The 288,358-nt window shown below is 40.3% G+C and overlaps 8 protein-coding genes across 13 annotated transcripts; 4 read left to right on the forward strand and 4 right to left on the reverse strand.

Annotated features, from left to right (window-relative positions):
* Window positions 1-10,476: 10,476 nt before the first annotated feature.
* Window positions 10,477-30,394, reverse strand: LOC124286263 (succinate dehydrogenase [ubiquinone] flavoprotein subunit, mitochondrial-like). Its single transcript, XM_046722609.1, is given in 18 exon segments — window positions 10,477-10,878; window positions 11,974-12,089; window positions 12,330-12,428; window positions 12,430-12,444; window positions 12,863-13,006; window positions 19,849-19,947; window positions 20,257-20,376; window positions 20,378-20,551; window positions 20,969-21,164; window positions 22,290-22,458; window positions 23,372-23,496; window positions 24,438-24,543; window positions 24,546-24,585; window positions 25,018-25,182; window positions 26,244-26,387; window positions 26,792-26,953; window positions 27,537-27,635; window positions 30,258-30,394. Coding segments are annotated over 17 exon segments (2,004 nt in total). The 5' UTR covers window positions 30,318-30,394; the 3' UTR covers window positions 10,477-10,878; window positions 11,974-12,002.
* Window positions 30,395-30,609: 215 nt separating this feature from the next.
* LOC124286264 (serine/threonine-protein phosphatase 6 regulatory ankyrin repeat subunit C-like) lies at window positions 30,610-37,230 on the forward strand. Of its 2 annotated transcripts, none has more exons than XM_046722610.1 (6): window positions 30,610-30,731; window positions 30,858-31,024; window positions 31,710-31,892; window positions 33,831-33,982; window positions 35,175-35,369; window positions 36,178-37,230. In XM_046722610.1, exons 2-6 carry the CDS (start codon window positions 30,865-30,867, stop codon window positions 36,778-36,780), a joined length of 1,293 nt encoding a protein of 430 aa, XP_046578566.1. In that variant the 5' UTR covers window positions 30,610-30,731; window positions 30,858-30,864; the 3' UTR covers window positions 36,781-37,230. The 2 variants fall into 2 exon arrangements, with proteins under 2 accessions (XP_046578566.1, XP_046578567.1); XM_046722611.1 differs by having other exon boundaries at window positions 30,858-30,946.
* Window positions 37,231-43,345: 6,115 nt separating this feature from the next.
* Window positions 43,346-63,825, reverse strand: LOC124286285 (methylcrotonoyl-CoA carboxylase beta chain, mitochondrial-like). Of its 2 annotated transcripts, XM_046722639.1 has the most exons (18): window positions 63,656-63,825; window positions 62,377-62,443; window positions 61,691-61,775; window positions 61,300-61,401; window positions 60,754-60,881; window positions 60,407-60,519; window positions 59,325-59,438; window positions 57,581-57,645; window positions 56,181-56,280; window positions 55,800-55,895; window positions 55,266-55,338; window positions 54,841-54,917; window positions 54,495-54,561; window positions 46,802-46,952; window positions 46,082-46,202; window positions 45,674-45,759; window positions 44,656-44,780; window positions 43,346-44,625 (listed from the first exon to the last, which is right to left on the reverse strand). In XM_046722639.1, the coding sequence occupies exons 1-17, from the start codon at window positions 63,788-63,790 to the stop codon at window positions 44,663-44,665; spliced, it is 1,698 nt and encodes a 565-aa protein (XP_046578595.1). In that variant the 5' UTR covers window positions 63,791-63,825; the 3' UTR covers window positions 43,346-44,625; window positions 44,656-44,662. The 2 variants fall into 2 exon arrangements, 1 of the variants encoding a protein (XP_046578595.1); XR_006901000.1 differs by lacking the exon at window positions 43,346-44,625 and having other exon boundaries at window positions 44,645-44,780; window positions 46,082-46,196; window positions 46,795-46,952.
* Window positions 63,826-64,039: 214 nt separating this feature from the next.
* Window positions 64,040-97,980, forward strand: LOC124286275 (fumarylacetoacetase-like). The gene is given in 14 exon segments (XM_046722633.1): window positions 64,040-64,196; window positions 73,548-73,658; window positions 74,127-74,248; window positions 79,377-79,426; window positions 80,629-80,687; window positions 80,689-80,720; window positions 80,864-80,961; window positions 81,682-81,837; window positions 82,216-82,346; window positions 83,878-83,953; window positions 84,359-84,405; window positions 93,281-93,382; window positions 93,767-93,884; window positions 95,158-97,980. Coding segments are annotated over 14 exon segments (1,260 nt in total). The 5' UTR covers window positions 64,040-64,115; the 3' UTR covers window positions 95,235-97,980.
* A 4,358-nt stretch (window positions 97,981-102,338) lies between these two features.
* On the forward strand, window positions 102,339-174,181 carry LOC124286327 (leucine-rich repeat protein soc-2-like). Of its 2 annotated transcripts, none has more exons than XM_046722691.1 (2): window positions 102,339-102,538; window positions 170,772-174,181. In XM_046722691.1, the coding sequence occupies exon 2, from the start codon at window positions 170,785-170,787 to the stop codon at window positions 173,152-173,154; it is 2,370 nt and encodes a 789-aa protein (XP_046578647.1). In that variant the 5' UTR covers window positions 102,339-102,538; window positions 170,772-170,784; the 3' UTR covers window positions 173,155-174,181. The 2 variants fall into 2 exon arrangements, with proteins under 2 accessions (XP_046578647.1, XP_046578648.1); XM_046722692.1 differs by lacking the exon at window positions 102,339-102,538 and adding an exon at window positions 161,890-162,054.
* A 1,415-nt stretch (window positions 174,182-175,596) lies between these two features.
* On the forward strand, window positions 175,597-181,295 carry LOC124286251 (extensin-like). Its single transcript, XM_046722596.1, has 3 exons — window positions 175,597-175,667; window positions 177,510-177,662; window positions 178,901-181,295. The coding sequence occupies exons 1-3, from the start codon at window positions 175,597-175,599 to the stop codon at window positions 181,293-181,295; spliced, it is 2,619 nt and encodes an 872-aa protein (XP_046578552.1).
* A 23,314-nt stretch (window positions 181,296-204,609) lies between these two features.
* Window positions 204,610-268,663, reverse strand: LOC124286274 (zinc finger protein 227-like). 3 transcript variants are annotated; one of them, XM_046722631.1, is made up of 3 exons: window positions 268,550-268,663; window positions 219,131-220,580; window positions 204,610-216,357 (listed from the first exon to the last, which is right to left on the reverse strand). In XM_046722631.1, exon 2 carries the CDS (start codon window positions 220,576-220,578, stop codon window positions 219,151-219,153), a length of 1,428 nt encoding a protein of 475 aa, XP_046578587.1. In that variant the 5' UTR covers window positions 220,579-220,580; window positions 268,550-268,663; the 3' UTR covers window positions 204,610-216,357; window positions 219,131-219,150. The 3 variants fall into 3 exon arrangements, with proteins under 3 accessions (XP_046578587.1, XP_046578586.1, XP_046578588.1); XM_046722630.1 differs by lacking the exon at window positions 268,550-268,663 and adding an exon at window positions 230,939-231,225; XM_046722632.1 differs by lacking the exon at window positions 268,550-268,663 and adding an exon at window positions 227,084-227,163.
* On the reverse strand, window positions 236,619-238,658 carry LOC124286252 (coiled-coil domain-containing protein 1-like). The gene is made up of 4 exons (XM_046722597.1): window positions 238,647-238,658; window positions 237,821-238,024; window positions 237,538-237,780; window positions 236,619-237,500 (listed from the first exon to the last, which is right to left on the reverse strand). Exons 1-4 carry the CDS (start codon window positions 238,656-238,658, stop codon window positions 236,619-236,621), a joined length of 1,341 nt encoding a protein of 446 aa, XP_046578553.1.
* Window positions 268,664-288,358: the final 19,695 nt, after the last annotated feature.

Below are 288,358 nucleotides of genomic sequence, written 5' to 3' on the forward strand. Positions count from 1 at the left end.
GTCTGAGTCTAGAAAACTTTCTTTCAGGCTAGTGAGCTATGCAAATAATAGTCCATACATTATCACTGAGCATGTTGAGAGCTGCTATAAAAACATGTCAATGGATGAGTATATTCTGGTAGACTCCAATGCTTTGGCACAGACAGTATTACATATTTTGCAGGTCAACAGAAACAGCTAGGGATCCACATGAATTCTCTTACTTGTTATAAATATGTGTATGGAAAATAATGGAAAAGTAAACTTGATTATTCCCTAAAGTATTTAAGTAGAGCAGCCACAGACCATTTTGTGAAGTCAACATGGTTACATTGACCATAGCTAATTGTTTTTGCCAAGGTGACATATGCATAATCTGTTGATCTCTGTATAGTGTTACTGGAGAGTTGCAATAAGTGTAAGGAATGACACTTTCAAAATATCCTTGGTGTGTTCTATATGCTACAGGCAATATTAAATGATGAAAGTTGAAGTTTTGTTGCATGTTAACCAGAACTTGTGAAAACATATTTACAAGTTACAATTAGGGCTGGGACGATACACTATGTCACGATACGATACATATCGTGATATTTTACCTGCGATACGATATGTATCACAATACATACACCTTGAAAGAATGACACAGTATTAAGATCTAAAATGATTTATTTCAAGGTATTTGTGTATAACAATAACACTATTGTAATAAACATACAAGTAACTCTATCATACTTGCGTATTTTTTATGCCCCTGCCATATATGGCTGGGGGCATATAGGGTTACCCTCCGTGTCCGTCCATCCATACGAAACAGGGAATGTACTCTATCCACTTCTCCACAAAAAACTCTCTGTGGAATTCAATGAACTTATACATGGGCTTTCTTGGGACTCAAATGGTGTGCATCTCATATTTTGTTTTTGTATTTTATTGGTTTTTTTTTGTAAGTTTAGAGACAATTGAACTTAGGTACATTTTGCTGAATTTCTCTATGATGATAGTGTAATAGGGGATGAAGTCTATCCACTTCTCCACAAAAACTGCTCAACAGAATTGAATGTACTTCTACATGTCTTTCGTAGGGACTCTAAAGGTGTGCATTTCATAATTGTTTATGCAATTTCTTAATTTTACAGATGTTTGAACTTATTTGAATTTGGTTCTATTCATCCTGTTAGTCCCATACAACAGGGGGTGTACTTTATCCACTTCTCCTCAAAAACCACTGCACAAAACACATTTAGCTTACATATGTCTTTTATAGAGACTCTAAAGGTGTGCATCTCATATTTCTTTCTTTTTTTTAATAGTTTTTTGTATGTTTAGAGAGATTTGAACTTAGATAAATTTTGTTGAATTTCTCTCTGATGATAGTGAAATAGGGGATTAAGTCTATCCACTTCTCCACAAAAACTGCTCAACAGAATTGATTAAGCTTATACATGTGTTTCATTGGGACTCGAAAGGTGTGCATCTCATAGTTGCATACATGTAGATGTTTATTGAACTTGTTCGTGAATTTTGTTCAATTATTGATCTTTATATGTCTTATGAATGTCAGCGGGGGCATCCATGTCCCTGGACACAATTATTTCTTGTCTAAATATGTACTTTATCATGTTTAAGATAATACTGTTTTTAAACAAAGTTGTGTATCATTTTGTATCGATACACCAGTCGACAATACGGTAGCTGTAGCAAACTTTAATGTGTCGTGATGTATCAGTGAATCGTCCCAGCCCTAGTTACAATGTTATTACGTTAAGGATTGAAGGTCACTGTTAGTGGAGAAATCGCCAGCACATGATAGCAGGATATATTTGAGATTTCCTTGCCAAATACTTAAGAAACTTGACATACATCATAATGTGATATAAATGTACAGCTTTTATGGCAATGTCTTTTGAAGGTTAAGATGAACATTGGTTAAACATCTTGTGAATCTTGAGTTGTTCATGAATGTTATTCAGACCCTGATAAGACATTGATTAATTCTTGACACTTTCATCATCATCGTGTTCATTCACATTAATGGTCATGTATTGTTTTATGATGGGTTTTTCCAAATTAAAGTTTTTAAACAAGAATACTGACAATATGGCTTCCAGTGGCAGGGGAAAATGTACATTTTTGTGAGGCATTATTGAGGATAACTGACTCTAGGATACAGCAGGTCAGTTGATCTCTTCCATCAGAGAGATAACATGGAGTTTATTGAATCAATTCACTGTGCAGTGGCCAAATCAGATCACATTATACATCAGATTAAACTGATTTTCTTTACCTGTGATAATCTGGTTTACGTTTTGAATAAGTATTTGAATAATGAGATCCAGTCAACATTAATTTGATGTGTTGGAAGTTGTTGGAACTCTTACAGTACGTTCAGTTAAAACTCGTCCAGACTTGTCTGTGTCAGTTTTGCTCGAACTCACTTGGGAGTCCCAAGTGTGCTAATTAAGCGTAAAATTCCTTTGATGCCATGAACCCTCAAACCTTTTTTGAGGTCCACACAAGTTTGCCATGAGCTTTAACTGTAACTGATTGTGATTATATAGACAATGAGTGTAATCTTTGCATGAAACGATATCAAGTATAGCTGTAGGAAACTTGGTGTCCGTCAGTGAGTGGAATCAACACAGAAACAGTTTATGCATCTGAACGTAATTTAACGTATGTCAGTACTATGTGTCTGTAACAGAAGTATCATGTTCCATATGTTATTTCATGTTATTTGAAATCCTGCTGTGCTGGATATCTAGAAAGCAACTGTTTTGTGTTACATGTGTCTTCCTGTGTTGCATGTGTTTTAATGTTGCAGTGACTTGTCCTTTATTGCATGTCTTGAAGTCGATATGTGGAATATTTTTTAAAACATGCTGCTTTTGCTTATGTTATACCCTGTTTTAATCACAACGGTTGAGCTTCGTACATAATATGGTATTTTGTTAGAACTGAATTGTCCCATCGAAAATGAGAATTAATGGAATTTGAAAGATTCCACTTTTGCTCATTGAATATGTGAAAGACTGCCATTCTTAACTTGCACAGTTCAGATACGTTCCTTGTGAATGCTGCAATAGATAATTTGGTCTTGTCTTTCTTCGTAATATCAGCTTGGTGGTTGCTTATTTGAGGCGGTTAGGTAGCCCAGTGGGTAAGTTGTTGGCTCTGCCTACTGGTTCGATTCCCCACATGGGTACAATGTGTGAAGCCCCATTTCCGGTGTCCCCCACCATGATATTGCTGCAATATTGCGAAAAGCAGCGTAAAACCATACTCACTCACTATTTAGAGAACCTGCAATGTGACAGGTTTGCTGAGGGATGGTGCTTTAGTCCAGTAGGACAAGTTTAAACTTCCCACAATGGTTGGTGAAGTCCCTTCTTGGGCTCCCCAGTGTTGACATATTGTGTATGTCTAACTGTAAAAATGCTGGGGTTTGGAACTTCATAGTGAATGTGCCAGTTATGCTGGTTCAGGGACAAACAGACAGTGATTTGAAAAGACCAGTAACATCTCTGCTAGAGTATCTCTGTTGCAGCTAGAAATTTCCATTTCACTAGTCGATGAAACATGTTTCAGTTGACACCTCATGGTAACATCAGGAGAACGTAAGAGATTGGTTGTCCATACTGAAGTCTACCTGTCTCAAACATAGGTCTATTTTGAAGCCTGTCTATGTAGATATTGTATAGCTATTCAGGGCAACAGATGTTTCTTTATTAGTGTAGTGAATCTAATATTACCAATAAGTGGTATTTTACAGCCAACCGTGATGGACAGATTTGTTTGGAAGTAATCCCATTGCCCTGTATCACAAGACGATAATGAGGCTGATCCTTGTTAGGTTTAGATGTAACAACTTGTCTGTGGAACAAGGTGGTGTAAATCATCCTGTATGTTCCAGGGAACCGTGCTAAAAGTGGTAAAACCAGGGTAGCCTAGTGGATAAAGCTGTGGAACAAGGTCGTAAATCATGCCAAGACCTGGGTTGGGATAGCCCCCATATGGGTACAGTGTGTGAAGACCGTTGATTCTGGTGTGTGTGAATCCGTTTCGTCCCCGTCGTGATATTGCTGGAATATTGCTAAAAGTGGCGTAAAACCACACTCGCTCACTCCAGGGTAACGTCTCTGTTTTAGTGTGATAGATACCCAGACCCTTTTGGTTACCACAGCCTCACACAGTCGGTGACATCTGTCTCTCTCATTGCTATGCAGGGGTGGTGGGGTTGCCCAGTAGTTAACACGTTCTCTCATAACACCATGGGTACAGTGTGTGAAGCCCATTTCTGGTGTCCCCTGCCATGATATTGCTGGAAGATTGCAACAAGTGACGTAAAACCCAATTCGCTCACTCATTTCTAAGCTAGTCTAGATTTTTCACTAGTTTAATTAATACCTGATTGAGTCTCCTTTTTAACTTAAATAGGAGTTGCTCGTTTAAAAAGGTCTTGGGTATTTAGCATAAATAACCAGAGGTATAATACATAAGATACTCATCGAAGTGCTGTCATCCAGTTACGGAATATCTTTAGAAGATTCTGAAACATGTCTTAAAATGTAAGCCTTATTTACTAAAAAGTAACGCCTTCGTGTCCCGTCTTCCTCAATGTGTTGTACAGTTTGGTGCTGTGTTTGCCTCAATGATGCAAAATTAGCATTGCCTGCCGATATCTGATATCTAACGTTAGTATGTGCAATATCATTGTTATAAGTGATGCTCCTTTACTGTTGACTAAGGGGCGGTGGGGTAGCCTAGTGGTTAAAGCGTTGGCTCGTCACGCCGAAGACCCGGGTTCGAATCCCCACATGGGTACAATGTGTGAAGCCCATTTCTGGTGTCCCCCCACCGTGATATTGCTGGAATATTGCTAAAAGCAGCGTAATACCAAACTCAGTCAGTCAGTTACTGTTGACTGATCTCAACTTTTACACATGGTAAAACAACCCTGTTAACGTATCCGTCTTGCCATTTGTCCGAGATTGTATTTTATCGAAAAATGGTGTGCATTTTAATGTGACAAAAGTAAGAGTGATGTTGGGAAAATATTTGGTAGGCAACTTTGTCTACACCCAGTGTATTTTTTTTATATATCTTTTCTTTGTTTTGATCAATAATTGGCAGGCAAATTAATTAGATATAATCAATATAATATTTATCATATCTGATGTGAATGAGTGAATATTGATTAATGCATTGCAGCTGGTTTATATGAATTTTTCTCCCCAACGTAACTTTTGAAATGAATGTTTCATAACTTTGTGAAAAAGCCAATACACGAATGCTATAATTTTGTTCACTTTTCAAGACTTGTGCTTGAAACAAAAGGTACATTAGTGGATATGTGTTCTGAAATTAGTCCTACCCATGTGTCCAAGCTTCTGTGAGATTTCCTGCTGTTCAGGATCGGGGCTTCGGAGAAATGCCGTGTGATGATTGCCCAGGTGCTTTTGTGATGTATGTTGTGTGTGTGAAACCGCTATCTCAGTTAACAGTCACTGTTTTGGATGTGGATGTTGCTTTTTGCCTTACTAAATATTGTCATGAGTTTATAAGTGTCTTCAAGTCTGTTTGTGTGTTGTATAGGAAACATCCAATGGGTCAATGAGATATTTCATTCCACTATGAAACAAGACGACTTGGAGTAACTCGAAAGAAAACTGAATCACTTTAATAGCAATACTGAATATGACAACATCTTGACATCGCTAACATTGTCACTTACTCTCACGGGATATTCTGATTAATTCTATCTAAAGTTGAGTAATATGTCACACTTGGAAGAAACCTAATTGACCATAATGAATGATCATTTCATACTGTACCATCCATTTTCAAATCATGTAGCACTTTTCGCTATGTTGCCAAATTTTCTATTTATTTCACACTATTACGATTTAAGTTAGATTTATGGTGTGTGGAAATTGTTTTAGATGATTTTATGCAATATTTTACCTTAGTAATTCCTTCACAGGGTAATAATTTAGTGCTTTTATATCTTTGTATCTATTGCACATGTAACAGCTGTTCAGCATGAAGCAAGACATGATGTAGTGAACAATATTTAACTATAATCAGAGTGTAACATTGTCTCAGTGCATGGCTAGTTATTGCAATATTTAGACATCTTTGACACAATAGAATAAAGGGCATTGTTACAAGAACAGAAGCGCTCAATTATGATTGTTTTATTACATTGTTGGCTTGGCAGTGGTAACCATGGTTAGATGTTGATGTTATTTTCACGCTTAACATAATTAATATTTCAGTACCTGTTTTCAGAACATTAAGTACAAATATTTCTAAAGACTGATTTGTATGTTAAATGATTGCCATTGCGCGTGGCGTAATTCTGATTGTCAGTTACCAAATTTTGAAACAAAGAAAAGATTTAGTTAAGATCTCAAGTACTTGTTTATGTCTTTGATTATATAATAAACAGAACATTGTTTGTTGACTTGTTTTAGTATTGCCAAGGCAACTGTTGCTCGTGTAGTCTTTGAGTTAATAATTGTTTTTCATTATTAGTACCTGAATATTTTGTTATTTCTTCCTGCTCTAGGTTAAAACTGAAAGTGTGTCTTTCATTTTTTGTTGACAACAATTCCACCTCTTGTGAGTGCATAATTTTGTATGGTAGTTCTTTCAGATGTTATTGTCTCAGATTGTATGTACTATGTGACATGAATCTAGTCAATAAATAATTACAAAGCCAGCTGTTTCTCCAGTGTTCAGCATTGTTCCTCGGACTTAGTGTTGACTGTTTCATGCCTACAGTGGTTAGGCCACACGTTTCTTGAGGGTTCACAGATTTGATTCTCCGAAACCCAAAGTTGCATTGGGAAAAAGATAATTATTACCATTTATTATTTTACTCAGTCCATTCTGTGTATGTTCCATATTTGATCAGAAATACATAAGACAACTTCAAAGGTGAGATGAAATTGGTTTTACGCAACACAGGTGTCCATCAATCCATTGTAGAGCATGGATGCAGAAAACCCAAAATATTGCATCCGGAGAGATGAACAAAAATACCAGGAGCGTAACGACAGCACATTAAGAGTAGTTATCTGTGTGTTATTTCACCAATCAGTCATGACCATTGTCGACTAGACTAACTAGTCTCTGAAATGAACATATTTTACAGAAAAAAAGTTCATAGTAAAAAAAAAAAAATATAATGAAAAGGAGCCCAGAGACTTTAAACTGTGGAAATCTAGACTTGCCACATTTTAATAGACTTGTGCTTTATTGGATATACATGTACATGTATTTGCTTCAGGGTCTGTATGACAGACAAATTGTCAACATGATCACTGATTCATTCCAGGGTCTGAAGTGTTTATCTCAACTTACAGTACACTACACCATGTCAATACTTCACAGGACTCTCATGTTACCAGCAAGCACCTGTAAAATGTATTGATTGGGGTCCCCTACTTTTGTAAGTTGAGGTAAAACCCTGGGATATACTTTCAAGAAGACTGTTTTACGTCTTTTCCTATGACTGAGCAGGACCTGTTTACAGGCAGATGTTTTTTCAACTACAATATTTTGAAAATCTAGCTGTCAACAGTTAGATGATAATGAGTCAGCTATACTGTATTTTATTAGCTACACTGCAGTATCTTAACATCTAAATTATTATTATATATTCTTCACATTACAAAACCCAACAGACCAAAACAAACTTATGATAATGTTAAATACAGTACTGTACTAAACTACTACAAAGAAATTATTCAGCTACTCAAATATATCTTTTTTACCTACTCAAACTACTTGATAAGCACAACACCTGTAGCCATGGTAGGCAGCAGATGTGAACATGACTCATCATGTTGGTGTAATGGCTTCCACAGCAAGAGCACTGATGATCTCATCTCATGGATTGTTGTCAATGATTTCACTAAATCAGATTCCAAGAGGCAGGAGGGATCTTTCTCAAGCTGATACTGAAAGAATATATATTTTTTTTAACAATATTATATTTTCTTGGCTCTAAGAAAAAGGGGGGCTGCGAGGTAGCCCATTGGTTAAAGTGTTCGTTCATCATGCCAAAGGCCCTGGTTCGATTCTCCACATGAGTACAATCTGTGAAGCCCCTTTCTGGTGACCTCCAGTGTGATATTGCTGGGATATTGTTAAACGCAGCGTAAAACTAAACCCACTCCCACTAACTCACTTAGAAACATGAGTGAGTTTTATTTTACGCCATACTCAGCAATATTCCAGCTATATGGCAGTGGTCTGTAAATAATCGAGTCTGGACCAAACAATCCAGTGATCAACATCATGAGCATCAACTAAGCAATTGGGATACCATGACGTGTTAACCAAGTCGGCAAGCCTGACCTCCTGATCCCGTTAGTCATCTCCTACGATAATCATGGGTTACTGAAGATCAAATTCTAACCTGGATCTTCACGGGTCACTTAGAAAAAAAGTACAAAGAGGACGTTTATTGGAGATGATAGAGAACTTAGCTCACTGACAAATGATAAAACAAAACCCTCTTTGACAATGGTTATCAGGCATTTATATACCCCTTCTATGCTGCTGTAATCTGGGATATACAAAAGAAATTATTGACTGTCATGAAAATTCCTGTTGTATTTTTTTTCTTGCATGGCAGCATCATAAAGATTATGTACACATTTGCCTACAGATAGTTCTTGGGGCGCGATTTCAGCAGGGAATACCCAAATATGGTAATAGCTGAGATGTGAGTTTTGAGACTACTCAGTGTTATTGACTCATTATTTCCTGCTGGGAAATGACAGAATCAATCCCATGTTTTGAATGTTACATTTTCTGTGTGTCCAATGTAATTTTATAACATCCACAAGTCTGATCTGTTTTCAACGTTGTGAAGTACAAATGTTTTTATTAAGTTTGTGTAGCACCTCCACAGCATCACTGGAATGTAGTAAGTTGTGATACAAGCCAAGCATCAATGCCTTACTGGCAGAGTGCCAAAGATAAGAAAATGATATCAAAGTTTTTACGATAAATGTTTATCAAACTTAATATATAACTGAAAAGGTGTTCACATAACCTGAAAAAAACCAAAACAGCCTCACCTCAAAAACTGAAGTTACATCTGGCTACCTCAGCTGGAATAGACTTAAAGATCTGAGTAAAGTTTTTCCATGATACTACAGAACAATGCCTTCACATTTGATGGACAAAGTAATGTACTGGCAAACAAGGATTGCAAACTTGGACCGGCACAGACACCAACACTGTCATTTGTTTTCTGCCTTAGATTAATCTTAATTATCCTTAGAAAGTATTTAATTTGGCATCTTACTGGCAAACAAGGATAAGTTGGACCAGTGCAGACAGCACGTTTACGAGAAGTAGGTGGTGCATGGCAATGAGCAAACCCATTTGGTTTGTGAAAGGTAGAGCAGATGTAGGCTAGTGCATGTGCAGTGCATGATGATGAAATTGATTCCGCGTGTAGCTGCACATGCTTTGCTCATAAGACCATTCACATGGTCAGTGTAGCACTACACTTGATCGCAGACAACCTGAGGCCCCTTCGCTCACAAAGGCAGGCGACCAATTGTCAAGTCATTGCTAAACTTGTCCTTGTTTGTCAGTAGCACACTTACCCGATTGAAACTACAAGAAAACTAATCTCGTCAGCATGTTCAGTAAATAAAACTGTATGGCATAATAAGTTCAGGTTTATTGCATTAACGTTTGGAGTAGATTCTTACGCCATTGTGAAGCTGGAAGAATGTATATCAAGCCAAACACAACAGGTTCTTACCCACAAATGACCCACCCTTGACTTTCAATTATCTTTTATTGACATCAAATACTGACATGAGAGATCATTAATGGAGGTTTCTTGTATTACCTAGAAACAAAATTAGCATGAAAACATCCTCTCAATCAAAACGATTCTTGAGGGCTTTCTTTTCAGTGTCAGTCAGTTTTCCAATACTGACTTTTTCCTGAACTTCGATCATAATCAGTGGAACTAGCTGCCATGCTGATGATACTGCCAACACTGAGGCTGGTTTACAATTCACATTCTAATTGGAACTGTGTATGAAACCAAGACTGACTGACTGACTGAGTTTAGTTTTACGCCGCTTTTAGCAATATTCCAGCAACATCACGGCGGGGAACACCAGAAATGGGCTTCACACATTGTACCCATGTGGGGATTCGAACCCGGGTCTTCGGCGTGACTAGCCAACGCTTTAACCACTAGGCTACCCACCGCCCCTATGAAACCAAGAAGCATAGCCAATCAAACTGGCAAATGGAAATCAAGGGCAGGTAATTCGAGATTGTGCGAAAAACCACTTAGTGTAGGTTTACTGAAATGCCAGCCCTGGAGATATAGAGGATGGATTCCTATGTTAAGCTATGAGCAACTACCAAGTAGATGGATGTCACGTGTGACAAATGGACTAGGTACCCCTGACTGAGATACCCATACATGAACAAATGACAAGTCTGTGATGATGTGGGAAAATCTACAGCAAAGCTGCTGTCTTTCACTGCAGATGAAAGTCCAGAACAATTTATTTACATTAGAAGGAATCTATTCCACAATAAATATGTACAAACAACTTTCACTCGTCACATGATCAACCCTGTAACTTCTTCACGTCTTCAGAGATTGACCAACTCTCATTACCAACAGTAATTTTAACCATTATTCTCAAGCACTGGTTGACAAAAACGCGTCAGCAAGCATGACAGCAACATTAGATACACAAGAGCTAAACACGCAGGAGTGTCCATATCCCAGTCAGTCCCATCTGTATAAAGTCAGCTGTGTCAAATCCAGTCAGCTGTTTTGCCTTTAATGAATGCACTCCATGCCACTGGGATGTGTCAACACTTGTCGAGCAACCTGACCTTAAATAAGAAACAATTCTTCATACAGTATACAGTCCACTTACAACATTCACAACAATCCAACAATGACCCTATCCTGTAATGATGATAACCTCAATTATTCACCATCATAGGTTTTTCTGCATGTGACGTCACCATCTCTATCTCACCTACCACAGAGGTCATTTTGGGCAGAGTTTTTCTCTTTTTAAATGTTAACAACCAATGAAAATGATGTCTGAAGAGGTGTCTGCCTTTTGTGAGCGAGGACGGATGTCCTAAAGCTAAGGAGTTACCAGTTTTTAAGATCTTGCATTTGAGTTGGTACACGAGCTGAGTACTGCAAGTGTCATTAAATCATCCAGTTTGTGTGGCTATTCTTCACAAGTCATTAGCAACAGAGTAATAATAAGCTATGATGGCTGATAGGTCCAGGTTTTTTTTCATAATAGTGAGTGAGTTTAGTTTTACTCCGCTTTAGCAGTATTCCAGCAATATCACGGCCGGGGACACCAGAAATGGGCTTCACACATTGTACCCATGTGGGGAATCGAACCCGGGTCTTCAGCGTGACGAGCTTAACGCTTTAACCACTAGGCTACCCCACCCCCCCCCCACCTTTTCATAATAGAACTGAGACAAGAGCAGGGGACACCAGAAATGGGCTCCACACATTATACCCTGGGTCTTCGGGGTGACAAGCGAACGCTCTAACCACTAGGCTACCCTGCCGCCCCGTGTTAATCAAGTATGTTTATGGGATAAGACAACTGTTTACAATAATGACAATTGTATTTTGATGACACATCATTATACTGATGAAATACTCCCAGACTTGGAGACATCCAAAAAGAGTTTCCAAATACTAGCCAAGCAACAACTTTACTTAATCTGCAATGATCTACTGGTAGGCATGCCGAATGTTCAATTGCTTGATCAGTAATGATCACCAGTGTTACTTTGCTTTTTCAGAACAAAAGAAATGTAATTTGATTTCTGTTCCATCAGTATGTTTGAATTCCAACCATACAGTTTATACTAGGGTTATTAAACACTAAGTTTCATTACCCCCACAAATTTTAAAATACATCAAAATGGGTAGACTGATTTCCTCACCATCACTGTAAACATCACTGAGTTTGTTCCTAGTAGGACCTGACTGCTGGCGCTACCATGGGACAATCCTGAGCGTTGAGGGTTTCATCTTTCACAGGCCTGTAGTCTATTTTCACCTGCAAAATACAAACACATCAGAGTGAACCTGCTGACCCAATGTAATGTGGCGCTCTTTACAACACATTCTCACCCAGGTCAAACAGGGAGAAAAGATTAGAGTGCTGAGACAAAGGTCCTGACACAGGACCTTATAGAGACAATTAGTAGAGGGCTGGGGATACACAGGACCCACGTAGAGACAAGTAATAGGAGTGTGGGGGACCTATTTTAACCCAGGTCACCATGGGACAACCTACTTTCCCAGTATCAGCATCAACATATGAGAGTGTGTGTTTCCTCCAGTGGTCATCAAAGGCTTTCATCTTCTGTCCTTCGATGGGCTTACTGTAGTCGTTATTCATCAAGTCGAACCTGAAGTGGAAAAACAGGTGTTCAACAGTTTAGCTCATCCGGATGCAATAGGTGTTCAACAGTTTAGCTCACCAGGATGCAAGACATTACAGACAGTTAAGCTCACCTACATGCAACAGGTGTTCAACAGCTTAGAACACCAGGGGTGAGTGATTGAGTTTAGTTTTATGCCACTTTTAGCAATATTCCAGCAATATCATGGCAGGGAACACCAGGAATGGGCTTCACACATTGTACCCATGTGGGGAATCGAACCCAGGTCTTCCGTGTGACGAGCGAAAGCTTTAACCACTAGGGTACCCACCGCCCAGCTAACCAAGATGCAACAGGTGTTCAACAGTTTAGCTCACCTGAATGCAACAGGTTTTCAACAGTTTAGCTCACCTGGATGCAACAGGAGTCCAACAGTTTAGCTCACCTGGAAGTCTTCCCTAGCATGTGCTCCCCGACTCTCTTTCCTCTTCTCTGCAGACTCGATTGTCTGGACAGCATTCAGCATCAAGTTCTGGAGTTCCAGTGTCTCTACCAAGTCTGTGTTCCAGATCAGACCTCGATCCGAAACCTGGAAGCAAGCAAATGTAAAGACTAAAATGTGTTCCCACAAAGCCAGCATCCACCTCCAACTTGGCCTCTTATTTAAACCCAAAATGAATGGTATTTGACTTATCTGAACGGATCAATGAATGTGATGTAACACTAATTCTGCATTGTCAATGAATATGGTCATATTGTCACACAACAAAACTATCTCCTATGATTTTTTTAACATACTTTACCAGGACATATATTCCACTGTTTTTTGCGAATGATAGTGGAACACTTGAAATCCCTTGAAGTTCCCTTCTAAAAAGGCGGACGTAAAATCACTCACCCACAAGTAGCTTCCCTTACCTCCCTTTTGGCGCCCAAATGGTCACATGATCAGCCATATTTGTCACTCTCTCCGTATGTAAGCCCGACACCCGGATTTACAGGGAAATCCAGAGCGCCATAAGAGGGGAGGTTGGGAGGGCTAACCTCATGAGACAGGATAAGTATAAAATATCAACTTTAGTAAGAAAATTACATATTTTTCCTTATCCTCACTCATGCTAATTATGCTTGCAGAATCCGTCGGAAACGGTGGTGGGTCAGGCCACGTTCTGGATTCACTGGTTGTAGATTTACGTCCTGTATTACCCCCCTTGGGAACTTATGACGGCACTGTTGAAGATTCTGTTCTTTCAACTTCTCTCTGATGAGTCTGGGGGGACTTCTCCTGACATTATCGTGTGGATTTTAAATATACTAATATTCCATTAGTTATCCATTGCAACTCCATCTCTTGATTCGCGCATCAAGTGGAGATGCGACCCTTCTTCATGTACAAGTATGTCCTATACAAGTACAGGGTCTATCACTCATGCTAGTCTGTCCTAGACGTGCATGGACTTATAGCCATTGTTCTCCAGAGCGTTGGTTTTCACAAGTCACGTGATAAAAGGGGTGAGACTTACTCAGCGCCTTTGTGGAACCGTTAGTTGTTGTGCTACAACAAGTGGCCCAAACTGGTGAATGCCTGAGACGTTTTCGAAGGCAATGTCTCTGAGGTAGTGGTTGGCAAACACCGTGTTCGATCTCCAAAAGCAGCCCTCCATTATAGTTGTAATCGAGCAGTTTCCATGCAGAGCAAGTGTTGACGCCAGGGCTCTGACTTCATGTGGATTGGAGGCTCGTGGAGGCTCAAGTCCTGCTGCTTTATAGGCCCTTAGTATAACAGCTCTCATCCAGATCGATATCATTGTCCGAGAGACTTCTGTGGGCATCTCAGTGGATAAGGGGATGAATAGGCGCTTGAATTTTCGTCTCCTTGTTTTAATTCTCTGTAGGTAGACTTTAAGTGCTCTGACTGGGCATAAGGATAGATCCTGCGTATCCTGTGGCCCAAGGACTGTAGATAGTGCTGGGATGTGGAACTGTCTGTCAGGCTGACCAGGCAGTTGGTTCTTGGCGATAAAATCCCATCTCAGTCCAAGATGTATGATGTCATGATGTCTTGATTCAAATCGTGTTCGTTCAAAGTCCAGAGCATGTATTTCTGACATCCTTGCAGCTGTTGCTAGGGCGATCAGGATCAGTGTTTTCTGAGTTAATAATTCAAAGGATGTCCGTTCTAGAGGCTCATAGGCATCACCGGTTAGATGTTGTAGAACTATGTTGAGATCCCAGGCAGGAGTCTTAAATTTCTTTTGTTGGTCTTCCAACTTGAACGAGCTTTGTAGTGCCAGAAGCTCTGGTACTTTGGTCAGCTTGATACCCGTTTTCATGGTTATAACTGTACTGAGGGCATCTAAGTAAGTTGAGAGTGTTGAACCTTTTAAGTGTCTCGTCTGTTGTAGATGACATAAGTATTCCGCCACTTGAGGATGTGTTGCTTTCACCGCTGTAAAGCCTTTCCTCTTTGCATATTGTTCAAATCTCTGCTACTTGTCGTCGTACAAGTTGCGAGTTGATCTGCGTACAGCTAGTGTAACTGCTTTCGCTGCTCTGGCGGAGTACCCTCTAGTCTTCAGGCAAGGTTTAATACGCTCCACGCGTGTAGCTGGAACAGTGTCGGGTTCCCGTGAGCTTGCTTGGTGTGTGGATGGACGAGTAGGTTCGACCACTCTGGTAGTTTCAGGGTTGGACTTCCGAGTTCTTGTATGAGGACGGGAAACCATACCCTCGCTGGCCAATAGGGCGTGGCCAAAATCAGTTGCAATGTAGACGTCTGCTCGATTTTCTGTAGTACTTGTGGTAGCAGTGCAGGAGGCGGAAACGCGTAAGCGTTTAGTCTTTCCCATGAGATGCTTAGAGCGTCTGTTGCCCATGCCTGAGGATCTGGAATCGGTAAGACGAACGTTGGTAGCTGTTTGTTGAACTTTGTTGCAAACAGGTCTATTAGTGGGGATCCTATAGTCTGTATGATGAACTGGAATGGTTCTGGATGCAACATCCATTCCGTCGGAGATGGTTGTAGTGGACGAGATAGGGCGTCTGCTATGACATTCTTTGCTCCCGAATGTGGCATGCCTTCATGTAGATGTTCAGGTTGTCGACGATGCTGAACAGGAGAAAGCTGAGTTGTAGCAGACTTGTTGATCTTGTTGACCCTTGTTTGTTGATGTAAAACGCCACTGTGGAGTTGTCCGTGTGTACCATGAGTCGTGTGTTCTTTAGTACGCTGGACCAATGTTGTAAAGCTTTCATCTCCAACAAATTGATGTGTGACTTCTGATCCTGATTCGACCACTTTTCTGCTGCCACTTCGTTGTTGAAGTGCGCACCCCATCCTTGTAGGGAGGCATCCACGTAGAGATGAGTGTTGCAAACTGTCTCTGACAAAAAGGTTCCTCCGCAAACGTTCGACTTCCGAGTCCACCATAGGAGATATGGTTTCAGGTTGTCCGGTAGTATTAACGGATCTAGACTGTCTAGGTGGGTGTTCGCAAATGTAATCTCCCTCTGCGAGTCATGTCTTGAGCTGAGGTGAGTAGACCGAGCATGCGTTGCCAAGCACGTAGTGTCAGCGGAGAGAGCAATGCTTGAGATATCATCTGTTGTATCTTGACCCAACGATCCTCTGGAACGACTTTGCGATTCACTGGTGTGATGAGTCAAATTCCTAGGAATTGCAGATCTTGTTTTGGCTCCAGTTCCGACTTAAGGAGATTCACTAGCCATCCTAGTTGAGTTAGCAGCCTGATGGTGAAGTCTAGTTGCAGTCTGAGTTGACTGGGATCGTGATGAGTTTGAATCCCATCGTCCAGGTAGAAAGCACTGAGTAAACAACCAGGGGGCCGACGATATTCCAAACGGTAGAACCTTCCACTGGAAGTGATGTCCGTTGAAAAGGAATCTTAGGTATTTCCTTGAGTCTGGATGTATTGGAGGTACGTTTCCTGCAGATCTATGCTGGTGAGGTAGTCTGCTGGACGAACGAGATGTCGGAGCTGAGGAAGATGTATCATCTTGAATTTTGCTGGTCTGCGTGAGATACTCCCGGTTGAACTTCCTCATATTGTAGATGAGCCAAATTTTCTCCTTGGAATTCTTCTTCAGTACCAGGAAAATTGGGGAGTAAAACCCGGGCATGATGAGATCTTGATCTATCTCTTCTACTGCCTCTTTATCAAGTAGGATCTTGATAGCATCGTCCAGTTTCTCTATCTGGTCGGCTGCATAGTTGAAGGCCATCGGGTTGCTTGTGAGCGGCGGAGTGGCTTTCAACTGTATCTTGTACCCTCTGCGCAGTATCTGGGATACGTAGTCGTCCTGTAGTATTCCCCAATTCTCCCAGTACTGTTGAAGACGTCCACCCACTGTCGAAGGTTGTACAGGAACGGCTGGGGGTGGAAGACTCCAGTCGTTCCGAACCTGGCCTTCATCGCTGATTCCTCTTGCACTCCTAGGTGCTCGGCCTCTTCCGGGGTTACCTCTAGGAGATCCGGTTTGGCGACGAAAGGAGCCTCTTCCTCTTTTCATGCTGGAATACTTCTTTTCTCTGGCTTTCTGGACTCCTGCAAACTTAGATTTATTGGAGTAGCGTTGGGACGTCTGACGAATCACGTTAGCCAAGGTGTCGATGGATTTAACCTTCACAACCTCCCTTGAGTCGTGAGAGGCTTCTCTGGCGACTTCTTCAATTCATCCTCCGAAGATGTAACATGCTGACCATGGAGCTCTGGATAAGGACTTGGTGAAGCGTTCACTCCAAGTGCATGCTGACAATAACCCTAGTCTTCTCAGGAGAATCAGGCCCGCTGATGTGGATGCTAGGTGCTCCGACATAAACTGATGGTCCCTCTTCTGCATTAGTAGAGCGGAGTATATCATCCGGTCTTCTTCGGCGGAGGAGTTCTTGAACTTCGAGATGAGTGTTTCGTTGATAGCCCTCGATCTGGCTAATCCGAAGAGAGTACGTCTGGTGGTTGTATCCAGCTGCGCTAACTTCTTATCCTCAATCTTGTAAGTTCCCTGACGGGAGTCAGTGATAATCTTGTAGTCATCATCAAACCTCTGGAGCCTTCAGGAAGGGTTCCATCCTATGTAAAGGGAATTTCCTGGCATTGAACGTCGGGATGACTTGGTGGCTTTATCAAAAGCTGCGCTGAGGTTGTCTGGTACTTGAGAGATCGGGTCAATCGGTGGAAAGGTGAGCGTGTCGAAATCATCGTTGGACATCTTGTAGGTCAACGCCTCATCTGTGTCCCTAGAAAGTGATGATAAGTCCAAGCCATTGGCGATCCAGGAGTTAACTTCCGTATCGGAGAATATGCCTTCACCTTCATCCTCTGATTTAGACATCTCTCGCTCTATGGATGCACGACGACTTGAGTCTCTATAGGATGATCTGTAAGATGAGCTTCGTACAGGCGATCAATCCCGATGCAATCTTGAATCCTTCCTGAAATTTTGAGATAATTGTCTAGGCCTTCGCGAAGGTGGGTTCCTGGACGTAGCTTCTCCTCTGTAGGAGTGCCTTCACGCAGGCTCTCGATGGGCATCAGAGTCCGATGGAGATGAAGGCTCATATCTGCGATGTCTGTAGGGTTCGGGTGAACGCCTTGATTCCTTCTGCGTGGAGACTTCTTAGCAGCAATCTCTGGAGCGTCTACGTTGGTAGCAGAGTCCAGACTCCTCACTTCAGATGGGGAAGATCGTCGTGTCAGTGAGCCTTCACACAGGCTTCCCTCTTCATCCGGATGTGATAGAGCCTTCACGCAGGCTAGTAGTCGTTGTAGAGGTCTTCATTGCAGCCTTCTCCTGAGCGAAGTGACATTCCATCATCGACATCATCTGGTCTGTAAACTGTTGCATGAACAGTCCCGGGTTGGAGTTCTGCGTTGTCTGAAGAGACTGCTGCTGGGATGATGCATCTGATACTGAAGAGATGTCATCTAAGGCTCGCTGCACTTGCGAAGAGTTGATGCTGCTGCTATCTCTGGTACCCGATGTCTGCGTTGATAGAAGGTCTTCTGTCAATGTCTGCGCTGATAACAATGCCGATGTAGCTGTAGAAGCAGACTTCGTCTTCTTACTGATAATGGTTACTTCAGGTATGAGGATGGGTGGATCATCATAAACATCTGCTTCTTCCGGAGGAACAATCTCAGCTGAGAAAGACCTCGTCTTCTGTGTAGAGCTGACCTTAGACTTCGCTGAAGTCTTCATGGTAGTAGCCTTCTTCTTCTGCGAAGATGATGATTTAGCCTTCTTCATCTGCGATGGGGTCAGCTCAGTAGATGATGATCTCTTATGGCCTCCGGCGTTCACCACTGGTACATCGACCTACTCCTGAGAAACGTTCAGCAATTCACTAGAATTATGAATGTCTGCAGCAGTGGTTAACACACGGTTATCAGCGCAATCACTCAATTTAGACATGACTTGTGAATACCTTCGTACCCAGTCCTTAGCATGTCTATGGATGGAAAAAAGGTAATTATTGAATTCAACCGAAGTAAAATTTACACAAAACTTACAGCGAGAGCTGAAAGAACATGAAACAGTGCAATTAGGACATAATAAATGAGGGTCAGCTGCAGACACTCAGTACCTACATAATACAAGTTTTCATCAAATGTAAACATGAAGAAAGCACATGTCAAACAACAGAAAATTTAGATCAAATTTCAAACCGTAATGTAGAATATAATACTAAAAAACGTATACAGCAATAATTTGATGTAAGGTCGAAAATATAAAAGGATATGTGACGTATAGGGACCCAGGTGCTCTCACAACCGTCCTCAAGGGCGAAGAAGGAGAGGGTGACAAATGTGGCGGATCATGTGACCATTTGGGCACTAAAAGGGAGGAAAGGGACGCTACTCGTGAGTGAGTGATTTTACGTCCGCTTTTTTAGAAGGGATTTCAAGTGTTCCACTATCATTCGCAAGAGGAAGGAGGCAAGCATAATTAGCATGAGTCAGGATAAGGAAAAATTATGAATTTCCAGTATTTTTTGTAGTTCACATTCCTAACAAGTACAGTGATACAGCACTACACAGCTGCTTGCCTTCCTAGCCCTGTCCTTGCTCTCCGTACTGAAAGCACAGCAAAGGTGTCCCAAACATATTGGACAGAGCCTTGCATTTGATTTCTCAGCTACGTCATGTGTCGTCATTTTGAGTTTTTATATCAACATGCACTGGTGCAAATTTAATCAAGCTCCCTATATTGAGGCCTGTCTGGAGTGAATGCTACAAAGTGTGAGCATGGTTTTACTCTGCAAAATTACTCTGCATAATTCCTGCAATATCACAGGGGGGGGACACCAGAAATCTGCTTCACACATCGTACCCATGCTAAGAATCAAACTCGGGTTTTCAGCATGACGAGCAAATGCTTTAACCACTAGACTACCCCACCGCCCATACTGACCTTTAAGTCTTCCATCTCTTTGTACACCTCCGCCATCTTCCCACAGCCTTCCTGTAGACTGTTGCCATCACGGAACACACTGGCATAGGTCTGCATATTCTGTGGAAGAATACAATATACTACATATGCATCATTATCCACTGGTCTCAAGGACAATTATACATCAAAACTTCTCTTTTCCAAAGTTTGAATGTGTCTAAATTTTCCCTTTTATGATGTTTCATTTTCATGCAAATTATATTAAGGGATGAAATAAATGTAAAAGAATCAATTTTTTTGTTGTCACCATCTGTTATCACAATATTCTATAAACAAGAAATTTAACATTGGATCGTAAAGAAACGCATCGTTTGTTTCCATCAGTATGTACGGATAAGTTCCTGTGAAATAGTTGTCTAAAACACAAACCTTCTGCATCTTGAGTCGAAGTTCAGCTGTGGGGACGCTTCCATTAGAATATCGAACTTTGTCAACATTTGCAACTGAGGCTTCGCCTGCATTCTGACTTATTGGCCCAATAGGCTCCCCCTGGCCTGTTCTCTTCAATGATGGTGTTGGCACAGGCTCTGCCAAACACAACAAGATCAAGCAGGGAGTTGGCACCAAGACGGTTAGCTCCATGCACTGATGCACAAGCTGCTTCCCCACAGGCATACAGACCCGGAACCACCTGATCACCAGCCTCCCTCGTGTACTGCACCACCTGTGTTACGGAGGCCAGAGACAACTGTTACAGCGTAGTCATTTCAAAATATTCGCAATTTATGTAGATTGGAAGATAGGGCATATCATTTGGGCATTTTGAAACAAAGTATAACATTTTTAGCAATTTCTGAAAGCATAAAAATACCCCTTCCATTCTTGTGGAAGCTGTGGTCGCTGAAAGGGTTAGATCACTTACTTTGTGGGATGCCGATTAGAAACCTGATTCTAAGAGTGTGGGTTCGAATTCTGGATGGGGCTAAACCCACACAAACTACTGGAATCTGTACTAATTGAGTAAGTGTACTCCTGAATATAACAGTTTTCATTTAAATAATCATATTGCAATTGTACATATTTTTATCATAAGCTGTATTACATAGCAAGTTAAGTTGAGACTTGGCAATAAATCACCCACCTGTCCCTTGTAGTTGGTGGGTACTCCTCCCATGTTGTAGTGAACAGTTGGTAGCACTGGGATAGGTTCACGTGTCACATCTACCCCAGCAAAGATCATGGCAGTCTCGGAGATGCCAGGGAGACGAGCCTTGAGGACATCTGGTGGCAGATGGTGGAGCTGCAGGAAAACATGGTCCTTATCTGGACCTACACCCCTGTAACCAACACAACATCCATCAGTGACACGTCCTTCTCTGGGCCTACACCCCTGTAACCAACACAACATCCATCAATGACACCTCCTTCTCTGGGCCTACACCCCTGTAACCAACACAACATTCATCAGTGACACGTCCTTCTCTGGGGCTACACCCCTGTAACCAATACAACATCCATCAACGACACCTCCTTCTCTGGGCCTACACCCCTGTAACCAACACAACATCCATCAATGACACCTCCTTCTCTGGGCCTACACCCCTGTAACCAACACAACATCCATCAGTGACACCTCCTTCTCTGGGCCTACACCCCTGTAACCAATACAACATCCATCAATGACACATCCTTCTCTGGGTCTACACCCCTGTAACCAACACAACATCCATCAATGACACCACCTTCTCTGGGTCTACACCCCTGTAACCAACACAACATCCATCAATGACACCTCCTTCTCTGGGCCTACACCCCTGTAACCAACACAACATCCATCAATGACACATCCTTCTCTGGGCCTACACCCCTGTAACCAATACAACATCCATCAATGACACGTCCTTCTCTGGGCCTACACCCCTGTAACCAATACAACTTCCATCAATGACACCTCCTTCTCTGGGCCTACACCCCTGTAACCAATACAAGTTCCATCAATGACACCTCCTTCTCTAGGCCTACACCCCTGTAACCAATACAACATCCATCAATGACACCATCCTTCTCTGGCCCTACACCCCTGTAACCAACACAACTTCCATCAGTGACACATCCTTCTCTGGGGCTACACCCCTGTAACCAACACAACATCCATCAATGACACCACCTTCTCTGGGCCTACACCCCTGTAACCAACACAACATCCATCAATGACACCACCTTCTCTGGGCCTACACCCCTGTAACCAATACAACATGCATCAGTGACACCTCCTTCTCTGGGGCTACACCCCTGTAACCAACACAACTTCCATCAGTGACACATCCTTCTCTGGGGCTATACCCCTGTAACCAACACAACATCCATCAATGACACGTCCTTGTCTGGGCCTACACCCCTGTAACCAAAAAAGTACAGTGCAGTAAAGCAGTGAAGTGAAATAACAACAGTTCTTATCTTACCGCCCTTCTCGGACTTCAAGAGTAATGGACCTGGACACAACGTCGCGAGAGGCCAGGTCTTTGGCTGTGGGAGCATATCTCTCCATAAACCTCTCTCCCTCTGAGTTGACAAGGTATCCTCCCTCACCCCGAGATCCTTCCGTGATCAGACACCCAGCACCATAGATACCTGCAACCAATATCTCTGTGCTGTAGGTGGACATAGGAAGGGAAGTAACGCTTTGATACATGGTTCACCCCAAATGAAAATACTATTACATTCTTTTCTATTTTATCCAACTAGCAATTTTTCACATTTCATCCTGGCCTCCATAGCTGCAACCAACATCTACATGCTGTTGGTGGACATAGGAAGGGAAGTAACTCTGGGATTACATACGATACATTACATAACTCACCCTAACAAGCAATTTTTTAAATATTTTATTATGCCAATCATAGCTTCATGCATCCTCGATAATCTACAGGGTATACGTTACGATCACTCTCCACTATACCCTGGATGCATCCACGGCTTGGCCCGATAATGATATTATCTACCTTTGCTGGCTCCACATTCTCACAGTAGCCAATCAGTTAAGCCGCCCTTACATCCGAGCTTGCCAGTGTCAACAAAGATAGCGGTCGCAGTCGCGAAGGTTTGTTCGCAGTGCCACTCATATTTTGGGGGAAATCATACAGACAAATTGACAAATCTGAAACTTATATGAAAAAATATATGAAAGAACTCCTTCTACCTCTTTCAGAGTACCTCTGCATCAATTGTGTTGCAAAGTTTAAACGGTTAGATAATTCAAGAAGCGAAAGTGAGTTGTGATTGGTTCGCTCTACTTCCCAGCGTAGACACCTGATTGGATAAAAAGCCAGCCAAGGGAGGTAATAAAATCATCGGGCCAACCGTGGATGCATCCAGGGTATAGTGGAGAGTGATCGTAACGTATACCCTGGAGATTAGCAGGGCTGAGCTTCATGACACTGACCACTTCAGAGCAATGAAAGTCAGTCCCCCAAAAATCGGATGATAATATTTTAAGTGTCAGTGATGTCTATTGTTGAAGTGAGGTCTACAAAGACAGACATACCTGTGGGGTGGAACTGAACAAACTCCATGTCCTCATTAGCCAGTCCTGCCCGATTGACCATAGCTGTGCCGTCCCCTGTACAAGTGTGAGCAGATGTGCACGAGAAGTAGGCACGCCCATATCCTCTGAAACATATCAAGTAATAACACATGTAACTGATGGTTCAACTTACCACTGTCCCGTAACTTTATAGTGAGTGGGAATATCTCATTCTGGTTTAATGCCACTTTCAACAGTGCTTACAACTGGTTCGGTTGGTTCCGTCATATAATTGTTTTTATTGGTTGGCTGATTTGTTGTTTGACGCCGCACTCAGCAATATTCCAGCTACATGGTGGCGGTCTGTAAATAAAGTCTGGACCAGACAATCCAGTGATCAACAGCATGAGCATCGATCTACACAATATTGGGATATGTGTCAACCAAGTCAGCGAGCCTGACCACCTGATCCTGTTAGTCGCCTCTTATGACAATCATGGGTCACTGAAGGTCAATTCTAACTCGGATCTTCATGAGTTCAGTTATACAGAGGATGCTTGGCTTGATATGGGAGGAAAGCCCAAACTAACCCAGGCTCATCGTTTTGGTGAAACTGACAAGCAGGTATGGTGCTGACAAACCTAAAATCCTAATCAAGATGACCCTAGAAGTTCTTGCACACATACCTGCGCTGTGAAGACAGGGGCACCGGTGCCCTACATTGTTCGAAGGGGCAGCATGTTTCACATTTCAACACTTAGTTATAGGGGCGGTGGCGTAGACTAGTGGTTAAAGCGTTGGCTCGTCACGCCGAAGACCCGGGTTTGAATCCCCACATGGGTACAATGAGTGAAGCCCATTTCTGGTGTCCCCTGCCGTGATATTGCTGGAATATTGCTAAAAGCGGCGTAAAACCAAACTCAGTCAGTCAGACTTAGTTATAAGATATATTATGACTTCTTGTATTTCTTGCATATCATACATGACACATGTAAACAAAATGTCTGATCCTCTGCACTTTTGATGTACAAACAGCTTCTTAGTTATGGTAAAATGTATACTTATTTTGGGATGCTAATCAACTCACCCAGTAGCAATGATAGTGTTCTTTGAATGGAATCTATGGATTGTACCATCTTCCAAACAAAGGGCAGTAACTCCACGACACTCTCCTCCCTCCATGATAAGATCGAGGCGAAATACTCGATGAAGTAGTTAGTATCATACTTCAAAGACTGAAACACATACAAAATATTCGGGATCTAAAAAGATATCAATGAGGAATTTCCACAAAAGTACCACCAGAGTATTTAATGGACATAATGTTCTGACTCAATAATTCAAAAGGCGATAAGACTTTATGGATTCAAGTGGAATTTGTATTTCCAGTTGTTTCCATTCTGTTTTGTCATCATAGTGAATGTTAAATCGTCTTCATACTTAACAGAAGAGAATCTATTTCAAAAAACTCTTGTGCAGCTTTTGTCCAGTCCGGATACAGAGTAATGTATTATGTATGTCAGGTGTAAAACTGAGACAGTCTGATTAATGAGGTAACCATTAGGCAATACACATCAACACACGAAGAATACACATGATAGACTTGGGAGTCAGTACGCAAAGTACACTAACTTCATAGTTCAGGTATGATCTCACAAGACACTCACCCGGCCGTAAAGTGTATGGAGTAGGGAGTGGCCGGTACGATCAGCCACACAGCAGCAGCGGTGAGCCTGACCACCCTTGCCAAACTTAAGACTCTGACCTCCAAATGCTCGCTGGTAGATCTTGCCATTCTCTAATCTGCTGAAGGGCATGCCATAGTTCTCCAACTAGGGAATAATACAGAAAACTTCAATCAATGAAATATTTCAACATTAGGAAATGGCTGTAAGTACCAAGTGGGGACAACTCCTGACACTATGTGCCTCTACCTTGTTACAGCATAGCAACTCAAATAAACACACGAGTTAAACAAGTGTTGCCACTAATATGGCAATGTCCCCCGCCACTAAAGAATGGAATATTCATAACATATTTACTACTTTTTAATTTTTGCTCACATACAAGATGCCTGAAATCACAGGTGTCTGCATAATCACCAACAATATGAGCGTTAACAAGAGTTTGAGCCTGTCGTGGTAACCTTGAAAATAAGGTCAAGGTCACCCAAGTCCACTTGTGTCTCATAATCCCCTATGTAGGCTGTCACCAAATTTAAAGACATTGGGTACAACAGTTCATGAGATATCGCGTTAACAAGAGAATGTGGTCAAAGTGTCGTGATGACCTTGAAGATAAGGTCAAGGTCACCCAACTCGACTGGTGTCTGCGTAATCCCCCAATGTAGGCTGTCACCAAATTTGAAGACATTGGGTACAACAGTTCATGAGATATCGCGTTAACAAGAGAATGTGGTCAAAGTGTCGTGATGACCTTGAAGATAAGGTCATGGTCACCCAAATCACTTGGTGTCTGTGTAATCCCCCAATGTAGGCTGTCACCCAATTTGAAGATATTGGGTACAACAGTTCATGAGATATCGTGTTAACAAGAAATGGGACGGACAGAAGTACGGACGCCGCTGAATACACAGTCCAGCAGACAGAGTTTACACTAATGTCAAATTTTAAGCCTGAAAGTAAGGGGATCATTGTCGTTCCTCATAAGTTAGAAGCTTATAATTTCAGTGCATATATTTTTAAGACCCAGAGATAACTCATAATACTGAACACATCACTGAACATGAAATCCCTTATCTGGTAGTTACTATTGATGTAACAAAATTACAAGACTGAAACACATGGTTGCACATTTTGATTTCATCTAACATCATCCCAACAATAACCATTAGCATATTCTCACCAACCATGCTGGGCAACAGCAGAGTTACCTCAATGACAGCTTTTGGTGCCTCCTCACACATGTAGTGTATGGCATCCTGGTCTCCCAGCCAATCAGAACCCTTCACTGTGTCGTAGAAGTGCCAGCGCCAATTGTCCTCTTCCATATGTCCAAGAGCAGCATTGATACCACCCTACAATAATACACATACAAAATCAGATATGTCCAGGATCAGGATCAAAATAAATCAATGAATTTAATGAATCCTTAATTATGGACATGCCATACCAGCCTAATTTATTAAATTCTTTCATGGATATATTTAGGTTTTTGTTCACTGAACTCATATACATAGCTGATAGGTCATACAAGTGTACAAAAAACCAACTCAAATGCAATTTGTAAACAGCTTTGATTTTGTAATGTAGACAGTTATAATTTCCACATCAACATGTTCTTGGGACGCCAATTATGAAAATGATCCTGTCTATTCATATTTGTCAAATGTCTTGTATTTTTCTCACTTTAATATATCTTCATACAAATTGATTCTTCAAGAACCAGTGAGAACTAAAATGCCTAAGTAGTGACACTCACCTGGGCTGCAACTGTGTGTGATCTGGTTGGGAACAACTTTGTGATGCAGGCTGTCTTGAACCCTTCGTTGGCCAGGCCGAAGGCAGCCCGCAATCCAGCCCCACCAGCTCCTACCACCACAGCATCGTACTGGTGGTCAATCACAGGGTAGTCCCGGGATATCTGGACAAACCAGCAAACATACCAGCTGTATGACACAGTGGGAAAGTTTTTCCATGATAATTCAGGGTTTGACAAACTTGAAAAGAGAATGACTTGTCTTAATATTGATGTCATCATATCCCATCCACAACAAGCGACCTAGTTTGAGATGCACACATTTCTAAATATAACAAGCTCACAATGATTGTAACATAATAAAAACAATGATAAAGCTTACTGCGAGCAAACTAAGTAATTTTAAAGATATTTTTGTCATTATTTTCTGTCATATTTATATAGCTGGAATGGAGTGTTTTTGTAAGTATCAGTACACATTGGTCTAATGCCACTTGGACAGTATTTTGTTTACATCATATCATGTCAGCTTGTTATAACTAATCTGATGTTTACACATAGGTGTAGCCCCCAAACAAGGCTATGGTGCTGACCTAGATAGAAATAGATCAAGGAAATGGTCCCACAATCATAGCTTAATGGTGTACATAAGGGATACGAAATTCTGTACAGCAAATTTCAATGCCTTACATGACTAGACTAACCTTCACCCCTTGACAATTTGAATACAAGGAATATTCCACCATACCTGTGCAGAGTTGGAGACTTTGGAATCTGTGTTCCGGCCATGAATCTTGAAGTGGAAGTCCCTGGAGGAGGCAGCAACAGGTTTGGACAGTTGGCTTAACTGAAAATACCCCAGAACACAACATATCAGCTGCCTCAATCAGACATGTCTACCAAAACTTTAATTCACAAAATAATACATGAGTGTGGGAGTAAATACAATGTTATGCCACTTTAAGCAATATTCTGCTAATATTAACATGATTAAGGTGGGGGATACCAGAAATGGACTTCACACATTATACCCATGCAGGGAATTGAACCGTGCTCGATCAGACCCTGGTCTCACATTCTTAAATAAAGTATTCACATTCTTCATCAACCAATTATCACTATACTATAACATCACATTTAAGCTAATACCCCCCAGCAACAGTGACCTAAAATCAAGGCAGAGAAAAGTGAATAAATTTTATTATATTTTATCATGAAATAGATCAAGCATTTTCTGTAATCTAAAAATCATCTATACTATATGAACCAACCTTATGCTACTTTAAACTGACTGCATCCAAATAAAAACTGATGTTAATCACTGTAAATATTATATTTCTATTATTGAGCAATGATTTACAGGTCTATTCCTATCCCAACCGCATCAATGGTGTCATCTTATCATGTCCATAGCACCTTTAGAATTCATCACAACATCTTCTCATGAGGACGTTCTCTGCCGTAGGTTACATGTCACTGTGGGACAGGTAACCAGTTTGTGAGAATCTGTCGGACGCGAACTTGTGACCATCAGAATTTTGGCCCGCCAGCTAACTGACTGAGCTACGCCCACACTGTTACTCAATGTGCAAATTTATATAGTCCTTCCTGAGGCGTTACGGAAATGAACGGAAATAGTCGAATAGGTCACAGACAATTATGAAGGTTACGAGTAACCTTGGTGTCTCGTGATTTGAATCTGCAGACAATTGACAAATGGTGCCGATGCCATTTGGCACACTCATCCCATTCCATAATCTACAAGATACAAGATACCGTGGTGTGGAATGAGCCAATATGGTGCGAACTGAAAAGGGCTGTTGACGTCAGGCGTCAGATGTCCAATTTGAAAAAATCATCGGGTGATTTTGTGACAGAAAAGTGTTGTAGGGAACACTGTAAGGATAATGTGGATCGCACTAAGGAATGAGGGAGGCATGAGCATGCCTGCTGACACGAGGGTGAGTTAGCCTTCGAATCATTGCTGAAGAAATGTAGACTCCCCAATGTTGTGTGTGAAAATGGCTTTATAAGTGCAAGTCCCAGAATAATTTCCATTAGCCCAAATTTTCTACATTAAACCACTGCTTCGTGTACTTTCGACCTTATCTGGGTAAGAATTAGAAATGTGGAAACGAAAAACAACAACAACAAATGGTACATATGCATTACACCGGACATCTATACCTAACATATTGGATTCACACCCTAACCATGCTTACCCCAAACCCTAAACCCCTCAAAATAATTCTAATAAATAAAACACATTGACTGAAGCGGCATGAAAGTGGCTGACGAGTAATCCATTCTTACCGCTTCAAATTATATAATGTAAATAAATAAACTCCATTCTTGTGTAATAATGCTAATTACTGAATGCAAAAAATCTATATGTATATTAGTTCCCATTAATAATTCATTTATTCCTGAAAACTATGTTGAAAGAGAAATATAAAATATATTTAAAACAAAAGTGCTTTCATAAACTGGCTAAAAATTGCGCACCCGCTGGTAAACAGGTACTGTAAACTCTCAACATCGTTGGACTTATTCAATGCCATAGCTGTTATAGAGATGAAACATCAGTGAGCAGAGCTTATACGCACTCGCTGAGCTAGACAACCTTGTTGCTATGCCGATGTGATAGGGTATTGTTTCGAGAGTGTGGTTTAGAACAAAGTCACACCAAATTACGTAAAAGGGTATTATGACGTATAAGTTTGTGGTACTGAATTCTAAAGGAAGGCCACCAAAATGTTAGTCACGCGAATAGTGTCAACACACGTGATCTTTATTTCAATGTGCAGGATTTGACTGTTGGATTTATGTTTATATTGAAAAAGATTACAGGGATCTTGTGACATCCCCATCTGTAGAAATGTTACAAGCTGTTATTGCAATTTTTTAAATCCCCAGCAATCTTAGCAATAAACCATGTATCAAGAGTCATGACAAACTCAAAACACCAACTGATCAGTCTACAGTGTAGAACATTCTGAGAGTTTGCCACTGGCAAATTGAACATGAAAATAAATACACCTTAAAGAAGTTGTTCATGAAGCGGATACATTATTATTGATAACTGAAACGTCTATGTGGGCATGGACGATTGTTCGCAAAATCTTAAGAATGACCTTTTTTCATTATCAAGGTCAGGTCAGTGTAAACATGTTAAATTTTGACATGAATTTCAAGGACAATTCTATATACAATAGTGCAAAATGTTCATTAATTAAGTGTATGGAAACACATCGACATTGGAAGCTGGAACACATGATGGCAAGTTATAAACTACATTTATTCTTACACAGTTTCACTCTCGGAAGTTGTGTAAGCACCCAAAAAAGTTCTTATGCAATGTGTTTATTTGGCTTGCTCGACTTTGCAACAGACAATATACAATTGACAGTATAATTTTCATAACATGCTATTAATTATCACCAACGAAATGATGGTTTAGGTAACATACCAGAGACTTTGAGCCCAGTGTTTGGGCCAACTTCGCAGACACGTTCAGCAGAGAGGCCATTTTGCAAATACAATGTGAAGGGGAAGGTCACAGATTCGCACATGCGTACTAGTGGTGCGAAAGGAGATTATGAAATGGGCTACAGTAATCATATTGCATTAAGTTTACACGAAGTGGGTAATGCCGTCATATTAACCTGCTTAGATTTAATAAAATATGTCATTCGTATAAAATGTAAGGACGATCATATTTGTTAAGGAAGTTGTTACTTAGGCGAAGGCGCACTTCAACAAGAACACTGATTGAAAGAATTATGCGCAATTTCTTTATAGACAGGAGCCCAGTGCACTCGAGAAGGAAATGACCTTGACCTCGAATGACAACATTCACATGTGCTTGTGCTTCCTCCTATTGCGTAGAAATGGTCGCTCCAGTATGACTATATTATCAAAATAGAACAAACGCAAATGTTAGGTAAGGCATACATATATCATCTGTACGAAATTGTAAATAAATGTGCATTTTTACTGATCCATTTCTACTCTACATACATAAAATTATAGCACAAAATAATGTTTATGTTACTGTTTTGTCCCAAAGGTACAACATGTTTAGGAAAACCAGTTTAAGTGAAGGATCCATTCAGGAATCGCACCGTGTGATCAAGTTTCATGAGGCAATTCGTCAAGGTGAAGAAGAATTGGTTTTAACATTTCTTCAGAGTGGTATAAACGTGGATGCAGATATCAACTTTGAGTCTCCATTGGGTAATTCTTTAATAGATTCTTCAACTTACAAGGGTCATCCTGCCTCAAGGCTCCACTGTCTCGCGCCCATTTCCCGATTATGTCGGAACATTTTTATTGGCATGAATGATATCCTTTGTTAAGTGATATAGGAATTCATTAACTTCCTGATTTATTTTAACCTCGAAATTTCGGTCCAAAATAATATATATTGTCAGAGACCATATAATAGATAATCTATTATATGGTCTCTGATATTGTATGGGAAATGCCAAAAGAAGTGCTCCTATAACTGTGTTCTTGTAGTAGTTACAATGAAGAGCCATTAGTGTGCATGACATGATCATGTCTGAAATGCTAAAATTTTAATACCTACTGTTGTCTTTATATGTTTATAAACTCCATTCTGACATACACTGCTTAATGTGATATGCTGACTCATATTGTATTCTTATGCATGTTACTGATTCTTTTGTTACAAAATGATGAATTTCATGTAGGTTTTTCATGTTAACGTCCAACTACAAGGCATTGTCATCAAGTGATCAGTTAATTATTGGAAATTTCATGAGCACATAGTCGGCCAATATCACATCTACTATGTTTATGATCCGTAATTTCCGTCAATAATGTAAGGTCTTACCCTTTCTAGCCATTTGACTGGGTTTAGGGGTGTGTTATCTGAGACAATATGCATGTGTTTCAGCCACTGCAGCCCAGTATGGCAGAACCAGAATAGCTGAGATGTTAGTGGAACATGGATGTAGTGTCAACTCACTTGATCGCTATCTCAAGTCTCCCTTGTTTGTTGCTGTGCAGTCCAATGACAGGGAACTCGTAAAAGTTCTCGTCCAAGCTGGTGCTAACCTCAAACATAAACGCTTTAATGGTAGGTCCTGACTCAGATTCTGAAAATCAGTGCTTTACCTCTTTTGTTGTTTACCAGTATATGTGTGTGTGTGTGCGTGCATGTGTGCTGACTAGAGGAGTCAGCAATTTTGTACATAAAAATATGTTTAAAATTATGCTTAGAAATTATGGGAAGGGAAGGTGTGTGTGTGGGGGGGGTCATTGATTTTGTACATGGCATGCAAGTGGGTCACTTATTTTGTACATGCTTCTCCATAAAACTCATCACCACCACATCCAGCCATAAATTATGCACGGTCCCTTAATTACAGGGTATCTCAGCGGGCTAGCACTATAAAACCAGCTTAAGTCTGGGCTAGTACAAGCAGCCGTACATACACATACACACGCATGCACGTCGTCATATGAGCGAAATATTCTCAAGCACAACGTTAAACCCAATTCCACCACCACCTTAATTACAGGGTTAATTTGTAATCAGTTTCAAAGTGCAGGAAGCTGACTAGTTTACCCTAACATTAGTAACAAGTACATGTCTATGAAAAGGTTAGGTACTCTTCATTAGATATTTGGAGTGGCAAGAGGATGTACTAGATGCATTTGGTCAGGATTTTTTGTAACAAGTTGAGGAGTTAGTACTTCGATTTTGTTTCAGATTTAAATCTTTATTGTCATATTATATGTGGTGTCTTTGTGTGAGTGTGTACCTTACTGAAAATGAACTAACAGGTTAAATGAAAATATGTTTAGAGTACTTTTTTTTGTAGATTTTAGTCATACATAAAGCAAAAACTAGGCATCAGACAAATTTAAGCTCAAACTTGAAGGAGAATATGGTTCACAGACACATTCTTGTATATCATGGGGATTGCCTGGTCACAATGGCTGCTGATTATCTGATGGTTCCTTGTTCAATTGCATCTAATTGTACCTGTTCAATTGTTACTCTACTGATACTAAATACTTTAGGCTTACTCTTAATTATTGTAATCCAAGATCTTGGATACATCACTAGATTCTGAACCTTGCCCACCCACAAACTAACAGGAAAACAAAGGAAACTGCTATGCTTGGTCCCCCCTCTAAATATTATCATGTTTTTCGGCCAAAGATTGATTCCTTATCACCCTTCATCTTGACTCTAACCATTTATGTAAGAAAGTGAAAGATTTATTATCCCCCCCGGCATGTAATGCGGGGGGATATAGTCGACGCCTCGTCTAAGTCCGTCTGTCCATCCGTCCGTCCGTAATCATTTTGTTTCCGGAGCATAACTCAATAACCGTTCAATATTTTTCAACAAAACTTGGTACATATATCAAACAGAACCTAAAGTGGTGCCTTTTTGCTATTTACAGGTTTTGTTATTTGTATTTTTCTTGGTTTCCATGGAAACGATTTGGACTTAATCTCAAAAGGGAGGGGTGGGTTTCCTTCCAGATCACAACTCGAAAACCGTTCAATATCTTTCTACAAGACTTGACAGATATATCAAACAGATCTTAAAGTATTGCCTTTTGCTATTTGCAGATTTTTGGCATTTTTATTTTTCATGATTTCCATGGAAACAATTTGGACCTAGTCCCAAAAAATCAAGTTGGACTTTAAGTAATTGTCAGTTGATTTGTTCTTTCAAATTTATGGGGGCCGGGGGGATTTGTCATCTTCTGATGACTCTTGTTATATAATGCCTTTGACCCAATAGTTACAAAACAGTGCAAATGCATTCATCCAACTAATTTACTTTGTCCTTATTATGCTTATGTGGGAATTTGTTTTGAAAAATATGCCCTTGACCTTTCATTGTGAGTTATGTCTATTGTTGGAGGAGCGTCAACACTGGTGGCTACACCAATGCTAGCTAGACTTGTACTGCTGTACATACATCTAAATCTGAATACATCTAAATCTGAATACATCTAAATCTGAATACATCTAAATCTGAATACACCAACAGGATACACCCCACTACACGAGGCTGTAAGTAAAGGTCATGATGGGATCGTGATGGAGCTCCTGTCTGCAGGCGCTGATGTTCACGCAGTCAACAATGGCAAGGAAACACCGCTTCATGTTGCCTGTCTCTGTGGACACACTGCCATCGTTCAGGTATTTCAACCTTCATAATGGGTGAAGCAGTGTAGTGTCTTAACAGACATTCCGTGTAAGTTCATTATCTGAATCATAGTGTCTTGTCAACATACTGTTTATTGAATGTATTGGAAACAAGAAGCTTGACCAGTAGTGTTTGGAATTGGTTAAAATCTCATAATTGATGACTGGTCCGTTACTACCGATCAATCATCGAAAATAATTGGTTAGCATCATTTATCAAAATTTTCTGTTATGCTTGTTAATGCACACAAAAATAAAGAAAAAACATGTAGTTCTTTGGGTTTTTGCAAATTGCACAAAATGCATTTGCAAATTTCACATTTATAGGAGGACTAGTATGTTAGGAACATAGATTTCCTGAAGTCTTTAAGATAAATTCAATCATGACTTGGAACGAGCTCGTAGTGCTTATGAAATGTAAATGTAATGACTAGGGCTGTGCAATATATACCGGTAAACTGGTATATACCGGTACAGTATCTCCGCGATACGATTATCACGATATGGTTCAGATTCTGCAATATATTGGGTCATCCAGAATTAGCTCCCTTTGAATTATCTGCCTTTGATTGCCATAGCAACAAAGTGTGCCAAATATACATTTATTTCTGTTGTTTTCATGTAACATTTTACAAGTGGAAGTATCTTTATAAGTGGCTCCAAAAGAGCCAAATATTCTACCAAATGATTTAAGTTTTGTGGGTTTGAATGGTTTCATATGTGACGTTTTGGAGGAATTAAGTGGCCTCAAATGGACCAATCTTTTCAGAAAAGCAAGATTTATGGATGTCAACTTCTTGCTGTGAATAACACGACGTTCTCTGGCTCTTAGTCACTTCGACCAATCTTCGATTATTTCAATTAAATCGGACCACCACTATTGACCAGTAGAAGCATCACACGTCACAGATGTAATGTGCACACAAGATGGACCTATCATCTGTACATACGAGAGGTGCATTCCACTGAACACAAAAAGTGTTTGACACTAATCAGGAAAGGGGACTACTTCTATGTTGTTGCATGCTATTTACATGATTTATATTTTCGTTCATTCTTTTGTATTTTGTTGTTTTCCACATTTATTTACTTATTGTAAGTTATTTTGTTTTTTTCTTTGTAGCTAAGGGTAAAACAAACCATTTTAGCTCACCTTATCATTTGTATTTGACTGCACTGTTTCCAGATGCTGTTGGATGCAGGGGCCAGTGTGAATGTAACCAAAGGTCCCAGGGGAGTGTCTCCAATACATCTAGCTGCATTTCAAGGGTCACCCGAGACGATTCATATGCTGGTGAATGCTGGAGCCGATGTGGATTGCATCAATAAAGACAACAAGCGAGCACCAATACACTTTGCCTGCATCAAGAACAACTATGAGGTCTGCCTATGTAACAATAACTCAGTGCAAGCATACTAATTCCTGTTGTGGGGATTATTCGTTTCTGGTAGTGAATTGGGTTCAGATCTGTTTTGATATCATGGTGTGTCAGTGTGTTTTGGAAGAAACTGAAAATGATGCAGGTGAAACCGTTAAACACAGGATGGCGCTGACAGAGGTAGTGTGTGTTTCATCGTTGGCCAACAAATAATATTAATAATATTAATAATAATAATGCTAATTTTGCCCTAGAATCCAACACGATGCTGTTCTCTGGCATTACATTATTGTACTTTCAAAGCAGCTACTAACCGCTTCGTGCGACCGTATAGGTCCGTACATCCGCTTCTCAGATACCCATTTTGAACAGCTGGGTGGACTGAGTGCAATGTGGACAAAGTGCCTTGCCCAAGGACACAATACAGTATGAGACCCAGGTCACAAATTTTCGTGTCTCCACCGGGATTCGAACCCAGGCCTTTGACATGAGAGGCCAGCATGCCAACCACTACACCACTGTGCTCCACAAACAAATATTTCTAAAACTACATACACACTGGTGGATGATGGTGTTGTCTGAACTCCTAGTTCCAATACCCACTGACAGCCTGGTGGACAAAGAAGAGTGTGTAATGTGAAGTAATTAAAGTGAGTTTTGTGTTTGCGGCTGCACAGGGAATCTCAACCACTCGTCTCTGTCACTGGTTGATTCTGGGTTTTGATATATTTTGACATATCACAGGAAAGATTGTTATATTTTCATAGCATTGGAGGTTACTGGATGACAAATTACTTTATTGTTTTTCAGGGATTGGAAGCTCTACTGTCACATGGTTGTAACGTGAATATTTTGAGTATGGAGAATGATGAAGCGAAAACACCCCTACTGAAAGCTATTGAATGTGGAAACTTAGCAATCATCCACAGACTGATTGATTCTGGAGCAGACATAAATCGAGGTGATCACTATGGAGTCACTCCCCTAATCACTTCCATATTCAAGTTCAATCCCCAGATAGTAGCTATATTATTGAGAGCTGGTTGTGACGTCAACAAACCATGTCGCAACAAGCTTACAGCCTTCACAGCAGCAGTTGACCACTGTGCCCAGTACAACATCGCCAAGATGGTGCTCCTTGCTGGGTACCGCATCACCCCTGGGGACGTCAAGCAGCTGCAGAAACTCCCCATCACAGAAACAATGTCCGCAGAAGATCTGAGTCACCTGCAGTTTCTCATCAGTGGAGTTGCCAGTCTGAAAAGGCAGTGTCGACAGGCGGTGAGGTGTTACCTTGGTGACAGGCCAGCAAGGAAGTTTTCCAAACTTCCTCTACCACAATCCGTCCGTGACTACCTGGACTTTCCTGAGTTGGATGACTTCGTGACTTCTAGGGCTTCAAACGTTGTGTAGGAAGCTCAAGGTTCAATGTTGTTACATAAATACTCTCCAATGTAATTAGATATTACCAAAAAGGTGGTATGCATAATGGTAAGTGTTAAATTGTTAAAGCAAACATAAGAATTTTAAATGAGGGAATAAGAGTTGTCCCCTTTTTGCCTTGAGCTTTTATTTACTATAAGAGTTGTCACCTTTGATCATTAGGTGACTCTTTCTTTCCATGTTTTACAAGGAATATGACTTCAGGCAGTTCCACAAGCAACTTTGATTTGTCTTGAAGGTTTTTTAGTTCGCTGTCCTGTTTCAACATTCAGCCTTCCCTTACCCATTGATTCCTCACTTTCAATACTCAGACCATCCTCGATAATCTCCAGGGTATACGTTACAATCACTCTCCACTATACCCTGGATGCATCCATGGCTTGGCCCGATAATTATATTATCTCTCTTTGCTGGCTCCGCATTCTCGCAGTAGCCAATCAGCTAAGCCGCCCTTACATCCGAGCTTGCCAGTGTCAACAAAGATAGCGGTCGCAGTCGCGAAGGTTTGTTCGCAGTACCACTCAGAATTTTTGGGGAAATAATACAGACAAATTGACAGATCTGAAACTTTAAAAAAATATATAAAAGAACTCCTTCTACATCTTTCAGAGTACCTCTGCATCAATTCTGTTGCCAAGTTTAAACGGTTAGATAATTTAAGAAGCGAAAGTAAGTTGTGATTGGTTCGCTCAACTTCCCAGCGTAGACACTTGATTGGATATAAAGCCAGCCAAGGGAGGTAATAAAATCATCGGGCCAAGCCGTGGATGCATCCAGGTTATAGTGGAGAGTGATCGTAACATATACCCTGGAGATTATCGAGGATGTACTCAGACAAGATCATACCGTTCAAAGTTGTCATATGTGATGGGAGTGTGACACAATTCCACTGTGTAGAAAACATTATCTACTCACAGTCTGCCTTCTTTTTTTCATGTTATGCAGTCTAAGTAAACTTAGGCTCTGTATTATTTGTTACACTGCTATACTGAGTCTATCAAACCCTAGAAGAAGGTCGCATCAGCTAACCCTTTGGACTGACCAATCAGAACACAGCTTACCAAATCGCGAAAGTTAACATTCGCACAATATACCGTTGAACCTTTACCTCAAAAACTCGAATGATTCTGAATGCTATTTTCCACACGATCACTTCAGAGTGATGCACATGGGGGACACAATGACTAAACAGTCGCTGAAAATATCATTTTGTCAATATTCAAGGATGTCATCTTGTGGAAATATAAGCTAACAGTAACCATGTCATTAGAAACCCCTAAGCATATATACTGCTGGTCAAATATCTGTGTTTTATGCAGATTTTCGTTTGTTGATAGATTAGTGTCTGGGACCAGGTAAGAGAAAATCCCCAAACCGTTTTGTAAGTCCCACAAAGCCCTAACAAGTAGTTGTTAATTGGTTAAATTTGTTCGGCCGTCTCGCATTTGGATGGTCACAGGTCGCTCAAAGATTAGCTGATGCGACCTTCTACTCAGTATAGCAGTGTACCGAATAATACTGAGCCTAAGTTTACTTAGACTGTAATGTTTATGAGACTTATTGCAGATTGAAACATAAGTTTTGAAAGGCTGGTTGAATTATAATTATGAGCTTACTATTGCAAGCAATTATTTGCTTAAGGCAAGTGTAAGTGTTTATGTATGTTGATGACTTATATTTTCAAATCCTGTTGAATGTGATAACTGTTATTTATTAGCCAAACTGTGATATTTCTTGTAGTGAAGTTGTTGATGTCGAGTTTGAGCAGTGTGTTGGTGCAGAGACCCTTCATAGGGGGTCCTGATAGGGTATACTATTTGGTTGAAAACACCTAAAAACAGTAACATAAACTTAACCCATACTTTTACAAATTTGTGTTAATGTTCATTAAAAAAAGAGACTTTTTGGCCGAAACTAGAACATTACTGTTTTTGGTTATCAAGCTAAAATCTTATTTAAGTTGTACATAACTAAAACGTATCAACACAGCGAAACCTGTCAGTGTTTGGTATTTGCAAACCACGACCTCCAGAAGTGAAACAGTCACCTGCCCCACGTTACCCAACAGAATGATGAACCACATTTGTACAGAGATGATTTCATATTTTAGATTCCAGGTGGTGATGTTTATACTGACTACATTTGATGTGAAAAACTTGATGTATGATATTTTATTGACGAATCAAAAACTATACAGACATGTCCCCATCAGAAACTTCCCTGAGTGAGCGAGTGAGTTTAGTTTTACGCCGGACTCAGCAATATTCCAGCTATGTGGCGGCGGTCTGTAAATAATCGAGTCTGGACCATACTATCCAGTGATCAACAGCATGAGCATTGATCTGCGTAATTGGAAACCGATGACATGTGTCAACCAAGTCAGCGAGCCTGACCACCCAATCCCGTTAGTCGCCTAATACAAGCATGGGTTACTGAAGGCCAATATTCTAACCAGGACCTTCACGGGTCCTTCCCTCATGAGGCTGGAACAACTTGCTGCTTGCATTAATTGACTTCTTGTTGATATTTTGAAGATATGTGTGTGTTCAGATAGTTTATACAAGAAAGTAAAAGTTTTTTTCTGAGAATGTGGTTTCAACGAGAAATCTGGTCCTCAAAAAGAAAACAAACTTAAAATGTCACTAATGCTGATAATTGTTGCTATGTGTATGGGCTTTGCAAGAGTGAAAACAAATATTCACAGTATAATAAGATATTAATTGTGTGTAAACATAAAACTGAATTTCTGTTGAATTGTTGATATTTTGAATCATTTAAGATAAAGAGTGTTGGTTATTATCTATTTCTGACTAAAGAAATTATGTATAAATGGACTCTAGGCTTATCTCTTCATTGACAGTGTAACATGGATGTCATCTTTCATGCGTTGAGTACGGTTGCCATATTCAAGATCGGGCGTGTTTCTTCAGGTGCCATATAGAAGGCCAGGTGTGTTTCTTCAGGCGCCATATAGAAGGCCATGTATAATTCACTTGTTGCCATGTTCAAGGCCAGGTGTAATTCACTTGTTGCCATGTTCAAGACAAGGTGTAATTCATTTGTTGCCATGTTCAAGACAAGGTGTAATTCATTTGTTGCCATGTTCAGGACAAGGTGTGATTCATTTGTTGCCATGTTCAGGACAAGGTGTAATTCATTTGTTGCCATGTTCAAGACAAGGTGTAATTCATTTGTTGCCATGTTCAAGACAAGGTGTAATTCACTTGTTGCCATGTTCAAGACAAGGTGTAATTCATTTGTTGCCATGTTCAAGACAAGGTGTAATTCACTTGTTGCCATGTTCAAGACAAGGTGTGATTCATTTGTTGCCATGTTCAAGACAAGGTGTAATTCATTTGTTGCCATGTTCAAGACAAGGTGTAATTCATTTGTTGCCATGTTCAAGACAAGGTGTGATTCATTTGGTGTAATTCACTTGTTGCCATGTTCAGGACAAGGTGTAATTCATTTGTTGCCATGTTCAAGACAAGGTGTAATTCATTTGTTGCCATGTTCAAGACAAGGTGTAATTCACTTGTTGCCATGTTCAAGACAAGGTGTAATTCTTTTGTTGCCATGTTCAAGACAAGGTGTAATTCATTTGTTGCCATGTTCAAGACAAGGTGTAATTCACTTGTTGCCATGTTCAAGACAAGGTGTAATTCACTTGTTTGTTGCCATGTTCAAGACAAGGTGTAATTCATTTGTTGCCATGTTCAAGACAAGGTGTAATTCATTTGTTGCCATGTTCAAGACAAGGTGTAATTCACTTGTTGCCATGTTCAAGACAAGGTGTAATTCATTTGTTGCCATGTTCAAGACAAGGTGTAATTCATTTGTTGCCATGTTCAAGGACAAGGTGTAATTCACTTGTTGCCATGTTCAAGACAGGTGTAATTCACTTGTTGCCATGTTCAGAGACAAGACAAGGTGTGATTCATTTGTTGCCATGTTCAAGACAAGGTGTGATTCATTTGTTGCCATGTTCAAGACAAGGTGTAATTCATTTGTTGCCATGTTCAAGACAAGGTGTAATTCACTTGTTGCCATGTTCAAGACAAGGTGTCATTCATTTGTTGCCATGTTCAAGACAAGGTGTCATTCATTTGTTGCCATGTTCAAGACAAGGTGTAATTCATTTGTTGCCATGTTCAAGACAAGGTGTAATTCACTTGTTGCCATGTTCAAGACAAGGTGTGATTCACTTGTTGCCATGTTCAAGACAAGGTGTCATTCATTTGTTGCCATGTTCAAGACAAGGTGTAATTCAATTGCCATGTTGTTAATTCACTTGTTGCCATGTTCAAGACAAGGTGTAATTCATTTGTTGCCATGTTCAAGACAAGGTGTGATTCATTTGTTGCCATGTTCAAGACAAGGTGTGATTCATTTGTTGCCATGTTCAAGACAAGGTGTGATTCATTTGTTGCCATGTTCAAGACAAGGTGTAATTCACTTGTTGCCATGTTCAAGACAAGGTGTAATTCACTTGTTGCCATGTTCAAGACAAGGTGTGATTCACTTGTTGCCATGTTCAAGACAAGGTGTGATTCACTTGTTGCCATGTTCAAGACAAGGTGTGATTCACTTGTTGCCATGTTCAAGACAAGGTGTGATTCATTTGGCCATGTTCAATCAAGGTGTGATAAGGATTCACTTGTTGCCATGTTCAAGACAAGGTGGTGATTCATTTGTTGCCATGTTCAAGGACCAGGTGTAATTCACTTGTTGCCATGTTCAAGGCCAGGTGTAATTCACTTGTTGCCATGTTCAAGACAAGGTGTAATTCACTTGTTGCCATGTTCAAGACAAGGTGTAATTCATTTGTTGCCATGTTCAAGACAAGGTGTAATTCACTTGTTGCCATGTTCAAGACAAGGTGTGATTCACTTGTTGCCATGTTCAAGACAAGGTGTAATTCACTTGTTGCCATGTTCAAGACAAGGTGTAATTTACTTGTTGCTATGTTCAAGACAAGGTGTAATTCATTTGTTGCCATGTTCAAGACAAGGTAAATTCATTTGTTGCCATGTTCAAGGCCAGGTGTAATTCACTTGTTGCCATGTACATGTTTCATTACTGGCCATGTTCAAGCTCAAGTTACATTCATCTGTTGTAGTGTTCAGGGCACAGGTTTCTGATCACAAACACCTGCATCATCCGAGATGCAGATTGACTTTATCACCCAGACATGACATACCTGCTCATAATGAGACACAGACTTCTCATCATCACTACATGAGAGGCATGCAAGGTCAAATAGTTTTGTTAGGATGGTAGTTATTCTTATATTTTAGCATACAGTTAAACAAAATCATTTGAAAAATCCTACTCCTCAAAAGCTGTACAAAAGCCAAATAGTTGAAAAGACAACAACCATGTAAGAGAGATCTATTTGTTTACTTCTCGGCTTTGATCTGTTACATACATACTGACATACCCCTACACACAATATATCCAACAGCACACTGTTATACATGTTATACACCAGCTGACACACTCCGCACTGTTATACATGTTATACACCAGCTGGCACACTTCATACAGTCTACATGGCACTCTCACACACAGTACATACATATGGAAACCTCAAACCAAACAATTGTAATAATAGCATACAGGCCATGCAGTCTGTTGTCAAACAAAGCTCTCTGAAATATTACAGCTATAAAAATAATGAAGTCTGGACCAGATTAACCAGTGATTGGTGATTGATATTATCCCCAGCTTCACATTTATCAGCTTACAATGACCAAAACACTAAGTCTGACCATCTGATGAAGTTGTTGGTCATGACAAGCATAGTGAACCAATTTCAAATCTACTTTTACAAATTCTCCGCCTTACAGTGAGATTAACTATTAGTTAGTGAGTGAAAGAGAAAAGTTAATGCCACATTGGTCATTTTGGCAGTGAGACGAGAAGCGAACACAATCAAGAGATCAAGTGATGCGACACAACTTGCAGCATACATACAAGTGGTTGTTATCTTGCAATATTCCAGCAATATCACAGCAGATCACCAGAAATGGGCCTGATACACTGTACCCATGAGGGGTGTCCACCAGGTCTTCAGTGTGTGCACTGTACCATTAGGCCTGATGCAGATAAGTCAATGAAATAGATGTAAAAATTTCATAAGGTCTTGGAAAAAAACTATCATGAGAAATATTGTCACAGATCACACAATTAGATCATTTAATACTAAACACTCAATTTAAACATATTATACATACCATATTGCCCTCTTAATCTTTTTTAAATGAATTGCACTCGGTCACATTGTTGATTATCATTTGGTCCACTACATTTCTGTTGCTCCCATGATCACCCTGCTATTCATGTGTCTCACTTGCACGTCATGTGATCAGCTCAATGTTAAGGAACCACAGTAGGCGTTAGTGCTGGATACCACATCAAACATTCACATCGTCACTTCATTAACAATAAGAATTGATTACAACCTCAGTGATCAGCAAATAGTTACTTTCATAGAATCACATTAGAAAATACATTTCCTTTATTCATTGTTATATTTCTTAGAAATGGTAGATCTGTAATCAGAGACAATCACTTGTCCAACTTTTACATTTTTAAGAGAGGTATGTAATTAAATTGCACTATTCGAATGAATAAGATAAACTATTTGTTGTGTCATGTTGCTCTAAATGCACTAGTTATTCCCTGAGTCAACACACTATACTGTAGAGCTGTACATGCCAGTAGGTAATTCACTTGCTAAAATCAATCGTGAAAATTTGATGGTTAAACATACTTAAAATACAGTTTTACATCTTTAAGAAAAGTTTCCAGTTTCCATACAATAGCTTTTTATTTATGTGTAAAAAAATCAAATGTGTACATTAACAAAATGTGCCATCATAGTGACATTCATGTGACACAATAACACTGTTATAACCACACGTCGGTTACGCATATGTAACATGGTATTATGTTCCACAATTATGATACAATAAACGAATAAAATCTTTAACTAAACACACACTCTCTAAACATCAGCTATCACAAATCTCAAACAAATGGTTTGATATGTTCCAGATTGTCCTGTATATAACATTTTACAGCTTATGCCCAATTTTGAACAATAATAAGTCAATGGCTACCTCATATCAGAAAACAAACAACTTCTACATGGAAACAATCTCAAGTTGCATGATTACTATCTAACAGGTACCTACTATATTATTAAACCTGATGCATGATCATTCTATGATCATGAATCATACATGTTTGACACGACCTGCATTTCATTAAGGTGAATACAATAGAAATTGTGTCTCTTAATACAGTTAGAATCCACACAACTGAGCTGAGACAAGATATAGAAAAACAGGACCCCAGGTAAGCTGCCAATTTGAGTAAACTACATCAGTTCTCCATTACCACATTTATATTTAGTGCATGTGTACAGAGACACCTGAAACAGCATTTGCTTTACAATTATCCAATATGAACCCAAGGGGGCAAAGATATATTAAAAATCATAATTACTCAGTGTCAATGTCAGGAAATACTGAATAGCTCCGAAAACTATATAGAGCCCTGGGGCAGTATGTTGTACGTGTGAAGAACCAATGTGATCAGAAGAGTAATGAATTATCTATCGCACATTAAGAATTGTGTCAGCCGAAACCTGTGGAGAGGAGTTAACGAGTCATTCATTCACCAAGGGACACAACTCTGCAAAACGAGCTGCAGCAACTGAGACCAATGGGCTAAATGGAGCATTCACACAGAACTGCTCTCTGTTCATTATAAGCATTGCTCATATTGTGGTAGTTCAGTTCATCAGTAACACTGTACACATACACACACAACTATGATACACTGATTACATTCGGAACACTCCAAAAGATGTCTCTTGTCGAGGAGCATTGAGAGCAGCGCTCAGACTCAATCCAAGCACCGTCCGAGTATCTGCAGGATCAATCACACCATCATCCCATAACCTGAACAAAACACAGAATACAGTCAGGGGCATTGATACACAAACATCTGCTATATTTCACGGTAATTATCAACTTCAATTAATTTATGCATTATTACTATAACGTTACTTACAAAGTGTACCCATGACAGAAAACTTTGCAGTAGTCATAGTGTGTGTTTGCCTTGGACTGTCAGCTACACGTGGGTTGGAGGAAGCAGATATCCACTAGTGTGGGAATGACAAACCAAGGATCTAAATCACTGCCCATCCTGGATTCAAACCAAGGATTAGCAGATCCTTGCACACATAGGTAACACACAACTGTAAAGCCAATTGCAGCATCTTACACCACTGTGCCACTCACGACACCAACATAACAACAAACTGTATTAACTCTGCACATATCATCTACAGCAAGAACATATATTATTGTGAGATGATTATCAATACGAGGTGTTTCATAAAGACAATATCTGGTGACATGCCTTGTGGATCACGTCCTTCCAATAAAGTGTGTGTCCTTACACTTGACCTGGTTTAATCTTTCATGGCCCATTATGAACTAGCAGTAGCGTAGTAAGAACTACCCTCGTCTCTCTACTCACCTGATTGCCTTCCTTCTCTCTACTCACCTAGCACTAGCGTAGTAAGAACTACCTTCGTCTCTCTACACACCTGACTGCCTTCCTTCTCTCTACTCACCTAGCACTAGTGTGGTATGGACTACCTTCGTCTCTCTACACACCTGACTGCCTTCCTTCTCTCTACTCACCTAGCAGTAGCGTAGTAAGAACTACCTTCGTCTCTCTACACACCTGAATGCCTTCCTTCTCTATACTCACCTAGCACTAGCGTAGTAAGAACTACCTTCGTCTCTCTACACACCTGAATGCCTTCCTTCTCTATACTCACCTAGCACTGGCGTAGTAAGGACTACCTTCCTTCTCATACTTCTTTATTACAGGGTCCTTCAAAGCCTTCTCCTCCTCTTCTGTCCACTAGAAGTATTCAACAAACATGCTAAGTGATAGTCTTTTTTCATGCCCTTCCAAATCATAGATATCCTGAACTTGATAAAAAAAAATCACTGTTAAACATGAATATGTAGACCCAAACATTGTCAAGTAAGTCAAATATAACATTTTTCCTACCATAAAACAACCCTACAAAATTGGCTCTAAGCATCCCAAGGTTTTGTTCTACTATTGAATAATGACATTCATATTTAAGGAAAAACAAGTGCCATGATCACAATAACTCATACCAAAACTACATGATAATTCACATAAATGAAAAGCAAAATTATCTCCCTGATCTCACCGGCTTTCCTTCACGAGCTCGTTGTTCCCGTGTAATCTGTGCAAGTACATTGGCAGCCTGCTCACCCCCCATCACTGATATACGGGAGTTGGGCCACATGTACAGAAAACGTGGGCTGTAATATTAAATATAACCAGTATGTTAAAAAAACCCAAATGTTCCCTATCAGAAGTGAATGGCTATGGGACCGTTCATAGTTTATGGCTAGGGGGGTGATGATGATTTTTATTGAGAAGCATGTACAATGTGAATGAAACCCCCTAAGATTTACAAAGTAAGTGACCACCCCCACCACCACCCCCTGCATTTCATGTACAAAATCAATGCCCCCATGATTTTAAAGCATAATTTAAAAGTATTTTCAAGTACAAAATAGCTGCCCCCCTAGAACATGTGTACAAAATTGATGCCCCCTACCTTCCAAGAACAAAATGGGTGACCCTTCTTAAAATCATCACCACCACCCCTAGCCATACATTATGAACGGTCCCTGTGTATATATATAGAAAAAATAATAATTCATGCAAAAACACTAAAGGTGTCAAAGTCATCTGGTGTATACAATGTCTGATATATATGTTCATAGCATGCCAAGGCAAGATTTGTAACTCTTTTTAATATTCAGTTAGATATGTCCAAATATGGTCATTGACATCATTAGAAAATGTATAGTATTTACTTCACTAGTGTTTAATTAAGAAGGCATTACTTACCTGTACGGCTCGACCACACATACCATAGTTGCCGGCACCATAGGACCCGCCAATGATGACGGTCAACTTGGGCACTTTAGCACATGCCACAGCAGTCACCATCTTAGCGCCATTCTTCGCTATTCCACCTGCCTCCGCCTCACTCCCCACCATGAAACCTGGCAGCAGAATGTAATGGTAAGACTAACCTCACACAGTTGGGCCATGAACAGTCGGACCATAAACATAAAGATAACAGGCAACTAGCAATATTCACGATAAATCAAATCTTAAATGAGTAAATCTTATACACAAATAGTAATCTTTACTGCCATACTCCTATGATTTTGAAAAGGTCACATGCATTGAACGTCATCACCCAGTTTGCTACTAACCGGTTGTAGATGTTGCAATAATTGTATATAGGTTGATAAATGAATAAAGTTCATTGAGTATTGCACATAAACCCACTTAGTAGAATCAGTTCATAAAATATATTTAAAAATATTCTGCCAAATTGTTGTGATCGTCATCTCTGCATAATTCTTCAGGTTTCAATGTACAACTATTCCTATGGAGCCATCTGACTCCTGGTGTTGTTTCTTTGGGAGCCGAACTAATATTGTAGAATTCAAAACAATTCTAAAAGGAACTAAATGAGTGAGTGAGTGAGTTTAGTTTTACGCCGCACTCAGCAATATCCCAGCTATATGGCGGCGTTGTGTAAATAATCGAGTCTGGACCAGACAATCCAGTGATCAACAGCATGAGCATCGATCTGCGCAATTGGGAACCGATGACATGTGTCAATCAAGTCAGCGAAACTGACCACCCGATCCCGTTAGTCGCCTCTTACGACAAGCATAGTCGCCTTTTATGGCAAGCACATGGGTTGTTGAAGACCTCTTCTACCCCGTATCTTCACGGGTCGGAACTAAATGAAACAGAACATGTGTAAACCTGGCACCTGTATCATGTTTCACTTGTGATGTGTCATTATCTCATAAGACACCTAGTGGGTTATTTATGAAGAATACGCGCTGAGTTCTGCTGTCAATATTTCTAATACCTACATTCTAATGACATGGAGCGATACAATAAGTTGTGCCAGCTCTTGTTCACAATGATTACTGAGATGTAAAACAAGAAATGTAATTTTTGAGTAAAATTGATATTTTTTATACTTATCCTGACTCATGCTCTTTTGCTTGTCTCCTTCCTCTCTTGCAGAACATAGTGGAACACTTGTATCTCCCTAATTGAAGTTCCCTTCAATGTAAAATCACTAATTAGTACACCACGAGTTACCTCCCTTCCACAAGGCCGGGAGCGAGGGGCCACCTCTACCCATGTGCCTCCTCCTCTCCTCATATACTGGGCCCAACATTTGAATTTACAGGAAATCCAAAGTGTTATTTGGGGAGGATGGGAGGGTTGACCTCATGAGTCAGGATAAGTATAAAATATCAATTTTACTCAAAAAAATTACATATTTTTCCTTATCCTGACTCATGCTCTTTGCTTGTAGAATCCAACAGAGCCGGAGGTGGGAATATATAATACTTTGGATTTTAATAATTAGTGATTTGAACTGTGATGATTGTGTAATAACCCTATGAGAACTTCCATAAAGGCATTGAACTGATGAATTCCTGCTGCCAGCTTATCAGCTGCCATATAGAGGTTATTACAATGTACTCTATTATGATAAGTATATATAATATTAATACAATGCTTAAGACTAATAGACTTAAGCTTGTTAATATGCTAGTATAAACTCCTTAGAGTTTGTTAGCTAAAATACTTTAAGATATAAACATAGCACTAAGCTTAAAATATGATTAATTTTAAGCTAATTATATAATAACAAACCTCTTTAGGGTTTGTTAGTTAAAATATTTATATGATATAGACAGTGCTGAGCTTAAGATATGAATAAGCTTAGCTATATATATAACAGCAAACAAGAGCTTTGTAGAGTTTGTTAGCTAATACATTTTACAATATGAGTATAGTATTGTGCTTAAGATATAATTATCTTAAGCTACATATATAATAGCCAAACTTAGTAGAGTTTGTTAGCTAATATATTTTTACAATATGAGTATAATACTGTGCTTAAGATATAATTAACTTAAGCTACATATATAATAAAGCCAAACTTAGTATAGTTTGTTAGCTAATATATTTTTACAATATGAGTATAGTACTGTGCTTAAGATATAAATTAACTTAAGCTACATATATAATAGCCAAACTTAGTAAAGTTTGTTAGCCAATATATTTTTACAATATGAGTATAGTACTGTGCTTAAGATATAATTAACTTAAGCTACATATATAATAGCCAAACTTAGTAAAGTTTGTTAGCTAATATATTTTACAATATGAGTATAGTACTGTGCTTAAGATATAATTAACTTAAGCTACATATACAATAGCCAAAAAAACTCTGTAGAGCTTATTAGCTAATAGATTTATAATGTAACCATAGTACTAAGCTTAAGATATGATTAGACTTAAGCTAAATGTATATAGCAAAAACTCCTTTAGAGTTTATTAACTAATATACTTTTTATGTTATAAACATAGTGCACTGAGCTTAAGATATGATTAAACTTAAGCTATATATATATAATAGTAAAAACTCAAGTGAGAGTTTGATAGCTAATACATTTTATTATGTTGATTTAGACCTAGTATTGAGCTTAAGATATGAAGTAAACCTTAGAAGCTAAATATATAATAGCAAAAAACCTTTTAGAGTTTTAATAGCTAATATACTTATATGGTATCAACATAGTATTGAGCTTAAGATATGAAGAGAACCTTAAGCTACATATGTATAGCAAAAACTCCGTGAGTTTGTTAGCTAATACATGACATAATGTAACCATAAAGCTTAAAAATATGATGAAAACTTAAGCCCAATATATAATAGCAAAAACTCTTTTAGAGTTTTGATAGCTAATATACCTATATGCTATAAACATAGTACTGCTTTAAGATATGAATAAGCTTAAGTTACATATATAATAGCAAAAACTCCATAGAGTTTGTTAGCTAATACATGTTATAATGTAACCATATTGCTTAAGATATGATGAAACTTAAGCCAAATAGCAAAAAGCTCTTTAGAGTTTGTTAGCTAATATAGTTATATGATATAAACATAGTACTGAGCTTAAGATATGAATGAGCTTAAGCTACCTATATAATAGCAAAACCTCGTGAGAGTTTGTTAGCTAATGTATTTTTACAATATGAGTATAGTATTACTATGCTTAAAATATGCTTGACTTAAGCTACGATATAATAGCCAAAAAAACTCTGTAGGAGTTTGTTAGCTAATGCATTTATCATGTAACCACTGTGATGATAAAAAAGCGAGGCTTAAACAAATTATATATAGCATGAAGCTATTTAGTACTGTTATAAGATAAGTAAAAATCTGTAAGATTGACTTATCTTCTCCGAGGAACTAATCAACTGTTGTGCAAGGACCATGGGATCGAATTGGTGGATACCTGAGATGTCCTCGGTGGTGATATCTCTCTCAGATAATGGTTGGCAACCACCATATCGGATCTACAGTAATAAACCCTCCATTATTTCAAATAACATTTGTGTAGATGAAATTGTAGGAAGTTAGGGGCTCTAATATCAAGAGTATTAAAGCTCATGGAGGGTCGGATTAGGTCCATCTGTCTTGTATGCACGTAGTATGACAGTTCTGATCCAAAGCCGGAGATATAGTAGTACGTGAGACTACACTCTGGCGAAGTTGATGATAGAGGAAAAAAATCTGTTGTATTTTTCTTCCTGTTTGGTTTGTGGAGATAAATTTACAGTGCTCTTGCTGGCCAGTATTGATAGCATCATCGTATCATGGAGTCCAAGTATGTCATCCAGGCATGTTCATAAACCTCACTTGTGAGGTGTTGTAGCACTATATTCATATCCCCAAGTTGGTAATGCAGTGAAACTTCCGCTTATTCTCCAAACAGAAACTTAGTAGGTTTACTAACCATCTAGTTGTGTTAGTAGCTTGATGATGAAATTCAGGTGTAGTCTGAAACGCTGTGGATTTCGGGATCCACTTGTATCACGCCGTCTAGGTAAATCGCTGCGATGTCCTTTGACGCATGTATGTGCACAACCGGAGTTTGTGTCCCTCGATGAACTTTATGTAAAATCGCCTGACTGCTGTGCCCTTTGTCTAAACTTGTACAGGGGAGGTCTCTAACCTGAAGAAAGCAGCCTAATCATGAAGGTTCAGGTTAACTGGGCTGTAAGGAGGCTTGCTCGTTCTCATTGATATAAAGTTGTCACTTGCAACCTATGTCTTGAACTGTGAACTATGCCTCGACCTCTGTGTAGGGCGTTGTTCATCGGGTCCAATCAGAATAAGGCATTTTGATTCTGTGTAGAGTACCCGCTGTGATGTCACCCGGTGTAGCAGGAAAAGGAACCTTGTATAATATAGTGCCGCTGTTGATATTAGAACAATCATCGGTCTTCATCGTGAACTTCCCGAAGTTACCCGAGTGACCACGTGTTTCGAGGATTAATGGTAAACGCCAGCTGTAAAGCTTCAAGCTAAAATACCTTGCTCTGTAATATTAATGCTGGGTAGGTTATTTTCCTGGCTGTCGTGAAAGTACTTCTAGTTTTGAATATAATTCCGACTTCTTTATATATAAAGGTACAATAACTTGTAAGTTGTCAGCTTGTAGACTGTATACATGAATGTATCATCATAATTGTAGAATTAAAGCTGAATTTTGTTGTACATATTTCTTCTCAGAAATGTTGACGATTATGAGTTATACTCGCTGTAACAAGGCTGCTGTTCAATTTCGATATTGAATTGTCTGCAGATATGCGTAATGGTCACGCATGTAGATAATCGTGATCGCCGTCCGGGATTGCATATACTAGCAATTTATAATGAATAGTTGATTTCTGTGAAGATCTATGAAGCGTCGTTGACAAATTAATACTAGACGTTCTGTGTTGTAAATAGCCTGTGCAATTGTCTTAGCAAGAGGCTTATAGGATCGCATCTGGCATACAGTTGATAGATAACTTATGCGATGTCTTGAACGGACTGAGGAGTAGCTATATATGACGAAAGTGGCTAGTATATGGAGACCTTGGAGGAGACTTCCTCCTCGGTGAGCGCCGGAGACTTCCGCGTAAGCCTCGAAGTATCCCTTCTAGATCTACTGGTGAAGTAGACTTGGAGCCACTTAGCCTTAGCGACCTTCGCGAAGGTATCGAGTCAAAAGTCCGATTAGAATATATATATATATATATATATATATATATATATAAGAGCTGCTTGCCGCGAATGGCCTCTGTGTTTAACAGGATGTGGGGTCGCTGAGCGCTTCTCCTCAGCGGCGTCCCTTGTAGCTGGTGAGGCTCTAGTTCAGCTCGCTGAGGCTGCCTGGGACTTGCTGGTTCTGCATAAGTAGGGCCGAAAGTGGATCATCTTATCATTTTCAGAAATTAAATTATGTTACTTAAATCTGGTGATAAGTGTCTCAATGATCGTTCTAGATCTATTTAGGCCAAGCGAACATACGTCCTGGTCATGGATTCAACTGAACCAATTTCACGATTGTAGTTCTTATTGTTGATATCGATGATCAACTTATGTGGGATTTTCATCGATGTCTTAAGCCTTGAAGAAGGGGGTCCATGTTGTGCGTGGAAAACTTCTGAAGTGAAAGTTCGGCAATTATGGTGTCTGAACTTTTTGTGGCTTTATGGGATGCTATGTCTAGATTCTGTGCTACCGCAGCAATCGGGTCGATCGGAGGTAGGGTGATAGCATCTGGCGTCGTCTTCCTTCATCAGGTATGTCTGCGTCGTACTGCCACTCTAGGAAGGTGATGTAGACTTGTGTGCAGACTTGTGTGGTAACCTGTGAGGCGATCGATGTGGTGATATACGAGGAGATCGGAGACTATTGACAGCTTCGCGAAGCTCTTGAGTAGTCCCTTGACTCTGTTAAATGACGATCTATATTCGGGTGTCCTTCGGAGGTGCCTTCGCGAATGCCTTGACGCGGCCTTCCGCCGAACGCCATGAACGCCTTGAGCGAAGCTTCCTCGTTGATCGTGCTGGGAACTGGCGATTTGAGCTTCGCGAAGGCTTCCGTGGAGGTCTGGTGGCTGAGTCTGCATCTAAGGATGAAGCCGAGGAATGTGATGATTCTATCCCGCCTTCGCGAAGGGGCTTCGCGAAGGCTGTACATCTGGGTCCTTCGTCAAGGTGGTCTCGCATAATTTCCTTCGCGAAGGCTGCATCGTCTTGGCTGCTACGTTGACTGGAGGTGCCTCCTAGAGTGTTGTCTAAGTTGGAGCCAGCGAAGGCTCGTACTCTGGGCTGGCTGCTTCTCCAGTCTGTAGTGACCCTCCATCACGACCATGATTTGCCGTAGTAGCTTCGTCTGGGATGGTCTGCGGCCGAAGCAGTGGGGTGCCATCTCTGGCGCTTCTGTTAGTGGTGGGGCCCTCAGGTAGAAGTCGATCTGACATCAGTGTAGAGACATCAGGCTGCATGGCGATCTCTGCTGATGTCATTGTAGCTGTCACCGGGTCGCTACTTGTCTCATCACGTCGAGGATGATGATCGGCTGATCATCGTAGAGGCCAAGTTCAGCGGCTGGAACAATCTCGGAGAAAGTCCTAGTAGACCCGTTGAATTCCCTCAGAGGTCGACGCTGCTGCCCTGGGGTCGCGAAGTCCTGGTTGAGTGAAATAGCGGACGGGACCCTCAGGAAGATCATCGAATGTTGATCTGCGCTGACATCACTGTTGCCGACATCAGTCATTCTTTGATGTACATCAGGAATGATGATCGGCTGATCATCATACAGGCCCAAATCTGCGATGAGAACAATCTGGCTGAGAAAGTTCTAGTAGACTTCGTTGAATACCCCTCAGTCACGGCGAAGGGATGTCTGGGGAAGCAGGGCGGCTTCTTGAAGGCGGCCGGACTCACGTCCCCACTCTCCACCATTCTAGCGGAAACCCAGGCGGGGAGGGTCGACCAACAGCAGTAGACTGGCATGAGGGGTTCAGGTGTATCAGTCATGCTAGACTCTGCATCACGTGACCTATCTGCTCGCAGCGTCTCAAGCGCAAAGTAATTATTTATTAAAGGTAGAATTGGATAAATTAGTATCATAGCTGCAGCGTGAATCACATGAAAACATGGCAGTACAGCTAGGGGCATATTAAATCTTGGATCAGCAGCAGAATAAAAGCGTAATGTGCAACAGTACAGAATTTTTATCAACGTAATCCACTGCAACAGCAACGGCGTCCGTGCATAAACGAGTAGAAACACGACTAAATATCAATATATAATTGTTGAAGATACTAGCTAAACCTCTATAGATCTCTATCACGAGGTAACTAACTAAATATAATCAAAGGATATAGTGTGTGGCCGAGACACAGGGCTCTCGCGATCCAGCTCACTGGAAGAAGGAGAGAGTGGGGCACATGGGTAGAGGTGAAGCCCTGGTTCAGCTTGTGGAAGGGAGGTAACTTCGTGGTGTACTAATTAGTGATTTTACATTGAAGGGAACTTCAATTAGGGAGATACAAGTGTTCCACTATGTTCGCAAGAGGAAGGAGACAAGCAAAGAGCATGAGTCAGGATAAGGAAAAATTAAGCTGATGTGTTTCTCTACAAGTATGTACCTGTGATATTTTGCAGGAATATCAAAGGGATTCCTCTTTTGCTGCACAATTCAATAAAATGTGTTCCCTGAAATGAAACCAATCAGCATTAAATACACTGCCTTGGTTGTCAATAATCAATGGTGATGATCAACTGAGCATATATTGATGATCAGCTGTTAATAAATTCCATCAATATTACACCACAGAACACCAATAACAGACTCCACACATTTGGTCCAGTGTGATTAATAAATGCTTTATCCACTAGGCCAATAGTTTTTGAAAATGATACAGTTTATGTAAACATGGCTTAAGGAAGCTTAAACAAGGAGACAGTTTTGAGTTGTTTAGTTGTAAAAGCTACCTTAAGTGCGGAATCGGAGAATAAGACACCATTGTTTCCTATGATACCGACTGGATAGCCCCAGAGTCTGGCAAATCCTGGAAACAGAGCATGTCATCGATCAGAGTCATCAAGGAATCAGAAAACAAATATATCAAAATAAAGAAGAGTATGCAGGAGATTTTATATCCCCCGAGCTGGTGAAATTAAGAAATGGAGTTTGACTACTTACACCCTACTTTTAATTCATTGCCATTGGATAACTTCAGTTCAATGGAAAGAAAAACTTCAGTTCAGTGAAAATAAAAACAAGCTGTTCAGTGTATTTTGATATCCCAAATCTCCAAAAAGCACTAGTTCACCAAACAGTTCAGAAGTGTCAGTGTAACAATTGTGTCAATCTTACAGGACTGGGAACAATGACTCAAAGTATTTGTCCAGCTTACCAGTTACCAATGTGTCACCATACATTGCCTTAAACTCATCAAAGCGGCTACCATCCGCCAGCCTGGCTATAACCTGCAAGAAACGAACACACAGCACCGACAATAATGACATATGAAACACTGCTACAATCCTACACCATTTACAGTAAGTGAGGCAATTGTGTTTGGAACTAAATCTCAGTTATATCATGGCTTGTCAGCTGGATGGGGGAAGAACACCGAGTGAGTGAGTGAGTGAGTGAGTGAGTGAGTGAGTGAGAGAGAGAGAGAGAGAGTGTGTGAGAGAGTGTGAGTGAGTGAGTGAGTGAATGAGTGAGTTTTTACGCCACACTCAGCAATATTCCAGCTATATGGCAGTCTGTTAATAATCTAATCTGGACCAGACAATCCAGTGATCGAGAGGAACATTGAAGTGATGCAAGTCCAAGATAGGTTGATGAAGAGACATTGTAACCCTGAAACCCCAAAAGGTTCTGATATAGTTAACCCTTCAATCCAAGGGTTTACACAGCTATGAAGTGCAGTGCTACCCACCTGCCTGATGTCGAAGGTTTTCTTCAGGTTGTCTCCTACAATCCCATACAGCTCATCACTTGGGTACAGAGGGTCTTCAGGGGTCTCAATAGTTACCTTGTGTTACAAAAACATCACAATTACAACAACATTACCACTATTCAGCACCATGCTAAGTCGTAGGATAGTATTGCCATTTATCATTTTTAAGGTAATTTGTAAAATCCATATTCCTACTGAAAATGTGTTGGGGAAAGTAATCATTCTACACTATAATGGCTTAGAAAGCTATAGCATATGTAGATATTATGCAGCCATCCAATCAGGTGTTTTAATCAGAGGCAAGCTAATGGAATATAAAATCTCTGATTGGGTCATCAAAAAAGGGTAGTATTTTCCTACCCCAGGAGATTTTTCGTAGTTAAGGTTTCTAATGACCCTCCTAGCCAGGTGCAGTGCATGCTGGTCGTCCTGGGCATAGTAGTCCGTCACACCTGACTTCCTGTCGAATAAAGTTTTTGAAAGGCATTTAGAAGTTGGACGAACATGAATACACCATTCCCCTGATGAAGAAGCAAGAATTAGCGCTTTGAGCATTGCCTTTGTGTGGTGGAAGTCAGCTATATAACTACACTTATTATTATTATTATTATTATTATTGATGTGTGTCTGAAACGTTAGACAGAAGTCTAAAAAAGAATCTGTTATCCAAACAAAGAGTGTCATGTATTCACCTGACTTCCTGTAATACAGCACTAAATGTAAGCATGGGAATACATGGATTAGATTACTAGACGGTATTTTGATAATTTTATGAAAAGAAACAACACTTTCGGAAATGTTGGAGATGTAAAGACATCCATTTTAACAAAATTATTAAGATTTGTTATTTTAACAGATTCCATGAGTTTGTAATGCTTTATCTGACAGTGATTTTTGTTGTGTTTTTGCTCTATAAACAATAGTTCGATTATAAATAGTTTTTTGTTTAAAAATACTTGAGAAATATATTGCATCACATGTTGCAATACATGCTTTAGCATCACAATATATCGCCAATATGAAAACTCTCTGCAATACCCACCCTACTAAACAATGCCTAGTCAAGATACTGATGAAAATGTCATTCTTTTTGTAACTATACTTGTATAAAAACACAATGTAACTGATAATGAGATGAAAACATTGACAATCTGATGACAGTTCTGGGCTTATTAACAACAACAATTTCTCAAAATCCATTCTATTTCAATAGAATCCCAAAATTCTGATCAGGGTTCAAAGCTTCTTGAAATTCTAATGGCATCGTGAAATTCAGAATAGTCAGAAAATTTTCTGGAAGCCTTGAAAGCACACCAATAAATCACAAAACAATTTAGCACAGTACCATGTGACAAATCATATTTTGTGAAACCAGAGATGAATGTACATTTGCACATTTAAAATCTACCAACTCATGTTGTTCACACAAGTCACTAACAGGCTGGAAAAATATATCAACACTTTTGCCTTGTAACTCACTATTGGACCTGCCATTTGTCTTAATTTCCTCACGTTTGTTGAGCTGTAGGAGCATTTGTTAGATGATCCCGTCAGTGCCATTTTTAACATGAAAAGAAGAGTGAGTGAGTGAGTTTAGTTTTACGCCGCACTCAGCAATATTCCAGCTATATGGCGGCGGTCTGTAAATAATAGAGTCTGGACCAGACAATCCAGTGATCGATAAGGAGAAGCATAATGAGGTAGGGCTGTGACTTCATGCGACTTGCTATGATAATCAAGCAGGGAGAGTGATTTCTTACCCACAATGCAAGTCCGCTCCGCCAAGGTCTTCTGCTGACACTTCCTCCCCTGTGGCAGCCTTCACCTGTTAGGACAAACAGTTCCGGAACATGTCACTCAACAGTGCATTAGGACATTGTGTCGGCAGGTATCAGAATCGACATATGACATCTCAATACGATCTCCCTTACCAACACCACCACAGCTCATAACAGTAGGGAGTAGGCAGCCATATCTGGTTTAACAGTGGGAAGACACCCAACCACACTGGAGTTACCTCCCTTGGTAACACCACCACACCTCGTACAATCAGGGAGTAGGCCGCCATATCAGGTTTAACAGCAGGAAGACACCCCACCACACTGGAGTTACCTCCCTTGGTAACACCACCACACCTCGTACAATCAGGGAGTAGGCCGCCATATCAGGTTTAACAGCAGGAAGACACCCCATCACACTGGAGTTACCTCCCTTGGTAACACCACCACAGCTCCTAACAGTAGGGAGTAGGCAGCCATATCAGGTTTAACAGCAGGAAGACACCCCACCACACTGGAGTTACCTCCCTTGGTAACACCACCACACCTCGTACAATCAGGGAGTAGGCCGCCATATCAGGTTTAACAGCAGGAAGACACCCCACCACACTGGAGTTACCTCCCTTGGTAACACCACCACACCTCGTACAATCAGGGGGCAGGCAGCCATATCTGGTTAAACGGTGGGAACACCCCTCCACACTGGAGTTACCTCCCTTGGTAACACCACCACACCTCGTACAATCAGGGGCAGGCAGCCATATCAGGTTTAACAGCAGGAAGACACCCCACCACACTGGAGTTACCTCCCTTGGTAACACCACCACACCTCGTACAATCAGGAGGCAGGCAGCCATATCAGGTTTAACAGCAGGAAGACACCCCACCACACTGGAGTTACCTCCCTTGGTAACACCACCACACCTCGTACAATCAGGGGGCAGTTAGCCATATCAGGTTTAACAGCAGGAAGACACCCCACCACACTGGAGTTACCTCCCTTGCCAATGCCACCTCAGTTCATTAGATCATGGTGTTATCGCCATGTGGGCAGCCTTATCAAATTGAACAGTAGGAAGGCACTCTAACACTGAAGTTATCTCCCTTGGCAATAATACAACAGCCTATTTCATCAGGTTGAATCAGTTTGGCCACAAACTTGAAACATATTCTTCAAAGGAACCTAGATGAAATGTCATCAAAACAAACAAATTTGTTAATTTTATGGTTCATGAATATTAGCATTGAATTTTGTGTTGACCTCCAATAAACTGATGAAATATAACTGTATACAGGTGAGTTTAGGTTTATGCCGTACTCAGCAATATTCCAGATATATGGAGGCGGTCAATCAAGTCTGGATCAGACAATCCAGTGATCAACAGCATGAGCATCGATCAACACAACTCGGATACAATGACATGTGTCAACCAAGTCAGCAAGCCTGACCAACCGATCACGTTAGTTGCCTCTTACGACAAGCATGGGTTATTGAAGAACAATTCTAACCCGGATCTTCACTGGTCGACTGTATACAGGAGATAACATAACACAAAAATATCAGTAAAAACATACAGCTCTTTCTCATTACAAATTGACTAAAATATAAAAGAATTACTGTCACATAATATCTTCCAAGATTATTATAATAGTGTTTACATATGGCATCTCATATTTAATATCAGTATCTACTGACTGTTTTATTTTCTGTTAAAAGATTTCTTACTAGAGGTGGACCAGCCAAAAATATTGTTCCCTGTTTCCGGACAATGATACTCTCATCTGACATGGCTGGGACATAGGCCCCGACCGCAGTACAGCTGCCAAGTACTACTGCTACCTGCAACACAAGCACATCTGTTTCTGTTTGAAGTGCTGTACATTTGTTTTAACACCACTGTTTCAGCCACACATACAACACACAAACACAACACAACACAACACGTAAGCAGAAATGATGATTAACTCAGGTTTTGATCAGCAAAACACTGGCCACGATAATGCCAATTGTAATCTTTCACAGGTTAAATCCAAAAGTACTAAATTTCACTTTTCACACAGATAGGGAAAATATTTCATAACGAGATAATTAATAATTCCATGAGGGTTTTCATAATAATGGGCCACCAGGCTGAAGTCAAGCTAGTATGAATGATAATACCAGTGATGATGACATGCTTCTTGTGTGTCCTAAAAGTGCAAGTTCAGAAATTCATTCAAGGAGATGTATGAAAATGCTTAGCATTTATAGAATGATATGGATTATACGAGGATACGAAGATAGATTTACACTTGAATTGTAACTTGTAACCTTAACCTTTTTGAAGTCATAGCTTGTGCAGTCTAAACATGCAGTGTATGACAAAATCATCTCATTACTAAATATCAAGGACTGTCTACATTCAGATAGTAGTGAATGGTGAGTTGAAATTGGGTTTAACGCTCATATGACGACGTGCATGCGTGTGTATGTGTATGTGCGGCTGCTTGTACTAGGCCAAACTTAAGCTGGTTTTATAGTGCTAGCCCACTGAGATACCATGCCGCAGTGAAGCATGAATACCGCACTCAGACACATTATACTGACTCCGAGCCGACCAGTCCTTGTTGTACCCATTAATGCCGACCGCCAGGCAGGGACCAACAAGTACCATATTTTAACGTCTTTTGGTATAACGAGTTCGGGGATCGAACCCGCAACCTTCCGCTCTCCGGGCGGACGCTCTAACCACTACACCACGGAGGCGGTCTTGTAGTGAATGACCTCCAGTTGGTAGAATAACATTCCAATAAGCCAATACATTTTACCTGCGGAATTCCTTGAGCGGACATATTGGCTTGATTGAAAAATATGCGACCAAAGTGGTCCCTGTCTGGGAAGACTTCATCTTGTCGAGGTAGATTAGCCCCGCCGGAATCCACTAGAAGAAAACATGGTACATGGCATATAATCATACTTCACATTCTTACTTGCACATGCACAGCGAGAGAGATTATCCAAACACTGGATGAACAGTATTTCTGTTACTGTATCATGTGGGAAAGTCCAGGGTTAGGAGATACACGAACAGCTAAGGGGCATAACTCTGCACTGTGAAATTTAACATTCACTTCATTATCACAATAATATTCATATGTAGAATTAATCACCTCACCTAGATAAATACATGGCAGGTTGTTTTGCTGAGCTATCTCTTGGGCTCTCAGATGTTTTTTCACTGTGATGGGGTAGTAAGATCCTCCCTTTACTGTGGGGTCATTGGTGACGATCATACACTCCACACTGCAACACAATGAACACATGACTCGCAACCATCACAGTTTTATCAATACATGACATTTCCCCATTAAAACATCATTTATCTGTTCAAATTTCCTTTCTGACCAGTAAAATCAACAACAACAAAAAAATGTTACAGCCTGGAGGATGTGATGTCAGTGCTTACATTGAAACAAACCTGAGTGCTCTGATTATCTCCCTTGCAAGGATGTGTTCTCTTACCTGATATAAGCCCATGAAACGATGTATTACCCAATACTCTTACCCAATTGCTGCAATTATCTCCCTTGAAAGGATGTCTTCCATAACCCTGACACTTGAGTTATTCCTGAAATTATTCCCCTTGAAAGGATATCTTCTCTCACCCTGACAATCACCAGATTCCAATAATTATCTCCCTTGAAAGGACGTCTTCTCTTACTTTGATACTCGCCCGATTCCAGTGATTATCCCCCCTGCAGGGACATCTTCTCCCTTGTACAAATTGTAACCCGCCAACTGACTCAACTCAAGGAAAGGCGACCTGCAACAAATCCAACATATTTAAATTCTAATTCACCATCAACAGGATTTTCTAAGAAAATTACAGGCTCCTGTCTCAAGCAATTTTATCCATCTTAAAAGCAACAACTTTCGTGCTTTCATATTTCATTATTTGCAGAAACTAAGTCATTTTGTTACAGACAATGTTCAGTGTGAAATGATCCCATGAAATAATGCAATGCTGCAACAAAGCATGGAGTGAAGATATTTTCTTTTCTTGTATTGTACAGTTGTCAATTAAGATGACAAATGAGAAAGAGTCAACTTACTCTGGGTCCAACAGGTTGTTGATTCTGTCTCTTGGCAGCATCTTACCCCGGGAGGTCTGTCGGTCCCTGGCCTTTTGCCCGCCACCTGCAGATGTAAGACATCACAACTAGTACTTAAGAAAAATCAAAGAATACCCTTTCACCTGTACTCCTCTAGTACTTTATACGATCACATAACTCACCAGTAAGCTGTATTTTACCAGAACATATATAGACTTTACACTAGCTAGGATCAACTGTATTCCATCAGTACTACACAATCTTCACACAAGCCTGAGTGAGCTGTATTCACCTAATACCACATGAAATTCACACAAGTAGCTTCAGTTCCTATTTGTCACAAATGCCTTTGTTATTTGCCTTTGCAGGATCCTTGTGTAAAGAGCATAGTGATATAGTATTAGTAAATAATGAAACAAATATAACTCTGTTATACAAGAGGTTTGCCACTGTGGCCAAAGGCACAGAACATAGACATGTGCAGATAATGATACTTATCATGAAGCTTTGTGAACAAGTTGTTTTTTCCATGTTAAAACTAACAGTCACTATCAAAGCCCAGCATTAATCAATTCTTTGAAAGTTGAAAGACATTTCAGAGCTACTCTTGCTCATTTCACCTGGTCAAGCTATGAAATGACACATCAGTTTAATCATGTAACTGAATTGTGATAAATTGAACATACCTTCACAAATCCTTCCAACATTCTGTTTTAATTCCTCCACAAGTGCTTTCATGCGAACATAATTATCCTGAAGGAAAATTCATAATTCAATATTAATGACACAAAAAATTTATGCATTTGCAAATGGAATTAAAGACCAAATGCTCTATTTTCCTTGATACAAACACTTATAGTTTTCATGCCAAGCATGTGATTGGTCAGTATGGCAGACATGATTACACTTTTTTGTTATGTACACGTATACGTGCGTCTCCTGTTCTCCCGGGTTTCCTATTCTTCCGGTAAACACGTTTTCTGCTGAAATCGCTGACACTTAGCGGTTGTTTACATCACCGACTGGTAACAAGGAAGTGGCCCAAGTCTGTGACTGATCAAAATCTTGCACTGTCACGATTATTGGAGAGTTTATACCAACTTGGACATATAACTTTTTCCCGCCCTTTCCGGCAGGATTGCTCTTCCATACACTCCATAACGTTAATTCCTCGTTATACCGCGAGAATGGGAGAAGCCTCATTTCGTCAGTGACGGATGGCATTGCTTATCATTGGTAATTCACCTGATGGATCTAGCAGCTGATAGATGCAGATGTTAGAGGAGAAGGCCCTTCATTTAAAAACAACAAGCATTCAAACGATGAATTGCTTGTGTTATTTTTTCAGCTGATATCCATAAGTACCGCGAGAATAGGAAACTCCTTCATAGCTCTGGTGTCATCACTGATATTCAGCGATTCATTCTAGCATTTGTGCTGCTAGTTTGCCTTTCATGCTCACTGGAATCTCTTTTACAAAATATTAGTTAGTATCTGGTGTTATTCATATCATAATTTAGTGTTTGCTAAAAAGAACCTATGCTAAACTTTCTTCTTGCTTCTGACAGATACAATTTATCAGTGGCCATATGTACAAAAGAGATGCCTTCTGGTGTTATTTTCCCCTTTTTATGCCCAATGTAATCTCTTTGGATGCAAAATAAAACCTGGATATTGTCAGCTTTTGAAGTTTTATATCATATTTAGAGTATCCTAAGAATCAACTTATGCTAAGCTTTACTCTTGCTTCTGTATGAGTATATTTGTATGCAGCCAAAAACAAAAGTACAACACATACACAATAGTGAAGCTGGTTGCAGCATCAATGGAATGTTTCTGCGTGATACTGGTAATGGTCTAACGATCTGACAATAGTTAATCTATAGCCTTTACTGCCAGTGAGGACTGTCATGAACATGGTGAATATTAGAATGAGTATCAACAATAATGTCTCTAAAATAACACCTGATATTCTGGTGAACTTATGTCCGGCTGAGAGCCTATCGGTGCAACTTCATCCAAATGGTATTTTCGTCGAATGACATGCCAACAGCGGGTGCGAAAAAGAGGTGCTAAAGTGTTTACGGATTTTCTGAACATCCTTGCGGATTCAATCCAGCCTTTGCTCTTTTGGGGGAAATTATCTAGAGTTACTCCCCTTTCATGCTAACCTTGTCTACGAAAGTAACATTACTTGGTTTATTGAAGATAATGAATAATTTTGCATCATATTCATTTGTATAAATATGTTTTATAGCGAATATTATTAGTGTGTGTGTCTGTTCCTGTATTGTTTATCCAAATGTGAATATTTTGTATATCTATCGAAACTAATACAATCAGCTTCACTTGGTCAAAATCCCGAACAGACTCCGAGTGTGTAGAGAGCGTGCTTAACTTTTCACTGAAAAATCAACCTTTCACAATGTCATTCGTCTCCGTTAGTCCGGACAGCCACTTCCCAATTCAAAATCTACCTTATGGTGTATTTTCTACTGCTGATAACGTAAGTATCGAATTTAAAACAGAAAAGAGATCGGCTAGCATATGACCTTGAACTCGCTGAGGCGATGGTATTTATAGCCAATCAAAATTCGCTATTGTACACGCCTTCAATCATAGTAAAACACCGGCAGCATGTGTTGTTAAATATGTTTTATGTCACGTGGCCATTCCAAACATCTGTGCCTGAATTCATTTTAAACTAAAATAGCAAATGAATCAAGACTTCAAAGTCCTGCTTATTAAATTATAGATTTGAACAGACATTCCAGGGTACTGTATGGGGCAGAGATGCCAACTCATACGATTTTATCGTAATCGTTACGAAAAAACAACACAAAATACGCGACTACGATAGTAGAAAAAATATACGATTTTTAAAAAAATACATTAAATTATCAATAGCATATGTACCATACACAATAATTTGCAACCACATTTTCTTCAGCATTAATTAATATGTGAATACTTACTACTGATTTAGGTGAGTACAATGTTAATAACAAGTTCTTAGAATATCTATATATTCTGTATTAAATATGTAGCAGGGTAAGGGGTGGTTTTGTTCAATGAAGACCAACGCCTGCTGGGGTGTGAGTTGTGACTTGTGCCACTACTTTATTTTTCAAACATATAGTTTGTTTTGTTTTCACCCTGTAACATAATAACAATAATCAATAAAACAGTCATATCACATCTGTACTAATATAGCAGATTACACATAAAAGTTACAATTACTGATAATAATCATATATACTACTCAAAACAAGTTAAGGTTCAAAACTTTTAATGGCCATAACTACAAATATAAATAACAGTAAAATGTAGCGATCATATAACAACTCGAGCCAACATTTCATGATAACCATAGCGGGAGACAAAAACAGCAGGAATGTCAGTTATGGCTGATCAATAAGGTCAAAGTGACCTACTGTCAGAAGTGAAAATTCAAACGCCAACACTGGACTAATAACGGATGTAACCACCTCAAGCAGTAAGACAAGCAGTACACCTCTGTCTCATACTGTTCACCAGACGTTGGAAGAAGACTTGAGGTATTGCCTGCCATTCTGCAATGCGATACTGGGCCAGTTCTACACGGTTGTTGGGAGGGCGTGGTTGTTACCACGAAGCCGACGCCCCAACTCGCCCCAAGCACGCTCCATAGGGGCTAAATCTGCTGAATATGCCGGGCATTCCATGTGCTGAACATTGTTCTGTCTACGGAAGTCCGTCACAACAAGGGCACGGTGTGGTCGGGCATTGCCACCTTCGAATATGGATCCGACGCCGATAACGTTGTAAACATTGCAAAACAAGGGGTCTGATAATCTCCTGTAGATAGCGCATTTCTTTCAGGGTACCATTAATGACAGAGAGGTGACCTTTGATGAAAGGAAAACGCACCCAAACCATGACACTTCGCCTCCAAATGGCAACGTTGGTTGACGTTAACGCCAGCAAACCTCCCTCCTGGACGCCGATACACACGAAGTTCTACCATCATTGAAATGTAGAGTAAACCTAGACTCGCCGGAGAAAAGAACTGATGCCCACTGAGCACGCGTAAGCCAACGAACATGGCGTTTACACCAGTCATGTCTTGCCATCATGTGTCGCTGAAGGAGCGGGTGGTCGTATTGCTGGTCACCGTGTCCGAAGATTGTTCCTCGTCAGTCGGTTCCTGACAGTCTGATCAGATACCAGGGTACTTGTGGCAGTTCTCAGCTGGTCACGGAATTGTCTGGCAGCTACTCTGCATTGTGGGAGAGCCATATTTGTCGGGTGTCGGTCTTCTCTAGGAGTTGTTGATGGAGGCCTGCCAGAATGTGGTCGATTAGTCAGCATTCCAGTGAAACGAAACCGGTGCCATAACCTTCCAATGACACTCTGACTCACATTTAGCCTCTGAGCCACACTGCGTTGAGGTTCGCCATCTTGAAGCCACGCAAGAGCTCTTCCTCTGTCTGTCATGCTCAGTTGACCTTGCTATTGTTGAATTTCAAGTGACAATAACAAAGTTTAAAATTACAAGTTTTATAGGGAAAATAAGCATGCACAGCACTAATCCCACGAAGAACATGTGCACATGTTGTTCATGATGAAACATCATCTTTCACACACACAGTGGTGGCGCTTCTATGAAGCACTCGATGTTTCAATTTGTTCATTTTTAAACGCCCTACCACATGATGACTATTGGCACCTGGTTATCTGCAGCCTTTATCCAGGTTCTGCAATGGTTTTGAATAAACTACCATATACGGAATGTAAAATTGTATTTATACATAATGCAACCAGCCTCATCAATAACATTACATGATGACATCGCATGACCCTTAACTTGTTTTGAGTAGTATATACCTATCACAATATATTCATTGTAATACAAATTACTTGAACTGCATCAATTCCAAGAAAGTAATCAACATAAGTAATAAACACATGCAGTTCACAAAAAGGTATTATATGGATTAATTGCAGCAGCAAAATATTACAATATCAAGGGAACACATAGGGAACACATATCTGTGGCAATGATATATACATGAAATATAAACACATTAAAAGGATAAAATACCTACCAAATATATGGTACTCAGGTGCTATTACATTGTCCACCTTAGTGAAACAGCATGTCCATCTATAAGTGATATAACACACAATTAAGTATATTATGCTAACCTATTAATATATCATAATGAAACATATATCACTCTTTAAAACAAACCTACTTAATAAACATATACATATACCTTACAGCAGAACATTATGTGTACTGTGATATTCTTATAAATATATACAATGAACAATTGTTAAATAATACGATATCTCAAGTGGCACAGACATTACATGTACCATCAAGTAGACAACATGGCCGACAAAGATGGCCGCTAAGCAGGTACACATGCTTGTGTGTCACCTGACTTCATAAAAGATTACAATTATTACTAATAAACTTATAATGAAAATGCTGATGCAGTAAACATGAAAATCAAGCCTATCAACACACAATATTTGACTTACAATATATTCATACCTTCACATCACACATTTAATATTGTAACCTAAGCAAGAATAATGTTTGTGATATAACTATAGTTAACAAATATTACATCCTACATAATATGTTTATAATTAAGTTAACTAACCTTAGACAGAGTGAAGTTGTAGACCAAAGAGAAGAAATCCGACGTCTGTCAAAAATATCACGTACGTCATATGTAAGATGCTTCTCGTGCGGCTGTATGTGGTAGACTGACTAAAATGTGCTGATGTTTGTAAAGAAGAAATCATACAACATAAAACTGACCAATCAGAGATCAAGGAATAGCTTGCCCTCTGAGTTAAGAACAAAAGAACACCCTGCTCTCCCACAATAATACAATAGGAGCCCAGGTCCAGCTTGGGGTAATCAAGCTGGAGACAAATACCAAACATACTCTAAGAAAAACCTAATCCAATAAAACTACCACAACCAAACTGTTTAAAAATGTATTTACACAAATAAATAAATAAAATGTAAAATATGACACTGCCACAAATATGCAATGCCGTCCGGTAATTCCGTGCACCTATTAAGCACATCGATTGCAACACGGCAACTAACGTCTCTTATTTTTTGTGGTTTACGTGACTAAACATGCTGTTATGCATCATATTTACCTAGAAATATACCCTTGTGTCATGTAAGTTCGATCACTTAAGAACTGTCGCTGAATTTTCAAAGTTATATTCATATGATCTTATTTTCAAATCTTTTACCTCTAAATTTGTTTATTTATGTCAAACATTTCCAAAATGCAGGTATTTTTACTGCTTTTCACAATCGCGGCATGGCCGCCCTCTCACTGTCAACACAAGTGACCCAGAAAGCTATGTCACACAAGTTCGATCATATGATTGCCTGGCTTGTCGCGTAAACAGGATGACTTGTGTGGACGATCTCTTGTGTCAAATTCAGAGTTAGAGCAGTCCCAAGTAATTTTATGGTATTAATGTCCATGAAACGTTCATTTTATGTTTCAATACTTCTAAAAACGATGAAAAGTAAAAAATATTCAGCTTATATAGAAGTATTATGCAGGGAATTATTCTTCAGGCTCATCATGACAGGCATCAAACCTCAGAATGTTGACAAACACCACAAACTGGTTTGCAGAATCATAAATGTGTTCTGTGCTGACATGTAGGGTGGGTACATTGTGCCCAGGTTGTATTTATCAATGCGGCAATAGCTCGAACATCATCAGGTACAAATTGACGGAAATTCTCAAAAAGCATTAAGTTTTCTATAAGAAATGGCCCTTACTTGTTTCCAAAGTTTTAAATTTTGACAAGGATATCACGTGTCTGGTTATGTCACAATTAGACCAGCAACGTAAACAAACAGAAGACAGGTGTGCTGTCAATTTACAACGTGTGAAATAAATACTGTTTACATTTTATTTGATAAAGTTACATTATTGATCTAGGGTTAAAAAGTAGTTGTTTGCTGAATATGAGCTATAACTTACGTTTGGTAACTTGACACGAAACATTTTCCGGTCCAAACAAATGCATATGGACCCGTTTTTTTGTAAATATCTCTTCATCCAATGACCCAATCGATCTCAAACTGTGCAAGTGGATGTTTTGTCAGACAACCTAATCACATTGTAAATCACCGATTTTATGCATTTGTATGAAAGAATCTGTCTATGTAACTGCCAACAAAATAAACAGCAGAACGCAGATGGCTTGCAGAGGGAGGGAGCTAATGACCTGTAACAGCGGCAGTGTTGGGTCATAAAGGTAAATGCACGTGCAGTTCATGATAGTTACCTGTGCACTGCACAGTGATAGACTGTTTGGATCATTCACATTGACTACTTCTAGCTGTCATCATGAAAGCTTATTCAGATGATGCTAAACGTTTAATTAGAAATGTGTTGAATTTTTTTTGGAAAAGAGAGCAAACGTAGCAAACCAATTTATAAGGTGTCGGATTACATGAAACGTACAACTTTTGCTCTTGGCATGAAAAAGAACATCGTGCTAAAAATTGTGAAAAATAAACCAACAACCAATAAACAAAACCTTGTACAAAAAGGTAGGCATCCAAAGTTAGATTCTTTTGACATCAGGGTCATCAGCATAGCTGACCTACATTGACGAACGTTGACCTTTATGACCCAACACTGCCGCTGTTACAGGTCATTGGCTCCCTCCCTCTGCAAGCCGTCTGCATTCTGCTGTTTATTTTGTTGACAGTTACATAGACAGATTCTTTCATACAAATGCATAAAATCGGTGATTTACAATGTGATTAGGTTGTCTGACATCCACTTGCACAGTTTGAGATCGATTGGGTCATTGGATGAAGAGATATTTACAAAAATGCATTTGATGCCAAACTATACCATTCAACATGGGCGATCGAAGTTACATGTCGATCGAACTTGTATGACTTGACGATAAGTTTTATTGACGACTATAAGATTCTAACGTTGCATTATGTCATACAGCTGACCTTACCGGCATTCTGAAGACATCGCTTGCTGTCCGGTAATTCTGCGCAGCAACTGATGCGCATAACATCCAGCTGGAGATCCGAAGTATGGAAGCATATTAGGGCCAGATTATTTTCAAAAATCATTTCATAAATGTAAGGAAGAGTGTTTCATATTAAATCCAATTATGAATTATGTAGAAAATGGTTTAAAAATCTGAAGAAAACAAATTTTCATAAAACTGTCAATTTATCTGTCAATTACTATTATTTACTTACCTTTAGTGATTAAAAGCCAGTCCCTTGTAGAAATGTCCCGATTTCAAGCGTAAATGTGGTAGCAGACGATGTTTACCTTCGATACGGAAGTACGCTATTGCAGCTGCGCAGAATTACCGGACACACAGAATTACCGGACTCGCTTGACAATTCTTTGGAAAGGTGAATACTAATTTTTTCCCCAAAATACTAGTTTTTTGCATCAGTTTTTGGCCATAATACGAATTGGGCTGAATTAGGGTTGGCATCTCTGTAATGGGATCCCATTTATTCAGTTTAGGGTGAGATATCAGGTTGACATGTTAACAATTGAGGTAGATGTTGCCTGTAATATATGCTGACAGACTTAAAGACCTGTATAATCCTCAGATGTTTGTACAATATGGCAGTGTGTCCTCATTAAACAAATTTGTTCAGTATAGTTCGGTTTCTAATCTTAGCTGATGTGTTTCAAGTCAAGTTGGATTGAGCACAGAAAAAGCTTCGTACCAGCTTGAAAACAAGTTTGCACCCATCACTATCAGGACACTTGCACCCACAAGAGCACGTACAGAGGTTGCATAGGTCTTTTTTCCAGGAATCTGTGTGGAAACTTAAGAACAGGTTGTGCAACAAATGAAACAAAATGTTTTCAATACTTTAACAATTTTATTCAAAAATACTTGAACAACTTTTTTTGTTTCTAATATGTGGATATACTTATGTTAGTAACATAGTTTACACCACCTAAGCCATTTTTATCCAATTAAGTGAAATTGAAAAGCCATTTCCATCACCATGGCATATTACTAACTGACTTGCCTGTGAGGTGACTGTCAACCCCAGAAGTCTAGATAAGCTGCATATCTGCGTAAATACTCATTGACATTTCCAAAATACGCGCTGAAATATATCTGTAGTGTCCCAAATACGCAAAGGAAATTACAGAAACGTTTTGGTTATGATGACTTGCGTACCCTGATTTACCGGTAAGAAACAGATGCGTAACAGAAAGTAGCTAACTGTCAAATGTTACGAGACCGGGTAGATTATCACGCCAACATGTTTGCATTTCAATGTGGTCACTGCACAAGTCAAATAATAAAGTAACTTAAAACGTCACTTTTTTTAAATTTCTCTTTAAACAATGACCAGGTTAATGTCTGAAGTACAAACAATTAGCTATGGTTATCTTTTTTAACATGTTAAAATTACTGACATAGAAAATACCCAACTTTTTAAAAAAAAGGTGGGTGTCGGAAAATTTAAGTACCCACTGAAGATCAGTAGTACCCATTTGTAAAAGACACCATGGGTACAATACCCAGATTGGAAAATGCTTATCTAGAGCTCTGTAACCCACTTCCTTGAACTTGCTAACTCTACTCTTTGATGAAATTATTCATCACCACACTGCTATTTAAGAAATACAGTACGCTCTACCACCATGTATAGTGTAATAAAGCACACGTTCGCCCTGAACTATTATAACGTTAAAGCCCTCAGACGCAAGCGTCCTCGTGCTTAACTATAATAGTTCAGGGTGAAAGTGTGCTTTATTACACTATACATGGTGGTAGGGCAAACTGTATTTCTTTTTATACTGGCAAACAAGGATAAGTTGAGCACCATATTAGCATGTATGAGTGCCACCCACTAGCGCTTGCCATTGCTAGCAAAGGGGCCCCAGGTTGTCCATGATCAAGTGTAGTGTGACTTGCTACACCGACGTGAGAGTCTTATGAGCATGGCGTGTACAGCTACGCACGGAATCAATTTCATCGGTATGCAATGCACCTGCACTAGCCTACATCTGCTCTACCTTTCACAAACCAAATGGGTTTGCTCATTGCCGTGCACCGCCTACTTCTCGTAAACGTGCTGTCTGCGCTGGTCCAACTTATCTTTGTTTGCCAGTGAGATGCCAAATTTAATACTTTCTAAGGATAATTAAGATTAATCTAAGGCAAAAAACAAACAACGGTGTCATTGTCCTAAATTAAGAATCCTCGCTCTGGGCTAACTGACGCGTTGTTCTATTAGGGCTGGGACGATTCACCGATTCACCGATACATCACGATACATTCTAGTTTGATACAGATATCGTATCGTCCACTGGTGTATCGATACAAAACGATGCACAACTGTTTTTTTTCAAAACAGTATTATATCAAACATGTTAAAATACTTATGTAGAGAAAAATACGCAACTATGATAGAGTTACTTGTTTATTACAATAGTGTTATCGTATACACAAATACCTTGAAATAAATCTTTTTAAATCTTAATACCGTGGCATTCTTTCAAGGTGTATGTATCGTGATACGTATTGTATCGCAGGTAAAATATCGCGATACTTATCGTATCGTCACATAGTGTATCGTCCCAGCCCTATGTTCTATTGACGTGTCTGCCCCCTAACGTTAAGACTAACGTCCTTAGAAAAACAAATGATAAACAGTTTGATGACAGCTTACGTTCGGGTTAAATATCTTCTCTAAATTATTTTAATTGCATCTGTGATTAACGTAAGTCATATGGGGCAATATGAACGTCGCATTTCTACTACCAACGTAAATTTAGATCAGTACATCCAGAGGAAGCTGACTAGTGACGCAACATTCCACGGATGTATTGTGGGAATGTAAACATTATAAATGTTGCCGTATCGCTGTCAAATTGTCGAACTGAGATATTTTATCCATCGGAAAACATAAACGTAATGTTTCCACCAGTGATGTTAGCTGTATGAAGCAACTGCAAACCCAAAAAACATAATGCAACGGAGTAGTTTACTGTAGGAGGCTGTACGAGGCGATGACAACCGACATGCATCGTGACGTCGGTTACATCGTGACATAATGCTTGTCATAAGAGGGATCGGATTGTCAGGCTCGCTGACTTGGTTGACACGTCATTGTATCCCAAATGCATAGATGGATGCTCATGCTACTGATCACTGGATTGTCTGGTCTAGACTCAATTATTTACAGACCGCCTCCATATAGCTGGAATATTGCTGAGTGCGGCATAAAACTAAACTCACTCACTCATTATTTCCAATTTAGAATGGACCAGACATGCCAGTTTAGATCAAATTGGTCTCCAAACACCTTGTGAGGCTACCAAGATGAAAATCACAGATATCCTATTCTGACATGTTTGTATATGTCTGTGTACAAACAGTAGGGTCAGCGAGTTCTAGGTTAGACTGGTTTGCATACACTGGAGCAGTCACGCGCATTTTGTGGAGGAGGCGAAGTGGAGTGTACCAGTCTAGTGTTATTTGGCAATACGTGGTCAGTTATCAGCTAATCAGAATCAAGTATCATGTACACAGCCATGCTAGAATGGCATTTTAGAAACTGGTGAGGAACAGTAAAGGCAAGATACTTTATGGATGACGACATCTTTATTCTATTAGGAGACAATGTTTCTGTAGATCTAGATCCTCATACCATTGTTAAGCAAGAATGAAGTATTCTTCATAAATTATCATCCTTAAATTATCTTGCGTGTTTTGTTTTTCTTCATTGTTGCGTCATAGCTGTGACCGTGTATGGTGGACACAGACCTTTACTTTTTGTATTTTGGATGTGTTCCAGCCACGCAACAGAATTGGAGTTGCCATTGGTGACCAGATATTAGACCTGAGTCAAGTGAAACATTTCTTTGATGGAGCAGAACTGAAGTCTCATCAGGCTGTCTTTGATGAGGTAAGATTAATACTGATGACTTGCTAAGTGTGAAACTTTAAAAAAAGTGTTAAGCTGACCCTGATCATTTCCCCAGATCTGTATCATGGCTAGACACAGCCTCATTAGTCCAAGTCCACTGAAAAGTTAGCTCTAGTCGCCCCCAAATTTGGTTGTTTTAGTTTTACAGTGATGTGAACAGTTAGCTCTAGTCACCCCCAAATTTGATTTTAGTTCAACAGTGATGTGAAAAGTTAGCTCTAGTCTCCCCCAAATTTGGTTGTTTTAGTTTAACAGTGATGTGAAAAGTTAGCTCTAGTCACCCCCAAATTTGGTTGTTTTAGTTTAACAGTGATGTGACAATTGGTGTCTATATTTCTGTAATTTCTAGGTTTATGCTAATTGGTTGTAGTACATTAAGTGAAATGTGTCATGGGTTTTTCCAGGGTTAACCATAACCTTTGATTTAATTTTTTAATTTTTTTACAGCCTACTCTGAACAGTTTTATGGCCTTGGGTCGACCAGCATGGCAGGAAGCAAGAGGGGTCCTACAGAAGATTCTGTCCGTGTCTGAAGGCATGTTGCGTGACGATGCTGAACTCAGGGCAAAGTAAGGGTTTGTCCATGATTTTCAGTTTTAAAGTCATTACAGAAATCAACCTGGTGGAAATCTCTGTAGTATTGTAAGAGTTTGACATTATAAGTCGCTACAGATTTAGGGGAGATTCTTGATGCAGCAGTTTTGTAGCTCAACATAATATATCTAAAATAACCTAATTACCTAAATACAAAACCAACTGGCTAAGTTTTGATTCAGTTTGCAAGAATAACGATTTGATTGAAACTTTGGACAGGTTATGATGACTATTGAACAAATTGATGAGATCCCTTTAAAATTCTGTACAGACCTTAGTCAAGATTGGCAATTTTTTAACTAGACTGGCATTGATTCTAACAATGATTCTTTTTCATAAGAGATCCTCCTTGGGGTACTTATAGGCATTTAAATGTCCATTATAAATTCCTACGACAGTTGTAACTTGAATGAAATATTTACAAAACAAAAAACTACATTTTTGTCTTATTGGACCACCCCCACCGAGCCCAGAATGGATGTGTCTGCCAAGAACAGGTAACTCTAGGCGCTCTCCTCGTACCTCACTTTCCATGCTGTCGTTCTTCTGCGAAGACATGCGCGTGTTCCATTAGCTTGCTACAAGTTGAATTCCTAAGATGAGTGGTTCCGTCTCCAATACTGCATGGGTGGTTACTTACTGTTTTATAGTATGGGCGGTAAATTTAGTCAGTTCTCGTGAATTTTCATTCATCTTTGTTGTAACTTTCCTTGCCAGTCCCGTCTTCTGGCCATGTGGCTAGCAAGATAACAACCGCTATTACTCTCATTTGTGCATAGGTTTTTAGCTGTGGCTTTTTCTATCTATGTGTTTGTGGGTTACCGTTTATTTTGTGAAGGTTGCTTCCCAATTTTTGTATAATTGTCATATGCGTGTCATACGTTGCTCTCATGCAAATATTTTACGTATGCTTCCAAGTTTTATATAACTTTTATTGGAATTATGGGCATTGCATACTACGTTCTTTAGCTACTTGAATGCCATATAGTTTTTACTTTATCGCCCATGCGTATTGCTGCTTCATGTTTTTAGTGTTAACACTTAAACATTTTAGTATCTGTGATCTCTTCACCTTTTGCAGTTTAAAAACTGCAGTTCTGTGCTCCCACCTTAGGATCCCCACCAGGCTTGCCTGAGATGTTTGGTAGAAGAGGGGCATGACGATCAGCAATGCTCCATATGTCTGGGATTCACTCCCAAGGCACGCCGACTATATGTTCAACTCAAAGCTACACAGGGCTGAGGGCGACATTTGGGCACAAGATCCCCATCAAAAAAGCATTCTAAGAAGAAGGCGGGAAGAAGGCTAAATTTTCTAATGAATCTGTCCCCTTTAGTCTTGCTTTACCTCCCCCCACACCTTCTGCTTCTGCTGTTGTTCCGCCTACATTAACATTTGATGAAATATCTTCCTTTTCCCAGCAGCAGATGTGTCGGTCAAGTCGTTGATCCATGGTGTGGTGTTCGAACTCTGATAGGAGCTCGGTACCAAGTCTGGAGCACATGACAGATCCGGTGCATCTGTGGGGGGTGGTCCCGGCCCGAGCTTCAGCTCTGGGATCGGCCATACCTCCGGGGATAGATCGGACCCAAGCCTTAGCTCTGGTACAGGTCGTCCCTTGGGCCCTGTCCCCAACCCGAGCCTCGGCTCCGATGCGGTGCAGGCTCCCGGTTCCGGTGACTCAGCCGAGAGGCTACCATGAGCACCGGGGCTTGCCCTCCTCGCGTCTCGCTGTATGCCAGCCTTGGGTACTTCCATTTCAGTGGATGCTTCCCTGTCGTCTTGGCGCTACGGCTCAATCTCGAACCGGGGATTTGATGATCCGGACCATATGTCTCTGTCAGATCCTCTGAGTCCTCTGTATTCAACCTCGGGTATTCGCTCTTAGTCAGCTCTCAATCACGAGAGTTTGGCTCATGAGCCTCGGGATGAGGAAGATATGGAAGAGGATGGAGTGACGCCGGGGATGAGGTTAAGACCTCTTTCGTTCAGCCCTGAGGGAAGTGAGTGAAAGGATCGCAGCGTTTCTCCCTCTCCCTGAGCCGGGGCCTGACCCTGCGAAATTTCGTCTGCCTGGAGAGGCTTTTGCTCCCACAAAGGTCGCTGAAGTTGTTGTTAAATGAAGTGAAAGAGTGTCGAACCTCTCTTGACCGGTAACGATCACACTTCAATCTCCCAGATCTAAGCCGCCATTACCTTTTGGGGGAGGGGTCTCTCTTAGTGCCTCCAGTTGTCGATGAGTGCGTTTACACCTCTGTCACACTGGATGGTTCGTCTGGCTCATCTGTTCCTTTGGCACGGCAAGGCCGCTCCAGGCGAACGCTCAGGCGTTGAGATCCACGTATCGCTCCTTCGAGGAGCAGTACCGGAATGCAGCTCAAAAGTTCAGAGTGGTGATCCATTCTGCCTATCTCTCAGCCTTACAGGGAGAGTTGGCAGATCAAAGCCGGAACGTTCACAATTCGTCGTCCTTTGGCTAGGGATAGCTTATGAAGCTGCACTGGTCAGATGATGGCCTTGGTCATGGGCCTGCGCGCGTGTGTGGTTGGCGGTAGTGTGTGCCAAGGTCTTAGCGTTGCTAGACAAGGCAGCCATCGAGGTGGTTCCAGACGGTCAAGAAAACAAGGGATTTTACTCCACGTATTTCATAGTGACCAAGACGGACGGAGGGTTCAGACCCATTCTCTACCTAAGGGGTCTAAACAAACTCATTCAGGTGCTGTCTTTCCGGATGGAGACACTGCGCTCAGTGATCTCATCCGTCGAGGCAGGGGATTGGCTCACGTCAATAGACCTCAAAGAAGCATACCCGCATGTTCCGATGCACCCTGAGTTCAAGAAGTACCTCCGGTTCTCCTTTGACGGGCAGTGCTGCCAGTTTCGTGTGCTCCCCTTCGGCATCTCCACGGCGCCATGAGTGTTCACCAAACTTATGTTGATTCCAGCTCAGCTAGCCAGGTTGCAGGGTCGGGTTTGTCATCCATACCTCAACGACTGGCTTCTCAGGGCATTAGGCCAGCACTTAAGCCCAGATACCACTCACTCAGTGATGGATATCCTTGTCAGGCTGGGCTGGATCATCAATCTTGTTCAGAAATCAGAACTTGTTCCAGCGCAGGATCAGGTTTTCTTGGGGGCGAGGTTCAATACCGACAGAGGTATTGTTTCACTGTCGCAAGACTGTATCACCAAGTCCAGAGGACTGTGTCACAGTTTCTCGAGTCCCCCAGGGCCTCTGATCGAACATAGCTCCAGTTTCTAGGCAACATGGCAGCGATGGTGGACGTGGTTTGGCATGCGCGGTTGAGGATGAGACCCATACAGCAAGTTCTGGCTCAGCTGTGGTCCCATTCAGAAAGCTCAGAAAGCTCAGATGGTCAGGAACTTTTCGATGCCCACGATTTCTAGAGTTGGTTAATTCCTCATCTACGGTGGTGGACAGACGTCATGAACTTATACCCCTGGAGTCCCCCATGCCAACGCTGTCGATTCCTCATCTACGGTGGTGGACAGACGTCAAGAACTTATACCCCTGGAGTCCCCGATGCCAACGCTCTCGATTCAGATAGACGCATCCCTCACAGGACGCAACCAGAACGGGTGTTCTGGGAGACCAGTCAGTCTCAGACCTATAGTCGGAGACCGAGTCCAGTCTGCTCATCAATTTGCTAGAATTTAGAGCAGTCCGATTGGTGTTCGAGAGCTTTGTGGAGCATGTTTGAGGACAGGTGGTTTGTCTAGAGATGGACAACCAGATGGCCATGACCTATATCCTAAAGCAAGGTGGCACGGTGTCTCTGTCCCTCCTGCGGGAGGTGTGGCCACATCAGGGTGATGCCCGTTTATCTCCCAGGGACAGACAACGTTCGAGTAGATGCTCTCTCGATGTATTCTAGCCCCTCACAAATGGATGTTAGATCAGGGGATATTCGAGGTTATCTCCCAGTTGTACAGGTTGTTCCAAGTAGATCTGTTTGCCTCTGGGGCAGATAAGTGTATTGAACCAGATAACAGTGTTTTGCTCTCGAGGTTCTGGATCTGAGGGCGATAGCCAACGATGCCTTCCATCTCGATTGGACGGTAAAGGTTCTGTGGGTGCTCCCATCAACACAGTTAATTCCCAAAGTCCTGTAGCAGCTATCCACCCAGCCAGCTCAACTACTTTTTGCACCTCTTTGGTCGGCTCAAAGCTGGTTCTAACGATTTGAGTGGTAATCATCAGGTTTCTGGTTCAGCCTCCTGTACTACTTTATACCCTTCGACCCGGAAAAACCACTATGTTCAGAATGGCGCTTCGGGTAGTTTACCCACCTGAATTCCAGGATTCAGTGGGTGGCTTGGCCACTGTCCGAATCGCCTAGAGGCATGTAAGGCGTCGGAATTCCTGCACCAGTTGCAGACACAATTCTGGCTTCGCGGAGGGATTTGACAAATTTCAGTATAAGGATAGATGGACCTGCTATGTTTATGGCTGAATTAGTTACATGTAACTAATTTTGTCCGACCCCTGTGCCCTGGCCCATCCTGCGTACTGAGGACATGTGATTGGGTAATTGTGATTTTCATCTATTTTTAGATTAGGGAATTCCACTTGTTTCACAGGGTTATGGTCACTAGACAGAATGCCACTCCCGGATTCTTGTCTGTAGGAGTCTGATTTATAAGTACCCCAAGGAGGATCTCTTATGAAAAAGAATCGAACAAACCTGTAGAGGTTGATGATTCATTGAAGAGAGTCCTCCTTGGGGTGGGGCCACCTGCCTCCCCACATTCTGTCTGATCACGTTCAGCATGGAAAGTGAGGTACGAGGAGAGCGCCTAAAATTACCTGTTTTTGGCGGACATGTCCATTCTGGGCCTGTCGGGCGTGGTCCAATAAGACAAAAACGTAGCTTTTTGTTTTGTAAATATTTTATTCAAACTATAGTTACAACTGTCGTAGGAATTTAAAATGGACATTTAAATGCTTATAAGTACCCCAAGGAGGAGTCTCTTCAAAGAATCATCAACCTCTACAGGTTTGTTCGAATTTATTGTTGCATTAGTTACTTAGTCTGGTAGTTCTAAATAAAACTGTTGACATGATGACATTGGTTTTTCAGAGCATTTGTACCCCAAAGTCAAGCTACAATGCATCTACCAGCCAAGATCGGTAACTAATTCAAAGTTTCATGACTTTTGTGTGTTTGTAGACAGATATATGCCCCAATACAACCACAAACAGTGTTTACAGATTAAAGGCCACATGCATCCAAAAAATCAAACATAATTAAAACAGAATTATCACTTATTCACGACATATAATATACATTGCTGATTATGAAAAAACATATAAACAAAATTATAAGCGTACAGTCGCAAATCAAAAGTGCAATATTTTGTACTTGGGTTTACTTCCCCTGAAAGAAAACACCTGGGATACCGAACCCAGTCAGAGCATATAAAAAGCTCGCGCCTGTGGAATATCAACAAAACATTAGAAAAATAGCTGACATCAAAGCCTTCAACGAGTATTCACCGTCAGCGAAGGTTTTCTGTCTTGAAATGTTGAACGCCTCACTGGTTGACACATAGCTGAGTAGATCTAGATCCTATCAAGGTTCTTTTATGTAATGAGTAGATTATTTACTATTTGTTTTGATTAGACTACTCCTGCTCATGACCTTATAATAGGGACATCCCGCTTCCAAGCTGCGCGAACCTATTTCACTGCACATTTGCTATCAGCGCAGCTGTTGAAACCAACAGTGAATCGATTGAACTCAGATTTTGGGGTTGGGTGGGGGGGTGTCATCGCGTTATTTTTCAACTTTATAAGTTGAATTTGCATTTTTGATGATTTGTATCTGTAAGTCCATACCGAAAGGTATCAGAATCTGCAAAGTTGTGTTTTACGTTGCATGTGACCTTTAAGTATGAATGCACTTGAATACCAACATCAACTCACACACTCATTTGTACAAGTATACTTAAGTACTCTTTATTCCATTTAGTAGTCAGTTGTGTCAGTGGATGACAACGGGCACACTGGACATGGGCTATATTCACAATCTTGGTGGAAGTACAGACAACTCTGAAATCTGATTTTTATGAGACTGTGCTGATAAACATTATAAATGAAGTTATGACATACAGCTGCACAGCCTACATGGGAACACTGGGTTAAAATTGTTTCCCAGTGGTCTGTTGTATACGACAACTTACTGGATCGAGTAGTCATATTCAGTGACTTCTTTGATAGCCTGTTAAAATAGCCTGAAGGCATGGGTGGTTGTTCTTGTCAGTCACCAGATTGTCTAGTCCAGGCTCAACTAAGTACAGATGATGTCATTTCTTTGCGTTTCCATTCATCAGGGGATTACACCGACTTCTACTCTTCAAGGTACCATGCATACAATGTCGGTGTAATGTTCCCGAGGACCAGAAAATGCGCTCATGCCTAACTGGTGAGTGTTTGTAAATGCTTACATGTTTGTTAATTCTATGATTAGTTGTAAAGATATAAGCCTTGTCTTATACACTTCATGTTACGTGATGTTGATCTTTGATACACGCATATTCAGGCTCATCATGTTGCCATTGGTTACAGGACACACCTTCCTGTTGGTTATCATGGCCGAGCCTCTTCCGTGGTTGTGTCAGGGACTCCCATCAGACGACCCAATGGTCAAACCAGGCCTGATGATTGTGAGTAGGCAAATAGTATATCTACCATTTACTCACCATTGCTCAGTATTTCACTGTTCTTAGAATGTTTTGATAACCAGGATCACCAGAAGATCACTTAAATTACATTTACAGTATGATGTTTGCCTATGACTTTTGAATATGAGAAACTTCTTACTGGTAAAGAATAATTCATTCACTATTCTGTTGGGGTAGTTGGAAATAACGATTTAACACCATGCAGGTATTATAGGGAGTGTGTCCAGCTTCGTAACTACACCCATACTTGCCACAAAAGGCGACTATGCTTGTCGTAAGAGGCGACTAACGGGATCGGGTGGTCAGGCTCGCTGACTTGGTTGACACATGTCATCGGTTCCCAATTGAGCAGATTGATGCTCATGCTGTTGAATATGAGAAACTTCTTACTGGTAAAGAATAATTCATTCACTATTCTGTTGGGGTAGTTGGATGTCCTGGCGGTTGAAGTGTTAGCCAATCACAACTAAAACCGGGGTTTGATTCCACAACATATGTCACGGGTCTGAACATAGGAGCCCACTCTTTGTCACCTGCTTTAGGATTGCTGAAAATTCTAAAAATTCAGAAAAGCCTTACTCACGTAATAACATTGTCTGTTACAATAATTATAAATATTTACAAATATTTCCGTGTAGAGAAGAATCCAAAGAAACAATTCAGCCCAGCTGATTTTTAACAAGTTACTGTTTCTGTGCACAGCTAAGCCGCCGGTGTTTGGACCATGTAAGCTGATGGACATCGAGCTGGAGATGGCCTTCTTTGTGGGTGGTCCATCCAACAAGCTAGGAGAACCAATCCCCATCAGCAGGACGGAGGATCACATCTTTGGGATGGTGGTCATGAATGACTGGAGTGGTGAGATAACATGTGGACACTCTAGCATGATACTTTTTAGTGCTAGTGTGAAAAACAAGGCATTCTGCATTCATAATGTATGATGGTTTCATAAGATTTTATCTATGAATACACAATGCCATTTAGAAAGTGGTCAAATGTAACCTATGGGACTCAACCCAACAAAAGTACTAGAATCTGTTCTTTACTAAGAAACTGTAATCCCAAATATGACGTATGTTATATAAGATTGTATCTGAACAACTTTGATTTATATCTTTGTATTTGCTCAGTATATTCCCATTCCAGAGTGAAGTCATGTCAATCTCATGGAGGAAGGCATGTAAGGAAACTTTTTGTTTAGATCTAAAATATTTAATGATATTCTCCTGTCTTCAGCTCGAGATATACAGAAGTGGGAGTATGTCCCCCTTGGGCCATTCCTTGGGAAGAACCATGGCACCAGCATCTCCCCATGGGTTGTCACCATGGATGCACTGGCGCCATTCCAGGTGCCCAATCAGACACAGGTACACAAACATTCAACATCATTTTCATGCATCATACATACACTGTTTTCGATATTTGAGCAATTCATCAATACTTAATCAATTTAGATTATTTTACATGAAGAAACAATCTGCATAGATTAGACTCTGAGGCGATGGGGTAGCCTAGTGGATAAAATGTTCACTTGTCACGCCGAAGACCCCGAGTTCGGTTCCAAACATGGGTACAATGTGTGAACAGTATGCGAAACAGCCACAGGCCCGCTAGCGGGTGGCTAGTAAAAATCCAGTCAGGCCAGTAAATCTCCACAGTCACTGGTCCAACTGGCTAGTGAGTGTTCATTGAGTCATTATATAATTATATCACTCTCTCCAACTTGTTATGTTATAACACACTTTTATATCATGCAAGATTATGGCCTGGTAAAAATGTTCATCGTATCAGCTGTATCGTATCAACCCGTGTCTACACTCAAATTTCGGACTAGTGAATTATTTTGTGGGCTAGTAACTTTCAGGCATAGCTATCCCATTTCTGATGTCCCCTGCTGTGATATTGCTGGAATATTGCTAAAAGCAGAGTAAACCCATACTCACTCACTTAGACTCTGCTTACTTTGTTTCTGGATTGGAGCTTTAGCACCATCTCTATGTCAAATCCAACTGTTGGTGCCTTTTATTACTTTTTGTCCCCCGCCGCAACGCAGATATATATGTAACTAACGCGAGAACACGGACTATATATTAAGCGGCGTCCGTACGTACGTACATACATATGTACCTCCAGATTCTTGTTAATGCGATATCTCATGAACTGTTGTACCCAATGTCTTCAAATTTGGTGACAGCATACATTGGGGGATTACCCAGACACCAGTTGATTTGGGTGACCTTGACCTTATCTTCAAGATCACCACGACACTTTGACCACTTTTCAAACTCTTGTTAACGCGATAACTCATAAAACATTGCACCGAACGTCTTCAGTTATGTTGACAGCCTACATTGGGTGATCATGCAGACACCAGTCATTTCAGGCATCATTTATGTGGACATAAAAAGAAGTAGTAAATGCGTTATAAATATTCCATTCTTCAGCGGCGGGGGACATTGCCATATCAGTGGCAAAGACTTGTATTCTGTCTTTTATCTTTTTCGTGTCAATGGAAGATGTAGGATATCAGAATATTAAAGTGAATGTGAAATTTGCTTCTGGATCAGAAAATCCCACAACAAATTCTTCATACAACTTAACACATATCTATCAGGTAGCAAAATGGTGCCTGTTGTATATTTTGTAATGCAGATATACATTCTGGGGCTTTTAATACAAACAAAGTGGACAAAGACCCAGTTGTTTCAGTTTGTGTCTGGAACATGGTGTTATATACAGAAAGCATGTCCTATGTTGCATCTGATTAGATAAACTTGCCAGAAGTGTCTTTCCAAAGTTGTAGGAAATATGGAATACTGGTTTTTGAACTAGCATGCTATGCTGTCAGACTGTGAAAGTAGCCTATGAGTCTATGGTGCATACATAATGATGTTTCAGGACCCGACTCCCCTGCCGTACCTTCAACACGAGGATCCCTTCTCCTTCAACATCAACCTGGAAGTCATGCTGAATTGTGAGATGATTGATTCCACTGCTAGGTTGACAGGATAGATACTACTGACGTTAAAGAATGCTTGCTTCCTTCATACCGTCTTGATAGATTGACTACAGTAATCTGAATGAAATGGGTGTTTTTATGGTTTTAGGCAGTTAGTAACTGTCTTTCTGTGAAATGCATTCATTATTCGTCATGCACATAAAGAACTATTTAAGATTACACAAAAATGTTGGTTTTATGTTTCTTTATTCCATACCATCGAGAAAATTGTGCATATGTGTGTTATATGTGCCTAAGCCTTGAACCATTCTAGGTATCACTTGGCTTCAAAGCTACCAGACAAACTTCTGCTTTATACGCTTGTCAAAATGTATGTGCTGTAAATGAAATGATAGATTATAAAATCTTCTTGTTTTCCAGGTGAAGGTTTACCCAAGCCTGCAACTGTGGCCCGCAGTAACTTCAAGGTACAATGGTTCATAATATACATTAGATAATGTTATTGGAGTCAGTAATGTGCAAAATAGGAGTATGCTTTTTCTTTGATTGGACACCACATCAAAGACAGATAGTAGTGATAAGAATTGGCACTTTCCAAATGTGCACATTGCCAAAAAAGCAATGGTTAGGTCCCCCTCTCCCCATGCTAGTCTCTTTATCGGGATTTAATGTCAGGATGGGTCCCCAGTTCCCCGTGCTAGTCTCCTTGTACCTATTCTAGGTCAGGTTAGGTTCCCAGCTCCCCATGCTAGTCTCCTAGTACCTATTCTAGGTCAGGTTAGGTTCCCAGCTCCCCGTGCTAGTCTCCTAGTACCTATTCTAGGTCAGGTTAGGTTCCCAGCAGTTCCCTAGTACCCATGCTAGGTCTCTCTAGTGCTAGACTCCTTGTACCTATTCTAGGTCAGGTTAGGTTCCCAGTTCCCCGTGCTAGTCTCCTAGTACCTATTCTAGGTCAGGTTAGGTTCCCAGCTCCCCATGCTAGACTCCTTGTACCTATTCTAGGTCAGGTTAGGTTCCCAGCTCCCCATGCTAGTCTCCTAGTACCTATTCTAGGTCAGGTTAGGTTCCCAGCTCCCCATGCTAGACTCCTTGTACCTATTCTAGGTCAGGTTAGGTTCCCAGCTCCCGTGCTAGTCTCCTTGTACCTATTCTAGGTCAGGTTAGGTTCCCAGCTCCCCATGCTAGTCTCCTAGTACCTATTCTAGGTCAGGTTAGGTTCCCAGCTCCCCATGCTAGACTCCTTGTACCTATTCTAGGTCAGGTTAGGTTCCCAGCTCCCCATGCTAGTCTCCTAGTACCTATTCTAGGTCAGGTTAGGTTCTCCCAGCTCCCCATGCTAGACTCCTTGTACCTATTCTAGGTCAGGTTAGGTTCCCAGCTCCCCATGCTAGTCTCCTTGTACCTATTCTAGGTCAGGTTAGGTTCCCAGCTCCCCATGCTAGTCTCCTAGTACCTATTCTAGGTCAGGTTAGGTTCCCAGCTCCCCATGCTAGACTCCTTGTACCTATTCTAGGTCAGGTTAGGTTCCCAGTTCCCATGCTAGTCTCCTTGTACCTATTCTAGGTCAGGTTAGGTTCCCAGCTCCCCATGCTAGTCTCCTTGTACCTATTCTAGGTCAGGTTAGGTTCCCAGCTCCCCATGCTAGTCTCTCCTTGTACCTATTCTAGGTCAGGTTAGGTTCCCAGCTCCCCTGCTAGTCTCCCTTGTACCTATTCTAGGTCAGGTTAGGTTCCCAGCTCCCCATGCTAGACTCCTTGTACCTATTCTAGGTCAGGTTAGGGTTCCCAGCTCCCATGCTAGTCTCCTAGTACCTATTCTAGGTCAGGTTAGGTTCCCAGTTCCCATGCTAGTCTCTCCTTGTACCTATTCTAGGTCAGGTTAGGTTCCCAGTTCCCCTGCTAGACTCCTAGTACCTATTCTAGGTCAGGTTAGGTTCCCAGCTCCCATGCTAGTCTCCTTGTACCTATTCTAGGTCAGGTTAGGTTCCCAGCTCCCCATGCTAGACTCCTAGTACCTATTCTAGGTCAGGTTAGGTTCCCAGCTCCCCATGCTAGACTCCTTGTACCTATTCTAGGTCAGGTTAGGTTCCCAGCTCCCCATGCTAGACTCCTTGTACCTATTCTAGGTCAGGTTAGGTTCCCAGCTCCCCATGCTAGACTCCTTGTAGTACCTATTCTAGGTCAGGTTAGGTTCCCAGCTCCCCATGCTAGTCTCCTTGTACCTATTCTAGGTCAGGTTAGGTTCCCAGCTCCCCATGCTAGACTCCTTGTACCTATTCTAGGTCAGGTTAGGTTCCCAGCTCCCCATGCTAGTCTCCTTGTACCTATTCTAGGTCAGGTTAGGTTCCCAGCTCCCCATGCTAGTCTCCTAGTACCTATTCTAGGTCAGGTTAGGTTCCCAGCTCCCCATGCTAGACTCCTTGTACCTATTCTAGGTCAGGTTAGGTTCCCAGCATAGTCTCCCTTGTATAGGTCTCCCAGAGTCTCCCTAGTACCTATTCTAGGTCAGGTTAGGTTCCCAGCTCCCCATGCTAGACTCCTTTGTACCTATTCTAGGTCAGGTTAGGTTCCCAGCTCCCCATGCTAGTCTCTTGTACCTATTCTAGGTCAGGTTAGGTTCCCAGCTCCCCATGCTAGACTCCTTGTACCTATTCTAGGTCAGGTTAGGTTCCCAGCTCCCCATGCTAGTCTCCTTGTACCTATTCTAGGTCAGGTTAGGTTCCCAGTTCCCCATAGGTACCTATTCTAGGTCAGGTTAGGTTCCCAGCTCCCCATGCTAGTCTCCTAGTACCTATTCTAGGTCAGGTTAGGTTCCCAGTTCCCCATGCTAGTCTCCTTGTACCTATTCTAGGTCAGGTTAGGTTCCCAGCTCCCCATGCTAGACTCCTAGTACCTATTCTAGGTCAGGTTAGGTTCCCAGCTCCCCCATGCTAGTCTCCTTGTACCTATTCTAGGTCAGGTTAGGTTCCCAGCTCCCCATGCTAGACTCCTTGTACCTATTCTAGGTCAGGTTAGGTTCCCAGCTCCCCATGCTAGACTCCTTGTACCTATTCTAGGTCAGGTTAGGTTCCCAGCTCCCATGCTAGTCAGGTTACTCCTAGTACCTATTCTAGGTCAGGTTAGGTTCCCAGCTCCCGTGCTAGTCTCCTTGTACCTATTCTAGGTCAGGTTAGGTTCCCAGCTCCCCAGTGCTAGACTCCTTGTACCTATTCTAGGTCAGGTTAGGTTCCCAGCTCCCCATGCTAGACTCCTTGTACCTATTCTAGGTCAGGTTAGGTTCCCAGCTCCCCATGCTAGACTCCTTGTACCTATTCTAGGTCAGGTTAGGTTCCCAGCTCGTGCATGCTAGACTCCTAGTACCTATTCTAGGTCAGGTTAGGTTCCCAGCTCCCCATGCTAGACTCCTTGTACCTATTCTAGGTCAGGTTAGGTTCCCAGCTCCCCATGCTAGACTCCTAGTACCTATTCTAGGTCAGGTTAGGTTCCCAGCTCCCATGCTAGTCTCCTTGTACCTATTCTAGGTCAGGTTAGGTTCCCAGCTCCCCTGCTAGACTCCTAGTACCTATTCTAGGTCAGGTTAGGTTCCCAGCTCCCTATTCTAGGTCTGCTAGACTCCTTGTACCTATTCTAGGTCAGGTTAGGTTCCCAGCTCCCATGCTAGTCTCCTAGTACCTACCTCCTAGTCTCCCTATTCTAGGTCAGGTTAGGTTCCCAGCTCCCCACGTGCTAGACTCCTTGTACCTATTCTAGGTCAGGTTAGGTTAGCTCCCCAGCTGTACCCCTAGGCTCCCAGCTCCCTGCTAGTCTCCTTTTGTACCTATTCTAGGTCAGGTTGGGTTCCCAGCTCCCCATGCTAGACTCCTTGTACCTATTCTAGGTCAGGTTAGGGTTCCCAGCTCCCATGCAGCAGACTCCTTGTACCTATTCAAGGTCAGGTTAGGTTCCCAGCTCCCCATGCTAGTCTCCTTGTACCTATTCTAGGTCAGGTTAGGTTCCCAGCTCCCCATGCTAGACTCCTTGTACCTATTCTAGGTCAGGTTAGGTTCCCAGCTCCCTAGACTCCTTGTACCTATTCTAGGTCAGGTTGCTAGTCTCCTTGTACCTATTCTAGGTCAGGTTAGGTTCCCAGCTCCCATGCTAGTCTCCTAGTACCTATTCTAGGTCAGGTTAGGTTCCCAGCTCCCATGCTAGACTCCTTGTGCTAGTTAGGTTCCAGTTCCCCTGCTTTTGTCTCCTTGTACCTATTCTAGGTCAGGTTAGGTTCCCAGTTCCCCATGCTAGTCTCCCTTGTACCTATCTCTAGTCAGTCAGGTTAGGTTACCCTAGGTCTCCCCATGCTAGTCTCCTTGTACCTATTCTAGGTCAGGTTAGGTTCCCAGCTCCCCATGCTAGTCTCCTAGTACCTATTCTAGGTCAGGTTAGGTTCCCAGTTCCCCATGCTAGTCTCCTTGTACCTATTCTAGGTCAGGTTAGGTTCCCAGCTCCCATGCTAAGAGACTCCTAGTACCTATTCTAGGTCAGGTTAGGTTCCAGCCCAGCTCCCTATTCTAGGTCAGGTTAGGTTCCCAGCTCCCCATGCTAGACTCCTTGTACCTATTCTAGGTCAGGTTAGGTTCCCAGCTCCCATGCTAGACTCCTTGTACCTATTCTAGGTCAGGTTAGGTTCCCAGCTCCCATGCTAGTCTCCTTGTACCTATTCTAGGTCAGGTTAGGTTCCCAGCTCCCCATGCTAGACTCCTTGTACCTATTCTAGGTCAGGTTAGGTTCCCAGCTCCCCGTGCTAGAGTCTCCTTGTACCTATTCTAGGTCAGGTTAGGTTCCCAGTTCCCTGCTAGTCTCCTACCTATTCTAGGTCAGGTTAGGTTGCTATGACTCCTAGTACCTATTCTAGGTCAGGTTAGGTTCCCAGCTCCCCATGCTAGACTCCTAGTACCTATTCTAGGTCAGGTTAGGTTCCCAGCTCCCCATGCTAGACTCCCTTGTACCTATTCTAGGTCAGGTTAGGTTCCCAGCTCCCCATGCTAGACTCCTTGTACCTATTCTAGGTCAGGTTAGGTTCCCAGCTCCCCCGTGCTAGTCTCCTTGTACCTATTCTAGGTCAGGTTAGGTTCCCAGCTCCCCCCATGCTAGACTCCTTGTACCTATTCTAGGTCAGGTTAGGTTCCCAGCTCCCATGCTAGACTCCTTGTACCTATTCTAGGTCAGGTTAGGTTCCCAGCTCCCCCATGCTAGTCTCCTAGTACCTATTCTAGGTCAGGTTAGGTTCCCAGCTCCCCATGCTAGACTCCTTGTACCTATTCTAGGTCAGGTTAGGTTCCCAGCTCCCCATGCTAGACTCCTTGTACCTATTCTAGGTCAGGTTAGGTTCCCAGCTCCCCATGCTAGACTCCCTTGTACCTATTCTAGGTCAGGTTAGGTTCCCAGCTCCCATGCTAGACTCCTTGTACCTATTCTAGGTCAGGTTAGGTTCCCAGCTCCCCCATGCTAGTCTCCTAGTACCTATTCTAGGTCAGGTTAGGTTCCCAGCTCCCCATGCTAGACTCCTTGTACCTATTCTAGGTCAGGTTAGGTTCCCAGTTCCCGTGCTAGACTCCTAGTACCTATTCTAGGTCAGGTTAGGTTCCCAGCTCCCATGCTAGTCTCCTTGTACCTATTCTAGGTCAGGTTAGGTTCCCAGCTCCCCATGCTAGACTCCTTGTACCTATTCTAGGTCAGGTTAGGTTCCCAGTTCCCCATGCTAGACTCCTTGTACCTATTCTAGGTCAGGTTAGGTTCCCAGCTCCCCGTGCTAGTCTCCTTGTACCTATTCTAGGTCAGGTTAGGGTCCCCAGCTCCCCATGCTAGTCTCCTAGTACCTATTCTAGGTCAGGTTAGGTTCCCAGCTTCCTGTGCTAGTCTCCTTGTACCTATTCTAGGTCAGGTTAGGTTCCCAGCTCCCCGTGCTAGTCTCCTTGTACCTATTCTAGGTCAGGTTAGGTTCCCAGCTCCCCATGCTAGTCTCCTAGTACCTATTCTAGGTCAGGTTAGGTTCCCAGCTCCCATGCTAGTCTCCTTGTACCTATTCTAGGTCAGGTTAGGTTTCAGTTCCCAGCTAGTCTCCCTAGTACCTATTCTAGGTCTAGGTTCCCAGCTCCCCATGCTAGACTCCTTGTACCTATTCTAGGTCAGGTTAGGTTCCCAGCTCCCCATGCTAGACTCCTAGTACCTATTCTAGGTCAGGTTAGGTTCCCAGCTCCCCATGCTAGTCTCCTTGTACCTATTCTAGGTCAGGTTAGGTTCCCAGCTCCCCGTGCTAGTCTCCTTGTACCTATTCTAGGTCAGGTTAGGTTCCCAGCTCCCCGTGCTAGACTCCTTAGTACCTATTCTAGGTCAGGTTAGGTTCCCAGCTCCCCATGCTAGACTCCTTGTACCTATTCTAGGTCAGGTTAGGTTCCCAGCTCCCCATGCTAGTCTCCTAGTACCTATTCTAGGTCAGGTTAGGTTCCCAGCTCCCCAGGTACCTATTCTAGGTCAGGGTTAGGTTCCCAGCTCCCGTGCTAGACTCCTTGTACCTATTCTAGGTCAGGTTAGGTTCCCAGCTCCCCGTGCTAGTCTCCTTGTACCTATTCTAGGTCAGGTTAGGTTCCCAGCTCCCCATGCTAGTCTCCTAGTACCTATTCTAGGTCAGGTTAGGTTCCCAGCTCCCCATGCTAGACTCCTTGTACCTATTCTAGGTCAGGTTAGGTTCCCAGCTCCCCGTGCTAGACTCCTTGTACCTATTCTAGGTCAGGTTAGGTTCCCAGCTCCCCGTGCTAGTCTCCTTGTACCTATTCTAGGTCAGGTTAGGTTCCCAGCTCCCCATGCTAGACTCCTTGTACCTATTCTAGGTCAGGTTAGGTTCCCAGCTCCCCATGCTAGACTCCTTGTACCTATTCTAGGTCAGGTTAGGTTCCCAGCTCCCCATGCTAGTCTCCTTGTACCTATTCTAGGTCAGGTTAGGTTCCCAGTTCCCCGTGCTAGTCTCCTAGTACCTATTCTAGGTCAGGTTAGGTTCCCAGCTCCCCATGCTAGACTCCTTGTACCTATTCTAGGTCAGGTTAGGTTCCCAGTTCCCCGTGCTAGTCTCCTTGTACCTATTCTAGGTCAGGTTAGGTTCCCAGCTCCCCGTGCTAGTCTCCTTGTACCTATTCTAGGTCAGGTTAGGTTCCCAGCTCCCCATGCTAGTCTCCTTGTACCTATTCTAGGTCAGTTTAGGTTCCCAGTTCCCCCATGCTAGTCTCCTTGTACCTATTCTAGGTCAGGTTAGGTTCCCAGCTCCCCGTGCTAGTCTCCTAGTACCTATTCTAGGTCAGGTTAGGTTCCCAGTTCCCCGTGCTAGTCTCCTTGTACCTATTCTAGGTCAGGTTAGGTTCCCAGTTCCCCGTGCTAGACTCCTAGTACCTATTCTAGGTCAGGTTAGGTTCCCAGCTCCCCGTGCTAGTCTCCTTGTACCTATTCTAGGTCAGGTTAGGTTCCCAGCTCCCCATGCTAGACTCCTTGTACCTATTCTAGGTCAGGTTAGGTTCCCAGTTCCCCGTGCTAGACTCCTTGTACCTATTCTAGGTCAGGTTAGGTTCCCAGCTCCCCGTGCTAGTCTCCTTGTACCTATTCTAGGTCAGGTTAGGTCCCCAGCTCCCCATGCTAGTCTCCTAGTACCTATTCTAGGTCAGGTTAGGTTCCCAGCTCCCCGTGCTAGTCTCCTTGTACCTATTCTAGGTCAGGTTAGGTTCCCAGTTCCCCGTGCTAGTCTCCTAGTACCTATTCTAGGTCAGGTTAGGTTCCCAGCTCCCCATGCTAGACTCCTTGTACCTATTCTAGGTCAGGTTAGGTTCCCAGCTCCCCATGCTAGACTCCTAGTACCTATTCTAGGTCAGGTTAGGTTCCCAGCTCCCCATGCTAGTCTCCTGTACCTATTCTAGGTCAGGTTAGGTTCCCAGCTCCCCTGCTAGACTCCTTGTACCTATTCTAGGTCAGGTTAGGTTCCCAGCTCCCTGCTAGTCTCCCTTGTACCTATTCTAGGTCAGGTTAGGTTCCCAGCTCCCCATGCTAGACTCCTAGTACCTATTCTAGGTCAGGTTAGGTTCCCAGCTCCCCATGCTAGACTCCTAGTACCTATTCTAGGTCAGGTTAGGTTCCCAGCTCCCCATGCTAGTCTCCTAGTACCTATTCTAGGTCAGGTTAGGTTCCCAGCTCCCCATGCTAGTCTCCTTGTACCTATTCTAGGTCAGGTTAGGTTCCCAGCTCCCCATGCTAGACTCCTTGTACCTATTCTAGGTCAGGTTAGGTTCCCAGCTCCCCGTGCTAGTCTCCTTGTACCTATTCTAGGTCAGGTTAGGTTCCCAGCTCCCCATGCTAGACTCCTTGTACCTATTCTAGGTCAGGTTAGGTTCCCAGCTCCCCATGCTAGTCTCCTTGTACCTATTCTAGGTCAGGTTAGGTTCCCAGCTCCCCCATGCTAGTCTCCTTGTACCTATTCTAGGTCAGGTTAGGTTCCCAGCTCCCCATGCTAGACTCCTTGTACCTATTCTAGGTCAGGTTAGGTTCCCAGCTCCCCATGCTAGACTCCTTGTACCTATTCTAGGTCAGGTTAGGTTCCCAGCTCCCCATGCTAGACTCCTTGTACCTATTCTAGGTCAGGTTAGGTTCCCAGTTCCCCATGCTAGTCTCCTTGTACCTATTCTAGGTCAGGTTAGGTTCCCAGTTCCCTGCTAGTCTCCCTAGTACCTATTCTAGGTCAGGTTAGGTTCCCAGTTCCCTGTGCTAGTCTCCTTGTACCTATTCTAGGTCAGGTTAGGGTTCCCAGTTCCCTCCGATGCTAGTCTCTAGTACCTATTCTAGGTCAGGTTAGGTTCCCAGCTCCCCATGCTAGACTCCTTGTACCTATTCTAGGTCAGGTTAGGTTCCCAGTTCCCCGTGCTAGACTCCTAGTACCTATTCTAGGTCAGGTTAGGTTCCCAGCTCCCCATGCTAGACTCCTTGTACCTATTCTAGGTCAGGTTAGGTTCCCAGTTCCCCATGCTAGACTCCTAGTACCTATTCTAGGTCAGGTTAGGTTCCCAGCTCCCCATGCTAGACTCCTTGTACCTATTCTAGGTCAGGTTAGGTTCCCAGCTCCCCATGCTAGTTTCCCTATAGGAATTCCAGGTCAGGTTAGGTACCCAACTCATGGACTGTTATGTCCTCCTATCATTGCATGGATTGCACTTTCTTTCAAGGAATATGTGCTTGCCTCAGATTTTATTATCAAAACAGATTACACGGATATAGCTAGAACTGGCAACATTGACTCGCTCCTGTTCATACGCTCTTGAATGGTGTGTTTCAGTATGTGTACTGGTCAATGAAGCAGCAGCTTGCTCACCACACCGTCACTGGCTGCAACGTTAACGCAGGCGACCTCATGGCCTCTGGGACCATCAGTGGCGAGGTCAGTTTACTGATTCATCTCCTTTCTACCCATGGGAAGATACCAGGGCAAATTATGCAGTAATGCTCCAAAGCTGTGTATCTAATGTGTCATTGGCATCTTAACGTTTCTAAAAGTGTTCGCCAGAAAGGTTTGAACTGTGAGGTTTCTTGATGACTTAAACAAAATGACCAGAAGCAAGAATTTGATGGTTATTGTTAATGTTTAGCTGCAGTGATGTAGTTTAGTAGAACAGAAAACAGGATATTTTGACATCAGTTGGGTGTTCTTGATAACAGAATCATTTTTAAAATCAATTGATTATTTCAAAAGTATCATCCTTCCTTTTTGATAGTGAAGTAGGTTTTTGTCATGATTATATATGTCCCATTTGTTTGCCTCTAGACTCCAGACACATATGGAAGTTTCCTAGAGTTATGCTGGAAGGGGACAAAGCCTGTGGATTTGGGCAACGGAATAACACGCAAGTTCTTGCAGGATGGAGATGAAGCTATTCTCACAGGTACATACTACCACTGCCTGGCTCAAATCACAAACCTGGTCTTTCAAAGCCAGGGTGCTAGTGGTTGGTCCCTGGCTGAAAGAATCCCCACATGGGTACAATTGTGAAGCCCATTTCTGGTCCACTGCCTGTTGCTAGCAAAGCGGCATAAAACCAAACACAAACCTGGTCTTTCAACCAGGGTGCATTGGTCCAAGTTTTGTCAGTTCTCCACTGCCTGGCTCAAATCACAAACCTGGTCTTTCAACCAGGGTGCATTGGTCCAAGTTTTGTCAGTTCTCCAGTGTCAAAAGGGACCGTTCATAATTTATGGCTAGGGGGATGATGATTTTATTCATTTGTTTGTTTTGTGTGTGTGCTCTTGTGTGTATGCGTGCGCGCGTAGAAATGTGCGTGAGATAGAGCACCATTTTGTCCTGGGGGGTCAGCAATCTTGTACACATGCACTAGTGGGGTTAGCAATTTTGTACATACAAAGATTTAAAAAAAATGGGGGGGGTGTCATTGATTTTGTACATGACATGCAGTCCCTAATATATATTTTAATATTGGCTTTTGATAGTTGGAGTGCTATTTGGTGTTATCCCTGAATTGACTAGGTACCTAACTACGAACTTTAAGTTGTAACTAATGTGATAGAGGTCAGACTCAGATCTGGCTGGTGGAGTCAGTTTCAAAATGTTGGGATATCTGGTTAGAATTGGTCCTCGGCTATATTGCTGGTCATAAGAAAAGGTATTGGATGTTCATCAGACTCCATGTCCATCGGACACAGATGATGTGGGTCATTGCTCACAATGTCACTGGACTGTCTGGTTGTTTACCAGATACCTTCAACTGTCTAACATGATGCATACAACAGAATGTCCACAACGTAGTTGTTAGCACTACACCAATACTTGTAATGTCCCCTCTGTCATTACCACTATACCTGTGCTTGTGATTGTCCTTAAGTGGTAAACATCTATGACAAGCAACAGTTCAGGCATCACTGATATATTAGCAGTGTTAAGAACCCCTCTACATTAATCGGGGCGGTCGGGTAGCCTAGTGGTTAAAGCGTTGGCTCGTCACGCCAAAGACCCGGGTTCAAATCCACACATGGGTACAATGTGTGAAGCCCATTTCTGGTGTCCCCCGCCGTGATGTTGCTGGAATATTGCTAAGAGCGGCGTAAAACCAAACTCAGTCTGTCAGTCTACATTTATCACCTTTTTTTACGGCAGCTTGAATAAAGATACCTAATCATGACAATTCTTTTCACTGTTTCCAGGTTACTGTGAAGGTGAAGGTTATCGTGTCGGGTTTGGAACCTGCACTGGAAAGGTTTTACCAGCTCTGCCGCTGTAGATCATGTCATTAAGCAGATGTCAACATCTCCTGGACCGACTCGCACAAAGAGGTCAAAGCGCTGAGACTAATGTCCAGGTTTTACTATAGATTGGCAATAGACTTGGTGCTAATACCACTTTGTGCAGGTGGGCTCTGGTTGTGTGTGCCGTTGTTATATGTGCCTTATTTCAATGATCTGACTACTGAATGAAGCTTCCCTCAGGATTATTAGTACATGTACTAACACTGTATATGTATATACCTGTCTGTATAAGTTAATCATGTAGTAACACTAATAGACTGACAGAACATTCCAGGGTAGAAGAATATGGAGAGAATTTAGTTAATCTATCAAAAAAACATGTTTATGTTATTGAGTGACCTGCTTATTGTCCCCCACCGCAACGCGGAACGGAGGACTATGTATTCAGCGGCGTACGTACATCACGATTCTTGTTAACCCAATATCTCATGAACTGTTGTACCCAATGTCTTCAAATTTGGTGACGGCCCACATTGGGGATTACCCGGTACCCAGACACCAGTCGATTTGGGTGACTTATCTCAAAAACAAGTATTTACAATGCCTGTGATGCAACAAACCTTGTTATAATGTAGCGTTGGGAAACACTGCTGTTTGAAAATATATGATGTCCGAAAACATATAATCCAACAATAGGGCCTCCGTGACTGCTATTTCAATCCAATTTGATGTTTTCAGCAAGGAAAAAGCTTATATCATGCATAAAGATATGTGTCTACCAATGTCATGTCTTCCCAGACAAATTCGCAGTTACATTATTCCTTAGTAACAGATATTTTATTCTGTAAGTATTATTGAGGTGTTATGTTACTGTTTATGTTGCAGTAACCAGTAGATATAAGCCATACTCAATTTAGTACTTGCTACAAACAGAAAAACAATAACACTTTTGTAGAATTGTTGTGTTTTAGTCCAAACTACAGTATTAAGTTACAGATGTATGGAAGGTGAAGGTGAAGCACATCATCCATCAAGTATAAGGGTATATGCTAACTTGAATGCACTTTCAGACTGCTTGAGCTGTGGAAGAGCTCTGAAGAATTGTGGCATTTTACATATCTTGCATTGTGATAGATCTGGAGGATCTGAAAAAAATTGTCTGTTTTATGCAAATCCCATACGAAATAAATACAGGCATATTTATATGGATATTCCATAGGACTTTATATTTGAGATGACAAATATTTTTTAGTACAACCTGTTTCTGTCAGTTTATGATGATGGTATTTGGTGTATACTTTTTATTGGTGATTTGAAAAACATGTTAACAGAAGTAAACAAAGAGCCTTTCTACTCATACATACAGTGCCACGGTTTCGATGCATGAAAGTGAGAATGTCTATATGTGTGATTAGTAATAGGGAGGGCAGGCTAATTTTGTAACAGTTGTGACAAATGTATCATAGGAAATTAGGTGTTAAAAGTATGTCCATCTTACAGCCCTGCCATGGTTGGGAGTTAATACACACCATGTAATGTGTGTAGTTAAGTTTGAGTGCTGTTTAACTCCCACACTCAGCAGTATACTACAGCAGTTTAGAGTAAATGACATCACCCTTACCATATGTTAGAGATCTGATTGGTTCATGGATAAAATACTATGTATCCTGCCTGGGAGGGGGATAAGGTTCTGAGTGGGAGGATAAGTATGCCATACCCCGCTACAAATGGGTGGTGGGTTAGCCAAGGGGTTCAAGTGTTCACTCATCACGCCAAAGACCCGGGTTCGATTCTGTACATGGGTACAATGTGAAACCCATTTCTGGTGTCTCCCATTCACAGCAGTGCATTGTTTACCTCATTGTTGCAGTCAATTGAATATTTTTGTAACTGACATCATAGCAGAATTTTTTTCTCGTCATTTGGCAATGACATTTTTAAGGCAGCAGTCATGATCAGTGATTTACTGAAAGGGAACACTTAATGATTAAGAAATAATTGGTTGGTAAAATTCTTGCATAAATGGTGATCATTAAGAGCAAAGTTGAATGGGATTTCACAGGGTTTTAATCTGCTTGAGATCGATGGCTTTGGAGTTTAGCAGTGTGTGATTATATGGCTTTTGGTGCTTTGTTGTAGGTAGGCATTGTTATGTTATGTTTGTTGTTGTTTTGAATGCACAGTGCACGCACAATCTTTTTACTTTATAGAGGTGTGAACATGTTACAAGATATATATTCTAGGTGAAAGAAGGTATTGAGTTTGTAGCATTGGTTGATCTGAATATTCATGTATTTACATACTTATGCATTCATTTATACATGTACATGTATTTTGAATTATGTTTGATCAATGAACCATCCATTCAAAATTTGATTTTCTGCTTTTTTAAAACACTTTTAGCTGTACAGGGTTTTCTTATCCTTCAGAAACAAAAAATATATTATGATTTGATATTACAGGAGATATATCTATGGCAATTATTCACATGGTAATTTATAATAATGTTATAAAGACATGTCATGCCAGTAATGTTTTCTTTCATAAGGCAGCTAAGCTATGATGAATGTCATTAGTGTATGGTTCTACCGCTGTTTCACAGGGGTGTGGTAAATGTGACTCAGTATAATGGAAATCTCAAATTTGATTGACAATCAGCCTTTAAAAGTTTTACAACATGTTTGAATCCAGTTTGATGGAACAGTGTTGTCTGAAAAACTGTTTAAATGCTTGAGATTAGTTAACCTGAATAGTAATAAAGTATTTCTGTATTGCTGAAAAGTAAAGTGTTTGTATTTTCTGAATTCTAGCATCAAAATTACACGTTAGGTTTCGAACTGAACACTAGGGAGATGACGGGCTAAATACAATATTCGTCAGTGTGGTACGAGTTACCTCCCTTATATTGAACCGTGAACCAGCAAGGCGAAATCTCATTTATGTTCGTAATAGTGGCGGAGAACACCAACGAATAGTACGCAGTAAATTTCAACTTTTAACGGTCAGTTTTCCGAGAAACAGCAAATTCCTAGCTAAGCCATCTCGATTTTTATTTATATATTTAACGTCATCGAAAATTGCTACAATAGCAGTACACATGCACTGGTATGGTTACATTCCGGGACCAGTGTCACAATATAGATGGTTGTTTTGTTTGCGGAGATTTCTAGGCCAACACATGGCACAGGCTTGCTGAGCGTGGCGAAAGGAAAATATATTTTCTAAACCGAAGAATATCAGGATGTTTTAGATGTCTGTTGGATAGGAGGTGTTACTTTGGCTTTCCTTGTCGGAGCTTTTGATAAATAAGTTAAAAACAATACTTCAGTTTCTTAAATGTTGTTCATGTAATCAGTGTAATCCCTAACCAACCAACACTGTCAAAGTGCGACCAAAAGAATCGTTTGCCAGTCCCGATGACATGTTTGAATAGGTGTCCTAACCCGGAATGTCTTCGTACTGTGTACATAGTTATTTCGAATGCAGATATGTTATTATTATTACATATTGGTTTGAAATAACCCTGTATGGTCCGATATAAAACTGACTGTAAATGCGTCAATTCAAAGCAAACAGTAACGGACCTTATACGGCTGCGTCCACTTCATAGCCGATTATGGAAACAGACGCTATACCCGCATATACGCTGAAATGTACATCTTGGACATAATCCTTGCGGCTATTTGCGTACATCTACACCTACAGATTTCACATTTTGTAGAAATTTATATCAGAATCCAATGCGTGATAGTGATCATATGCAAATAAAAACGATGTCCTGCCACCAGAAATAAACGAGTCAGCATCTCAGAACCCCCTCTATCAACATACAGGCACATTTTGTAATAAACTACATCTGATAAATGTTCCTTCCCGAAATGGACAATATGGAACATAGCTGACATTACATGGAGCAAGTTAAGCCCAAATGTACATTCACATCCAGAGGGCCATTCCCACCCCTTTTTTGTCCTGAAAGTTTATTAAATGACCATTGAATTCGAAACTCGTGAAAACGGGTGAAAATGAACTGTGCCCCTTCCCCCAACCCTTTTTCAAAAGCTGTATCCGCCCCTGCTTCACATTGCCGCCATGATCTTTCCATGACTTGATAAACATGATTTCAGTACACTGTCAGTTAGTGACAATAATACTCCCATCATTCCAGTCTCCTGGTTAGTCATCTTAATTTCCAAACAACTGTCTCCCAGCGTCATTTGTTTCACAGCCAGTGTAACAAATAGCACACGGAAGAACCAGATGATATTCTTTTTGTCTCCCAGAGGGTTTCATTTGCCGCATCATCTGTCTGCTGTTGAAGAAAGTGGGCAGACGACAGTTCAATGAGAACCCAAGTGACTGAACAAGGTGCGAACATCGCTCACGCCATTGTCTTGTCACGGTCGTAGTTCTTGAATAAACCAACGGTTTATGAATATTCATGAGTTTACAAAACACTAGTTGATTTGAGTGAGCCTTCTGGCCTCAGAAAAACACAACATTATATGTTTCTATGATAATATATGATTTACACTATTGGCTGTCGGATCATTCTGTTACGGTTGAAACCTCTGATGTATTAGCTGTATTTATGGAATATATGTGACATTTTTAGTTTATTTGTGTAACATAAAACATTGCTACCAATACCAATCACTTAATTATCTGGTCAGGACACTTCTCTATACAGGCGGTCGTTATATACATGTACTAGTATCTGTTAAATGTATGTATGTAAATATTTTATTTACGTGTCGCGCAGTATACAAACATATGGACATACAGACAGGACATATTAAAATGAACACCACCCGGTCAGGAGGCTTATGAGACACGAGGTATCAGTAGGTCCATAGAATAAATTAGAGTTCTGGGGTGCAGCGTTGAACATCGAAAAAACATTCCTGACAATATATTACTACGTTTGAAACTACTGAAAGACGTCATTACTTTCCGAGATGACGCCAAATCCCTTTGTTAGGAAAGTCGTTCTAACCACTGCATGGTTGCGTCAGAACACTTGAGGCTTGAGAAAATAGTCGATCGATCTTGTCTGACTCACGTTACTGTTACCGAAAACTGAATGTTAGCAAATTTGAGCTATTTTTCATCTATACAGTCAAATTAATTTTAATTATTGTGTCATTATTATACGCCAACACACACGCACGCACAAAACGTTTTTCAGTCAAATGCGATTGCGGTCTTTTTTGTCTATGTCGGACTATTTCTCAAAATAGATTCTGAGACAAACAGACTGGTGTCAGCCCGATTTAGGCATGCATTGAACCAAACAATATATTTGCGTAAAATGTTTATTTATTTTTTAAAAACCAGTACGACAGGCTGATCATGTGCAACATGTCCCTAGAGGGAAATATAATATATGTTTTAAAAAATAACCCCAAAAACAAGTTATCACTGACGTTTTGTTAACACGCTCTGTTGGCGAGAACATGTTATCATACGTTACAACGTACACAAAACGGTTTATTTTGACTTATCTATGAATGTATACGTGCATTAAATTTGTTTGGTATTTTTTTATGTATTCATTCACTTGTTTTTGTTTTGCCGCTGTTCATTCATTGATATTTTGCATGTACACATTTTTATGTTTTTTTGTGCCTTTTTTTCATCTGTTTATCCTTATAGTTATCGTTAGTTTAACATGGTATTCAAATTTCTCCTCCTGATGTTGTGGTAAAACATCTGTATACTGGCGACAGGAGACTAAATACAACAGGGGACTTTAATGATCGCCTATCTAAGTTTTGCTATTCTTGAAACCAACATCGTAAAGTTATATACATGTAGATCTAACAAATTAATGGATAACGACAGAGTGTAATTCGAAACTTATTGTTTTCGTTGCTGATTTGAAATGTAACTGTATTTAACGTGCGCTGGGAATGGCTTCCACAGACTTGCTAAAAAGATTATGTTTTCATAAAATCGAACACGAGACAACTTAAAAAAATAAATGCCATTTTCTTTCTATGTTATTGTGGATGTCTACGAGAGATGCTCAGCGAGCTAGAAGGGAAATATGACGATCTGACTCTCAATATAAAATTGCTTCAGTGAATACATGCAGTCCATATGATCATTGTAACTCTTTTTACAGATATAAATAAATTGACTATAACTATTGCAATGATATTTTCTACTCTACTTTTGATATGAGTGTCTTTTTTATCATTCCATAATATACAAAATTCTCATTATCTGTGCTTGTTCTCATAATATTAATATGACAAGTCGCTATATAAATATTTATAACAAATTATCCCTATCAAAAGTTGAACGGAATCAATTATATATGAGTGAGTGAGTTTAGTTTACGCCGCTTTTAGCAATATTCCTGCAATATCACGACGGGGGACACCAAAATGGCCTTTACACATTATACCCATGTGGGGAATCGAACCAGGGTCTTCGGCGTGACGAGCGAACGCTTTAACCGCTAGGCTACTCCACACACACCCTAGTACATATGACAATTTATCGTCTTAGGGTTTGGGGGCACATCAGTTGTTTTCTCGATTATCGTAAGAACAATTGTAAAACATGTCACTAACTTATTAAAGACAACTTTATCTCCAACACAAGCCATCATCCAATGAGTATTTACCATGTATTGTGTAACCCGCCTCGTTATACAGCGAGAGTAAACAGTGCCACCCGAAAACATATAATGCGACTATGACTATTACTGGTTCGGTCAGGGCTTGAAATAACATACTATCACATCTCCCAAATGATTTTTGTTATTAACACGGTATCAGCGTAGATAAGAAACAAAGTTTATGGAGTTAAGACCTCAGAGTCAACCTAACACCCCCTGCTAAATACTGCAGTTCGTGCCTATCGGCTCGCGAATATCAGTTGCGTGATCGACAGAACATCGATCGCATCAATAATCCATGAATAATTCATGATAAACTTAAGTATAATCCGTATAACCATCTCGTGACTGATTAGCACTGGATATAAAACATACTTTAACATTAGCGAGCGAAATATCTCGCAGTCTTTAGTCAACTTCTCACTCCAAGTCAGCACATTAATGGCGGCAGTGTTTTAGAACTCTTCAACGTAATAAGGGTGAAACGTCTTAGCTACCCATAGCAACCCGCGACGCCACGAAGTCAATTGTTGACACAGGACAGAGGGACAAATACGACCCTCGAAATATCGGAGATAAAACAGACATAAAAACCAGAAGTAAAGAATATATATTTGGCCTGCATGGTTGTTTGACACTTGTTCGACACTATCCGAATCAAGAGAGTTTATGGGGTCCAGTGACAATCGCAACAACGCTCGATCTTGACTGGTAAGTTTATTTTGATTTCGTAAGAAGTTATCAAAGTATTTTTCACATAATGTCTTTCAGATATATAAACGGGCTATGCATGTAAACACTATCTTATTACTTGAGTAAATATAGATATGATTTAAAAAATATTATTTAGTCGACAGTAGGGTATGATATAAAATTTTACGCAAGAAAGAATTAGAATATTAATCTAAGATTAAAAGTACATACTGTTTTCATTTTGATTAACTTATTTTCTTGTAATTCAAATTGAACTAACGACGTAAACCGAAAAGAAAACCACAGTAGACATATATAACCCACCATGAGCATTTGACATTTTCTCAAATAATATTACGTGGTACTTACAACACAAAGGACATCGTAAAAACCCAATTGTCTCAGATATTGCCATGACAATGATGCCCTGAATCTGTTGATATTTATTTGACATTATACCCGAGTCACTAAGCAGCGCAAATGCCATGCGACTCTTAGAGACGAATACTATCTTTTCCAAACTACATGAAACAAAACGATGTTTATGATCTTTTGTTAATGCTCATTGTAATCATCCAAGACCGCAGTAACACAGCTGAAGAAATACGTATCATGATCATATTATTATGATAAATATCACTGACAAATATGCGACTCTTTCTTATGAACACTATCATCATAATCCCCACATGCGATAAATGTACAAATGAAAACACTGACAAAGTAACTATGTGTCTGAGAGCCATTTTGATAAATATTTCCAATATTATTCCGTGTTATAGCTGCCTCAATAACGTCTCACAACAATTAGCATTGCTCCGATCGATTTTTGTGTTCGAGTCAAGGTGTTCATTTAGTGCACACCATTCGGATCTGTAATCCGATACCGCTTAATACATAGGATACGTTCGACCCATTGTTTGCTGCTCACACTTGCATACCCCCTCCGAGTGGGGTAGGACCAACTGTAACCGTATACAATAAACGACCTAATGGCTGGAAGAAGTAGCCGTCACCGTGGCTTATATTTGATTTATGAATGTAATTACCTAAAATCAATAACTATATTACCATGATCATATTTTTTCTCATTGTTATAAAATTGTTTCGTAGTCAATATAATAGTAGTTAACATTTATTTTCGATTTTTAATTTACAATTTTGCAAATACCATATCACATTATTTTACGTTAGGAGAACTAATATAAAATTCATTAAGGTAATTGTCACTTTTATGTCATGTATTATGTATCAGATATTTCAGATTGATCTCTTCAATAGACTTTCCAATAGTTAAATGGTCAGCTGTGTGATACACTTTTGAAACTTAGAAACTCCGGCAATAGTATATCTGATAACTTATCACATAACGGACCCCTCTCTGCTGTTGCTGGAGACGATTAGGCCATCCCAATTGTTTTATGTGTTTATCATATACCACAAGCAATTGAGTCTACGGGCAAAAAACAAATAAGATTGTTTTTCACAAGTTGTGTAACATATATTACGAAACATAAAACTTTTAATTACTGGGTAATAATCTTTAAATAACTTTATGATGCAGATCGGGTATCTTGAAGTAAAGTAAAAGTTGACAGACAAATTTGCAATAAATGTATATGACGAAAGATCAAGCTGACCTTTTTATAAGTGAATGAGTGAGTTTAGTTTTACGCCGCACTCAGCAATATTCCAGCTAATGGCGGCGGTCTGTAAATATCGAGCCTGGGCCAGACAATCCAGTGATCGACAGCATGAACATCGATCTACGCAACTGGGATACGATGACATGTGTCAACCCAGTCAGCGAGCCTGATCGCCCGATCCCGTCAGTCGCCTCTAACGACAAACATGGGTTACTTAAGAAGATCAATTCTAACCCGGATCTTCATGGGTAGCTTTTTATGAGTGTGCAAGGGTAAGGGTAATTTTTTATCGCATATGGACAAAGAGAGTCCACAGTGGAAGGTGAAATTGAGATACGAAAAGTTTTTAATATTTTACGTGGTAGTGCAAACTCTGATCGGCGGGAGATGGGAAACACCGAAAATAATACAGTCGCCCTAATATACTACTACTGCTTTCAATAGCACTTGATAGTTTCTTATCGGGGTATATCCTCACATACACCCGCTTTTACATACGCTTAGGTCCGTACTCAGTTACGAGTGACAGCTTTGAATACAGGTCATGTTTCTATTGACAGCTATATGGGTGGCAATAACACGACAAATAGGCAGGGCACGAGACGCGTGCAGGAATATTCGCATGTCTTTGTTGACTGAACTGTGTGCAATTGTCGATACAGTGAGAGTAGGTATTTTTGCTAGAGAACCAGGCGCTAGAGAGAGTATGTGCGTGTATATTGGTACATGATGATTAATTCATAAGTGAAGTGCTTTAGTCCTGCTGGTACATTCCATGGATGTTGGTGTACTCCGATACTACGTAGATGGCTGAAGATGTAGAACAGCTTATTATTGTGTATCTACCGTTTGTTTGAGCCAAGATACGGCGGTACCACACGCTCGGCGATATATGATTTGGAGTATAAGAACGTTCACAGTGTTTGTATTTCATGTCACTGACTAGTGGAAGAATTTTTTAAACAACGAACAGGTCTACTTAACCAAAACTAAAAAAGCTATGTGTGTCTCAGTAATTTTGTGTAAAAATATATAGATGAACGAAGATTGGAGTATGAAATTAACCATTTGACCTCTACCATGTTTCAAATGTTGCAAATGTATGTAAAAAACCTTAATATATTGTTGTGTAAATTGGCGAATTCTTTCTTTCCAAGTTTAAAGTTTCAAATCAAATTAAATTCTAAAAAATACAACATGCTGAAGTATTCTTTGAGTGTTGACATAGTGCATGTAACTTGCTAACATAAAATATTTTCAACGAAACCCCCCCCATAATTATTCAAGTTTTTTCCTCGTCTGCTCATACACTTTGGGAGTAAATTGGAAAGTAAGTAGACCGTATTTTGTACAATTAAGCTGTGGAGTTGTGAAACGCGGAAAAAGTTTTTTATGAAACAAATTGTAGGGACATGACATTATTTTGTACAATTAAATTAAAGTTTAAAACGGAATTAAATTATGAATGTTTGATTATGGGAAAACTATAAAACTGTATTGTTTGAAAGCTAAGACATGATACAGTTCAAATCGCTTCGTCTGTTTCGCCATACAAGGAACTCACAGATTAGCACAGGCGGCTCATATCATACTTTACACAATGCTCAATAACGTTTTGAAGTGTTCCCCATGTATCTGAACGAGACATGGAATTAGTTACAGAATGAACATCCCAGACATGCAACTACACATTAAATACCCTTACATGTAGTTTAAGAATCGAACTGTTTCTGTCTTATCAAAGATATTATCCTATCGCTTTCTTCGTATACGATCCATTTTAAACATTCTAAATTGCATTTCTTTGAATTTCGAGCATCCCCTTCACGTAATGCAAGAAATAACGGATTTCAACTCAAAGTGAAACTAGTGCTTTTTGAATGGAAAACTATTTCAGTTTATAATTTCCATACCGGTCTATATTTGAAGGTATTTGTATTTATCTGATTCTCAAATATACGTGAAAGCACAGAAAAACCCTCTAGCTATATGGTCTTTAAAAAAGGGTTTTCGACCCTGGATTTCGGGTAAGGAAGTTCTCCAGGAAAATATGCTCGTTGTAAAATACTACTGGCAAATTTATCGGGTGGTGAGGCCCGGTGACCATGTCACTATATACCGCTTTGGGATGTGACATTGTTCACGATATGAATCACTGGACTGTCTGTTACAGACCGCCTTCATGTCGCTAGAATATTGCTGAGTACCGCGTTAAATAACTCACAAACAAATCATAGTTGACGATTCTTGCGGATTAACGCTACCTTGTGGGTTTTGTATTCGGAGGTCGTGAAGCCTCGTGGTTGAAGGCGAAGACCCACAGGGTAACGATGTCTGCAGTCAATTTCTGGTGTCCCCCGTCGAGATATTGCTGGAATATTGTTCAAGGTAGCGTCAAACTCCACTCAATCACTCGCCCCTGTCAACAACAGTATCTTATACCTAATATTTTACTGTGCAGTGTAACTGTTTTGTCATGCGTAAAATAAAATAATAGGACCCACTTTATCTTAACCTTATTAAATTAGAACTGCGTTTTTTATTGGCTTCTCGCAGCAAGAATTTCACGCGGGTTGAATTTCAGTCATTGATCCAGCGCTACTGGTTTGTTGTTTAACGCCGCACTCAGCAATGATCTAGGTATATGACAGCTGTCTGGTGATAATCTGGTCTGGACCAGACAATCCAGTGATAAACTTTATGAGCATCGATCTACGTAATTGGGATCCGATGACATGGATCAACCAAGTCTGCGAGCCTAACCACCTATTCCGGTTAGTCGCCTCTTACAAGCATGGGTTGGTTAGATCAGCACATGGGTAAGCGCTGTACTGTCAGGTATACCTGCCAACTCGCATTCATTTGGCTTCAGACTCACGTCACGATCTCTCGACAAAACTGACAAATCTAAACTGGGTTCGTATGAAAACTAGAATTAATAATCCGTTAAAAATCACACAAATAGGGGTGATTAGATACATCGTTTTCAGTGACTGTTCTGAGAAGGGAATTTGCAATTATTCGTTGGCTTCAGAGAGGGTGTCAGGTCCCGAGTAGTGAGGGCGGCCCTTGGACCCCGGCATATCAAGTTTTTTCTCTCTCTCTTGGGGCTGGAAGCTCTGCCGTTAGGTGGTGGAGTGGCATTGTGGTTCATGCGTTCGTTCGAACCCCAACCCCACCCCCCACCCCCACCCCCACCCCGGATCCGCCACTGATTGAATGGCATAGACGTCTGGACCTAGATTAACATTCACATTAAGGAACATTAACATTAACTTACGACTATCTTAGCGCTAAGAGAGCTTCGAAAATCTAGTCCCTGGCCCTTAACAGACGCTGTGCGTAGCTTAAGTTAACAAATAGACTGTCGGGTGTCTAAAAGAGGAAATACGGTAAGTGTATTCATAGTACTGTAGCTATTGCGTGCGACTTTACCTACTTATCCAAAGTCTGAATGCTCTATCGGACCAGTAAGATCATGTGAAAGTAGTCGGTACGTTAAGACTAAAATCTGATAAGTACCGGTTTTAGTTGTAGCGACTGACTCAGTGGGCTATATTTAGTTTTTGTTCCGTTACACGATAATGTACGCTGTCATACCCTCAGATACACCCAGGAAATATAGGACCCCCAATCGCCACCTCACACGCTCACCATTATTTTTTTCTTTTCCTGGATTCTTCTGATTTATTTGAACCGTTTCCCGCCCGCTTGCTGTGTAAAACTGAGTGACCTCCCTTTGAATCAAACCTGCTCTCGATTGGTTTTTCATGCACATCTTTATACGTGATAGATTTACCTGTAGCGAGGGTTACGGGTGTGGCTATCGTGAAGGCCAACAACACGGACAGTTCACACTTGTTGTCGTGTGTTGTTGTTTTACACCGCACTCGGCATTTAAATGTTCCGGTTTGAACCAAACAAGCCAGTGATTGACATCATGAGCAATGGCCATTCGAAAGGGGTACAATGACCAATCCATCATATCAGCGAGTCGGACCACCCGATCCACATAGTCTCATCCTAATACGGGGCGGTGGGGTAGCCTTGTGGCTAAAGCGTTCGCTCGTCACTCCGAAGGCCCGGGTTCGATTCCCCACATGGGTTCAATGTGTGAAGCCCATTTCTGGTGTTCTCTGCCGTGATATTGCTGGAATATTGCTAAAAGCGGCGTAAAACTAAACTCACTCACTTGCTATTGGCAGCATAATTTTTAAAATCTAGGTCTGCAATACTGATGATGATGATGATGATGATGATGATGATGATAATAAACAACAAACATTCGTGGGTATCCCTCACTCTGTCACCACACACTTATCACCTGTTGATCAAATCATAGAAACAGAGAAAGACTTTCTCTATTTCTGTGATCAGACCATGTGTAACTTGGACCTACATATCAGTATCCTCCAACATAGGTGGCATTATGATAACAACCACTGATACCTTCATTCGATACCGTGTTTTAATATGTATGGCAATACCAGCTTTAGTTTCAGATGCGACTAATCAAATTTCTTTACACTAATCAAAATGTCGGATTTAATGGATATCATATCATTTAATTATCTGTCTAAAAGAATGCAACTGAAATCCGAGTGCAAAGTAGTAACAGCACAAATAACTCCTAATAGAACATTGCTTGTTTTTTACATGACATACTAGAATATGGTCTTCCATCATAGAGATAATTAGAGGGATGGATGCACTGTGGGAAAACAAACCAAATTACAGCCATGTAAATAACGACTGCCATTTACGTATTCGCGACGATATTAGTGTTATATGTATACTATAAAATTACTAATGATGTAATAAGAAACGGGAAAAGATGCTGCTATTTTTCAGTTAATTATAACTTGTGTTATCTGTTTTTATAAAGTTTCTAATTAGAAAACGCTCGCTATGAAAAAAACTACTGACTGAACTGAAATCTAATACTAAACACTGAGATATATATCAAACCATATAAAACTGCATCATAAAGATAGTGAGGTTATGCAAATATGGCCGACTGATACGTTATATTCAAATAAGCCATTTATATTTTTTAATTATCATAAATATCAAGAGCCTAAATTCACAAATTCATTTTTCTCAAAATGCATTTCCAACAGTCAGATAACATTGGTTGTGTTTGGTCAATCGTAGGGAATCCATGTAGGGAATCACGAGGAGTGACGAGAGAACCAAGCTACCCAGTAACTCTTGTTTCAGGAATGTTTTTATGCCTATAGCATCCTAGTGGAGTCTTAAAATCATGTCAGATCCGACCGTCGATAAGTTGGAATTAATTAAGCATGCAAACTGCTTCTGTTTCAGTGTGTATTTCAACACCCGGTGTATACACGATATGATAACAAGGACGTAGGTATATTAAGAAATCCAATATGGTTATGATAAACACCATTGTTGCTGAGACAAGTTGGTAAGTCAGTTCCTGCATGGATATCATGATATGGAGTATTGGAAACGACATTGACTAAAACTCAAACTGACCAATTTGGCCAGACAGATTCCGTTTTAGTGCTAATTCTTGGTAACTTGTGATTGTTCGGATCGATACTTGATTCTGTATTGCATCAATGTCGTGAACTCCCATCATGGGAGACATCCATAGTTTAGATACATGCTATGTGACTGAAATATTCCGTACTGATCAAGGGTTAGGATTTACGAATATATATGTTCTGATACCCTAGTTTAGAAATTATTATAGCTAACCAGTCACAACAAGGTGGAATGCTGTATATTTATTGTTTATTTATTTATTTATTTAATTCTGCTCCAGCAAACATCGGTCATTTTTCGAACACTTGGTTGTCGGAATGAAAAGCGATATAATTTGTTCAATGTTTATCATAAAACGGCAGCTTCAACAATCTATGTAAACACGGATGTGAGCATGACAAACCTGAGACCCAAAACCAACCATTTTTCCTGTTTCATATTGTGTGGTAATTTTCGTATCGACCGAAAAGAAAAACGACTACGTTTTTTTTTTCATGTATATTATCTAATCATCCAAGACTTGGCATGATTGGTCTTGGGGTTTTTTTAAATGTAGACACTTAAAATTTTTTTTTAATAACGGTATTTTTTATGAACTGCCATGTCGAATGCATGATGCGAGTTATGGAAAGTTATGTTTTTTGGGTTGTTGTGTTTTCTTTTAATTTTCACTTTTATTTACTGGCGCCAAGCCAACATATTCGGGCAGAAAGAGAACACACTCATATCACAAACCCGTGCTTCCCCTCTTCAATCAGGATATCATTATCATATGCGTGTAAAGTTAAACTATGTCCGCTTTAACAAGTGCCCGCCACAGGGGTTACCTGGTCTAAGAAGGCGTCCGCTCGATATTTAGATACCGCCGTGCATGCAACGTATAACTCAATTCCTAAATTCCGGAGCGGAGGGGTAGTTGAAAAGCGTCCGTTCGCCACGACTCTGATCCGAGTTTGATCCCCACATAGGTACAATGTGTAAAGCCCATTTCATGAGTCTGTGGCGTGATAATGATGGTATACTGCCAACTAAGACCTTATGTCTTCTCAATGACAGTAAGAATATCAGGACTAAATTCCTTCATCCAAGTGCACTAACCTCGGCATACCCGGTTTCCCCTTCCCCGCCTCTCCTCCCACAAAATAGTCACCAACAAAAGTATACAATACATTGTTTTATTAAAGAAATAACTAAATAACTAATTATTCTAATCATTATATATTTATCGAAATCGAATCCCCCCCCCCACCCCGATTGGTCTGCATACGCCACAAACAAAAGTATACAATACAATGCTTTATTAATTAAATAACTAATTATTCTAATCATTGTATATTTATCGAATTCTGGTGGAATTATGTATTTAGTAATATTTATACAAGTATTTATATAATATTGTGTCAATACATACACGCACGCACGTACGCACGCACGCACGCACGCACGCACACACGCGACACTTTTTCGCTTTGAATGCAGGGTTAACCCAGAAAACATGCACAAAGTCACACAATAACAAAAAAAAGCTAGAAAATTTCTTTGAACAATTGTTGATCTATGGGCGCCTTGGTTGTTGCCTAACACCGCATCCATTAACCGTTACCCTAGCTAATATCCATACAGCTTAGAATGGCACGGGTGGCCTACTTACTGTACTCAGGATTATTTCCCAGTTTCATATTTCCCTCGCTATATAAACACGCGCAGAATTCTTTGACATAATTGTTAAAATGACTTAATTGTTGTAATCACAGCCATATGATGTAAACAAATAGGAAGGGGATTCGCATGTTGATATGTTGGCTGTAAGTGGTCTGTGACCATGGCGACTGGTATATTCCAGCTGCACTATCCGGGCTCAGACTGAAATGCGACTACATTGCCCACACGGCAGGTTGTTTGTACTGTAATAAAATACAGAATTACAGTCAAGGCAGTATCAGCTGATCACAGATTAAGTCGTTAAAGCCCCTTAATCCACAGACAGCCGGGTTTACTGCACTCTACAGGCTGCAACTCAAGGCTCTCGCTCACACCCCGGAGCGCGTGTTAAAAGACTCCTTTTTGTGAACAGGTACGGCATTCATTCATTCATTCATTCATTCATTCACACATTTGGATGTATTGTTTTTTGTTATCCTATTTTTTTCTAATGCAATTATTTCAATGTTCTTTTTTTTCGTATTTCATTAGGATGTATACTACCACTCACAAGAAAATACACGTCGACTTGGGCTGCTTATTTGAAATAGGTTTTGAAGTTCAATCAGTTATTGTGTAACAAAACAATAGACATGAACATGCCACTTGGGATGAATTAACAAGATGTATCTTCTGTCATTACACACAAAAACACAGATGATCACAGTCTGACAACAAAACTTCTTAACGCCTCCATAGCACCTCAGTAATGCTTTAATGTCTTATGTGACCTCCACGGACGTGAAGACGAGCCAGGGCCCCGTTTCACAAAGCTGTCGTAGCTACGACTGCCGTAAGCCTATGTTACAGTATAGGAGTTACGACAGTCGTAGCGCTACGATAGTTTTGTGAAACGGAGCCCTGGAAATGACGCTCCATCGATGACGCTGGCGTCCTGATGACGTCGACGTCTTGGTAACGACTGACACTACGGTGTTCTGTTGGTGAGAGGTCGGTTGAGCGTGGAGGCCAGGGCATCACGGGTATGTTACTGATGTTGAGGAAGTCATGGATTATTCCAGGAGTGTAGGGCCTGGCATTATCCTGTTGAAACCGTGTCCAGTGCAACTATCTTCTGAGGAAGGGAAGGATGCCTGGCAGCAGGAAGACATCCCTGTAAAGCAGGGTGTGTAAATTGTCACGGCTGATGACAAGATGTCTCTTCATTTTACGCAAATCCTACGCCATGACGTCACGACCTCCAACAAGGTGAATCCCTGGGATTCATCTTAAAGCCAATAGTCCATTCAACTTACATCCGCACCCGTGCAAGACTGAATAACTTGAAGCAGAGACCATATAATAGATCATATTCTAGATTCTATCATATGGTCTCTGCTTGAAGCTGCTTCCGTTGCTGAATTGTACCCAGGACCATTAACGTCACTGCCAACGTCGCAAAGTTCGAGACCAGTGAAGTATATTTCGCCGATGTTGATGGGCCAAGGCCATTCCACGGTGTAGTATTTAGTCATCCAGCACACAATCATCTTGAAGTTGTGTGTCTGCTGATGCGGCGTCTCCGTCTCGCAACGTCGATGACGTAACAGCAAGTGGTTGCGCGGGTGTATAACGAATGCATGTGGCAGTCCTGCTGTGTAGTGGTTGGATAACACAAGAACTGTTGTGTGCCAAGTCCGATGGTATCGCTGAAGTAGTCTGGTAATGGTCAGTCGGCTGCACCGAGCGTCCTAAGAGAATGGATATACGTGAACCCACCAGCGTCATTCCAAGACCTTACTGTCTGTCCTCTTACTTACTGTCTGCTTTTATGAGCTATCAGGTCTTGGGTCCTCGAGTATCCATCTTATACCTTCTCCCCATCTTCTTGCTATCATAAAAAACACTAATTTATTCCAATTCAAAAACTCTTTATTTCTCTCACAATGCCCTTCCAACAATCGGATAATGTCCGTTGTGTTTGGCCAATAGCCTTCATCCTCAATTCAGTCTTCTTTACCTAAGGTGTTATAACATATTCACGATCTAAGACTGTAGACTTTCTTTTGATCGTCCATTTTAAAATAAGATGAAAATATTTGAAATTTGGTACAACTCATTGAAATGTCAACTTTATTTGTTGTGCAGTTTCTTACTGATCATCGCGATCTTTTTCTCAGATCGAAGCAGACTGAAAAAAGGTATAGGAGTTATTTCACCCGTGTATCTCATCGCTAAGTCTTGATACATAATGCAGCTAGACCGCTAACAATTGAGTGATAAATGCTTCTGAAGTTCTGTATGACAACGTTACTTTTGACAGTGTTGCTGATGTTATAATCACATTAATCACAAAATAAATGTTTTAGTTGATAACACGACAATAATCTTTGCATAATAATAGATATAAGGGATTTACTGAATTAAATATTTTGTCGGCGTCCGCGAGCCTATCGCTAATCCCACTGCTTGTCTAATGGAAGAGCCTCCTGAATCTGGCGTCGATTTGCTGGACGGAGCACCCAGTGACTCACTGTCAGTTGTTTCTGATCAGTATCGATTATTCCTTCCAATTAACTTTATTTCTGTCAACAGCATGGCATGTCTTCAAAGAATTCTATAAAGCAGTTGAAGGTTCCGTAAGTAATTATGATAAAGTTGTGGTTAACACTTGATGAAACTGCCATCTTGTGCGGCCAAGCGCCAGTATGAAGGCAGGTTGAGTTCGGATGATAAATACTGAAATAATCTAGCAGTGAAACTAGGGTAGAGGGTGACCAGGCTCTCTCAGCCCAATATACAGGTCAAATGAGATAGATCTAACGTCTATATTCTCGCTCTCGATGGTCAGTGTTTCCTCAAAGGACCACCGTCCCATCTCTTATCGTGAGCAGTCCCATATTTCACAGAGCGAACCTATCTGCCAATATACGGTTGTGTAGTTGAGTCACAGAACTGGATGCATTGATAAATGATAAAGATGTCACTCGGACCAGGCAGTACAAGGGAAGGAGGGTCTGAGTGGGCTAAGAACTCGGCCAAGTGTACAAGGTTACGCCGAATACACAGCCCGGTCGGTATATATCGACTTGGGCAACTTGGCACGCCATCAGGCTTGCGAAGGCAACAACAGGGGGAGCCACAGTTTCAGTATATATATATATGCTTAGGCATGCCTACCATCTTGTTCTAAATGTACACTGTGTCAGAGCGCTGTCTCTGTAATACGACCTTTGGTGCACTCAAAGAGACTTTAAGAGAGTGTAATTCTGTGAATAATAATAGTCTTTGTTGCCCCAAAAATTTAAAAGAAACTATACACGAAACTAGCGAACGACTGAAATACATGTACACCAATACCCCACGGACAACCCCAACCCACCCCAAAACCGCCCGTACACAAACAGTACAGTATGGCAGATGTTAACAAACTTTCCTTCAAAGAACCCTAATTACCAGGATGCTGATCCGGGAATTTGAAAGGGAACACGGAAAAAGATGGCTGGGTGCTTTGGTACGTTTTTTCATTCTAGACTTCTGTGCGGATTGGGTGTGATTACATTGTTCAATATTTATTTATTTATTTATTTACTTATTTATTTATTTATTTTTTTATTTAAAGTTATCGGAAACGCTCAACGATGCCAAATGCAGCATTGAAGGAATCGTTCGGATAAAATTTCCATTTGAAATCATGTCAGGTGATTAATCATGCTAGCAGTCTTTCTGTGTACGTACAAGGTGCTCTTCCTTTTATTTATAGAAAATTGATTCAGTATTAATAGATATATCTGATAACAACATAATGGGAGTGAAATATAGTTCAACATCTGTGCCACGTTTGAACTGAACCCCGATTACCCGGTCAGTTACCACTCTGTGGCAGTCTGTATTCATATAGCATATCTGTTAACTGTAATGCTGTCTTCATCTCAGTAAGCTGTTTCATTTAATTAAAACTGAGAGGTTTAAGTTTCAACACTTTAATAAACGATGGGTACAGATGGGAATGTTACAAGGTTGTCCTGTCTAGACAATATCAATCTCGTAACGTTGCCCGTTAATATATTTATATCATCTTTCAGGACTGTGAATATGTTTGTTTTCATGTAAATTACCGATTCCATTTAATAACAAACATGAAAAGCAACATAATGATATTGACACTGACTAGATAACGTAATAAATATAGGAAGGTGTATGTTTTCCTAGGTACTTATTTATTTCATATGCCTAGACGTTTGACGCACACATATTAGTAAAAATTAATACAAATACATTTTTATCTTTAATACGTTTGTGTTGTATTTTTTCTGTTTGGTTGTTGTTTTTTGCAAATGTATTATAAATGCCATCCAGGGATGCTGGATATACTACACGGACATTATGATAAAAACCAAGAATTAAATCGGATGAACCCTTTTAGATCACACATACATTCTGTGTATATAAATGAATTTGCATTTGTTTTACAGAAAATGTTTTTAGTTTACACTTATTATATAAATTCACGCATATATTTAAGAACTATTTTGTCTTTTTAATTTGATTTTTTATATTTTCATTTTCAAATATACCCATATATTTTAGAACTATTTTTTCTTTATAAGATTTGAATTTAAATTTGTTAATAACCAAAAATATCTATTGTGCTGTGTGTTTGTGTGTGCGTGTGCGTGGGCGCGTGCTTCTCAGTTGTGTCATACAATGAAGGCACAACATACACGCATAAAGTCGTTAATTAAATATATTAACACCTCGCCATCGCATTAAAATTGTTAAAGTGACACAACTGTACATATCAAGTTACAACAAATTGCTATATGACGTATCACGAGCAGCATATATACGGGTCATATCCCCCACCTCCCGGGACGTGGGCTCATGTCGCCGCATGGGTCCCCCCACCCTTCACCGACCCCACAAAGGTTTACCAATACCGAACAAACTCATACTAAACACAGGCGTGGGAGAAACATCATATTTGAATGTACTGGGATTTTTTAAAAAGTGTTGAGCACAGTCCACTAGGGCGTTGTGAGCTGTGTGTAAGTAATGGGCCGTGACAGCTGGTTACATGTCCAGTGTTATAGACCCTGGTTTATGGCTGTTGGTGACTTGACTCTTTGAGAGCCGTCCACTCCTCCACTCTCGGCTCTCCCCACTGTCACTTCTCGCAACAATATCACGCTCCCGAGCTAAGCCAGCGGTAATTATTTGCTATCACGTTTCATATAATTTTTTTATGACCGGCGTTCTTGGTCGCTTTCTTGTGTGGCGTGGCTACTAACATAACTCACGTTGGACCGGTGGGCAATGGACAGATGGGCTGTCTAGGGTGGTCATTATAGTGCCAAGGTCACATGACCTGTAATTAGAATTTATGCAAAAAACACATCTGCCCCTTACTACATTTTCAGTTATTGTATGTTACGCTGGGACGGCCATCTTGCCCCGTGGAGATGTGGGTCAGGTCATGGGGTGGGGTCGAAGATGATGTAGGGCGCAGATGTCACTGACGGTGGCGGGAAGGAGCGGGGTGGGGGTTGATGGTTGAGAGCGATGGCCAAGAATGCCACATCTCAACGCTGTTCCGATGTCGCCGTCGGGTGCGACGGGGTGGGGAGAGAGGTACTAGAGAGAACGGGCGGGGGTTTCAATGACGGTACACCTACCCCGAGGGAGGGGCGGGAGATTCGGGTGGAATTTCGGGTGTAGAGGACGCTGATGGGCGGAGGGGGGTATTGCGGCGTGTTAGGGTGAATGGATGAATGACGACGTCCCCGGCGCCATGTGGAGCTGCAATTACCCCGAAGTACCGGGGTGAGAGATCCGATGTACAACTGGCGTCACCGGGGTATTCAGGGTGGCAACTGGGGGTGGAGTGGACAGGATGGACAATGCTGGACAGCACGGACAAAGCTGTAAACAGGATGTTGTTGTCAATCTCGGACCGGCAGCGTTTCGGGTCAAGGATTAAACGAATTTTAAACAAATGGAACTATTGGTCACATGGGAAATATCCCCAACCCACTTAGGGCAATGTAACTAAATGTAATTGATATGCGCTAAACAAGCAAATGAGGTCAAGAGATGATACCGTGATAATGACCAATGGCCAGGAGGAAATATAAAGGCATGACAGTGGGGAGGGTATACCTGCCCCAGTTCTCTGCACTGAATGGGGCTGGTGGACAACTGGCCTTAAGTCGCCTAGGGAGCTGACACTTTACTGTGTCGTATGATTGCATGAAACAAGACGAGGATCAATGGGTTTCAATGAACCGTTCACTCGATAGTTTGTAATTGTGACCGCCTTGACAGGACAGCGTCCACTTAAAGAAAAACGCGGGATTCCTCACTACTTGATAGCCCTGAATCAATGGTCGAGAAAATGACCATGGTCAGAAAGTGACCGATTAACTGACATTATCTGGTTTGCCTGCATTCATAGTGAAATCATGAGTAAGGTTAATATATTCACAGAAATAATTGGAAAATTTCATGTTAAGCGTGAAAAACGACCTAGCGTGGAACTAGTTTCTTGTCGCTATGTGTATTATTACCCTCATATGGAGAATAAGGGATATGGATATTAAAAATGGCATTTAAAAATGAAATCTGTGACCGAGTAATTTGATCTCACCCTTGGTTTTATTCTCCTTATGCGTATGCATAATGGCCGAAGCTGAGATAACAGAAATTGTTTTCGCGATGAAAATAATATATACCTTTGCATTAAAAACTGGGGTACATGTTTCTGATGACTTTATCTTAACACAGTCAGTTTTGCAATTTTTCCAGTATTCTCCTTTATGTTGTTACTGAAATGACAGAAACACCACCTTAAACGTTTACCCCAATCACTGTAACAGATTCTAAGTGTGTGATAAAACATGGACGTCAAAGACCATTGACTACTGAAACACAAGGGTATTTATTTATTATTTATTTTATAAAAGATATGGGGAGTCAGTGACTTGTTCGTAAATCGCATCAGTCGATAAGCGAAGCTTACCCTTACAGGACGATGATAGTTCTGGTGCATCTCAAGGATGAAGAAAATAGTCATGTGCAAGATTCTCTATGAATGCCGTATTTGATGACTTACAATAAACTGGTTCTGTCTTTAACCTGCTAGGAGACAACGACTTACAGAGTTTACCGCTTAAATCCCAGCATTTGATGGATGAATAGGAAGATAGCCCACGAAAACACACTTTTTAAGTAAACGGGATTAATTATTTGTAAGCCAACACGTCCCTGGAACATGTCAAATATGTCGAAATCATTCAAACACGCGGATACAAAGAGAAACATGTTTTTCCACTTACGTTTTATCACGATCGATATTCGTTGGATTTTTTACAACAAAGGAAACTTTCTAAAATGAAAAAAACCTAAAATGTGGCATCAACGACTGTAGATGAATGAAAGCTATACAACTTCATGGTCATGACCCATCACTGAATGTATTATCATACGTATGTTTCTATTGCCTGTATTAACAATAAAGTACCTCCCTGGACAGCCACCTGTTGCATACTTAGCGTTAACCCTCCACTATAGGCGAGAGCTACTAGCTGGGAGATTGTTGTGTGATAGCAATGTGGCCGGTTGATGGACCGATGTTATATTCCAGTGTCATAACGATGTTCAAATCACGCTGGCCCAAACACGAGCACACGATCAACTCAGGGCGTTATTGTTCGCCGTGTTAAGTCCAAAGGGTTTGTCGCGCTTGGGGGTCAGAGGTTTAAAGAGTTCGTGGTTGGTTCACTTTAATGCTTCGACGCTCAAAAGATTATTTTAATTAGTATTTTCTGTTACCGCAAATTATGAAGTATGGTCATTTTAATGTCCAGGTGGTGTTTACCATAACAATTCCTAGGTCGAGCGCTTGTCTTCAGTTGGCGTCATGTTGGTCCTGGGAGCTGCTGAAGACAATGGGTGCTTGTAGTTGAGTGTATTGGTAGAACAAGGCACCAAAACGCTGACCTCAGGCCTGTTTCCCTTCACACCATTCACGCCCTCCTGTTCCCGTCATGCGTCGTCAGATTGTAGATAGACTTATCTGCTTGGCTAGTTCCTCGACAACCAACTTACACTGGAAGAAAAATGAAAGTTTGACATTCTGACTACGGAAGCCTATTAGGGCTACTGGATGCTATTTTGAATTTTCGAATTAATATCTTGAATTTTCAACTTATTGTGTTGAATTTTCAATTTAGTCTCTTATATTTTCAACTTACATATCTTGAATTTTCAACATAGTATCGTGAATTTTCAACTTGTTATCTTGAATTTTCAAGATCGGGTAAACGAAAACCATATATCCTTGTCTACTGGTGGTTAACAGTGAAACAAACAAAACATGGTATATACTTGTTTGTGATGTAATTGTTACGCAGATCACATATAGTTGTGTTTTCTTTTTGGACATGCTTTTGCTGTGTTTTTGTCTTTTCCATCTAAGTTATCTTTGACAATGTATGTCATAAATTGGTCAAATCCAATGTTCAAGAACATACGTTATTTTGCCTTATATGTAAATATTAAGACTAATTAACTTCTCTTATGTTTAAATTGATTTAGGTTGTAAAACGCCGAAATGCCTGTCTACAAGTTCAAAAAATCATTGCAAAGTGAGATCGTTTGTCTTTAAAACGTATTTGAAAGTGTTGCAATAATACTTAAATATAAAGTTTGATCTTTTGAACGAACAGCTATTGATAGTACGAACATGATTTTAAAAAAGAGCATATTTCGAAATCCGCTGATAATTTACATTGTACTACTACTACTAGCAAGGCAAGAGGCGCTGATACATGCCTCAAGTATGCCTGCAGTAGTAATATCAGTCGCTGGCCAAGATTCACCCAAGCTATAAACTAAAGAAATTAGTTCCATACCTTTTAACCCAACTATAATTAAGATGGCACAACACCTGCTCATCATAATAACAGAAGGACTCGTCGCTAGTCTAGATTGGTAAATTGTGTGTGATCTGTTTGTGGGTTAATTTTGCCCTTAAGTATACGCTCAGTGTGTAAGTGGATGTGGGGCATCTCTCCTCGTGCAGCGGAGCGTGTTTTGTGGTGGAACCTATCGACTCCTGGAGAAGAGAGTATGTAGCTATATATCACTGGCCATGTGTCACTTACCGGAGGCTCGACATGGATGGGGCGTCACCGCGGACTTTTATTTTTTAAATGTAATTTGGTTTATGTGGTCCTTAAGATGCACGTTTTACACAGCGAATGTGTCATTGAACGCGAAAAGACACAATTAGCACATATCCACGTTTAAGTTTTGTTTCAAAATAGTGTTCTGTTTGCATTTGAAATGTTTTTGTAAATGGCCAGTCGATCTTTGTGGTTGCTTTCGAGAACGGTTGAAAATTAATTGTTGACAAGACAGCTAAAGTCCAGTTGAGCGATGAGATGCTGACCGGACTCTTCGTCCCCAGACACGCACATCTTCTCCTATGCTAATACGTGCTTGCAATATCATCCGGTCAGGGTCCCCCTGTTTTATTAGCCACACAGCCTCAAACAGTCGCTAGATATCCCGGTGTGCAACTTAAATGTATACCACAATTAACATATTTCTGTCTTAATGTCTTCTTAACAACATGACTTTAATTGCCCAAGTCGTAAACCTTAATCCAGGGCCTGTAGAAATTGGGAACGGTATTTTTATTGCGTTTTAAAAACGTTTCATGTTGTAAGAGTGTATGGTGTTGATACAACAGCACAAGCTGTTTCTGGGCAAAGGTAATAGTTGGCCTTGACGGTTGTCCCCAGCCTAGTCTCGTTTCCTCGGAGAACAACGCTCGCCATGTGTGATATATGCCTTTGTCCGCTTACTAAAACTGTAATAATCCGTTATCGGGGCAGAAGTCTTTAGAAGCACGACCTCCACGTAGTATAGGAATATGCATATAGTCATAACATGGCGCAAGATTATTGTAAATGTTCGCGTGCTCTATATTGGTCTTCTTGTTGACTATAGCGCCACTGTATACCCAACCTCATATATATATGAGGCCCTCAGTTCAAAATTTGTGGGACTAGGTGACTGGACTAGGGATCGGGAGGACAACAGCTGATTATATATGGCAATGAGGTTTTGAATTATCCCTGACCACATCTCTGAGATCATCTTCGGTGTGCCAGTGTGACATATCTGTGATTCCCTATGTTCATGCCGTCCACCATGGATAGCTAGCGTGCTACTGTAGGGTCTTTGGTATGAGAGTAGGGTATCCATATTTGATTGTTGGGCCCAGAGGAAGTGACATCTGGAGGAAGTGATTGTTGTATCTGGGTGATGTGAAATAAATGGAAAGTCATTGTGTGGTCAAAGGGATGTCATTGCTGAGATATGGCGTTTGTGTCCTATGATATATTACGGGGTTATCAGGGTTGCTACTCAATATGTGGCAAATATCTGCGAATTAATACGATTAACTTATATCTGCACAACATCAACATATTTGTAACCCAACCTTCTTCTTTGTAACCCATTACATGTAAGAACACTACAGTATATCCATGTAAGTAGCTATTAACTGCCTCAAAGCCACACATATAGGAGGCTCTCAATCATTAATGTTCTTCTGCTGTTATTTGGAAAGAGCGTGATCTATAATAGTTAACATTGTGCATTATGGCGTGGCATCTACTTAGGAAAGAACTTTTTATAAGCGATATTTCTATTCTACTGATCATTGATATGGCCTTCATTGATTTCTAATAAGCGAAACGATGCCAGTTACTGCCACAAAAGCTTTGAAGTGATTGTTTCTTTGTTTTCAATGTAGCATTAAGAAACCGCCTTCTGCTAATCGAGCTTTCTTTAATCCTGCCTATCATGCGCACTGCTGTATCGATTGGACGATGAGTCGGGCATATACCAGTAATGGACGTCATAAAACTGCCTCTTGGCTTCCTGACCGCCATCTTGGATGGCCACCACACATGACTTCCGGTTCTTGCTGCTGATGGTGCTGAGAGAGGGCGCTGATATTTCCGGTTCGTGTTGAGTCGTTCTGGATGAAGGATCGTCGAATGCAATGGACACGTCACGTGTTATGAGAAGAAATGTACTCTTAAATACAACATGCATGCGGCCTTGAAATGTCGGCCTCTTTGAATTGTTAATGTACAAAGCACGCACTGGTATTCGTTGGTTGAGCAGTGAAGGAGAATGGCGGGTCACCACTCCAGGATCGTTTAGGTTGCTTTACGATTATGAGAATTGTGGTAGGGGACATGGTGCTGCGTTTGGCAAACAGGTCTATTTTGAGACGTTTCAAATTAGAAATAACTAACAGTATAACCTGTCGACAGGACTTTTCCACTAATTGCACTTTGGTCTCATCTCGCTGAGTTACTGAAACACTGCAGTGTATACATCTCCTTATGTTCCTCTTAGGAACACATAAAACAGACTGGTGGGAAGGTGATGATGGTGTTCTGGTAATCATTACTCAGGGGCTGACGTTTAACCTGTGTATGGATATGAACTTCACATAACAAAGGATGTTCCCAGTCTGATAAATACATTGTTGTTTACAGGTACAAGTGGGGCCTCTGTGTTACACAAACAAAAAGCTAAGATACCTCCTTTCAAGATACCTACGACTACATCACAAACAATTATTTGGTTTGTGTTAAAAATATCAGGTGAATTAAAGAAACCCTTTCTTCTTCCAAATAATCTAACTTGTGTTCGTTTAATCTACATCTCGAAAGTTAGTCCGTTTCATGTTATGAATTAGTTTACCTCTCTTTGTTGACAGGATGTTATAGAATGACGATGTTACACGTAGTTCAAACCTTGACTGAAAAAGTGCCTCCCTGACTTGTTCAACTCACTCGCTGATCGATGTACTAGACAGCATTTTTTCTAGTGAAACCTCTGTCCCCTCTCTCCAATGAGGCATCACTAGCACATTCTCCACCTCTTCAATATGAGTCCTTTAAAAAGAAACCGAAATAAAAAAAAAGTATTAAAAAAATGACATGCGCCAGAATTTATTCTGCAAATCTTCTGTGTGATTTCAGTTCTAGCGTCCTGTCAAATTGACTTAAAAGACAAGCAGCGTGAGCCTCAAACAGGGAAGATAAACTTAATCTTGAAATTGATGCAAACTTGTCCTGTCAGTGTTCGCTAACACTGTCCATATCGATCCTTTACTTCTTTGTGCATGTCTATTCAATCAGCAATATTAAATTCTTTCTTGAGCGCCCGCGATCTCTTGTATCGGGAGACCCGGCTCTCGCGTGTAATAATAAATCATGGCCCTGCCGGACAGTTGTTTTCTCAGTTCTGTTTGGGTCTCCCCAGGCCGGACGCCATGTTTAAAACACACGATTCGACTGCTGATTTATTGAAATTAGATTGAGGCTCTGGGTGGGTACCCCCTTGAAAATAATTAATTATGAATTGTCACGGAAGTCGTTCACTTCTGTCTAATAATAGCTTTATGTTGCCTCTTAAGACGTGGGTGGTTGACTGTTTAATGTAAGGTAAGATCCACACAGTTTCCTGGGCTTGACAATCTTCACAATCAGTGTTCAAGTTGACACCAAGCTCCACACAATGACGCTGTATAAGCGATGCCTCGATCCCCATGAATTGTCACCTTGACGCATGAAAAGTGAGACATTGTTCTTTCAACACAGCCTTTAACTGACGTCATGGATATAAATCATATATTGTGAGATAAAGAGAGTAAACTATTGTTTATTCCTGTGTCACACAACACACTGTAATCACCAACATACAGTAATTATATCTATACATTTAATCATTACAATTTGAATATAGATGGCGGGTTGTCCCAACAAAGTGGCCTGTGTTGCACATAAAAGAAATTAAATACATAAATGCATAAAATATGAACAAAATAAAATACATTGAAGACAAAACGCTTGACGTTCTATGTAGGAATATATAAATGCAAATGTAGTCTGCTCTAGGACGCTATGGTTATATTAATACATCACGTGTAAGAGTGGGGTGTTCTAGATATTTCACACTGATCATTCAGCTATGGTAAGAGGCGGATCTAACGCGTTATAAAGACAGCTTGGTCAGTCGGAGACATATTTCTACAGTTTTACTGATTGTATAGAACAGTTCGTAAATGACACTGGAAGAGTTCTCCGTAAGAAGGTACAAATAATTTATAATCTTGTAAATTAATGCGGATTTATCTTTACCATCGAAAGCATCCTGAAGACGTTTTGTTCGAAAGGCGTCGTGTTGTAGCTATGCTGCCTTCTCGAATATCACCCGCACTGGATGGTGTACGGATTATCAGGGTCCCCCAATAGCGGGGATTCATTATTAGCTGTTTTACCGGATAAATCAGTGTATTCGCTCCCGCCCAGTAGTACCAAGATAACGCTTTATCCTTTAAGATTTTGATAATTTGAAACCCACCTCCGGATTCCGCCAGTGCAATACGGTCAACGCCGCTTTTCCAGACAGTACATTTTCCAGGGTAATCGTCTGTATTGACACAGATTCGGATTACCGAAGCATAGTTATGACGTCATGTACAATATGAGATATCAAATAACAGCGGATTGGCGAGTCCGGACTAGCCAGGGTTCACAGTACGTACAGATTGTATATTACATTGGAAGTGAAAACCACCATCGTCAACTGAACATTGCACAAGACCTGCCACACATATTCTACTGCGCCGAAACACGACTTCATGTTGTTTTGTAAATAAACATTTAGTCTCACCAGTTAAAACACATTGTTAATATTATGAAAACATCATTTACTGTTGCGGACGGTATGGATTTGGTATACAATTTATCTACAATCAATCAAATCATAATTGTCTATTTCTCACCACCAAATTCGTATTCAAGAATAAGATATTAAATCGTGTAAAACATTTATTTTTTGTATTCTTTGTTTAGCTGATCAGTGTAAAAAGGTAGAGTAATTCATCAGTAACTTCTGATTTACAACCTCCTCTTGGCAAAATTGCCTCGATCTCCATGGCAACGGCAAAGCTCTTAGCTCAGTCTCTCACGTGCGTCAATCATATAGCTCCCCTGTTTTCATCTTAGCAAGATGCATACATGTCGTTAACACTACTATACTTTCATTTGTTTAGATAATAAATGTGTTTAAAAGAAACGGCTGGAAAGAAACCTTAAGAGAAAGCTTTGTTTGTGTGAAGCCATATCGCCTTGACACTATGACGTCTTTGTTGTTTTCTCCCTAACAACGAGGGCTAGTTCCACGAACAATATGGGGCGGTGGGGTAGCCTAGTGGTTAAAGCGTTCACTCGTCACGCCGAAGACCCGGATTTGATGCCCTACATGGGTACAATGTGTGAAGCCCATTTCCGTGATATTGCTAAAATATTGCTAAAAAAAAGCGGCGTAAAACCAAACACACTCACTCACTCACTTCTCCCTACATTACTAACTTAATGCATACAGCTGTACAATCGCCCCGAGGCGCAAGAACCCGCAATAACAATAGTGCTCAGTAAATACATACTTTGTAGGATATAGCTCAGGAAAATATGAGATTGTCCCGACAAATCAAAAGCCATTAGAAAATATTGTTTTAGACCTTTTTGGCAACATTCCTGAAATATCTCGACAGCAGAAACCAGAAATGGTTTTCATGAATTGTACTTATGTTGGGAATCGAACCCCGGCTTTCGGCCTGATAAGAACTAGACTACGCTACAGCCCATGCTTTTTGACATCGTTGTCAAAGAAAGACGCTTTTTGACAGGCATTTACTAGGTTCACATAAGATATATGGAGGAAAAACATTTATTTTTTACAGTCAGGAGCTACGTGGCACTTCTTATGCTGATAAATGCTTCACACAGCCATAACCTGAACGTCATATCGCTGATAAGGTGTCAGAACCTGTACCAAAACGTCGCTTCTCATTGTAATAAGGAAGTTGTTCATCCTTACGGTAATCCTTACTTCAGAAATAGAGGACATCCTGGTTCAAATCAAACTAGTTTGTAGCCTGGGATTAGGTCCTTTCGTGAATAAAATAACACACCTACCATTATACATGCACATGTACTTTCTTTCACAAGCACATGCAGGTATAAGCTAAAGTTTGTAATGGGACGACCTTCGGTGTGCCAAGGCACACTTCGTAGTGTAATCCGTTGTCGTAAAATATCATGTTTTATAACTTTCATTCCACAATTTAAAAAACCCATTCATTCAACTTTAATTGGCAATAAAAATGCAAGAAGAGACTTTTGAACTTTTCATCTGACATTTAATTACTAAAGTCTGAAATGAAATGAAGATTAAACTGCACCAGCGTGTTAGCCAACACACACACAGCAACAATCCCTGGAACGGAAGGTGGAACTTGGTAATGACTATTGTGTTTTGTGACCCCAAAATCCATTGATCAACATGCGCACAAGCGTCACTGTACCTCGATTACGGCGATGGCCGAAGGATTACTTTGCACTTGGGAAATCATCGGAAGTTAACTCGCAATCAACTCGCTGTGAGAAGTCTTAACGTTGACAGGTCCAACGTACTGCATAAGCTTCACGTCAGAGCACATGCTAGTTTAGATAAACTCACGTTAATTGCTGGCCCAGTATTTTTGAAAAAAGGGATAGAAAAAAGACAAATCTTCAAGGAAGATCTTCCGCTTGTGATCATGACTCATGCCTCTCCACGCAGTAGAGGAAGGCGGGTCATTCGTTGTTCTTGATGAGGTAGTACAGTTAATGATCAGAATTACCGGTGTTGGCTTTGTAATGACAGTACGCAGTGGTTACCGTTCCAGCCGACGATGAAGCAGATTTGTCACAGCAGGGCAGGCTTCTACAGGGAATGATGGCGATCTCGAAAAAAGTATAATTGTTTATTGAGATAATTTTCCGTAATACCCCTTTCTTGGAAACGCGAAGACTAAATTGGCATGCTTGTTCCCATATATGCGACAAAGGCGATCCTGGCCTCCTTTGCTTGGCTAGATGAAAGTCGACAATTTAATGTGCATCCAGTCACATCAAAACTGATAAATTTTCAGGAGATTCTTTAATAGGATTTTCACGATTTGTTATAGTCCCTATGACATTATATTGTTTTGCTTGTTGCTTGGAAACGTCCATGTGATATTAAACACAACTGCAAATATCAATATAATTCCTTTATAGTTAGCAAATTGAGATGAGTTCTGGCATTAAAGTCGGCGATTTGTGTTTTTACTGACGTTAAAAACATAACGTATCTTATTGACGGGCCAACTAATATTAGTCTTTTCTTTCATGTGCTGAAAATTGTCCAATAGTATTTCTGTTGTTACGATCAAAATGATGAAGTTGGACGGGTACTTCTTTCAAAGCGCAACAAGGAAATGAGCAGTACATCAAAGTGGATTATAATAAATGCCGCGCTTTTTTAGTTTTGAGATCAGGTGTTGTATATCAAGGCAATGTGTTTTTCTTCAATTCGTCTTTCCTTCCGAAGTCGCGAATGTCATTTACACATCTTTCATGCAAATGAAAATTGAAATGGATAATATAATCACCGCCATCCTTCATGCGGTATTAAAGCAGTCTTTTGTAAGATTAAAACGTCGATGACTGGCTATCGTTAAAAAAACCTGGAACTGACTTCGTGAGAAATATGAGCTTGACATGTTTCATAAAGCCGATGGAGTTTTTTTTAAATGTTTCGAAAATGATCTGTCATTGCAATTGAACACTTATTTATATTCTCCTCATTTGATTCTGTCAGTGTTTATGTGACAAGTGTTTGTGATTCAGTTCAGGGCTTCAACGATGCTGCAGTTTGCACGCGATCGCGTTGTCCAATTTAGAATGAGATCACCGCCAGGGGGCGCTGTTAAAGACAGTTCTACCAAGACCACCTTGCCGGCATTTTGGTACCTCTGTCACAGGCCAGTGACCACTGGTCACATTTTGCTCAATACATTCTACAAATGATGTTTGTTTTTATCTATTTCATATTTTATAATGTCTACAGTGTAAGAGTCTACATATGTCATTAATGTTTTAATGTCACTGAGAAAAGATCAGAAAACGAGAAAAACTGTTTCGATTTGCCATACATCCCTCAAAATAAAATTCACATTTAGCTAGCGATAGGTTGTCTTAATGTGTATAGATATATTGTCATACAATCTCTAAATCGTTTCGAAAGATTCCCACTGCTCAGTGACAGGCAGCGCGTGTGTTTACAATCAAAAGAAAAGTCCGGTCACATGATATGCAAATTAGTTCTGGGCAGTGGTGTAATTCTAAGTCACCTCGTCTCCGGAGTGTGCCAAGGGTCGTACTGAAAGTCGAGGCAGACATTGAAGAAAATGACCAGTTTTCTTCAAGATATGTAGGTAATTTTACAAATGAACGAGTATGATTTAGTGTCGTCATGTGAAGGTTAGGTGACAGATGGCTGATGACAGAACACCATCTTTTATAAACGACAGTGACGTTGGCTCCAAACATACCATGCAAGACTGTCGACATTTTGGGTAGACGTAATAAAAATTAATATAAATATTGTATTGATATTGTTTGTTGTTCCTTATAGAAATGCAATATCACACCGATGTGTCGAAGTTAAAAGTGCCATACGTATATACTTCGAGTTATCCCAGGTACGACACAAACGCAGAATAGTCACAAAATAGGGGTTACGCGGGATCGAGCACTTGCTTCGAGACAACCATAAGCTGAACACATCAAAGTTCGACACAACGGTGATAGACTGTATTAATACCTGTGGCGGTGGGATAGCTTAGTGGTTAAAGTGTTCGCTCTTGCCGCCGAAGACTCGGGTTCAATTCCCCACATTGGTTCAGTGTGTGAAACCCATTTCTGGTGTCCCCCGTCGTGATATTGCTGGAAAATTAATTAAATTTAAGTGGCGTAAAGCCTCACTTGCTCACTCACTATAGCCATCATCAAAGCTACATTTAACGCACCCTCCTCCGCCATCGACCTCAGGACCATGATGACTTACACAGCATCTTTAGCAATCGCAATACAATTAAAATAATCAAACAATCCTATGGTCATCTCCGGACTGACCTTGGACACTTAGGAGTTATGACACCTCACTATGGATGCTGAACGAGGGAGGGAGAGAGGAGCTGAAGTAAGGGGTGTAAAGCATATAGCAAGACTCTCGCTACCAATTCGTATATACATATTGACTTGCATAGGTCTCCAAGGAACTTAGCTTTCACCCCAAAACTAACAGTAAAATAGGATAAATAAACAGTTAAAGTTTAAAAGAAAGGTTTTGTCACCATAATATACTGTCGACCTAAACTATCGACCCACAAGGAAGTTTATTTCTAAAGTTTGAAATTGGTTAAAATGAAACAAGCTAAACTAGTTTTCCGATAGTGTAACTGATACGGTGTTCTCTGTTTTGGACCTTATGTTTGTGGTGAGTTGGCCGCTATTTTCAGCCTTGTAACGTTTTGAGAACGTTTTCAATTGTTTTGGACAAACATCATTTTCAAGTGTATACTTTATTTTGAGCTGATGTGGTTATTTACCAAAGCACACTGTACCTTTGCTGTATTTTCCTTGCGCCTTGGCAGGCCAAGTGCCCAGCGCATGTCACCACCGAAGACAGTTCAGAAGCCAGCATGGACGAGGCTTCTGGTTTGTTAGACGGATGTTTGAAATGATAATCAATCTCAACTGTTAAAAAAACAAGTAGGAGAAGAAGTTTCATTTCCTAAGTGAGATGAAAAGTATTGATTTTCTCCACTGTGAAAAAATAGATCTTTTCAACGTAAAATAAGTAACGGAATAATATACTTTTGAAACAAAGCTAGCCCTTGAGATCTGCAGCACACAGTACCCAACTGGTTCTCTTGTGTAAAGTGCAGCGAAGCGGAATAACGTTTAACGTTAACCTGAATAAAACAAGGGAATATACTCTGATGCGCATTTGCGATCATTCTTAAAGGGAGACTCCGCTCTACAGCCCAGTAGTCGTTTACTGCTAAGTTGAAAAGAAAACGGAGATGAAATGTGAAAGTCTAACGACATGGGGTTTTGATTAAATTGGTGGGGAAACTCAAGTACGCCAGTGTAGATGGTACGGAAGTTATCTACTAATGATGAAGTCTCAGATACGTGTATCAGAGTTGTATTTTGGACCTACTGAACTGTGTGGCGTGTGGGTGGGTGAGATTGGGTGACGGAGGCTTGTGGGGTCGAACCGACTACCTAAGTAATTGATCATGAACTAGGACTACCCTTCAGATGAAGCCATCAGTGCCAGCGTTCTTTGGAGCGATTCTAAATATAAAGACAACCTACGTGTAAAAAATATACAATTACGGCAAATATTGATTATTTGTTCGTTTGAATCGCCATTGCATTTTTTAATAAAACGAGATGGGTTTTTTGTTTATGAACTTTTTATGACGCTCAAATAATCTTATCCTTTGGCAAGAAAGCATATAAAAATATTTTCAAGAGGGTCTAGGTTTAGACCAAATTAAAAGCCCATGTAGTCAATTCGTGTGAGTGTAATAACAGTTAACACAATACTAATGATCCAGATAAAGACACTTCCGGTGGGGCTCAGGGCTACAATGAGTCCCAGGCCACCTGTGCTGCTAGTAAGAAGCGACTTAGTGAATCGATTGATCAGGATCGGTGAACCGGTTCGTTCGAAATATCAGTGAGTGGTTCATCGGGTCAAGTGAGAGGTTTATCATGTCCAGTGAGTGGTTCATCAGGTCCGGTGAGTGGTTCATCATGTCAAGTGACTGGTTCATCAGGTCAAATGACTGGTTAAATGACTGGTTCATGAGGACAAGTGACTGGTTCATCAGGTCAAATGACTGGTTCATCAGGTCAAATGACTGGTTCATCAGGTCAAATGACTGGTTTATCAGGTCAAATGACTAGTTCATCAGGTCAAATGACTGGTTTATCAGGTCAAATGACTAGTTCATCAGGTCAAATGACTGGTTTATCAGGTCAAATGACTAGTTTATCAGGTCAAGTGACTGGTTCATCAGGTCAAATGACTGGATCATCAGGTCAAATGACTGGTTCATGAGGACAAGTGAGTTGTTTTATCAGGTCCAGTGAGTGGTTCATCAGATCAAGTGACTAGTTCATCAGGTCAAGTGAGCGGTTCATCTGGTCACTGTTATTGCGCGAGTTCTAGAGCATGTAGGCAAACAAAGATGTCTCGTTTCAAGCAGCAATTTGTTGCAATTTGTGAATTTTCATTGAAAATGGGACCCAGACAAAGCAAACAAGTTTTCCGATATCTATTGTCCTCGCAAAAGCAGGTATGCACTTGGAAATTGAAGTTGACCAAAATAGTACAAGTGTTTTCTAAACGTTACTAGGCTCAAAACAGTCCTCCGAATACTACAAACCTAAGGTTTAACATATGATAATAACAACCGAATAACCATTTCTTGTTTTAGATCCCCATCGAACAGATGTGTATACTTTGCGGGACAGTTTAGGTGATGCATATATACTGAACAAAACAAGTTAGTGATCAGTACTATTTTGAGGGATATCTTCATCCAATTGTGCATTAAATCTTCTCTAAAAATACATCCACAATTAGTCATAGTCCCCTACTATTTTCTATCAGTATGTATAATCTGGGACAAATGATATCATCACCTGACAAAAATAATTACAGTTTTATGTTTATAAATAAAAAAGGTCACAGCCTCTCCCATCGTTCCTTCTAGGAAAAACAGACAATTATATATATAGTTTGTTGTGGCCTTATTTGATTTGACCGGAGTTCGATACACATGCGTGAGACTGGGTTATGTGCTTCCACTAGTTGCCTGATGATGTCCTGAGCGTCCAGGAAGACACACCCAGTGCCTGGAGGCGACTACTTTCGCCCTTCTCACCTGATGTACTCGAATGTCCGAGGTGAATTATTTTATAATATTTCGGCACGATTACGCTCCACGCCTAGCAAATTAATTTGCGTGCCGGCCCTGAACGAGATTTGTTATGTGCGCACCAACTGTCATATTTAAATCCTTTACGAGTGAAATGAAACTGCAGTTGACTCATATTTGAAAGTGTTTGACAAAAACACACTTTGATCCAATCAACTTCACGTCATGTTTTTTTAGTCACTCGCGTGGTGACGTCACACTGCGGCTTCAGGCCTGTCACGCTAGTCATTAGCACTTCCGGTGAAATACGCACATGCCATGATGGAACATGCGAAAAAAACATCTTGTTGCCATAATTGAAAGGTGCTTGTACTACAAACGGAGATGGTGGTTACAATATGAAAAGCGAGCGCCAAGAACTTGACTCCAATTTCAAGGTTTTTCAATAACACAGAGTCTTCCGGCAAAAGGTTTTCTTTCGGGTTTTGCGACAAAAGAATGTTAGCAGCGGGAATAGTGTATCGATTTGAAACTGTTTTCTCTCATCCTGGTATTTTATTTTATGCTCACCATCTGTTTCATGGGAATTTTATTTTATGTTTGAATTAAATTGTTAATTTTTGTTCAAATATCTTCTCAAATCGTTTTATTTCTTCAAACATACATGACATTTATTTACAATGCATAATCAGATTGTCTTTCTACGTTCTAAAGAGAATAGTTGAATAATTCAAGTTGGTAAATCGATGAAAATATTAGAAGATGTACATTTATTGAAATATTCACGTAGGTAAACAGTTAATATCAAATATAAGTAAATGTTGAGGGTATATTTGTTGAGGGTATAAGCTTAAGGTGACTGCATCGTCACCTCCTTGCTGGATATAGCCACGCACCTGTCATTACAATCAACACAACCTACTGATAACACCCAATGACGTCTTAGACCGAGTCTCTAATCTGTCATAATATTGAGAAATTCAGACATGCTAGGTTTATCTGTTAAAGGGGGCTTGCGAGGTAACAACGCCCTCTGGCATCTGGTGGAATGATTAAAGCTGGAGGTTGACACAGGCGCCCCCAAGCGCGTATGTGAGATGAGAGGAAATCAGATTTAATTAAACGATTCTTGTGGCGCCAGCTCTGGGCACCGTTTCACAAAACGATCTTAGCGGTACGATAATCGTAAGCCTATGGTAAAGTATGGGAGTTACGATCAACTTAAGATCGCTTTGTAGATCGGCGCCTTGGCTGTTTTTGTCTCACTAAGCGAAATCTCAGATTTGTATCTGATGAAACTATCTGGCGTCAGCTTATAAGTGAGGCTCTGTTCAATGTACATGCTCTGCCCCAACATAAAAAGGTGACGTTCTGTGTTGGTCAAAATCTCAGCAGTGAGTCCGACTGTCTAGACTCTAAACCCCCTTAAGTACTCTATATCAGACTACGGACTTTTGCTCGATGGACGGGCTATCGGTTGGATAAATGGCGTACCACACCACGGTATAGGGTATTTGCATTGTCTGAGCAGGTTATGGTAAACTGAGATTTCGGTGTGTTCAGTGTCTGTATCCAGCTAGTCCACGGTGGCTATAAACACGATAACGGATATGTACGCCTACATTTGACAACAGTGCCTATGAATATATGAGTGATCACAGATTATTCCCACGAAGCCTTGACGTTTTGTCACCACGGCAGGTGCGGGGGTGGGGTGGGGGTGGCGACGTGCCCACAACCTGGTATCATCGCTGTAACATATTTCTCCATTCCCTAAAGACAGTCAGTAGATTCATCTATTTTGACCTGTTTTTGGCATTCGCTTCGACAGCATCCATAGCGATCTTACTTTTGTAATCCGACTTGGTAGGAGGCTGACTGCAATGTTTAGGGTCATATATGAACACCTGATGAAGGTTGTTAGAGTCGACCACCTGTAGTTACAGTCGACCACCTGTAGTTACAGTGGACCACCTGTAGTTACAGTCGACCACCTGTAGTTACAGTCGACCACCTGTAGTTACAGTCGACCACCTGTAGTTACAGTCGACCACCTGTAGTTACACTCCCGGGTTGGTAGCAGTGTGACGAGTCGGGGTAGTTACACTCCCGGGTTGGTAGCAGTGTGACGAGTCGGGGTAGTTACACTCCCGGATTGGTAGCAGTGTGACGAGTCGGGGTAGTTACACTCCCGGATTGGTAGCAGTGTGACGAGTCGGGGTAGTTACACTCCCGGGTTGGTAGCAGTGTGACGAGTCGGGGTAGTTACACTCCCGGGTTGGTAGCAGTGTGACGAGTCGGGGTAGTTACACTCCCGGATTGGTAGCAGTGTGACGAGTCGGGGTAGTTACACTCCCGGATTGGTAGCAGTGTGACGAGTCGGGGTAGTTACGCTCCCGGGTTGGTAGCAGTGTGACGAGTCGGGGTAGTTACACTCCCGGGTTGGTAGCAGTGTGACGAGTCGGGGTAGTTACACTCCCGGATTGGTAGCAGTGTGACGAGTCGGGGTAGTTACACTCCCGGGTTGGTAGCAGTGTGACGAGTCGGGGTAGTTACACTCCCGGGTTGGTAGCAGTGCGACGAGTCGGGGTAGTTACACTCCCGGGTTGGTAGCAGTGCGACGAGTCGGGGTAGTTACACCCCGGATTGGTAGCAGTGCGACGAGTCGGGGTAGTTACACTCCCGGATTGGTAGCAGTGTGACGAGTCGGGGTAGTTACGCTCCCCGGGCTGGTAGCAGTGTGACGAGTCGGGTGTAGTTACACTCCCGGGTTGGTAGCAGTGTGACGAGTCGGGTGAGTTACACTCCGGGCTGGTAGCAGTGTGGACAGTGGGGTAGTTACACTCCCGGATTGGTAGCAGTGTGACGAGTCGGGGTAGTTTCACCCGGGCTGGTAGCAGTGTGACGAGTCGGGGTAGTTACACCGGATTGGTAGCAGTGTGGCGAGTCGGGGTAGTTACCTCTCGGCTGGTAGCAGTGTGGACGAAGTCGGGGTAGTTACACTCTCCCGGCTGGTAGCAGTGTGGACGAAGTCGGGTAGTTACACTCCTGGATTGGTAGCAGTGTGACGAAGTCGGGTAGTTACACTCCCCGGCTGGTGCAGCAGTGTGACGAAGTCGGGGTAGTTACACTCCGGATTGGTAGCAGTGTGACGAAGTCGGGGTAGTTTCACTCCCGGCTGGTAGCAGTGTGACGAGTCGGGGGTAGTTACAGTCCCGGATTGGTAGCAGTGTGACGAAGTCGGGTAGTTACACTCCCGGATTGGTAGCAGTGACGAAGTCGGGTAGATTACACTCCGGTTGGTAGCAGTGTGACGAAGTCGGGTAGTTACACCCGGTTGGTAGCAGTGTGACGAGTCGGGTAGTTACAGTCCCGGATTGGTAGCAGTGTGACGAAGTCGGGTAGTTACACTCCCGGATTGGTAGCAGTGTGACGAAGTCGGGTAGTTACACCCGGTTGGTAGCAGTGTGACGAGTCGGGGTAGTTACACTCCGGATTGGTAGCAGTGTGACGAAGTCGGGTAGTTACACTCCGGATTGGTAGCAGTGTGACGAAGTCGGGGTAGTTACACTCCTGGATTGGTAGCAGTGACGAAGTCGGGTAGTTACACTCCGGATTGGTAGCAGTGTGACGAAGTCGGGTAGTTACACCCGGATTGGTAGCAGTATGACGAAGTCGGGTAGTTACACTCCTGGATTGGTAGCAGTATGACGAAGTCGGGTAGTTACTCTCCGGATTGGTAGCAGTGTGACGAAGTCGGGTAGTTACACTCCTGGATTGGTAGCAGTGTGACGAAGTCGGGTAGTTACACTCTCCGGGCTGGTAGCAGTGTGACGAAGTCGGGTAGTTACACTTCGGATTGGTAGCAGTGTGACGAAGTCGGGTAGTTACACTCCGGATTGGTAGCAGTGACGAGTCGGGTAGTTACGCCCCGGATTGGTAGCAGTGTGACGAAGTCGGGTAGTTACACCCGGTTGGTAGCAGTGTGACGAGTCGGGTAGTTACACCCCGGATTGGTAGCAGTGACGAAGTCGGGTAGTTACACTCCCGGATTGGTAGCAGTGTGACGAGTCGGGTAGTTACACTCCGGGTTGGTAGCAGTGTGACGAGTCGGGTAGTTACACCCCGGATTGGTAGCAGTGTGACGAGTCGGGGTAGTTACACTCCCGGGTAGCAGTAGCAGTGTGACGAAGTCGGGTAGTTACACTCCGGATTGGTAGCAGTGTGACGAGTCGGGGTAGTTACACCTCCGGATTGGTAGCAGTATGACGAGTCGGGTAGTTACACCCGGATTGGTAGCAGTGTGACGAGTCGGGGTAGTTACACTCCCGGATTGGTAGCAGTGTGACGTAGTCGGGTAGTTACACTCCTGGATTGGTAGCAGTGTGACGAGTCGGGGTAGTTACACTCCCGGGCTGGTAGCAGTGTGACGAGTCGGGTAGTTACACTCCCGGATTGGTAGCAGTGTGAGTCGGGTAGTTACACTCCCGGATTGGCAGCAGTGACGAGTCGGGTAGTTACGCTCCCGGATTGGTAGCAGTGTGACGAGTCGGGGTAGTTACACCCCGGGTTGGTAGCAGTGTGACGAGTCGGGGTAGTTACACTCCCGGATTGGTAGCAGTGTGACGAGTCGGGGTAGTTACACCCCGGATTGGTAGCAGTGTGACGAGTCGGGGTAGTTACACCCCGGGTTGGTAGCAGTGTGACGAGTCGGGGTAGTTACACTCCCGGATTGGTAGCAGTGTGACGAGTCGGGTAGTTACACCCCGGGTTGGTAGCAGTGTGACGAGTCGGGGTAGTTACACCCGGATTGGTAGCAGTGTGACGAGTCGGGGTAGTTACCTCCCGGATTGGTAGCAGTAGCAGTGACGAGTCGGGGTAGTTACACTCCCGGGCTGGTAGCAGTGTGACGAGTCGGGGTAGTTACACTCCCGGGCTGGTAGCAGTGTGACGAGTCGGGGTAGTTACACTCCCGGGCTGGTAGCAGTGTGACGAGTCGGGGTAGTTACACTCCCGGATTGGTAGCAGTGTGACGAGTCGGGGTAGTTACATCCCAATCTGCAATATTCACCTTGTTCAACACGTTTCTGTCAGGGAACAGTTGGATGAGATGGTGTTCACATATGAACATGAAACTTAATGGTTCCTGACATTTGAAGTATTCTGAAAACTGAATTTTGTCTGAGAGTGTTACTTACTTTTTTCAATTCCCTCGCTTGCAAATTCAAATTCAGTGGTCTATTTCGGACTAAGTCTGTTTCTGGTTTGGGCAAACGTATGAACCCAACACCAAGAACGATACGCTAGTCGATGCCGTGTGCTGTACTGTTTGTAGACTCATCCATCAGCGAAAGGTGCTGGAGTTGTTTGATTTCTTCAGCGACACGGGGTATAGTTTTGTTCTTACTGTGCACACTGCCAGTGGTTCCTGAAGTAGTTGCAACAATCCTCCAAATCAATGGTAGCCTTTTTCCTCCGCCCTTTCTTGTGACCAAGACTGCATCGGCGTCTTTGGGCTGCCGATTCAATACATTGACTTTGTCAGTTTGTTGATTAGATAGACCGCCAACGTCTTATATGTTGTCATGGCACCAATATGGTAGTGCTGGACATCACCGTCGAATCAAATGATAGATGCCAGGTATTTACTGCCACACTGTATGAGGTGAGGTGAAATTGGGTTTAACGTCGTGCTTTAGAATATTTCGCTCATATGACGACGTGCATGCGTGTGTATGTGTATGTGCGGCTGCTTGTACTAGCCCAGACTTAAGCTGGTTTTATAGTGCTAGCCCACTGAGATACCATGCCGCAGTGAAGCATGAATACCCCACTCAGACACATTATACTGACTCCGAGCCGACCAGTCCTTGCTGTACCCATTAATGCCGAGCGCCAGGCAGGGACCAACAAGTACCATATTTTAACGTCTTTTGGTATGACGCGGTCGGGGATCGAACCCGCGACCTTCCGCTCTCTGGGCGGACGCTCTAATCACTACACCACGGAGGCGGTCTCACACTGTATGATATGATACGTGAATCCTACCTAGACTGATGCCAAGATTACTCATCTATAAGCTCAGATATCTTCATGTAAGATTATATTGCAGTCAAGACCTATATATTACAAAAATACTTAGTATTACCTTTTTCCTGCTGGGGTACATTAGAGTGTTAGAATTCGACTCAACTAATCAATATAATGCTCTAACATATGTTATATTCGGGATTACTCTTTAGACTAACGCTTTTTCTCTGAATATATATAATTTTGATAGTAACAAATAATCCCATTTAAATAGAAAAGGAGCCCCAGTGAGATGGGAGATCCAGAACCTGGAGAAATCTAGACTTGCTTCATTTAGGGCTTGAGCATTGCAGGGAGGGTTAGGCAATGGGGAAAATAATGTGGTTCAGGGACTGTGAGACAGACTAGATTACACTTATCAGTCCCGGATGGGAGCGACCAACAAAAGTACTAGAAACTTTACTGAGAAAATGTAATCCCAAATATAACATATGTTACATTTGACCTTTTTCTGTATGGCATAGTGTATTCATAATCTAATACTCTTTCGGAGCTTTTGCATGTAGCTTTTTGGTGTTTATTAATGATTACTTTAAACGACGCTATGCCAGGGAGCATTTCCTTTGACGTGTTAAGCAATTGGCCTGCCTTTGCGTGTGTTTGTGAAGTGTTGACGGGATACGCTTACCTTTTTGCGAACTCCTAGTATCACCACTACGTGTCAGTGATAAACACATGCTCATGATATAGTCGGAATCGTACCGGTGACTGCCATGGAAATAGAAATGGGTTTACCTCTTATTTTTGTCAAACAACTGTTCACTGTGATTCCGGATAATCGCATTTTCCATCTCATTTAAAACTGAAAGGGTCATGTTTCAAATATATCAATCTACTACCAGTGTTCTAACGGACAGGAGGACGGACGCACGGACTGCATATTTCTATAGTACTATATAACTACATTGCCATATTACTATATCCCTGTATTACTATGTTCCTATATTACATTCGTATCTGCAAAGCAGGTTCTTATTGTGGCTGACGTTTCAGAAATAACGTCTCTTATGACAGATCACATCACATCTTCACCCTGTATACAGTTTTGAATCCACTTTGAGCTTTTCCCCTGTCAAGCGGGGAGGCCCAGAGATTGATATGTCATCCTAGATCGATCCAAGGCCGCTATTTCGCACACGGACCAAGAAACTTAAAAGAGTAACGGTCGGTGCTGGATGGCATGACTTCATTATTGAGTTATGCAGACCAACCCGTTTTTGAGTAATGTTAGAAATGGCATTCTTTGCAATATACCTTTCAAGAAAACTATGACAGATTATTCCGACTCCGTGGATTTGAGGTTGTGGAGTCACCGAAACGAACCATTCCATCGACCACTGCCTGAAACAGGGGAAGGCTGCTCTCAGGGATATGGAACAAATGTCACTTCAGAGACGAAGTGATGTCCATGAAGTAATAAACAGAGAAAACAGTTAGTCTTATCGCTGGGTCGCAATTGACGACTTTCGGTCATAACCACGCAGATTGAACGAGCGCGCAAACCTTGGACATTGATAGGGCCTGATGTCATGGCCATGCCGTGTACACGAGGCGTTAAAAGGCAGGGTTTATTGTGAGAACTGTGATATTTATTCTCTTGTGCCATTCTCAGTGCTTAGTTTATCTAAGTAGCCTTCGAAAATTACCGATCAGGGAAGTATGATGTAGTTTAGAAAATGTATTGGGAATATTAGTAATGGATGCTGTGTGGGGAGGGAGGCTGAATTACTGGCGGTTTTGTGGTGGTCGGTATGAAGTAACAGTAGTAGTAGAAGTTGGAGAAGTGGTAGTCGGAGTAGTGTGGATGTAGTAGCAGACGTATACCAGAAGAAGGAGTAGTAGAAGTAGAAGCAATAGCAGCAGTGAATCAGTAGCTTTAGTAGTAGTAGTAGTAGTAGCAGCAGCAGCAGCAGTAGTAGTAGTAGTAGCAGAAGTAGAAATAATAGTAGAAGCGGAGAGAGACTGCAACGGTAACAGGTCAAATAAAATTACTAGTAGCAGTAAACAGTAGCTGTAGTAGCAGTAACAGTAACTATAGTAGCAAAAGCAGTAGCAGTAAACAGTAGCTGTAGGAGCAGTAAACAGTAGCTGTAGGAGCAGTAAACGGTAGCTGTAGGAGCAGTAACAGTAACTATAGTAGCAAAAGCAGTAGCAGTAAACAGTAACTCCAGTAGCAGTAAACAGTATCTGTAGTAGCAAAACACAGTAGCTGTAGTAGCAGTACACAGTAACTGTAGTAGAGGAGAAGACAAATAGTACTTCAAGTAGCCGTAAACAGTAACTGTTGTAGAGGAGAAGACTAATAGTACTTCAAGTAGCAGTAAACAGTAACTGTAGTAGAGGAGAAGATCAATAGTACTTCAAGTAGCAGTAAATAGCAACTGTAGTAGAGGAGAAGACTAATAGTACTTCAAGTAGCAGTAAACAGCAACTGTAGTAAAGGAGAAGACCAATAGTACTTCAAGTAGCCGTAAACAATAACTGTAGTTGAGGAGAAGACAAATAGTACTTCAAGTAGCAGTAAACAATAACTGTAGTTGAGGAGAAGACCAATAGCACTTCAAGTAGCAGTAAACAATAACTGTAGTTGAGGAGAAGACAAATAGTACTTCAAGTAGCCGTAAACAATAACTGTAGTTGAGGAGAAGACAAATAGTACTTCAAGTACCAGTAAACAATAACTGTTGTAGAGGAGAAGACTAATAGCACTTCAAGTAGTAGTTAACAGTAACTGTAGTAGAGGAGAAGACTAATAGTACTTCAAGTAGCCGTAAACAGTAAATGTAGTGGCAGTAAACAGTAACTGTAGTAGAGGAGAAGACCAATAGTACTTCAAGTAGCAGTAAACAGTAACTGTAGTAAAGGAGAAGACCAATAGCACACCAAGTAGCAGTAAACAGTAACTGTAGTAGAGGAGAAGACTAATAGTACTTCAAGTAGCCGTAAACAGCAACTGTAGTAGAGGAGAAGACCAATAGTACTTCAAGTAGCAGTAAACAGTAACTGTAGTAGAGGAGAAGACTAATAGTACTTCAAGTAGCCGTAAACAGTAACTGTAGTAGAGGAGAAGACCAATGGTACTTCAAGTAGCAGTAAACAGTAACTGTAGTAGAGGAGAAGACCAATAGCACTTCAAGTAGCAGAAAACAGTAACTGTAGTAGAGGAGAAGACCAATAGCACTTCAAGTAGCAGTAAACAGCAACTGTAGTAGAGAAGAAAACCAATAGCACTTCAAGTAGCAGTAAACAGTAACTGTAGTAGAGGAGAAGACCAATAGTACTTCAAGTAGCAGTAAACAGTAACTGTAGTAGAGGAGAAGACTAATAGTACTTCAAGTAGCAGTAAACAGTAACTGTAGTAAAGGAGAAGACCAATAGCACTTCAAGTAGCAGTAAACAGTAACTATTGTAGAGGAGAAGACCAATAGCACTTCAAGTAGCAGTAAACAGTAACTGTAGTAGAAGAGAAGACTAATAGCACTTCAAGTAGCAGTAAACAGTAACTGTTGTAGAGAAGACTAATAGCACTTCAAGTAGTAGTAAACAGTAACTGTTGTAGAGGAGAAGACTAATAGTACTTCAAGTAGCAGTAAACAGTAACTGTTGTAGAGGAGAAGACTAATAGTACTTCAAGTAGCCGTAAACAGTAACTGTAGTAAAGGAGAAGACTAATAGTACTTCAAGTAGCAGTAAACAGTAACTGTTGTAGAGGAGAAGACCAATAGCACTTCAAGTAGCAGTAAACAGGAACTGTAGTAGAGGAGAAGACCAATAGCACTTCAAGTAGCAGTAAACAGTAACTGTAGTAGAGGAGAAGATCAATAGTACTTCAAGTACCAGTAAACAATAACTGTAGTAGAGGAGAAGACTAATAGCACTTCAAGTAGTAGTAAACAGTAACTACAGTAGCAGTAAACAGTATCTGTAGTAGCAAAACACACAGTAGCTGTAGTAGCAATTACACAGTAACTGTAGTAACAGTAAATAGTAGCTGTAGTAGCAGTAAACAGTAACTATAGTAGAGGAGAAGACTAATAGTACTTCAAGTAGCCGTAAACAGTAACTGTTGTAGAGGAGAAGACTAATAGTACTTCAAGTAGCAGTAAACAGTAACTGTAGTAGAGGAGAAGATCAATAGTACTTCAAGTACCAGTAAACAATAACTGTAGTAGAGGAAGACTAATAGTACTTCAAGTAGCAGTAAACAGCAACTGTAGTAAAGGAGAAGACCAATAGTACTTCAAGTAGCCGTAAACAATAACTGTAGTTGAGGAGAAGACAAATAGTACTTCAAGTAGCAATAAACAATAACTGTAGTTGAGGAGAAGACCAATAGCACTTCAAGTAGCAGTAAACAATAACTGTAGTTGAGGAGAAGACAAATAGTACTTCAAGTAGCCGTAAACAATAACTGTAGTTGAGGAGAAGACAAATAGTACTTCAAGTACCAGTAAACAATAACTGTTTGTAGAGGAGAAGACTAATAGCACTTCAAGTAGTAGTTAACAGTAACTGTAGTAGAGGAGAAGACTAATAGTACTTCAAGTAGCCGTAAACAGTAAATGTAGTGGCAGTAAACAGTAACTGTAGTAGAGGAGAAGACCAATAGTACTTCAAGTAGCAGTAAACAGTAACTGTAGTAAAGGAGAAGACCAATAGCACACCAAGTAGCAGTAAACAGTAACTGTAGTAGAGGGAGGAGAGACTAATAGTACTTCAAGTAGCCGTAAACAGCAACTGTAGTAGAGGAGAAGACCAATAGTACTTCAAGTAGCAGTAAACAGTAACTGCAGTAGAGGGAAGACTAATAGTACTTCAAGTAGCCGTAAACAGTAACTGTAGTAGAGGAGGAGAAGACCAATGGTACTTCAAGCAGCAGTAAACAGTAACTGTAGTAGAGGAGAAGACCAATAGCACTTCAAGTAGCAGAAAACAGTAACTGTAGTAGAGGAGAAGACCAATAGCACTTCAAGTAGCAGTAAACAGCAACTGTAGTAGAGAGAAAAACCAATAGCACTTCAAGTAGCAGTAAACAGTAACTGTAGTAGAGAGGAGAAGACTAATAGTACTTCAAGTAGCAGTAAACAGTAACTGTAGTAGAGGAGAAGACCAATAGTACTCAAGTAGCAGTAAACAGGAACTGTAGTAGAGGAGAAGACTAATAGTACTTCAAGTAGCAGTAAACAGTAACTGTAGTAAAGGAGAAGACCAATAGCACTTCAAGTAGCAGTAAACAGTAACTATTGTGGGGAAGACCAATAGCACTTCAAGTAGCAGTAAACAGTAACTGTAGTAGAAGAGAAGACTAATAGCACTTCAAGTAGCAGTAAACAGTAACTGTTGTAGAGGAGAAGATAATAGCACTTCAAGTAGCAGTAAACAGCAACTGTAGTAGAGGAGAAGACTAATAGTACTTCAAGTAGCCGTAAACAGTAACTGTAGTAGAAGAGAAGACTAATAGCACTTCAAGTAGCAGTAAACAGTAACTGTTGTAGAGGAGAAGACTAATAGCACTTCAAGTAGCAGTAAACAGCAACTGTAGTAGAGGAGAAGACTAATAGTACTTCAAGTAGCAGTAAACAGTAACTGTTGTAGAGAAGACCAATAGCACTTCAAGTAGTAGTAAACAGTAACTGTTGTAGAGGAGAAGACTAATAGTACTTCAAGTAGCAGTAAACAGTAACTGTTGTAGATGAGAAGACTAATAGTACTTCAAGTAGCCGTAAACAGTAACTGTAGTAAAGGAGAAGACTAATAGTACTTCAAGTAGCCGTAAACAATAACTGTAGTTGAGGAGAAGACAAATAGTACTTCAAGTAGCAGTAAACAATAACTGTAGTTGAGGAGAAGACCAATAGCACTTCAAGTAGCAGTAAACAATAACTGTAGTTGAGGAGAAGACAAATAGTACTTCAAGTAGCCGTAAACAATAACTGTAGTTGAGGAGAAGACAAATAGTACTTCAAGTACCAGTAAACAATAACTGTTGTAGAGGAGAAGACTAATAGCACTTCAAGTAGTAGTTAACAGTAACTGTAGTAGAGGAGAAGACTAATAGTACTTCAAGTAGCCGTAAACAGTAAAATGTAGTGGTGATAAACAGTAACTGTAGCAGAGGAGAAGAATCAATAGTACTTCAAGTAGCAGTAAACAGTAACTGTAGTAAAGGAGAAGACCAATAGCACACCAAGTAGCAGTAAACAGTAACTGTAGTAGAGGAGAAGACTAATAGTACTTCAAGTAGCCGTAAACAGCAACTGTAGTAGAGGAGAAGACCAATAGTACTTCAAGTAGCAGTAAACAGTAACTGTAGTAGAGGAGAAGACTAATAGTACTTCAAGTAGCCGTAAACAGTAACTGTAGTAGAGGAGAAGACCAATGGTACTTCAAGTAGCAGTAAACAGTAACTGTAGTAGAGGAGAAGACCAATAGCACTTCAAGTAGCAGTAAAACAGTAACTGTAGTAGAGGAGAAGACCAATAGCACTTCAAGTAGCAGTAAACAGCAACTGTAGCAGAGAAGAAAACCAATAGCACTTCAAGTAGCAGTAAACAGTAACTGTAGTAGAGGAGAAGACCAATAGTACTTCAAGTAGCAGTAAACAGTAACTGTAGTAGAGGAGAAGACTAATAGTACTTCAAGTAGCAGTAAACAGTAACTGTAGTAAAGGAGAAGATAATAGCACTTCAAGTAGCAGTAAACAGTAACTATTGTAGAGGAGAAGACCAATAGCACTTCAAGTAGCAGTAAACAGTAACTGTAGTAGAAGAGAAGACTAATAGCACTTCAAGTAGCAGTAAACAGTAACTGTTGTAGAGAAGACTAATAGCACTTCAAGTAGTAGTAAACAGTAACTGTTGTAGAGGAGAAGACTAATAGTACTTCAAGTAGCAGTAAACAGTAACTGTTGTAGAGGAGAAGACTAATAGTACTTCAAGTAGCCGTAAACAGTAACTGTAGTAAAGGAGAAGACTAATAGTACTTCAAGTAGCAGTAAACAGTAACTGTTGTAGAGGATAAGACCAATAGCACTTCAAGTAGCAGTAAACAGGAACTGTAGTAGAGGAGAAGACCAATAGCACTTCAAGTAGCAGTAAACAGTAACTGTAGTAGAGGAGAAGATCAATAGTACTTCAAGTACCAGTAAACAATAACTGTAGTAGAGGAGAAGACTAATAGCACTTCAAGTAGTAGTAAACAGTAACTACAGTAGCAGTAAACAGTATCTGTAGTAGCAAAACACAGTAGCTGTAGTAGCAGTACACAGTAACTGTAGTAACAGTAAATAGTAGCTGTAGTAGCAGTAAACAGTAACTATAGTAGAGGAGAAGACTAATAGTACTTCAAGTAGCCGTAAACAGTAACTGTTGTAGAGGAGAAGACTAATAGTACTTCAAGTAGCAGTAAACAGTAACTGTAGTAGAGGAGAAGATCAATAGTACTTCAAGTACCAGTAAACAATAACTGTAGTAGAGGAGAAGACTAATAGTACTTCAAGTAGCAGTAAACAGCAACTGTAGTAAAGGAGAAGACCAATAGTACTTCAAGTAGCCATAAACAATAACTGTAGTTGAGGAGAAGACAAATAGTACTTCAAGTAGCAGTAAACAATAACTGTAGTTGAGGAGAAGACCAATAGCACTTCAAGTAGCAGTAAACAATAACTGTAGTTGAGGAGAAGACAAATAGTACTTCAAGTAGCCGTAAACAATAACTGTAGTTGAGGAGAAGACAAATAGTACTTCAAGTACCAGTAAACAATAACTGTAGTAGAGGAGAAGACTAATAGTACTTCAAGTAGCCGTAAACAGTAAATGTAGTGGCAGTAAACAGTAACTGTAGTAGAGGAGAAGACCAATAGTACTTCAAGTAGCAGTAAACAGTAACTGTAGTAAAGGAGAAGACCAATAGCACACCAAGTAGCAGTAAACAGTAACTGTAGTAGAGGAGAAGACTAATAGTACTTCAAGTAGCCGTAAACAGCAACTGTAGTAGAGGAGAAGACCAATAGTACTTCAAGTAGCAGTAAACAGTAACTGTAGTAGAGGAGAAGACTAATAGTACTTCAAGTAGCCGTAAACAGTAACTGTAGTAGAGGAGAAGACCAATGGTACTTCAAGTAGCAGTAAACAGTAACTGTAGTAGAGGAGAAGACCAATAGCACTTCAAGTAGCAGAAAACAGTAACTGTAGTAGAGGAGAAGACCAATAGCACTTCAAGTAGCAGTAAACAGCAACTGTAGTAGAGAAGAAAACCAATAGCACTTCAAGTAGCAGTAAACAGTAACTGTAGTAGAGGAGAAGACCAATAGTACTTCAAGTAGCAGTAAACAGTAACTGTAGTAGAGGAGAAGACCAATAGTACTTCAAGTAGCAGTAAACAGGAACTGTAGTAGAGGAGAAGACTAATAGTACTTCAAGTAGCAGTAAACAGTAACTGTAGTAAAGGAGAAGACCAATAGCACTTCAAGTAGCAGTAAACAGTAACTATTGTAGAGGAGAAGACCAATAGCACTTCAAGTAGCAGTAAACAGTAACTGTAGTAGAAGAGAAGACTAATAGCACTTCAAGTAGCAGTAAACAGTAACTGTTGTAGAGGAGAAGACTAATAGCACTTCAAGTAGCAGTAAACAGCAACTGTAGTAGAGGAGAAGACTAATAGTACTTCAAGTAGCCGTAAACAGTAACTGTAGTAGAAGAGAAGACTAATAGCACTTCAAGTAGCAGTAAACAGTAACTGTTGTAGAGGAGAAGACTAATAGCACTTCAAGTAGCAGTAAACAGCAACTGTAGTAGAGGAGAAGACTAATAGTACTTCAAGTAGCAGTAAACAGTAACTGTTGTAGAGAAGACCAATAGCACTTCAAGTAGTAGTAAACAGTAACTGTTGTAGAGGAGAAGACTAATAGTACTTCAAGTAGCAGTAAACAGTAACTGTTGTAGATGAGAAGACTAATAGTACTTCAAGTAGCCGTAAACAGTAACTGTAGTAAAGGAGAAGACTAATAGTACTTCAAGTAGCAGTAAACAGTAACTGTTGTAGAGGAGAAGACCAATAGCACTTCAAGTAGCAGTAAACAGGAACTGTAGTAGAGGAGAAGACCAATAGCACTTCAAGTAGCAGTAAACAGTAACTGTAGTAGAGGAGAAGATCAATAGTACTTCAAGTACCAGTAAACAATAACTGTTGTAGAGGAGAAGACTAATAGCACTTCAAGTAGTAGTAAACAGTAACTACAGTAGCAGTAAACAGTATCTGTAGTAGCAAAACACAGTAGCTGTAGTAGCAGTACACAGTAACTGTAGTAACAGTAAATAGTAGCTGTAGTAGCAGTAAACAGTAACTATAGTAGAGGAGAAGACTAATAGTACTTCAAGTAGCAGTAAACAGTAACTGTTGTAGAGGAGAAGACTAATAGTACTTCAAGTAGCAGTAAACAGTAACTGTAGTAGAGGAGAAGATCAATAGTACTTCAAGTACCAGTAAACAATAACTGTTGTAGAGGAGAAGACTAATAGCACTTCAAGTAGCCGTAAACAGTAAATGTAGTGGCAGTAAACAGTAACTGTAGTAGAGGAGAAGACCAATAGTACTTCAAGTAGCAGTAAACAGTAACTGTAGTAAAGGAGAAGACCAATAGCACATCAAGTAGCAGTAAACAGTGACTGTAGTAGAGGAGAAGACCAATAGCCCTTCAAGTAGCAGTAAACAGTAACTGTAGTAGAGGAGAAGATCAATAGTACTTCAAGTACCAGTAAACAATAACTGTTGTAGAGGAGAAGACTAATAGCACTTCAAGTAGTAGTTAACAGTAACTGTAGTAGAGGAGAAGACTAATAGTACTTCAAGTAGCCGTAAACAGTAAATGTAGTGGCAGTAAACAGTAACTGTAGTAGAGGAGAAGACCAATAGTACTTCAAGTAGCAGTAAACAGTAACTGTAGTAAAGGAGAAGACCAATAGCACATCAAGTAGCAGTAAACAGCAACTGTAGTAGAGGAGAAGACCAATAGCCCTTCAAGTAGCAGTAAACAGTAACTGTAGTAGAGGAGAAGATCAATAGTACTTCAAGTACCAGTAAACAATAACTGTTGTAGAGGAGAAGACTAATAGCACTTCAAGTAGTAGTTAACAGTAACTGTAGTAGAGGAGAAGACTAATAGTACTTCAAGTAGCCGTAAACAGTAAATGTAGTGGCACTAAACAGTAACTGTAGTAGAGGAGAAGACCAATAGTACTTCAAGTAGCAGTAAACAGTAACTGTAGTAAAGGAGAAGACCAATAGCACATCAAGTAGCAGTAAACAGGAACTGTAGTAGAGGAGAAGACCAATAGCACTTCAAGTAGCAGTAAACAGTAACTGTAGTAGAGGAGAAGACCAATAGCACTTCAAGTAGCAGTAAACAGTAACTGTAGTAGATGAGAAGACCAATAGCACTTCAAGTAGCAGTAAACAGTAACTGTAGTAGAGGAGAAGACCAATAGCACTTCAAGTAGCAGTAAACAGTGACTGTAGTAGAGGAGAAGACCAATAGCACTTCAAGTAGCAGTAAACAGTAAATGTAGTAGCAGTAAACAGTAAATGTAGTACACCCCTTCTCACTAATAAGGTACAAACGCATTCTGAAAAAAGTGAAAAATTTACTTTTCAAGTGACTTGAATTGGTTTGGTTTTGGCCATATGAAGTATTATTTCCCCAAGTTTGCACCACACCAGTTCTATGTTGAAGATGCTGTGATGTTGTGAATGAAGGGACCCATCTGGGTGAAACAATCTCTCAGATACCAACGTTACAGGTTTTCAATAGCGTCTTCATCGAATATATTATGTTTGCTATGTGCTTAAACCGACTGACGTTGAAGCTGTTTATATGTATTCACGGAAGAATTGGTTTAAAAAAATCCAATCAATCAATCTTGGTAGATCACTAAAGCGACTTAATATGCCTTTCCCTGACATTTCAATCAATTCACACAACAGAAGAGGGTTGTCTCTGATTAAAGACATATCGACAGATTAATGTTTTTTTGCCAGAAACAAAATACAACATGTTGATTTTGAACCTGAAATATCTCAAGTCTGTATTGTCAATTACACCTGAGGAATTGTGGTCTTTACAGTCTGTACCAAAAGTAACGTAAGTATCAATTTTTAGCAACATGAATAAATTATCAATTTTAAACAGTAACATGGCCTTTGAAAATGGCATTTAAGAATACACTCTGACTTAAGTGGTGGCACTACCCTTATCAGTCACTTTACCATACATTTATCAATGACTATCATTTTTCATTTGCCTTTAAGTGTGAATATAAACAAAACCCAAATTTTATCCGGAACAGAAGTAATTTTGTCTGAAAATGTAAAAACAATCTTATTTTTCCATAAATAAATCACTGTCCCTGACAAGAGATTAGTTCCGATAACAAAATATGAATTAAATTGGACATGCCCCATTGGATACGCTTTCAGACATAGTAACGTAGGTATCACTTCCAAACGTCTTAACAGAAGGCATAACGCACAATCAGCTTACTTTAACACCGTATGTTAACAAAATTCTACGAGGAAAATGGCACCTAAGGCGGTTCTGAAACATTTAAACCAGTTCACACCACTGTATCAATAATAATAACCCCAACCAACACCCGGAGTAACGTATGTATCGTTTACAAAAAGCTACAGCAGACTACCTCCTGAAACATATCTTCTCGTAAACTAATTTATGCTTTAACTGAAGCTTCAGCCCATACTCTTAACTCAGTTAAATTTGAAACCACATACAAAGCCAACATGTAAACGACAACACACCCAAAAGTCACAAGTCTGACACAAAGAGTTTATAAATAGCAGCAGACGACATAGACCTTCTCAACACACTGGTGACTGTGAATCTGTCAAATTATCAACTTCTGAATTTGTAGAAATCAAGCTTTCAACTATGTTACATCATTATCATTTGAAAGTTTACCATTTATCAAGCTGAATATCTGCATGTGAATGTTTAGCTAGATATACAGTTAGATATATGCATACATTCTTTTATAACACAATTTTTACATGTATATTTTTTGTGTTTGTTCACAGGTTATATATTTGCACTAGATTAATTCAATATCTGCTAAATAACGTCATATAACAGCAGCGTAATGCACTATATACACCTTAAAATAGCCACCTAAACAGGTGATACCTTCGTTCCTCCTACGTTACTACTTGTAACGTTATTACTTGTAACGTAGGTATCACATCTTGTAAAGAGACATAGGCGAAAATTATGACTGACTGACTGACTGAGTTTGGTTTTACGCCGCTTTTAGCAATATTCCAGCAACATCACGGCGGGGGACACCAGAAATGGGCTTCACACATTGTACCCACGAAAATTATGAACCCTTCACAGCGGAGTAAATGGTTTTTTTAGCATTTACTAAGGCATAATGTAATAACCATCATATCAAATATTTACCTCGGAGTTTCTGTTGAAATGCTGACAAGCTCTACGTGTCAAAGGGTATCAAAAGATTCGAGTTTAATCAAGAACGCGGTGGAAACATGATGCTACGTCTTATTACAAGTACTATCTAAACAGCAATGGCGTCTTTTAAATTTGGAAGTAAGAAAAGTTCTAAAGTAAAGCTCTAAAGCCATTTTTACTTATATCTTGGTATCGTATGTATCAGTAACGTATGTATTTTTAACTGGAAAAATCAACCAAACAGGGAAAATTTGAAAATTAAAGCACAGATATCTGTATGAAGCCAATGACTGTACTATTTTTATAATGCTATATGCTAATCAATTTCATGTTGAAGGTGTCGTGCAAATACAGCCCTAGTAGTTGCCTTCGCTGTACCCTGTTAAAATGTGGTAGCGTATCTAATCAACTTTCATAAGTATTTGATCTGATCAGGGCGGACAGCAATTGCACCTCATTAGTGAGTAGAGAAGAGTAATATAGTACTTCAAGTAGCAGCGTTGTAGGTGGCGGGTAAATGTTTTGAAGCAGAAATACATTTTGACAATATCCATTCCAGAAGAATGCTTCACAAACTGTTCACTGCACATGCTCGTTGCAATCACAATCAGTAGTAGTCCTTCTATCGATTTCAGGACTGTGTTGCTCATCTCATTGGCTACAAACCATGAAGTGCATGTTGACCCACTGAACCGAAGTATCGCCTAAAAAAGGTCAATTAAAACACACAACCCATCCGTGTGGAACCTCGCTGTTATTTCAACAGTGTGGAGTTTATTAGTTACATCGATCGGCTCAAGGTCGAGGCGTTTCATACAGCCCAAGGGAGACACCAGATCATTTATCAAATCACTTGTCTTTTGTTTTCCCCGTCCAGCTGCTAGACATTGCCAGTGACATGTTAAATCTAATTTGCTAGTTACTTGAGATAGGGTGAGGCAGATATGTACATCTAGCGCAGGTAAAAATGTTATGTAAAATATATATAGTAATAATTACAGGTTACACAACGTTCTCTAACATCATTCTGTTAGGCAAAAGGTATGGCTGGTAGCTGTGTTTCTCTAAGTTTTGACAATGTGAGAGAGAGAGAGAGAGATAAAGAGAGAGTCACAGAGAGAGAGAGACAGAGAGAGAGAGAGAGAGATAGAGAGAGAGAGAGATAAAGAGAGAGAGAGAGGGAGAGAGAAAGTATGAGAGAGAAAGTATGAGAGAGAGAGAGTGAGGGAGAGAGAGAGAGAGAGAGAGAGAGAGAGAGAGAGAGAAAGAGAGAGAGAGAGATTATTTAACCTTTGGCTTACCCCGTCCGACAGTTACCTCTTAAACGTCACACATAACACGTAACATTGACGAGTTCGGCAGAAATTGAGCATCATAGTTGATAACTATAATTACTGGTTGTGGCATTCATTGTGACATGTTTGTTTGATACGCGTGGCATCGTGTCTAAACTCTTTAATGACATCACAGTGGAAACGATAATCATCATCTGAAAATACATCCGTTTTGACATTGATGTTTTCTTTCTGCTAACATAACGGAGATTAGATTTCAACACCCCAAATCCCCGCCCGTAGCTTGCAAGCCTTCAGAGCTGTGCCGAAATGTCGCGACTTGTCATAAATGGGTTAGTCGTGGACCATGAGATATGACATCAATCCATTTGCGTTTCTTTCTTTATGAAATTAATCCAGAACCAGCTAAGAGAGAGAGAGAAGGAGAGAGAGACGGGAGACAGAGAGAGAGAGAGCAATCTCCCTTGCTGTACCATACATAAGCACAATTCTCTTTAAGACAAACTGTTATTTAAGAAATACAGTTCGCTCTACCACCATGTATAGTGTAATAAAACACACTTTTGCCCTGAACTATTATAGTTAAAGCACGAGGACGCTTGCGTCCGAGTGCTTTAACGTTATAATAGTTCAGGGCGAAAGTGTGTTTTATTACACTATACATGGTGGTAGGGCGAAGTGTATTTCTTTTCTAAGATGCCAAATTTAATACTTTCTAAAGATAATTAAGATTAATTTAAGGCAGAAAACAAACGACGGTGTCGGTGACCTAAATTAAGAATCCTCGCACAGGGCTAACTGGCGCGTTGTTCTATTGATGTGTCTGCCCCCTACGTTAAGACGAACGTTACCAGAAAAAAACAAATGATAACAGTTTGATGACGGTTTACGTTCGGATTAAATATCTTCTCTGAATTATTTTAATTACATCTGTCCTTAACGTAAACCATATGGGGCAATATGAACGTTGCATTTCTACTACCAGCGTAAAGTTGAGTAGTCAAGCGACATTCCACAATTGCATTGTGGGAATGTAAACATTACGATGGTTACCGTGTCGCTGAAAACTTGTGAGTCGAAATGACACATTTTAACCGTCGTAAAACATAAACGTAATGTTTCCACCAGTGATGTTAGCTGCGTGAAGCAACAGCAAACCAAGAAACTGGATGAAACGGTGTAGTTTACTGTAGGAGGCCGTACGAGGCGATGACAACTGACATGCATCGTGACGTCGCTTACATTGTGACGTAATGTAAAATGGTTCGATTACGAGGGGGCAGACTAGAATGGCGCAGTGACGGGATAACGTCATTCAATTGTTACGTCATCAAAAAACTGTACCTTTATTGTCTGATAATGTTTGTTTTTTTCGATTGTTTTAACCGCTAGGCATCTTAGAATCTCTAATACACAAAGTCACCTATATATAGTACAACAGGAAATTATTGAGAATTTAAAGATTGTAATTTTTTTATTTTTTTTCACTCATTACTCACGTATTAAATGTGAATATTAGCAGAACATAACTCCAGATTCAAAGACAGGTGAACAGTTAGTATTTTGTCAAGTCACCATGGGCAGCAATGCAGGCTTCAATGCGGCGGGGCATACTACTGATTAAAGAAGTTAGAAAGTCGTGGTCCATGCTGTCCCAATATCGGACCACCTCTTCTTTCATTTCAGCAATATTTGTCAGATTTTTCTTATTGACACTTTCCTTCATAAGTCCCCAAACATTTTCTACTGGATTTAGGTCAGGGCTATAGCTTAACCAATCTAATAATGTGATATTTTGGGTTCGAAACCAGACCTGTGAATGCTTTGAACGATGTTTTGTGTCGTTGTCCTGCTGGAAAATCCAAACATTTCCATAGAACACGTGAGCAGATGGAAGTAAATGTCACTCGAGAATATCTATGTACCGCTCACTGTTCATATTCCCTTCAAATACACAGAGGGGCGTTGCCCCTAACACAGATATGCCACCCCACACGTTAAATTTCGGACTTTGGGCGCTGAGACAAAGGTTTTTCAGTTTGTTTGGTCCAGAATTTCAGTGTATTAGGAAACAGCCACACAGAACTTTCATCTGAGAAAATCACATTGTCCCAGTTAAAATTTCTATGCTGTAAGCACCAGTTCAACCTTTGCTCCTTTTGTTCAGGTTTCATGATCGGTGATGGAATTCCTCGACTTTTCTGCCAACCCATTGCATGCAGCTCAGTTCTAAATGTCTCCTTACAGACAGCCTTGGTTCCTCTATCAATCATATCCAGCCTTAAGTTTTCTAAACGCCTTCGTTTGTTTTTAGAAACAAGAATACCAAGCCGCCTCCTGTCACGGACAGTCAATTTTCTGGGCCTGCCTGCGCCTCCCTGGTGCTCAATGCCATATCCATTTGCAATATTTTTCAAAACACGATAAACAGTGGACAAAGGGATGCCTGTTCTACTTGAAATCACTTTAGCTGATCTGATGTCCTTGTTATAATACTCTAAAATCAGCTTCCTCTTCTCTAAATCATCCATACTGAGGATCACTGAAAATGTCGTCTGCTAGCAAGTAAACAAAGGGGGATAACTCTCCACAAACTAATGAAAAAGGATTAACGGAGTTGTCTCTCTTGAATGAACCCAAGCACTTGATAGTTGGTCAAGGTTGTTTATACTAGAAATCCTATTAAACATATTCCTAACAGTCTCAATAATTTCTGGTCATACTATAATGGTCGGCCTTGAGGGGAACCACTCGGGGGACTTAATATGCATCTCTGACAGGGACTAAAGACACAAACGTTTACGTTTCCTCTCTATATTCGCAGATAATTGCAGCTGTTCTTTATCGCCAATATGTTCTAATATTATGCCAAGACAAATAGGGCGCAGGCATGTGTAATACCGGTGTGTCATGGATCGTTTTATGAAAAGTATAAGCTTCGAGAGACGGCCGGCTTTGAACAGTCCGCGATAATAGTCAAACTGCGCTCGATAGCTCACAAATTATGGCAAGAAAAACCATCCACTACGGCTCAACGGCGCCATGCGTTCACAGGGGAGGTCTCTCTCAATACAAATGTATCAAAACACGAACTTTACGATTCCATTTGCTTTCTGAGAATGTATCTCGTACGTTTAGGGTTGGAAATGGAAGAGGTCAATTGACTGAACACATGCTTTCTGATACGCTATGCGCTACTTTACTTTGATTGCAAAACAATAGGTTCCCCCCTATAAAGCTTCCCCCTCCCTTCGCTGACTGGCCAGGCCAATGCTGCAGTCACCAGTCCCGGTTTGGTTTGAATTGAAAACAAACAAATTTAAAAAAAACAGTCGAACTGAGGACATCTTTTTTACGCTCGTTTGGAAATTGCTTTTGGAAGGCTCGGTAGTAGGTGCTGAGTTTATTTGAGCCGAGTTGTCAACTAAGCCGGGGAATGCTCTACCCCAGTCAGTGGATAACTGTTTTAAAAAATATACTTAGACGTGTATAATTTCCGAGTCTAAAAAGTAAAGATCCTCACGGGGAACTGTCATATAAACAAGTTCTAAAGACGGTAGAAGAATATATTATAACTACCTATTGAACTTATTTTTGGAGTTTTGTACACAGAATCCACTTATTACTGAAACAAACTTTGAAATTATATATCTTATGATCATTATATTTCAGTTATGTTGTAAAAACGCATTTTCCGACCAGATATTCACTTTAACTGTTGTTTCATCTCCTGAATATATTGTTCCCAAAGGTCAGTAGACATGTAAAACTTATATGTATCAAATACATCAAAATAATTATGAGAGGCTTTTCAACGAAGCTGCCATTACGCCCTTTTGAAACGGAACACCTCTTGCAATGAGACACCATTTCAATGTTTAATCGACCTGGCATTATCAAACAGTAATCATCGAGTCAAAATTAGAAAACTTCCCCATTACTATGTTCCAATAAGTGTTTAATGCTGAGAGTTATGTGTTTAGTGTAAAGTACACTATAAGCTATCTGATATGGTGTTCCAATGTAGCTAACGGCCATGATGGCCAAACCCGATTTAATTCCATCCAAGACTAAAATCTAAAGGTTAAAATATGTATGGCGAATATTGTCTCATCTGATTAATTACAGAGGTAAAATATGTACTCAGCTAAATGGCAATGGGTGATGTTTCAACAGACTGCAAAAAACAAAATGATGCCATTTGAAACTCGATGCACCACAATACACGTGCTTACCGAAACGTTTGAAGATTAATTGGGCATTTTATTTGAAAGAAAAGAACTAATCTGTCATAAAAGATATCTTACTTCTAGTCTCATGTCCCCTGTGCTCATATACAGAGCCGTTATCATGTAATTATGAGGCACTGTAGCTCACTTAAACCTGAATAAACGCTTTGCCGAAACAGGAATATGTACAACATGTTGAAGCTGAACGCATGAATTCATTCAAAAATAACAAATACTATGGATTGAGGGCAAGGGGTTACATGAGGAACAGAGGATCCCCGTGGTACGGAGACGAATTCATTGCCAGGGGACATCACGCCATATGATAGTATTACCAGCGGTGTTCATCACAGCCATCTTGGCAATGGAGCGTATAAATATGTATGACGCACATTGACCTTTTTCATAAAGAGATCGGAGAGCAGTTCATTAAAGGCAAATAGTGACGAATACGACCTGTTCTTAATGGGAATTGTTCTTCCCATAACAATGATAGAGAGTAGGTTGGTTTGTAATAGCAAGTAAGTAATCCAAGGCAAAAGAGAGGTCTCAAAAAGCTGGTTTCCCTTTCTTTAGTTAAAGGTCTGAATATATAAGAAACTGTTTATAGTTCAGCCAGATCCATCTCAACATTGATTCCTATTACTGTTGTCATCTGTGGAGCATGTGAACCACCCCGCTCACCCCTCACCCCCGCCCCTTTAAATATTACCAAACTTGGTGATAAGAATGCAAAGGTGCGTTTCTTATGCATGTTTAAACAACACTTTTACTCCATAACGTACACCATTGTGCGTGCAGTGCCCCTAATTCCACATGAGATAGTACGAAATATTCCTAAACCCTTAACACACTAACTGAGTCAAAAACCACTCTTGGTGTTGGCCCTAAATCATATTATTCACTTTCTATCAAATTATTTAGTCGTCATGAATGCAATATTTTTCACCAGTGACATGATCAATCAAGAGTCCTTCCGCTGGCAGTTTTTTTTCATGTCGTCCAAATTGAGGTCCATATGATTTCAGCATTTTTTCCCCAACCGGATGAAAACATCCGTCAGTATGTAAAACATAAGCTGGGCCTCTTCAGAGATGTCAGATGAGTTAGGTGTGTTCACCTTTCATACACCGAGGCAAACCGTCGACACACTTGGCAAATAGGAAGAAGCCTGCAATGTGGGTCGCGTTTATACTATAAAAATCATGGATACATGGTGCTCTTTCATGGATAATAACTTCTTTATTGTTTGTAACTACGTAACTGCTTGCTCCCTTTATCTGGAGAATACGGAGAAGATACGTTGATTCTCTCTCTATATAAATGCTGATTCTAAAGTTAAAGAACACTGATTCTGAAGTTAAAGGATTCTAAAGTTAAAGAACACTGATTCTGAAGTTAAAGAACACTGATTCTGAAGTTCACTGATTCTGAAGTTAAAGAACACTGATTCTGAAGTTAAAGAACACTGATTCTGAAGTTAAAGAACACTGATTCTGAAGTTAAAGAACACTGATTCTGAAGTTAAAGAACACTGATTCTGAAGTTAAAGAACACTGATTCTGAAGTTAAAGAACAAAGACACTGAGTCTGAAGTTAAAAGTACACTGATTCTGAAGTTAGAACAGAAATTAAAAGAACACTGAAGTTAAAGAACACTGATTCTAAAGTTAAAGAACACTGATTCTGATTCGGAAATTAAAGACCACTGATTCTGAAGTTAAAGTACACTGATTCGGAAATTAAAGAACACTGATTCTGAAGTTAAAGAACACTGATTCTGAAGTTAAAGAACACTGATTCTAAAGTTAAAGAACACTGATTCGGAAATTAAGGAACACTGATTCTGAAGTTAAAGTACACTGATTCTGAAGTTAAAGAACTCGTTGTTCACTCTTGCTTGACAACGGTATAAGAATCTATACCGGACGTATAATAAAGAAGTTGTTATCCATAAAGTAGCTTACTTTGCTATAACTGGAGGTTTCGTAATTTCCTTCAAGTAATATATAAACACATGTAACTTTATTCTCCTGGTTATACGAGTGAACCCTTTTTGGGAAGTATTAAGTGCGGTGTGGATATGTGCTTCAAATATAGAGGATTGTACACTCGAAGTGCAAGTAGTGATCGCAGTCATGACGTTGACCCAGGGACGGTCCAGGGGGATGAGGGGCTGGGATCGGAATGTCCTTGACAAGTCTCAGATTGAGAAAAAAGATCAGAGGTGAAATACAAACAATAATCCGAGATTGATTAAAAGCAATAATGAGAAATGTTTAGAGACATTATTTCTTATCGTTCCTTGAAGGATGCTGGATGTATTTAACATTTTCATGTTGGGTGTTAATACAAATATATGACTCTGCTTTTCAAGAAAGAAAAACTGTGTGTTTTAAAGCACAGCAATTCCTCCAATCAATGTAATAATGCATGCTATATTGTTTCTCGCACCCCTCCTCGCGCGCCACATCACGTTCTCCCCCGATACAACCGACCAGCGACGAGTAAAAAGAATAATTACTTTCAGAGTAAATTCATTACATCCCAGTCAGTAAGGACCACATTCGTCATCTACATGAGCATTAGTCATCGGCAGCTATCTACGTGTAGTATACTCGGGATACTTGACAGGAGTTCACCGCTCAGACCGCAATCTGGGAGGTACTCTATGGATTCCCACATAAAAAAACATTTGTGAGAGCAGTAAGAGCAACTACGGAGCGCTATCGCTCAGTACTTATAGAACCAGTCTTACTCAGAGACTGTTAATATGTTTCTACACAGGTGAAGGGGCTGTGTAACATATCGAAACTCAGTGGCTAATGTAATGAGCTTTGCTCTTGTACAGGATGGTGGTGTTATTGTGGCCATATAGGAGTCTGCCTGGCGAGGAAGGGGCACGTCTGTTCAGAAGGTATCAGTGTCACGGTGGAAGCTGTATGGGGCTGCTTTAGCCAGATCGACCTCCATGGACTCAGCACTCCTGGGAACATGGGAACGGTTTTTTCTATATTCATTACCGTATTTGAACCAAAAAAACGTGGAATAAACTAGAAACGTAAACAGGTTAAAATTGTTAATTCTATTTTATGAGATATTCTTAAACATATCAATAAAATAATGCCAAGAGTTCGTGGCTTACCTTGGAAACATGATATGCAATCATCGACTTCCATGAACTCAACAAGGAAGTATATAGATCTGAAACTGAGAGGAGCACAATTGGAAAAAGCCAGATCATTTATTAATATTGTTTGTTAATAAATCTCATTGAAGGTATCACTTCAAATACTTCCATAAACCTGGAGGCAAAGAGTTAGCCCTTGTATGCACGACAGGCACTGAGTTGTTGGGTGTGGGATGAATGGTACATCATTAACAGGACATGTCATGGATGGATGGTGATTGGTTGATAGGGCATGTCATGGATGGTGATTGGTTAATAGGGCATGTCATGGATGGATGGTGGTTGGTTGATAGGGCATGTCATGGATGGTGGTTGGTTGATAGGGCTTGTCATGGATGGATGGTGGTTGGTTGATAGGACATGTCATTGATGAATGGCGATTGGTTGATAGGACATGTCAAGGATGGATGGTGGTTGGTTGATAGGACATGTCATGGATGGATGATTATTGGTTGGTTCATGGTCGGTTGGGTACGTGGATGTAATTGGTGAATGGTCGGTTGTTTGCTTAGATAAAGAGTGTTTTTGTCCGAGAACCAGTGGACCTGGGGGATGTTAGGTTTGTGGCACGGAATTACAGAGATGGGTTGTTGGTTGGGCAATTGATAGACAGACATTTAGATACCTGGACAGTTTGTGACTGCACCATCCTGTGATGTGGCTAAACGGAATAATCTGTCTTCTTTTTTCAAAGTACTGATTACAGTGGACATCTACACCGTCGGCTCCATCATCTCTAGTCTGTCTCACAGTCCCTAAACCACATCATTTTCCCTACAGCCTAGCCCTCCCTGCAATGCTAAAGCCCTAAATGGATCAAGTCTAAATTTCCTCAGGTTCTGAATATCACTGAAGCACTTTTTCAATGTATATGGGATTATGTATTACTATCAAACGTATATATATTCAGAGCTAACCGTCAGTCTGCATCATCGAGTTGTGCAGGACATAATGTTCTTCCATACCAGGGGGCATGCATCTGTCAGCCCAATATAAAGCAAAGCTAGAACTGATTAAATAAAAACTTGAAATAACTTCTAGGTAATTCTGTGACTATCTCGTCCTTCAAGACCATAGAGATGAAGTATGTTTATCTCATGACCAACTCCCGGAGCATTTCCTACAGCCTGCACGTCAGACCAAATAGCAAGGAACAATATTTCATCATCAAAATCTCGTTAAATACACTCAAACCGACCGCCGTCCACAACTGCACGTTAACCTATACCCAAGGAGCTTTTGAACAAGCCACTCCTAACTTATTTTGCCCGGATCCCATAACCGTACACCTAATCCGTTTTATTGCCCCAGTGGTATACCATACATTACTTACCGACATACCATGTGTATTGTATGTCGGCGTTGGCCTGTAGACAAGATCTTAGCTATCCACTGGGCTAAATATAGGTCGAGTTCAGGTCACTGGCTCGCCTCATCTCGCATCCCTCCAAGTGGTTCTCCCACAGGTTGTGCGACCAGCTTTGTTGCCCTCGTTACGTCTTCTGTAGACAGAGCCTAGTAGGTTTCTAAACGCCCTGTCGCACACGAGATGCTCTGTGTTGGTGCTTCTCCCAAACTTGCAGTTCCACGTGTGTTTTTATTAGGGAATGAGACCGGCGTGAATGAGACCGGCGTATAGATAATGGTAAACTGAAATGGTATACCAGTAGCACGTTTTCTTGACAGTTTAGTATCACTATGACGACGCCTTAACAATATACTTTCATTTGAAACATTCACTTCTAAATTCTTCAATTGTGCATACCTAGTTGGGTACCTTGACTAACAACTCGTCTCTGAAATGAACATATTTTACTTTAAAAAAGTTCATAGTAAAAAAAATAAAATATAATGAAAAGGAGCCCTGAGACTTTCTTCATTTTCAGAAGCTGTGGAAAAATAGACTTGCCACATTTTCTAGACTTGCGTGGGCTTTCTTGGATATATTTGCATCAGGGTCTGTACGAGAGACTATTGGGTACCGAGCGTATACCTTCATTCTCTACGTCCAAAGTCACTTAAGGTAATCACAAAGAAACACTGAAACATAAGCACTGAAAGTACGTCGACCTGAAACACAATTACAATCGAAAGTCTATCAAAGACTCAAACTCAAATGCAGCTTGAAATAATACAAAATTGATATGTTTGGGAAAAAACAACGTACGCTAGAACATTCACAGCAAAACATTTCAACAAAGAATTCTTTGTCTCTGTCGTCATGCAGCTGTCATTACGATTCTAGAAAATATGTCCACGAAGAATTAAAAGGCAAATAGAGCTACAGTGACTTTTATGTGGTTCATAAACCTATGTGAATCCCTGCTTTAAAGACCCACCGTCGTCTTTGCAGGCCAGCCGTCTACTCCCTGGCCCTACTGTCGGGGGAGACGGGATAAGGTCAATGGTCGTTTTGTGAGAGTTGCATGCGGCACAGGAACTTCGCGAAGTAGTGAAGCTTTTTACAAACAGGCCACGTCATAAGTGCTCTTTAATCTGAGGGCTATGCAAGGATGGAAAACGTTTTGGTAAATATATTGTTGAAAAACATTCCCAGTAAAACATGGGAATAATTCCTCTAGAGGAGATTAGGACAAATGATTATTTTCAAGGAACACATGTTCTTTGACACGGGCAATCCTCCCCTAGGATTCGCGTATGTTTACGGACGATCAACAAACAGGTGTTTAAGCCATGTTGGACAGAAATTGTTTGGAAAGAACGTTATTTTGCTTCGCTCATTGACCTATTTTCAACGGAATACAGAAATAAGTTGGGCTGGTTGATATACATCAATGTAACAAATATTTCAAAAACCATACACCTTTACAGCATTAATACTGCCGCGATATAATACCAAGGACTGCAGTCGGGTGTAACCTGTATGTAGATATATGCAGGTCACAGACCCCACAGCGATTGAGTATTAAACAGGAATTGATCCTCAGTGGAAGACGTTGTCTTGGCGTCTCACAGTTGGGTAAGCCCTCTACGTAATGGCACGAGCACGGCACACAGCAATTTGTAATCTCAAACATGTAATCATTGTGTCATAAATGAACACATCACGGCTATGGCAACAGTATATTGCTTTGTCCTGGGTAATGTCCATCTTATAATGTCCCGTTGATATAAATAATACTTAGAAGTAGTGTTTCAGAAGCAACAAACTGCTACTGATACGGCAGGCCATCTTTGATTTGGATGGGCCCTTTATGCCAAATTCAATCACAGTTCTTTATCAACCCATCAAACACTTTCATCTGAAACGAGAGTCAAGTGCACAGGCTACTTTGGGTATGTCTAATGAATGGAACAGCTTTAGACTGTTGAGTGAGTGAGTGAGTATATTTTTACGCCTCTTTTAGCAATATTCGGGGGGCACCAGTAATGGGCTTCACACATTGTACCCATGTGGGGAATCGCACCCGGGTCTTCAGCGTGACGAGCGAACGCTGTAACCACTAGGCTACCCCACCGCCAGCCGCAATTCTTAGAGAACGGGGGTTGTACATATATTTGGAGTCAATGTTGCATGAATATTATATTTATACAAAAGTTTAACAATAACATTCTCATTGTGCTTTTTGCAAACCAGATTACTTTAAACATATTTTATTCGAAAATGAAATGGATTGGGCACAGGTTATCCAACTTAGGAACGCCCTTTCCCAGAAGTTACATATGTCATATTTACAATATAAGAAACATTGACAACAGGGATTTGTGGAAGGAATTTACAAGGTATTGAAAGAGGATGTGTATAGTATATACAAGAATAAACCTACAAAAATCTTTCAGTGAGCAAACCAGATTAACCGAACTATCCCCCCGTGAACACAGTAGCATGGTATTTAGCAGTCACATCGGTATGTCCTCGGTCCAGCTGGATGAGAGGGCTTAGCTGAATACCTTCCATATCTTGTCTCAGATCCAAATGTCTAACTTCATTTGGCCTGATGTCATGTTTGTGATTCTACACAGATGGTTCTACACAGCCAAACTTGTATGCATGTTTTATGGTACATTTTTATATGAAGTTACTTGATGAACATCAGCCGCTAAACGCCTACATATTTGTTAGTGATGTCTCACAGAGACAGATGCCAAAAATTGTTGTTCAGGGATGGAGAGATTTGAAAAAACGTTTTATGGTAGACAGGTGAAGGACAGACCTGACGCATCAATAACCAACATGATGGCCGATGCAATTCCATATTTGTATTTTCCCGTTGTATTACACAGGTGCATACTTGACCTGCCTGTTGATGTGTTTGTGATAGATACCTCGGATGGTGCAAGATACGCTCCCATTATCGCCAACATCTGACGTCATCGTGAGTGCATATAATATATAAGAATCATACAATGGACTTACCTCTTTGTAGATAGTTCTTCAGATGACCTTTGCGGTTTAAATATTTAATAACAAATCCGTCTTATGAATACAAAGTAGTCCATTGAGGAGATTCAAACAGAAAATAGCCAACATTCACGTTTGAATCAAGAATGCAGTAATGTTGTCTACTGTCAACACAAGAACAACCCAATATCTACACAAATAATTATTCTGTGATAACTAAATAAAGAAACCGACTGGTTAAAGATGTACTAGAAAGGACACATATTGATCTGGGCCCTTATTCTCGAAACGTTCGTAGCCCTAAGAATTCTAAACTTTTATCGTAGCCAGTGTGTTAAGAATGGGCTTAAGAAGTTCGTAGTGTTACGAACGTTTCGAGAATAGCTAGCCTGACGCATAAATGACAATAGGCGTTGTGCAATATTCAATAGTACAAATTTCAGCCTGCCACTATGCATACCATCATAGCGAGGTCTATTGTCTGAATGGTAAGACATACCATGGTGGGCGACCATTACTGACATTGCAACCCAAAGTGCAGAGTATTTGTATCATATCTTTGATCAGCTGAAGAAACACGACACATTTAACAATTTGAACATGTGAAAAACGATGGTGTCCATAATCATGAATAAACATTTTCTCATTATGTTTCATATCTGATTGCAATTCGGATCTACAAAGCAAAGCATATACCCATCATAAGCTTATTCCAATGGGCACGTTACGTATACAATGCATAATGATATATCACTGATATACATTCCGTTGTAATTACACAGATCTCTCGTTTTCATTATGAGTTTTAATCAACAGAAATACAGATGAATTCCGTCCAGACTACCATTAACATGCAGTGTGGGGGAACATCTGGATACGACATCAGCCCCTATCGAGCGCAGGCATCTAATCGGTGTCATTGGTTAGGTGTAGTATTTCAGCGTTGATAGCTCCACAGTAGACACAACCGGTATCATATTCCGCGGATGAATATTTATATCTCGCCGTGACCTTCTTGTATGACCAATATCAGTGTGTCCAGACTGACCACTGTCTGGGCCTCCGGACTAACTAACTACACCACTGTTTGTCTCGAATATGAAAGGGGTTCAGCCATAGCTCGTAGTTAATGACCAACTAGGAAAAATCTATCTTGGTAATGTCTGTCCGCGACCTTTGAGCAGACCAAACCCCAGCACTGTATGGTATAAACTTAATATGAAGCGGGTCCTTGGTTGTGGCTCAGTTTGTGAGCTCATTGATCAAGTTCCTCAGTGACACACAGGCGTTCATGTCCTGTAAAATACAGCAATTTTGATTTCGCCCGACAGTCAGACTGCGAAAGGACATTCGTCGGGATTTGACCCCGCTAACCGGTCCACTATGAAAGAATTACGCCATTGTTTGACACCACAACTAGGGTCAATTCGTACAATTTGTATTCGAAAGCATAATCGTTGACAGTTATAAATATCTCTAGAACAGTTTTTGATAACCATGCTGGATAATTGATATATGGCCAGTATGAAACGTATATTGTACGGGGTACAATTATATAACAGAATGTAACAGTCATGATATATTGACAATACCTATGCTGCAGAGTGAGTGAGTTGGTTTTATGCCGCTTTTAGCAATATTCCAGCAATATCACGGCGGGGGTCACCAGAAATAGGCTTCACACATTGTACCCATGTGGAGAATCGAACCCGGGTCTTTGGCTTGACGAGCAAACGCTTTAACCACTTGGCTACCCCCAACGGCCCCCCAAAAAACCCACCCACCCCACCACCCCACCCCCTTAATGCTGCTGAGGTGAGGTGAAATGGGGTTTAACGTCGCACTTAAGAATATTTCGCTCATATGGGGACGTTCATGCGTGTGTATGTATAGCTGCTTGTACTAGCCCGACTTCAGGTGGTTTTATAGTGCTAGCCCACTGAGATACCATGCCGCGGTGAAGCATGAATACCCCACTCAGACACATTATACTGACTCCGAGCCGACCAGTCCTTGTTATACCCATTAATGCCGAGCGCCAGGCAGGGACCAACAAGTACCATATTAACTTCTTTTGGTATGACGTGCCCGCAGATAAAAAACGCGACCTTCCGCTCTCCGGGTGGACGCTCTAACCACCACACCACGGAGGCGGTCCTATACTGCAGAGATGCCATATGGTAATATATAGCTAGATACACGGCTGCCATACACGGAGGTAACTATGCCTAAAAGGCGAACCTATAATACTGAATTTAGAAAAACATTTTTCAATAAAACATACCGTGATGCTAAAAGATATATTTTTTATCAGAACGTATTCATTTTATCTCATTGCCTCCCAAAAGTTATAATTTTTAAGCATGGCATTGATTTTATTCTGTTTTCCCTTTTTTGGAAACAAGAAAACATATTGTTAATATTCATTTAAATGTTTTGATTTAAATAATATAGATATATAAGTGCTACGCAATAAAGACTAAATAGGTAGGCAAATTGAGCTCTACTACTTTAGAGCTTCTCTTCCTACACGAACGAAAAGAAGTTACAAATCCAGATCATGTTTCAGATGGCATTTGGACACGTAGCAATATATCAAATGAATCATGTTCACATGTGGTCACTGTTTTGCAACAGAGCCTTACAAGTAACAGACATTTCGCCGATTTGTCCTGAAATGTTAAACCATGATGGAATATCAAGAACACCTTAGATATTTTCTGACAGTTTTTGTAAAAGCAAATGAACAATTTACGTTAAACACATTCATATTGTTCAGTACTTTGTGTTTTGGAAGTCTTATTGGAAATGTTTTAAAGGTCTAACCTACTGTCAAATACTTTGATACAACAGTTCACATCGATTATCCTATCACGTTGACCATAGACAGAATCTTGTCATATGTCCAACATATAATATCACTCCTCCAATTTTTTAAAAGAAAAAAATTCATTTTAAATTGCCATTGCAACTAATAACTCGGGTAGTAATTTGAGATTAAAAAACAATCTTAATAACCCAAAGGGTCTGTTTTCCTGAATGTGTCTGTGTGTGTGTGGCAAGATCTTTAAGTCTCGACGGCGAGACCAATCGATCGTCATCTTTCTTTTTGTAAGACGAGTGTAACATTTCAAGACAATCTGACGTTGAAAATTCATTAGCGCAAATGATTGTTGGTCGGTTTTATATTTCGGAGATGGTAAGCGGATCCCTTTAATTTGTGCAGATATTATACTAGTATATTACCGTTACAAGGCAATGCCTTATATCTGCCTGTTGAGTGACCAGCTGGTTGCAGCCTGCACACTACTTCATTATGTGTTCAAACCGTTGATGCTGTGATAGACATAATAACCCCCCTTAATATGCTGGATGTTGTCGTTAGCACAGAGTCTGAGTCATTCGATGCTGGTTAAATGTCAGCTGAACGACAAATAATGTTTGCGATTCAAAACAATTCATTATGATTTTACTTTGAGAATTCTAATATTTTAGAGCATTACAAATAATATGCATATGTAAAAACCTTAATGTTTGGAGTAATAGAGATAGCTTAACTCATAAATCCCAACAAGACTGACGTTTGATATTCCAGGAAGAAGATCTGAGAATATTCGCTTGATATTTAAATGTCACGGAGATGCCATTTACGGCGTTCAAACTTTTCTTTTCCACCTAAGAAAAGCTGATGTCCGTCCCTATATCCCTGGGCAAGTTTATGCCTATACTTCAACTGATTAATTCTCCGACGTGTCAAAGGACATGATGTATAAGAAGCAATTTGGAAATACCATTACATATCCGATTTATATCACAGTAAGTTAGCTGCCTTTAATACCTCAACTTTCCGACGCCACTCTCCTTTGAAGTCAACCACCCTTGAGCTTTATTGAATTCAGCCGATTCTTGTAACGTTCCTAATTACTACAGTAAATATCTGATTTCTGGAAAATATCTGGCAGTCGCGTGTTCACGTAGTCGTTGCTGTGCGATGTTGACAACGACGTCGTTTTGCAGACTACTGTCCAGCGGTAATGGTGATATGTATGTCGCTTTTCATTTATTGAATAACGTGCCTTCTCGAGATTAGTTGATGCTGTTTCCAATGTGAGAGTTTGATTAAGGTAGACAGAAAGTCAAAGGAACAACAGTGAAGCAAGTGTACGCCAGTAATTATATTTCATGTCAAGGTTTTCTCCGTCTGTACAACCAGTTCCTATTTTGAGCACGATGATCAAAGCACATGCAAACATCGGCTAGACATTTTACCTTGCATAGAGGGTACACCGTATTCTCGAAAATATGTTTATTCAGTCGCATGTTTAAGTTGATGTTAACACAAATAAATTAAATATATACTGAATATAACCAAAATGTTAAAATATCAAGTCTGTTCGTGGCTGTTTTAAACACTAGACATTAGTGGAGAAAGTGTTCGCCTACCTCGCCAGAGACATAGGTTCGATTCTTGGCAAGATATGATATGTCATGCAAATTGTCGGTGTCCCCGCTGTCATATTGCTAATCACTCTTTAGATGGATCAATACGATGCTTCCTTAATATTCCTTACTTGCAATGGACGTCATTCATCGCATCTTCTGATTATATCAATCGTTTGTTGTGTCGTTATTGACAAAGCTGAAATTGTTGAAATGCATATAACTCGGTGGTATGATAGGCCGACAGCCTGTGCAGCTTGTCCTAGTTCCAGAATTACACATCAGATTTAGCACACATTTAGACAGGAAACGTTACCAGATTGCAATATAAGCGCGTCATAAGAATACAGGTATATCATAACATCTTAATTTTGATTAAAACGACTTGTCCATCGTTCCACAAATGTATTCAACATGGCGGCGGACAAGCCTACGTAAGATGGTCAAATACTTAATCTACAGCCAGTCGTTCAGGTTACACAGATCATCAGAAATCTTTCATAGGCGGATCCAGAGGAGGGGTGTAGGGATGCGCAGCCCCCTTTTGTGCTGAAGGTTTATTAAATAACCATTGAAATTCTCGTGAAAACGGGTGAACATGACTGAGTGAGTTTAGTTTTATGCCGCTTTTAGCAATATTCCAGCAATATCACGGCGGGGGACACCAGAAATGGGCTGCACACACTGTACCCAAGTGGGGAATCGAACCCGGGTATTCGGCGTGACGAGCGAACGCTTTAACCACTAGGCTACCCCACCGCCCCCGGGTGAAAATGAACTATGAAGCCCCCTTTCTCAAAACGCTGTATCCGCCCCTGCTTTTTGTTAGAGTTTACATGTGCATTCTAATGACCATATGATCATTTGTTAAACAATCTGCAGTGAGGCTTTCAATAGGATGTAACTGTTAAAGTACTCCTAGTGCTATACATATGAAAGTGTTGTCATGGGAGTATACAGAACCAGTTATGTTGTTGCTGACGAGCCCACTATACCATAGTGTACACCGCATACTGCAAAACCTTCGTATTAAGGATTCATAAGTTTACCATCGAGTCAGAATGGTCTTTGCACAGTGTTTGGACAATACCTCCCAGATTTTATTTGGACATCATGTCAAATAAATGAGATGACAAACACATAGACTAGTACCATGCATACGAACAAGCTATGTAAATGCTTTATATTTTTACCAAAGGCTTTAAATGTTTTTTACACAATTCTTCCCACGTGTTTTCTGGCCCACGTGCCAACTGTCTCAAGAGATCCCGTGTGTGGATAACGTTGGTCAATGTGCCACGACAACTGCATCGGATGTACATGTCCGTCTAGACAATGACGAAGAGGGTGTCATTTGACTAGGCAGGTGCACGACTACGTGTTCTGCATGTTCAACTAGAAGGATAATGACACATCAGACTGTTTCTCACCGGCGAGACCTCCCTGTCGAACACTGATGGGAAGAAATGAACAGACAAAATAATAGACCTTTCCTGTCAACACTATGAAAGACCGTTATCTTCCACGTTGCTTTCAAATTAACAGTAATGTTTGTGAATTAGAATGACCTCTGCCCTGCCTCTATCAGTGTCTCATAACTCCTGTCTGTGTCTGTATCCGTCGCTGGGTATCGATCTGGTCCCACTGAACATCAAACCCCTACGTCTGTAATGCACGTGAGTAATTACAAGACGCTAATACGTCCCAATCAGCATGTCTGTGTGTCTAGACTGGTTCACGTTACCACCAGACTGGGCTGTGACACACACGACAGTCTCACTGGTGATACCTCGCTTGTTCTACTGCAAGATGGGCATCACATTGAATAGCTGCCAGCTTCAACTAGACCGTCATCCTACACCACAACACATACGGGATCTCCTCACCCTATCTCTGATACGGGGATTACGCTCTTAAATAATAATACCTGTCATGCTGTCTCCATATTGACATGTTGTAACTTAAAACATGCTCAAAACATAATGATTTTCCTCTGTGATATATTTTTTTGCATATTTCATTGATAAAAGTAGAACAAAAATAGGTACTTAAATTTTATCATTGTTTTCCGAAACAATATTATTTTAGTGTAGATATCATATGAAATGGGGAGTCATTTCTGTTCGCATGTCTGAATAATAGTTTTTTTCTTTATGAATTTCTAAAAAAAATTATACACAAACAACTCCTTATTTTTAAAGCATCGTTTTGAAAATGGCGGCGATACCACGAACCTACCATTTGATAACGCCTATCTATATATCTATCCTCCTCGATTAGTGTAATATGATTATGTGTACAGTAAGATGCTTGTTTCTTCGCGCGAAATGTTTACTTTCCAAACGATTAGGACTGAAATGTAGATTGAAATTCTGCTTGTCAATATTCATATGTTCTTAGATGATAATACTATCACTTAAATTTATATCTTTTCCATTCCAGAAACCATTTCATCATGAGCAAGAACAAGAAAGAGGATGATAAACCCCCACCCTCCACGGGTCCCGGTAGTAAGATACTCGCCCTACCGTCCATTGTCAGGAGGCATGTGCTCAAGGAGGGCACTGTCGTCATCCTCAACTTCTCCACGGCCAGTCTCAAGGCACTGCCAGCGGAGATCTGGAAAAACGAGGAAGTCATGGCCAACGCCGTTCGCCTCCATGCTGAAAACAACCGCCTTAAGAAGTTCCCTAAGACTGTATCAGCCTTGGAGGTATTAGAGTTTCTAGACTTGAGAAACAACCTCATCACTGCCCTTCCTGGCACAATCACAAAGATGAAGACTCTGGAAAAGATCGAAGTGTCTAACAATGCTTTGAAAAGTTTACCGGGTACAATAAACAAAGCTCCCGCATTGAGGACTTTAAGCGCGGCCCATAACAAAATAAAGTCTCTGCCGAAGACCATCAACAAGTGTCCGGAACTGGAATATCTGGATGTATCTTACAACCAAATCCGATCTATAAAGAAGAACGTGTATGAGCTGGGAGCTGCCGTGAACCTGTCTGGAAACAAACTGACGGAGTTACCAGATGCAACAGTGAAGGCCCCAGCTCTGAGATCCCTGAATGTGTCGCACAACCAGATAGTGGTAATCCCAGACACAATCAACATGGTCCTGACCCTCACAAGTCTCAACCTAGCTCACAACGACCTCGAGGAACTGCCAAGGGAAATAGGGTTCTTGAAGTACATGCACTTCCTTGACGTATCTCACAACCAGCTAGTAGCTCTACCCGACGAACTCTGCACCTTGCAACATGCTCTAACACATCTCAACGCCTCTGACAACCAGCTGAAGGATTTGCCAAAAGATTTTCACAAGTTTCAGGTTCTTCATACGCTTAACGTTTCAAACAACCAAATACAAACTCCTCCACCGAATTTCTATGACATACAATCGCTTGTGACTCTAGATTTATCAGGCAATAAGCTACAGTCAGCTGACGGCATCAGCAAACTTAAAAGTGCAATTTTGGTATCTCTTGCCCGGAATGACCTCAGCTATCTACCAGACGACGTTGACCAGATGAAATCGTTGGTCACCCTGGATGTTGCTGGCAACCACCTAAAGCAACTGCCACAATCTCTCAATCGAATTGCATCACTCAAACGTGTGCTGGTTGCCGATAATAAGCTATCCAGCATCCCTGACACTCTAGGGGAACATCAGCTGATCACAGAGCTAGACTTCAGTGGTAATCGCGTTCAAGGAATTCCTCAGGAACTCAGAAGGTTAAGGACTCTGGAGGTTCTACGGGTGGCTCGCAACCAGATATCGGCTTTACCTAAGGCTCTAGATACCCTTCAGTTTCTGCACACCATAGACGTGACAGGCAACAGCCTCACTGAGATCCCTCTGCCAGGAAGTGTCCAAGTCCTGCTCATGGCAAACAATCCTCTCTATTCTCCGTCTGTAGATACCAAAGGTACTCTCAATGTCATAGGGGAGAAGGAACACGCGAAGAAGTTGACTCGGCTAGACATATCAAGTATTCGTTTGGACAAGGTGCCAATATCAGTGTGTCGGCTTAAGCTCCTCACACATCTGAACCTGTGTCATAACCAGCTGAAGAAGTTACCTGAAAACCTCTGTAAACTCCGGCTTTTGGAAGAACTGGATGTCAGTGACAACGAGCTTCTTACTCTACCGCAGAACATCAACTGCTTACAGAATCTGAGACGCCTGGACGCATCTCAAAATCGGATCGGCCTATTCGTGGAAGGTTTGACGTTCCTTCATCAGCTCGAGTACCTTAACCTGTCATTCAACAATATCGAAAGTCTTCCAGACCACTTCGGAGAGATGAACAAACTGGTCACTCTTGACCTCTCTAACAATGAGCTGACTCAACTGCCGGAGGACAGGATCGACATCCTGGCATCACTCCTCACCCTCAATATCTGCAAAAACCACATTAATATAATCCCGACAGATCTGCCCTATCTGTACCGCATCCAGATCCTCAACTGTTCCGGGAACGATCTGAGTTCCATTCCAGTAGACATCTTCAGGATGACGTCACTAGAGGTTCTGGACTTGTCAGACAACTTGCTGGAGTCTCTCCCTGACGGAGTTGCCAAGCTGCCATCTCTTCGGGAGCTGGATGTGTCTGATAACAAACTGAGTTCCTTCTCCAACAAGATCGAGCAGATGAGGAGCAAGCTTAGCAGCTTCAAGTCAGAGAAACAGTCCAGCTACAAGACCCGTGATCTTCAAGAGGGTCTGGCAGCCGGGGAAGCTCAGACAGACAACAGCCGCGAAAACAGCCCCATCAACAGGTCCAAGAGTCCTATGCTAGGCAGGCCTGAAGACGAGGATTAGTCTCTTGGAGGCTTTGACTTCAAAGCGTTCGTAATAATTTTTGGCTGATTCGTGACACTTATTGCAGTTAATATGTATGTACAAGTATGTATGATTTATGTGTGAAAATGCCTGAAGGAATTTCAAAACACAATATCTAAAGCCAAATTCATAATATACCACTTGAAGTGATAATAATGTGTAATATACATTGAATACATTGAAATTCATATAGAAACCTGTCATAGATTTTGTACGAACATCTGCGATACTTATTGGTGATACAAGGAGTTGGAAGCGGACTCTGTAAGATACATTTGTGGAAAAGGGACTTCCGTATTAAAGGCTCTAAAGCAACTGATTATTTTCGTGAAAATTCTTCTCTCATAACGATTGCAACATTGTACATACCTCTGTCTAATCATGATGCTCCATATCCAACTTATAGATTCACTCTACTACAACATGGTGGGCAAGCATTAAATGGCAGTTCAGAAAATATACAAGTTAAACATCCAAAACATCAATGGCGAAAGGGTAATATTCATTTCTTCATATGAAAGTTTTCATTTATGTTAAAATAAAACTATCATCAGTTAGCCATATTTATTTGTATTAATTGCATATTACATTTCAATAAACTATACAATATTTTAAAGCTTTGGAAAATGTTCATGTTTGGATCTCCTCAGTTTGATGAGGTGTTATGTGAGGAGTTGATTGGCGTGCTCCAGTCCAACACAGCAGATTTAATGTTCTCTCTGTGGTGGTGGGGGGACATGTTTACTGCTTGAAAGATAATACGTAATGATGTATTTTATAGGCTTATTGCTATAATGTTCCAAGCCAAAGATATTCATAACTGTGATGTTATTTGTAATATACTCCCATGGCGATGCCCGTTTTGCGTCCTACTTGCATTAAGGCGATTTTTATTTTGTGAATAATGAATATCATATCTTTTTTCATAATAAGCTCTTACTGTGATACCTGGATTGGTTGTACATATATATAGGTGTTTATTGATGTTACATAATAAATATCATTTCATACCAGTATTGTTTGTCTTTATCAGCTACAAACGTGAATCAACACCGTTATCAAAGATGGGGAAGTACATGGAGGGTCGGGGGTAGCCTAGAGGTTAAAGCGTTCGTTCGTCACTCCCGACCCGGGTTCGATTCCCCACATGGGTATAATATGTGAAGCTCATTTCTGCCCCTCCCCCCCCTTGATATTGCCTGAATATTGCTAAAAGCGACGTAAACCCACCTCACTCACTCACATGGAATCAACAATCTATCAAAATGACAGTGATGGTGCTCTTGTTGACTATTGCCGTTGCTGAATCCGTATCCCTAAGATTGCTGACTTCCTGTGGTGTTTATTGTGATTAAATACTCGTGACGGGACTATGGCAGTCGTCTTTGTAATCACTACTGCTGATCGTTGTTTCTTGGACGATGATACACCATACATGATACTTGATACATTATATCGCATTGCATCTGAAGCGGTGGCTACTGTATCAATGTTGCAACCTTCGACAATGTATGTGCAATGCACGCACAGACCTGACCAGTATCAGATGACGAACTCTATTAATGTTCAATCACAATCTTTTTCTCTGATAAGGTAATTTAATCTTTCAAAATCTAATGAACTGGTTTACTTATATTACAGTATGCTGGAATGGTGTGATTGTTTCGTCGGGGATGTATGATGATTACGGAGCAAGATAATCTGATGGTATCTAAGAATGAAAACACACCGCAACAAAACAACAATAAAATGTTTGTTTGATGGTGATGTATTCTATACTCATGCCAATAATGGTTGCCACCCCCTTCAATTTCTTTAATTGGACAACCATTATTGGCATGAGTATATTTGGGTGCGGTATCCGAGGAAGGAGTTGGCGGAGTTCGGATGACGTCGTAAACATCGCTCCATTTCATCCCAAATGTGTTCAGTGGGTGCCAAATCAGGGGATCTCGCGGGCCAGAGTGACACATGAACAGTGTTCTGATTCAGATATTACCGTACAGCATGACCAACGTATGGCCTGGCGTCGTCGAGTTGAAACGTCACTTCTATTGCAAAAACGGTAAAATAGCCATTTTGTCAATTCTCGTCTCGGTACCTCACAGCAGTCAAGTTCCCCTCAATCACAACCATTGGCGTGCTCGCTGCATCTGTTATCCCACCCAAGATGGTAAGGCTCCCACCTCTAAAGCGGTTCGCTTCCAGAACACCTGGCCTGTGCGCCTGTAGACACGTGTCCTTAGTCAGCTCGATGAAGAAGGTCACGTGACTCATCGGTGAACAAGAACTGTTCTCCACTCACGTTCTCCTCATCGCAAGTGTTGTGTGCTGCACTGTCAACGTCGACGTCCATGTTCTGGCGTCAGAATTGGTCGTCGGGGCGGCGTCTTACACGGATGCTGTAGACGCGAAGACGTCATGGACCTGTTCTCGCAGACACCTCTGTTGCCAGGTATTGTGCGGGATCTTAGGGTTGCTGGCTGTCGCAGGTGCGTGATTCGAATCCATCGGTCTTCACGTGGGGGCGCTACTGGTGGGAGGCCACAACGGAGACGGTCTACAACTTGACTGTTTTGCTGAAAACGTCGCCGTAAGTGCCAAATGGTGTTTCTGTGGACTTTGAATCGACAACATCACGCTGCGAGGTGCCAGACTGAAGCTGCCTGTGGCCCTCCATCTGTCATCTTCCCTGGGGCGTGGCATGGCGAACATGTCCAGATCAAGGAACAGAGGTGTCTCTTCTACACTTCTTGCTCGGCCTTGTTTCTCAAATATCTCATGATTCTTGCAAATTTCGTGCAATTTAAACAAAAACTGCTAGGTTTCTTCAACAATTTTAACACACTTTATCAAGTTCAAGCAAATAATTCATTCACAAGATTAACAATGGAAATATTCCACATTGCAAACGATTTGTGAATAATGAAAAATGAAAGTGCAATTGTACGATATGAGAACAGCTGTTACATAGTAATGAATCGATTTGGCATGACCACATGTTTACATCTATAACAATATATAACCCCCGACAGATAGGTAATTGAACAGTTAAGCACATGGGCTGTTTCAAGTATAAACGCATTCATACATACATAGTCTCACCACATGTCCAGATAGGGTAAGTTGTCAAGCACCGACCCACTGACCGGTCGCCATATCTACAAAATCTGCAAACTAATATGGATAAATCTGAAACAAGCATTCCCGAATAATTCACTGTACAATGAAAAGTTTTAATATAATTTTTAAATCGATACATTCATTATCGTTTTTATTTAACACTTTCCAGGAAAGCCAGACTTCGTTGGCTGAATAACGACCACTAATGCTCCAGAACTGATACATCTCTACTACAAGACAGTAATTCAACACAAATCGAAAAACTAAATTAAATACAAATTATTTGTGAATCATTATTACATGTGGCACCGGGGATTCAGAAACTGGTAAACACGTCCAGACCACGCCAGTGGTGCCAAAAGGTCAAGGCCCCGATACCGTTTGCCTGAAAATAATTCTATGACGAAACTACTTCTTTGACCCCGACTAGACTGGTTGTTTTCAGGCAGCAGTAACGAGGCTGGAATATTGCTGACTTAATAAACCACGACTCGAAGATTTCAACATTCACTGGCCTTCCAAACTTATGAGGTGTATGCATGTGTGCGCGCGCGTGTGTGTGCATGTGAGTGTGCGTGAATGGACGGACGGATAGATGTTTTGTGGTTTTAATTTGTTGTTTTACGCCGGACCAGACAATCCAGTGATCAATAGCATGAGCATCGATCTACGCAATTGGGATACGTTGACTTGTAGCAACCAAGTCAGTGAGCCTGACCACCCGATCCCGTTAGTCACCTCTTACAACAAGCATGGGTTACTGAAGACAAATTGTAACCCGGATGTTCCCGGGTACGACCGATAGATGGGTGGGTGGATTTACGTTGTGTTTGTGTGAGAGTGCGTGCGTGTGTGCGTCCGTCTTGTCTTGTATGTATGTTGCATGTCGCCACTGACAGTCCACAAGGTATACAGACGTCCCATCTACCCAGGACCCCCGTCACATCTCCACCTGTATGACATGTGTCCCATAGATCTCGTCACAAACCTCAGTAATGGCGGATTTGACCAGAAATACCTTTGATTTCCGCTTGCCACGTAAGCTGTGTACACCGATCGGAAGAACCACACGACGTGCGTGCTCCCAATTTCCCCCGCAGACGGGAAATCCATGGACTTTCACAAATGTGTCTCCTTCTGTCGAACCATGTCAGCTTTTGTCTTGTCAACAGCCACTGGCCAAGAAAGACTTAAGATTATCAATTATCGAGATTGGATGAGACGCCCAGTCTGCTGTGGGAGCGTCGAGAGAGTGCCGTTGGGGTGGGCCAAGATGCCGTGAGGGTGGGCCAAGATGCTGTGAGACACAGAGAGGAACATCTAACACTAGAAGAAACCACACGACCGCTGGCCCAGAGGAATGAGTGAGTTGTGTTTTACGTCTCGGTATACAGTTTGTATGGAGATTGTAACCAATACACCGTCTTAGGCTACTACTTGCTACGATGAAATATGATACGTTTTAACCATCATTGAATATTATACAAGATATGATAGTGTGCAGTTTACGTAGGAAAGTACGCCGGCGAAACGAGCGAACGCTATATCCACTAGGATACCCCGCCGCCCCCACATACATACATACGCACGCACGCACGCACGCACACACACACACACATACATACATACATACATACATACATACTACACACACACACACACACACACATACATACATACATACATACACACACACACACATACTACATAACATACATACATATATACATACATGCTATACATACATACATACATACACGCACGCACGCACGCACATACATACATACGCACGCACACAAACACATATATACATACATACATACGCACGCACGCACGCACGCACACATACATACTACACATACATACATACATACATACATACTTTATACACATACATACATACATACATACATACATACACACACATACATACATACTACACACACATATACATACATACATACACACATACATACATACATGCTATACATACATACATACATACATACATACTATACATACATACATACATATACATACATACATACATACATACATACATACATACATACATACATACATATACATACATACATACATACATACATACATACATACATACATACATACATACATACATACATACATACATACATACATACATACATACAAACGTTGGTTGTTTCAACTGGAATACTGCATAAATATGTTCTTGACACTTTATCAACCGTTACATGCTATACATACATACATACTTACATACATACATACATACATACATACATACATACATACGTACGTACGTACGTACGTACCTACATACATACACACACACACACACACACACACACACACACACACACATACATACATACATACATACATACATACATACATACATACATACATACATACATACATACATACATACATACATACATACATACATACATACATACATACATACATACATACATACATACATACATACATACATACATACATACAAACGTTGGTTGTTTCAACTGGAATACTGCATAAATATGTTCTTGACACTTTATCAACCGTTAGAGATGGAATGATTGTGTCTCCACTATTCCAGACCACCAAACCCACCGCCCAAGTCACCAAACCCGGCCACCCAAGTCACCAAACATGGACGGCCAAGTCACCAAGCCCCGCCACCCAAGTCACAAAATCCGGCCACCCATGTCACCAACCCGGCCACCCAAGGCACCAAACCCCACCACCCAAGTCACCAAACCCCACCATCCAAGTCACCAAACCCGGCCACGCAAAACATCAAACCCGGCTACCCAAGGCACCAAACCGCACCACCCAAGTCACCAAACCCCGCTATCCAAGTCACCACACCCGGTCACCCAAGTCACCAAACTGCACCACCCAAGGCACCACACCCGGCTACCCAAGTCACCAACCCCGGCCACCCAAGTCACCAAACATGGACACCCAAGTCACCAAACCCCACCACCCAAGTCACCAAACATGGACACCCAGGTCACCAAACCCACCACCCAAGTCACCAAACATGGACACCCAAGTCACCAAACATGGACACCCAAGTCACCAAACCCCACCATCCAAGTCACCAACCCCGGCCACCCAAGTCACCAAACATGGACACCCAAGTCACCAAACCCGGCCACCCAAGTCACCAACCCCGGCCACCCAAGTCACCAAACCCCACCACCCAAGTCACCAAACATGGACACCCAAGTCACCAAACCCGGCCACCCAAGTCACCAAACCCCACCACCCAAGGCACCAAACATGGACACCCAAGGCACCAAACCCCACCACCCAAGTCACCAAACCCCACCATCCAAGTCATCAAACCCGGCTACGCAAAACATCAAACCCGGCTACCCAAGGCACCAAACCGCACCACCCAAGTCACCAAACCCCGCAATCCAAGTCACCACACCCGGTCACCCAAGTCACCAAACTGCACCACCCAAGTCACCAAACATGGACACCCAAGTCACCAAACCCCGTCACCCAAGTCACAAAACCCGGCCACCCAGGTCACCAAACATGCACGCCCAAGTCACCAAACCCGGTTACCCAAGGCACCAAACATGGACACCAAAGTCACCAAACCCGGCCACCCAAGTCACCAAACGTGTACCCATGTCACCAACCCCGGCCATCCAAGGCACCACACCCCACCACCCAAGTCACCAAACCCAACCATCCAAGTCACCAAACCCGGCCACGCAAAACACCAATCCCGGCTACCCAAGGCACCAAACCGCACCACCCAAGTCACCAAACCCCGCTATCCAAGTCACCACACCCCGTCACCCAAGTCACCAAACTGCACCACCAAAGGCACCACACCCGGCTACCCAAGTCACCAACCCCGGCCACCCAAGTCACCAATCATGGACACCCAAGTCACCAAACCCCACCACCGAAGTCACCAAACATGGACACCAAAGTCACCAAACCCCAACACCCAGGTCACCAAACATGCACGCCCAAGTCACCAAGCCCCTCCACCCAAGTCACAAAATCCGGCCACCCATGTCACCAACCCCGGCTATGCAAGGCACCAAACCGCACCACCCATGTCACCAACCCCGGCTATGCAAGTCACCAAACCCCAACACCCAAGTCACCAAACCCCAACACCCAAGTCACCAAACCCCACCATCCAAGTCACCAAACCCCACCACTCAAGTCACCAAACCCGGCCACCCAAGTCACCAAACCCGGCCACCCAAGTCACCAAACCCGGCCACCCAAGTCACCAAACTGCACCACCCAAGTCACCAAACCCGGCCACCCAAGTCACCAAACCGCACCACCCAAGTCACCAAACCCGGCCAAGCAAGGCACCAAACCGCACCACCCAAGTCACCAAACCCGGACACCCAAGTCACCAACCCCGGCCACCCAAGTCACCAAACCCCACCACCCAAGTCACCAAACCCGGCCACCCAAGTCACCAAACCCGGCCAAGCAAGGCACCAAACCGCACCACCCAAGTCACCAAACCCCGCAATCCAAGTCACCATATCCCGTCACCCAAGTCACCAAACTGCACCACCCAAGGCACCACACCCGGCTACCCAAGTCACCAACCCCGGCCACCCAAGTCACCAACCCCGGCCACCCAAGTCACCACACCCGGCCAATCAAGACACCAAAACCCACCACCCAAGTCTCCAAACCCGGCCAAGCAAGGCACCAAACCCACCACCCAAGGCACCAAACCCGGCCACCCAAGTCACCACACCCGGCCACTCAAGTCACCAAGCTCCCCACACACACCAGTCATCAACCTAGAACACCAAAGTCGCCAAAATCGACCACCCAAGTCATCAAATCTGGCCACCCAAGTCACCAAATCTAGCCACACTGTCGCTTCTTTCGACAAACACAGATTCCTGGTGATCTATTCTGAACCCGAAACCTCAACGGTGATGGGATTAGGTAACAGGAACGGTGAATTGCAAGGAACAGTGGGCTGAAACAATAGACTCAGGCTGATCGTGTCTGATTATCAGTGATAGAACACACTCATACATCTTTCTCTAAACAATATCAAAGTGAGAGGACCACGCGAGGGAGGGTCTAATCCTATTGGAAGTATAAATGTGTTGTCCTTACTAAAATAAATCTCAAAAGTTTTCATTACGCTGTCACAGACGACTTAGTGTTTAAAACAACAATTTCTAATGTGGCCGTGAGGAATTAGACTTCCTTACTGTTTTATTAGTCCATCCGCTGCACAAATAACAGGCTGCGTCAATAGCTGATTTTGAAGCTGATCTGTTTTGTACACACCCTGCAGACGAATCAAACCCGGTAACATTCGTCTCCACTCGCTTATTTCCGTAACTTGCAAGGAGTGTCATTAGACGTAACGTAAAGTTGCGAATTTTTGTGATCCTTAGCAAAGTATCAGTAGTATAGTTGAAACACTGCCTTCCTTCAAAGACATTTCTCTAACAAACACCTTGTCTGGGCAGCGCACAGAGCATACTACTGTGTGAATAGATGCGTTATTAAAATGTACACATTATTATTAATATGATTTTAGATATGATTATGTGTAGAGGGTGATGTTGCTTATATCCACACACTGCACACGAGTATCCGGCTTGACAGGTGAACGCTTTAATCACCGGTGTACGTTAAGCCCATGGATGGTCAGAATACAAAGAGTATACCGGTTTGTACAAAGTGCATAATATATAGTCTATCTCACAATGGATTTCCAGCTGACTTGCGGATATGTAAGAAAAAAGAAGCAGATGAACTGGTTTTACTAAATAATATATTAACTTCGCACACATTGTTCACGTCAGTGTTCTAATTGATGGCTATGCGCCATTGCTTCATATGCTGTGTTGTTCCATGTGGCGTCAAGCATACTCTCAACACACGCTTGGCGATGCCGTTTATACATTAAAAAGAAACTATAAAAGAAATACAGAAATAATTCAAAACTCTTTTGTAAAATGTTCACAAAGGTATTCTAAAGCAACTGAAGAAATAAAATGTCAAAGGGTTTTTTAGACACAAACGAGAGACGCATTCATACTCATATTCCCGATAGTAAAGGAAGAACTCAAACAGAACGTAAGTAATTAATCTGTGGCTCACACAGTTCTTTTATTTATCTATTTCAAACATCGGAAGAGTCCCGTCTTAGATGTGGAAATTAAAGTAAATAACATTTTTAAATTAAGAACAAAGGGAAGTTGTTTATTCTCTTATACCTATTGTTGTCTCCAAGGAAACGGTTGCAGAACATCATTACTAGTCAGTATGCCTGTTGTTGGGACACCGGGTGTCTTGATAGACTTGTTAGACAGGTGTCGGCTGCCACTACAACGGCTGTTGAGATACAAACTAGAGATACGTGCAACCTTCGGAGGTGTCAATACTGGCGTATGAATACAACCACACTAAACACTCCCTCTTAGCCCGTCCTCATAGTAAGGTATAGACGTAAGGCACCGTCCAACTAATCGAGTTGCAAAGGTATTGAACTTTTCTATTAGATATATCTACGTATGTTTGGCGAGTAATTCCACTCATTTCTAGCTTTTCATCTTATGTTGCGAATTATTGATTATAATATAAGATCTTACAATAGATGAAGAACACTGAAAGGACAAAGTTGGTATTTGGTTTCAAGTAATTTCAGCAAGGAACTTCTTAGACACACTCAGTCACGTGTCGCAAGTTGATTTTGCCTTTTGCTTGCATGAAACGAAAAAGATATAATTATCAGTTATATATGATCATACGAGTCAACATGTACAATACCATTTTAAAAGAATGCTATACTCATCATTTCTATAGTTGTATACATGTATAATATGTTTACACTGTCGTATGACCGTGTTCCTATTCAGTGGAATTCACTAGCAGCCCAGGTTTTAGTTTAGTTTTTCGCCGCACCGAGCAAAATTCCAGCTATATGGCGGTAGTCTGTAAATAATCGAGTCTGGACCAGACAATCCAGTGATCAACAGCATAAGTATCAATCTACGCAATTGGGAACCGATGACATGTGTCAACCAAGCCAGCGAGCCTGACTACCTGATCCCGTTAGTCGCCTCTTACAACAAGCATGGGTTACGAAAGATCAATTCTAACCCGGATCTTCACGGGCCGTATCCCAGAGTCGTGGGTCGTTGGTAACAGCCTGTATTATCTCGTCGGTAATCTCTCATCCTGTATTTTAACTTACCACTATCCATCTTGATATATATCATCCATCAACATAACTATGCCCGTTACAAGGTTACTGGAACAACAGTTAACTATCCTGGTTACAGCGAGGTGGTCTGTCCCGATATGCCAGGGCTAACTGTGCTGGATGACACAAACCCGGTAACAAAGGGTAATGGCTGACTAGTGTGTGAGTGAGTTTAGTTTTATGCCGCTTTAAGCAATATGCCAGCAACATCGCGACGGGGGACACCGGAAATGGGCTTCACACATTGTGCCCATGTAGGGAATCGAACCTGGGTCTTTGGCTTGACGAGCGAACGTTTCAACCACTAGACTACCCCACCGCCCCTAATGTATGACTAAGTCATACTTCAACATAGTGTTAACTTAAGGCTATCATTTGGTATACTCATGTCTAAACTCACCCAAGCTGACATACACTATGATAATTTGATATGATCCATGAACACCTTGTCAAATATGAATGACCTGAATCAATCCAGCCACCCCTTTCTTCTTTCGATAGTTTACTCACACGTCCTCTTTACTCATACTAACAACTCAGTACTACTTAGTTTATTGTTGTGGCTTATGAAAATTACGTCTGTTTTTCATGGTTGTTATATTGGCCTGATTGAATAAGGCTCGAGAGGTTGCGTTGCCTGGTAACATCGGTTTTCATGGTTGTTATATTGACCTGATTGAATAAGGCTCGAGAGGTTGCGTTGCCTGGTAACATCGGTTTTCATGGTCGTTATATTGGCCTGATTGAATAAGGCTCGGAAGGTTGAGTTGCCTGGTAACATCGGTTTTCATGGTTGTTATATTGACCTGATTGAATAAGGCTCGGAAGGTTGCGTTGCCTGGTAACATCGGTTTTCATGGTTGTTATATTGACGTTGATTGAATAAGGCTCGGAAGGTTGCGTTGCCTGGTAACATCGGTTTTCATGGTCGTTATATTGGCCTGATTGAATAAGGCTCGGAAGGTTGAGTTGCCTCGTAACATCGGTTTTCATGGTTGTTATATTGACCTGATTGAATAAGGCTCGGAAGGTTGCGTTGCCTGGTAACATCGGTTTTCATGGTTGTTATATTGGCCTGATTGAATAAGGCTCGGAAAGTTGCGTTGCCTGGTAACATCGGTTTTCAGTGAAGCTTCATCACCACCAGTTTAACTAAATACTTTAATCGAATATGTACTTGATGGAGAGTAATCACGACTTTACGACCAGTGTCCCTTGTCGTGTATACGACATTAAGTCTTGTAAAGGTGTATGTGAAGCATGAGTGTGATGACTGTCAAGGTGGTACAACCTGAGTAGATGCGCGTTCTAGTAAGGGGGTAACCACGGTTAAGGTACTACGGCCAGCATAAATGTATATTCACCCTCTTCTGAGTAACGAGGGCGGCGGGGTAGTTGTTAAAGCATTCGCTCGTCACGTCGAAGACCCGGGTTCGATTCCCCACACGGGTACAATGTGTGAAGCTCATTTCTGGTGTCCCCCGCCGTGATATTACTAAAATATTTCGAAAAGCGGAGTAAACCGAGACTCACTCACTCACTGAGTAACCACAATCACAGCGCTACGAACAGAGTTGTTGCACGTTAAAGTACGAGAATAAGGATAGACAAACTTTGTGGAAGAGAGACCAAGTTTTTCAGTATGAATATCAATATGAAACATGCTACGGACCTGTTCGTGTTTACATTACCTTTCTTCATTAAAGTGACTTCTATCAGGTATAGTCTGGTAAAATGAGGCTGTACACAGCGAAATGTTCCTTTATGAAACAGGTGATTATTTCCCACTGATCCGCTATCTTGTGTAGCCAGGCGCCTCTCAGTGTGAGCAACACAACCGCCTTCAGTCTAATATCCACAGAAAGAACACTGAGAAGTACTTAACGTCCAGGTGAAGTATGATCACATTTCCTTCAGATCAGATCAATACTATTAGGTTGCAGAAATATATTTTGAAATGATGATATTGAAAGATGAAGATTAATAAAATGCAATTCAAGACTGATATCTATATTAGCTATGTGACTGTTAAGGAGAGATTCCTACCTAACGTCCTTTCGTCTTTTCTTTCCGTTTAACTACCACGATCAAATTCCCTATAGTTTCCTGTATCCATTAAAGGTTTCAGCTCATTGAGGATGTTGCTCAGAAGACGATGCTGGATATTTGTACTACCTGTCAGATGTTGATATTTAGTTCCATGAACACACACCAGAGTCCTATTTACACACATCAGGCTCACACACACACACACACACACACACACACACACACACACACACACACACACACACACACACACACACACACACACACACACACACACACACACACACACACACACCACCACCACCACCACCACCCCACACCCCCTTACCCATCTGTTCCTCATTGCATCGAGGATTACAACAATCAAGATAGTAATGTTATAACAATAAATTCCCCCAGTGTGACTATATCATGTGTTTCCGTGTTTTGTAGTGTTTTTTTAGGCGAATAACTGACGATTTTTTTCTTCCCTGTTTGTGACGGGCAACAACGATAGAGCAAAATACACTCACCGTTTCGCGAACACGTAGTATCTAGTCATTACCTCTGTGAAGCTATGATACCTATGAGCACGAGATTGATGCTGAGAAAAACACAAACATAATCAGGACGTGAACCCTGACTCGAACCAATGGTTAAAGGTTTCTGGGAAGGTGTTCTGCACAGCTAATTGTGAGGCTTCGTGAGACTTGTCAACCCGCGAAGCATTTACATATTTCAAAACAATTGCTATTCATCTTCTTCATTCAAGTACAGATGTTAGTATTTCGCGGAAATACACCTCTTTCAGCAGGTATACCTGTGATCGGATAAGGTTCCGTAATGGTCAGTTCTCTTCCACCGATTTACCCACCTGAATTAGAGAAGCAGGAAACAAGTGAAACCGGGACTTAAAAATCAGAGTGAAATGAAAATCAGACAAAACAATGTTCACGGGCTTGTATGGCCAAAGGGATGTCTTCAACTAGCCAACAGCCAACGTTTCGTTTATGTCTACTTCCAGCGCTGCTGCTTTTGTGGTCCACTCAACCGAGCTAGCTCTTTCTACGAAGATTCCATGATTTAGTTCTTCTTTGTTCGTTAGGCCATACACTTTGTACTGGACTCAACTAAAGTCCACTAAAGTCAGAGTTGAACATTTCGTGTCAAACCAACATCTCTGCAGGGCTCTTGCTCCGAGACCTATCTCACGAGGGCAGTAGGCACTTTTGACCTGAGATTACACAAAACCATATTGACTTCTGTATTAGCGTTATAAGTTCTCAAAAATAACTGAGCCCTCAGCAGCGATTACATGGACATGTGTGTACAGCCTGGCCTTATAAAGTAGGACTACGACAACCAAAAGATACATGACAAACTTAACCAGCTCCTTTTCCGAGTACAGGAAGTTGAACAGACCAACCCCAGTTTCGCACAAAATGTCACCCTCTTGAAAATATCTCTGGTCACAGCAGAGTTGAGTTGAGTTTCACGTCACATCGGTATTTTTCCAGCCATAGTCTGCATTCATACACATTTTAAATACAAAGACCAAATGAGGTTTTTTTAAACATATAAATTCATTACATTATTTACAAACAGAATATGTCATAGCAATAAATTCAAAACAAGCAATCCGTCATTCACATTACATAGCTACAATTCATGATGCTGATCAATTTGTCTCACAGTTCAAAATGAGACGCGAGAAAACAGTTCTTTCAGATTCTTTTCTTCATAATGTGAGTCCCTTGCAGTTGAAAGGTCCAGACTGTCAATCAGAATATGCTTGATGGTGAACACCTCGTGGCAAGAGACACATATAGGAGGTCCATCTCCATCCGTTTTGAGCAGATAGTCATGGGTAAACCGACTGTGGCCAATACGATATCATCGTAAACTTACCTCATCATGTCTTGACTGACAACCCAAGTAGGTATAACCGATTGTTGGTTTCAGTTCGTGAAGATTATTTCTTCCTACCCGGGTGGCCCACCTTTATCACATGAAGTCTAGAGCATAACCTTTGACAGTGGGTTTGGAATCACTATACGGGATCAGTATTGAGGATAATGGTTTGTCAAGAGCTGATTTAGCTGCAGCATCGGTTTTAATGTCACAACAGAGACCATACATAACATTTCATTACATTGTATCACACATAAGGGGTCACAGCATAAGTTATCATGCTAAAAATACACCACAAATACCGAAAAACATTAGCATTAATTACTGGATAGATGTAGATCTAAAAACAACACAAACCATCCAATAACAACTGTCAGAGGTGAGGTGAGGTGAAATTGGGTTTTACGTCGTGCTTGAGAATATTTCGTATGTGCGGCTGCTTGTACTAGTCCAGACTTTAGCTGGTTGTATAGTGCTAGCCCGCTGAGATACCATGCAGTGAAGCATGAATACCCCACTCAGACACATTATACTGACTCCGAGCCGACCAGTCCTTATTGTACCCATTAATGCCGAGCGCCAGACAGGGACCAACAAGTACAAAATTTTAACGTCTTTTTGTATGACCCGCGGTCCGGGCGGACGCTCTAACCACTACACACGAATGTGTTGATTTGTTGTAGTAGAACCCCGAGTTGGGTATCCTTGTCTTTCGTCCAATATGGCCGCACTTCAGGTTCCAGGAGTGACGCGATCTCGCGAGATGTAACGACTTCTCATTGTCCTCGCTGCTCTCTATCCAACACTAGTCCTAACATTACATGTTTCAAGTTATGGTTCTCATATAAGTGTTCAGTGCTTCGCGTGTGCTTCGAATCCTGCCTTTTTTATGTCGTTGTCGATTGTAATATTAATAGTGCCAGTTAAGGAAAGTTGTTGGTCTTGAAAAGGACCTTGTGAAAATGAGAGAGTATATCACGTTCTTGCTACCCAACACTGGCGCTGGGAGGTCGTCATCTTGCTTCTGATGGGCACTTCCGCCCACTCGTAAGCTGCATGCGAAGTTGAGTATCTTTCAGCTCTCTGATGCAATACAGTAGAATGAACCTTCATACCAATGAGTGTTGCTGACGTTGACTGGTAAGCACCATTTACATTTGGCACATTGCCAGGTGGTAACAGCTACCATGAAAACACTGAAGCTGGAACACTCTCCCATCGCAACACAGAGTCACTGCAATTGTTCACCTGAACTAACAGCAGTACATATTATTAACAGGGGAGCATGAACGCCGTTTTACAAATATTTTCACGCTTCATGCAATTTGAAATTTGAAATTTACAGAATAACCGACCATCATCCACTCTCTTAAACCCGCCATAGGTCACAAGTGATACATCGGACATAATCCGGGACCAGTATCTCTTATTGACCTGGTGAGGTAAAGTTACGCTAACAGATTCAAGGTGCAATACATTTATCTATATTTTCGACTATGTATATAAGCCCACGTTGGTCAAATCATAAAAATAAAACATATTCAAAAATGTACATCAGTATATAAGCAAATCTAAACGATTCCAGAAGTCATTTTTCCATACACCTTTTGTATTATAATATTTCCCCTAAACTGTCAATCTTCCTCAGTGTCTGTTTCCTGTAATTGCTTGTGCAGAAATGTGTTATTGCAAATATCTTTGGAGAGGGGTTTTATAAGTTGCAAGAACTTGTCCCCGAGCCTTTTCACTTTGAGAATAAAATATGTCTGAAATGAACAAAAATTAATCACGCGTTTACCACGTATACATTCGTGGCCTACTCGCTACTGGTCAGCTATTATACACGCATAGATCATCAATGCTTCGGTGAAACTAAATGGTGTAATTCTGTCGGGAACACACAATAACAACTTACACTCAGATTAATCAGTAAATGCGATTATCTGTGATTGCTAGAATAGGTATAAGATATTTGACTTCTCAATGCCATTTAGAAAGTGGTCAAATGTAACATATGTTATATTTGGGATTACTCTTCCTTAGTAAAGTACACATTCTAGTACTTTTGGGGGTTGAGTCCCATCCAAAGTCAGCCGCCTAACCCGCTCAGCCACCGCGAAGTCGCGGTGGCTGAGCGGGTTAGGCGGCTGACTTTGTGTGCTGGCGATTTGGTGCCCGACTCTGAGGGTGTGGGTTCAAATCCCGGATGGGACTCAACTCAAATAAGTACAAGAATTTGTACTTTACTAAGGAAGTGTAATCCCAAATATAACATATATTACAGGTATAAAATACGGACGACAGTCACAAATCATTCTGTGGCTGTCTAATAAATTTATTGTTTATTTACTCAGGTAAAAAATCAGGTAAAAACTTTATTCTCTTGTATCTTCACTATATGCTACTACCCTACTTCCTTCAGGTTCGTGCGGTACATGTCATACTTCAGTGTTTATCTCAGATATTCTCATTTATTACCCACGTGGTCAACGTATGGGTAGTTGCATACTAATCTCGTACGTCACACGGGTGTCGTATCGCGTTGACCTGTGTCGTAACGACTTGACCTGAGATTCTAACGATTTGATTGGATAACCGATGACCTCTCAGTTTGGTCACGTTGTGACGGAACTACTTGTTCATTCATAACAAACACGTGAATTCATTCATTTTACAACTTAGATGCATTGTGGGAATGTAAACATTGCGAACGTTGCCGTGTCGCTGTTTAATTGTGAGTCAAACTGAGACATTATATCCGTCGAAAAACATAAATGCAATGTTTCCACCATTGATGTTAGCCGAGTGAAGCAGTTGCAAACCAAGAAACGGGGTGCTACGGAGTAGTTTACTGTAGGAGGCTGCACGAGAGGCGATGACAACTGACATGCATCGTGACGTCGGTTACCAAGAGGACAGACGAGAATGGCGTAGTGACGTCAATACAGTGTGACGTCATGTGTGTTTCAGAACAAAATTCTTCCGCAACCTCTTTATGAAACCGGTTTCGGTTTGAAACCATAATAACAAAAATACGCTATTTTGTCAATTCAATGCATGTAAGATGTGGGTAATAAATAAAATACCACACTCGGTCTCATTACATAAGAATTATACGAAACTCGTGACCTACCTATGGTTTCTGACCTCGCTTTCGCTCGGTCAGATACCATAGGAAGGACACGAGTTTCGTATAATTCGTATGTAATGAGACCGAGTGTAGCATTCTCTATATACCATTCTCATAATAGATTATTCGCTCGTCACGCCGAAGGCCCGGGTTCGATTCCCCACATGGGTAAAATGTGTGAAACCCATTTCTGGTGTCCCCCGCCGTGATATTGCTGGAATATTGCTAAAAGCGGCATAAAACCATACTCGCTCACTCACTCATAATAGATTACTACAATTCTGTTTAACATTATTCTGCTGTTTCCCTTTGAATAAGTATTATGACTAGTCTAAGTATACTGTATGTATTGTGTGAAGTCCCATTGTGGCAATGTATTAGTGAGAGTATATCAGACATATGATATTCAGCCATGTAGCGTAACTAACACGCTATTTTATTTGTGTACTTCTTTTATATCCTTGCTGTACCCGGTAATTATGTACTTCTATAAATAATTGCAACATGCTGTAAAACTTGATTGTGTATATCATAATGTGGCCCACAAATAAACTCATCGTTTTTTTAACTCAGGTCTTTTGTTGTGTGGATTAATGATGCATATTGGTACCTCCCCACACCAGCTATAAATGGCCCGCCCCTGAATTATACACACATACAACAGTGTTATTTTGTTGGAAACTTTCACATTCCAAGTTTAGTGAAGCAAAAGTTTATAAAACCACTTCGGCAATATCAGAGAAATTCTACAAAGGTCAATACATCGTATGATTAAAATGAAATGAGATGATAACGGTGTGAACTTACAAGAAATAGCTGTGCATTTCCCTCTTATAACTGTAACTAAATTCTTAATTGCAAGTAGTTTAGCTTGCATAACCAATTACTATCTGCTAATATGAGCCGGCATTAAGTCGTTGAATCTATCTCTATATCTCTATCTGTCTCTGTCTCTCTCTCTCTCTCTCTCATTTGCTTGGGTAGATGAAAATATTATAGTTTCGTGTAAATCATGTTTTTAGTTTTATTTATTTGGCATATTCGTGTAGGTCGTTTTAGCTAAATAAATATACTTCCCATCAAAAGTTTAGACTCACAGAAAACACTCACTATACGTTATGTATATATATGTGGTTACATCGAAGATTGATTTCTCCACTAACTTTGGGGAAACCAACTGCAAACCTTATGCACGTGGATCATGCATCAAATTGCTGAAAAGCATGTGCAAATATCATGCATGTGAATTGCTGCGTTTTGGTGTAAAGTTTTTTTAAGAATTTTTCACTGAGTTTTATCATTTCTTGAACTCATGACATTAATCTTTTGAACTGTATGAATTTGTTTTACAATACATCAGTTCATGTGTAAACAGTATGGAATATTTTGTAAAAATTAGTTCAGAACAGTTGCCTGAAGTAAGTGGCTATGCTTACCCTAGTGGGTCTAAACCTTTGATGAGAAGTATATATTGTTCTATTTTTAAATTCAAACTTTATCTTTAAGACAGTTATGCATGTATTCTTGTTATCTGTGCTTTGTTCACTTCCATAAAAAGTGTTTGCACTGATCAAATACAATGTGTTCAAAGGATTTGGTCAATTAACATTAATTACGCTTCTTTCATGCGTATAGTTGGACCTTGTCAAAATACAGAGCAACTGTGTAATGAGTTGGTTTTCATAGTTCGGGGGCGGTGGGGTAGCCTAGTGGTTAAAGTGTTGGCTCGTCACGCCGACGACCCGGGTTCGATTCCCCACATGGGTACAATGTGTGAAGCCCATTTCTGGTGTCCCCCGCCGTGATATTGCTGGAATATGGCTAAAAGCGGCGTAAACCTAAACTCACTCACTCACTCACTCTCATAGTTCGTGTTGGTGATACGTGGATCAGTGTACAATGCAGGCGTCGTAAGTCAGGCCACGTTAAGTTGATAGATGGGTAAACACTGTTCGGCAGCTTGACTCCTGGCAGTTCCTCGGGCTTCCTTCACTCTGAGGTACATGTTACTTCTAATGCCTTTATTGGGAAGTGACTGTTTGAAATATGCCTCCGCACACCAAAAAACGGGTACCCGATAGGAATATGATAATAATATCACAGTGTACCTTCTCGGAGCACCAGAACCCTATGAATATCGTTAGTGAATCGGGTGGTCAGGCAAGGTAACTTGGTTGATTGGATGTCTGTACCCTAACATTATTATCAGACCTGGAGTCGATTCTGAACATGCCGGCACGGTATAACTGGATTATTGCAGCCTGCGGTGTAACAAACAACAGAAACGTCGAAAAGAAGACAGTAACTCAACTGTATCTTGAATTTGTACATGCTGTTGATGACCCGTGAATGTACGGGTTAGAACTGATCTTCAGTAACCCAGGCTTGACTGTTGTACACAGGGGGTTGAATAAATTTTGGTCGGCCATTTTGTTTTTAATCAGACATAGGTGTGACCTTTGTGTGACCTAGTCGACTGTTGAGCCCCACCCTCCCCTTTCCGGCCCAGGTGTGTGTGACCTTCAGGTTGACCTTAGTGGTCTGTGATTATTATTCAATTATCTTATGAGTTTGCCAACTCGAGTGTTCACACAGCAAAATCTTTTTCATCGTAGAATTAATATCACACTATGAGGGGGAATTTAGCTGCTATTTATTAGGTCAAAAGTTAGATCAGAGCGCATTTTGTTAAATCAAAGGTATCACTAGCCAGTTTGAAATACGCTGTCATTTGGTACACAAGGAACAACTCCGAAGTTCTGAGTATTTATTTTACATATCTGTGAACAATAAACGATTGTAGCTGTTAGCAAATAAAATTCATGCTCCACCGCATATGATTATTGCGTGAATAGGGGCGCAGTCTATGCACTAAGAGCAGAATCGCTTGCTCGCTGAGCCGGGCCGTAACTGAAGAGACATGTGACAGCTGTGATTGGATGAAATCGTGTAAGGTGTTATGTTTGTTAAAAGCACCCTCCATCCAGTCATTAAAACTGACCACCATTTTAAGTATTTAATGCTGTCATTTGTATCACTTATGCTTATGCGTGTACAGATATGTTCAAGTAGGTGCGGACCTGAGGGGTTGATGTGTTCAGCTTCCTGTGTGTGGCTTCCTGTGCTCGCAAAGTTAGCCGGTTCAAGTTAACCAGAAATTGTTTTATTGTAATTTAAAGGTCACACTGTACTCACGTGTACATGGAATGGTTGTTGATAATGTTCAATGTGATGGCGCACAACCTACAATGAATGTATAGTCACAATTGGTCAGCTTCCGTTATGTAGGGAGAGAAGTGTCTGACCGGAATTAAAGACAGGAAATAGTAAGCAGTTGAGGACTGATGGTCACTGAATATCTCAAGTAAGGTGTCAAGTGGTTGTACAGTGATGAAATAATTTAGCATTTGTCATATATATTACTGAATAGGAAACAAACCTACATGTGTTCTCCTGTAAAACTTTCCAATACTGTTACTCAAGATTTTAAAACTTTACTCTCAAATTGGAAACATAAAAAAAAACATCTTATGTTCATGAATACTATATATGACACTTATTTGACATCATGTGACACATAGGTTCTCACATGCCATTAGCCGCTATTATTCCACAGACAGTACAATGACATACTGGTGTAACTTGTGACTGTATTGTGTGGGGTATGAAGAGGTTAGGACCTCCTGGTGTTAAGAATTGTATTGTAGGTTAAATGTATTCAGTGACATAGGGAGGATTATTTGTCAGTTGTAAAACAAAGATTTGTACAACGAACAGTTGTCTCATGTCAATCCTCCAGCAATGCATTAAGCGAGTGAGTGAGTTTAGTTTTATCTTGCACTCAGTATTATCCCAACTATATGGTCTGTAAATAATCGAGTCTGGACTAGACAATCCAGTGATCAACAGCATGAGCATCGACCTACCCAATTGGGATATGATGATGAGATGTGTCAACCATGCCAGCAAGCCTCACCACCCGATCCCGTTAGTCGCCTCTTACGACAAGCATGGGTTACTGAAGGTTCATTCTAACCCGGACCTTCATGGGTACAATACATTAACAAACAAGAAAGATATACAGGTTTCATTGTTTATTAGCTCCGTTTCAAATGAGTAGGCTTTAGGATAGGAGCTCTCCCAAAATGTCTACTTTACATGTTGTGCTAATTGTCTTATTGCCCTTCCTCATTTTCCTGTCCTTCACTCTCTACATCAGATGTCATGTCTTCATCATCATCATCAATTAAGTCTTCTACCCAAGATTTATATTGGTACAGTTTGGAAAACACGCCATGATACAGATTATCCGTGTCTTGTACTCGTTTCAGTATTCCTTGTGTCTTTGGACCCAACTGCATATGATACAGATAAGTAATAAATCGGGCATACGTCTCTTTAAACGTGCTCCAGATGAATTTCTTCAGTTTGACTTGTATTATGTCTTCGTGTAACCCTCTTTTCATGTACAGCTGTCGTTTCTCATCCAAAAAGTCTTTATTCAGCTCACGCGTACGTGAATACATTTGTCTTATACCTTGCTCTTCGAGATCAGCTATGTTATTTTTCCTGTTGCCGTGGGTGACATCACTTAACGATACAGCATCAGCATCAGCATTTTCCATTTCAGGACATTGTTTATTGAGTAAATGTCTTTGTAAGTTACATATATATTTATTTCCGGTACTGAAAGGCCACAGGCCTGTAGTACAATGCATTTATAAATCAGTATTTACACGCACGGATAATATACATGAAGAAGGGAAAATAATCAACTTTAGGTTACATTGTGTTCTGAGATATATTCTGTCCTAAACAACATGGCATAGTAAGCAAACATGGACAAGTTTTGAAGTATGGTATGGGTTTTGTTATTCAACAATGCTGAGAATTTTGTGGTTATTGCTAAACACTTGACCACAATAGTCACAATCTGACAGAGGACGTGGTCTCTTCACAGCAGAGAAGTTGTCGTCTTCCTCCCACTTCCTTTTAACTTGGGGTATTTCAGGTGGATCCACTGAAGACTTTTCAGGACACCAGTTTCTTCTGTGTTTTTGCAAATCATGCACGTCTTGAAACACGAGTCCAAAGTCATCACAAGATGGCATTGTTGGGAGGTTTTCTTCACACGTCTGCTTACTCTGAACGTCTAACTCGGACTGAATTGTCCTAGCTTGGAGGCCTCCTTTTAAATTGATGCAAAGTTGCAAATTGGGAGGTGTTTGGGGTTTTAGGTCAACCAACAAGTATCCATAAGGTTTCTGGGTAGCCCTTTGAAATAGCTCCATGAAATGGTCTCTGTTACCTGGATACATCTGCCTCGCCAAAGTCATGATGGGTTGTTGATCAATAGGGTTGTTGAACAGAAGCAGATAATGACAGTTTCTTCGTTGTGTGGGATCCTTACTGTAATACAAATTCTGGTTCAAGGCTATCACTGAGAGATTACGATGATGACTTCCTTCGGTAAAAAGATCTGTAATGCGTGGATCTTTGCTGGCAGTAGACATTAAGTCGTCGAGGATAACCACGTTCACAACACTGGGGTCCAGAAACGCATCCTTTTCGAGGTGAGAAGGAATGCCTTGATGAAATTCAACGTAAGGATAAACACAGTCTTGAATGGTGTTATACAGTGGCTGCCATCGTTTTTAGAGCCATATACTACGTTCAGGATAAGGTTTAATGTTCATCCTTTCTAGAAGCTGCTTCACTAAGTAGGTTCTCCAACAGGAGGTGGGCCCTGAGACGATCATGGTAAATGGATGTAGGAGCCTAAATTCTTCCAATGACAGGGTAGTACTTTCTGATGAATGTGGTTGCACTGGTTGCATCATAGGTGATGGTACTTGTGGTGGTGGTGGTGGTAGTGCTTGTTGTTGTGGTGGTGCTTGTGCTTGTGCTTGTGGTGATGGTGGTGCTTGTGGTGGTGGTGGTGGTGCTTGTGGTGGTGGTGGTGCTTGTGGTGGTGGTGGTCGGTGTTGATTCCTGAGATGTCTAAGCGTGGCATCCCTTCTGGAAAAAGTCTGATTGCACACGGGACACGTTGTTGACTGCATGGTGGTCTACAGGCTGCTTTTATCTAAAAAGTCTTCTTCCGTTTCTTCATGGGAACCTGGGAGGAACTTCCAGCTTTAGATCCCCCTTTCTTCTGCATCTGAATTGAGCCTTGGCCTGTTCGACCACTTGTTGAGTAGGGGTAACAAAATTAATCTTAGGTTGCTCTGAGCTTTCTGGTTCTTTTTGTTTCTTCGATCAAATATCGATCGACAGACATCATAGCTGATTTTTCTCCTCCACGCATTATAGAATGATAAGGATCTCCTTTCCCTTCAGCCCTTAGCATGTAAAAGTGGGTCCATTTATCGACATGGGGTACGAAGAGTTTGTATTGTGGATTATTCATGATGAAAACGGGAGCGACTTGAGGTGATGTGTCACTGTCACTGGTCCACGGCTAAATGAAGCTATATAGCCCTTGTGGTCTGTTATATATAGATATTCATGGTTTAAATTGACCTTTCATGGCTTGGTGTAGCTTTCAACATCACTGCCAGGATGTTTTTGGATGGTCATACATGCTCTTTCCCCGGATTGACAAACTAAACCGGGTGTACCAGATGTACTAAGCCAGTGCTCTATCAAACAACCAGGCATTTTGAATGGCCTCATCTCTAAGTGCATTGACAAACTGTGGTTTCAAAACAAATGCTACGATAGGCATGTAACTGGCAAAAAGACTCTTCCACATACTGTCTGTCGTCCAAAGGGGGTGAACTAATCTTCGTAACACCGCTAGATAGTTATTTCTATCATTTTTCCTCAGGAAACGACGCCTTTCATATCGAGTCACTGGTAATCTTCCCTTTAATAACCTATTGATAATACCATTGACGGCAAGAATCTGTTCTCTGTTCATTTCTAAGATGTCTTGTCGAATCTCCTCAATGTCTTGAAACATGAACATGAACCTTAAAAATTTGTAATGTTTCAACACGTACCTAGCCATAATAATTCTAGCAAACAAGCTCTTATCGTGATTGGGATCTCAATGACCTCTATTTATACATCGACAAAAGACTATGCATAGACAACCAATGCATATTTATATACTCTTAACACTGATTTATATCTAATATTCAAAAATTGTATATCACACTCTTGGTTGCAAATCCACATGACTACCCCAGCGGGCCACCTCTGTCTGAGGTACTCCCACCAGGGCCAAATACGGAGAGTCTGGAGACCCAGGGATCGCCATCTACTTCCCAGTTCTTGAGAAAGAGACCACATTGAAAACACTTGCAAGTGTCCCCTCTGATTAAGTACACAAATCCTGCCTGGGCCATGTGCTTCAGTAACCCATGCTTGTCGTAAGAGGCGACTAACGGGATCGGGTGGTGAGGCTCGCTGGCATGGTTGACACATCTCATCATCATATCCCAATTGGGTAGGTCGATGCTCATGCTGTTGATCACTGGATTGTCTGGTCCAGACTCGATTATTTACAGACCATATAGCTGGGATATTACTGAGTGCAAGATAAAACTAAACTCACTCACTCGCTTAATGCATTGCTGGAGGATTGACATGAGACAACTGTTCGTTGTACAAATCTTTGTTTTACAACTGATAAATAATCCTCCTTATGTCACTGAATACATTTAACTCTACAATACATGAGTTGAGTTGAGTTGGGTTTTGCGTCACATCGGCATTATTCCAGCTATATAGTGACGAGAACAAGTTTGCATTAATAAACATTGTAAGTACATACTCGGAATGAGTTTTATTTCAAAAACATATATTCATTACATTGTCGTTTAAAAGCAGAAAAAGTCATAGCAAAAAATTTAAAGGCAGGCAATTTGTTAGTCACATTTCACAGTTACAATGTATGATAGTCACATTTCACAGTTACAATTTATGATACAGATCAACTTCCCTCAGGTAGTTCACTATCAGATGAGCGCTCACGCGGGAGAACAGATCTTTCAGGTTTGTTGCATCATAATGTGAGTCCCTTGCAGACGATAAGTCCACGCATTCAAGCAGAATATGCTTGATGGTGAAAACCTCATCGCAAGAGACACACATGGGGGGTCCATCCCCATCCGTTTTCAGAAGATAGTAAACTGTAAACCGACTGTGGCCAATACGACATCGTCGTAAATTTACCTCATCACGTCTTGACTGACAACCCAAGTAGGTATAACCAATTGTTGGTTTCAATTCATACAGTTTATTTACCTACAATACAATTCTTAACACCAGGAGGTCCTAACCTCTTCATACCCCACACAATACAGTCACAAGTTACACCAGTATGTCATTGTACTGTCTGTGGAATAATAGCGGCTAATGGCAGGTGAGTAACCTATGTGTCACATGATGTCAAATAAGTGTCATATATAGTATTCATGGACATAAGATGGTTTTTTTATGTTTCCAATTTGAGAGTAAAGTTTTAAAATTTTGAGTAACAGTATTGAAAATTTTACAGGAGAACACATGTAGGTTTGTTTTCTTATTCAGTAATATATATGACAAAAGCTAAATCATTTCATCACTGTACAACCAAACTACTTGAGATATTCAGTGACCATCAGTCCTCAACTGCTTACTATTTCCTGTCTTTAGTTCCGGTCAGACACTTCTCTCCCGACATAACGGAAGCTGACCATTTGTGACTATACATTCAATATCACATTGAACATTATCAACAACCATTCCATGTACATATTACTGTGTGACCTTTATACTTCTGGTCAACTTGAACCGGCTAACTTTGCGAGCACAGGAAGCCACACACAGGAAGCTGATCACAGCAACCCTCCCAGGTCCGCACAAACTGTCACCTACTTGAACATATCTGTACACGCATAAGCATAAGTGATACAAATGACAGCATTAAATACTTAAAATGGTGGTCAGTTTTAATGACTGGATGGAGGTGCTTTTAACAAACATAACACCTTACACTATTTCATCCAATCACAGCTGTCACATGTCTCTTCAGTTACGGCTTAGCGAGCAAGCGATTCTGCTGTTAGTGCATAGACAGCGCCCCTATTTACGCATATCACATAGGGGCCCACATGGCGCATGAATTTTAACAGCTACAATCGTTTACTGTTCACAGATATGAATACATTCGGAGTTGTTCCTTGTGTGACAGCGTATTTTAAACTGGCTAGTGATTTGATTTAACAAAATGCGCTCTGATCTAACTTTTGACCTCATAAATAGCAGCTAAATTCCCCCACATAGTGTGATATTAATTCTACGATGAAAAAAGATTTTGCTGTGTGAACACTCGAGTTGGCAAACTCATAAGATAACTGAATAATAATCACAGACCACTAAGGTCAACCTGAAGATCACACACACCTGGGCCGGCAAGGGGAGGGATGGGGCTCAACAGTCGATTAGGTCACACAGGTCGATTAGGTGTGATTAAAAACAAAATGGCCGACCAAAATTTATTCAACCCCCTGTGTACAACACTTGACGGAAGAGGCGACTAACGGGATCGGGTGGTCCGGCTCGCTGACTTGGTTGACACATGTCATCGTATCCCAGTTGCGCAGATCGATGCTCATGCTGTTGATCACTGGATTGTCTGGTACAGACTCAATTATTTACAGACCGCAGCAATATAACTGGAATATTGCTGAGAGCGGCGTAAAACTAAACTCACTCACTCCTATACTGTTGATGAGACTGTCATTTAAATGTCAGACTACAAGTAGGTTGATTCGGGAAGTATTGGGTGTATATGGTTTTTCTGAAACGTTTTCTTAATACCATTTATGCCTAAGGTATATATTGATATGATATATAAGAACTGAGAAAATGGGTATCTACTAAAGTAAATTAGTTTCAGCTTTAAAATGGAGACTGAATAGCTCGCCCCAAGGAGAGTAGGCTACACACACACACGTCAGATTCGACGGATCGGGTACAAACTCATATACAGAACTAAATACAATTGAAACTACATCTCTCTGTTGATTTTTATCGTGTTACTTTTCCAATATTATATCAAAACATAAACATTACTTTCAGTTAAATTTCAACAAATGATGAGTTAAAACTATTAAAAATAGAAAGAAACAATGATAAGTTGCATAATACCGTAATGCTGACAGGTGGCATACACACCTTATTTTTAACTAAGCCAATTTAATTTTTCGGCACAAATTTTAAACATTTAAAAAATGAAAGGGTGTTTCGAAATACGTGTTTCCATATTCATATCTCACCAAAGTCTTCATTGAAAAAGTCTTCAAAATTCAACAGACGCAGGCTACAAAATATTGTGGGCTAAATAGATGTAATCAAATTAAACAATAGTTTTCACTTTAATATAACAATATAGTTACCTTTGCCCCTCGGTTTAATTAAATTAACTGAGAAATCCCTACTAAGAGAAGTGTCTAGTGTACGATCCCAGCTGTATCATAAGCATGTGTTTGTGAAACGATATCAAGTAGTGATAATATGAGGTATTCGTTAAAAGGGTGCGCATACTGCCTCGTCATAAACACATGCAAAGCCAGGCAAGTGAGTGGTTCGCCGAAACAAACACCGGAAAAGTGGTTAGTAAAAACAAGGAACTAAAACGTGAAATGAGGAAATGTCCTTTATTTGTACACCATGAATTGGGTTAAAAGCTTGATTACATTTCTATATGAACAACTATGAAATGTTGACATCAAATATGACATAAACCCTTAACGCCAGAGAGTAACGCCAGTCTCGACTGTACCCCGAAACAGTCTGTAGGTTATAATAGACTAAACTGCGGCTAAAAAATTATATGCACGTGTCTGAGCTGAAAGACTGCTCGAACCGACGGAAGGTTGACTCAAGCCAGCTGAAGTCATCGATCTTGTCATACTTCGTCAATGTTAACCTTTGAGCATAGATCAAAATATATATTTAAATAAGATGAATCAGTTTCGCTGGTATTTCAAGATTGTGGTTTATCAACGGAATGAGTTTAGTTTTACGCCGATCACGACGGGGGACACCAGAAATTGGCTTCACACATTGTACCCATGTGGGGAATCGAATCCGGGTCTTCCGCGTGACGAGCGAACGCTTTAACCACTAAGCTACCCCACCGCCCGTAAATCAGCGAAAGAGGGTTGTCTATTTGACCATTATGGAACCATATTCTATAAGCTCAAGTTAAGCTTCGCGGCCATATTCGCTTGCTTTCGTTGTCATCTGTGTGGAAGGACAGCATACTCTATTCTCAGTAAGCTTCAGATAACATTATGCTTTTACTTTGGACAAAGTTGTCCTGGACCTGTGAAGAAAGGATGTAGATATACCTATGGTACCCACATTTAAAAACAAACGATCATGGGGCAAAGAATGAAGTTTTTCATGTTCATGTTTTCAAGTTAAAATCTTTGAAGTGGGTTTTCCGGGTTGCAAACAATTCAAGCAATTCTTTGAGGTTTTGAGAAACCGCATGGATGTAAGTCTCAAACGCCTGTGATTATATAGTAAAAAAACCTGGTCTGTATTGGGGATTTCAGTATGTCTCGGATTCAGTGGTAGATTTGCTGGGCCCACCAATATCTCTCACTTTGTAATGGAGACAGTTGTCCAGTATAACAGAGGAATGGACTTGCGTGGTTTGGGTTTTCCATAGTTAACACACTGCCATACGTGGCATTATTGGACAGGTCTCATGCATCAAGTAGTTTCCATCAAACTATACACAAACAAATTAGTTAAGCACCCCCTGACATATCTCACGACTGAATGAGCCCCAGTGTTAACCCGTTGGAGCATATCTGGGACATGATTGGTCGTCGTGTGCAACAAAGGGGTCCTCCTGTACAGAACCTGGCCCAATTGAAGCTGCTTAAAACGAGGAATGACGTAGACGGCCCCTTCAGGGGATCAGGTGGCTGACAGGGGGTATGAGGAGGAGAGTGCAGTCATATAGTCACGTGGAGGTTACACTCAGTATTGACCTTGAATCGTGTAAGACACGCAAAATGACATTTTGAATGTTCACATTTACCAATAAATTCAACATTAAACATTCCAGGACCATACTTGTACAGACATTGTTTTGTGTGGAAATCAGCGTGTGTGTGTTTTTTAAAATGAGCAAAAGGATCGTACGGGTAAGAAAAACTCCATGGTTTTCTATCGTGGTCACCACGAGAAGTTTAATGTACTTGTTGAAAACTTATTATTGCAAAAATACAGGGGGTGCTTAATTAAATTTTTTGTGTATATTAATGCTTTAAAGTAACGGTCGTGTTATTTTAGACCTGGTCAGTGGGAACACCAACAAACTCCACATGCAGGACCGTCAAGCCTCGCTGTAAAACAGCTATGGGTGAACGCAGTTTCAGATGCGCAGCAACATCTGTGTGGAAGGCTCTTCCAGACCACATCAAGTTATCAGAAACGCCATCAACATTTCGGACAAACCTAAAAACCCATTTCTTCAATTTTGCCTATGACTGCTAAACCAAGAGCCACTGTGTACGTGTATATACTGTGTACATAATGTGAATATGTGAAAGCGCCAGTGAACAGCTCAGTCAACATGGAACCTTCAGCGTTATACAAAATGATTAGATTAGATTAGAACTGTGATCGTATGACCCAACACGTTAGTGTAGTGCGTCTTGTGAGGAACATTCATTGAATCACATACAGTACAAGTCTGGGCCTAGATTTTCGAAGCTCTCGTAGCGCTAAGATAGTCGTAAGTTAACGTTAATGCATGGCACTTACGACTTTCCTAGCGATAAGAGAGCTTCGAAAATCTAGGCCCTGGTGTCGACCGATAGGACAGGAGTATATTGAAGAAACGTAACTCCACCAGTACTGGTTACAGGGCGATGACGTGCTGACTGAATGTTGGTATATGCCGCATAAATGCCCCAGCTACAGGACAACAACCTGGATCAGATGACTGACTGACTGAGTTTAGTTTTACGCCGCTTTTAGCAATATTCCAGCAATATCACGGCGGGGGACACCAGAAATGGGCTTAACACATTGTGCCCATGTGGGGAATCGAACCCGGGTCTTCGGCGTGACGAGCGAACGCTTTAACCACTAGGCTACCCTACCGCCCCTGGATCAGATGAATATGTACTGAGAGTATAAGTGTGGATGTAATTGTTGGCAGTGTCGTCCCAGCCTATCTTTTACACGTCAGTGGCTGATACGAGAGTACCAGCCGTGTCAAGGCTTTGACGTGGTGAATTTAAGCAATCAATCGATCTGCATGAAATCAAATTCTAAATCTAGACATCATCATCAACGCTAATACTAGGAAATCATCATTGGTAATGGAGTGTTCATGTGTAGACATACGGCAAGACTTGCATACACGTTCACGGTGCCCCAAACTGTCTTCCTTGTTACTCAATGAAACGACCAAATCGCGTCTTTGAATTACACTTTGATGTACAGAAATGTAATGAAACTGCGTGTAACCACGCTTTGGCCGTTGTAAAAGGCTCGTCTATTTGCTCCACGTTTGTACGAATATTAAGACTATGAGCATGAGTCTGGTTTAGCGCCGTTTTGAAATATCAAAATATTTCTGTAATATCACAGCGTATGAGATTTATTTTTCAGGAGCGCCTGAAGATATGCAGGTTTTACAATTAGGTGGTAACAGTGCGTGTGCGTGTGTGTGTGCGTGCGTGCGTGCGCAACTTTAACACATGAGTCTGCCTTCCAACCGTTGTGCAGCGGGCGTGTCTTGCCAAAATCCATCAGAGGTCACAACAGCTGCTGTAACTGTAGAAAGAGGAAATGTGTCGATTCCCACCCTAAGTGAGACACTGGGGACAAGACTGGTGGCCTGCTGTAGTCGTGTAACAAAGACAGTGCCAACTATGAGATTCATCTGGTCTCTCACTGTCTATTTGATGAACAATTTTTTTCAACTAAGCGCAAACTTCAAGTTGAAGTATATGCATTGCCCATGAAAACAACACAAGAAGATGGTTAAGAGTAACTTTATGTTGTTAACTATTACAAGTAACAATAAATGTAAATACCGAGTGAGGCAGCAAAATGCACATTTATCAGAGTAATAACAATATTAAAAACTACAATGTTAGCTGATCCCTAAGAGTAATACAAACTAAAACCTATATAAAACTAAGAGTGACATTCAATAATAAAATTCATCAAAGGAGGGATGTGACAAGGTTGTCAACTAGTCCCTATCTTTTCCCTGTTGAAACCTGAAACAACTGCCCGTGCACACCCTGAAGTAGTAACATGAGGTAGACTCCGAAAGAATTACTACACGTCAGCTGAATTCAGACAACAGTCTTATCTTTCTTGATATATCCACACATAAGAATGCATACTTTGAATTTAAATTATATACAATCACTCTAATTAAGGTAACAATTAACATATCTGCACCAAAAGGGCACATCACTGAAAGCACATACTAGTATTGTGATTTCATGATTGTACATATTTGTTAAGCATATCAATGTATGAGTTACCCTCATCCACTGAATGAAACAGAAGCACAATTGACAACCATCACCATTAGATTTACAGGTTGAATGCCCTTTAAGTACAGAATGTTACGTTTGTCAAAAACACGAAGTTCTGATTAAATTTCCTGATTAAATCCTTATTTTCATTTCAGCTCAACAGCACGGCTTAAAATATATTCATTTCTGCATATCCAATTAATACCAGATCCAATTTGGTGAGTTTTATACCTATATATAATGATAATTTCTGAGTTCAGATTTTCCTGATCTTAATGTTCCTTGCAAAGCATGTGTAGAACCTCATGTTTTTGAGGACAAAATAATAGTGAAGCACACAAAACTACAAGGTGTACAATATAAGCTTGATTTGCTGTCAATAGCTGCAAAACAATAAATACCAAAAACACTGACCAAATACTGGTGACTTCAAGTCAATCATATCATCCCTGAATTGTTTCATAAATACAGAATTAAAGTCAGCAGTGTTAAGACAGAAGAGAGCTTTCAATGAGGCCTAATTTCGTAAGTAGCCAAACATGGTCCCCATTACAAGATGAGACGTATTGGCAGCAAATCAAGCACACACAAACATAGTAAATAAGAAGAAACAACAAATAATAAGGAAAGGCAGAGATGATGCATAAGCTGCCTAACATCTATGGCACCCGTTTCATAATACGTCAAATAATAAACAAGAGATCTGGCTAGTTCTCTCCCTTGATTCCATGCTGCCACGTAGCTTGAGGAATTTTTTTCAACTTGCCAATTAACAGCAATTAATATAATTTTTCAAGTAAAACAATAATGAGTGTAATATGTATCCTTTACATGATATTTCTTGCAAAACAACCAATTTCGAAACATGTAATCATTACATAGGTATGTAGATGTGCTCATCAATTCAACCAGGTGGCAGCACTGGGATCAAACAGAACCTCCCCAAAGTGAATGCACTCACTTCACTATATGAACACTACCACAAAAGGAAGGATGGAAGCTGACAGCACAGCATCAGAGTGATGTGAGCAAGACCAGGATATGACACTGAAACAGGGACTCAAGCTGAAGCATTGCCTACACAGGGTCTCTGGCGATACAGAGGGGCAGGTTGGGAATAGGAGACTGGAAAAGCAGCTCTAGCTGAAGCATTGCCCATACACGGCTTTCGGTGATATGGATGGGCAGGATTGATAACTTGAGACTGGGCTAGGAGTTCTTGAGGAAATGTTGTCTAAACAGATTCTTTACAGGTCATGGTGAGGCAGGTGCCACATTACTCACTGGACTGGCAGCTCTTGATGAAATGTTACATACACAGGATTGTTACAGGTGTAGGCCAAGGATATGGACTGCAGGGCAGGGCATGGGGCAGGGCAGGGCAGGGCAGGGCAGGGCAGGTGCTGGAGGACATTGGTAACATGGAGGCACTGCTGGAATGAGGAAGCCATCAGGCAGTGGGTGTAAGCAGGGTGGATGGAAGGCCAAACTCAGAATGAGCTGGAGGAATGGAAAGCGTGAGATGACTTGCTGATATTGTCTTGAAAGACATGGCATGCACAGCTGTTGGTATAGGAGAATGCTTGTTCACATTCATATAAGACATTTGTACTGAGTATCAACTCCTTCAGCTCTGCCCCTGACTTGTCACAACTTGTCTGATGCTGGCTTAATGCATCCATCAATATGAGAATTTGAAAGTAGAAATGTCCGAGCTGAAACTCCATACCACCAGTTGGTGCAGGATATATATTCACATAAACAACCCATACAAAGTATGGAGGATGTTCTATAGCACTTGTATATGTTCCAGCTCGTCAGAAAGTTCAAGACCACAAAATCAAATAAATGACTTACTGCCTAGTACCCGTTTTGAATTGTGAACTGAAAATCAACTGACAATGTGATTGGCTCTTCAACTATATCTGACTGAAGTATGGTTGTCAATAGAAGGTAGGCATGGAGGGAGTGACATTTGTGGGTATGGAGGCTTCAAACTGACAGCTTGATTTATTTGATTTTATGTCTTATGAGTGTATTATGTAGCCAAAATGGTACTCCTGAGATGCAACATTGAACACACACATACATGGAGAAATCCATAGAAAAACAAGATTCAAAACCAGATTTCCTCAAGCATTCCCTTGAATGCCAACTTGAATGGTAAGTTGCTGCTGAGCATGAATGTGAGCAAGGTCAGAAGTCTGAACAAGTAACCACACAATAGTGCTCACATACACTAATCAAAGGCATATATTATGAAGGAAAATAAGGTTCTAAAATATTCATTTCAATAACCCTTCTAAAACCAAAATGGCTACGATAGATTTTTTGCAGTACTTCGGTAATTGTGACTATGAGCTTGAGGAAAACAGTTCTTGTATGGATTTGAAATAAAAGAGAAATATTGTTGACATTTCAAACATGGAGAAGGCTTAACAAGGAACAATTAAACAATGCAATTTTTCAAAAGAGTTGAAAATACATTGAATCGCAACAAGAAACATAGTATACTGAGCAAATGTTGTGCGATATCATAGGCAAGAGAATCTGTAAGACAAACACACTTACGCGACTACATTGTAAATGTACCAATATCTAGCATATACTCAAATATGGCAACCACAGCTTCAACTCCCAAACACCCACAAATCCAAATGGACTCTTCCTCATTAGTGCATAGTCCTAACATGATGGGAGAATTCACTGGTATATCCAGGAGTGAGGTTATAACTGTACAAGCTATATATACTATATATAGTACCAGTATGCATGTATACCACTACAATACACGGATTCAAGTCAAGAATTCTGATTAAACGAAACATGTTGTCCCTCCGTCTTCCTGACACTGATCACAGGTCATAGATCACATTCAGGCACCGATCTTCCGCAAAAAGTGGTGGTCATTCACCGGTCAATGGTTGTTTTCATAAAATTTAAACTCAACCCTTGAAAAACACCCATGACACCAAGATATTTTCATAAGTCACCGGGTCCAACTGACCATTTAGAAAATACTTCATTATTCAATGCCAATAGCAATACAAATCAAAGCCTGTGGTTGTAGTTGTCGTCACCAAATCAGGCCGAATATGGAAACAAACAATGACCATTGTCTTTACTGATGGGACAAGATGCTGAATAAGCTACACAAACATTATGTGAACACAGAAAGCACTATTGGATTGCACAAGCATGACAGCCTACAGAAGCCTCTATACAGGAAGCATGACAACTCACAGTCTACATCTACAACTGATATCTAATGAAGCTGACAGGCTAACATCACTCTCTAGCATGACCTCACTCATGACTCACACAATCATAACTAATTAAGTCATAATTTGGTTTCAGAAAATTCACAAATGTACAATTTTAGTTCTGAATCAGTTCCAGTTTTGGATCAACTATTTTTCTGAATGCCTCTTGCTATTCAGAGATCAAAATCAACTGTCTGCATTTAGAGTCCTAGCGGAACTAGACTTACAAGGATTTCTGGTTTTTGAGAACCTCTAACAGGAATATGACACATGGTAGAATATGTTGAGACAGGCATATCAGGTCATCTAGCCTGGATAGGACTGATAACGCTTGTCAAATCAATTTCTTAACAAAATCAGCGCCATGATGCATTTCAATTTTGATACATTGATAAATTGCTCATGTCTGAAAATAAACAATAACTGAGTATTGAACATGAAAAAACACCCACAGTCATTCATCTTCAGCTGCACCAACCCAAACAAAATTCAAAGTTCAAAACCTTTGCCAGGAATTTATCAATTTAGACAAAAGTAATTCAATGATTAACGAAAAACTGCAACTCAAATTTCAAGTTGACATGAATAAAATTAACTGTCACAAACTTAATATTTTATCTTTTCCCCTATTTTTTAGAACTGATCATGTAAGATCAAGTTGATAATATCATTAAAGATTTCATTTGTTAAAAATCTTAAAGCATGGAGGGAAATTTGGAACATCTAATAGCCGGTTTGGCTTAAAGAGATAGTTAATCAAAGGCCTTTTGGCAGTTGTCACTGTCAAAACACGCAGGAGGGAAGAAATCTGCTGCCTTGAAATCATCTTGTCACTCTTGCAAATGAAACTAAAACATAATATTTGAGGAAGCTGCCTGTTAATTGGGCCACAGCTTGTTTTTCGTCAGGGTTTCCATCATATTTTTTTCCCAAATGGTTGATGAGCAAAACAAGAAACCAAATTTGCATGGCTTCATCAAAACATGAGGCTGGTTCAGCTGAAGGAAACATATTTACCCACTCTCTCTCACTCAATAAAAATCAACCAAACAAAATGCGTAAAATAAACAGGTCTGGAGAGACTTCTTCAAATTACTGGGGGTAATCAAAAGGTTATATTTAAAAAAAAGGCAAAATATATTGATTAACAAATCTGTTGTTTCACAAACACCAAAACAATCTCAGAGGAACCAGTGTCAAGATATGTTCCCACATTGGTTGTACCCCAATTATTCAATAACTCTAACAAAGTAACCACAGGTTATAGAAAAAACCCTAAAATACATTGAAACAAAAAGGATGATTTCATTTCTTTGAATCAGCTCGTTTCTTAAGCTATCCACTGGGATTATCAGGTTGATGGAACACAAGGAAAACAAAAGCCTGTCCTCCAAGGGTTTCTGTAACAAATCAACTGAAGGGGGCCTGCCCTATAAAAGACCTCTCATTCACCGGTTTTCATTCACAAACATTTGGCCATGCTCCAATCACGCCCTGAATTCATTAGACAGCGAGAATAGCCACTGTTCGACTTAATGCGTTCTGAGAACACCAACTGAGAGGTGAATGACTCTGAGGCAGGTACAATGTGATTATTGATGACATATACACAATGATCATGAATGAACTCGTAATCATAGATACAGGCTTGTTCTGTGAAATAAAGACACCAGTCCAACAGTCGTCCTTAACCATCATACCAACATACTAATGTTCCAGTCATACTGCTTCAAGTAACAGGTCCAAAATTAAAAAAAGAAATCAAATTCATGTACGTCATAATATAAGTATATAGATTCAGGTGCCCAAGTCCAAGGATGTAACAGTATTCCTTAAGCCCTAAATAATCAACTTGCTGCAACCAAACGTATTCTCATGAACAGCTTCCAATTTAACGAAGGCTTGCTGATTGCTCTATTGTCACATAAAAACGACATGAGACTCTTGACATTCTGTTGAAAGTGCTACTTTTGAAAAAAGTTTGATTTGGATGAAAAAAAAAATCAAGTCCAAATTGACTAGGAATGAAGTTCAATAGATTTTAAATCTAATTCATTACTTGTGAGTAATCAAGTTTCATGGTGCTGAATGCATGTTGATTATGTTGAACAGTATCACCTCCCACTGAACATTGGTGCACTTTGTTCCCCAGAACAAGACTGATCATGTAGCACTATTGATGCCCTATGGATGTATCACAAGCTACCTACAAAAACTATGACAGATGATGATGATGTGGAACACGCGATGAAGCATACTAGACAACACAAATACACATAACTGTACAAATGCATATTTTTCAAGACTTGAACCGCTGAGCTACTTGAAGTATCACGAATGTAAATGCACAAGCTCACCTGTGATACAAACATAGTTATCTCCCTTGGTAAGACAAGGATATCCCCGTCCTTCCTTCAAGTCTCTGTACACCACTTTCCCTTTTCTAACAGTGTTTGTCTCACAGGGAATAGAAACAGCTAGTATCTAGTAAAAGCCATAAATATCAATAAACCTAGCCTTCTAGGAAGCAGAAAAGGTTACACATAGCCTTGCTAGTAGACCAATGTACACAATTGACATATCATCGTAAATACAGGTAAGGTAAAATACATAAATCTATAATATGGAACACACAGTACCATGTACAAGAGAGGTATTTCTATATAGTTATATGTGTAAATCAATCCTGATTTTTGTTAACCTGAGAGATGCCACAATGGGCTATACATTTGATTTGATTATAGATCTACACTCATGCAAAAATTAAATCATTCAAAATTCAAAAATAAAATCTCAAAATGTAATCGAATTCAGGAAATTATTTTCCAGTTCTGCAAGAGGCATTCAAATTTGGAAATCAGATTTACTCGTAAGTTACATTTAATCATCTTTCAAGAAAATAATTGCAATGAAGTGTAGTCTATGTGAGCACAGGACAGACAGTCCCTGGCAGGGCATAGAAGCATGCTGTATTTAACCCCTACCGGAACAATGGGATCGTATACAACAGGCTGGCCAACCAACCATATTCACTATGACAAGGGCCTACATACCCACTGTCACCATAACAACACCATTAGAACAATGCAGGCCTAGTCTTTGGTATACATGCAATATAGGCCTTAAGACTCATACTTATAAGGTGTTAAACTTCAAAGGTCAGCAAATATTAAAATAATAGCTAATTCCTGTGAGGCTGATTAGAAACCTGGAACATTCACTGTGCGAGAAGCAGTTTAACAAAATGTGGTAATTTTATAATATGGCTGTTAGTTAGATTTGACCGGCCAGTGAACCTAACTTGACATTTCAGTTACAAGTTGTACAACAAAGAAAATAGTCAAACAGTACAATGGTAAATAAAACTTGGAGAATCCTCCAAAATCTTATGCTATTTGCATCACGGTATCATTGAGCAAGATAGCACAAACTACAATGTTACAACTCTACAGCACAAAACAGTTCAGGTATACACATAGAGATAGACACGTGTTCAAATATTTTTTTGGGTGTTTCCACAAAATGCAAGTTGAAATGTCAAACAGAAGGTAAGTAGCGTATATTATACAGCACTATGCATGATGCAAACACTAAAATGTTGGTCAATCAGCAACTATGTATCCATGGTAACTGCAGCTTATAATTATAACTCTCTCTTCAAAACAGAGAAAGTGGCACCATCCTGAACAGAAATGAGCACGATTTCAGATGGATGGATTTATTATCAAAATGTCTAAATTATATACTTAAAGACACTTACACAGGTAAGTGAGAATTATCTTCATTATCCTTTACGAAAACTACAATCAACTCTAAATCGTTACCATGGAGTTCAGTTAAACTGAAATACAAACAATCAGCATATATTCACAAGCATTTCTCTTCAACACTAAAAGCACATATGCTCTAGAAGAGATGCAATATACTAGATTCATCTACAGACATAAACAAAGGAAAGAAAATACCTGAAATTCATTTGAAATTTTCTGAGGTAGGTCAAGTTTCTTTCGTCCATGTGTTGGAGAAAGGTCAGGATATGTACAAACACCTTACTCTATATCCACAGAAAGATAGAACACAGAGGAACAGGGTTACACTGAGATCAAACAGCGCTACCACTCTCCACTTGGGGATAGGCCCAACTTAAGATATTGAAATATCTGTCAACTATGCTTGTTATGAATAGGACACACCTACAAATAACATCAAACATGGAACAGGACAGTGCTACTCTTCATGAAATTCAAAGAAATTAAACACTTTTCATGGTAATTTGATGAGGAAATTGAGGTAGTTAAGAACACACTTCAAATTAATTGACAGATAAACTTACTCTATTGTATAGTAAAGAATTTGAATAAAGATTGTTTCTATAACATCATGACACCAATGTTTAAAACGTTAACAATAAACATCAACATCAATTTAAAAGTAAGCCCACATTCTCATTTGAAAACAAATCTTAATATCAATGTTTCTACTCTATAATAGATCTTGAGTAAGAAAATTAGTACTGTTATACTCATTACAATTAAAAAAGAAGTTGAAAATTTCACAAAATTTAAATATTTAATTTTTAGCACAAATATTTGATTAAATAGCATTTGAAAACTAAACCGCATAATATTCCTGAATTTCAACAATCACTACAGGCTTCCTATCACTGAAGACAACCATATTAATATATGTCATTATGAAATCATTTCAATTAATGTTGTTGAAAATATGACACAAAATACTCTCATAAAGCTATGTTGTGATTCTCCCTGAATTGTTGGCAGCCCTGCACCCTTAAAGGAATTAAGTTTCATGATCCTGAGCTCAATGATGAATGGTATATTCCTGAGGACTTCACAAATAAGAAAAAAAGAAAACATTTTAAAAATAAGTTATATTAATATATTACCTATAAATTTGAGGTATGACAGTCTGGGTAACAATCAAATACACTTATCTTGCTTAAGGTTATGAAGCTCACCTCAAAATTCATAGTCAAAATGAAAACCTGAACCAGGTTATTTACGTATGAAAACTTGAAATGCATTAAAGTCTCAACACATGAGACTGCGATAAGTATTTCCATTAAAAGTACTACTTCTACTTCCATGAGAATTTCATCAAGTTTTATTTATCATTAAAATACCCAATATATATTATATGATACTTTTATTCAAATTTACGTTGAAAAGAAAAATAAATTAAATTATTAGGTTCCATAAAATGTAACTACAAACAAACCTATGAAGATCAGGTAATTGAAGATGGACTATCCTTAGCTTATGCCAGATCGAAGACAAGATGAAGTCAATGTATTAATCATAAAATAATATTTGTATGTTCAAAAGTACATTAGACATTTGCCTCAATTGATTCATACCTGCAACATTCTGCTAATATTTTCCATTAACCTAACCTGTATATGAAGTTGCAAGCATTTCATCAACGATAAAATATTGGTACATAGGAAGATCAAGAATAAGAACAGTGCATTGTGGGTAATGACGAGAGATGCCGGCACATGCTCACTCGATCACATCAGGTGAGCCAAGTTACCTTGACAACATAACAGTCTTACAGCAGATGCTACATAATTCCTGATGTTAAATAGCAACTTATTTCACACAGCTATTCCATAATCATAATTTTGATTACATCCTCTTAAAGAATGAAAACATTAAATATGTCTTAGATTACAAATTTCACATGGTGTATAAATTGATTCTTGGTGTGTCAAAAATGTGAGATTTTGCATATTAGGTTAACAGTATTTTAATAATGAGGTAAGTTGTACTCCAACATCATTAACTATTAAAAGGCCAGACAATTTGTACTTGTTACTTAGAATAATTGAATTTAACATCCATTATTTCAAAATTAAATATAAGAATAAAATGAACATGTTAGCTTAATCAAGAAAATAAAATATCATTGCTATCATCTTTAATGGACAGCAAATGGAAGCCAGCACTTAAATTGTTTTGGGAACTTTGTCACTTTAATTCAAAAGATGAAAAATCAGAAAAACAAGTTCAACAAACTGCCTGGCCTTTTATTATTTGGGGGCCAAATTCCTGTTGCTACAGTTTCCTGCTTTTTTATGACGACACATCCAGCCATACATCAGTCTGGAATTAACATGGATGACAAGTACAGGTATTACTAGTTAGCAAATATGCAAGAGATCTTGGGGAAATTACTTCCAGGTGATAATTAGTTTGTAGATGTAGTAGTTCTTCATTCACACAAGGACAGAGGTAACCTGAATCTCACTGAGAGTATGTTATGCTTGCTTTGAAACTCCCTGAAGTGCATGGCTTGAACACAAGCCCTGTTCAGAATGTTTATTTGTATGAGATAATGAATAGGATCATGAGCTTAGGGATATAATGGAACGGTAAGGAATTATCAACAACTGAGAACATTTCAATCAAAGGAAGGACAGTATTTCACAAAACTGTTTTCTAGGATGGTTTGTTTGAAATACCAGTAAACTGGTATAAGCACCAAAATGGGTTTTATTTTATACAATGGCACATAAAGTAGCAAGGTTTTTATATTTTTTAATAAAAGAACATTATCTTCATCAACGAATACTTTAAAAAGTAAATATACATATTCGTATGTAAATTTAGAATTTAACCAATCTTGATTATTCAACCATCCAAAAATAACATTTGCTTCCATACTGTTTCAACCCTGAAAGTATGAATGGTTATTGTGAATATATTCATAGACTGTAACCACATACTTACTGTTGCCTATGACATGGCTTTAAGCTGACAATCAGAAACATAGCTCAATAAAAGTGGAAATAGCCTACCAGGAATTTTAAGATAGTATAATTCATTTTGAATGTTATGAACAAACAACCACACCATGTAAGAATGTATTTCTTAAAAAGAAATAGAATAATAATGAATAATAGGAAAAAATTAAACCTTTCCTCAGTTCATATAAAATATTCAATTTGTTGAAAAACAAGATGCAATAAACAAAAGAAAATATGTGGTGTTAATATCGTTAAGAAACTAAAACAGCTGACTTTTGAAAGCTTTGTACAGGGGTAGACCACTGTTCCCAGTGCATCCACTGAAGAATGAGCATATCAACTTCTGATAGTTATGAGTACCCGTACTTCATTCATGATTAAACTTTTTAAATAACAAAATTCCTAAAACATCTTTGAGGTAGCTTCAAATGCAGGAAAATCGTTACACTGAGGTACTCACTGTTCATGACAGGGTCAAGGAAATATCGTGAAATTTTAGTAATGTACGTCCCTGGCTAAAAGGCAGAGAATGTAAAACAAAACACAAAACAAAATGGATTCATTCGGAAAACAAGAAACTGACAAGACACAATAAAATGGGGGATACTAAAACTTCCATCATTATGAATCTCAACCCAAAAGCTCAGTGTCAAGTATTCTCTCACCGGTAGTTGCTAGTACAACTAACTTTAAAGACAACCATCTCAGATAATTTTTACTTCTCCGTAAACAAGACACCGGAACCACAAAATTCATGAAATCTCACTCCATAGTGTAAACAAATTTCTAATGGCACACCAAAACATGTACAAAAGGGACACCGCTCCCATGTTTTATCACTGTAATCTTGCAACCAAACACCTATGTTTTGCATTTTCGGTTACATCTCCTTAAAAATACAAGTTCAACCAATACATGATTGTCTCCCTTGAACAAGGAACTCTTCAATTAATAGAATTCATAGTAATTAGACATGGCAAGTTATTGTTACTATGACTAGCATAACAAAACGGACAGAAAGAATAACATCTAATATGACAGTTCGAAGAAAATTTTGTATAATAAATGCACCATATTTTCCTTTCCATCATGCAAACACAATTATGCCTGTCATTTGTCCCTAGTCGTGCCATGTGAGTTAGCTCCGTTGCACACTCAAAGTAAGACTTTCCTGCTTTTACGTCCCATCTTGCACGACCAGCCTGAAAAAGAAACAAAATATCGAAATCAATAGGAATTCTGAAGTATTTCACTGGGATAATGAGGCAGCCATGACAGATATTTTAACAAACACCAGCTATGTCACTGGTCTACAGACGTCACAGATCCAGCATATTAAAGTGAAAGTTTAATGCATCACAGGTGAGTGACTGAAAGTTTAATGCATCTCAAATGAGAGTGAGTGAGTTTAGTATTTACACCGCTTTTTTTTTTTAGCAATATTCCAGCAATATCACCACAGGGGACACCAGAAATGGGCTTCACACATTGTACCCATCTGGGGAATCGAAACCGGGTCTTCAGCATGACGAGTGAACACTTTAACCACTAGGCTACCCCACCGCCCCCACAAATAAGAGAGAGAGAAAGCGAGAGAATGTATACAAAATTATGCAAGTATTAGGACACGCGGTATCTAACAGAATGAAATGATTACTACTTCCTGAAAAAACTTTGTCAAGATTCCAAATAAATGAGGTTCGTCCATAATTGATACTTGTTCATTCACGATACACTGGAGTGGGTGGTTTGGGTTTTACACTATGCAATACCCCCAAAATGTAGACTTCATACTCTGTTACCAGGATCAATACCTTGGGCTGAGGACTGGACTACAGAATGTATAACAAGTACCTTTGACGGAATGTATAAACAGAGTTTATCTCTTGATTTTAATGAAAATTTAATATCCAAGTATGTTAATTATGATAATTATGATGAATACTTAATCATCATTTGTCATCTCAAAGTTATTAAGGGATTGTATATGAGAAGGTGACATTCAACTGCAGATACCATCAGAGGCAAATGGGAATGGCCGAAGTTGAACTTGTACATGAACTGTGTAGGAGTATCTTGCTTACTAAAAAATAACTGGATATCTATCTGGGTCAACTTGATCACTTGTAGTATCACTTATGGTTTATTTGGAGTGATCTCCCTTGGAAAAGATGGCTGATGTATTTTGCTTTGGACTCAAAGCTTGTATCATAACAGTTTGACAGGCAGAATGACTACAAACCAGATAGGTACAATTGAAAACGTTTCCAGCAGATCATTGAATAATTTTGGACGGACAGACAGACATGCTGACTTGGCAGGTGAGTGAGTGAGTTTGGTTTTACGCCGCTTTTAGCAATATTCCAGCAATATCACGGCGGGGGACACCAGGAATGAGCTTCACACAATGTACCCATGTGGGGATTCGAACCCGGGTCTTCGGCCTGACGAGCAAACGCTTTAACCACTAGGCTACCCCACCGGCCCCTTGGCAGGTGACTCATATTATAGCAATAAATGAAGCATTTTCTACAGTAAGAACTATACTGGGAAGCATGCAGGTTTTATCACGGTCTGGACAAAATTCTACAATCCCTCACGCCTTATACTCATCATTTCCAACTTGTGTCAGTCTCTGTGTGTCTGTCCATGTACACCATACATCACACAAGAACACACAGCAGGAATAACTACTTCCACGAGGAAACTCAAATGAATCCTTGAAGGTCATTTATTGATTTTCTCTAAGTTGGTGTAGTTATTTCTCGAGTGGTGATAGTTTCGTAACTAGTTATTTTTAACAATTGTAGTGTTTCTTCCAATATTGTTCCATGTCTCAACACTGAAAGACTTGATTTTACCAATGCGAGATAACTGAATTCCTCGAGGGAAAGTCAGTCACTCCAAATGACTCAAATCACACACCAACTACATGCAATGGAAATCACACACCAACTACATGCAATGGAGGTTCGACTATAACCCAGCAAAGCAAAGTTCTCTACTCCTCTTTTATGAATCACCATTAAAGCGACCTGACATGACACAAGACCCACTCAAAATCAAATCAGTTTGAAATTATTGTCCTTATGATGAAATGTAATATGTTTCAATTCCCCAGTCAATACCTTTTGACTTATCCTGCTGGTTAATATCACATTAAACAGACCTAATTCTATTAATTTCTTTCAGCAAGGAGACACACTACCTCTGTATTTTCTTGATGTCATGTAATTCAAAACGTTATCCTTCAAGGAGGGCTAATGACTTAATCCTTTTCCTTCATATCTGGCGGTCTTACAAGAAAGTAATTAATGTAAATGGCAGATAATTTACAAATTTTACCTTGATCAAGCTGAAATAAATAACATTCACCATTCTTATTCTTCTGTCCAATGTCTTGAGTCACAGTTCATTTACTGGGTTAATTTACATTTCACTGCAAATTAGTATATCATCTTTAGATAGCGCAATAAACTATTTTAATTGGAACTAGTATTGGGAAACCTATTTATGTGACCTGGATGAGTGAGTGAGTGAGTGAGTGAGTGAGTGAGTGAGTGAGTGAGTGAGTGAGTGAGGTTAAGGTGACTGAGGTTGAGATGAGCGGTGAGAGATGAGCGGGCGGCGAGCAACAGTATTTCAGTTTCCTGACAGCATTTCAGCTACATTTTGGGAGGAAAACATAATACTGGTTTGATGTGAAACAATTAGCACAGGTATGATGCTGAGAAAGAATTAAAATTCAGGTAAATAGGGGATTAGATACCTTTATCATAGGAGTCTCTTATGTCTAAGGGTTGTAACTCTATTGTCTAGTCTACGGTATGTAACTTTGCAGAGAATTGTGGCAGAAAAGGCAACAAAAAGGCTACATTCACATGCTACAGTAATCACAATTGACAAGAAATACAAAGCATACAGAGGAACATATAAATTTGGTGAAAAGAAGACTCCCAAATAATTAGAACTTACCACTTGTTGCAGAGGGCTTCTCACGAAGTGAGGTAACTCTCCTTGAAGGGCTGATAGTTTGGGATGGTGTTTGGGTACTTGACATGCCATACAATGTGGAACATGAACTCAATCCGGTCCTGGCAACGCTTCTGGCAGGACGGGCAGCAGAAGGGATGCTCTTCGTATGGGGAGTGCAGACTCTGATGCAGATGGTACATCGTGAAGTCATAGAAGAATATGTTGCAGTGCTCACAGTGGTGGATCCCTGAGTCGGCCATCGGGCTCGCTGAGGTAGTTGTCACATCCCGCTTCCCGTCACACTCCGACTCCACGCTGGGAGTCTTCGGCGGTGGCATGTGTTCTCCATTACTGGCCTTCAACTCTACATCATCCAGGTCCGATTCGTGGTTCTCGCTGCTGTTCTTGCTCCCCATGCTGAGGTCCATTACCTTGTCACAGGAAGACGTCTTGTCTTCTTGCTGTGACGGACTGCTCTCTGAGGTTGTGATGTGACCATGGGCCTGAGGTAGATTGTGTTGGTTAGCCACATAGCCATGAGGTGACAGGTTGCCGTTTCCATAGTGGTACGGAGAATAACCATTTTCGCTTGCTCTGCGAGCTTGCAGAACCGAGGGAGAATAGCAATTCTTACTGTATTCCTCTTTCCCGTATGTCATTGGAGGTGCAGATGAAGCCATAAGTAGGGGAGGTGACTGTATCATACCTGCAGAACCAGCAGACAGAGGTGTGTAGCTGGAAGGTAGTGGGCTTTGAAGGCTGTCCGAGGTGTGTGGGGAGGTTGTGGACAGGGAGCGCTTTTCCAGGCCGTTTCGTGTTTCCGGATCCGTCTCGCTTGGAGTCGAGGGAGGTGTTACTTGCTCCAACTTGATTGGGCTCACAGAGGTAGATTCCTTGGGGTTGTGATTAGGGACTGAGGTAGACATTGTTTCATGCGGTTTCTGTACCATCACTTGCTGAGGATGAGGATGGAAGGAGTTTACATGAGATGCAGCAGCCGCATTCTGCATGAAGCTCTCATATGTCAGTGCTTGCTGTAAAAGCGCCCTCTGTTGGAGAGCGAAAGCTTGGTAGGCAGCAAGGTTAACATGACTGTTTGGTCTGCCAGCGCTTTTATACCCGTAAAGCTTGCCACGCATGTGGACATTGCGCTCATGGCGACGCAGATCATTTGACTGTGTGAAGCAACGATGGCAGATTTTGCACTTGTATGGCCGTTCACCCGTATGAACTCGTTCATGCACCTTGAGATTGGAGGACCACAGAAAGGACTTGCCGCATGTCGAACACACGTAGGGTCTGTCAGCTCGGTGAAGTTGTTCATGTTTCCTCAAGGTGGCGACCTCTCGGAAGGAACGCTGACAGACATCACAACGATGTGGTCTTGGGCCGGAACTAGGAGGTAGTTTAATAGGAGTGAAGCCATTCCTTTCAGTGGTCTCTTCCATGGCTGCAAAGAGAAAAAATATAACCGTCAGTCGAGGTGACATAAATAACCTACTAGAAAACATTCACCACGGCTGTAACGTGATGAGATTACACTTTATCAGTAAAGTACAGATTCTGGCACTTTTGTTGGGTTGAATTCCATCTGGGATTCGAACCCACACGCTCAGTCAGGCACCTAATCACCAGCACACAAAAAGTTAGCCGTCTAACCCACTCAGCCATAGAACCTTCCTAGTCCCCATGCATCCATGACATCAGCCACATCAACAGCAACATCCTGACACAAGTGGAAACATCAGATTAAACGTAGTCTCCCCAACCCCTTCTTATATGAAGATCTCACATTCAACCCACAATGTTGAGTAAGTTGGGTTTTAAGCCGCTTTTAGCAATCTTTCAGCAATATCATGTCGAGGGACACCAGAAATGGGCTTCACACATTGTGCATATGTAGGGAATCGAACTCAGGCGTTCGGCATGACAATGAAGATATGGTTGACTGGAAAGCCAAATGTGCACTGACAAAACCCTCAAACTACTTTAGTTGACATTAATACTTGTATTGCCATCATGCCTTCAATTGTTAATGCATTTGTTTTTTGCAGGTTCATTCACGTGCTTCAAGCATCAAGGAACCTACAAACAGACCAAGCAGAACCCACTATGTGCTGTCATCTAGTGCTTTTTTTCTTCTCTGCATGAATCTGGCCTACACTCAAGAGCTCATTCGTGCATTGGGCCTTACAAATTTTATTACAAAATGCTGCTTTTTCAAATCGGATCTGATACATGCATTCACTGAAATGCTTGACGGCTCAATTTATACATCCTTTTCTGTTTGCAAGCCAACTTCAACGTTATGAATACACTTACAAGCTGCCCCTATTTCGGCAGTATTCACCACGTTTCAATCACAATCATACTCTGTGCCACACAATGGAGATCACATTGTGAGGGTTCCTCTTCTACAAAAGAGTGCATGTAAAGCACACAGCAGGATAAGGGATATTTCTGACATACAGGATCTGCTTAATTTAAGAAATATTTCAAACATTAGGTAATTGAAACGCATCAGATGTGTTCATATGAATGAGAATATATTTGGGGTCCACGAACATAATGTGTATTAAGCTAAAATGTGTTGAAAAGGCAGATTTTAGATTTTTTGCAGGTATATTTATTGATATCTGTACAAGAACAAGTCTTTGATCCAAGCGGATTTTCTTCAAGATTTTTAGCCATTCTTATATACTTGAGTATGCCAGAAATCAAACCCTTTCAAGTGTAAGTAAAAGATGTCAACAATTATTAGTAAGTAAAAAATATTCTTAACTTACTTATCTTTTAACATGCTTATGCATAATGCAGCATGAAATGTCAGAATACATCATTGCAATGTTATGTATATAGATAGAACAAGTATATATATGGATGACAACTTCTTTAATTCTAGAGCACGACATTTTGATACAGGTTCTTGTATCGTTTTCAAGCATGAATGTATAACATAACAATGATGGTGGAAAAATCTATTTTCAGATTGTCCAAACAAGTATTCTCAAGCCATTGTCAAATAGAGCTAGTAGATCATTTCAGAGTCATGTAGAACAGTAGGTTATCCTTCATATTTCCCATCACTGATGATATATTTCCGTATGTTACATGAGGTTAGCGGGCAGAGTGGTTAAAGTATTCTCTCATTACGATGAAGACCCAGGTTCAATTCCCCATATGGGTACAATGTGGAAAGCCCATTCTGGCATTCCCACTATGATATTGGAATATCGCTATGAAGCCCAACTCATTCATTCACCTTATAATACAATGAGCTTCAACAATCTCAAACAAAGGGGACACAAAAAACATTTGCCTGCAACAGCTGTTCTCACAGGTGTCTGTATATTCAACAGCAGCCATTGGCCTAATGCATACTGGCAGTAAACTCGGCCTCATCCCAATCTTTACAGTCGTGCATTCCTCTCACAATTACAGCTAAACAAAATATTTATACATCCCTAATTTAATTACACCTAACATCAGGTGAACAGAAACGACATCAAATTCCCTCCATTACCACATGAGAAGCATGGCCCTTCGGTGGTACACTTTATATTTTAGATCTATTTCATCAATATTTTACACAACTGCTTTGTGCTTGTGACCACCTAGTGTGAACAACCACAGCAACTCTTGTTGCAGGTCAATACTTCATATTCGTAAAGCTCTGAGGAAACCAACCACATCGTTTCTGTTAAAGCATTTTTCATCCACTGTTCGGGGAATATCCACTAATAGCATTTTTTAATCTGGAAACTCTACATAAAAAGTGTTTGTAAACCAAAATACTTGTCTTAGAATAGACAACCTGCATTCAAGCTGAAATAGATTCCATGAATACTTGTTTTTAGGGGATCAATATGAACGTGGAGCTGGTAAGTATTTAGTGTCTTACATTCTTAAGGTATGTATAGTGCACTTTGGCCATGTTTTGACAAAGACATTGCATCAGTTATAGAATATACTTCAATACATATATAGGATTAATGTCATTATAAACCCAGTTTCCTTGGTTATTTGCTACCAGTCACATCAACTCAGTTTTTTGTATGTCCAAATTTTATTAGCTTGATATGAATTTCGGATTCTACACCAAGTGTCTTTGGTAGGCATATTCTGTCATCTTGTTCAAAAATGATATTTCTTAAAAGTTCATACTGCGTCCTTACATGGCAATAATGTACAAATATGCACTAATGCCTCCTCTCCTGTTGTCTATGATAAACTGTTACTGTACTTCTACAAAACCACAAGTAAGATAATAACATGAGCTGGGGTATATTTAAATCCAATTTGGGAAGTCTTACTGACATGTGCTGAGGCTGAATATCCATGTATGATGACTTCTAGATACACCCATGCTAGTACAACAGTCCTCAACAGCAACCTCAATACTGACTGACTGAGTTTGGTTTTACGCCACTTTAAGCAATATTCCAGCAACATTACGGCGGGGGACACCAGAAATCGGCTTCATACATTGTACCCATGTGGGGATTCGAACCCGGGTCTTCGGCGTGATGAGCCAACGCTTTGACCACTAGGCTACCCCACCGCCCCTCAACCTCAATACAGTAAGTAGTTCATAAGTTCTTATGTCCAAAGATCACAGGCATACCAAAGTGACTTTTACAAAATGTGAAGATACATGGTCAGCCCTGCTATATGACTACATGTAGCTCTGACCATGAATACATATCTGACTTTACGATATAATAACTACAACTGTTCAATAACCTGTCCCATTTCCTAATACAGAAAAACCATAACATGTAAATAAAACTATTGATCCATCCTATGTTCCATAACCACATAGACATTGTAGACACTGAAACAATTTCATATGTTTTACATGCTTTACAGCTATCTTTTTCTTACATCTGCTTACCATGTAAATAAAAAAAACACATGTTGGAACATATTTCAGAATTAAAGCTACACCTCCCTTTTTCATTTTCTTTGTTTATTGACAAACCGCAAAAAAAAAGTTGAAAACATCTGCAGCTGAGGGTCATTGGAAGCCATCCAATCTCACAAGTTGAAACTAATACTTCTTCTTCTCGAAGAGAAACAAGGTTTACTCACAAGGAGCAAGCTAAACATTTTTCTATCATGGCTCTACTGGTGTTAGCCCACACACTGGTGTATCCTATAAATCAAACACACTATCTACCAAACAACTGCTCCCAGCCCTCACCAATAACCCCAGACAAGGAAAAGTGAGTCGAGGCAAAATGACCTTGGGATAGGTCATGACCTGAGCTGACCCGACACTGCCTGACCTGTCTGGCCATACCAGGACTGGCCAACAGGGTATCATTATAAATAGTCTGGAGAGTAGACAATACTGCCAGGCCAACATCGGAAGGCATGTAGCTGATGGCATGGATAGGCCGTGAGGTCATGCCCACTGGGTTCAGCTGTAAGCATAATGCTACCACTAAGCTGTATGGACTGTACATGTAGGCCAGTGGTGCATGGGGGTCCCTATCAATTATTCACTGTCCAGCTGTCTCTCTAGGGTGAATATTGTCCTCGCTCTGATGAACACAGCTTGATATACCATCTACTGAATGAGGTCAAGTATATAATGAGTCAGGCAGGGCAAGTATTCCTGCCTGCAGCATGTGCTGGAAAGCGGTCAGGGAATAAAGAAGCGAATAAAGAAGCGTGGCTGGGCAGGTGTGGGGAGGCAGTGTCCGGGACGGAGTATCACGCCCCGAAACAAAAGCTGGTCACTGTGGTCTACCCTGTGCTGCTACATCTTTGTCTATTGAGGACTAGGGTTACCTAGCCCTAGGGAGATGCTGAGGTTTATAGCAGTTTTTTCGCACTTACAGGCGTCCTCCGTTTCTTTGTTGGGCAATGATATTATTGACACTATTGTAGCAAGGGCTGTTCCCAGATCAAAATGTCACAAAGCCTCACTTACAAACATGGTGGTGTTTATACTGGGTCAAGTCAACATCGCATCCCAACTAATCTATTACATGGTGGAAAACAAAGGTCCCAGGGTCCTAATGTCAGATTAAACTGGGCTACTTTTGACTCTACCCCTTCCCCTGCAAACCATTTAGCATGAAACAAATAAAGAAGTTGTTATCCATATATTTGTCTTGTATCATTTAGCATTTGTGTGAGTTGCTTTTCCTGAATTTGTTTAGAATATTTGTGCAAATGTACATTGATCACTTACTTCAAAAAAGAAGTACCATCCCAACTTGTTTTTAAAAAAATGATTTTTTCATTGCCCTTTAGGCTCCGGTAACTTATTCCAGACACTTCTACAGGGTCTTTACATTCACAACATTAAAACAAGATATTTTGACCCATTTGTCACAAATATCCCCCCAATTTTCATTTATCTATTCCAGTCAAGGTAAACATTATAATGACAGAGATTCCACAAGAATGGCAGATATCACTACCTGCCTTGATAAACCATAGTTGACCTTCCCTAGTGAACAAGCATATTTAGAAATCAATGCCTGTGGCCTTAGTAGTTTCTACACACGTCTCATCGAAGTAGATTCTCCCTTTAAAAGATAACTTTCAATTAATAAATGCAGAGATATTTTCTCGTTCATACTGCTATTTCATCTGTGAGATCTGACAGATTATACATATTCACATGAATGTACTCAGTGGTCCTCAACTTTTATGAGCAGCATATATTTCCATAATTCAGAAAACATAATAGTGCCTGAAAATAGATCATTTTCTTAATCTGATGACACATGTATTGTGTAAGGACAGCTCCCACCATGACTACAGAGTGCATACATAATACATGAGGTTGACATCCACAGGCTCATGCAGTGGCTACATGCATGATGTGAAGACGTTAAAGTAGAACTGCCAACATAGACAAGAAAAACTTTCTTACTGACTTACTTCTTGTATTTAGAGAATTCAGATTGATAACTCCTGGTATTCTCAGAAGGTGTTTTAGATGTAAATTATTAATTAACTGTAAAGCGACTGTAATGCGATTTCTGCCAGAATTCTAGTACAGTGAGTACAGATTGAACAGACCTACACAGCAGGTAAATATTAAGCATCAATGCCAGAAGACAGTCTTAATCATCTGCTCAAACTGATTTCACTGGGCACATAAGAACAGAGTGGTGAAAGCCACATGAATGAATCCCTGAAAACCAGCTTGAATTACTCCCTGAACACCAGCTGATCACGAGGGTCCTTCCACCAGCAGCCCTTGCCATCCACACACAACACTAAAATACATGTGCTTGTATGTTGCCCCATGATGCACTTCGGCACAAGTCATTCTAAACAAAATCTTCATTTCATGTAGATGAGGGTACGTAATTCTGTTAATTTGTCATCCTACATCAATTACAGAAACACAAACAAGCTTCATTCTTTTTTTAAACTTCACAAGCTTACAAACAGATGATTGTTCCTTTCGAAAGTCCAACAAAACAAATCCCCAAAACATCTTTCCTTAAAATACCCATCAAATTGACAAAACTTAACCTAGAAACAATGAAGACCACATAACCCTATAAAAGTTTCGAAACATACCTCACAATAACAACCCATTAACACAATCTTGATTAAATGTCAGAAAAGGCTGCTGTTACATCTAAACTATCATGACACTGTGCCTTGAAGTGTACTGTTGAATAGCCTATCTTCCTGCGTGACAACACCATATCGGAGGCCAACCACTATACACCACATGATAAATAGTTTTACAGCAGCCGTTTTTTCAACATGCCATTCTACCCTACACCAAGAGTGCCTGCTATATCCACAGAGAGATATCACACACTGCATGCATATATCACGTACACACCACCTGTAACATGGAATAACAGTTACAGGCTGTATCCCACGTCCATTGACCCATGATGTTTCCCTAAGCACTCATTTCACAAATTTCATCGGCAAATGTTAAACACAAACATTATCGCAAAATCTCACCTTCCACGATCTCAAAGCCTCATCAGCAGGGTTCACAAACAATCATGCTCAGTTGCGAGGGAGGAATACTACATACGAACACTAACTGTAATGTGCCCTAATAACCTTCTCGGTCACAGCCACAACATAAAAACCGGAATCTTGCTTTTGTTGTCAGCATGTAGCAGGCACGTAATAACAATGCATGATTGCTCTTGCATGGGCTGAGATTAAAACATCCATTTTGCAGTGTATGGCTGTTCAGCCTTACTGGGGCTGCTTTCAGAATCAGTTGAAAGCTACTGAGGCTGGTTGGACAGATTGAAATGCTTGTACCAAAAAACGGACTTAGCTAGTCACTTGCTGATTGGTTGAGCATGTTACAGCATAGAACATGTTATCATTTTGAAGAATAATCACTTATCTCAAAAGAGTGCCTAAAAAACCAACATGTTAGATCTGTTGAAAGAATCACTTGAGATCACAAGAATTCACTTCAAGCATACCGCGTATTTCATAAGAACTAATTTATCAGTACTGAATTAAACATGAGAACACACTGCATCTGTGATGGAAATGCTGTAACCAAACACAACATGTTTAAATTTTCATGTCATTTGAAACCCAGTCTTGTAGATCCCATTGACATGTTACTGTTTAAAGAACATGTTTGACAGTCGCAGCAATCCTTCATTCATACGCCATGTGATTAATCATATCATTTACATCCATGTCTTCCCCAACTGCAACAATCAATGTCTGCACATCCTGTTAAATTGACAAACTAGAAAAAGGACGACATTTATCGAAGTTATAAGCTGAAATTTGGCATGAGCGTTTTCAAGCCCCAACCGACTGAAAAACAACTCGGCATCAGAAAAAAAAAACCCAGTCATGTCATTTGTTGTAGCTCCTTTTATGCACTTAAACCATCAGCAGGAACGGCAAAGCATCTAAACCATCAGCGGGCCCAAACATAATTCCTTTTGGGAATAGTTACATTCCTTAATTCATCACTGGATGCAAATGGTTTGCAACAACTCATCAGTCATCCAAAATACTTGGTGGGACTTGACAGTCCAAGACACTATTTCCATCATCAATTGAAATTATCTAAATACACATTTTATGTTCAATATCGCGCTTCTCCTTAGTCTATTACAGTAAGATGCCACATTAGCCTTTGGGTAAGCTGTTGTATGGTCTATACTTGGAGAAATTGCCACTTATGACAAAATGTGCACATCCACTGCTTCTGTGTGATCACTCTCAAACACAAATTGTGTAATTTGCTATGAGTTATCATTGTCGTATTGTTATGTGAGAGCAGGGAAAGACATGCTGAGGTCTCCAAGACAACCTGAATTTAGAATCCGACTTAGATAAAACAACACCTTGAAAAAGGAAGGAAAGCCTGAAGCAATGTAGGGTCTCATTTAGACTAACGCTTAGTCCCTGAATATATATAATTTTGATAGTAACAAACAAATCCATTTAATTTGAAAAGGAGCCCCAGTGAGTTGGGAGATTCCTGAACCTGAGGAAATCTAGACTTGCTTCATTTAGGGAGTCTGCATTGCAGGCAGGGCTAGGCAATAGGGAAATAATGTGGTTCAGGGACTGTGCGACAGGCTAGGTCTCATTCAACCACAACCTGAGTGCAATGATTGTAATTCTATTTTGAAGATTAGGAGTTACAAGCACATCGCTCATGGAACTAGCCCTCGTTGTTATATATGCATGAAGACTTCTTGACTTCAATCAGCCAACGTTTATTGTCCTACAAAAACCTGGATTGGTACGGAGAACCAGACTCATACAAACCAACATTTTCAAGCAGACCATTAGGACTGACTGACTGACTGATTTTGGTTTTACGCCGCTTTTAGCAATATTCCAGCAACATCACAGCGGGGGACACCAGAAATGGGCTTCACACATTGTACCCACCGGGAATCGAACCCGGGTCTTCGGCGTGACGAGCCAATGCTTTAACCACTAGGCTACCCCACCGCCCCCGGACCATTAGGAAGTAACACAGCAGGATGTTAGGAATATCAATACAAAGTCAAACACTGTACAAAACTGACATTGTCATACCCAAGTAATATCAAGTTTATACTACATCTTCTTGTCTCGATATTATCATTACTGGTCATATATTGTCTTTGAGAGGCATTTCATACGTTGTAAAGATGAAGGAAAACCAAGTTCTATGGATAGTCAACTTATAACAACTTGCTTGATAACGGTGTTAGTACCTACACCGAATAATCGCACTCATTGCAGTGAAGAAGTTGACTATCCATAGACCTTTGATCATACATTTCTAACTGTCAGAATGTGTAATGTGTCTAATTTGTGCTGTGTACATGGGCCAAGTGGGTGGATATGGACAATAAAATTTATCTCATATCATTTTTTATCTTTATGAAGCTTTAAAAGTTGACATAAAGATATATGTAATATGTGCACACTTGTCCTCAACAACACTTAATGACTATAAACTATTACAAAACTCCCCTTAGATACCACATTCAACAGCAATTTCATGGTCTTAACCTGTCACACAAATTTCCATTTCCAACGAAGATTTTTTCAATTAAATGTTTGACTGCAGCTTGCTATGTGGAGATGCCAATCAGGTTTTTATCAGTAGCGGAACAGAGTAACAAGTTTGCCTGGCAAGTTAGCCCAGTCACAGCTGTGGGACTTGATGAGTGTTCCGCAAAGGAACATCACTCCTTGGGATTAAAAAAATGTTTAATCTTCCCTTCCACAGATGTGCTAAGAAGCTGAAGAAACCATGTGTCAAGTCGACAAAGATCTTTCATTAAATTAAACGAAGTTTCACACCTTCCACTTTCTTCACTTGTAATAAAACACACTTTTCATCTTTGCTGACCTACAAAGCTCATCAGAGAGTAAAGTCGATCACAAATAAAGTATTAAAAACTGTCCCAAACTATAAAATTTCACTCCAAGCGTGGGTAAAGTCTCTAGCTGCAAACAACATACAGTAAGGGTCTTTCAACATTGTGTATGATATTGATAGTTGTATGGAAACAGTACAAAATCAATAGAGCCCATGGCACTTTGCTGCATATGCTGTTAAGACCAGTTCCAGGTTCCAGTCAGCATGGAGCCATGACACATTATGAATGACTGGTCAATATGTGTGTTCTGAAAGTCCTACTTTCTCGTTGGAATTCGCTTGACAGCACGATACAAAAAGAAACCATTTTCTCTGCTTTACTGGAGATTAAAAACCCATTTTTCCCCGCTTTTAGCGATCGTTTCATATTACATGCAAAATTAGCTAAGAGATTTTATGCCACATTGATCATGATATTTAGAGGAAAATACAGTTTAAACGATTTCGTATATTACATGAAAAATTCGCAGAAGAGATTTCCTGGACGCTGATCACAATATTTAGACAAAAGACACAGGAAAACTGTGATCTGTACTTCTATTGATGCCAGGACGGCCAATCAGAAAATTATAAAGGCATAAACATTCACCAGCCTGTCAATAACAATCAGAACAGGAAGAGATATTATCATGATTGTATCAATGCTGCTTAAAACTTAATCCTATCAACATAAATAAAATGAAAAATTCTCTGAAAACAAGAAACACTTATAATGTTAAAAAAGCTAATATCGACTTCAAATTTGTTATATTCAGTATCATCAGTCATAGGTTTGTATGTGACAATACAATCATAACTTGAGCACACATTTACCATACATGTCACAGTCTTACACAGTCATAAAACAAAACTTCAAAACACAGAATTCAAATTAAAAATATTAAACAACCAATAAACTACAGTCTTGAATCACTGACATTTACAGGTAAGATGATAGTTACCTGAACATGTGTGAGACAAATCCCTCATGATGAGATAACACAATCTACCTTGTCAATGGGCCACTGTCACTAACTGTCCTCACAGAACCATTTTACCCACACATGCCCTGGCTGTTCGACCTCCTTCCTACATTCACCGCGTAACCGAGATATTCCGATTGTTCATGGATCACCACTGTATCACTGGTCACATGACATGTCCAAGCTGTTCAACATGTCGGTGTCCCTGTGCTTTCTGCTTGAGTCAATAAACCTGTAGTCAATGTATTCTCCCTCGCATGACAACGCAACATGCAGCATTATTGATAGTTTTTAACGCTGCCTTTCAGTTCAACGCCTTCATTGCTGCTGAGAATTTCAACAAATGCTGGGACTGAATTAATCTTTAGGATAGACGTTCAATTTGTTGTTCATTTTTAATTAAAGAGGATATGATTTTCCGTTTACTGTCATTCATTTCAGCGTAAATGCCTGGTTGCTGACACGGTCAAAGCAGGATATTGATATATATTCTACATCCAATACAGATTAGCATATTGTGAATTGAAATTGTTCAATAAGGATATATACTGCCAGTGGGCAACGCATGTTCGTGTCAACAAGGTAACAAAGACGGACAGCAGGCACAATATCTGCTGACCTGCTATGGTAATGTGAGAACTAAACACAATACGTCACACACTGACGTTTCATATTCAGCTTGTTCAATATGGAAGTACATTTCATTATGTCAATATCTCACCTGGCTATTGATAAACAAGGCGGTGAAAGTAGGTCATCATGTATGAAGAATGATCAGGTCAGCCTGGCGTGACATGCCTCCTGCCTTCATCTACCCACACAACCAGTTATGTGGAAATGAAAGACAGCTCCATGAGTACATGTCACTGGGGCCGTCACTGAGGCACGTTTCATAAGATCAGTCCTTTTTTAGATAAAGGTCGTTAAATTAAATATGTATTTGCGATATTCTTTACATTCATGAAAATACTTCTTTGACTGGCATTCTAGAAGTTGAGGAGATGAAGAATGAGGACAATTTTTTTTATGGATATACAAATTCTTTAATCTGTATAGGCGACATTTCGACATAGATTCAATAGGTTCTACTTGCTTGCCGACATTAGAATCTATGTTGAAACGTCGCGTATACAGAATAAGAAGTTGTATATCCATAAAAATTGTCCTCATTCATATACATGAAAAATTTTTTTTATTACAATATTAACTTTTGTAAACAACACGCTTACGACCAACTTACGGACATTACAAACTGTGTATTTGGTCTACTACTTGCAGTATATTTGGTCAAAAAGCTTTTAACAAACTATGGTCACAACAAACAAAATTAGCGGTCCCTCCGAGTTCAATATCACTGTTGTGTACTTTATCAACTATTGGAAATTAATCTTACATCAGAAGACAACTATGAATTTTTTTTAAATATTACAAAAAATTCAATTTCATGCCTTCTTTAATATCTGGAATTAAAAGGAAAATATACTCATACAATTAAATAAAATTTCAGTGAAATTGATAGTAATGTCCTACCATTTGAGCCCTCTATTCCACATATTCCTGAGAGAACATACACGCTACACACCTCTGAAGGGCTTGAGTGATGTGTCAACAATAACCTGGCGATCCTCCTCCTCCTCCTCCCCGTCACGTGTACACACTCTACATGACCATCACAACAGCGTAATACCCCGTATATGCGTCACAAAAGCTTAAAAGAATCAAACCACACAAAACCATCTCTCTGTGTGCAACAAAAACCTCTTGTTCACATGTCCTCAGTCAGCTTGCTCATTATCAATCATTAGTTTTCACACGGACGATCGATATTCCATTTTGTAAACAATACCCTTTTCCAAAACTACCGAGCCCATTATGCATTATTTGAAATCGATGTGAGTTAGATGTTAGTCGCGTGGTGCGGTACCTAAAAGGCTGAATGATATGCTAGAATGGACAATAAGGCCACAACAGTTGATACTCATTTTCAAGCTCTGCCATACCTCCTATTGTCATTACAACTCCAAATGTGCTACAGATATCATTTATTTTCTGTAACAGGACAAATGGTTTCCCTACAGGATGACAAATCCAGGTCAACACCAAATCCACTCATCTGTAGAATATTATTCAGAAGCAGGTCACACGTACATAATAACACTTTCATAAGGAATCTCCTCTCAATTAATCATTCATGTGTTTTATGTCATTAGTTCTGAGAGAGACTCGGTTGGTTTCAGCTAGATTCTGTCATGATACAGCAGTAACTGAACTATGCTAAACAGCACTAAGCATTCACAAAGTACGTGTATCCATGGATCCATGGATGTGCTTGATGTGGAAACAACCCTAATGACACCTTTATCGCTACGATTCAGTTTGTTTGTCATATTAGTTTTTCTTAGTGCATACTTCGGGGAAAAAATTCAATATTATTTGATATGAAATTGTGATTCAGAGTGTATATACATTTTATTTTCCAACCTCAATGTGTGCCATGACATGCATAATTAATAGTGTTCAATACACTCTTCTACATGACTGCTTACCAACATCTGTTCCAGTAACAAAGGGCGATGGACTTTTTAATGAGTTCACACTGTATTGAGTACATACCTAATGCATTTCCCCAGGTCACCTACCAGATCAGGTGATAACAAATGAGAGCATGGACTGAGCTCACAAACATATGTGTTTGCTTTGGTCCATTTGTCATGGATCCTATGATCTATCCACTTCCAACCTATCTGTTCATTCACCTGTGTCCATCATCTGTCCATACTTACATCGCTTGATTTGGGTCAATTTATTTTTCCATTTACCCATCTTGCAGCCTACCCTTTCCCTCCATCCTTCAGTAATCAGACCTTTGGTTCATCTGGAATTATGATCTTTCGATCGTCCACGTCATGAGTAGTTTCTTTTCATTCTGTGTTCATTGATTACATCTGCGTCAATGTGTCAATACTTCTGTGTTCTTTCACCCTGCTATGACCGCCTCCGTGGTGTAGTGGTTAGAGCGTCCGCCCAAAGAGCGGAAGGTCGCGGGTTCGATCCCTGACCGCGTCATACAAAAAGACCTTAAAATATGGTACTTGTTCGTCCCTGCATGGCGCTTGGCATTAATAGGTACAACAAGGACTGGTCGGCTCAGAGTCAGTATAATGTGTCTGAGTGGGGTATTCATGCTTCACTGTGGCATGGTATCTCAGTGGGCTAGCACTATAAAACCAGCTTAAGTCTGGGCTAGTACAAGCAGCCGCACATACACATACACACGCATGCACGTCGTCATATGAGCGAAATATGCTCAAGCACAACGTTAAACCCAATTTCACCTCACCTCACCTTCACCCTGCTATCCATTTTCTACTGGTTATTTTGTAAGTTTCCAAGTGTACTGAATGTTTCATTAGGGCTCCTTTGCCTTTAGGCAGGAGACCTATTGTAATCGTTAATGTTTTTATTATTATTATTATTTATTATTCCGCCGGATTTTGTACCAGAGCTACAGAGAGCACCGCTGGACAGATTCGCTTGAAAAAATTCACCCAGATGCCCACCGAGGTGTAGATATTCCCCATTAAAATCTCAAGGTTGTAGGCCCAATACCAAAGGGCAGATAATTCAAAATTAATTCAAAATTTCAAATGCAAATGCAAATATCTCCAAAACTAATGCTCCAATGTTTGCCAAAGTTCTTGAGCAGATGCGCAATCAAAATGCCTCACAATATCGCCTGGACGGCTCAAGTAAGCTAAAATGCACCGTTTGGGACGCTATGTTGGATTGAAGTTTTGTTGATGTTTTTAAGCAAAATGCTGACTACTTTCCTCCCAAAATGTGCTGCACTGAAACTACAAGAGCTACGGCTTTCAAACGTTGTATACTTTGTGTCTATGCATGTTCCTACACAGTTACATCCAATGTGCCTGTGTTTATATGATGAAGCCATATTGACTTAACTTTTGGCGCAAAAGTTGTCTTCAAAACTTTCACGGGCTACTTGGCTATTTTGTGCCAAACGAAACTCACCACATACAACACTTTAAACGCTTGTTCTGAAGTGGCCTTTGGTTGTTGAACATTTTCTGTTCTTGGTCCTATGCCAAAAGTCACGTGATGCGGCGGCCATATTGGATTGAAGATGTTTATCGAAATTTGCAGATTTTGTTCGGTAGGCATTTTTCGCAAGCCATAACTCTGAATGTATGAACTGCAGAACGCTGTAAATGTGCAGATATACAATATATACCTCAAATATTAATGCCCATAAGCTATGTTGCGATATCTTGATTAGTTACGGATATCTAGATGTTTGCTTCTGTTGTTTATTTTGTACTAAAATGTATTTTCAAAAATCGCAAGCGCCATAACTATTTCAACTATGCAGCTAGAATCTGCCAGCACGTAGTAACTAAGTGTGTTAAACATTTTTGTTCTTGGGTGCATGTCAAAATGTGTATTGCTTGGCTGCCATATTGGATTTCGGCGTCAGATTCTGATGATACTACATTCTAAACAGCATAGCTGCTCAAGTTCTGCACAGAAGGCCGTAAAACTTGGCGGTATGCATCAACAGAAGATGCTTAACATTTCGTGGTTCTTACATGCATATCAAAAGTTTGATCGTTTTGTCGGCCATATGGCATTGAAAATTGCACAAATGCAGGGAAAGGGAAAAACCGCTTGAGACGTGCCCCAAATGAAAGAAAAAGAGTACCAAACAAACTCACCCACAACTCCAGGCTGAACACGCTAAATATGACGCAAACAGACTTTCAGCTACGTACCAGTCATCATAAATAATGCTTACATTCAAAAACCCCAAGTTTGGGCAGATTTAACGAAATAGGGACTTCTTTATATCACCGACGGCCCAGGGATACATTGCGAATGTGTCATAAGTTTCATCGACATTTACGGCACGAGCACGGCAGATTACCCGTGCAAAGCATGCGACAGTCTGAAGGAAGAGCGCAAGGACGATATCTCCTATAGAGAGACTACCACTGCAAAGCGTGGTCCACGCAGATATGGGAGATGATGTCGATTTCAGTTGACAATGACGAGCTAGCGCTTACACAAAATTAAACTACACTGCGGTGGAGGTCTTTAGGCAGTTTTTAAAGATTGTCAGTGATTGAACGTTCCGGGTCAGGGTAAAAGTTCTAGCTGTGGTCTAAGGGGCGTAACTCTGGTCTAGCTGAAGTAAGCGCTAGTAAAATCGGCTCCTGAAGTATTTCTCATTACTGACAATGATACGATCCATATCAGCTATAACCTTTACTGCTTTCGACATCAGGTACCAAATGTTTAGAAATGATCCAAGCCAAGGAGCCGTCAATTGTTGCTCGCAACTTTAATTCATACATGTTATTATTGGGAGTGAACAATGCCTTGTCAGGTTTTTAGTTATATTGTGAGATTTATGTTCGTTGATGAATAAAACCCTAACTTATGCATATCTTAAACAAGGAACAACGTGGTGAAATCCACAAGTAGCCCAATCAGACTGAATGTAGGGGATTCAAACCATTTCCAGGTCCTAGGACAAATAAATATAACAAAACCGAAAAAGCATGATTTCCAGCTCCATCTGCGAAGAATCCTGGTTTTCACATCCAAGCAATATTACCTTTCTGGTGACTGAAAACATGGATCAACAATTGTATGAATAATGACCATGATAATATTGAACCTCCTTGTCCTGTACATCATCCTTCTGACCATCATCCTTCTGTACATCATCCTGTACATCATCCTTCTGACCATCATCCTTCTGTACATCATCCTCCTTCTGTACATCATCCTTCTGTACATCATCCTTGTCCTGTACATCATCATTCTGACCATCATCCTTCTGTACATCATCCTTGTCCTGTACATCATCATTCTGACCATCATCCTTGTCCTGTACATCATCCTTCTGACCATCATCCTTGTCCTGTACATCATCCTTGTCCTGTACATCATCATTCTGACCATCATCCTTGTCCTGTACATCATCCTGTACATCATCGTTCTGACCATCATCCTTGTCCTGTACATCATCCTTGTCCTGTACATCATCCTTCTGACCATCATCCTTCTGTACATCATCCTTGTCCTGTACATCATCCTGTACATCATCCTTGTCCTGTACATCATCCTTCTGACCATCATCCTTCCGTACATCATCCTTCTGACCATCATCCTTCTGACCATCATCCTTCTGACCATCATCCTTTCGTACGTCATCCTTTCGTACGTCATCCTTCCGTACATCATCCTTCCGTACATCATCCTTCTGACCATCATCCTTCTGTACATCATCCTTGTCCTGTACATCATCCTGTACATCATCCTTGTCCTGTACATCATCCTTGTCCTGTACATCATCCTTCTGACCATCATCCTTCTGTACATCATCCTTGTCCTGTACATCATCCTTCTGACCATCATCCTTCTGTACATCATCCTTGTCCTGTACATCATCCTTCTGTACATCATCCTTGTCCTGTACATCATCCTTCTGTACATCATCCTTGTCCTGTACATCATCCTGTAGCATCATCCTGTACATCATCCTTGTCCTGTACATCCTCCTTCTGACCATCCTCCTTCTGTACATCATCCTTCTGTACATTATTCTTGTCCTGTACATTATTCTTGTCCTGTACATCATCCTGTACATCATCCTTGTCCTGTACATCATCCTTCTGTACATCCTCCTTCTGTACATCCTCCTTCTGTACATCCTCCTTGTCCTGTACATCATCCTGTACATCATCCTTGTCCTGTACATCATCCTTGTCCTGTACATCATCCTTCTGACCATCACCCTTCCGTACGACATCATCCTTCTACATCATCCTTCCGTACATCATCCTTCTGTACATCATCCTTGTCCTGTACATCATCCTTCCATACATCATCCTTCCGTACATCATCCTTCTGTACATCATCCTCCTCCTGTACATCATCCTTGTCCTGTACATCATCCTTCCATACATCATCCATCCGTACATCCTCCTTGTCCTGTACATCCTCCTTGTCCTGTACATCATCCTTCTGTACATCATCCTTCTGACCATCACATCAACCATGTCATTCCTTAGATGTTTTTTTTTTTCTTTTTTATAGGTGAAAATCCACATTAACCCATTATTAAGCAAAATGACTTTGTCCTGTTATATCTGATCCTTCAGCCATGATTTCATTTGCCTGGCTCCTTGTCTCTTCAGATTGTCTGTGGTGTCAGTCTGTTCAGTCCCCTGGCCACATGGCTGTGGATGTGTGGGCGTGTCTCTCGTGTCCACCTTGTGTACCTACCATGCCTGCAGTCAATATTATTTGGCACAAAAACCTATACATACTGCACATCAACATTCATGTCCATGTGAGTAGCTAAACTGTCTACCAAAGTCTCATGGTGCCAAACTTACCAAGTATATTTGTTTGTTTCATCACGCAATCCACAGTATTCAAGATGTATGAACGTGGCCTCTAAACAATTATGTCTCGACTAGACAATCCAGTGACTGACCACGAACATCAATCTATGCAATCGGTATTCAAATTGACTAAGTCTGTAAGGATGACCACCAGATGCTGCAAGTTGCCTCATGGGTTGCTGAAGATCAATTCAAACCAGAATCTTCAAGGGTTACGAAAATAGGGAAAATCAAGCCAAGTACATTGTACATACCATATGCAACATACTGAAATATTATGACATTTTTACATTAACCTCATGAGCCCAATCCCATTTTTGTTACCAAACATCCACACCAACATATATCTCTAAATTACAAAATTTGGTATAGGCATCAAGCAACCAAAATCACAAATCAGTGGAATAAAATATTCCAATGTGAAATATTTCAAGCGCTGACACCAATCACGAGTATATCGGTCAGGCTGGTGATGAGTGGTCAGGTGATTAGTATTCTGTTAATCACTGACCTTATTTCTGTGCGAGGCGGGCAACTGACCTGATTCCACAGACAGATCAGTTCAAAGACAGCATCCCGGAGGGAGACAAATCAATAGCACAAATTGATATACAAACTGACCACTGGCGCATGTAGCGGTTGCCACAGCAACGGGCCAGGTTGGACGTCTGACCCAACTCAGTGCACAGACTGACCAATGTTGGTCACTGTCCGCATCATGCGACTATCAGCATTTTGATGCAAATCGTTTTTCAAGAACTAGGTCAACCTCATCTGTTATCAATGTTTTCATAAACAAGATACATCTTTCTTTAATCAATCACTAATAACTTAAGGTTTAATCAATAACTGTGAACAAAATGCCACATTATGGGGATCATAATCACTTGATGTGGTAGTGCTTGTATCATTTCCATCATCTAATTTAATTTTGAAATATGTCCTAGATTTCATGACATGTGCTGTACTAACACCAGTAAAATATACAAACGGATACGCCGTCCTATTTGTCAACTGATGACAGGAAAGTAGCACAAAATCAAGGACTTACAAACCCATTGTCAACAATTGGGCACCCTGCAGCCCAAAATATTATCTTCTTACAACATAAGCCACAACAATGTTTAGTACAAGCAGTATTCCTGCGATATGACCCACAATGTTTAGTACAAGAGGTATTCCTATGATACAACCCATAACAATGTTAAGTACAACAGATCCTCCTATGATACAACCCATAACAATCTCAAGTACAACAGATCTTCCTATAATACAAAACACAACAATCTCAAGTACAACAGATCTTCCTATGATGCAACCCATAACAATCTCAAGTACAACAGATCTTCCTATAATACAAAACACAACAATCTCAAGTACAACAGATCTTCCTATAATTCAAAACACAACAATCTCAAGTACAACTGATCTTCCTATAATACAAAACACAACAATGTCAAGTACAACGGATCTTCCTATGACATGACCCACAACAATGTTTAGTACAACAGTCCAAACTTCATGCATGATGACAAAAGCGTATCTTAAGGTCAAACAGCCGTTGTACTAGTTACATTCTCTCCCTTAGAGCAAACACTCCTTTTTAGTTGATATACATTAACATCTACCAACTGCAGTTATCAAACTACAGGTGTCCAACTGTGAAACCACAATTAAGGACTTTATCTGTCACCTTGCCTTTGTTCATCTGCATCAGCATCATTCATAACATTTGAAAGTATGACCAAGCACCTGTTTAAGTAGACAGAGCTTCTACAACCACCTTGTCCTCCATCATTGTCCAACACAAGTCACAGCCCATTCTCTTTTCACAGATTTCCATTGAGGACAAAATCCTGATGGGAATTATTTGCTTCGAGATTCAAACTGAATGCATTCCTCTTACACTGTGCTGTCAGGAAAACCAACCACTCAATTCTTCAACATGAAAAATCCATCTTTTCTCATCATATTAAAAAGAACTGACAAATTCAAGTTTCATTTTCTTAATAAACTACATAAAAAACAGAACTGGCTTCTCTCAAAGACAGACTCTGGGGTTTTAAAGAAATTTGTCAAAGTAATGTAACTTTGGAGTTTTGAAAAGTATCTGCAAGTTATGCAAGATGGACATCTATAAAAGACAGATGACATTCCTAAAAGGAGATGAGAAGTATTAAATCCCGAATGTTCACTTTGAATAAAGCTTGACATCAACTAATCAAAAAGAGTACATATAAACAGAACACTGTTCCCATTAATTTTAAACAAAGTAAGCAAATGGTTCTTATTTCTTTGAACAAGCCCGAACAACATTGGGAAATTACTGCAAAGTTAACCTTAAATATTTTCATGTGCCCCTTTGTTCTGTCATGAAATTTGTCAGTAGGATAAATAAAACCTTTTCCTAAACTTGACCATTATTTTGAATTTTATGAGAAAGCAAGGCACTGACGTGTTGCCACTTAACTCCTCCCAACACTGCCCACTCAAAGATTATATTGGTTGACATCATGTGTTCGCAAGAACAACTCAGTAAATTCCATTTCAGAACAAATGAACTTAACACAAAAACATATTTCATTAATATCGAAAAGAAAAACTTCATTATCAAATCAAAGTAAAAAGTGACAGAAAGCATCACGGCAGGAAGCAGCCAGCAGAAAGTGACATGTATCAAACCAATATGGTCGAAAATGATTTTATCAACGCAGTAGTGAAAACTAAAACTTCTCCGAAATAAAGAAGCAGGGGAATAACCTTCACTCAACGTAATTCCCAGTGTGATGGCCAGAAAACAGATGAAATGCTCAATCTAACAAACACCCAAACTTGTGCAACCTTTATCTGAGGTCCAACAACTCAGGGGAATTCAGAGTAAATCGAGACACGCTGCTCTTTTGATAAAAAGCAGAGAGTAGAGTGTGCTTTACCAACTGCAAATCAACTACATAGAAATCAATGTTTGCTCCAATCATAATTGCTTCATTACAGCAATGCTTCATCTCGGTCAATACATGCAGCAATGCTGTCAGGAGGGAGGAGAAAAGAATTGCCAACTAGCCAGGAGAATTGAACTGAGGACCATTTTTGTTAATCATTTATCTCAGTGAAATTTCACTTCGACTCTAATCATTCTTGGAACGGAATTTTAAGAGTCACCTTAGGGCATTGAATGCAACAAGTTTACGAAGTGATACAAGAAACAGAGAAATTAATAAACAGCTTCATCCTGAAATGTCTTTTTAAACTACAATTTCTTGATTTTAGTCCATCATTTTAAGACACTGTTAATTTGAAAGTGGAACATGAATTTAATGAATGGCTTAATTTTTTCTCCTTATTATGGACAAATTTAGACAAGAATAGGCAGAGAATATTTACTGAAAGAACTACTGTTTGTTTCCAGTAATATTAATAATTCATAATTCCATAACTTTTTTAAGAAACATCACCTCATATTAAAATATAAATTAGAAGAACAGGAATTAAAATATCAGAAATAAATTTAACAAAATAACCACGAAACAATTCCTGCTCGGTTTTAAAGATTAGCCCACCTCTAATGGTTGAAAGCCAAAGCATAACAAGGATTTTGATTGAAATGCATATTTACTAACTTCATTTGAAAAAGGCACTTACAGAATGAAGAGATGAATTCTTACATTATAAATCGTGCATAGAGGTTTCTCACAGAGACTGCTGGTTAATATGGAAACGGTTTTGTCACTTCTGTTTATCTAATGACAACACTTCTTTGAAGCATGACTCTTAACATGCAAGCCTGGGGAAGAAAAAAAATATCCTATTCTACAGAAAACAATTAAAATGAGACTAGAAATTGTCCCTGGATATCTAGGGAAGATCTTACACCTGCACTACCAACACTACTTACACAACTGCGCTTTTTATAGTAAGAAGCTTACATTCTTTTTATAAGCCACGATCACAGTATTATCACAAAAGACATTGAGTCACATGATATTACTTCCTGATATATGATAATTTAAATCCCAAATCATCAGAAAATGAAATGCAGATATCACAAAACAAATTTCTACTAATTATTCAACAATACGAAATAAATTTTAAAAACTCACCAACTGTCTTGATGTTGTCCTTCCAAGAACCAAAAACTGGACACAAGACTAAGAGAACGAGGCACTTCCTCTAACCAAAGATATCCAACGTGACTCCAGTACGAAAAGACTACCAGAAAGCCGGAACCTTCCAATCACAATGATTCCATCCACAATCATCAATGCAATAATCCTATTTTTGACACCACCCCAAAAATATCCTAAAATTACACATACCCACGATAGGTTACTCCAGAACCAATTCTTATTTCAACACAACCTCGAGTCCACACATCAAATTACAGAGCAGGCCTCTTTATCCAATAGCGTTGTTCGTTGGGGACACCCTGGAATACCCTAAGTCCCAGGTGAGAACTGGAAGGTTTAAGAGGGTCGAGGGCTGATAATACCCTGACCAACGGGAATTATACCCACCTGTCGGAGCCAAAACAATTTGAAAATTGATACCTCTTTCGATGCGTAAATCATACGACATCAATGAATAAAGAGTTGTTTTCGCATGACATCTGACCTGTGGCTTTGTCCACCACTCACACCACTATCTTCTAAGAAATGACCACTTAACCCTGTTTCCCTCTAAACCAATAAGATGATGTCAAAATACCTTTGAAAATTTCAAACTGAAAACTGAATTTGGAAATCATCCAGCCATGAAAACCTTTGTCCATTAATATCAGATTGTACATGAACATGAACTAATGAATGAGCAGAGAGCCCACAGAACCTTTTCTATACATATGGTAATGGGGCCATGGCAGGTTTCTCACTTCCAACTTCCTCTGATTTATCTCTATTCTTCCAGATCTGATTTCTTTTAATTTTTCTAATGCTAGAATGATACAATCACTTTGAATTACATATAAATCATTTTGAATCAATAATATCAAGGTTCAGATCCACTTAATCAATCTGCCATTTCAGGAAAATTAAACACTTTAAATTCAGCCACAGCTCTTCTGAACAAAAATGGTGGGAAAAAATGTAATCAAAATATCAGAGTGCAATAAATACAGTGAAAAACATTCCAGTTTCAATTTATCTCTCTACAATAACATTTTTAAAATTGCTCCAATCCAATTTAGAAGTAGGCCTGCCTTGTTTCACAAACATCTATTCAAAAACAAGTTTCGATAGAACTGACAAACAAATCAATAAAGTCTAGAGAATTTGTGAACTTTTAGAAAAAAATTATCGAAGATTTATGACAAGGAAAAAAATGCATTTATGAATATTTCAAAGTGGACTCCAATTCTCTCCAAATGCATCTCCCAATGCTTTAATCAATAGTGTTCCAAAGCACATCTAAAACCTGAAACAAGATTGATTCAATAATTTTGGTACTAAATGTGTAATCTATCAAAAAAACATTAATGGATCAATATTTTCATCATAATCTACAACGATGAATGCCAGAGGCTCCATGTTAGTCTGAAAAAATATGATTTCGTGAAACTTGAAACCAAGAGAACCATTAATATTTCTTTTTTAAGCCAGTCCCTCCTGGTCAGATTCAGCTAGCAAGGTAGCAACAGTACTTCTGTCTCATTTTCAAACATTTTGTTTAATATTTCCCTGTTTGAGAAGATTTATGCTACAAAAAGCACTGTGTTACAATTGCCATACATATCTTGATCCTTTGGTAACAATAAGCAAAGTAAAACAACACAGAGAAGGTATGAAGTACGAAAACATCATGTACGATGAACAGTTACAAAAATATGAACTTTCTGATGGATGTTTAAAAACAGCATATTTTCCGGCAAAGTTTACAGAGATTATGAAGCCATCTGTAACAATGTTTTTTTTCATCATTGAACAAATACAGACGGGTGACCAGTACATACAATGAACATCAGTACACCGAAGGGACGCTCATGACTTAACAAAAGATTCCACGATGAAAAAATACTCAGAAACCACATAAAGGCTGCTCAGAGGCAGTGATTGGAAATAACGAGGTGGGATAAAAACAGTCCTGGAAAAACACTCAGGTCATTGACAGACGGCAGCATTCTTTCAACCAGTTTTTTCAAGTTTGGTTAAAATAAATCTAAGAACAAAACATATGGTTACCATGGATATTATCACATGCATTGAGCACATGTAACGCTCTGACGAGGTTAAGGAGCGGTTTTTCATATGGCTAGTTTGTCTGGTGGCTAGTAGGTATTGCAACACCCAGGTTTCCAATTCTGAGCATTTATAACTAATTCTGAGTATGTACCCAAATTCACAGACTCACCGCCAAGGTGAAACAAATTAGGGCCATATTCCGCAGTATGTTATCAAGATTACACAATGATACAAACAGATTCCACATTGGATTCTCCTTCTAAACAAGTGTTAATTACGTAAGGTAGGTGGCACTAGTTCTTTCTTTGCAAATACATTGGGACAATAGTTTATAAGTATTTCCACCAGAGGACTGTTGGTTGTTTCGTAATTGTACTAACTCTGGCAGCGTCAAATCAACACCACTCGGTCAGTCACTGCCACAGTAACGATTTGCATCCCTGAGTGGAACTTGGCGTCACCTATTGATTCGATAATATCTCTACAAATAACGAATTCCAAAGATATAAATCAAACCTCTATTGGACTCCTGTCAAAGAAACTAGAGAACTCTGTAGCCACTGAATAGTGTTTATTTTTGGGTAATGAAGAATTTATTCATCCAAAGTTGTGTTAATGAATTCCAGCCAAAGAGTCCCCGAAGGAAGGTTGCATGATGAAGCTGGCACTGAGACTGACTTGGATTCAAATTTGTTCTGGGGATTGCTTCTAATAAATCAAAACTGAAATGAAAGCATTGCTCAAGTTATTTGATATGGCACACACGTTCTCAATTGTTGTTTTTTTTCTTTAAATTAGGTTTGGTTACTGGACTGAGTATTTACACAAACATCGATCAGAATGATCCTGTGTAAATTATTCTATGATTTCATCAAAAAGTAAAGTAGTCTATCACCTTGGAAACTGTGTATGATCATATGAGCACAGGAACCAGTGTAATAATAAACGCATATATGCCCACGAAAACAGTATCGTCTTCCTCAATAGCCATCACTTCCTCCCTGCTTTTATCAGAGCCACCAGTGAATATAATCACAACTCATCAAATAGCATCAAAAACCAACAACAACCCTGATGAACGATCTCATCGCGACTGACTCTCTCTAATCCATGTAGAATGTTGAGATATTCAATTGATTGAACAGACTTAACAAACTGACTATCCCTGCACATAAAACAAGGCCTGGCAGAACAGGAAAACAATTTAAACCATAAAAGCCTATGTCCAGTGATTTTACATGTTCACTGACAGTCCATCGTTACTAATTGTCCAGAATTTGCTGAAGGGAAACATAATAGGTTCATAGAGTGCATAATACTCACAGAATCTTTCATACCAAGAGTTGGAGTGCATTACACTTGGCTGTGGACTTACCTACAGTAAATAACAACTCGACATAACAAATCCCGGAAATAACTGGTTACTTCAATATACTTCAATCTTAAAACAGTTAAACAGACCTTAGAGCAGCCACTGCTTGGCTGTTATTACACCCACAGGATGTACACGTTTTGAAAACTAAACCAATTTATAGCATGTTAACTCCGACTTCCACTTTCCTGACCTAACGATATGAAATAAGCTTTACAGTGAAGGTATGAGTTTGCTAAATGGAACCCACCTATAAACCACAGCCGCTACATACACCCCAGAGGCAATAATAAGAATAGAGAAAAAGTAAGGATACTTCAGAGATGTCGTTGTATCTTCATATAAGTGAAGGAGGTAAATTTTAGTATGCTGAGGGCGAAGTTGAAAATATCACCCGATAAACTGGAACTTAGGCAACAAAACCTATAGCGACGGGAGCATGGGTGGCAGCAACATAGCAGTATTAGTTATGCAGATGTTCCATATTTATTGCCTTTCACAACTTCTGTTGTAATCTTTGATAAAACAACAAAACCTTCATCCAGCTAGAATGCATTTTTTCACATTGATAAATCCTTTGTTGTAATTAAACTGGACAGTTTAACTCGTTTTTTCTCCTTTCAACCTCAAAAACATTTTTTTTATCAAACTGAAACTAAACAAACCATTAAGCAGTGAATTATTTCAATGTTAGGCAAATGAGGCTAAAGTACTGACACATTCATCCGACTTTTAAACTATGCAATTATCACATGACATTCATACAGTTACTGACTTGAATGAATTATTAATGTGCCTGTAGGCAAACCATAATATGACTGAGATCATTGTGCTATGACCAGAATATCGCTGAACTAAATTTAGAATCACCTTGAGAGGAAAGGGGCAGTGAGCAGGAGAAAAAACACAAGGTCTCATCTGACCTACATTGCTCCCTCGCTTGAAAAAGCCAGTTTTTTTATTATGCCGTATATCTAGCCTCCAAATCAACAGGACAAGACGCTACTGAATATACCAGTACATGTGAAGCTGTTGTCATGCATGACATTAGCCAACTTAAAGCTCAACTAGCTGTGTATATTAAGGGTTAGGAATCTCATCAGCAAATATTTTATCTTATCTGGGCGCAAGGCAGTTTGCTCTGGCAGAGCAGATAAGCCATACATGATGTTGCCTTATGTAGCTAAATGGGGGTTGCATGTTGCTGGCTAGAGTTAGCCTGACATGTAGGTCATGCCCATAGCTACTACAAAACCCTCCCTGGGTCACACATATAGTCTATTCCACATTCCTAGCCCATCCTGCATGAAAAAAGAAGTGGCTTTCTGACATTTATCAGCTTTAGGAAATGTGAACCGTTTTTCAAGGGTTCTGTGAGAAAAAGTTGGGGTTTTTGTTTGTTTTTTTCGCTGAAAGTAATGGATTCAAGCATGGGACAAGTTTGAATGAATCTGTCAGGTGATGTGGAAAGTTGGTTGTTAGCAGATCAACTTGGAGATGGATGCAGGGGGCAAGGGTGACAAAATGTCTCCAATATTCGTGTGAGCAGCTGACTCTTGACAGTGTTATCTGGGGAACATTACATTTCTATTTCTTCTGATTGTAATATCTACCAGCTGTAACATCACCTTCCCTCAAAACAAAATTACACACAAAAAACATTAGAGTGTGCAGAGAGAAATCAATATTTGTATCTATCAAACATATTCACAAAATGAAACTTACGCAACATACCCTCGTTACCTGGATCCTACTACATACGACTCAAGTCAAGTTAAAGAACCCATTTCTTTCACAGAACTACAGCTGATATGTGATGGCCATGACAGAATTAGTTCCTTAACTTCATAGATTAAATATATTGTGAAAAATCATCAGTTGGTAATTTGATACCAAGAGCAGTAAAATAAAAGCTACATTTATTTCAAAATCACCTTGTAAGTAGCCCTGTCATTCTTCAATTCAAGAATGTAAAACCATACTTTACTATTATTTGAAATTACATCCTCATTTGAACTCAGTTTTCTTTCAGTCAATAACCACTAAGTAAATAAGTAAAAAGCATATACGCATATAGGCATTGATCAATAAATATACTTTCTCTTCCCTGCACTGGACAACTACCGGCAATACCTCAGTTAGTCAGTGGCTGTATTTCACATCCCTTCAGTGTGCTGACTATCTCATCACGTAAAATGAATTAAAGCGACAACATTTTAACCAGTCCTGACAAACACGGAAAACATCACGCCAGTTATCAATACCATTTACTTGTAGGTCCGCAGGACGTTCTCTAAGCTTGGCTGAGTATATGGGTTAGGTCGAGTTTTTATGCCCTCTGAGCCTGGGGCAGATGCATTTTTCCCCTGGGCCACCGCAGTGGGTAAAGAACCAGGCTATGTGTTAAATATTTCACTATAATAGATATCAAGCTGATACTAATGGTCATTCACAAAACATAAACATATTTTTCAACAAACAGATGTTGCTTCTGATCACACAGGGTTTTATGGATCATGCTTTGAGTCTGAAATGACCCAATACCACAAAGGATATGTTTTAATATGCTCTACACAGAAAACGCATGCTTTACAAAATCTGCACTAACAATCTCATAAAGAGTCAAACCTATAATTTGAAGAAAACAAAGGCTCCAATGTGATAATTAATAATCATTAGATTAGTGAGTGAGTGAGTGAGTTTAGTTTTACGCCGGACTCAGCAATATTCCAGCTGCGGTCTGTAAATAATCGAGTCTGGACTAGACAATCCAGTGATCAGCAGCATGAGCATCGATCTGCGCAATTGGGAACCGATGACATGTGTCAACCAAGTCAGCGAAACTGACCACCCGATCCAGCTTTGTCGCCTCTTACAACAAGCATGGGTTGCTGAAGATCAAGATTCTAACCCGGATCTTCACGGGTACTTTAGATTAGTAATTTCAGCAGTTTGCACATATTGTATTTATACTGGCTACACCTCACTTAATGTAACACAGAAGTAACATTGTAATAAAGATGACATATGATAAGGTATGCAACACCTGATCAACTGTGGCCATCACTATCCCTACATTATCACCACAATAACCTTTCAATATGAACCAGGCCGTAACACAACAAACAAAATACCTACAACTGCAGACAATATATGGTAAATGGTCCTTTTGTAAGCGTGAGTCAATAAAAAATAGTCCACATGTGTATAACTGTATGTGGAAATAGATTGTCTTAACGGTCACCAGGCAACATTAACACCTACCAGATAGACTTATGTGTGTGAGAACTATCATAACTTCATGAAATTATGCATTCTGATTGGTTTGGCACCTGTACCAATTCCACATTAGAAAATAATTTTGTAACGGCTTTTGTTACAAAAGCTGTAAAATAATCAAGATGTTATAATGTAACATATAGTAGTACAACTTATATATGTCAGGGTAGAGACTGTAACATATAGTAGTACAACATATATATGTCAGGGTAGAGACTGTAACATATAGTAGTACAAAATATATATGTCAGGGTAGAGACTGTAACATATAGTAGTACAACATATATATGTCAGGGTAGAGACTGTAACATATAGTAGTACAACATATATATGTCAGGGCAGAGACTGTAACATATAGTAGTACAACATATATATGTCAGGGTAGAGACTGTAACATATAGTAGTACAACATATATATGTCAGGGCAGAGACTGTAACATATAGTAGTACAACATATATATGTCAGGGTAGAGACTGTAACATATAGTAGTACAACATATATATGTCAGGGTAGAGACTGCCATCTGGTAGAATCGGAGATTCTACCAGTAGAGATTGCGATCGGAGTCTCTACAAGTAGAGACTGCGATCGGAGTCTCTACTGGTAAAATCTCCGATCCTACTAGTCGAGATTGTAATCGTAGTCTCTACTGGTTGAATCGGAGATTCTACCAGTACATTTTCCAATTCAACTGGTAGAAACTCCGATCCTACTAGTAGAGGCTGCAATCATCTTCAACTGGTAGAAACTCCGAGTGATCTGTGGGTAAACAACAAAGACACTTTTTCTGAACAGTACTATGCATTTTATTCAGATATAACACTAGACTGTTTCCACTTTTACAGATATATTAAGACTAAAAATACAAATGTGACTTGAGAGATCATATTACAATATATACATATATTACAAAACTGATTACAAGCAAGATCAATTGCATAATCAGTGTTTGCCCTAGGCATAAAAATTTAGGAATCATCATGACTCCCTGGTGTCATGAGAGGGAGTCATGGACATGTCTTTGGGAGTCAACTTCTTTCATCAAGAGATCAACTGTTATTGTTTAATAGCAACAGGTCCAAGTAAGGCAGGTCAGGTATTTAATCAGCACTGAGCACCAGGTCATTACCCCATCTGCCATATCCCCACCTGGTCATTTCCCCACCTCTTTGGAAAGCAGTGTTTTTATAACAATTACTGATCATAAGTTTTGAAATACATCTGAATGAACTTCCTACTTTTAACTGAGACTTTGACAACAAACATTTAACACCTCACTGTAAACAATATCAAAATAAAAAATAAAAATGGTTTGTAACACTGTATTTACATCATGAGACCAAGCTGCCAAATTTGGACTCCACTCAAAATACAAAAACAAAATACCTTACTCCAAAACAGACTTAACAAATAAAGTTAACAAGATAACAATAAATAAGTTCAATTATAACTGGCAAATAATAGGAAAACATTATCCTCACTTATTATACTTGCTTGCATAAGCTTGCACTTGCTTGCATAGGTTATTCCATATACAGTGAAGCCTCGTTAATCCGGACGGTTGCGTTTCTCAGTAAATTCGTCCGGATTGCGAATAGTCCGTACTACTGAATCAAGACCCAAGTTGCTTCCCTAAGAATTACAAAAACGACACGAATATGGATAAAACAAATAAGCATTTAATGTAAAGCTTAATTCATCACATCAATAATTTTACCGAGTGACATCCGCATGTTGATCCGACGTGTCTGATCACGTCCTGCCTCAGCACAGGTGAGGTAATGTCTAACAAGCGATCTATTGTAGTATGCCTTGAATGTCCGAATTATTCCTGCATCCATCGGTTGAATATGAGACGGTATTTGGTCACATTTCGCAAAGTTAGCGAAGCACACTTCGACTTGCAGCATTATTGTAAAGCAAAATCACTTTTAGTCCACGTGACCGGATCTGTCTGTCAAAGTACATTAACCAATCACAAAACAGCTCACTTGTCATCCACGCTTTGTATTGTGGTGTCAATCAAAGTGTAAATGTACAGTATCTTCAGTCGGAGCTTTTATGTCTAATTAAAACAACAACCCAGTTGGCCAGTTATTTAAGTAAACATCGCATCGGCGGTGTTGTTACGGTTCGTGAGTACGACTTACAGCGTCCGGACTGTGAAGCAATTTACTGTTTATTTTACTGATTGGTGACAGCTACTTACCGTCCGGTTCCGGAAACCGAATTTCCGGATTATCGAGGCAAATTATATAGGCATAGATTGGTAACAAGCTGAAATCGCCCGGGAGGCGAGACATCCGGATTATCGGAGTCCGGACTAACGGGGCTTCACTGTAATCGTTAATGGTAGAGACTCCGATCGCAAACTCTACTGGTAGAATCTCTGATTCTACCAGATCGCAGTCTCTACCCTGACATACACACTGTATACTCACAACAATTGAAAATATTTGTTACTGAACGCCACACTTTGAAATATTAAAACTATGTGGAATCAGATAATCCAGTGACACTAACACTACAGCCAACACACCACTAATGTCGACCACAGAACATTTTGAAAGCTGAAATGCGTGTATTCTTCATAAATATGACGCCCCGTGAAGATCCAGGTTAGAACTGGTCTTCAGTAACCCATGATGTCATAAGAGGCGACTAACGGGATTGGGTGGTCAGACTCACAGACTTGGTTGACATGTTATCGTATCCCAATAACGTAGACTGATGCTCATGATTGTCTGGTCCAGACTCCATTATTTACAGATCACCGCCATATAGCTGGAATATTGCTGAGTGCGGCGTTAAACAACAAACCATCCAACCAATCATAAACATGACCTCTGAACAAAAGTGGTGTGCTGCTATTTGAAAAGCAGGTAGAAAGAGATGGTCAACTGTGAAAAATTTAGGCACAATTTTCTTCGACCCACAATGTATTATTTTTCAGAACAGTTTCATATCAAGCGACCAATAATGTTTCAGACAAAAATCCTAAAGACAATTTTGTTTTTCTAGGATTTATCGAACACATTATTCAGACATATTGAGACATGATGGAGCTTGACTCTTGCTGTTCTTTCCCCACAGATATTAACCATTGATATCATCCACAGATATCATCCATTGATATCATCCATTGATATCTGACTAGGTGAGACAGCCTAACACAGCTCAGTTGCCTTGTCAATGTGCATCCATGTGACAGATGCCACAGGTGACTGCAAGCAGTGTTGTAAGTGCAGAAACAACTAGGTGGCCAGGTTCATACTACCATGGTTTCAGGATGTGTGCAGGTGGCACGACCCAGAAGGTGTGAGGCACTCCCAGTTGTGCTCTACTACCTGTGACCCTTCACTGCGCAACAAAAGGCCTGCGGTACTTGACATATCTGCACCTAGACAGTTAATGTATATATACCATACTTCACCGATACAACATACTTCAATACCTGGATAGTTAATTTATATATACCATACTTCACCGATACAACATACTTCAATGCCTGGATAGTTAATATATATATACCATACTTCACTGATACAACACATTTCAACACCTGGATAGTTAATATATATATACCATACTTCACTGATACAACACATTTCAACACCTGGATAGTTAATTTATATATACCATACTTCACTGATATAACACAGTTCAATGCCTGGATAGTTGATATATATATACCATACTTCACTGATACAACACAGTTCAATGCCTGGATAGTAAATTTATATATACCATACTTCACTGGATCACTTCAATACCTGGATAGTTAATGTTTTCAATTATGAAATTGGGTTTAACGTCGTGCTTGAGAATATTTCGCTCATATGACGACGTGCATGCGTGTGTATGTGTATGTACGGCTGCTTGTACTAGTCCAGACTTAAGCTGGTTTTATAAAGTGCTAGCCCTCTGAGATACCATGCCGCAGTGAAGCATGAATACCCCACTCAGACACATTATACTGACTCCGAGCCGACCAGCCCTTGTTGTACCCATTAATGCAAGGGCCATGCAGGGACCAACAAGTACCATATTTTAACGTCTTTTTGTATGACGCGGTCGGGGATCGAACACGCGACCTTCCGCTCTCCGGCGGACGCTCTAACCACTACACCACGGAGGCGGTCTTCATTCTTCTTCAGACTGTAACTATGATACGTTAATGATAGAATACAAATAAGGTCTCCATGTGATAGAGGATACAACACACAAAAAGTGTTGTCATGACAAGAAATAACAAAAACATAAAAAAATAGAAATAGCCTGAAATAAAACTTATTCACAGTCCAAATATTATTAAACCATGCCAAAATGTACAATATAACAAATATTGTCTTTAGAATAATGCAAAAGAGATGTAAGTCAGTCAATCCACTAACAAAACATTGACCAAATTTCATTACATTTTATTTGAAAAATGTTTTATTATGGCTCCCCAGAAGAGCTTGCATCAGACGATTTGGCATCATTATCGAAGCTATTTCAGTGAGAGGTGGCGGGGTAGCCTAGTGGTTAAATAAAGCCTTCACTAGTCATGTTGAAGACCCGGGTTCGATTCCCCACAAGGGTACAATGTGTGAATCCCATTTCTACTGTCCCCACCGTGATATTGCTGGAATATTGGTAAAAGTGGCATAAAACTAAACTCACTCACTCATTATTTCAGAGACAGGGCTCGATTTAAGAGATGTTAATCCACTTGCACCAGGTGCAACCTAAGACAAAAACCTAGTTGCACCAGTCAAATTCCAGTTGCACTGTTAAATGCAATATGTAATATCAGAAATATGCTACTGAATTATTTAGATGTGTTATTCAGAAGTTTACCCACTCAAAAATTGACTCGCACCTAGTGCAAGTTAGACAAATAACTAGGTTGCACTTTGTAATACTGGGTTGCACCAGTGCAAGTAACAAAGCACAAAATCGAGCCCTGAGAGATGTTCATGAGATGCACGCCAGATGCTGACAAACATTATCTGCTCAGTAAAGGTTGAACTTAATTATTACACTAAACATTATTCACAAACCACATCAGCTCATAAAACCAATGTATGATACCTGCCTGTACATATTGTGGCAATACAGAATGGCTATTTGTTTCAACTAAATTAACCAGCAGAGGTAGAACCAGAGATAGGTTACCACCATACGGTATAGAATGACATACGAAACGCTCTGGGAAATTAACTAAACATAAAAAACAGGCCTCTGAAACACATAGCATCTGAAACTGTACGTTTGGATGAATAGCCCATTATTTTTTCCCACAAAAAAACCCTGTTCTTAATGAAGTGATTAACTCTAGTGATACCACAAAGACAATTCATCATTAAGAAGGTTTAGCAAACAAGAACTGCTATGTTAACGTTCTACTTTCCAAATACGTTCAAGGTATATTGAGTGTTCCTCATTCCAGTCTTGGCTCGTCACGCCGAAGACCCGGGTTCGAATCCCCACATGGGTACAATGTGTGAGGCCCACTTCTGGTGTCCCCCGCCATGCTGTTGCTGAAATATTGCTAAAAGTGGTGTAAAACCAAACTCAGTCAGTCAGTCATTCCAGTAAATATTCATCTTTGTATTCTAAACAATGGCAGACAAAAAACATATTCTTGATACTTCGCAACTGAAACTAATGCTGCTAATGTTAAGTCATTACAATCTGTAGGCGGCTATTAGCCAAATCCCCATTTTTTTCATCCAAATGCTGGTTGAATTAAAACAGCAGAAAAATAAACACATCATGAAAAACATGACATTCTTATACATGACAGAAACAAAACAAAGCACCCATGTTGATGTTGCAGTTTGTTGATGCTGGCGGGTGTTGTTGCGACCATGTTGTCTGTCACGGTTGTGGAGGGTTACATCATGAAGCATTCACACAAGCCTTGAAGTGTCCCACTCAAAAAGGGTCACCAAACGAGTCTGATGCCCTTTGGAGGAAGCTAGTTTATTAAAACTATTAAAACCACAAGCTAAGATGAGGTTGTGACAAAGCTGCACAATACATCTGGTAAAAGAGAGAAACAGTGAGTGAGTGAGTGAGTATGGTTTTTACGCCGTTTTTAGCAATATTCCAGCAATATCACGGCGGGGGACACCACAAATGGGCTTCACACATTGTGCCCATGTGGGGAATCGAACCCGGGTCTTCGGCGTGACGAGGAACGCCTTAACCACTAGGCTACCCCAGCACCCCAAGAGAGAGAAACAAACCCACCAGCATTGTGTTCTGGCAGAACCAAGGATTGCAGCTTGCACAGTAAAGACAGGCAATAACTGAGAAGACATGTTGAAGCAAGGACATACTATATCAACAAACTCTTTCATGTATCATTAAAATGTGATTTCATCAACAGTCCTTGAGCACAAAAGGAGCACATCGTAAATTTATCATGAAGATGGAGGTTTTATAGACAAAGGTTTGAGGGCAAAAGTTTGCCACCTGTGATTTCCATGGACACCAAACCAAATATGCAACACGAAGACTAACATCAAGGTCACAGTGATTTATCATTACATTCAGTGTCACAACAAAATCATGAACAATTGCCAAAATTTACTGCTATGAAACCTTTAACACTGAATAGTAAATTGAGAAAATAAGTAAATTGCTCTTGTCAAATAAGCAATTCAACATGTACTAATACGAGCCAAAATTGTACATCTCATGATAATGAGCATCTACACAGTATAAAGAAGTTATATATCCACAGAACTATCATCACAGAAACTTCTAGTGGCCATATGAAGAAGATAATTGAGGGGCACCTGAGTCTAATCCCACAGTCAGAGGTTCCTGGTGAGCCCAAGGGACACAACTCTCTACAACTCAGCCACTTGTTGGCTTCCCCCTCCCTGTATCAAACCCCCATAATCTAGTACAGGAAATATACACGTAGAAATCACACTTGATTACCCACAATGCCTTTTGCATACATAGCAGGTATGAGCTTGACCAAATGAACAGGAATGAAAACAGAAATGGAAGTGTATTAGCGGTCTCCATGACAAGGAAGAAGGAAAACTTTCTACTTTACAATGGCTTGTAATCTCCACTTGTGAAATGACATTCGTATTGACTTAAATTGTCCCCTCCCACTTAAACATCATTATGAGAGCACCTGCCAAGTATTTGTTCTCTCAGGGCTAGGGCACTGTATGTAGCCAGCAAAAAAGGAAGTCTGACAACTGGTAGTCTAGATCAAGTACATGTACATTGTGTACCACTGTGACAAGCATCCCCCCCAACCCCAACCCCCAGATAATGACATTGTGTACCCATAAAATGAAATAAGTAACAGTTTCATCTTTCCCATTCTCTTCCCACAGAGGTTACTCCTGTCATATCTTCCTATGTAAACTCTGTTCTAATATGGCCCTTTCATGGTGTGAGCGTTCAAGACTCGTGACTGGAGGCAATCAGATTTAGTTGTGCAATCAGTGACGTTGTTTCAAAAGTGATCATTCGCAAAGGCCTCGATAATTTCCGTATACTTCGAGAAAACTAAACCTCTTCCCCTGCGCTATGCGCAAACGTTTCTGCTAGACAGAACTCAGTCATGTTATGGCGGATCAGTGGCGTCTCCATCGCCCTCGTTGACAACGGACAAGCTAGCCATTAAACGTCTTGTGTGTAACATCAACACAAATCCCCGGCAGATGGGGGATATTTGTGGCCTCACATTTGCTTGTGTTAGTCAAGTTGAATCTAAGTCGATGTAACACGTGTTCTGATTGGATAGAAAGAAGGGAGATAATTCGTGTTGCGATCTTTTGCCGCCAGGGGATTTTACGAGAACCGGGAAATATGGCTGTATTAGAACAGAGGTTACGTAGGAAGATATGACAAGTAACCTCTGTGGGAAGAGAATGCATCTTTCCAAACCTGCAATAATAACCTGCTACTGAATAACATTGTCGCAATGTACACCACTAAAACAGTTAAATTCACCTTACGCAACTTGGAGCCTTTGCACCCTTTAAGAACACTATTTTTTTTATTACCAGGGATAGAAATATTTTTTGTTGCAAATGTGCCTTAGGGCACCAGACAAATATTTTAAGCGTGCCTTTCAGATATCAAGTGTGCCCACTTGTTATCAGAATAAATGACAATGATGATGATCATTTTGAATTTATTGTTAAATAAAGAAATGGGTTTATGAGCATTTAGATATGTATGGCATTATTCAATTTGGATTTTTTTTTATTGTTTGGGGGATTAAATGATTAAAGGTGAGTTATGTTTCCAAGAAATTAGGCATGCCATAAGGGCACCAAGAACATTTTTTACTGTGCCATATCAGTATTTACCGTGCCATGGCACACTAATATATGGGGTATTTCGAACCCTGATTACTATAGAATATCTCACTAAAAAAACATTACATTTTGAGCCATGGTCATAAGTAGGTTTTCCACCATACAGTGGAACCCTACTATCTGTTGGTTTAGCGATTTTTCAGGTATGTGCAGTGTGTAACATAGCTTTGCTAGTCAGTCAGGCTAGCTATGCCTGAAAGTTACTAGCCCACAAAACATTACAAAATAGATGAGAATACGATATTCTTGGCATGACATGGGTTCATGATTAAGCTGCTAATATGATGAGCATTTTTATCAGACCATGCTCTTGCATGGAGAGTGATATATTTACAAAATGACCCCATGAAAATTCACTAGCCAGTTGGGTCAGTGACTGTGGAGGTTTACTGTCCCGACTGGATTTTTACTGGCCACATGCTCGCTTGCTATTCTGAACATACAGAAGTAATGAGCTGTCATCACTGGTGGAAGAAATGTGATTTTTCAGATTAACAGGTCAAGTGGTTTCTGAGGAAACAATGTTTACAGAGACAGGAAATACATTTTTCAGGAAATTAGAAAAACTGAAAAGTCTAATTAATGTAAAAATTCAAAAATACCACAAGAAACAGAACACATGTATTGAGCCTCACTGCTAATGGCACATACACTGAGTGAGTGAGTATGGTTTTACACCCATTTCAACAATATTACAAAAATATCAAGGCAGGGAAAACCAGAATGGGCTTCACACATTGTACCCATGTGGGGGTGGAACCCGGATCTTTGGCACGACGAGCAAGGGCTTTAACCACTAGGCTAACCCACCACCCCGCACAGACACCAATTTTTATTACATTTTAAACAAAACTTTCCGCTGTGCCATGGCTTTCAGCCCTTTGAGAAAATTCATGTGTCATGATTGGTATAAACAAACATGTCAACTTTCAGTAAGGTGAGTTAAATATATAAGCTACCCTTTAGCCTCTAATGTGCTTAGTATGACTGACTTGTTGATAATGTTCACCTCATCACCTGCAAATACCATGCAGAGGATTACCGACACATTAGCACTGGTACGTGACTTGGGACTCAAGTGTGACTAGAGGCATTATTACACTCATAACCAAACACCAACATATTCAGATGTTTCGGAAAAAATATTTCAGTTCCATTTATTGAGATCACGGTGTGAACTATCATGCAAACATCGTAACCATTTCCACGATGAAAAAGTATTCAAAACCTATAAACTGTAATAGGTATAAATAAATTTTAAAAATACAAACTGTAATGTACAGCTTCCCAAACAGAGCTGCTCACTCCTTGATACTAATAATTCTTAAAGGTCACATGCAACCGAAAAATCAAACATAATTAAAACACAATTATCACTTATTCATGACATATAATATACATTGCTGGTTACGAAAAAACATATAAACAAAATTATAAGCGTACAATCGCAAATCGAAAGTGCAGAATTGTGTACTTCGGTTTACTTCCCAAGAAACGAAGCAGCCGGGATACCGAACCCAGTCAGAGCGGGTGGCTGTGCACTCAAGTGTAACGGCTGGTTCATTTGCAGATGCCTTCACGGCTAATTGTGTGTATATATATAGAGAGAGATGTTGGGTTTTGTAAATACATGCTCATTTTTTGTGTATAACATTTTGCAATCAACAGACATCATAACATGTCATGTGTTCAAGTATCACACCTGCCTGTCTGTGTAATTACATAATGTGACAGAGACCGAACTCGGGCCATAAATCAATGCATTTTGTTTATGGTGTATCTAGCCTGATTAGTGTTAAGTTCAAATTGCATGTGGTCAGTGATAGCAGCTGTGTATTGAATATTGTCATTAGCAGACAGGCAGGCAGACACACAGGTGTAAATAAAACAAGACATTGAGTTTTGTCTGTGACAACGACATATCTATATCACAGTTAGAAATTCTGTCAACACTAAATAATGACATTGCTTTTAAGTATCGAACTGAGAAAGTGTCTCGGTAAGAAGAACGTGTGGTGAAATAGACAAATGAAATTATATAAACAGTTAATTTACTGTCATAACATATAAAAAGCTCGCGCCTGTGAGGTATCAACAAAACATTAGAAAAATAGCTCACACCAAAGCCTTCACCGAGTATTCACCCGACAACCCGCTTCCAAGCTGCGTGAACCTATTTACTTGCGCACGTCCTATGAGCGCAGCCCAGCTGTTGAAACCCGTTTTCCCCAGAAAAGTCTGGGGAAAATTAGTGAAACGTTTGAACTCCGATTTCGCGCGGTTTTTTTCATCGCGTTATTTTTCAACTTTATAAGTTGAATTTGCATTTTTGACGCTTTGTTTCGGTATGTCCATACCGAAAGGTATCAGAATCTGCAAAGTTGTGTTTTACGTTGCATGTGACCTATAAATGACAGTCATTGTAATGTCCTTATTTCAAATTAACCTATTGCAAGTAATCAGAGACCACATGATGCTATATGGTTTCTTAAATCAAAAACCTTTTTAACTTGCTATTAATATTAATATAGTTTTGTAAATGTAAGAGCAAATCATTTTTTAAATATATTTGAAAGGTATAAAAACTACCAACTGCCTGGTCCGTGGTGCTTCTCAGGGACCAATCTTTTACCTTGTCAGTAAAACATGGTTGCCTTTCCACAAGGTCTCAAGTTCAATTGCTGAAAGCATCATGATCTGACATGAAAGATTGTGTCATCTTCTCCTTCGGTCACTGTTGACTGTCACACTGTCAATCTGATGTAAAATAACTATACAAAATGTCTGCAAATCAAATGAAACATCAGAATGCAAATTATTCACCAAAACAATCACAGATCTTCACAGGCCAGACCTTGAATAATGCAGCACGGACCACCTTGGATCCCCACAGGCCAAACCATGAATAAAGCAGCATGGACCACCTTGGATCCCCACAGGCCAGGTCATCAATAATGCAGCATGGACCACCTTGGATTCCCACAGGCCAGGTCACGAATAATGCAGCATGGACCACCTTGGATCCCCACGGGCCAGGTCATGAATAATGCAGCATGGACCACCTTGGATCCCCACGGGCCAGGTCACGAATAATGCAGCATGGACCACCTTGGATCCACACAGGCCAGGTCACAAATAATGCAGTATGGACCACCTTGGATCCCCACAGGCCAGACCTTGAATAATGCAGCATGGACCACCTAGAATTTTTGTGGGCCAGGGATTGAATACCATAGCTTGGACCACCTTGGATCCCACTGGGCCAAACCATGCAGGTTCTCACATGGACCATTGTTGATCTGAGCAGGTCAAGCTAAGAAGGCTTCAAAATAGAGCAATGCTTCTTGTCACTGACACTCAACAGCAAAGTCAGTCCAGTATCTGGTTGAACCAGCCCCACTGGACTAACCAGTCACCCAACACCAGACAGTACAGACAAACATGGGCTACCACAGGTGAAGGCAGCTGGAGAAGAATGACATCCTTATCAATCTCAGTCTTTGTTCTCAGGTAAAATGCTTGTATGCAAATTTTTTTTATAAAAATAGTACTATTCATGAAAACTTTAAAAACTTACACTTTTTGTGTTTAATTAAGGATGACAGTACACTCATACCTTGAATGTGTGCCAACTGGATGGCTTAAAGAATGTCTGCGGATGACTCATTTTGAGATTTATGGAGGGTAAATACTACTGATGCCCAGAAGGTGATACAAGATACAAGCCTGCTTGTTGCCCCCAGTATATCTACAGGTGGACGACTTGAAAGTTACATGGCACAGATGACTCTGTTAAACTACTCTGTTGCAGCAGTGACTTGGCAACTGATCAATGCTTTCACTTCAGAGCATAATGACACACTGTCATGTCATGATAGCTGCTCAGTGTTTGAAGGGTATAACTGGCATAAGTTCATTTATCAAGAACAAGGTCCATGCCTTCTGGATATGGTAAACACAGAGACATGTCATGACAACTGATCAATGCCTTCTGGGTATGGTGAACACAGAGACATGTCATGACAACTGATCAATGCCTTCTGGGTATGGTGAACACAGATACATGTCATGACAACTGGGTATGGTGAACACAGAGACATGTCATGACAACTGATCAATGCATTCTGGGTATGGTGAACACAGAGACATGTCATGACAACTGATCAATGCCTTCTGGGTATGGTGAACACAGAGACATGTCATGACAACTGGGTATGGTGAACACAGAGACATGTCATGACAACTGATCAATGCCTTCTGGGTATGGTGAACACAGAGACATGTCATGACAACTGATCAATGCCTTCTGGGTATGGTGAACACAGATACATGTCATGACAACTGATCAATGCCTTCTGGGTATGGTGAACACAGATACATGTCATGACAACTGATCAATGCCTTCTGGGTATGGTGAACACAGATACATGTCATGACAACTGATCAATGCCTTCTGGGTATGGTGAACACAGAGACTTGTCATGACAACTGATCAATGCCTTCTGGGTATGGTGAACACAGATACATGTCATGACAACTGATCAATGTCTTCTGGGTATGGTGAACACAGAGACATGTCATGACAACTGATCAATGCCTTCTGGGTATGGTGAACACATACATGTCATGACAACAGATCAATGTCTTCTGGGTATGGTGAACACAGATACATGTCATGACAACTGATCAATGCCTTCTGGGTATGGTGAACACAGAGACTTGTCATGAAAACTGATCAATGCCTTCTGGGTATGGTGAACACAGAGACATGTCATGACAACTGATCAATGCCTTCTGGGTATGGTGAACAGAGACTTGTCATGACAACTGGGTATGGTGAACACAGAGACATGTTATGACAACTGATCAATGCCTTCTGGGTATGGTGCACACAGAGACTTGTCATGACAACTGATCAATGTCTTCTGGGTATGGTGAACACAGAGACATGTCATGACAACTGATCAATGTCTTCTGGGTATGGTGAACACAGAGACATGTCATGACAACTGATCAATGTCTTCTGGGTATGGTGAACACAGAGACATGTCATGACAACTGATCAATGCCTTCTGGGTATGGTGAACACAGAGACATGTCATGACAACTGATCAATGTCTTCTGGGTATGGTGAACACAGAGACATGTCATGACAACTGATCAATGTCTTCTGGGTATGGTGAACACAGAGACATGTCATGACAACTGATCAATGTCTTCTGGGTATGGTGAACACAGAGACATGTCATGACAACTGATCAATGTCTTCTGGGTATGGTGAACACAGAGACATGTCATGACAATACATCAATGCCTTCTGGGTATGGTGAACACAGAGACATGTCATGACAATACATCAATGTCTTCTGGGTATGGTGAACACAGAGACATGTCATGACAACTGATCAATGTCTTCTGGGTATGGTGAACACAGAGACATGTCATGACAACTGATCAATGTCTTCTGGGTATGGTGAACACAGAGACATGTCATGACAACTGATCAATGTCTTCTGGGTATGGTGAACACAGAGACATGTCATGACAACTGATCAATGTCTTCTGGGTATGGTGAACACAGAGACATGTCATGACAACTGATCAATGCCTTCTGGGTATGGTGAACACAGAGACATGTCATGACAACTGATCAATGTCTTCTGGGTATGGTGAACACAGACATGTCATGACAACTGATCAATGCCTTCTGGGTATGGTGAACACAGAGACTTGTCATGACAACTGATCAATGCCTTCTGGGTATGGTGAACACACAGACATGTTATGACAACTGATCAATGTCTTCTAGGTATGGTGAACACACAGACATGACAATGATCATGACAACTGATCAATGTCTTCTGGGTATGGTGAACACACAGACATGTTATGACAATACGTCAATGTCTTCTAGAGACATGTTATGACAACTGATCAATGTCTTCTGGGTATGGTGAACACACAGACATGTTATGACAATACATCAATGTCTTCTGGGCATGGTGAACACAGAGACATGTCAAGACAATACATCAATGTCTTCCGAGTCTGATGAACAGAAACAGACCTGAGTCATTACAATTGATCAATGCCTTCATGGTATTCTGAACACACAGAAATGTCTTGACAATAGATCAATGTCTTCAGAGTTTATCAAATACAGAGGCATGACATGAGAATTGATTAATGTTTTCAATTATTTATGAACCCAGACATGTCATGAGTACTGATCAATGCTGTAAGATTTAATAAACACAACCAGATCAGTGCTCTCAGGGTCCACACCAAGTGGCTATATCATCCCAGCTGAGCAATGCCGCCAGGTCATCATGACATGACCAGCTTTTAAGAATCCAAATATAATTACCTGTTTTGGGTAAAATAATTAACCAGCACCACCCAACAGAGTGAGTGAGTGAGTTTAGTTTTACACCGCACTCAGCAATATTCCAGCTATATGGCGGCAGTCTGTAACTAATCGAGTCTGGATTAGACAATCCAGGGATCAACAGTATGAACATTGATCTACGCAATTGGGTACTGATGACATGTGTCAACCCAGTCAGCGAGCCTGACCACCCGATCCCATTAGTTGCCTCTTACGACAAGCATGGGTTACTGAAGATCAATTCTAACCCGGACCTTCACGGGTAACCTCCCAACAGAAGCTCCACTTCATAAAACTTGAGTGGTGAATATTTCAGCGGTGATCTCAGTTACCTGAACACATGTCCCCACTGTATACAGGATTGTAGAGCTGACACGGTTACCTACGACTAGAACTGAACTAGTTTTGTCACTCTCATGTTTATTGTTGTATAAGGTGGTTCTCTCAAATCATATTCACTTTTATTCACTTAATAACATAAAACATGATAAATCAACACATTTGAAAAAAATGGCTGCTGCATGCTCATAATCTCTTGTTATTTCAAGGATTATTTCGCAGGATTAACAGGTGACAATACATATCCAGCTGACTACTTGCCATGCACCGGATTAGACAGCTGATTAGAGAGCTTTTAAATGATGATAACATGTACTAGCCACAGATGGGACTGAGATTTTATGCCGGTGTTGACAACTTGCTTGATTGGACAGTTGCCTTTTTAGACAGCTTCCACTGTACTGATTAACTGCCTACACCAACCCTACTTTAGACAATGGTCTGAAACATTACGATTTTAAAGAAATGAAAACTATGTTCATCCAAAGTGAGCTATGAAACTAAAAACATGTAATTTGTTAAATAATAAATCATTCTTGTCAAAACAATCTTTTTCATCTAATTGATAGTAAAGTGATCGATTCCAGTGAGGTGATGAGATTACCTCCCTTCCCTATCTGTTCTCTGGCTTGTCATAACAAGGTCTTGCTTGGATGACTATTTCAGAGCTACATCAATCTCAGTGATGGTAGACACTTTGTTTCTCAGTCCCTGAACTACATTATTTTCCCTACTGCCTAGCCCTCCCAGCAATGCTAAAGGTCTAAATGGAGCAAGTCTAGGTTTCCTCACGTTCAGGCTGAATCTCCCAACTCACTGGGGCTCCTTTTCAATTTAAATGGGTTTGTTTGTTACTATCAATATCATATATATTCAGGGACTAAGCGTTAGTCTAGTAGACACCCTGCAGAGAGGGCTTGTGAAAGCAGCAGCAGAGCACCACATCTGGTTACCTTGAACAAGGCTTATGTAATTCATACCTAGTCAATAACCTTCATCAGGACATTCCTCAATTTTCACAAATTTCTATTCCTTGGATATGTTAACAATTTCAAATTTTATTTTGCATGTACGAGACTACTGACAATTTCTACAGGGATGCCAAACTACCTCAAAATATGCTTCTCTGAAAGAGGAATGGATTAGGCTGATGAATATACAGGCTACCGTGATATGCATGAATAACTACATTATGAAAACTGGGTGACCTCAATCTAACGATCACAACCTTGATAAAACTACATGCTGACTTTCGGCCTTTCCATGATACTAATCAAACTGACTAGGGACGAATGTCACTGTTCCACATCACCACCCTGCTGTTGTACCGGCTGCATGCACGAGATCTCACTGCTGATAAACCTGACTACAAAATGTAGTGATTGGTGCAATGAGCATCGCACTATGTCACCGCGGTGTGTTGACACAGAATAACATGTCTCTGATAACCCCATCTGTTAAGCTGCATCTCAGTGCAACTACAGGTTTAGACTAACGCTTAGTCTCTGAATATATATAATTTTGATAGTAACAAACAAACCCATTAAAATTGGAAAGGAGCGCCAGGGAGACCAGAGATTCAGAACCTGGGGAAATCTAGACTTGCTTCATTTAGGGCTTTGGCATTGTAGGGAGGGCAATGCTCTAGGGAAAATATTTTGGTTCAGGGACTGTGAGACAGACTACAACAGGTTCCTTGAGATAATGTCTGACCCCAAATGAGGGTTACGACCCTCATGTGATTGAGTGAGTATAGTTTCACGTCACTTTTAGCAATATTCCAGCAATATCATGGTAGGGGGAGACCAGAAATGGGCTTCACACATTGTACCCATGTTGGGAATTGAACAGAGGTCTTTGATGTGACCAATGAACACTTTAACCACTAGGCTACCCCACCTCCCCGTCGTGTGACATTCAAACTTTGATCCTGTAAGGATTCAAATCCTGGTCTGGAGCAATGTGCATGAACACTTCACCTACTGAGTTACCCCAGTTAAGTGATGTCTGACATCATATTTTACAATTAAGAGGAGTTGGGTTCAACTCTGCTTTGGACAATGTTGCAGTGGTACCACAGTATGTAAATGCTGAAAGAAAGCCGGAAGTGACGCAGGTTTAGGCATTTACCACTGTGCTAGCACCACAAGGCAATGGTGTGGCACAATGTGCTGACAATCACAGACCAGTAATCACATATCAGGGAAATTCTGGGATTCAGAGATATTTTAGCAACACCGTTTGGTGAACGTCACCAAATGGCTCCACAAATGTGTTCCCAAGTGGAACATAAAAACCTAGGTCATGTGTGAGCATATTGTTTGACAGGCACTCTAGGATTTGGTGAATAAACGAGAGACTGTACAGCATTAATTAACAAATTCTGGATTACTGAATAAATTGATGTTTCAGTGTACATTCGGAGCGGATACAGCTTTTTGAGAAAGGGGGGAAGGGGTGGGAGGTGACACTCTAGAGAACGTGGGGGTGCACACTTCATTTTCACAAGAGTTTCAAAGGTCATTTAATAAACTTTCAGGATGAGGGGGGGTGCTCATCCCTGCTCCCCACCCCCTCTGGATCTGCCTATGAGATTCTGACACACAGACATCAAGCTGGATTAGAATATACACAGAAATAGCTCTGTTGGAATAAACAATATAGTTGTTTAATTCTCATCTATATCAAGTTAATAGCTCCTGCACCTCACCAGGAATTCAAGTGCATCTAAAACAGCTAACAAGCTCTGCTTATCTCCATATTTGCTGTACTCATATGTTGTGTACAAAACATACAGATCAACATGGGTAGTACTGTGGTTGCTATAGTTACCCAGGGACTTAACTCTATAAAGTTAATGGCAGTACCATGTTCATTAATCACTCTAAAATGAAAATCCATACACAGCCAGCAGGATCTCGCTATGCTCATTATCATGATTACAGGCTAATGATTTATCTTATTCATTATTTCTATGTCGTAAAAACGAGCTTTTGTAATAATTAGGTTCAGAAAGCAGGAGTTAGGCTTTGGGTGTAAGTATGACATTGTTAAACAAAACCTTTAAAACAATTAACCATTTATTTAAATAGCCATCAATGTAAATCCAGTAGTTATGTGCCAATAATGTTTCCAACATGCAACTCAGGTCCATACTTCCCATTTAATACCATTAGTAATACTAACATGTAGCACACAATGTTAAACAATTAATCAAAGTGCATTTACCCAAGTAGAGAAGTAATATATATGTAATACAATGTGTTTCAGAAACACTAAACATGGTATATAATACACATACACATCATGGCTATACATTAATCTTTATTGCTGACATGCCACTTGAATACATAGCAATATAACTTATATATAATATTTGTACATAGTTTCATAACAATTGTAAATCACAAATAAAAGTTGTTTGTGCCCGTCCAATTTCATTTTATTCATTTCCTTTTTCACAAAATGAGTGGATTATCAACAGTTTAACCAAATCTGCCATGCTGATATGTTACAAGATCAAAGTTTCTTTTTTTTCATACAGTTGTCATTAATATGCTGATAAAGAATCACAGAACAAAGAAAATTATATCAATCTTCATAAATGTCAAAGTGTCAGGTGTGGTTTTTGTTAGTTTTACCTCTACAATACTGCGCCTATCAGTAAAAGGAGCCATCGATCTGGGTGTATCAACTGATTTTCTTAAATCGCGTTTGCTGTTTACAATTTAAACTGTCCATAGATGCTGTTAACACCTTATGCTCACAATACACATTAAATCCCGTAATGGTGTGTTAACTACCATTAAAACATTTTAATTTTCCTGAACATCGCGCCAGCTGTACGCCAGCTTTCCGAAACCGACTATAGCAAGTAAACAGCTCGGTGGATGAGCGCACATTGCAATGGCCACATGCAACGGGGAAGAAGAGCCCAAAGAAAAAAACCGACCGAAATAAACAAAACCGTCCGTGTCAACTGTATAACAAACCATAGCCATGACATCTACATCTATTACCCCCGATTATTAACAACTTAAAGAAACTGTATTAATACAATATAATATAACAACTTAAGTTACTGGATGTTTTGACAATGTTAGCGGGCAAGCCTACTGGCACACATGCGAGACCACCTGCCCTCAGCCTTCCCGGAACATTTCTCACTGACATCGGTCGCAGGAAAAAACGCAGATATTTCGGACTCTACAAACGAACCAAGAGTTCAGTTTTAACGTTTCGGGGTATAGTGTAACTCACCTTGGACGGCGCTTGTTCCCAACAAGATGCGAGCATCCGAAATTAAGACATTTGGTGTGCCAATGGAGTCTTCATGCTTTCACACCTTCCTCAATCGAAGAGTTACAGTGACCTAGTTACGCGCACGAGCTCATGACCTAAATCCGTGCACAACCGATGAATATACCCAACTGCCTACATCAGCAAATATTCAAAGATTATTGGCTGGTTTGGTCTAAGATTCCGGGGTTTTGAGAAAATGGCTGGGATTGGTCGCTTGTGTGCGTTATGATAATTGAAGATATGAAAGCGGGGCGGTAAGTTTAGGGAACTGAGCATAATCTAAACAAGTGTACACGGTCACCGGCGATCGAAACACGAGCGCAATTTGCCCATAAGATCAAAAGATAAGCCGCTGCTTGGTCCGCGGGCGTTTAAGGGACATTATTAAAAGCAGCAATCGACAGGCTCTCAACAAGCGGTGATGTGTCCTCTGATACCCTGTTTAAAGGGATCCGCTCTAATAATTTTTTACTCATCGAATTTGAAATGAATAAGCCTTAATTCGGTGGGGATTGAATAAGTTTTTTTTTTTTTTTTTCCACCTAATTATATGCATTTATGCATTATGCACGTCAAGCGTAAAATGTTAATTTTCTCGTGCTTTTTAAGTGCTAAACGGCGATTATAATGTCTCATAGTCACCAGAAAACAGTCTACCGCCGGCATGCACATGCTTAAACTGGAGGATAAATAGGAAGCGAGTTCAAACAACCCCGTAAGCTCAATATTTTTGTAAAACTATATTCTCAGTCAATACTGGTATTTATAAAATAAAATATTGATTTACCAATGAGCAGCTTAATTTCACTTGAACAAAAAATACCCATAAAAACGGAAAATATACACATAAATATACAAACTGAAATTATTAACATATGTTTATACCATCTGAACAATGTACAAAACTATGATAATACGTTTAGATAAGAGCAAGTTTATGATAAGCAGATGATGATGTACGCACCAGTTGCTGTCGTCGTCTGTATGTGCTGCTGCATGCCGTCACCGCTGCCGCGCATATCTATAACATGATATATACAGGTTATAGATATATAAGGGAACCACCCTCTCATCAACAGGTGTTACCTGCAGTCAACGCTGTGGCGCGTGTGCTCTGACCACGTGATTCCATGTCACCTGCAGGGATATCTACACCAGCAGCCCGACTAAACACTCCACGCATATGTATGATCATTGCGAGATAACCTATGCTAGATAACATGTAGGTACGATGTATTCCTACAGGGGCGGATACAGCTTTTTGAGAAAGGGGGGTAGGGGGTGGGGTGCACACTTCATTGTCACGAGAGTTTCAATGGTCATTTAATAAACTTTCAGGACAAAAGGGGGGTGCTCACCCCTGCACTCCCCCTCTGGATCCGCCTATGTTCCTACAGCGTGTTTTTGCAAAAATGAATATCAGTTTCAAATTGTATATTTATTTTCGGGATTTATAATACATCCTGCCTGTTATTTCTGCAGCCAAATGATATACTTGTTTAATCATAACTGTACAAAATATGTCAGTTTCGAATCTGCGGACATTGGTAATGTGGCAAGACTTAAACGATCCTTCTATTAATGCACTGCCGCTCGGACCGTTTGGACATTTGGGGTGTCGGTGGAAATCTATGTGAATTTTCCTTAAAATATACTGTCATTCTTGACATCTATTAGCTATAGGTAATTAAAATGATGAAATATTTTGGCTTTGGAAACTCCATCCACACTTATAAAAGGATACGATGTACCAAAACTACATCTAAGTGGCTGAGTGGGCTAGATTGCTGAGAGCGTGTGTGCGTATGTGTGCTAGGTGTGAATTCCCAAATATAACATGTTACATTTGACCACTTGTTAAATGGCACTGCTTATTCAAAACTGGTAATACAGTGTGGACAGCTCAACACGAGGAACACAGTAATGTGCTCCATGTTTCTATTTGTTATGGTATTTAGATAAGGTATACCCACTCGTTACCTATCTCATAGGTGATGCCCCTGCTCTCTGTGGGCAGAAAAGCGGGGTGGGATACCCAGCTGGCAGAGATGAGAAGGTGGGTAGCCAACTGCAGGAAGAGGAGAGTGGGAGATACCCAGCTGGCAGAGATGAGAAGGTGGGTAGCCAACTGCAGGAAGAGGAGAGCGGGAGATACCCAGCTGGCAGAGATGAGAAGGTGGGTAGCCAACTGCAGGAAGAGGAGAGTGGGAGATACCCAGCTGGCTATAGGGGGTGGCTGGGATACCTAGGTTGGAGAGGATGGTGGGTGGATACCCAACTGACGGAGTGTGGGAGATATCCAGCTGGCCGGGGTGTGGCTGGGATACCTAGGTGAGTATGGAGGGTGGATACCCAACTGGTCAGGGAGCGTGGGAGATACCCAGGTGACTGAGGTGAGGCTGGGAGGGATGGAGGGTGGATACCCAACTGGTCGGGGGGCGTGGGAGATACCCAGGTGACTGGGGTATGGCTGGGATACCTAGGTGGGATAGGATGGAGGGTGGATACCCAACTGGTCGGGGGCGTGGGAGATACCCAGGTGACTGAGGTGAGGCTGGGTGGGATGGAGGGTGGATACCCAACTGGTCGGGGAGCGTGGGAGATACCCAGCTGGCTGGGGTGGGGCTGGGATACCTAGCTGAGAAGGGATTTAGGATTGGTACCCAACTGGCAGGGGTGGGTTTAGGATACCCTGCCGGAAGGGGGTGAGAGGGTGGGAAATTGATGTCTGATCGGCACGGGTGGGGATGGGATACCCGACTGACAGAAGGGGGAGGTGGATACCTATTGTAAATGGTATAGATTTTGATATTATATATGTACTAGTGATATTTTGGCGTGCTTAACAGAATTCAATAACTGCACCAAATGCACTTACAAAGGCTTGTGGAAAAAGAATGTCTGTGTAACGGAAACAAAGAGAAACCATTATCCCGTGACAATTAGTGTTTTATGTGCGCCATGAACTGTTGATAAGTTCATTGTTAACCTGTCTCTGACGCAGGTATACTGGTTGTACACTGGGGTTGTGGAAGTGTCAATACATTGAAGGATCTCCCTTGTAATCGATGGACACTGCAGAAAGGGATGTCCTTCCGCATTAGGAGAACAAGGACTGTCAACAAAGTGCCTAATGCTACTTATCTGCAGTAAGCGTAGCCGGTCAACGAACTGTTAAGAAGCGCCCCCACGTGGATCTCGTGGCTGATAACTGATTAATATTGAAAAGCATATATATTGAATCATATTCACATGAGCCTTCTGTTTCAATATGAAAACACAGCTGTGTGTCGTCGTTTTTCCCACGTGGCACATAGTCTGAAAATACCCTTTATAATGACTGAAACCTGCTAAAACATGTTTTAATAATACAACATATCTTTAACTATGAGCAACATTTGCTCGAGTTGCTCGTCATAAAACAAATACGTTTCAATTTTCTGTATTGATTATCGACGTGTGTTGCGGCTGATCGATGCATCTGTTCACACAGCGGTGTTTATTTGAGCATGCAGCCCAGTATACCCCATAATAGATACAATAGAAAGGCTTTCATATTTTATGGAAAACAAACACTCTTGATTGTCCGTTAGGTATCGGAGCTCTACGGAGACAGTATCCTCCACATCCCTGGCAGATGCTAGGGCGATCGGGTATTCTTTTACAAGATAGTATTGACCCACATTCGGCTTCACAGATATATTTGCAAATATGGTCGTTGATTGATAACAAACGTTTACCAAACCAGCAATTATCAGGCACCCCAGGCAAATTAACCTCATACGGCAGATATCACATACATTCAGCCACATATATCCAGTGACTATACCATATAGCAGATATCACATACAGTCGACCACATATATCCAGTGACTATATCATACAGCAGATATCACATACATTCGACCACATATATCCAGTGACTATACCATATAGCAGATATCACGAACATTCGACCACATATATCCAGTGACTATACAATATAGCAGATATCACATACATTCGACCACATATATCCAGTGACTATATCACATAGCAGATATCACAAACATTCGACCACATATATCCAGTGACTATACCATATAGCAGATATCACAAACATTCAGCAACATATATCCAGTGACTATACCATATAGCAGATATCACATACATTCGGTCACATACATCCAGTGACTATATCATATAGCAGATATCACATACATTCAGCCACATATATCCAGTGACTATATCATATAGCAGATATCACATACATTCAGCCACATATATCCAGTGACTATATCATATAGCAGATATCACATACATTCGACCACATACATCCAGTGACTATATCATATAGCAGATATCACATACATTCGACCACATATATCCAGTGACTATACCATATAGCAGATATCACATACATTCGGTCACATATATCCAGTGACTATATCATATAGCAGATATCACAAACATTCGGTCACATATATCCAGTGACTATATCATATAGCAGATATCACATACATTCGGTCACATATATCCAGTGACTATACCATATAGCAGATATCACATACATTCAGCCACATATATCCAGTGAATATACCATATAGCAGATATCACATACATTCGACCACATATATCCAGTGACTATATCAGATAGCAGATATCACATACATTCGACCACATATATCCAGTGACTATATCATATAGCAGATATCACATACATTCGACCACATATATCCAGTGACTATACCATATAGCAGATATCACATACATTCGGTCACATATATCCAGTGACTATACCATATAGCAGATATCACATACATTCGACCACATATATCTAGTGACTATACCATATAGCAGATATCACAAACATTCAGCCACATATATCCAGTGACTATACCATATAGCAGATATCACATACATTCAGCCACATATATCCAGTGACTATATCATATAGCAGATATCACATACATTCGGTCACATATATCCAGTGACTATATCATATAGCAGATATCACGCAGACATTCGGTCACATATATCCAGTGACTATATCATATAGCAGATATCACATACATTCAGCCACATATATCCAGTGACTATACCATATAGCAGATATCACATACATTCGACCACATATATCCAGTGACTATACCATATAGCAGATATCACATACATTCGACCACATATATCTAGTGACTATACCATATAGCAGATATCACAAACATTCGGCCACATATATCCAGTGACTATATCATATAGCAGATATCACATACATTCGACCACATATATCCAGTGACTATATCATATAGCAGATATCACATACATTCAGCCACATATATCCAGTGACTATATCATATAGCAGATATCACATACATTCAGCCACATATATCCAGTGACTATATCATATAGCAGATATCACATACATTCGACCACATACATCCAGTGACTATATCATATAGCAGATATCACATACATTCGACCACATATATCCAGTGACTATACCATATAGCAGATATCACATACATTCGGTCACATATATCCAGTGACTATATCATATAGCAGATATCACAAACATTCGGTCACATATATCCAGTGACTATATCATATAGCAGATATCACATACATTCGGTCACATATATCCAGTGACTATACCATATAGCAGATATCACATACATTCAGCCACATATATCCAGTGACTATACCATATAGCAGATATCACATACATTCGACCACATATATCCAGTGACTATATCATATAGCAGATATCACATACATTCGACCACATATATCCAGTGACTATATCATATAGCAGATATCACATACATTCGACCACATATATCCAGTGACTATACCATATAGCAGATATCACATACATTCGGTCACATATATCCAGTGACTATACCATATAGCAGATATCACATACATTCGACAACATATATCTAGTGACTATACCATATAGCAGATATCACATACATTCGGCCACATATATCCAGTGACTATATCATATAGCAGATATCACATACATTCGGTCACATATATCCAGTGACTATATCATATAGCAGATATCACATACATTCGGTCACATATATCCAGTGACTATATCATATAGCAGATATCACAAACATTCGGTCACATATATCCAGTTACTATATCATATAGCAGATATCACATACATTCAGACCACATATATCCAGTGACTATACCATATAGCAGATATCACATACATTTGACCACATATATCCAGTGACTATATCAGATATAGCAGATATCACATACATTCGACCACATATATCCAGTGACTATATCATATAGCAGATATCACATACATTCGACCACATATATCCAGTGACTATATCATATAGCAGATATCACATACATTCGGTCACATATATCCAGTGACTATATCATATAGCAGATATCACATACATTCGACCACATATATCCAGTGACTTTATCATATAGCAGATATATCACATACATTCGGTCACATATATCCAGTGACTATATCATATTGCAGATGATATCACATACATTCGGCCACATATATCCAGTGACTATATCATATAGCAGATATCACATACATTCGACCACATATATCCAGTGACTATACCATATAGCAGATATCACAAACATTCGGTCACATATATCCAGTGACTATATCATATAGCAGATATCACATACATTCGGTCACATATATCCAGTGACTATATCATATAGCAGATATCACATACATTCGACCACATATATCCAGTGACTATATCATATAGCAGATATCACATACATTCAGCCACATATATCCAGTGACTATATCATATAGCAGATATCACATACATTCGGTCACATATATCCAGTGACTATATCATATAGCAGATATCACAAACATTCGACCACATATATCCAGTGACTATATCATATAGCAGATATCACATACATTCGGTCACATATATCCAGTGACTATATCACATAGCAGATATCACATACATTCGGTCACATATATCCAGTGACTATATCATATAGCAGATATCACATACATTCGCCGCATATATCCAGTGACTATATCATATAGCAGATATCACATACATTCGGCCACATATATCCAGTGACTATATCATATAGCAGATATCACATACATTCGGCCACATATATCCAGTGACTATATCATATAGCAGATATCACATACATTCGACCACATATATCCAGTGACTATATCATATAGCAGATATCACATACATTCGGCCACATATATCCAGTGACTATATCATATAGCAGATATCACATACATTCGACCACATATATCCTGTGACTTATATCATATAGCAGATATCACATACATTCGACCACATATATCCAGTGACTAAATCATATAGCAGATATCACATACATTCGGTCACATATATCCAGTGACTATATCATATAGCAGATATCACATACATTCGGCCACATATATCCAGTGACTATATCATATAGCAGATATCACATACATTCGACCACATATATCCAGTGACTATATCATATAGCAGATATCACAAACATTCGGTCACGCATATATCCAGTGACTATATCATATAGCAGATATCACATACATTCGGTCACATATATCCAGTGACTATATCATATTGCAGATATCACATACATTCGGCCACATATATCCAGTGACTATATCATATAGCAGATATCACATACATTCGACCACATATATCTAGTGACTATACCATATAGCAGATATCACAAACATTCGGTCACATATATCCAGTGACTATATCATATAGCAGATATCACATACATTCGGTCACATATATCCAGTGACTATATCATATAGCAGATATCACATACATTCGACCACATATATCCAGTGACTATATCATATAGCAGATATCACATACATTCGGCCACATATATCCAGTGACTATATCATATAGCAGATATCACATACATTCGGTCACATATATCCAGTGACTATATCATATAGCAGATATCACATACATTCGACCACATATATCCAGTGACTATACTATATAGCAGATATCACATACATTCGGTCACATATATCCAGTGACTATATCATATAGCAGATATCACATACATTCGGTCACATATATCCAGTGACTATACCATATAGCAGATATCACATACATTCAGCCACATATATCCAGTGACTATATCATATAGCAGATATCACATACATTCGGCCACATATATCCAGTGACTATATCATATAGCAGATATCACATACATTCGGCCACATATATCCAGTGACTATATCATATAGCAGATATCACATACATTCGACCACATATATCCAGTGACTATATCATATAGCAGATATCACATACATTCGGCCACATATATCCAGTGACTATATCATATAGCAGATATCACATACATTCGACCACATATATCCTGTGACTTTATCATATAGCAGATATCACATACATTCGACCACATATATCCAGTGACTATATCATATAGCAGATATCACATACATTCGGTCACATATATCCAGTGACTATATCATATAGCAGATATCACATACATTCGGCCACATATATCCAGTGACTATATCATATAGCAGATATCACATACATTCGACCACATATATCTAGTGACTATACCATATAGCAGATATCACAAACATTCGGTCACATATATCCAGTGACTATATCATATAGCAGATATCACATACATTCGGTCACATATATCCAGTGACTATACCATATAGCAGATATCACATACATTCGACCACATATATCCAGTGACTATATCATATAGCAGATATCACATACATTCAGCCACATATATCCAGTGACTATATCATATAGCAGATATCACATACATTCGGTCACATATATCCAGTGACTAAATCATATAGCAGATATCACATACATTCGGTCACATATATCCAGTGACTATATCATATAGCAGATATCACATACATTCGGCCACATATATCCAGTGACTATATCATATAGCAGATATCACATACATTCGACCACATATATCTAGTGACTATACCATATAGCAGATATCACAAACATTCGGTCACATATATCCAGTGACTAAATCATATAGCAGATATCACATACATTCGGTCACATATATCCAGTGACTATACCATATAGCAGATATCACAAACATTCGGCCACATATATCCAGTGACTATATCATATAGCAGATATCACAAACATTCTGTCACATATATCCAGTGACTATATCATATAGCAGATATCACATACATTCGGCCACATATATCCAGTGACTATATCATATAGCAGATATCACATACATTCGACCACATATATCCAGTGACTATATCATATAGCAGATATCACATACATTCGGCCACATATATCCAGTGACTATATCATATAGCAGATATCACAAACATTCGACCACATATATCCAGTGACTATACTATATAGCAGATATCACATACATTCGGTCACATATATCCAGTGACTATATCATATAGCAGATATCACATACATTCGGTCACATATATCCAGTGACTATACCATATAGCAGATATCACATACATTCAGCCACATATATCCAGTGACTATATCATATAGCAGATATCACATACATTCGGCCACATATATCCAGTGACTATATCATATAGCAGATATCACATACATTCAGCCACATATATCCAGTGACTATATCATATAGCAGATATCACATACATTCGACCACATATATCCAGTGACTTTATCATATAGCAGATATCACATACATTCGACCACATATATCCAGTGACTATATCATATAGCAGATATCACATACATTCGGCCACATATATCCAGTGACTATATCATATAGCAGATATCACATACATTCGACCACATATATCCAGTGACTTTATCATATAGCAGATATCACATACATTCGACCACATATATCCAGTGACTATATCATATAGCAGATATCACATACATTCGACCACATATATCCAGTGACTATATCATATAGCAGATATCACATACATTCGGCCACATATATCCAGTGACTATATCATATAGCAGATATCACATACATTCGACCACATATATCTAGTGACTATACCATATAGCAGATATCACATACATTCGGTCACATATATCCAGTGACTATATCATATAGCAGATATCACATACATTCGGTCACATATATCCAGTGACTATATCATATAGCAGATATCACATACATTCGACCACATATATCCAGTGACTATATCATATAGCAGATATCACATACATTCGACCACATATATCCAGTGACTATATCATATAGCAGATATCACATACATTCGGTCACATATATCCAGTGACTAAATCATATAGCAGATATCACATACATTCGGTCACATATATCCAGTGACTATATCATATAGCAGATATCACATACATTCGGCCACATATATCCAGTGACTATATCATATAGCAGATATCACATACATTCGACCACATATATCTAGTGACTATATCATATAGCAGATATCACATACATTCGGTCACATATATCCAGTGACTATATCATATAGCAGATATCACATACATTCGGTCACATATATCCAGTGACTATATCATATAGCAGATATCACATACATTCGGCCACATATATCCAGTGACTATATCATATAGCAGATATCACATACATTCAGCCACATATATCCAGTGACTATATCATATAGCAGATATCACATACATTCGACCACATATATCCAGTGACTATATCATATAGCAGATATCACAAACATTCGGTCACATATATCCAGTGACTATATCATATAGCAGATATCACATACATTCGGTCACATATATCCAGTGACTATATCATATAGCAGATATCACATACATTCGACCACATATATCCAGTGACTATATCATATAGCAGATATCACATACATTCGGTCACATATATCCAGTGACTATATCATATAGCAGATATCACAAACATTCGGTCACATATATCCAGTGACTATATCATATAGCAGATATCACATACATTCAGCCACATATATCCAGTGACTATATCATATAGCAGATATCACATACATTCGGCCACATATATCCAGTGACTATATCATATAGCAGATATCACATACATTCGACCACATATATCCAGTGACTATATCATATAGCAGATATCACATACATTCGACCACATATATCCAGTGACTATATCATATAGCAGATATCACATACATTCGGCCACATATATCCAGTGACTATATCATATTGCAGATATCACATACATTCGACCACATATATCCAGTGACTATATCATATAGCAGATATCACATACATTCGACCACATATATCCAGTGACTATATCATATAGCAGATATCACATACATTCGACCACATATATCCAGTGACTATATCATATAGCAGATATCACATACATTCGGCCACATATATCCAGTGACTATATCATATAGCAGATATCACATACATTCGACCACATATATCTAGTGACTATACCATATAGCAGATATCAAACATTCGGTCCACATATATCCAGCGACTATATCATATAGCAGATATCACATACATTCGGTCACATATATCCAGTGACTATACCATATAGCAGATATCACATACATTCGACCACATATATCCAGTGACTATATCATATAGCAGATATCACATACATTCGACCACATATATCCAGTGACTATATCATATAGCAGATATCACATACATTCGGTCACATATATCCAGTGACTATATCATATAGCAGATATCACATACATTCGACCACATATATCCAGTGACTATATCATATAGCAGATATCACATACATTCGACCACATATATCCAGTGACTATATCATATAGCAGATATCACATACATTCGGTCACATATATCCAGTGACTATATCATATAGCAGATATCACATACATTCGGTCACATATATCCAGTGACTATATCATATAGCAGATATCACATACATTCGACCACATATATCCAGTGACTATATCATATAGCAGATATCACAAACATTCGGTCACATATATCCAGTGACTATATCATATAGCAGATATCACATACATTCAGCCACATATATCCAGTGACTATATCATATAGCAGATATCACATACATTCGGTCACATATATCCAGTGACTATATCATATAGCAGATATCACAAACATTCGGTCACATATATCCAGTGACTATATCATATAGCAGATATCACATACATTCGGTCACATATATCCAGTGACTATATCATATAGCAGATATCACATACATTCGACCACATATATCCAGTGACTATATCATATAGCAGATATCACATACATTCGACCACATATATCCAGTGACTATACCATATAGCAGATATCACATACATTCGGCCACATATATCCAGACTATATCATATAGCAGATATCACAAACATTCGGTCACATATATCCAGTGACTATAGCAGATATCACATACATTCGGCCACATATATCCAGTGACTATACCATATAGCAGATATCACATACATTCGGCCACATATATCCAAGCAGATATATCCAGTGACTATCCATGACATATAGCAGATATCACATACATTCGGCACATATATCCAGTGACTATATCATATAGCAGATATCACATACATTCGACCACATATATCCAGTGACTATATCATATAGCAGATATCACATACATTCGACCACATATATCCAGTGACTATATCATATAGCAGATATCACATACATTCGGTCACATATATCCAGTGACTATATCATATAGCAGATATCACATACATTCGACCACATATATCCAGTGACTATATCATATAGCAGATATCACATACATTCGACCACATATATCCAGTGACTATATCATATAGCAGATATCACATACATTCGGTCACATATATCAAGTGATTGAACCTACACTCAGCAAACAGATCACATGTCTGAATCACAAAGCATACCTGTATCATATAAACAGTTATGGACACACATGCACACTTCCCATGCCTTTTCCTGGTCTACACAGATCAACCGCACCCCCACCCCACCCACCCCCCTCCACCAACAATACCTATATTCAGCATCTGTTTGCCGCTATCCCCGCATCCGTCACCTACCAACACTTCTACCCCACCTTCCCCGCCCCCAACCACTACACCGAGAATACATTGTATAGATCACACTCCTAGATAATTAATGCAGGTACCATATGACACACAGGAAAACATTACAACCAATTACATAACAGCATTTCTTGTGTCTCAAAAATGCACTGCGCAAGGTGTGGTCGAGTAATGAAACTACAGATATTGATCGTATACTAGTACATTTAATTTGCTCGAACGATATTTTGTCTGACAGGCCAGTGTGAATAACTCTGTTTTATAAAGATACGAACATTTTGACTGACTTAAAAGAACGGTTTCGATGAATTTATTTTTTTGTATCACGTGAATTAATGTTGTCAAATATCAACATGTAAAACATAATACATGTCAGTCACTCTGACACGCTGTATTACAAATACATAGCAGTCATCACATATACCATATACTCGTGGTGTCATGGACGCGGTATTCCCACCAGTTACCATACTTTACCAATTAGCGGTTGTTTCAGTCTTCCAAGTGAGTATTTCTCAGGTCAGGCTGAACGTCATTTATCATGGATGATACATGTGACCCCCCAGCAAACACATGACTACTCTTATGTCGATACCCTAGATATGAGTAGTTTATTGGAGCAAATCTGATATTAATATTTGTAGGCGCGCGGATTGTATTTGGGCAAAGTAGAGGTAAACCATGGGCGGATCCAGGAATTGTTTAGAGGGGTTCGAACCCCTGAACCTGCCATTGGCTCCGCCAACGCCAAAAAAAAAAATCTTCAATGTGGTCTTAAGTCATTTTCAGGGGATGGGGGTGGGTGGGGGTCGAACCCCTGAAACCCCCTCTGGATCCGCCAATGTAAACAGAAGTAATCAGGGACGGTCACTAAAAATACAGAATAGTCTATAAGCAGAACCGAGCGCATCCCTACCTACAACCCACCGGCACCCCCACCCCCACCCCTCGCCTCCCTCTAGCCCCCTCTCTCTCTCTCTCACACACACACACACACACACAACAACACACACACACACACACGCATACACCCACAACCGCGCATCCTCTGTAATACTGATGTAAATGACCGGAAATGTACTTTGATGATTGAAAGGGGCCATTTAAATAATGGGACGGCCACCCTCTTTGACGTGGTTGATTGCGTGAAAGTGCAATCCGTCGGCTTAGATTGTTGTTCCCAATATCAATCATTAGATTGTCTTGTCGCTTATTCCCAGGTAAGACAGCTAAAAGAACAAACACAAATCTTTAGTTAGCTTATTAAACCATGCAACGACATTACTCGAGCAGTACCAACAGAAAATGAATTCGGATTATATTCACGCTGAAATTCCGGGTTCGAGTCTTACACTCTTGGGTATAAAATGTGAAGCCCAATGCCGGTATCCCCACTGAGACGTGGCTGCAACATTGCAGCAATCAGTACCAAACCATAGTACCGCACTCACTGCTTTCGAAATTCTCATGACCTCATTTTATGGCTGCTTCATGTGTATAATTAGGTTAAATCCCCTTTCCCAACGCCTGTTGAATACTCTTGAAAGAAAGTAAGGGATCATGAAATAGCGTGAGCGATTGAGTATGGTTTTACGCCGCCTTTAGCAATATTCCAGCAATATCACAGCGGGGGACACCAGAAATGGGCTTAACACATTGTACCCATGTGGAGAATCGAACCACGCGTGACGAGCGATCGCTTTAACCACTAAGCTACCCCACCGCCTCTGTCATGAAATACAAATATTATTCCAAATATAACAGGATGGGTGTTAACGACGACCACCCTATACATGAATGTTTACGTCTGTGTCCTGTAGTCCGAACACAGCAGCGCCACACACGGGCGTGTTGTCTCATTCGTGGTTTGTTGATCTCTGCAGACCATTATTGTCATCGTAATGATACTAGGCATCATACAGTTCTGATGTACTTGATTTTATCCATACTTTGTGAATGTACACGACACGACGTCTGCAAAAGCGTCTACCGCATTTCCGTGCTGGAAAGCGGCAGAAGTCACCATGCAATACTCAATACGTCTAATGTTTCACAGTCTACGATGAGCAGACTATAAAACAGGTTCCATCAAACCCAAACGTTTCACAGTCGACCCCCATCCAGGGCGTCCGTGTCAACGAAAGAAGTAAAAGATAGATTGATTTGAAACCAAGAAATCGTGCTCAAACGGCGAATCAAATTGCTGCCCAACTTTCATCAGTTTGCTGGAATAGAGGTATGGGTCAGAAGATGGCAATCTGTAGCCCATCTCTTTGCTCGAGTGGTGCCGCCCATTTCAGTTCGTCATAACGCGAGCAGACGTCAGTGATGAACAAAACAAACGAAATCGTCGTTGGCCACGTGTGATGACTTCTTTGATTGGCATTCTAGAAGTTGGGTAGATGAAGGATGAGGACTATTTTTATGGATATACAACTTCTTTATTCTGTATAGGCGACGTTTCGACACTAGCTTGACAACGACATTAGAATCTATGTCGAAACGTCGCCTATACAGAATAAAGAAGTTGTATATCCATAAAAATAGTCCTCATCCTTCACGTGTGATGATTTCAGAAAAGTGCCGATTCACTTTGCACGTGGTCATGTTTGGCGACGTCCAAATGAACGTCATGACAATGTAAACCTGAGACCTCATGATTCGGTGGGTTGACACCACTGTGGGGGAACCTTGCTCCATATTGCGCAAGGAAGAGTACAATCCGGCCAACATACTGATACCCGTTGTTGATTGTTTGGTGGTTAATCATATATATAAATTATAAGTAAATATATTGTCCATGTGTAATGCGCATTTCTCCACGCATAATGCATGCTCGAAGCGCCTAATATTTAAAGTCACACAGCACATGATTAAAATAATATATTTGATACACTTCGACATGTAGTGTAGGCTTTTGGTAACTGTTAGGTTTTCAGATATATCATATAGCTGTGATATTGCCGAGTGTGTGTTAGACAACAAACAAACACATCATAATGATGTGCCTTGCTGCCCATCTATCTTTAAACATCAAATCAAACGTCACTTTTCCATAATTATCAAAGAATGTTAAGTATTGTACCCAATAACCTACGCTTAGATATGATGCAACAGCAAAATAACTTTCCCGTTCTGTGAAAAATCTGCCTCCTTCAGAATGTGTAAACACCATAGGCGGGTCCAGAGAGTGTGTGTGTGTGTGTGTGTGTGTGGGGAGGGAGAGGAGGAGAGAAAGCCCCCTTTTTTCCCGAGAGTTTATTAAATAACCATTGAAACTCGGATGAAAATGAAGTGTGCACCCCTCTGCCTCCTTTTCTCAATAGTGTGCACCCCCCTTTTTGATAAAGCTGTATCCGCCCCTGAACACCGTCACGAAAATACATGTTGAAGTCGTGTTTTGTGATCACGTCGTCTGATGAAGGGGTAGAATATACCCCTAAATGTCGTGTCCATTAAACTAAAGATGTTGACATCCATAAATTCTTGCCTTTAACGCATATATCGCTAAGACTTTTGAGACGCTCCCTGGTTTCGACCGTGGGCAGTTATTAAGCATAATTCGTACCCTGTGTTGGTCTGACATAGTCTTTGACCAAGGAGGTCTGCGGTCTTGACTGAGTTGACGTTTCAAAGAGTAAACAAGGCCCGTTTGTCACCGTCCCTCTAGTGGCAGATTTGTCTACTGGTTGTCTGTGTGAATCATCCATCACAGCAGCTACACGAGACACTGGACAGAGCAAGTAGACCAATGAAACATGCAATGTAGGTACCAGACAGCGCCAGTAGACCAACGACTAACGGAATATGGGTACCAGACAGCGCCAGTAGACTCAATGACTGACGAAATACAGGCACTAGACAAAGAGCCAGTAGACCAGTGACTGACGGAATATAGGTACTAGACAAAGAGCCAGTAGACCAATTACTGATGGAATATAGGTACTAGACATGGCCAGTAGACCAACGACTGACGAAATATAGGTGCTAGACAGCGACAGTAGTCATATGGCTGATGGAATATAGGTACCAGACAGGGCCAGTAGACCAACGACTGACGGAATATAGGTACTAGACAGCGCCAGTAGACCAATGACTGACGGAATATAGGTACTAGACAGCGCCAGTAGACCAATGACTGACGGAATATAGGTACTAGACAGCGCCAGTAGACCATATGACTGACGGAATATAGGTACTAGACAAAGAGCCAGTAGACCAATGACTGACGGAATATAGGTACTAGAGAGCTCCAGTAGACCAATGACTGAGGGAGATATAGGTACAAGACAACGCCAGTAAACCAATGACTGACGGAATATAGGTGCTAGACAGCGACAGTAGTCATATGGCTGATGGAATATAGGTACTAGACATGGCCAGTAGACCAACGACTGACGGAATATAGGTGCTAGACAGCGACAGTAGTCATATGGCTGACGGAATATAGGTACTAGACAGCGTCAGCAGACCAATGACTAGGAGGGAGATATAGGTACAAGACAACGCCAGTAAACCAATGACTGACGGAATATAGGTACTAGACAGAGCCAGTAGACCAATGACTGACGGAATACAGGCACTAGACAAAGAGCCAGTAGACCAATGGCTGATGGAATATAGGTACTAGACAAAGAGCCAGTAGACCAATGAATATGAGTTGTTTCAGGCAACGTTTAATAACTAATTAGGCTTAAGAATCGTCTTTAAAAGCCAGTTGGTCTGTAAGAAGATGATATTCAACTTCCATCTGCATCACGGCATCGGTGACAACAACAACAACGACAAAGTGGTTAACGCATGATCGAGTACCGCTAAAGCTAATGGAACCAAGGTGCAATACATTCATCTGCCTTTACGGTTGTTTGTATTCCACGTTGGTCAAATCACCCGCGTGCTACATATACCTTCGTGGCATACTCGCGACTGGCCATCGATGCTTCGGTCCAAATTAAAAATGATCGCAATTTCACAAAACAACACTATCATAAGTTTTATCTGCAAACGCGATTATCTGCGATAACTAGAATAGCTATACAATACGGATGACAAATCATTAGGTGGCTGGCTAGTAAATTCTGAAGGGACATTTGCGTATCCAAAACATAAAAAAGTAATCTCGTAATAACGACTTTAAATTTCGCTATAACGACTTTCAAAACTTGTTATAACGACTTTTAAAAATCGTAATTATGTCCTTACATTTTATACATCGCCATAGCTAGTTCACAGTACCACACACTAACCTAAGTGTCCTCACATTTTATACATCACGATAGCTAGTTCACAGTGCGGAACGGAGCGAAGAATATCTGTGTCTGAGCTTAACTCGTTCAGGATCTATAACACATGGAAGGGACTCGGATCTCACAACATACCCACAAGATCCTGAAACATAATTATGGTTAGACCTTGAATATGTTCAAACAATTGTGTGGAAGCCATGGAGTTTTAGCATCCTATACCCAACGGTTAGCAGAGCAGATACATACGCTAACAGTCAGCCTATTGTTGCTACAATGGTGAAGTCACATAGAGATTTCAGGACATTTCATTGCAGTGAAATCAAGCAGGTATGCCTTGTTGTAGCATTTAGTTGAGAACATTGATATTGTCTTGTATTGAGATTTATACAGATCTAAACATATTAAAATATTTCATCAACCTATTATTTGTTTTTCGATCTGTTCGATATACAGGGTCGAGTGTTTGTGTGTGTGGGTGGGGTGGGTGGTGGTGGTTGTTGTACAATGTAGTGTGTGTGTGTGTGTGTGTGTGTGTGTGTGTGTGTGTGTGTGTGTGTGTGTGTGTGTGTGTGTGTGTGTGTGTGTTTGTGTGTGTGTGTGTCCTAGTATATATGTCGTAAGCAACCTCTGTGGTTTTGGTGGCAAATGAGGTAATAATGACAAAACTAGACAGCGTTCCTTTATTTTTTTCCAGTTTTTTATCACCACAGCGCTATTCAAAGCTGGTGATGAAAAATGGAAAATATTAAAGGAACGCTTGATTTTCCCTGTGATCCTTTATTTCTTTCTCTCAGTATATAGTAACAATTTACTCTGTCAAAATGTATGTAATTGAATTATGTAATTGAATTCGGTTTGGAATGGGTCCTAAATACATCCTCATGCAAGAACTGAAGAGGGTTACGCACTTAGTCTGACAAGTTTAAGGAAGGACTCAGTACTGATGCTGTACCTATGTAACCAGTTCAGAGCAAGATGTAGACGAAAGCCAGTGCTGACGAACATAACAGCCAGTGCCTACTTTCACAAAGCACTAAGGTGATCGTAAGTCAGTAAGGTAACCTTAGTGCAATGTTAAAGAATTTAGAGTTAAGGTTAACCTAAGTAAAGGCTGCTTCGTGGAAGGAGCCCCAGGGCCTATATTTTCGAAGCTCTCTTAGCGCAAAGATAGTCGTAAGTTAATGCTAATGAATGGCACTTACGACTATCTTAGCGATAAGAGAGCTTCGAAAATCTAGGCCCAGGGCTATACATATTCGGAACACGATTTGGTTCTTAGCACGTTTGGATTATGGACACGTTTCGGGATTTCCAAACATGTAGCATATGGACATGTTTAGAGATTTCAGAATTCGTAAATTATCAAACACGGTATAAATAAGTATGTAGCCTATATACACACTCTGGTATTCATTTAGATATATGAGAAGATACATGCGTGAACAATTTCCTCTATGTGTAGGGGAC

Source organism: Haliotis rubra, unplaced genomic scaffold, assembly GCF_003918875.1.
Source record: "Haliotis rubra isolate DU_JTF1 unplaced genomic scaffold, ASM391887v1 Scf38, whole genome shotgun sequence".
Lineage (NCBI taxonomy): Eukaryota > Metazoa > Mollusca > Gastropoda > Lepetellida > Haliotidae > Haliotis > Haliotis rubra.

Bases quoted from the DNA above. Each gene is read 5' to 3' on its own strand.
- LOC124286264 (XM_046722610.1), top strand. From the start codon at position 30,865: ATGTTTAGGAAAACCAGTTTAAGTGAAGGATCCATTCAGGAATCGCAC. The intron at 31,025-31,709 runs GTAATTCTTTAA...CATGTGTTTCAG, and splicing joins CAACTTTGAGTCTCCATTGG to CCACTGCAGCCCAGTATGGC. The intron at 35,370-36,177 runs GTCTGCCTATGT...ATTGTTTTTCAG, and splicing joins GCATCAAGAACAACTATGAG to GGATTGGAAGCTCTACTGTC.
- LOC124286285 (XM_046722639.1), bottom strand. From the start codon at position 63,790: ATGTTCAGAAAATCCGTAAACACTTTAGCACCTCTTTTTCGCACCCGC. The intron at 61,776-62,376 runs GTATGTTCAATT...TTACATCTGCAG, and splicing joins TGTTGGAAGGATTTGTGAAG to GTGGCGGGCAAAAGGCCAGG. The intron at 55,339-55,799 runs GTGGGTAGCACT...CGTTTCTTGCAG, and splicing joins AAACCTTCGACATCAGGCAG to GTTATAGCCAGGCTGGCGGA.
- LOC124286327 (XM_046722691.1), top strand. From the start codon at position 170,785: ATGAGCAAGAACAAGAAAGAGGATGATAAACCCCCACCCTCCACGGGT.
- LOC124286251 (XM_046722596.1), top strand. From the start codon at position 175,597: ATGGACCTGTTCTCGCAGACACCTCTGTTGCCAGGTATTGTGCGGGAT. The intron at 175,668-177,509 runs GTGCGTGATTCG...TCAATTATCGAG, and splicing joins AGGGTTGCTGGCTGTCGCAG to ATTGGATGAGACGCCCAGTC. The intron at 177,663-178,900 runs GTGAGTTGTGTT...CCACTATTCCAG, and splicing joins CCGCTGGCCCAGAGGAATGA to ACCACCAAACCCACCGCCCA.
- LOC124286274 (XM_046722630.1), bottom strand. From the start codon at position 230,966: ATGAGGGATTTGTCTCACACATGTTCAG. The intron at 220,581-230,938 runs GTAACTATCATC...TTCTCTTTGCAG, and splicing joins TTTGTCTCACACATGTTCAG to CCATGGAAGAGACCACTGAA.
- LOC124286252 (XM_046722597.1), bottom strand. The intron at 237,781-237,820 runs GTACGGAAGGAT...GTCGTACGGAAG, and splicing joins ATGATGTACAGAAGGATGAT to GGTGATGGTCAGAAGGATGA. The intron at 237,501-237,537 runs GTACAGGACAAG...ATGATGCTACAG, and splicing joins AGGATGGTCAGAAGGAGGAT to GATGATGTACAGGACAAGGA.